The sequence below is a fragment of the Notolepis coatsorum genome (genome assembly GCF_963971535.1).
Source record: "Notolepis coatsorum genome assembly, chromosome: 13".
In the NCBI taxonomy this organism is placed as follows: domain Eukaryota; kingdom Metazoa; phylum Chordata; class Actinopteri; order Aulopiformes; family Paralepididae; genus Notolepis; species Notolepis coatsorum.
Window position 1 is genome coordinate 43,966,446 of NC_140177.1, and position 251,874 is coordinate 44,218,319.

Below are 251,874 nucleotides of genomic sequence, written 5' to 3' on the forward strand. Positions count from 1 at the left end.
TTAGAAGTAAAAAAAAAAGAGGTCACAGTGTTCAGTTTAGACATATGTACAATGTTCGATGCAGAATAGACGTAGTTACCATACAATATACAATACTGTGCAGTGTACTAATATACAATACTATATAGTGCAAGGCAGAAATGGAGAAATGGGACGAGGTGCAATTTAGGTACAATTCACAGTAGGTGTACGAGTTGTAGTGCAAATCCTTTATCAATAAATATAAAGTGTAAGTGTGTTTGTGTGATCTAAAGTGTGGAGAGTGGGTGCTGCAGTGTGTTGTTTGTTTGAGTGAGTGTGTGCGTGTGGGTGTGTGTGCTGTGTGCATTTGATGGTTGTTGCATAGTGATTATTGTTCGTTTAGCGATTATTGTTCGTTTAGCAGCCTGATGGCCTGGGGATAGAAGCTTCTTCTGAGTCTTTCTGTGCTCGCCTTAAGACTCCGGTATCGCTTGCCTGACCGCAGCAGTTCAAAGAGGCAGTTGTTCGGGTGGCTCGAGTCCTTAATAATTCTCTTAGCCTTCCCCTTGCACCGCTTGTTGTAAATGTTCTGGAGGGTGGGAAGCCCCCCTCCAATTGTGCGTTCGGCTGAACGTGTCACTCTTTGTAGTCTGCTACGGTCTTGTGCAGTGCTATTCCCAAACCAGGAGGTGATGTTGCCGGTCAGGATGCTCTCTATTGTACATGAGTAGAAGTTCCTAAGGATCTTCTGACTGACTTGGAACTTCCTTAGGCGCCTGAGGAAGTAGAGGCGTTGTCGTGCCTTCTTCACAACACTGTCAATGTGTGTGGTCAATGTGTGTGGTCCAATCAAGCACTTTGATATGTTATGTTGTCTTTAAAACCTGTTAAGCTAATGGAGGTACTATCCAAAGAGGGGTCCGGGAGGGGGGGGGGGGTTCGAGCTGGAGCATATGTGTGTAGGTTTTTAGATAACAGGTATTAGGGGTATATCCTGTATAAGACATTGGTATAAATGGTAATTTCGTTGGATATACACTGTGTATTAATGCTTGTGTATCTTATCGTGTGTTGTCATGTTTGTTTATATGTGTGTTTAAAAAATAATATAAAAAAAAAAAAAAAAAAACTGTTAAGCTGTAGCCCTATTTTCAGAAATTTCGCCTAAAGGTACATGTCTAAGTAGATGGAAGATTGCTCCACTTCTACAAGGTCAATTTGCATGTTCTTGGTATCTAGGAACATCTAGGGACCTGGGGGTATGTGTTTCCAGTGTGAGAAATATTGTGTCTGTTACTAGGCTTGAGTAAATTGTAATGAAAAAAAGGAGAATATAAATAATGATTTATTTTTGCATCTGTGCCGGTGAATAACACCATGTTACAATTGTGCCTTAACCGAGGTCGCTCACTGAGCTCATTCACCACCTTCTTGAGATCAAGTGTACAAAAAGCTAATGAATAAAGGGAAGATGATTAAACAGAAGGATTTGTAGATACAGTAATAAATGATAATCCATTTTAATTATAAATTCATATTTTATTTATTTATTTATTTATTTATAAATAAATAAAATATGAATTTATAATTAAAATGGATTATCATTTATTTGACCTTGAACTTGACCTTATTATGGCCAAATCATACATCTATGGATAGGGAAACGGCTCCCCTTTCCAATGGCAGGCTTAAATCTGGATTTAGTCATTTCCTCACAGTTTTACAATAAAAGAGATATAATTAGCATTTTTTGGGTTAAATTCTTATTTTCGGTAAATCTTATAAAACATCGGTAAAAATGAAAATATACCCTGACTGCTGTTTTGATAGGGTTATGGTCTTTACTCTTGGCAAATATATATATATTTTTTTTAAACATTAACATCCAAGGGCCCACATGTGGGATGATTCGCGACACGCCACTTTGCCGACCTCTAGGGGCTTGTGTGTGCATTTCTTTTTATACAATAATTTGATAGAATTAAAGCCCTATTTGTTACCTGTCAATTGCCCTTTCAGGTGACAGAATCCATTCAGTGGTTCTCGAGTTACATGCCGATATGTGAGGCGTGCGCCAAAGTACACATTACCACCCCTAAACTCCGGGGGCTCTAGCTCCGTCAAAATTTCTGGACAGGGTTGTAGCCAATGAGTGTGGCTTTCCAAAGATACCCCATGATATGATAATTGGGGATCTAATATCGTCTCTATTGATCGATTTATGATAAAGAAAAGCAGGGTCCCCCAATTGGGGGACCTTACGGCTTAACAGGTTGAGTGCAATAAATTATTTTTAGAGAAAAATCGTGATTCACATGAGCAAGAATCGCCCAGCCCTAGCACCGAGCTTAGAATCTTTGACAGGGATGAGTCGTTGGCTGTCACTGGGTATCAAACCGTTCCATTTATGAGATAGAGTACAGTAGTTTTTCCAACCAACAGACCACCCTGCCACCCCAGAAATGATTCTCACAGGTGCCTCCTTCTGCGAGGTCCCTCTAGACGAGCACCCTCTAGACGAGCACCTATATCAAATGTTTATTTGGCGTGCCGAGGGGGATGTTTTTACAAGGGACTCCTTTCAACTTGGACGGAAGTTGTTCGACTTACAACGGATGGAGATGAAGAGTGCTGGACGAAAGGAGGAGAGCTAGCTCACACATTGTGTCTTATCGGCTCTCCTTTCAATAAGCCTGCGGGCCAGACATTAACAGCCCTTCAGCACAGCATGGTGATGTGGTTTATGGCACACTCCTGATCCGTATCAGTGTGGGAACCCAGGAAGGAGAGAGAGAACAGAGCCTGGCCGCCGGCAGGAGAAGGGTTGGCGAGATATGGAGGGCCAACATGTGTCTGAGGGAAGCCAAGGGGCAGGAGGGCTCACAGACTGAGGCTGATTAGAATGGGCTCTGCTCTCCTGGGACGTGTTAATGAAAATATATATTGCTCGCTTTACCACAAGAGCAATCACTTGAAGAGAGAAATATGGCTGGTGAGGGAAGATAATTGATGGATTAGGATTGCTCTGAAGCCAAAACAAAGACACTGTATCTTGATAGTTTATAACATTTGCACAAAGGACGGCAACTTGCCAGTTTTCACCGGGGGTCCACAGATTCTGATAGTGCCATCGGATATCGGGCTGGCATTAGTCTAAAAAACCCTGTACTGGAGAAGGTCTCACTACTAAAATCCACTACCAAGGCAAGCTATGTGTAACATGTCAGAAATCAAAGCAAAGTGGCTTTGTTTTCTGCATTCTTGGCACATAGAGGCATGTCCAATGACCTCAAACTAGTAGTCTGAGTCTCTACTCTTCAATAGATTGGATCAGTATCCGGTATCCATCTAGGACTCAGTGAAAAAGTGATATGGGTGCATCCCCAGTTCTTATCTCCATCCTCACCTGGTCTGATTGTTCCGTCTCTGCCTTGCACCCTTTACCCCATCACCATCACCATCACCATCACCACCACCACTGTGTAAAAGCAAGTGGGCAGAGAAATGACCATCCTCATCATCAAATACTGGGAAAGCTCCCTTTCAAACCACCGGTATGAAAACGTCTCGGGCCAGATGGGGAGGGGACAGGCAGAGGGGATCACTTAAACATCTCGCCCAAGGCGCCGCTCCTTCTCTGCACCTCCTACTCCCTTTGAATTCACCCCTTAAAGGGGGGAGGGAGGGTGGGCCTCCCATAGCAACTCCCAGCCCTGGGCCCACCCGCCTTTTGTCCCCCTCCCTAGCAGCAGTTTCTGCTCCAGAAGCCTTAGACAAGGCCTCCATTAATTGCGGGCCTGTGTGGAATACACGTGGGACAATGGGCCCAACAGAGTGTCCGGCCTCCAGACAAGGCTGGAAACAAGTGGTACAGGAATCCGGCAGAATAGAATCGTCCTGGCTGATGTCACTGAATACATTTACCTACCTCAGAGCCCATTCACTCTGTGCTTTGTTTTATTTGGACAAAAAAAAAGGAGAGAGAAGGGGTGGTTGGGGGGGTATGGGTATCAATGGAAAGGAGGGGGAGAGGGGGCTAAAGGATGGGAAATAACTGGTCACCACGGCAACACGCTGAATAAAAAATATGGTCGAATTTACTGGAGGCAGAGATGTAAAAGGGTAGAGGGCATAAGATTAAACCCTGTGTGAGATAAGAGGAGGCTGACAACAGAGGTTTGGGTTTTCTAGTTTATTCAACCTGTTTATCCGCCAATGAAGGGTGGATAAAGGCCTGGGAGATTAGGAGCCTCATCTAGCGCTCATGTTTGTCAACAACAACCTGAGCGGTTTCAAGTCAGCTTATTCCAAGTCAGTAACCACCAGGACGAAAAGGATGCTTAGCTGTGGAAAGTGAAGCTGCGGAGGAAAGGGGGACCATAGCAACTGGTATTTCTCTATTCCTGGGGAGCATAACAACCTGCCATCTGTCACCTAACTTGGGCTCTTTTCTTAAAAGAAGCCAGCGTTTAAACCTTCAACTTGGAGGCAAAGGCAATGAGACTGAAGTCTTATTGAACTCTGGGTCTCCTCTTTGAAAGGGGGAATCCAGTCATCGCCTTATCCCTCATCAAATTGAAAAACGCTTTTTAAGCGAGAGAGAGAGGCCTCACATTTAATTTTTAAAACCCAGACATGAAAGTGTTTCTAAACCACATTCAACAGTGGAAACTCCTTAAAGGGCTAGTTAACATGTAGATTATATGCATTTCAGTGCATTGTCAAAGCATCTACGTGTATTTACATGTTAATATGTCCAGGGGTACTATCGCGTTGAAAAGGTTGGTTAACTGTGATGTTTCTCGCTATGGACCATGGGAATGTGGTTTCTTTGTGCCATCAAAGTTCAAAAGACATCCCTGTAAGACCATGGATATTATGGGAACTAGTTCACAACTTCAAAACAACCTATAGATTTAGCCTGTTTGAGTTTTATGGAAGCTGTGGTTTATCAATCAAATATATACATTTCTTCAACTAAGTCACTATCTTTTTAAAATGTCATGTTTTTCACGGATGGGATTGTATAATCTGTTTTTTTGGATTCGGTTATGCCTGCATTGATCCGAATGCCGCCTCCCCCAGGCTGATGAGCTGGCATGTAGTCCTTGTCCAAGTCCATATCCATGAGTGTGTTTGTGTTGGGATTTATGAATGTGAAGATGGCCCATTCTTGCCACTCAAGATGACTCACAAGACCCCCGTTTTGGCCACTTTACCCTGTGAAAGCAGCCTGGGGGATGCCCTTTCAGCGCTGGAGGACCTCTGGCTGAGCCCCCTTCACATGGGAGATCAGTCTTACTTGGGAAAAAAGTTTCTGCTCTTTTCGGGGTGCTGTCCTGAGGGATGGCGCCTCCCTTCTTCACCTGCCGGCTTAGTGCTCATCACTTATGCACATAATCCCTGGTTAGTGCATGTGATCCACCGGCCCAGGCCCAGGCCCCAAAGCCTCCCCTGCTCACATGCTTGCTGGGTGGCTCCTGGGTGGCCATGGCAACTCTCATCTTCTCATGACAGTTAGGCCTCAGTCGTGGCTCTAAGTCCCTCTTCAGTCTCTTGTGCGTCTTTTTCTGTCTCCCAAAGCCCTCCTCTATTTGTCTGTGTTTATATCTATGGGTCTCTCTCTCTTTTTCTTCTTCTTTTCTCTCTCACAGCTTCCAGTTAGGTTGTTCCCAGCATGCTTTGCCCACGCTGGGCCTGAGAAAGTGAGTCCACTCTCAACCTGGCAGCGAGTGGGCTACAGTGGAGCGCCCTCCCTCAGAGCGCACAGGAGCCACATCATGGCTACGTTCAGCTCCAGATTAAAAGATGAGATATAGCACGACGTTGGAGCGTTTAGTATAGCGGCAGTCTAAACGAAGGGCTGACCTCATTTTATTGTGAGCCCCCATGTGTAAAATGAGATTGTAAGATACACTTCTTTTCAGCGTCACTCCAGGCCTCTAAGTGCAGATCATCTTACCGCGTCGCAACCCTGCAGCCTTAACCATTAGTTGGTTTAAAAAACTGTTTCTCACACGGGCCCTTGGGGAGAAGTGGTGGGGGTGTGTGTGTGTGTGTGGGGGGGGGCAGCCTCTACATCGCTGTGTGGCCTCACACACTAACAAGTGTCACACAGCGATGTGAGCCGGTCCTCCCCCTATGTGAACGCCATGTGAGAGGCGGCTCCATCCCTGCCCTCGCCACCTCAGCACAAGGACCTCCATTGACTTCTAACCTGTCGGGGGACCGGGGGAGACAAAGGGCCGCGGGGCGGGGCCCGTCCCTCCGACAAGCCTGTGAACAAACGCTAACACGGCTGCAACTGTCCTCCCCCTGAATCACTGAATTTATTGACCAACCACGGAGCCCATTCAGAGCTGGAAGGCCCGATAACAGAAGGGGACAGGGACGCCATAAAGGGCCAAGGGAAGGAGCCCATGGTACAGGGGACAGGAGGGAGGAGGAAGGCTTTGTGTCCGTCTGCTGGCCCACAGACCTCTGCAGGCCTTTTACCAGACATGACTGTCTTTGTGTCATCCGTACAATGAGGCCAACCGCGAGGGAGCATCAGGTTGGCCTTGTGGCCAGACTATCAATCAGGACGATGGGCCTTATGAGTGTCCAATAACTCCTAACATGGGTGGTGCAAGGGGGACCGGCTTCTTCTCTCCTCACCTTGTGAAGGAGACGCAGCGCCACGCTCTAGTTTAGGCCAGGGGTGTCGAGATAGCGGCAGTATGTTCCTGATAATTGTTCCGCGCCAACCGCCAAGTGGTGGAGTGGAGGTTCTCTCTGTCCGGCCGGTTCTGAGCAGGCCTGGAGGCTTTATGGTTCTGAGCAGGCCTGGAGGCTTTATGGTTCTGAGCAGGCCTGGAGGCTTTATGGTTCTGAGCAGGCCTGGAGGCTTTGTGGTTCTGAGCAGGCCTGGAGGCTTTATGGTTCTGAGCAGGCCTGGAGGCTTTGTGGTTCTGAGCAGGCCTGAAGGCTGTGTGGTTCTGAGCAGGCCTGAAGGCTGTGTGGTTCTGAGCAGGCCTGAAGGCTGTGTGGTTCTGAGCAGGCCTGAAGGCTTTGTGGTTCTGAGCAGGCCTGAAGGCGTTATGGTTCTGAGCAGGCCTGAAGGCTGTGTGGTTCTGAGCAGGCCTGAAGGCATTATGGTTCTGAGCAGGCCTGAAGGCTGTGTGGTTCTGAGCAGGCCTGAAGGCGTTATGGTTCTGAGCAGGCCTGGAGGCTGTGTGGTTCTGAGCAGGTCTGAAGGCGTTATGGTTCTGAGCAGGCCTGGAGGCTGTGTGGTTCTGAGCAGGCCTGGAGGCGTTATGGTTCTGAGCAGGCCAGAAGGCTGTGTGGTTCTGAGCAGGTCTGAAGGCGTTATGGTTCTGAGCAGGCCTGGAGGCTGTGTGGTTCTGAGCAGGCCTGGAGGCGTTATGGTTCTGAGCAGGCCTGGATGCTGTGTGGTTCTGAGCAGGCCTGGATGCTGTGTGGTTCCGAGCAGGCCTGAAGGCTGTGTGGTTCTGAGCAGGCCTGGAGGTGTTATGGTTCTGAGAAGGCTTGGAGGCTTTGTGGTTCTGAGCAGGCCTGGAGGTTGTGTGGTTCTGAGCAGGCCTGGAGGCGTTATGGTTCTGAGCAGGCCTGGATGCTGTGTGGTTCTGAGCAGGCCTGAAGGCTTTATGGTTCTGAGCAGGCCTGGAGGCGTTATGGTTCTGAGCAGGCCTGGAGGCTTTATGGTTCTGAGCAGGCCTGAAGGCGTTATGGTTCTGAGCAGGCCTGGAGGTTGTGTGGTTCTGAGCAGGCCTGGAGGCTTTATGGTTCTGAGCAGGCCTGAAGGCGTTATGGTTCTGAGCAGGCCTGAAGGTTGTGTGGTTCTGAGCAGGCCTGAAGGCGTTATGGTTCTGAGCAGGCCTGAAGGTTGTGTGGTTCTGAGCAGGCCTGAAGGCGTTATGGTTCTGAGCAGGCCTGGAGGTTGTGTGGTTCTGAGCAGGCCTGGAGGCTTTGTGGTTGAGCAGGCCTGAAGGCGTTATGGTTCTGAGCAGGCCTGAAGGCGTTATGGTTCTGAGCAGGCCTGAAGGCTTTGTGGTTCTGAGCAGGCCTGGAGGCTTTATGGTTCTGAGCAGGCCTGAAGGCGTTATGGTTCTGAGCAGGCCTGAAGGCGTTATGGTTCTGAGCAGGCCTGGATGCTGTGTGGTTCTGAGCAGGCCTGAAGGCTTTGTGGGAGCCATTGAAGGCAAAGAAACAATAAACAAAGAGTGTGTGTATAGGCACAATTCTCAGAAGTACAAGACTCGAGACAAAAAACGCATGGGGAAAAAAGAGAAAGCTGATGGGAGTCCAAAATGTTTGAAACTGCACAAGCTTGAGAAAGGCTTTCTCGCCGAGTAGCTAGCTGTGAGAGAGAAAGGCTGTGTGTTTTGGGTTCTTTATGTCATTCCGTCTGTCTCCATCTGTTGCTTCACTAATACAAAAGGAATACAGCAGAGGACACAAAAACAACCCTTATTGCCTTGTGGAGGCAACACTATCCAGAAAACTACATCACAAACACTGCCAGGAAAGCAAGACATCCTGGGCTCTATACACGCCACTGTGTACCGAAAAGATGATCCCTACAAGTAGGAGACACACACACACACATCAATTCATGACGCCTCCTCATCCTCATCATGAATATTCCCAAACAGGCTCTTCCCCCTGATCTGTGCGAGATTCTTTTCACTGGCACAGCCTTATTCACAGTCCCCCCCTAAATCCACCCATTCACTGCCTATAGGCCCTGATCTCCACATGAAATGATACCCCTCTTTCTCCTCCACTCTCGCGCCTTTAAGCACCCATATGCCAGGCAGCGAGGAGACTGGGAAAGCCCATAATTGATCAGTAAGACGAGGCTGAAAAAGTGTGACCAGGGTCAGCCCCCCACGACGTACGCAAGAGTGGCTTTAATATACAGATTTATTGGCAAATGTAATGGGAGCTCCGCAGAGCAAACAAAGGCAGATATTTGTTGACGCATTCCCCCAAATCAGCCGTTTTCTAGAAATCGAACATGATGGAAGAATGACCAAAACAATTAAAAGAAATACTGTATTACAATTTATGAAACAAACGTTCCCTTGAAAATAAGGTTAAAAAAGATCTTGAGTTGTTTACTTACAATGGGACATTCAACTGGCTGCTAAGACAATTTGGTGACACATTTTGATATTTTCATGTTAATTTTATAAGCATGAACACAGAAAAGAAAATCCATCAAGTGCTGTAAAAATTTGATATAAAAATCAGGTGTTAAAATCGATTGTTACAAAATGCAATCAAACAGTAGTGGGTCAATCTTTTCAAAATGTTTCCCTTTGATAAAAGCAGCATATTGGTCACGTGCAATAGCTTAATGATGTTACATGGTGTGATTGAAGCTTAGCAATCAGTACAAAGCTTTAGTCGATAGATCAGTTCACATTTAGACAAATATAATTACGAAGAGAGCCGATAACAAACCTTTCATTGTGCACCCATCAATGTTTTAGATGTTTTACACAGGGAAGTGGAATGTTATTTCTATTCACTTACACACACACGCACACGCACATGCACGCGCACACACACACACACACACACACACACACACACACACACACACACACACACACACAAAGATTACAAAAGGATTGTGGAAATTCATACGTTTCTCTTCCACAGGAAGAAATTCAATCATCAGACAGATTTTGTGAATTCTACCAGAGAAATAAGGTCATAACAATAAAATGGAATGTTATTCAGTCTTTAAAAAACACAGTAGTACCAATCATGATTAAAAAAACAACAAAATAGACAACGGTTTGCAAAAAGGCATAACTCTATGTTGTTGAGAGACAACTTCCATCTGTTTCAGTCCAGAATGGTCCTTTTTCTCTCTGTCAACATTTATAGCAGCAATAATTAAAACAAGAGGTTTAAAAGTTAGTGGACGACTGTGTCTCAGTGAAGCTGTATGGGGTCAGCCAGAACTCTTAGCCCTTTTCATTGTTAATTACACTTGGCCAGGGCGAAAAACAGGTCCACAATTTATATAGGCTTAATTGAAACAAAACAAAACGCAAGCAGCCTTTGATTTTCCTTATCTTGTAAGTTAAAGGTGCACTATGCCGTTTTGGGAGCTACATTTATAAGCATTTATTCGGTTATGAAAGCATTTTGTTTCAGTTTTGACTTTCAAACATCTCTCCACAAAACTACACAGAGCACAGAGTTAAGCGTTAACTTTTTAGGCTTGTTACGTGTATAACAACAAAAACCAAGCACACCTCATATTGTTTCCGCATAATGAAATATATCGTTGCCCAGGTCTAGCGGCACAAACAATGCTTTCATCCGTTTGCAATGGCTCAGATGGCAAAACGTTACGGTTGTTCTTGTACTACATGGCACATTTAACTGGTCACAAGGGTGGAAAGCCCCCCCCCCCCCTCGACACCAGCTCTGATATCGATACTGTATATCTGATCAAAGCATAGAATAGTTGCATTTACTGATTGAGTACAACTTGGAAGAGAGGAGTGTGTGGGAGTTTTAATCCTGTTTTTTTTTTTATATTTTTTTTTTACCCTTTTCTCTCATGTCATCAAGACCTCTGGGGTTGCGTGAGAAAAAATAAAACGATTCAAGTTTCGGTAGTGAGATATACAGATGATTAATGTCCAGTCATGGATTCGGAGTTCTGAGTATTTCTCCATTTTGAGCTGGTGAATCAAGAGCAGTTGTTGCTGAAATGCTTTTCTGATGTTTTTCTTTTTTTCTTTTTGGGCAATTCAGTACAGTGATTCGTTATAACAAAGTAGGAAGACTGTGCAGGTCACACTGCATGACAAACCTTGTGCTTCAAGGCAACTACCCTGATATAGGTTCAGGCTCGGTCCATCCATGTGCCTCAGGTTGGTCCAGGCTTCACGGCTTGGTCCACAGGGTCTGATAAGCTCCAGGCTGTTCTTGGTCCATGTTTCTAGGCTGAACTGAAGTTAGTCTAATGAGACAAAAGTCTGTCAGGGCCGTTGAGGTGAGGCTTCAGGCTTGTGTGACACTGATAGGCAGATGCAACACAGGGTTAAAGTTGTGGCCCAAGGGCCTCAATCCTAAGGTTCTGTGAAGCTCTGTTATACTGAAGGCACTGGTAGAACTGTTTGGGCTGCTGGGGTCACACACAGGGACAGTTGGGTGAGTGTGGGTGTGTGGGGCATTCTGGCAGACGCTGGGACAGAGACACGGGAGTGGGACGTGTTGGTCTAGGATACATTGGACACAGGGAGGTGGGGGTACTGGCCTAGGAGACATCGGAGGATTTGGGGGGCTGGTTTGGGACAGAGAGGTAGGACTGGGGCGTGCTGGCCTGGGAGACAGTGGAGACGGGGACAAAGAGGTGGGAGACTGTGGACATGGATAGGAAACACTGGGGCATACTGGCCTGGGAGACAGTGGATAGTTTAAGGGGCTGGTTTGGCTTTGGGTCACATGGCGACAGAGAGGTTGGAGAGGGGCGAGCTCGCATGGGAGACAGTGAATAGTTTAAGGGGTTGGTTTGCCCTTGGGTCACATGGGGACAGAGAGGTTGGAGAGGGGAGAGCTCGCATGGAAGACAGTAGAGCACTTTGGGGGCTGGTTTGGCCTTGGGTCACATGGGGACAGAGAGGTTAGAGAGGAGCAAGCTCACATGGGAGACAGTGGAGAGTTTAAGGGGTTGGTTTGGCCTTGGGTCACATGGGGACAGAGAGGTTGGAGAGGGGAGAGCTTGCATGGAAGACAGTAGAGGGCTTTGGGGGCTGGTTTGGCCTTGGGTCACATGGGGACAGAGAGGTTAGAGAGGGGCAAGCTCGCATGGGAGACAGTAGAGGGCTTTGGGGGCCAGTCAGGGTCCTCCTGCAGCTCCAGGGCCAGGTGCATGTAGCGAGCCCTGGGGGCCTTGTTTCTTCGACAGAACAGCCAGGTCAGGAAGGCGGAGCCCCAACGATCGTTCGCCGACTGTAATAGCAAAACACATACAGCACAAAGGAGGGATACATCAGTGATAACTAATAATAATAACAAATGTTTCATGCTTAGGATGTAGTTAAATTATGCTCATAACTGCAACCAACTTCATTCTGTGACAGCCTTTTTCCAGTGTTGTTTCAGATAGTTTATTTAAAAAAATATGTGTATCTATTTGTTTTCAAGAACCTCCCACTCAGGGCATTTTGGGGTAGAACACATAGTAGCATACTACAAAAACCTAGGGGTCCGCAAAGACGACTTCAAACTTGAAATGGTAACAACAGCTGAGGTACTCAAAAAACTGAGCGCCCTCCAACCAAACAAGGCCACTGGCCATGACAATATCCCCTCCAAATTCCACAGAGACTCAGCAGCCGCCATCACCCCAGTCATCACACACATAATAAACCTCTCCATAAAACAGGGACACGTACCCAAAGACTTCAAAATTGCGAGAGTAACCCCCCGGCACAAAAAGGGCAGCAAATTAGACCCAGGCAACTACCGCCCTGTTTCTATTCTTACCTCCATCTCGAAAGTCATGGAAAAGATAGTATACGAACAGGTCGAAAAGTACCTTGAGGAAAAAAATCGAATCTACGAATTCCAATCTGGCTTCAGAACATCCCACTCCACTGACACATGCCTTCTCTATTTGAACGACCACATCAAACAATATCGTATTTTTTTTTATTAGCGATTTGAATTCATATTTCATCAATCGAGCCTCACGCTAGTGTTGCAGACTCTCTCTGAGCTCAATTGGGGAAATACCTCCCCCTATCGTCTCTCCCTGTGTAACTGCACCCCATTCGTTTAGACTGATGGGGGGCAGCCTCCTCATGTTACTTTTTCGACGAGGCATCTGAAGAGACCCAAGTTGATCGCCGGCCCGGAAAACGCGTGGAATATATATTTACAGTAACCAGCGCTGAATCAATAAACGCGATCGATATTTGGAATGGCGATCAGGAATTGGAATAATCTTTTTGGATAACATCTGATCTGAGGTAAGGAATCTATTTGACCAGTCTTAGGATAATCAGAGCTGTTTTCACAGAGATATCAGCGTGTCCCATATGTGTGTGTGTGGCTGTGAGTGTGTGCTCGCTGATCAGGAAATGAGAGAATATATTTTTCAGATCGCTTCTCTAGCGTGCATAAGTACACATATACTATCGATAATCTAGCGTTTATTTGAAAACGATTCATAAATAGGCCGAAAAATGACAACGTTTTTGTGTATGCCAGAATATTCCAGTAAATGCCGTTTATCACGGAATCTTTATATTTTCCTGAAAAACACTGGCTTTTCAAAATGCTATAAAACGGAAATTAACCGATTAAAAAACAATCCGTCTCGACAATGTTGACTGCAAACAAGTCATTGATAAACGACGGGCAGATTAGACACATAGCCATAATTTAAGACAGAGATTATGTGTTCACAACGCTATCATTGAAGTGGGTGCTGGCATTCAACTGCGGTAAGGCGCACCGCATCGCCGGTAATCAAAGTGTTAAGGTGAGATAATGTGTTGTGTACTACTTGGGAGACCGCATCGTCAGTGGACCTGTTTGTCCTATATGCGAACTGCAGTGGGTCCATGTTACTAGGGAGAGAGGCACAGATGTGGTCCTTGACCAGCCTCTCAAAGCATTTCATGACCACAGAGGTGAGTGCCAACGGTCTGTAGTCATTTAAGCCTGCTGGAGAGGAGTTTTTTTGTACAGGGATTATAGTGAACATTTTGAAGCAGGCAGGGACCACGGACTCAGCCAGGGATAGATTGAATATGGTTGTAAATACTGGGGCCAGCCTTCGTCCTGTTATCCCATCTGGGCCTGCAGCTTTCCTAGTATTTACTCCCATAAACGCTAATCACATGCTGTGTTCCATCAATGAGAGAGTGTGTGTCCCCCCCCCACGGATGAACCCCCCCTCCCTGCGGCAGCCGGCGCGTCAGTGGCGGCGCTAGCCGGTGAGCTAACATCGCCACTGCTCGCCCCAAACCTGCCGTAAAAGGAGTCGAGTTCATCCGTGAGAAAGGCATCGGCACTCACTATTGAAGGGGGGCTGACTTTATAATCAGTTATCGTTTCATTGGATGTTCACTGTTAATGCTTGTATGTCTAATTTTATGTTATGTTTAAAAAAATTATAAAAAAATAAAATACAAAAATAATCAGTTATCGTTCGTACTCCCCGCCATAAGCCTCGCCTCTCGTGTCGTTCTGTGCCATCTGTGTCTCCATCTTGTTCGCATATCGCCGTTTTGCAGCCCAAACCTCTTCGCGTAGCATATAAGCTACTACCTTGTACTCTTCCATACTTCGCGATGCTCGGCCCGAGGTGTAAGCAGCAGTACGAGCATTCAGGGCCACTCGGATGGAGTTGTCCACCCACGGTTTCTGGTTTGGGAAAACCTGCACCTTCTTCGTGGGGACAATGTTATCAGCTAACGTTGTTATGAAGCTGACTACAACATCTGCATATTCACTGACGTCACTGGAGCTCGACCGGAGCATGCCCCAGTCGACGTCCTCCAGTGCATCTTGTAGCGTGGCCTCTGAGCTCTCGGACCACTGCTTCACCTCTCGCAACACAACAGCCTCACAGGCTCGTTGTTTACAGCCAGGCAAAAGAAAGATGGCGTCGTGGTCAGATTTACCTAGCGGAGGTGCTGGTACTGCCTTATAGCCCTGTTTGAAAGGGGTGTAGCAGTGATCCAACATATTTCCCCCCTAGTGGTGAATGTGATGTGTTGGTAAAAGTTTGGCATAACTTTTTTTAAATTAGCCTTATTGAAATCGCCGGCTACGATCATAGCCGCGTCTGGGTGTTTGTTTTGGTGCTGGTTCAAATAGTCCTGTAGGTCTGCCAGAGCTTTGGTGGTATCTGCTTGTGGTGGGATGTATACTGCTGTTGTTATTATGGCTGTGAATTCCCGGGGGAGATGTGCTCTGTGCTTCCGTTTGTTCGCACCGCCTTTTCCATTGTCCTCGTCTTTGTCCTTGTCTCGTATTATCTCCGACGGCCAATCTTGGCAAAAAGTATCGTTAAACTCCTCTTTCAGTCCGGAGTTTAAGTCCATAAGTGCCAGCATGGTTTTTATAAAAAAAAGTATTAAAAATAAACATAATAACTAGAAGTGCGCACAATCTCTGCGGAGCAAAACCAACAGCGACTGACCATCTCTGCAATGGAGTTTATATAAAAATAACAATATAAACCCCCCTGAACAAATAGTTGGTGATTGCTTCAAGTCGATTCTACAGACGGACTGTTTCTATCATCGGAATTAAATAATTATAATGATAATAAATACGACAATTACATTTTGCATTTATAGTCATGACTCAATGAGCAATCTGAGCATTACCGCTCGTATGTATAGTACTTCACTAAGCCGTCTGGCTCACAGTTAACCCAATTGCACGATATAGTGAAATTAGAATAGAAACTAGAATAGATTAACGAATTCCATATAAATCTATAGTTCATTAACGATGCAGCAGCTGATACTGTATCCTGCACATACACACACGCTGCTACAGTGCGACTCCAGATGATAATAATAAATGAAGACTTGATTCACATCAATTTGTGTGAATGAGTGAGTGTTATAGTATTTCTACCTGTTCTCATTATACCCCCCACATAAAATCCAAAGGATAATTAGCTGGCCAAACATTATCAGTTCGCTCTCGAAATTATAATTAGCCGCATTTATATAGGCTATATCTCGTTGCACACATCTTACATGATAAAGCGTCTGCTGAATAATTCTGTTTTGCCTCAATATATACTGTATATATAATTCTGTTTTGCCTCAATATACAGTATATATATATATTGATGCAAAACAGAATTATTCAGCAGTGTGTGAGTGCGTGTGTGTGCGTGTGTGTGTGTGTGTGTTGTGGGCTGAAGTGTTCGACTGAAGACTCCTCCCCCAGCTGCAATCATCTACTCTCGCTTGTTTTCGAGGCGAGCTGAAATTAATCTCAAACAAGCCTAATTACTGCTGCCAAAAAAGATTGTACAAGAAAGTTGTTAAAACGTTAGTCTTATTCATACTTATTCATAAACCATAGATTATATAATTCCACAAACACATGCAACATGCAACACATCAGGGCCCCGTTCCCCGTACCTGGTTCAACTAAGTCGATCAAGATGTCATTATCCAGATTCAGTTAACCCGATGTTTGAAGCCGGGATTTTCCTGTTCCTCGAAGGTTGATTCAGTCTCGTTAACTCAAGCCAGACTTGAGACCCAGGATAAGTGCGCGCGGCCGCTCCAGTTGAAAAGCCAGCACGTATCGATAGCAGAGATCCTGATTCTCTAGCGGCATTGATTGATTAATTGATTTAAAACTTTATTAACATATTGCAGTACGGCTCAATCGCCTCGCCGACAAGTTAAATGCGTTATCTATAGGCAAATTTTAAGTCCCTCATTACCTCAATCAATCAGATTATATTTCTTTAAACTTTCCTGCTGGATTGAATAATCAAATGAGATCTTGCTAGCGAAAATAATTAGTTAAACTGTTATACAAAATAACGATAGGGCTCTCTTCCCATTGATTGATGTATGGTCGATCTTTTACTTATCTCCACTGTGGTGTAACGGGTTCTTCTTTTGACTTTCACGCAGACGACCGGGGTTCGAAACCTAGTCTTTCCCTTCTTTTTGCGATGTAGGAATAATTCAATTTGGTGCACGTTGAGAGCTATATAAAGAATGACATCCTCAATGCATGTAGATTTATAATATTTTAACTTGAAACTAGGCTACTTTGGCGTATAATCATTAATATTATATTCCAAAAAATTATATTGGAAACACGGGGTTTCGAACACCGGTCGCTGGGTTGCCAGGATTGAGCACTACCGCTGCGCCACTGTGCCAGATGGGATAAATTCATTGTTTATACATTAATGAAGGAGACAAGATCCACAATCCACGCATAGACACTTCAATTTTATGCTTGAATGAAACACAATCCAGGCGCTCCATTAAACATCCACAGCGGAGAATATGAAAGGAATCAGAGCCAAACGAGCGATAGGTTTCAATCATTAAAAATATCCCCGCGGGATTCACATTTGCAATGCTGCGCGTTGTTAAAATAACCACATAATGTGTACATCGCACCGAGCGAGCGCCACGGTATATATAACGTGCATTATTTAGGACAAAGTGAATTTAGTATCAGCATTTTGGGTCTATTTTACATTTCAAAAGCCCCCTCTGGAAGAATGGAGCACAAAAACGTAATTCAGAATGGTATAAAGCAGATCCTAGACTGTGGGAATAATTTCAGGAAACGCGCTGTCACTTTCTTTGCGGGGGCGTGGCTGTGCTTCATCCGGCTAACTTGAACTTAAACCCTGCTTTCGACCAGGCTCAAACTTTTGGATCTGTTGTCATGGTGATTTGGACAATCCAGGTACGGGGAACCGGAAAGTCCGGCTTAAGTCAGACTTAACCGAAAGTTATCCGGCTAACTCAGTTATCCAGGTACGGGGAACGGGGCCCAGAGAGCAACGACAAGCTAAACAATAATGACAACAACAACAAGAGACTGCTCAGAGGGATCCCAACCTGAGGTGCGTGAACAGAGGAGGAGGCCATGGGCTGGCCCCCCTGCTTCCCCCGGCTGAACACCAGTCTCCACAGGATGATGTCCAAGACCAAGGTCTACGGGACATTTCAGCAGAGGAATCAACAAGTGAGAGGGCAGCTGATCAGGACAAGGAGGAGCAGGTTACAAGCACAGAAACGCACCGCCGGTCACTCAGAGAAACGGAGGTTACATCAGTGGAGCGATAAGGGAGACTGGTTTGATTTACTGTACAAGGTCATCCTGCAGCAATTTGTCATGAATCGGTGCGGGGTGCGAACAATCACTTTTCAGAAATCACATAATACTGCGATGAGCTTAATTCTAAAGAGATACGTAATTTCATTGGTTTTGAAGAAAGGGCTGGAAGGTTTATAAAGAAACATGTATTATTATAGTGTTCCATAAAGCATACCTCCAGCACGAAAGAGACAGCGGCATTCACTATGACAATCAGGACCACGGTCATGCGCCAGTCATGGGGGACGCACACAATCTGGGAGGAGGGAGCAGAGCAGTGGGGTGAGGTCACAGACATGGGTTCCTACACACTTCTGCTGATCAAATTGACCTATCTCAAACCCTGCCCTCTTTTATCCATCCTCCAATCGCAACTGTCGCTTCCGAGGGTAATCAAGAAGAAAGGGCGGAGCTTGAGATTTCCATGGCTAAACCATAGCAAATAACACAATTTCTATGACGTGTATACCAAGTGTTGTTTAAATTATGTTATTTGGAGACACATTTCCAGGATATTTCCAAAATATATGGAGGACAAGTATACTTGACATGTGTACGTAAACCACAAGGCCCAGGGAAGTGGCGTTTAATCTATAACGGAATCAAGTTTCCCATTATGATTCTTTAGGTCTCTGGGGTCAGAGTCTATAGCCTATATATTTTACTATCAAAATGTGCTTTAATGAAAAGTGTATTCTGTTTATAAGGTGTCTTCAAACAAATATACTGTATATTGCCTTTCACTGTTCAGCTGAGCCAATTCACAATATCCATCTATCATTTAATGTCCATCAAAAGAAACCAAAGGAGAACTCAAAAGTAACTTTTTATGGCGTGAATTTCCTATACTTCCTGTCAGTTTACCTGCATGAAGTTGTCAATGGCAGGATTAGGATGCAGAATGATGAGGAAGAGGAAGATGTATAGACTTGTGCAGGAGAGCATGAAGGGCCCTGAGAGGAAGAGCAGAGAAACTCAGTTCAATTTGACCATGTTGTTGTATGTAAGTATCATTTTGTGTATCATTTGTGTCTAATCTCATTTATAAACACACTGTTTTAATTTGATTTAATCCATTATTGCCAACTGTCACATTTATACTATGTCCATATCCTTAAAAAGGGATCAATGTTAATCAAATTAAATTGAATCTAAATGTGGTTGAAATTCAAAATGTAAGATTTTAAGATGCAGTGAATGTCTATCTATCTATCTATCTATCTATCTATCTATCTATCTATCTATCTATCTATCTATCTATCTATCTATCTATCTATCTATCTATCTATCTATCTATCTATCTATCTATCTATCTCAGAATCAAAGTTGAGTTGAAGTGATGCACCTCTACCAGGCCAAAATAATTTATCAGCTATCCAGTGCAGACTCACAGTTCTTGTAGCTTGGTTGTCTAAAGGGCTTGCCCTTGGAGAAAATAATGGCCACCCCAAGGTACTGGAAGGAGGAGACGTAGAAGAGGGTGGTGTTCTCAAAGTTCTTGATGTTTTTGTGGTCATGGGGGAATGTGGCGTTGGGGGCGAGGCGGGAGACATTGCAGGCGCTGCAGGGAGAGAGAGAGAGGGGTGCAGCCGGAGGTAAGTCACATACTGGTAATGAGGAAAATAATACCATTAAGTCAAATAAAAACAGAAGAAATGAATGCCATTTTAACGATAATTACACCTGCGTGTACAAGGGGCTATTGTAATCACAGTGTGTGTGTGTGTGTGTGTGTGTGTGTGTGTGTGTGTGTGTGTGTGTGTGTGTGTCTTTTCATAACCACAATAACTTCAGATTTGGCTCAAACCTGGTGGATAGGTTGACAATCTGCAAAGGACTATTTCCCTTCCTTTTCTTCGGTCAAAATCGGTCAAAGATCAACGGTGCTGCTCAAGGTCAAGGTCTTAGCCATTGTGTAGTACTGAGGGCCAAGATAGGCCAAGAAAATGTCCCACCTCTGGTACCCTAGGTGGGGACAGGAGCCAGGCTGATGCCAGGCTGATGCCAGGTCTACTCGGACTACACAAAACTATAACGAGCCTCCTCATTCCACTTGGTATTCATGACTGCAGGGTTTATGCAGTAGGTAGGTGGGCTGCAGTGAGGGTGTCGCAGAGTGTCCCTCAACTTTAACATCTTAATCACTCATCAACCTTCTCCATTGCCACTGATTTATGTCCAAACAAAACCTCTCCTCTTTTCTCTCTCTCCCTATACCACCTCAAGGTGGCACAACACTCACAAAGCACTGGATAATGTATGTGTGCTATGTATGTACAGTATGTTATCTTAGTACTTTTTATCATGTCTATTTTATTATCTATTCTATTTTATTCTATTATTATTTCTATTTTTTGCACAATCGAAGGCGGGCATGGCCACCTTCATTTCACTATGTCTTGTGTATGTATGTGACGAATAAACCTCTTGAATGCTCTTGAATCTTGAATCTAATGACATAGTAGACACCGTTGACGGTACTCACTCCGAAAGAGGCGTCCACGCCTCGTACCAGCTCTGCTGTCGGACCAGGAGGAACGCCAGGACCTGGAAGGCCAGGCAGGTGAGGATTTGAGTGAGGACGGAGAAGAGCAGCGGCCCGGAGATCAGACTGGACGGAGGGCGGCGCCACACGAGCTCCTTCCAGGCCGGATTCAAACTCACTGGAGGGAGATCAAACGGATGCATGGTTACTTCCTACAGTCAACAAGAGTTTTGTATAGGTATATAAATCCAGAACAAGCTAACCATTTCACTGCCGCACTACCGAATGGTTAACCCTTTCACTGCGACAATACCGCAGGTTAACCCTTTCACTGCCACATGACAAAGGGTTAACCCTTTCACTACCACACTACAGGTTAACCATTTACTATCTGTAGTGTGATAGTAAAGGGTTAACCTTCTGTAGTGTGGTAGTGAAAGGGTTAAAGGGGCATCACAAGGCTCTAAACTGTTTTGCACACATTAATTTAGTTTGACAGTGTTGTGTTTATTATGGTTCAATGAAATGATGTAGATGAAGAAATAGCAATCCCTATTGCAATCATTATCTCTATTTTGGCATCTACATAATTTAATGGTATTTATCTTGTTCATCAAATGAAAGCACATTTATATAACGCTTTACAATTTTATGCCTCACGTTCACCCATTCACTCACACACCGATGGCAGAGGCAACCATGCAAGGTGCCAACCTGCTTATCGGGAGCAGTTAGGGGTTAAGTGTCTTGCTCAAGGACACATCGACACGCTGCCTGGGGGGAGTGGGAATCGAGCCGGGAACCTTCCGATTACCAGACTACCGCTCTACCTGCTGAGCCACTGTCACCCCTAATAAACACAACACAAGGATCCAGTATCCTCTGATGACATCACTGGTGGCCATATTCAAACTCATTAACTCTAAATAACTGTAAAACTAAATGAATGTGTGCAAAACAGTTTAGAGCCTCGGATATGTGTGAGATTATGTGCAAAATAAATCAGAGTTGATTTTTGATTAAGTGCCCCTTTAATGTGCCAACGACGAGATATCTCGTTTGTTCATGCCGACCGTTCAGTGCCAACGACGAGAGATCTTGTTTTTTTTGTATTAGCGATTTGAATTCATATTTCATCAATCTAGCCTCACGTTACCACTGCAAACTCTCTCTGAGCTCCATTGGGAAAATACCGCCCCCTATCGTCTCTCCCTGTGGTTCTGCACCCCTTTGGAATGGATTGAATGAAACGCATGAAAAAAAATAATCCTGCTTCCACATTTTACTTCTCAGGCAAGTCACCCGAGACGATCGGATTCATTGTGGAGCCTCAAAACAGCGTGGAATCGGTGTTTCGACCACCCAGCGTTGGATCAATAAACGCGATCGATATTTGGAATGGCGATCAGGAATTGGAATCATCTTTTTGGAGAACATCTGATCTGAGGTAAGGAATCTATTTGACCAGTCTTAGGATAATCAGAGCTTTTTTCACAGAGATATCAACGTGTGCCCTATGTGTGTGTGTGCGTGTGTGTGTGTGTGTGAGTGCGATCAGGAAATAAGAGAATCGATTTTTCAGCCCGCTTCTATAGCGTGCATAAGTACACATATACTATCGATAATCTAGCGTTTATTTGAAAACGATTCATAAATAGGCCGAGAAATGACAACGTTTTTTGTGTATTCCAGAATATTCCAGTAAAGAGCGACGGCCATATTATACCCATAGCCATAATTTAAGATGTAGTTTATGCGTTCGCAAATATGAGAGCTCTATCATTGAAGTGGGCGCTGGCACGCAGCAGGGTTCTGGGGCACCCGACCTCCGGCACGGAAAGTGTTAAGAGGCTTGATAATTCATTTATTTTTATATTGAAAATTAGATAATACCAGTTAGTTTGTTGTTTGGTGCAGGTCTCTCCATCCTACTCACTTGTAAAAGCGATGATGAGAATGATGGCAATGTCAATGAACAGGAACTGGAAGTCTCCCAAGTTGCTGAGGATCTAGGATAGCGATAAATGAAGATGTCACTTCATTATATTCACTCTTGTAGAGATACTAAGGAGAGGATTACAAAGGCATTTTATATTTGATTTTATATAAAGGTGGTGATAGAGAGGACCTAAACAACTATCAACCAATTTATAAATTACCCTGTTTAGCCAAGGTCATGGAATCATTAGTGAACAACCAACTCAAGCCTTTCTCTCGATTTATTTAGTTTTAAGCCAGCACCAATTTGGTTTTAGAGCTATTACTATTTCAGCTGTCACCTTAGTCAATAATGATTTAATAACTGTATTAGAAAACACTGTGGTACCCTCTTTGTTGACCTTTATAAAGCATTTGACACAGTTGACCCTCATCTGCTCCTGCGAAAATGAGGTAATATTGGACTTGATAGAGTGGCTCAGTCATGAGTGGCTCATTCTGTGACTATGTGTATGGGAGGCGTCAGTGTGTGAAAACAGGTGATGCCCAGTCTGAGTTTTTGCAGATAACAAAGGGTGTACCGCAAGGTTCAATTTTGGGCCCAATCCTCTTCACCATTTATATAAATGATATAGTCTCTAAATTGAATGGTTGTCAAGCCTATTTGTATGTGGATGACATTATTATTTATTGTATTGCTGACTCTGTTCAGCTAGCAATGGATAACCTCCAACATTTCTTTGATGCTCTGCAGGAAGTTCTCATCAAGCTTAAACTGGTGCTGAATGCTAGTCAAATTAAATGTACGCTATTTTCTAGATCCAGAAACATAGATTATAATTGTGTATGTATATTTACTCTAAATGGACCCACTATTGAGAGTCACTGAATATACATTTCTTGGCATTTGGCTTGATGAAAAACCTACTTTTAGAATCAGAATCAGAAAGGTCTTTATTTAGTAGTAGTAGTAGTAGTAGTAGTAGTAGTAGTAGTAGTAGTAGTAGTAGTAGTAGTAGTAGTAGTAGTAGTAGTAGTAGTAGTAGTTTTCACATACAAGGAATTTGATTTGGTCATTTTTGGTGCGACATTAACGGACAGACAATTACAGTAGAAAAAAATTAAAAGGTGGAATAAAATTAAATGGAATATAAACTCAATTTAAATAGAAGCACAATAGAATAGAATAGAATTATTAAAAATAAATCTCACTAGCAAAACAGACAAAAATGTGCTTCTTTTCCAGCTTCCCTATGATTTTCAGAAAGAGGATTGTTGAAGCAGTCTTGATGTCAGTTTTGTATTATGGTTATGTCATTTATAGAAATGCTGCCTTTTCAAATGTTTTACTCCTAGACACGGTCTATCATTCTGCTCTTACATTCATAATAAGATAGTTACGGCACTCATAATTGAATCCTGTATCATAGGGTGGGTTGGTCTTCTCTATCCGAGAGGCGAGATAGGCATTGGTATCTTCTTATTTTTAAGGCCATTGATGGAAATTGTCACCATATATCACAATGATGCTAGATTGGAATCATGCACCTTATCTGACCCACTAAAATTAATGGCTAACACCTCATTGAACTCGGTGAGTCTGCCTTTTGTTTTGATGCACCAGCTTCCTGGAGTGATCTTCAGCTCACACTAAAAACCAATACGCCACTATTGACAATTCAAAAACATGATCACAAACCTCCCTACCGCAGTATGTAACAGTTTTATCCACTTTTTCTCCTCTCTTTTTTCAATTTTTCTCCCATCCCAATTTAGCCGTGCCAATTCTTCCCTCCCCTGTCTTGAACGTTGCTCGCATATGCCCCCCACTGGCCGGTTGTAGGGAGGATAGAAGCCTTGCACATCATGTCCCCTCCAATACACGTGGAGGCAGCCTGTCTCATCTTTTCACCTGCCAGCGCGGACTCTCATTTTGGCGAGGTGTAACGTGTGGGAGGCTCACACTACCCCCGCCATTTTCCTGTCGCTGCTGTGCAGGCGTCCCCAACCGACCTGTAGGAGTCGCTGTCCACAACGTCCAGATTACCACCCATCGACTTCCACCCGCTGACTCTGCCAATTGAGTTAGTATGACGGCCGGCCCAAGCCGGAGGCAACGACGACAGCCGGAGTCGAACCCGGTGTCTCTTGCGTTGGTGACGAGCGCAATGTCCGCTGCGCCACCCAGCCGCAGTATGTAACAGTTTTAACACTTTGAATGCCCATCACGAGAATTCTCGTTTTTTTTTTATTAGCGATCTGAATTCATATTTCATCAACCGAGTCTACCGTTGGTAATCCTGCCCCGCCAGGCGCTCAGATGTGAAAAAAACGCCCCCTATCGTCTCCCAGATGGTAATGCACCAGATTAGATTAGACACATAGTCATAATTTAAAACATAGATTAGGCGATATTAATGCTAACATTGCAGTGGATGGTGGGCATTCAAGCACTAAATGTGCACCCCCTGCTGGGCACTGAAAGTGTTAATACGTTTCTAATTTGATCTTTCTTTCTTTCTTTTTTCCTATTTTCACCTGTGTTTTTGTCCTATTTATGCAAATGTTTTATTTCCCCTTTATATATATTCTGAACTGTTTGAATTTGTAATCTCTACGGCATACACCCCTCCCCCCTCCTCAAAAAGAGATGATGATGGTGCTGAAAGGGCTAAACACAAGACTAAAATGTAGGTAAACAAATGAGTGGGAGGTGTTTGATCATCATAGGAGATTAGCAGGAGCGGTTTGGCACTTACAGAGTAGAGCAGGGTGACACTGATGTACTGGATGATGCTGTAGAGAGCCATGAACTTGAACACACAGAAGGAGGTGATGAGAGCAGCACGCCCCTCCCTGAGGAACACATATCACACAGTTCATCACTACATGTGTCATAATGCTTCCCTCTTGTACAAACAAAGACTAAAGACCCGTCAGAGGGAAGTGACGGGTCATGTGAGAATGTTCTACTAGGATGAGCTACCTGATCAGGTTGGGGACACAGGAGATGTTTGCAGTGGTCGAAGTGAAGGGCGAGGCAACAGAGGCCTCCAGTTCAGACAGAGATATCCCACTGTGAGCTCTCTTCAGGGCCTGAGAGAGATATAGATAGATAGATAGATAGATAGATAGATAGATAGATAGATAGATAGATAGATAGATAGATAGATAGACAGATAGATAGATAGATAGATAGATAGATAGATAGATAGATAGATAGATAGATAGATAGAGAGAGAGAGAGAGAGAGAGAGAATCACTAACTACTCAAGAAATTATTTCCATATACATAATTCCATTGTTTTCTCTTCCATGAGTCACTCAGTGCAGAGTGACTCATGGAAGAGAAAACAATGGAATTATGTATATGGAAATAATTTCTTGAGTAGTTAGTGATTCTCTCTCTCTCTCTCTACTGCTGTTGATCTTCCAAAACAATTCGGTTTTGAACCCGCGCCCTGCAATGAGTGGGGTAAAGATAAGTAAGATATTCCTTTATTGATCCCCTTGGGGAAATTCAGGCATCATAGCAGCATGGGGGAGGGGGAGGGGAAGTACAGGTAGTAGAAGACATACAGGTACAGGTCACAGAATTATAGTACAGTGGAGAAGTAAAAATTAAAAATAGAATAAAAAGGCAGTGTAAACAATATACAATATAATTAACTGGATGCGCATATGGGCAACAAGGTGCGAGATGAGGGTATGTATGCCCTCTCAGTTATATTTGCCCTACAATAAATATAGTTACAATATATAATCTAATCATCTAAATCTAATCTAATATATAATCTAAAAAACGAAATGCTAAAAGCTAAATATATGCAATATATAATCTAATAATCCATCCGTAATGATCATAATTGCGAGAATTGCGGATAATTGCGGTTTCCGTGGATGTTTAAGAGGTATTTAAGAGATACAAATTATGTCAGACGGGTACACCACAAATTAATTCCACAAAGTCACAAAATTACATTTTAAAAGTGCTTATGGCTGCCTGGCTCCCACCACCCCTCTGTCACCACCACCCCTCTGCCTACACCAGCCTGCCACCACCACCCCTCTGTCACCACCACCCCTCTGCCTACACCAGCCTGCCACCACCACCCCTCTGTCACCACCACCCCTCTGCCTACACCAGCCTGCCACCACCACCCCTCTGCCGCCCAGCCTGCCACCACCCCTCTGCCTCGCCAGCCTGCCACCACCACCCCTCTGCCTAGTACACCAGCCTGCCACCACCACCCCTCTGCCGCCCAGCCTGCCACCACCCCTCTGCCGCGCCAGCCTGCCACCACCACCCCTCTGCCTACGCCAGCCTGCCACCATCACGCCTCTGCCACCACCATGCCTCTGCCACCACCACGCCTCTGCCACCACCACCCCTCTGCCACCACCACTAACAGCTTGTGAGAAACACAGGTATATATATACAGTAGGCTAGTGAAAACAAATCTGTACTTACTCCACAGTCGTTAGCACCATCACCACACATTCCAACAGTGTAGCTGAAAACACAGAGAAAAGAGGGGGTGGATATTATATATACAATATGGCACAGGTGTGAAATTATGTCTCCAGGGAATGAACCAGTACAGATTTATAAGAAAGTCATCAAACAGTTGAAAGACTCACTCGACACTCTGTAGAACCTCCACCAGTTGAGTCTTTTGGTCTGGAGCCATGCGGGCAAACACGGTGGCTCGCAACACCAGCTACAACGCCCCCAAGTGGAGAGTCAAGGAACAGTCAGAACACCTGAACATACTACTGTTCATGTACCACCACCATAAACAACTGTGTATGCTGCTGATGATGAGACTGAAATTGAATACACATTGATACACACAGGACTATTTCTATCTCCTATCATAGGCTTTAACACAAAAATAATCCTGAGAGAGAGGGAGAGGAGAGAGAAAGAGAAAGAGAAAGAGAACGAGAGAGAGAGAGAGAGAGAGAGAGAGAGAGAGAGAGAGAGAGAGAGAGAGAGAGAGAGAGAGAGAGAGAGAGAGAGAAGAGTTGGGGTGAGAGTCTGAGACGATACGAGTAACTCAGTCACAATATGATACAATACTGTTATTTGGCCCTTGATAGCGATAATATCATGATACACAATATGTACGATAATTGATGTACTGCAAGAAATTTGATCTACGACACATCACAATATCTGTGTAACTGAAGAAGAAATACCCATACAAAAGCAAAAAGCAGGAATTATGTATTTATTCACAGAATTGACATGAAAGCTTATCAGATTCACAAACTGGCCAAGTGTACATGAAACAATGTACAACAAATTGCATAGTGCCTCTTTAACACACACACTGACTGCAACTTGAATATTATTAACTGTTAATTATGTTCCAGATGGAAAACTTTGTTAATGCAGTCAAATGGGATTGTCAAGCCAATTTTTTTTTTATATAATTAAAAAATATATATTGAAAAATATATTACAATTTCTTTTGTATATTATTATTATATATATTGCTGTATGGATTCCCCCCCCCCCCCCCCCCCCACCCCTAGTATAGTAGTAACATAACAGATCTTATGATTCCTTGTCAGCTCACATACTCTCCACTGGAGGACTCCTGCTTATGCCAAAAACTAAAAAACTAAAAGCAATCTGGGAGAAGGAGGAGGAGGGGTTATCAGACTAAATGATGAAATATAAAATCAAGACTTGTTTGTTTAACCATTCAGCTTGAGTAGCAACACTACAGAGCTAATGATCCCCTACCAGTTCACACACTATTCAATCACATAATACAGTGAAAGACTTCTGCTTGTGCCCAGAATTAATTAAAATAATTAATAATCTGGGGGGGTGGGGGGGGGGGGTGGACTCTTCCTGCTCAAGTCAGGATGTCAGGCAGCCTCAATAATAACATTTAAAATAAATACTTACCTGTTTGGAATGTGCTATAATTAATGTAAGCACTAAGCATCTATTTAGCTGTTTAGGATAAGCAATCACATTGAGATGTAAAAAAGCTACATATTCTTATACAAATACAGAGTGTCTGGAAACACTTTGAGTTGGCCTTTTAGAAAGGGATTCACTCAAAGTTGTATTTCATTAACAGGACAATGTTTAGATCCTGTCGATGTTCCTCAGGACCTGAGTCATAATGTGTAACTTTAGGGTGGGTGGGTGGGGAGAGAGAGAGAGAGAGAGAGAGAGAGTTTAGTTTAGTTTATTCGGATCCCCATTAGCCATTGCCACAGGCATAGGCTACTATTACTGGGGTCCACACAAATCAATACAATACAATAAAATCAATACAATACAATTAATACAATACAATACAATAAAACAATACAATACACCTCAATAACACCTAAAAATATTATATAATAAAATATCTAAGTTCACCAATCACACATAAAATAACTAAGTTCACCAATCACACATACCCATCTACTCAATCATGTTTCAAGGCATATAAGTTCACTTAAAGCATAACAACATCTCAATACAATATACAAATATATTAAAAATCTAAGTTCAACAATCACACATACCCATCTTCTCAATCACCCACTATGTTTACTTAACTGACAGTACCACTCTTTCTTATATGATTTTTAAGGTGTTTTTTAAATGTCTGTTTGTCTTCAACCCTAGTTAGTGCAGGTGGTAAGGAATTCCATGCAGTCATGGCTCTATACATCACAGTCCTTTTCATTGCATTTGTTCTTGGCATCTTTACAGTACATCTTTCCATTGACACATGCCTGGTGGAGTAACTGTGTCTGTTGATTGTGAATTGTATCTCATCATATAGACAAGCAGGTTTTTTGTTCTTAAATATATTTCTAAAAAACATTATGATATTTACATTTAGTCTTTGTTCTACCATTAACCATGACAGTTTTTCATGCATGCTTACTATGTTTGACCTTTTCCTACAATTCAGAGCAAGGCGCGCTGCTTTGTTCTGTGTCATTTGTAGTTTTCCCAGTTTTTCTCTTCCAGCACTTCCCCAGATCCCCGGACAGTAATCCAGATGTGAAAGGATCAGAGCCTGGATAACATGGATCACCGACTCCGGAGTTAGGAATTCTGCACATCTTCTAATTAAAGCCAGCCCTCTCCCCATCTTTTTTGTTATGTTATTTATATGCATTGACCAGTTCAGATGACTGTCCAATGTTATACCTAGTAGCTTTGCTTCTTTTACCTGTTCAATTTCAGTTCCCCCCATCATTATTTTAAATTTTGGATTAGCAATTAGCATATGGTGTGAACCCATTAAAATACACTTTGTTTTTGCTATGTTTAAAACCATTCTATTCGCTCTAATCCATTCTTCTACTTTTTGTAGCTCTTTATTTAGTGCCACACCCAGATCTTCCACAGAGGAGGATGCCATGTACAGGGTTGTATCATCCGCATATATAGCCACCTTTGCTTGCTCTAAAATTAACGGCAAATCATTTGTATACATGGTGAATAACAAAGGTCCAAGGCAGCTTCCCTGTGGAATTCCATACTTAACATTTTTCGCTTCAGATAGGCTACCGTTAAAAAATACTCTCCGTTTTCTACTGTATAAGTAGCTAGTTATCCATGAAACTGACGATGAAGCAAAACCATAGTCTTTAAGTTTCTCCAGTAGTATTTCATGATCCATGACATCAAATGCTGCACTGAAGTCTAACATCACTGATCCTGCTAATTTCTTTCTATCAATATCCATTAGACAATCATCTACTAGCTGTGTCAACGCTGTCGCTGTTGAGTAACCATCCCTATAGGCATGCTGAAAATCAGTATTCAATTCATTGTCATTGAAGTAACTCTGAATTTGTGTAAACACAATTTTCTCCATTATCTTCGCTAACACTGGCAAAATGCTCACAGGGCGACTGTTTGCACCTGACAGGTTGACTTTTGCATTTTTCTGTAAAGGAATGATTTTAGCCTCCTTCCAGACTTTTGGACATATACCATATTTAATGCTTTGATTTATAATATGTGTGACCGTACCTGCTACATGCTTTGCTGAAACCTTCAGTAGTCTACCATCCATGTTATCCAGGCCTGCTGGTTTTTCCTTTTTTATATCTGACAACATTTCCTCCACCATTTTAGTGTCAACAGAACATAGACTAAATGAGCATTTTTTATCTTTCATAATCCTTTCTAATATGTTATCATTATATTTTACATTACTCATACACATATTATTCCTTAGAGTTTCAACCTTACACAAGAAGAAGTCATTGAAATACCGAGCTATATCAACAGGCTTTGTTATAAATGCCCCATCAACCTCAATAAAGCTAGGTACATTGTTATTCCCCCTTCCTAGTACAGTGTTAAGTGTTTTCCATAACTGTTTACTGTCATTTTTCACTTCAATTATCTTAGCTTGAAAATAGCTTTTCTTTTTCTTTCTATTCCACTTTGTGACACAATTTCTCAGCTTGCGGTAGTTCTGCCAATCAACCAGACATCCAGACTCGAATGCTTTACTTTTTGGTGCATTTCTTTCTGCCATACAATCTTTTAATTCTTCATCTAACCAGGGTGCCCTTACTGTTTTCACTGTACACTTAACTATAGGCGCATGTCTGTCTGCTACTTGGATAAACCTCTTCATAAATATACTTAGTGCTTCTTCTGGGTTATCCTCTTTATATACATCATCCCATGATATGTTTTCAATATCTTTGACAAATTCCTCTTCCCTGAAATTCTTATATGATCTTTTATGTATAATCTTAGGTCCAGCTTTTGGTATTTTTGCCTTTCTAGTGAATGCTATAATATTATGATCAGTGCATCCTATATTAGCTGATATAACTTTTGAACATAGCTCTGCACTATTAGTGTACACATGGTCGATGCATGTAGACGATTTTCCAGCCTTGCTTGTTTGCGTTCTAGTTGGTTGGTTGACCAGCTGTACTAGATCACATGCATTCACTATGTCTACTAGTTTTTTCTTTAGTGAGCAGTGTACAGAAAACCAATCAATATTCAGATCACCTAATAAATACATTTAATTTTTCCCATCAGAAACTTTATCAATCATCTCACATATATTGTTCATATATACAGCGTTTGCATTTGGAGGTCTATAGCAGCATCCTATCAAAATATGCTTAAGGTGAGGAAGATGGACCTGTAACCATATCACTTCAATTTCTTTTGACATAAAATCATTCCTTTGTTTCACAGGAATATGATTCTGTACATACATCATTACACCTCCTCCAAATCTATTTCTATCCCTCCTATAAATACTATATCCCTGAATCAATACCTCATCATCATCAAATGACTGGTCCAAGTGAGATTCAGACACAGCCATAATGTGTATGTTGTTTACATGTAACAGACATCCAACTTCCTGTACTTTATTTCTAATACTATTTATATTATGTGCAATTTTTAGCCCTTTATTTGGAATGTTAAGTAATTCAACATCCATATTAAAGTATAAAATTAGATTAAAAACACATGGTCCTGTGCCTACAAGACCTTATGGTACCTCTTATTCATGTTGTTCACCCTGTGTTGACGCCATCCCTCTTAGGCTGTTGCTTCGTGCAGGGTGTGTGATCAGCTGGTCGTATCTTAGGTACGCAAGCTCTCCTCTTTCTCTAGCTGCCCGCATCAGAGGCAGCAGTTCTTTTCTTTTTTCCCTCACCTGTGCTGAGAAGTCCTCATTTATGTATATTTTGGTGTTCTTTAGCTTTTTAGCGTTTTCTAGTATGGCGCATCTGTCCCTGTAGTTAAGAAACTTAACTATGATGGGCCGTTGTCTTCTTCCGCTGGTATCAGGCCTGCCGATCCTATGTGCCCTCTCTATTGGCATGTTCTTGCCTTCCAACTTCAGTTTGTTTTCGATGAGACTGCGAACCTTCTCCTCTGTGGCCTCCCAGCTCTCTCTCGCCGATTCCTCAATCCCATCTATTACCAGGTTGTTCCGTCTCGACTGGTTCTCTAGATATTCTACTTTTCTGTCCAACATCATGGTGCATTCGCCTACTGTTTTCATGTCCTTCTCATTGTGACTTGTGTCCACCGAGATCTTAGCGTTGGTCTCTGCCAGCTTTCTTATGTCCTTTTTCAAAATTTCTACTTCATTCTGTGTAAACTGTAGACTGTTTTTTTTTTTTTTATCCACTTTTTCTCCCATTTTTCTATATTTTCTCCCATCCCAATTTCGTATCATCCAATTCAACCCTCCCCTGTCACGAACGCTGTTTCTTGCCTCCCACAAGCCGGCTGCAATGTGGACTAAGTCATACATAGCACAAGTCCCCTCCGGTACTTGAGGTAACAGCAGTCGCATCTTTTCACCTGCGCAGCTCGATCTCTCAGTGTCGAGGAGTAACGCGTGGGAGGCTCACGCTGCCCCCGACACTTCCTGATTCTACTGCGCAGGCGCACCAACCGACTTGTAGGAGTCGCTTGTTCACAACGCCCGATCCCCACCCTTCAGTTTCCCTCCCCGTAATACGGCCAATGTGTATTACTGCGGACGACCAGCTAAACTGAAAACAATGTGGAGAGCTGGATTCGAACACGCGAATCCTAGCGTCTCCACACTGGTGGCGAGTGCCTTGCCCACTACACCACCTAGCCGCCCAACTGTAGACTGGTTTTTAACTCCATCGTGAGTTCACTAGCCTTGTCAAAGCGCCCATTTGTAGATTCCAATACCACTTGCATAATTTTGCTAAATGCATTAGACTGTTTTTCAAGCAGTTCCTCATAATGTACCTTCTGTTTTTCCAGCAGCTTAGTGTACTCCTCTCTCTGCTTTTCCATGTTCTGTGCTATTAGCTGTTTCACAACGTCCACTGTGATGAACTCTGGTTCTGTGTCTGACTCCATTCCCGATGTCTTATTTTTTCCTCTTCCGTTATTGTTCGGCATACTCCACAAATATTATTCAGTGAAGCAGCAAGCAAGATGTCTCACCCTTGGTGGTGGTGATGGCTGTTAGCAGCTAGGCTACTGCTGGCCTGGTGGCCTAGTGCAGACCGGTGGTGGTGGTGGCTGGTAGCCTGTGGCTGGCCTGGTGGTGGTGGTGGCTGGTAGCCTGGGGCTGGTCTGTTGGTGGTTGCTTGTAGCAGGTGGCCTGGGGCTGTCTTGGTGCTGATGGATGGTAGCAGGTAGCCTGGGGCTGGCCTGGTGGTGTTGGCTGGTAGCTGGTAGGCCGGAGCTGGCCTGGTGGTGGTGGCTGTTAGCAGGTGGCCTGGTGCTGTCCTGGTGCTGGTGTCTGTTAGCAGGTAGCCTGGGGCTGTCCTGGTGCGGATGACTGGTAGCAGGAAGCCTGGGGCATGCCTGGGGCTTGCCTGGTGCTGGTGGCTGTTAGCAGGTAGCCTGGGGCTGTCCTGGTGCTGGTGGCTGTTAGCCTGGGGCTGTCCTGGTGGTGGTGGCTGGTAGCAGGTAGCCTGTGTCTGGCCTGGTGGTGGTGGCTGATAGCTGCTGGATCCTGGGCCTGGCCTGGTGGTAGCTGGCTGCTCCTGGCCTGGCCTGGTGTTAGCTGGCTGCTCCTTGCAGGCTTGTTTGTTATCCAAGCAGGTAATCCAAGCAGATTTCCAGACTAAATCCGGCCAGTATATCAATGAAGTCACTATCAGGCAATCTTTAGCAATAAAATTCATAAAAAGCTATAAAAAACACATTTAAAAGCCATAAAATCTCATAAACACACAGCCTAAAAACATTGAGCTGCCATCTTGGAAAAGGGGTGAGTCACCTATGGAGCGACAATAATTTGGCCAAGGTTTCTCTCTTCAGCCTTTGGCGTGGTTTATTATTCACATTGCACACATCAGTACACGAGACCTTCTCCTTGACCTTCTCCTTGAGAGAGAGAGAGAGAGAGAGAGAGAGAGAGAGAGAGAGAGAGAGAGAGAGAGAGAGAGAGAGACAGAGAGAGACAGAGAGAGACAGAGAGAGACAGAGAGAGACAGAGAGAGACAGAGAGAGACAGAGAGAGACACACACACAGAGAGACACACAGAGAGAGACACACAGAGAGAGACAGGCAGGCAGGCAGGCAGGCAGATAGATAGATAGATAGATAGATAGATAGATAGATAGATAGATAGATAGATAGATAGATAGATAGATAGATAGATAGATAGATAGATAGATAGATAGATAGATAGATAGATAGATAGATAGATAGATAGATAGATAGATAGATAGATAGATAGATAGATAGATACCTCACCTTTTGTACAAGTTGGGGGAAGTGCTCAGTGATGACAGAGAAGGACCTCCCGCTCAGGGCGAAGTGGTAGGCCTGGTCCTGCTGAACACACGGCTCACCACAGACCTCATCCTCCACACTGATCTCCACTGACTGGGGAGGAACAGAGAGATGGAGGACATTCGAAGGAGAACTCTGATGTCAGAGTTTCACGAAGGAAATAGCAAAACTGTGTAGTATGTGAGCTGTGGCGTAAAACAGTCAACTAGGTAAAAAAAAATTAACAGATGTGTGTGTGTGTGTGTGTGTGTGTGTGTGTGTGTGTGTGTGTGTGTGTGTGTGTGTGTGTCAAAGTCCATGTTTCCAATTCACTCATTTAAGTTCACCATTCCATTGATGGATGGATGGATGAGTGAGTGGATGGATGGATGAGTGAGTGGATGGATGGATGAATGGATGTTTGGATGGATGGATAGGTGGATGGATAGGGGGATGGATGGATGGATAGGTGGATGGATGGGTTGCCTGTGGTGCATTTTTTCTTATTGCTAGGTTTTAGTGAGTTTTTCCTTACTTTCGTGTGTGGTATGTCTGGGAGTGTTGCATTCATTTATTTCTTTATTTTTTGGACTTCATGGTGTTTTTGTTTTGTTCTTGATTTATTGTGATGTTTCTTCTCTAAAGAAGACGTGTCCGGCCCATGGGGACATTAACGTGTGTTGTCGGGCCTTACAAATACATTTGATTTGTTTGATTTGGATGGATAGGGGGATGGATGGATGGATGGATGGATAGATGGATGGAAGGGTGGATGGATGGATGGATAGGTGGATGGATAGGGGGATAGATGGGTGGGTGGATGGATGGATAGGTGGATAGATGGGTGGATGGATGGATGGGTGGATGGATAGGGGGATAGATGGGTGGGTGGATGGATGGATAGGTGGATAGATGGGTGGATGGATGGATGGGTGGATGGATGGATGGATGGCTGGGTGGATAGTGGATAACTTCTCACCTGGCTGTCCTTGCTGGTAAGCTGGCTGGGGTTTTCAGAGTAGAGCCAGGTGATGCTGGCAGGCTGGACCTCCTTTGGGGGCAGAGCGTCGGCTATGATGACCCTCTCATGGGTCTGGATCATCCCACAGTCTCGGGCCACTGATATGGCCGTCAATATGTTGTCACCTGGTGGAGGAAGACGCTATTAAGAGGAGGGCGGAGGAGGAGCTGCAGTAGGGAGATTTGTTGCTTGGCAAATGTTTATGTTCTTATATTTATAACTGGTGACAGATATGATACTCACCATTGTGTCCTGTATGATAGGGTGGGTTGGCCTTCTCTTGCAGAAAGGCGCAACAAACACTGGTATTTATTTATTTTTAAAGCCCTTATTGGTAAACAACCTGTTTATATCTCCTCACTGTTAGATTGGAATATTGGAACCTATTCAACTTGATCGAATGACTGGATGGTTCTTAGGGTTCCTCAGATTTGTTCTGAGCTAGGGAAGTCAGCCTTTTCCTTTGATGCCTCTAACTCATGGAATGTCCTTCAACTCACGCTAAAATTGGAGGTTCTCCCTTCCCTTGGAATGTTTAAATGTATGATTTCAGACCATTGTGTGACTACCTGTAACTGTTTTAGTTGATATTTTAAAATGATTTTTAAACGTTTTGAATTTTTTTTACTCTGGTGTTTAAATTTCAGTGAATATTGTTTTTATTATGTACTGTACAATCGTCGTTTCTGTAAATGAGGGAAACCTCAGATGCTTACGATTTTAAATAAAGGTTGAAATGAAAAATGAAAAATATACTCATGTGAAACTGTTTTTACAGTTGTTATTATTGTTTACTCAAAGAAACATTATTTTTGTATGTTCTATAATTTTACTCATTTTAATGAAGCACCATATGGCATAGCAGCTAGCTACTATATAAAACAACAATTCAAATAAATAAATAACTTTATTTATATAGCACTTTTATGTGATCTGTTGTCACAAAGTACATAACAAATGGAATCAGAAGACAATAATAACTTGGTTAAAAATGAGAAAATTAAGAACAAGAGTTAAAAAAAGAAACCGTAATGAAAAATAGTAATAAAATAAGACAACATTATAAAAAAGGCCTGTTTGTTAAAAAAAATATTAAAAGATGACACAGAATCGTTCAGGCTGTATCATAATGACTGGTTTGGGTGGGTCCAGGGCCCCATTCCCTGTACCTGGTTCAACTAAGTCGATCAAAAGTCCCATTAGCCAGCTTAAATTAACCTGATGATTGAAGTCAGGCTATCTCGGTTTCTCGAAGGCTGATTCGGTCTTGTTCATTCAAACCAGACTTAACCCACCCACCCCCTCCTAATGTACAGTCCCCTCCCCATCATATGTATATACTCTGTCAGGATCTATGAGTAACAGTACTGTAATTTGAATACCGTATATGTCACAAATGTATCAGTACTAAATACCTATATGTCCCTACTGTCTGGAATAGATAAGATAGATGGCAGGCCCCCCCCCCCCCCCCCCCCCGATCCTCATCCAAACCCCCCTCCCACGTGTACGCCTGGCGATGTACGCGCGCGCCGGAGGGGAGGGACCCATGACTGTCTCCTCGCCCATTTCCTAAGCCAATACCCTTATCCCACTAGGCGGCAACTGTAGCCTAACCCCCTCCCCTCTGATACCAACTAATAGCAACTGTAATTAGTTTAGGCCAGAACCACTCTCCGTCCTCCCTCCCAACCCCCAAATCCCCCCCCCCCCTGGGGTGCTTCCTGAGACACACGGACTCTCGGCTAGAATAACATTGTAACAACAAATGTGCTTTATTTGTATTAATTTAGGGTTGTGCCATTATTACTATGCAAATGTAATAATTGTGATTGATTTCCTGTAATGAGTTGTATGTGTTGTTTCAAGCATCCTTGACTTCCAAGGACAACGATGTAAATAAGTCATTGCGCCTTTTTCGTTCCTATCCTTGACAAAAATGTATAATAGAGTAATAATCTGTATATGTTTTGTTGTCTAAATAATAACCAAACCAAACCAAACCTTTGCCATAAATGTCATGTATGTTGAGTATGTCTTAAATGTCAATATGAAATGAAAATGGGGGACCCTGATGTAAACAAGACAAACGTCTTTCTCTGGTCTGCATCCCCTTAACAATTGTGTGTATTGAGCCGTACTGTATTGTACCCATTCTGCAATCTGTTAAATAAAGTTTTCATTCATTCATTCATTCATTCATTCATATTGTAAAATGCGGCTTGCATCTGGCCTACGCATGGGTCTTTTCGGGACACCGAGCCTGACATTTTTTCTTTTTACCTGGGAATCGATACCGGTACCCAACTGTACCTTTTTTTCTGTACTTTACTCTCCCTCTCTGAAGTCTAAACTTCACAACACACAATCTAAAAGCCCTTACCTCCCTCTCCCAAACCGATCTTGTATCTCAATGGGACTTCCTGGTTAAATAAATTACAAAAAAAATAAGAAAAAGAATTGCGATATTTTCTTTTTGTTGCGATTTGATAATTGCATCATTCCAAATCGCAATTTCGATTTAAAATCGATTAATCGTGCAGCCCTACTCGGAGTCCACATATCCGAGGACTTGACATGGACCACACACATTGACAGTGTAATCAAGAAGGCACGGCAACGCCTCTACTTCCTTAGGCGCCTAAAGAAGTTCCAAGTGAGTCAGAAGATCCTTAAAAACTTCTACTCATGCACAATAGAGAGCATCCTGACTGGCAATATCACCTCCTGGTTTGGGAATAGCACCGCACAAGACCGTAGCAGACTACAGAGAGTGGCCCGTTCAGCCGAACGCATAATTTTGGAGGTGGGCTTCCCACTCTCCAAGACATTTACAACAAGCGGTGCATGGGTAGAGAATAATCAAAGACTCCAGCCACCCAAACAACTGCCTCTTTGAACTGCTGCGGTCAGGCAAGTGATACCGGAGTCTCATGGCAAGCACAGAGAGACTCAGAAGAAGCTTCTATCCTCAGGCCATCAGGATGCTAAATGACAATAACACTATGTAACAACCATCAAATACACTCACAGCACACACATCCACACGCACTCACTTTAAACAAACAACTCACTGCAGCACCCACTTTATACACTTAACACACTTTATATTTATTGGTAAATAATTTGCACTACAACTCATACCTCATTACACCTTACTGTAAATTGTACCTCATTCCATTTCTGCATTGTACTGTATAGTAGTATATTGTATTGTAACTCAGTTACTTTTCTACTCTGCATTGTATATTGTGTATATATTGAACACTTTTGTCTACGTACTTGACTTCTATTTTATACTTATTATACTTATTTTATACTTATCTATTTTTATCTAGCACAATCTCTGGAGCAAAACAGAAAGAAGCATTTTATATAAAAGTATTCTGTACTTTTGTATGACAACTAATAAAGAAACTTGAAACTTGTGCTGCGTGCGCCATATACAGTATGTGCATTATTTAGGACAAAGTAAGTCCATAGGCTGAATATGATTTATTATCAACATTTTAGGTCTATTATTTTACATTTCAAAAGCCCCCTCTAGAAAACCTAAGCACAACATTTTTTTTCAGAATGGTATAATGGGGGGCGGCTGAGTGGCGCAGTGGGCAAGGCGCTCGCCACTAACGCAGGAGATGCTGGTATCGAGCCCAGCTCTCGCCGTTGCTACCGGCTTGGCCGGCCGTCGTACTAACACAATTGGGCAGTGTTAGAGGGTGGGAAAGCCAGTGGGTGGGGATTGGACGTTGTGGACAGCGACTCCTACAGGTCGGTTGGTGCGCCTGTACAGCAGAATCATGAAGTATCGGGGGCAGCGTGAGCCTCCCACGAGCTACTCCTCGCCACTGAGAGATCGCGCTGTTCAGGTGAAAAGATGCGACAGCTGCCTCCTCGTGTGCCGGAGGGGACACGTGATGCAAGGCTTGGTCCTCACTGCAGCCGACCAGTGGGAGGCGTAGTCTAGCAGCGTTTGAGACAGGGGAGGGGAGAATTGGAAATACGAAATTGGGATGGGATAAAAAATAGAAAATGGGAGAAAAAGTGGATAAAAAAAAAGAGAATGGTATAATGGGATCTCTGAGGAAGGGAGCTGGCATTATTTTGTGAGGGAGTGGCCAGTTTATCCAGCTAACTTAACTAAACATGCGCTGGAGCAGGTTAAAATTTTACGATCTGTGCGCGGCTGGGTGGCGCAGCGGTCTAAGCGCTCGTCACCAACGCGTGAGACACCGGTACACATCGAATCCGGCTGTCAGTGTTGCCTCCGGCTTGGGCCGGCCGTCATACTGACTCAATTGGCAGAGTCAGCGGGAGGGGAGTCGATGGGTGGTAATCTGGTCGTTGTAAACAGCGACTCCTACAGGTCGGTCAGGGCGCCTGCACAGCAAGGACAGGATATGGCGAGGGTAGTGTGAGCCTCCCACACGTTACACCTCGCCAATGAGAGTCCGCGCTGGCAGGTGAGAAGAAGTGGCTGGCTGACTCCGCATGTATCGGAGGGGACATGCGATAGATTCTTCAACCCTCCCTACGACCGACCAGTGGGGGGCACATGCGAGCAACGATCAAGACAGGGGAGGGGGGAATTGGCACGACTAAATTGGGATGGGAGAAAAACAGAAAAAGAAGGAGAAAAGGTGTATAAAAAAATATCCGATCTGTTGCCATAGTGATTTAGACAAACCTGCTTCGTGGAACCAAAAAGCCTGACTTACTGTATGTCAAGTTATCCTGAAGATTATCCGGCTAACTCAGTTAGCCACGTAGGGGGAACGGGGCCCAGGTTACCTGTCACCATCACCGTGCGAATGTTAGCCTGACGCAGGTCCTGCAGAACCCCGGACGACTCCTCCTTCAACTTGTTCTGCATGATGATCAGTCCCAGGAACTCCATGTTGGTTTCCAGCCGCGCTCTGAAAGAGAGAGACGGACAAGATACAAGTCAAATTTCATCTGTATTTTCACTTAAACTAACAGGAGGGTGGTGATTTATATTTTCTTGAAACCCCAGGGACTGAAGTTGAATACCATCCAGACTTCAACTACATATCCCATACTGTGTTTGAGTATTCTGATGGAGAATACTCCATGCTGTACATCCTAATATCCCATTAAGTCCCATTCAAATGTCTCAACTTTGTTAACAGGAGATACATAACCTATTATTCAGAACCTGTATACAATCCACAGATGATGTCTGAGTGACAAATATATAATAATAATAAATATGTAAATAATTATAACAATGTTGATCGGCCGAGCCATTTGAAACATCGCACAAGTAATTTGGTCCCAATACTTTAGAGACAATTTTCAATACTCCTTGTGTTTTGTATATGTAACATGTTCAAGTATTTACATAAACGTATACAATGTAAAACAATCATGTATAAAAAGAAAAATTATAATACATGAATAAATACAAGTATTCCAGCAAGTGTACTATACTTTATATATAATTTATATATACCGTGGCAGATATCACCCCCCCCCCCCTCTCATGGATATGTGAAGGGCGGTAGATATTATTGCCACGGAAGGAGTAGAAACAATTAGGTAGCTGATTAGTACTGATAGAACACACCTGTGCATCATTAGTTCACCCACATCTCATGTGCACACAGCCCAGACACACACACTACAAATACACTAGGTTAGTGAGAGGTAAGTTGAGTGGAGGTGAGGTTGGAGTTGTTGTATTGAGAGAGAGATTGTTATATTCAGAGTTTTGTGAGGTGAGAGGTAGTGAGAGGAGAGGTGAAGGCGAGAAGGTGTTCATTGTGTACTGGACCCTAGATTGGCTGAGAAACCCCCTTGTGTACTGACCCTGGACCGGACGACTACCCTGAGTATTGAACAATCCCTTCTTTTTGTACGAGAGCCTGTTTTGTGTTTTGACCATCGGACTGTATTACGACCATTCTCTTTGCCTATCGAACTGAATTCTGCCCATAATCAATAAATATTCGTATTGATTGATATTGCTCTTGTGTGGACATTCGAATTTGTTTGTTTTTTAACTGTGGCAAGTCTGAACACCACCAGGCTCATCACATTTGGTGGAGAATGTGCACAGCGTTCTAATGACTTCCGTTCCGGCAGTTAAGCGGCATCTCTAAGTTCGACGCCTACCCTATGCCAAGAGTAGACAAACTTATTGAACGCATCTACGACAGGTCACGGCTGTTCTACAGGCTTTGAGAGGGGCAGGGCTCACCGCTAACCCAAATAAATGTCACCTGGGCCTACAGGACGCCGACTACTTGGGGTACACCATCGGGAGGGGGTGTATCAGACCCCAAGCAGGCAAGGTCGAGGCCATTCGAAGCTGGCCCCGCCCCCCAAACCAAAAAACAGGTACGAACCTTCATAGGCCTAGCCAGCTATTACCGTCGTTTTGTCCCCAACTTCTCTGCCCTAGCAGCACCACTGACCGACCTAACGAAGAACATACTGCCAGACAAGGTCCTGTGGACCGAGGAGACGGAGAAGGCCTTTCAGCAGCTGAAGGATGAACTGTGTTCGGAACCAGTGTTGGTGACCCCCGACTTCAGCCAGCCTCTGTTGGTACAGACGGATGCATCGGAGACTGGGGTGGGTGCCGTCCTATCACAACTGAGAGAAGGTGAGGAACACAGAGTGATTTTTATCAGTCGCAAGCTACTGCCCCAGGAGAAGAATTACTCCACGATTGAGAAGGAGTGCTTGGCGATAAAATGGGCTCTCGAGGAGTTAAAATATTATCTGTTGGGACGGCGCTTCACCCTAGTCACGGACCATGCACCCCTCGTTTGGCTATCACGTAACAAGGACACCAACGCTAGGGTCACCTGCTGGTTCCTATCCTTACAGCCTTTTGTCTCCTCCGTCATCCACAGGTCGGGCGCAGCACACGGGAACGCGGATGCTTTGTCCAGAAGAGAAGCACTGGGAACGTGGTCCGCCCCAAGAGGCTCGGAGCTACTGTAAGGGGGTGGGGGGATATGTGGCAGATATCATACCCTCTCATGGATATGTGAAGGACGGGAGATATTATTTCCACGGAAGGAGTAGAAACCATTAGGTAGCTGATTAGTACTGATAGAACACACCTGTGCATCATTAGTTCACCCACATCTCACGTGCACACAGCCCAGACACACACACTACAAATACACTAGGTTAGTCAGAGGTAAGTTGAGTGGAGGTGAGGTTGGAGTTGTTGTATTGAGAGAGAGATTGTAATATTCTGAGTTTTGTGAGGTGAGAGGTGTTCATTGTGTACTGGACCCTAGACTGGCTGAGAAACCCCCTTGTGTACTGACCCTGGACCGACGACTACTCTGAGTATTGAACAATCCCTTCTTTTTGTACGAGAGCCTGTTTTGTGTTTTGACCATCGGACTGTATTACGACCATTCTCTTTGCCCATCGAACTGAATTCTGCCCATAATCAATAAATATTCTTATTGATTGATATTGCTCTTGTGTGGACATTCGAATTTGTTTGTTTTTTAACTGTGGCAAGTCTGAACACCACCAGGCTCGTCACAATACATATACATACATATACATATATATACACATACACACATATTTCACTGTTAATCAATTGCCTTTACTATTTGCTCTACAACAGTATGTCTGTCTGTCTGTCTGTCTGTCTGTCTGTCTGTCTTAATCACACACACTATCATTATCAAACGTCTTCATCACTTTATTATATATTGAAATTAGGGATGCTCGATATTGGCTTTTTTACCGATATTGTCCAACTCTTAATTTCCGATACCGATATCAACCGATACCGATATATGCAGGGTCCCCCCCCCCCCCCCAAAAAACAGAATAATTTCAGGTAATTAACATTACATATCTCTTGTCGTGTAATTAACACAACATTATGCATACTTTGCCAATAAATAAAATAATCATTTGTTCTTACTTGCTTGCCTGGGCAAATAAAGGTTAAATAAATGTAAAAAAAACAAAAACAAATTTTTTCGAGAGGGTCCCACATTTTGTGCAATGTAATACAGAATCAGAACACATAACACACAACAAAAAAATAAATAAAAGACACATACAAAAACATACAACAGAACAAGTACACATTATAAGAGGATATGTCTCTCAATCTCCCTCATAATAGGCCTACTCCACGGCAGCCACCTGACTTGATGAAAGGGTATCAAGTAATTGCATCTCATGGGAGATCAATTCCTACATGTACTATGGTGGTGATGAAGAATACTATCTGTGGCCAGGATTGTACCTGTTAACACATTCGTGGCCAACCACGTATATATACGTGTTTTGGATCCAACGCTTGAGGGCCAACCACGTATATATACGTGGTAAGGTTGTTTTGGCTTTTATTCCATTGTAATATCCTACTCAATGTTACCGAGCGGCACTGCAGATTTACCCTACTCTTGGAATTCAGAAAAGTGCATTACAAGTGCGGCCAGATCCTCGTAGGGGCGCTGTCTCGATAATGCAGTGTTCCCTGTTACAGACCGGTGTTCTTTTTTGTTATCATGGGTGGACTTTTTTGTTAGCCTGAAGCTATGCCTGTAGCATGTAGCTTGGAATACTTTTTGGGACGCTGAATTCAGTATGCAGTAAAGGAATATAGCATCAGCCAATGGACATATCGATCTACCAGATGGCGATCGATAACTGGGAAATCCTGTTTGGGATCCAACCGGCCCACGGTAAGAGCTTTTTCATGTAAATTACAGCCCGATCGGGCCTTGTTCTCATAGCCAACCACTCGGTCAGCGTATGAGGCTAATGCCGTTATTGGTAATCAATAATCAGAAATGACGTCCCCCCCCCCCCCCCCCCCCCCCCCTTCATGCATTCATGGTGGACCATGATACCGATAATATGCATTCTGAGTTTTAGCTCTAGCTTGTGTATAGCCGAAACGCCATTTGATTTAACGTTATTAGCTTAGCGTCCTGTATCTCGCCTTCCAGGAAATACCACAGAACATTGCGGTATATATTTCATATTCACAACGCTATAAAATGGGAACGTATTGATGAAAAAATTATTTCTTTAAGGCATATTGAAGGGACGGTTTATAGTGTCAATTGACAATGACAATGGACAGATAGCAATAATATAAAGTATAGATTTAGCTCTACAAACAGCCTCACGCACAATGAAAGGTTGTTATGATAAGATGGCCTTATAGAGTGAGATTAGACGGATCCCAGTGGCCCCGAAAGTGTTAAGGCTCTACACAGTCATACAATAGTCAATATCATTATCAAACCGCTTCATAATTGTATTCATTCATCACAGGATATCAAGTAATTGCATCTTGGGGGAGATTCATTCCCACAGTACAATCAGTAGCCTAACAGTAGCCTGCTATCTGAGGCGTGGGTTGTACCTGTTCAGGCTCTGGACTTTGTGCCAGGAGAGTTTGGATTCTAGATGTCGGTGTGCCAGGGCAATAACCCTGAAGCCCTGCCTGGTGTAGGCTTCTAGAGTATCTGTGAAACTCTCTGGCACTGGAGAGAGAGAGAGAGCGAGAGAGCGAGAGAGAGAGAGAGAGAGAGAGAGAGAGAGAGAGAGAGAGAGAGAGAGAGAGAGAGAGAGAGAGAGAGAGAGAGGGGGCAAAGAGAAACAGGGAGGGTGAGAGAGATTAGGCAAAGAGAAACAGGGAGGGTGGGAGAGAGAGAGAGAGAGGGAGGGGGGAGACAGAGAGAGAGGGGGGGGAAGAGAAACAGGGAGGTGGGAGAAAGAGAGTAGCAAAGAGAAACAGAGAGGTTGGGAGAGAGAGTAGATGCAGAAATCATAACTAGGTAACATACAGAGAATAACACAGAATGATCGAAGATCAATCATTGATCGATTGAAGGATCGATTTGGATTTGCCTTAGATAAGTAGGCTACATAGTACATACATTGTTTTAAAATGACTATTTTATAAGGAGTAGGTATAGATAGGCATGAAATAAAGCAACAGTTAAGAATACATGGTTTAATAGGAGTGCTTTCAATCAAATGAAGAACAGATCATCATCCAATGTGACAGCACAGGAGAAATGGGTCTAACCTGTGCCTTCTTTACAGAGGCTAGCCACAACCTCTGGCGCCCCCTTGAGGTAGGCATCCATTCGCTTCTCTCCAAGCCTCCTAACCACCACACTCATCCTCTGCAGGGCCGAGGAGAAAGGGAACTGGCGCACAATACCAATCTCATAAGACTGAGAACAAAAACAGGCAGATATTACATACATGGCAACTACAGTACAGAATATGTTCATAACACCTTTTCCATTATATTCAGAATAGGGGATATCACGACAAAAGCAGAAGTGATTTAAAAAGAAAATGTAACTTACGGACAGCTCAGACAGCTCCTACAAAGCAAATAGGAGAGATGAGCATAATTATATGTTATCTAGAGTATATTTTAAATAAACATTGTATACATAAATAATATATATTTTATGTAAAACAAAATGTATATTGTAAACAAAAATGAGTTCTTCACAAAATAATAATGGAACATTATAAGAGATTATTGTGCAAAGAAATTCTACCATGTTCTGTGTCCCTTTGGTATTCTGGTTGGCCGCAGGGATGACCTGCATAGGAGGCCGTACGACTGTGGGCATAATGGGATTATGGAGAGCAGTCTCTTCCTCTGTGGGCTCCTCTAGGATCTATGAGGAAAAAAGACAGCAGTACATATCAGTTAGATTCTAATTGGATATGGTGTAATTAAAGAGGGTGCGAGTGCGAGAACAACTCAGACTTCTTCCGGTAGTTTCGTACTGGGTGCACCGTCCGGACAGGCTCTTACACAGTAAAAGAAATAGCCAGCACTCACGGAAATGTCCTTTAGGTACTTTTACTGAGCTTTTATTGAGCACGGGCAGTGATCCAATGTAACGTACGTGTACATAAAATATCACGTCAAGATGAAAGTTAAGTGAAATGTAATTAGAAGAATAAACCGCTTGAGATTAACTATCTCGTATTTCAAGTACTACAGTACAGTACATAAGCAAAACAGCACGCGCACACATACACACACACACACACACACGCCCTCCATGGCCTAGCCACTCCCACATCCACTGATTCCCCAAAAGTGCCAAAATACATGTAAATGTAGTATGTACACATACCCATGCAAAGCTATATACACCTACACATTAAAGGTCCCCTGTCTTATAAGTACCAACACTGATTTGATGTGAAATCTCTAGCTACTCCCGTTTCTTCAGTTCAGCTCAGACAAGAACCTCCCCCACTGAACCAAGCCATTCAGAATTGACTCGCTATCCTACGTAGCAAGGTGCTGATCTGGTTGTAGTCACCGCCCACAATCAACAATTCGCTCAACAACGGAGCAGTGGGAATAATGCAGAAGCGGTCTCCCTGTCCCTGACTCTCCCTCTCTCTCTCTCCACCTGCATTTTACACACAATCGCGAGGAGCCGCTCTCACAGCGCACACGCGCGCACAGAACGATCTATCCTCCCTCTCTCGCTCGCTCGTTTTCTCTCTCGCATGTATCACGCTGTGTGGGTGACTGTCACTCAAAGCGCTTATGGGCGGAGCCCAGCCCAAAACAGCTTGAAATCTTGAAGTGGAAAAATGCTGCTTTAGAGTACTTGATTAGAAATACAAAACAATGAATATTTTTTGTTCTTCTTTTTTTATAAACCTTACAGATGTGTTCCATAGACTCGCAGGAATTGTTTAAAATTGCCCAAATAGTGAAAGGAATAGCAAAACATGGGACCTTTAATGATTTCCATATCTCAAGTATAATAATTAGAATGAGTTGTTTGAAGATAAGTAAACAGAGATGCCTTAAAGAGAAAGGAGTATAATAGATCTAAGTGAATTGGGCAGGTTGTTACAGTCAGATGGAGCTTTAAATTTAAAGGCACGGCAACCAATTTCTTTAGAAATTCTAAGAACGAAGAAAAAAGATTACTCGGTATTCCTTAAGACTATACGATGACCTCTATGGAATAAAAAAAAAATTAAGTAAGAAGAATAAGTTAAAGAAAATGCCTTTAAAAATGTATTGCAACCAATGAAATTGTCTTCTAGATTTAGGTGTTGTTAACCAATTTAGTGACTCATACATAAAACAGTGATGAGTTCTATAAGGACAACTCAAAATAAAGCTACAGAGACTATTATAAACTACATGAGAGGATGAAGATTTGTTTCTAAGGTAAACGTTCCTAACCTGTTGGGTGAAACAGTTGATAGAACGATATATAATATTGTCAGGCTGCAATTTATTTTCTTCATCAATTTAGAATCAAGCCAGAGACCCACTATTTAAATTCTTTCACTTCCAAGTGGTGTCCAATCTAAGACATGAATCAACCAATTATTGGTTAAATGCTAAAAATCTAGTGCCAAACAACATACTATAAGACTTGTTCTTATTCAGTAGATGTTTATTAAAAGAAAAACATTTTTGAGCAGCATGGAAATCAGCCTGTAATGTTGAAGACATTAGAAGAATAAAAGATAGTATAATCTGCATATATTTGAATATGACAATCAGAACAGATTTGTGGGAGATCATTAATAAAATCAGAGAACAGCAATGGCCCTAGAGATTAACCTTGAGGTACACATTTTTCCATACCTATACCTCTCCTCTCCTTCTCTCTTCATATGGAGGTGTAGTCTGACGTCACTTTAGGGCGCGTTCACACCTACCCTGTTTGGTCCACTTTAAGTGGACCATGGTCCCTTTAGCTCAATAGTCCGTTTCGTTTGCACAGGTGTGAACACAAACCGAACTATTTTGAGGACCAAACAACCGAACCATGGTCCTCTTGAAAAGTTGGGACTCGGTTCGTTTCAAAGTGGACCATGGTGCGTTTGCTGTTGGTGTGAACGCGATCGAACTTTATATAGTACCTAATCTAGAGCAAATGAATGACAGGCGCCTAGTGACAGCTTACGCTCGACCCAACTCAAATGAATGACAGGCGTGCGGACAGTTTCTCTCTTCCTCTCTCTCTCTCCTCTCTAGACCTGCTGGTCTCTGACAAGAACAAGTTACAGGTTGAAAAAGCCCTCAGCTCGGAACTAGGCAAAATCTGCATATGGCTCGCCGACAACAAACTATCATTACACATGGGCAAAACAGAGTCCATTCTCTTCGGTTCAAATAACAGACTCAGCAAGACCGACGGCTTCTCGGTTACAGTGGGTGACAATATTGTCACAAGGAAAGATGAAATTACCTACCTGGGTTCCATCCTAGAGGCTAATCTTTCCTGTGACAAAATGGCATCCAATGTAATAAAAAAAGTCAACCTACGAACTCGATTCTTGTACCGGATCTCCTCTCTGGTAAACAAGAATACCCTGAAGACTCTAGCAGGAGCACTCATTCAAGGGTACTACGACTATGCTTGCACCTCATGGTACCAAAGCACCTCAAAGGCACTAAAAAATAAATTACAAACATCTCAAAACAAGCTAGTCAGACTACTGCTTGACCTGACTCCTAGAACCCACCTCACCCCTGCCCACTTTGACAACCTAGGATGGCTTAGAGTAGACGACAGAGTACAGCAACTTGCAATGGGCAAGGTCTACAAGATACACTACGCGACCAAGGTACCCATGTACATGTCAAAATACTTCCCAAAGGTCAGTGAATACCACGATCACAACACCAGAGGGAGCTCCACAAATCATGTTAAACCCAGATTCGGCTCAAACAAGGGACTAAACACGTTTCGCAATTATGCCACATCAATGTGGAACGCCCTACCCAAAGCTGTAAAGGAATGTGAATCACTACCCACTTTCAAAAACACTCTCAAAAAACACCTACGTGAGACAGCAATTCGAAACTGGCCCCTACAAATGTCCTAACCTAGTTGTACAGTAAATTACCAAGTAAGGCTTTGTCATTATTCCAATGTACAGTGTAAAATGTTCTCTGGTCTGCATCCCCTTAACAATTGTATGTATTGAGCTGTACTGTACTGTACCCATTCTGCAATCTGTTAATAAACTTTTCAATCAATCAATCAATCAGACTGGCGCCGCGCGCGGACAGTCTCTCTCTCTCTCCTCTCTCTCACTCTCTACTCTCTACTCTCTAGTCGACTTGCGCCGCGCTCGTAATGACAGTATCTCTCTCTTTCATTACGCTGTCGGCAACTGTTTACGTTTGTGAGTGCTATAGTCCAGTGATTCCCAACCTGGGGTCCGCGGACCCCCTGGGGGTCCGCCAGGGGGCGCAGGGGGTCCGCCAGACCACAGATGATTTTTTTTTTCTTTTTTTCAGAGAAATATTTAATTAGCATATTTTTATCATCAGAAGCATGAATAGTCTCTCCACTACAATACAAAATAAAGATAAATAAATAAACATCTAGACATGATTTTTGAACGTTAACAGTAGGCTACCGGGTAGCCGCTAAAACACGAATCAGTTGACTGTATCACTTTCCGTAGCTAGCCTAGCACGCTAGTTAACTTTCTCGGCTCGTCTGCAGTCAGCCGCCAGAGGCGAAAATGTGTGACAAACGAAAAGGAGATGACGGCAGCTCATCTGCAAAAAAAGTTAGGACCTACAGCAATCGCGAAAATTACATCACCATGGGCTTCACTGAGGGACCAGACAAACGACCTGAGTGTGTGATTTGTGGAGAAAAGTTGGCAAACTCGAGCCTGAAGCCCAGCAAGCTGAAGAGACATCAGGCGTCTAAGCACCCAGAAACCGTTGGGAAGGATCCAGACTTTTTTCGGAGGAAAGAACAGTCTCTCAAGGCGAACAAGCCCGTTGATGTTAGAGTAGCGTGGAGCAGGGGTGGCAGTGATTTACAGAAGGCTACTGAAGCCTCCTTTGAGTGTTCGCTTTTAATTGCAAAAGCAAAGAAACCGCACAATATTGGCGAGCAGCTCATCAAACCAGCCTGCATCAAAATGGTTTAGAAACTATGCGGCCCACAGGTGGCGGATAAACTAAAATCAGTACCACTCTCGAACAATGTAGTGAAAGACCGAATTGATAAGATGTCAAGTGATTGCGAGCAGCAGCTGTCAGAAAAGCTTAGAAAGGGTCCATTTGCCATACAACTTGATGAAACTACAACTGTCGCAGACGAGGCTGTGCTCATCGTTTATGTGCAGTATATCGAAAATGAGGATCTGAAGCAGGACATTCTCATGTCAGTCAACCTTACTACCACCACTCGAGGTGAGGATATTTTTACTGCAGTGGATTCTTACTTCATTCAACATAAATGCAAACCGTTCACCATTAGGGCCTTATTTGAGAGGATGAATACAGGATTTGAATATTGGCCAACATTTTGAAATACATATGGTGCAAGATGAGATTTGTTGATTGAAAGCACAAGTCAAAGAAGCATAGTGGGTCTAATTATGATGCATATGCCTGTGTATAAGCAGTTTGTTATTAAAATGACAAAAAAAAGTATTAACACTTTGGTTGCCTAAGGTTAAATTAATGATATACCATAGATTGCCAGCGCTATTTGTCTATGGAGAAAGTCCCCTTCTTTGCAGGGCTATAACTTTTTAAATTCTATTGCTACATTGCCATTATTAGGGCCCATTCAAAGTCCTATATGTATTGTTCATTGTGTAGCAACGTTAAACTTTTTCATTCACATATTCATAGTAAAGTATGGTCTAATGTATAAGTATGTTTTCATCTCTTTCTGCAGCTTTCTCCAGAACGTGATATATAGCCCCAAATGCATTATATTGATGATGAAATACAGTTTGATGGCAATCAGCGCGATATAAAAAATTCCAACTAGACGTACTTCTAGAAGTTACTACACGTCATCTGATGTTGACCGGATGGGCGAGGGGGCGTTTATAATTCCGTGGGCAGCGTTATACCAATCATCTAATGTGGGTCAAATGTTGATAATATCAGTTATTATCGAAGACGGTAACGTTACACGCTGAAACTCACCCCAGTCTCCGCGCGCCGTTGGGCGATCATCGTCGAGTAGAAATTTTATCATTATGGGATATATTATTACCCGGTCCATCTCCAGCTTGTATAATGGTATATACGTCCAAATCATGTTGTTTATCGAGTTATTGGCAATCGATCGCTATGTAGTGTGACGAGCTAGAGTGCCGGAACCTATCCCGAGTGGCCGGAAGCAATACGGACATCTAGCACAACCTCTACTGCGCTTCCTGTTAAGCGGTTGCGCGATCGGCCACCAGATGGCGCTCCTGAACCGCCAGAGAGCTCAGTGGGTCCTGCTGGTGAATCTCAGGCCAGCGGAGGGACATTATGAATCCGATCGCAGATTTTTGAAATATTGATATAAAGACGACGTACAGCGTCCCCCGGCAACTTTAGCATGGCCAGCAAAGACGTCTAAAGACGGGTCCCGGCACCCAAAGTGTTAAAATGACAAAAAAATACGTATTTTATGGTATTTTATTAGGAGGGGGGTCCAGGAATTTCATCAGAGATGTTTGGGGGTCCCTGGGGGAAAAAAGGTTGGGAACCCCTGCTATAGTCCAATAGATGAACGACTTGGCGACTGTATGTCCTTTGTTTACAAATTAGATCCGCACCAAAAAGGGTAGTGTGAACGCAGACCAAAATCAAACAATGTAATGTATCATTTTCACATTTGGTCCACCGGACTATCCACAGACTTTCAGGTGTGAACACGCCCTTAGTTTCCTATGCGGTCCACCCGTATAGGGATTTATCATTGGGAAAATGTATTATCGGCTATTGTAACAATTCTGCCTCATGAACATTGGCAAGCTTTCCATTTTTGCACAAAATGAGTTCCCTTCTATCACTAACATTATTGTTTAAGCATTTTTGGTTGAAATAAAATGATACATAATATTTATATTTTACGATTAATTGCGAATTTTTTCATGTTGAGCTATAGATTCTGGATGAATACACACAAAAAGGTACACCATGCCAATGTTAATGCTTTATTTGTTTTAAACAAGACGATTTAGAAATGTGTCCATTGGAAATACATTGCAATTTCAAGCGAGGTGGACCGGCCGGAAACAACATGACACCAAAATTACCCTACCGGGATGAATAATGGTTTGTCATATCTTTTATGATCATAACATCTTAAAATAAGAGACACACTGACATCTGTGATAAAGATATGAATTGAACCAAAGAAAAGAATGTTTTGAAAAAATTGCCAATAGCACAAAGTTTGTCAAGGAGGAGACAGTGAACGTAATTTTTATATTCTACATTCAAACTTTTCAACCTCCCTGTTTCCTTTTAAAATGTCAGGCTTTTTCAGACAAGCCCAGATTGTCAATAAAGAGTGTCCATGGCACCCAACTGTACCCGTTTTAGCCAAGAGGTATTTGTCTTGCCAAGGCGCCAAGTTTGGCACAGCATTATTCAAATACAGACTGGTATCCAGGTCAGCGAAGGGGGGAATGTGTGCTTGTGACCAAGCATGCTTGGTACTGACGTTACGAAACAGAGAAACAGATCCTCACCCAGCCTGTGGCGTTGAACATCTTGAGGTCCAGCGGGTCTCCGGAGAGCTCTCCTTCTATTTTGGTCAGTGAGTGGCAGGTGGCCATGCAGGCCACAAACACTGTCTTCACCAGACTCTCTTTTGCTGCCTCGTCCTCTGGGGGACAAAAGCTGTGACGGGAGAGGGAGGATATGACGACGCCATTGAAATTCTTCTATTAACTAGAAGCATTAAAGGGGCACTTCACAAAAGAACAACAACAATGCTGATTTATTTTACACATAATCTCACACACCACCGGTGATATCATGGGGGGAATTGAATCCTTGTGTTTTCTTAATTACAGCTTCATGAAATGATGTAGATAAACAAATAGCAATACTTTTTCTAATAGGGACTGCTACCTTATCATTTCATTGAGCTGTAATTAACTAAATACAAGGATTCACTGTCCCAGATGACAATAACTGTCAAACTAAATGAACGTGTGCAAAGCGGTTTGGTTGTGTGTGAGATTATGTGCAAAACAACTGTCTTGAAACGATGACACACAACTGTAGCTGAGTTTGAATAAATCAATAATAAATCAGTATTGTTGTCTACCATGGTTGATCTTAGAAAGCATATTACAGACAAAAGTAGCAGGGGAAAGCACCCTAGCCAGTGGCCATGACGGAAGGACAAACAGTGAAAATACAACCCTGTCACAAAGCACTGTCCTACCTGCCATCTTCAACTCTCTGAATGCCCCACAGGTCCAAGCCCTCCTCGGTGAGGGTGCCAGTCTGTGTAGGGGGGGGGGGGGGGGGGGGGGGAAGCAGGAGAGTCACATGTCATTATGCTGACAACCTCATGTTCTAATGCTAAAAGGAGGAATTATTATGTTGTGTGAAGGCACGGTAGCTCAACTGTTGTAGACAACAACACAAATACAGGCCTTTTACAGAATGTTTAGAATGAAGAAACAATGGTTGCTATGTGCAAAACAATGGTTGCTATGTGTTGCTATAGATTTGATTTCAGTCATTTTTTTTCTCTTTTTTTTTTACAAAGCATAGTAGTAGAACTTCCAAAAAAACTAAAAAATAAAATGACCGAAAAGGTGTAGGCTGAAGCCGAGGCTTATAATTGCCTACCCTTTTTACATTACATTACACTATTTACACAAAAAGATTAAATACAAAAAATAAACATAATTCAGTATATCATTTAGCAAAGGTTACAAACGTTTCATAGTTTTATGTACAAAACATTTATTTATGTTTTATTTCTTTTTTAAATATTTTTTATTTTTTTATATATAGGCCTACTATATATATATATGTTTTTTTTCTTTTTTCTTTTTCCCTTTTCCCTTTGTCACTATTTGAACACAGCTATGTTATAGATGAAATATAACTAGGATAATATGAGAAATATATCAACAGAAATGTATTAATTTGGTGTCTTATTACTGGATCTTGTCCAGCAAAGTCACAGCAAAATAGTAATATATGTTTCCAGTGTTTTACCTGCTCTACCACTGCACAGAAATTAGGCATTTCCTTTTGAAAGCTGTTACCAATGGTTACAGGCAACCATGCTGGAAGAAAGAGAACTACACAAACATTCCATGCAAGGCCTGTATAAATGTATAATTCCCACTCATAAGAAAAATGTATACAAGTCATATTCTGTCCAACAGAATGATTGGCCAATGGTCATAAAGAAAATTCATAATAATAATCAAGTAATTATAAAAAAAATAAAATAAGAATAATACGAAAATTCACATCCCTCCCTGTATACACATTCCCAGATGGCAGTTAGTTTTGTCTGGCCTACCTTGTCAAAGCAGACCAAGTTGAGCTGCCCACAAATGTTGATCCTTTGTGGGCTGATGCAGAAGATTCCAACACGCTTCAGACGCCGCTGGGCGTAGACTATGCCAGCTGTCATGGCTGCTGGCAGCGCCGGGGGAACAGTGATGGTGATGATGTCCAGAGACTCAATGATGATGGTCTTAGCTGGGACCTAGATGACACGGAGGGGAAAATACAGTCGACTTAACACACAACAACATAAATCAGAGCTTATCATCATTGAGACAAATCCATCAAGCCATGGATATGGAGTAGGCCTCGTCAAAACTTTCACTTCAAAATATTATTCTTGGACCAGGCTAAATCTGCCAGCAAAATTGCACCATTGGAAATCCTCATTGAAAAAAGAAAATTTGATGACGAGACCTGTCTCAAACCCTGCCCCTTTTCTTGATCCTCCAATCACAGCTGTCGCTTACCTCTGACTTCCTCGTACAAACAAAGTTTTGTACAAACAAAGTTGTACGAGGAAGTCAGAGGTAAGCGACAGCTGTGATTGGAGGATCAAGAAAAGAGGGCAGGGTTTTGAGACAGGTCCATGGGGACTAGAAAGTTCTCTGTTCTACTCCCACTGACTTGGATGCGCTACAGTATAGAACAGGAGAGGCACCTGTTTCATGATGCTGAGGACGATGGTGTAGATGAATCCAATCCCTGCCACTCCCACCAGACACAACAGGAAGAGGTAGGCATCGTGGTACAGCTTGAAGTCAGTAGGTTTAGGGTAGAGGATGGAACGTACCAGCTGACCTTTCTCTGTACTGAAGCCTGAGAAAGAACAGATAACAGATATGTGAACATTAGCCAGGACAACGTCCCGGCTTGCTAGCGTATAGTGCATATCTCCAGATATGTACTAGCAAGAGTTGGGACACTGTTACGTTAGCGAAGCTGGGATGCTGTTGCACTAGCAAAGCTGGGATGCTGTTGAGGTAGCAAGCAGGGATGCTATTGTGCTAGTAACCTGGGACGCTGTTGCGCTAGTAAAGCTGGGACGATGTTGCGCTAGCAACCTGGGATGCTGTTGCGCTAGCAAACTGGGATGCTGTTGCGCTAGCAAACTGGGACGCTGTTGCGCTAGCAAACTGGGAAGCTGTTGCGCTAGCAAACTGGGATGCTGTTGTGCTAGCAAACTGGGAAGCTGTTGTGCTAGCAACCTGGGATGCTGTTGCGCTAGCAAACTGGGATGCTGTTGCGCTAGCAAACTGGGATGCTGTTGCGCTAGCAAACTGGGACGCTGTTGCGCTAGCAAACTGGGACGCTGTTGCGCTAGCAAACTGGGAAGCTGTTGCGCTAGCAAACTGGGAAGCTGTTGCGCTAGCAAACTGGGAAGCTGTTGCGCTAGCAAACTGGGAAGCTGTTGCGCTAGCAAACTGGGAAGCTGTTGCGCTAGCAAACTGGGAAGCTGTTGTGCTAGCAAACTGGGAAGCTGTTGTGCTAGCAAACTGGGAAGCTGTTGTGCTAGCAAACTGGGAAGCTGTTGTGCTAGCAAACTGGGACGCTGTTGCGCTAGCAAACTGGGACACTGTCGCACGAGAAAAGCTGGGATGCTGTTGAGCTAGCAAGCTGGGACAGTATTCGGGTCCACATTTTAAATTTCTCATAATATAGTCATAATATATCTTGCCACGGGCGCTGCGTTGAGGAGAACCAAATACAAGAAAAAGTGGAACAAAGTGTTGAGAGAAGTAGATTTTTACTAGCAGCATGTTGAGAATACAGAAAGAGACCTAACAGCATGAGTAGATCACAGAACAAATTAATTAAAAAACAAGACTAGGCAAGCCTAGTGAAGCCAGACCCGGATACGTTGATGCCAGTGTGAGACTCACTCGTGCGTGTTTCAACAATGCGGAGTCACTCAATCAGTAACCAACATGCCTTGTGCTGTGCAGTCCTATACGAGGCAATGTGGTAGTGATGTGACCTTCACGAACGAAGGGAACCGAGTCATACTTGGTGGGAGCCATTCTTTTTATTGTTCGTTGTGCCCATTTCACCGCCTGCCCTAAATCCATTTCTCTTTACGTGAACACATGAGGATCTTGTTGTTATGAATCTAAATGCTGCATGCACTTTATTGTTCACACTCAAAGGTTGTTATGAATCTAGTAAATTCATAACCGGAACAATAACATGTCACGTGGGACCCTTTCTGGCTTCTATAATGCGATAAGGATATAAGCAGTTGGTATTTTTCCTTCAAGAACGAATTAGGGACGTTTTCGGGGACGTGATATGGTTGAGGAAAGATGACTAAATTCATGAAAATCGGGGACGTCTTGTCACCTTAATATAGGCCTATGTTTTTTCATTCAAACTTTGGTGGACGCTTAATATCACACTCATGTTGGATATCATACATACTATACTGTACATTCTAATGATTTCAGGCTTTGTTTCCAGGGCCTTTAAGTATCTACGTTTGAATCTGATCCAAATCTTATCCTATCATTATCCTAGAGATTATTCCGTGGATAAACCAAAAATGTGGGTTTTTATTTTTATAACGATAAACGACTTGGAAAGGAACGGAACCAAAAGACCCGGCTCCCTTCAAAGAGCCGTAATTCCCACCACTACAATGTCGGTTATTGACTGAGTGACTCGCCATCATTGAAATGTGCATGCGTGTGTGTACATATACTGTATACAGTATGTTTTAAAAAGGTTAGAACTAGTGAGTCTTTCATTCAGTTGAGGACAATATACGGCTCGAGTCCTTCCAATCTCACCAGTTCTAGCCACCACAGCCGTGACCAGCTCCCCGGTGTAGAAGCGGGTCTGGATGACATGGGTGCCGCAGAACAGGGTGTGTCTCTTGTGCTCCTCTGTACCGTAGGTGCTGGCTCCCTCCTCCCCTGAGCTGGGGAGGCTAGTCTTGGTAACAGGTACGCTCTCCCCTGAAGATGGTTCAGATTCAGATTCAGATATTGTCACTTATTTCAGTACTTTACAGCAAGAAGAGTGAAAATCTATTCATTGTGGTCCCTCGACTATAGCAGCTTCCAATAATAAAAATACAATAATTTTAGCATAGAATAAAATAAATAAGATGACTAAAATAAAGATGACTATATACAGTTCTAAAAAACTTGCAGTGCAATACAATACATTTAGCATAGAATAAAATAAGATGACTAAAATAAAGATTATTATTATACATTTCTAAAAAAGTGTGCATTGCGGATCAGGATGTAGATATTATACTACCGGTATATGAAATTTGAATAACAAAATGGCTATAGCCATTCCCCAAGCCAACAGAGAGCTCGGCCAACAGGTTCATGTGCGTGTACCAAGTGGTTTATATGTGGGCTTCATGGGTGACAACTGGGCGTGGGCTCAAAGTGCGCAATTAATCTGGGGCCTGGGCCCCCCCATGGATTAACCATCTGACCAACTGTGTGGGTCACCAATTGGGCCCATAGGTAGTTTGGGCCCAAAGGTATGCATTTTATCTGTGGCCCACTTGGGTTGCCTATATGGGGCACACATGGATAAAACAATGTGGGCTAACTGTGCAGGGACCAGGTGGGTCACTTTAGGGTAATATGTAAGGGCTCGGAATGGGCATTTTATCTGTGGCCACCTATCCATGTGGATCACACAAAGGCAAGCCCATCAACTGTGTGGGGCCTGGTTGGGTCATGTATGGGCTATGTGCATGGGCTGTGGTTGGTCATTTCATCTGGGACCCATTTGAGTTAAAATACTGTGTGGGCTACACATGGGCTAACCCATGTGGGCTGACTGTTAGGGGTCCAGGTGGATTAGTTTTGGGCAGTAGGTTTATGCTCAGGATGGGCAGTCCATCTGGGTCATACATGGATCCTTGCATCCTTATCCCATTCAGAACCCACTTGGGAAAACACAGTTGGGTTATCAATGGAACCCACAAATCAGCCCATCTGTAACCCACATAGAAACTGGAAATTGTCTGGGAACTGGTTTCTCCCGTGAATTGATAACGGAATTTTGACGTAGTGAATCCTGAAATTCAGACTTTGAACTGGAAATATGCATGCCATGCAGCATTAATATTTCCAACCAATAGCACTGACAAACAGTATACTCTACTACTATAGGCTCTACTAAATAGATGTGCATACGTATTACATAGTTGCATTATGTATGTATGTTGCCTTTTCTAAGTCTCTACAGTCCAAACTATTTGTTTATTGAAATTGAGAGAACATTAAACATATAATATATATATATAATAATATAATTTATATAATATAAATATAGATAGCAGTCAAACAATATTTCTGACAAACATACTCTATTTTGGAACAATAGTGTCTCTTACAACACTGCAAACATTTACCGGTAAGCACTAAGAAAAAGAAGCTGCCTGGAGTCACCTGTGAGCATGCTCTCGTTCACAATGCAAGTCCCTCGAACCAGCACAGCGTCGCATGGCATGATCATCCCATTGGTTGGAATAACTATGACATCACCAGGGACCAATTCTGTGGACATGGCTTCCTCAACATCTGTGAAAACAGTCAGGGAAATAGGTCACAGAAAATAATAAACTAATTTCCATGCACTTTCCATAGTACATAAAGAGGGTGACTTCAATCTACAGACATGGCTGTGGTTGGAAAACTATTGGGTAATGGATGCATTACGTGGAAGTGGCCATATCACGAGAAAAACCATGACAACAGGGAAATAAATACATCCTGATAAAGTGTTTACATCCAGCAGTACTTCAGACAGTTACCATAACAACCGCAGTACGCCGTCAACCATGTGTACTTGTTGATGGATAATGATTCACAGGCTAGATTACCGTCAAGCGATCTATCTCCACTGCTCCTCATCGCAGACACTTACCTTTACCTCCTCTACACACCGAGACACGTACAACACTGTGAGCTGCCACCATGTCATGCAGCATAACGTATTGCTGGAGAGAGAGAGAGAGAGAGAGAGAGAGAGAGAGAGAGAGAGAGAGAGAGAGAGAGAGAGAGAGAGAATATCAGGAGATGAAACAAATATACCTGAAATCAAACACACACACACACAATCACAACTGGGTGGGAAGCCATCAGGATGCTCAATGACTCTATGTAACAACCCATCATCTACACTCATTGCACACACATCCACATGCACACACTCACTTTAAACAAACACTCACCTTAACACTCACTTTAACACTACATTATATTTATCTATTTATTAAAGAGATTTGCACTAGATTCATACCTCATTTGCACCTTAGCTTAAAGTTTTGTACCTCATTGTCTGCATTTGTACCTCATTGTTTACTCATTTTTACTCATTGTACATAGATTGTACTTTAGATTGTATATTGTATTGTATATTCCTCTTTTACTTACTTTTTTACTGTATGAAGCACACTCTCAAGGGCTCATACAGAACCAAGAATTTCACCGTAAAGTACATGTATTTTATATGTGACAAATAATAAACAAACTTGAAGTTGAAGCAATTCAAATCTCAGTCCCACTGACACCTGAGAAGCGATCTTGGGATGCTTGGTTATTGACCCACCTGTTTGATGGTATACAGTGAGGTAGCTATTGATATGAAAGACATGAAAACGATGGCTGTGGCATAGTAGTAGTAGTCATCCGCACTCCACAGTATCACACTGAAGAGCTGGAAGATATAGAAGGGATTCAGCACCTGAGAGGGTGGGGGAGAGGAAACAGAAGAGGGGGTTGAATATGTATTGTACACGTATTGGTATTTTATAATGCCAAAAGGAGCACAGTAAAAGAAACACGATAGCTTAAGAAACTATAAACGCACCTCTTTTATAAGAAGCTTGAATAAAGAGGGTACCATTACGGCGATCTCGTTCTCCTCAAAAAACAACCTCCTGTTGAAAAGAAACGGGAAGGAATCTATATACCGTAGGTATGGCACCCATAGCCCAGGTTCACAGAGTGGAATTGATTCAGGCAGCAGTGAGCTGTGTGTGAATACACGCATGTCTGGACATGTCGTCTCCACAGCTTCCTCCACATGTCAACACTGTGCAAGGGACCCACATGGGTCTGCAGCACCCCGCTTGCAAAACATTTCTGGTGAAAAACCAGCATGCATGTGTGTGTGTGTGCATGTGCATGTGCGTGTGTGTAGGGGACTTTTAGAATAGAAAAATAAAGTACAAACATTTTAAAATAGTAATTAATGCACAGTTTTGGTACTCAATCATCACACTACTAACTCACCTGGAGAAGGGTGAGTGGCCAGTTTGTTTTTGACTGCTTTGCATTAAATGCTATTACCACGACTATATTTTGTGAGTGTGGATATTTCTCATTTCATTTTCCTTTCACTTTCCTTCTTGTCTAGTACATATAAGACACACATGCCAGCAGTACCTGTAGTCCTGTAGTTGCTTGCTGAGACCGGAGCTGTGGTCAGAGTGGATGCTGGAGCAGCTCACCTTCGCATCCTCTAAGCCTCTAGAAAAGCAACACAAACTCTATCATCTCCATTGTAGTATTGTACACAAGCTAGCCTTGAGGTATGACTAATAGCATTTATTATCATCCTATTAATCTAGATCCCAGATAATTGTGGGGTTTTGAACTATCGAGGGAAGAAAAAAAGTATAACAACGGCCACGTATAGACTTCCGGTTTACGTTCAGATCGGATGGCGGCGTAATTTTTCCGAGCTCAGCGACCACTCCACTTATAAATTAATTACAATGTTAATTTCACAACATACGTTCACATAATACTTCACAGAGATGGCGAATCAAATATCGAATAAGAAGGGGACATTAAATGAGGTGGACATTGAATGCATCAGGTCTTTGTTCCGTGGTGAGCTCGAGGCTAGCATGCTCCAGCTAACCAACAGACTGGACTCGCTCCAGGAGGAGGTAGCTAGCGCGACCATGCGGCTCACTAGAGTGGAAGAAAGGAGATTTCGGAGATCGAGGATAAATTCCTTTTTTACAAAAATAAGATCGCTGACCTGGAGGACCGGAATAGAAGGTGCAACGTTAGAATTTACGGCTTGCCCGAGGACATTGAAGATGATGCGCCGATTCTATACCTCGAAAAGATGATTCCACATTGGTTTCCGTCCATCCCTAAACCGGAGATTGAGCGGGCACATAGAATTTTTAGGAATGGCCCCCCGGAGAAGGCTGGATGTCCATGCGTTTTCATCTTTTGCTGCCTGCGGTTCCCTACACGACAGGCTATTCTACGAGAGGCCAGAAAACACCCTCCAAAAATGGGTAACTATACCCTCAGATTCGCCGCGGACTTCAGCGACCATACCGCCAGGCGTCGCAGGGCCTTCTCTAAGGCGAGAGAGAGGGGCATTAGAAGTCTACCTAATTTACCCTGCGACTCTGAAGATCAAGGAGGGCCGCGGAGCTGTCTCCTGCAACCACCTATTCACATCGGCGTCCGAGGCGGAGAAGTTCCTCCGACGCGACATGACATCCCCCCCGTCCGAGGATGGTGAGCCGGCCCCGGCGGGGCAGGCACCGGTGAGTGACAGCACTCGGGGCCTTGGTTTGCTAAGCACAAGCTATGCTAACTATCGGGCTCTTTCAGCTAACTAACATTCCACTCGCCTTCCACTGCCTTTCGGTCCAACAGAACGGTAACACTCATGGTTTATCTACATTGTATATTTCCAGAAATGGGTATGCACATTGACTATTTTCAAGTATAATTCAGACGACTTGTGCTTTTTAACGCATTGGTCTTTTTATTGTCTGAGCATTGAACTTCGCAACTGGACTTCGCATTGACTGTTATGCATATTGTCTTTTTTCGAGTTTGTATTTGGACGAACTGTACTTCATAGTTTTCACTCGAACGAGCTATGTGCTAGCGTATCTGCCGGTCGAGAGGGATGGCTCTCTCTTGGCGAAGATATCTATGTGAATCAGGTTAACAGGCCTTAGCCTGATTAAGCTAAGCTCAAGGAATGCCAGTTGACCAGCTCTCCTAGCTAACATTACCATTGCCACGTGTTTACTGTGGCTCTTTTGCTCCGGTTGCACTGACTTTTTTCAAGTATAATTCAGACGACCTGTGCTTTTTAACGCATTTGCCTTTTTATTGTCTGCTCTAGTTCATCTCAGACGAATTGTGTTTTAATGCACCTGTTGTTACCATCTGCACTTTAAACTGCACATTGAACGTTGCATAGATTTCTTCTCTCAGTTGAGTGAAGTGGTTCTTCTTTTCTAATTTGTTACAATATACCTTACAAGTTATTAGTATGGTTAAGATACATATTGTTGTTGTGGTTGCTGTGCTCGGTCAGGGTTGACCAACTGATGTTTGATCGATACCGGACAAGTATTTTGAAGGGGGGGGGGGGATTGTGTGGTTTTTTGTTTTTCTTTCCAGTCGACTCGCTCTGTTTTATGTTTGTTTTCACGCTCGGATCTCAATAGGACCTTAACAAATGGATATATATCTGTTATGGTGTGCTACTCCAAACTAATTACATTCAGTCATACTGCAGCCTTTTTAGACTATGGCTAATTTTAACATATTGATCTGGAATACAGGGGGTCTCAATATACCACATAAATGCACAAGTGTACTAACGTGGCTAAAAAGGAAGGAAGTGGAACTTGCATTACTGAGTGAAACACCTTTTATTGGCGGATAACGCAAGACTGGCAAATAAATTTTACCATAACATGAGTCATTCTTCTTTTGACACCAAGGCCCGTAGGGTAGCCATAATAGCGAAGCGGAAATTGAATATTAAACTGTTAGATGTGTGGTCCGATGCAGAAGGCAGAATCACTATTGCTAAAATAGAATGTTCGAACCGAAAAATTTCGCTGATTTCTGCTTACGCCCCTAATTTGTATGACGCTAACTTTTATGCTGTACTCACTGCAGCAATGCTGAAACTACCTGATTACTCATTAATAGTAGGAGCTGATTTTAATGCAGTTTGGGATCCATTGATTGATAGGTCCAGTCACGCTGAAACCTCTGATCAGAAGCAAGCTACCACGGCCCTACAGGCCTGGTCTAAGGACACGGGGTAATCGATATGTGGCGATCGCTCAACCCATCCGCGAGAGATTATTCCTTCTTCTAATCGAGACATAAGACTTTTTCCAGGATTGATTATGTTTTTTCTTCCCCACGGCTCTTTGATAGCTTTGATGTTGACTTATTACCCATAGCACTTTCAGACCACAAAGGTATCCTACTTAAGGTTTCACTCAGTAAAATAACGTCCCGTGCCCCTAGATGGCGCTTTAACTCTACACTGCTGAAAAACTGGGAGTTTAACTTGCGATTTAAAGAGAAGCTCACTGCATTCCTGCAGTTTAATGCAGGCTCGGTACATGTGCAGCTTTACTCCCGCTGCTGGGGTGAAGGGATGGACAGGATGCCACTCAGTTGTAAAAAGGTTTTAATTCTCTCTCCAACAGGTTACAAACCTTGAAACAAAACACACATTCAATCAATAACTACCACAATACTACTATCATTCTTAAAACAAATCGCTTACACACATCCACTCACCAGTTCTCACTCGTCTCCCTTCGCTGCTGTCAAATTCCCCGCAACTTCCTGTTTACTAGTTTCACTGACACCACGTGACGTATCTCGACCAATTACAGCCCACTCCTCGCTACGTCCCTGGATCACATGTGAAATGAATACACCTCCATTCACAACTTTAACCAAGCATACAGTGCCTCCATACATCCGAAATGACAACATAATTATAATCATAGCTCAACTACCACTAATCAACATTCACATAAACGCACAGCATAAAAAACACAAAAAAAACATTACTTATTTACAAACACAGACTAAAGTGCACCTAAACTCCACCACCACAATAGAAAGCTGCACACCTCCCACTTGGTATCCTGGACTCTAGACCCAAGGAGACCACAACAAATAACTGCTCTCCTTTGGCGGTGGAATCTTCGGATCAACCTTCTCATGGGGTGCCGTTATTGCTCTTCTACAGGTAAGAGCACCACGAGTCTTCGGACGTCTCTGCTGAGGATAATAGAGAGTCTCTGATCGCTGCTGGTCTTCTCCGGACGCTTGCCCGAGGCCACTGGACAGCTGGGGCATGTTCTCACTTTGACATCACGGACGACCCCATTCACGTCAGGGGCCACCTCCACAACCCGGCCCAGTCTGAACTGACCCCTTAGCGTGTTCTGATCGGCAAGCCAAACAAGATCTCCGACTGCCACATTGCGAGCCTTACTATGCCACTTAGGCCTGATAAACAAGCCTGGTCCAGCAAGCTGGCTCCACCGCTGCCAGAACTTGTTTACTTCAGTCTGGACTGCTCTCAATCTCACAAATGGGTAGCCCTGGAACTCGTAGCTCCGTGAGTCCCCTGTGGGTCCAGCCCTCCCCAGTAGCAGGGTGTTGGGGGTGATCACCTCTACCGCGTCATCTTGGACCTGGAGTCTGGCGCCGATCGGCCTCTCATTCGATAAGTTGGCTGCCATGTAGAGCATAGTTTGGAACTCTAGTCCTGTGAGGTCCCCGCCACCCCCCACATTACTCAGCGCTTGCTTGAGAATGCGGACTGCTGCTTCCGCCGCACCATTCCTGTGAGGTGAGTCGGCTGGGTGGAACACCCAGATCCACTCGGTTCCTTGCCTGGCAGCCTTTCCCCTTACTTCATCCTTGTCGAGACTTTCTAGGAAAACATAGAGTTCCTTCAGTGCAGGCCGAGCTCCAACAAAGTTTGTGCCCCGGTCTGACCAGATTTTCTTCGGGTGTCCTCTGAGCGCTGTGAATCTCTGGTAAGTGCCCATGAAGCTCTCTGTGGACAGGCCCTCCACCATATCGGCGTGCATAGCTCTAGAAGCCATACAAGAGAACACCACACCCCAGACCTTCATCCTAGACTTCTTCTTTGCCACATCCCTGACCATGTATGGGCCAAACAGATCCAGAGTTGTAAACTCAAATGGGGCAGCCGGCTCAGTCCGCTCAGAGGGAAGGTCAGCCATAACCTGCTGGCACATCTTTGCTCTGGTCTTCCGGCAGGAGACGCACCAGTCCCCAACCTTCCTTGCAACCCGCTGAGCCTGAACCACCCAAGCCTTCCTCCTCATCCGCAACATAGTACCAGCGACTCCCTCATGGTTGGCTTCATGAGACTCTCGCGCCACGAGGGTACTGACCCAAGCTCTATAGGGAACCAGAGGCACTCCTGACTCTCCCGTTGCCCGGGCCCTTCCAAAGCACACCAGAAGCCCTGACACCTCCTCCCTGACTACCACGAGCCTGTTCAGTGTTGACTCAGGGAATGCTACCCCTTTTTGAGCTGCCAAACAAAGTTCTCGGAAAGCGGCCCCAAGCTCCCATGCGTCGAGGACAGGCTTGCCCTCTTTCTCCTTTGAGTGTTTGGCCTCCCACTCTGCTCTCTCCATGGCTCTTCCTCGGATTAGCCACTTGTTCACCGCTCGGCGGACCCAGCTGATCACTCCACAGAGCTTGGTCAAGCTGCTGAACTTCTCAGGTTTAACGAGATTGACGATGGCTGCCCCCCAGAGCTTTTCCTCACTTCCGGACTCGCTAGAGGGCTCTTTTTCTCCTTTCTTAGAGAGCCCGGGAGCCTTGTCCGTCTCGCTCTGAGACTTCTCGGACGAACTTGACGCCTTTTTCAGCTGGGCTGAAACAGCTGTGCAGCTTTGTATTGTGGTGGTGGAGTTTAGGTGCACTTTAGTCTGTGTTTGTAAATAAGTAATGTTTTTTTTTGTGTTTTTTATGTGAATGTTGATTAGTGGTAGTTGAGCTATGATTATAATTATGTTGTCATTTCGGATGTATGGAGGCACTGTATGCTTGGTTAAAGTTGTGAATGGAGGTGTATTCATTTCACATGTGATCCAGGGACGTAGCGAGGAGTGGGCTGTAATTGGTCGAGATAAGTCACGTGGTGTCAGTGAAACTAGTAAACAGGAAGTTGCGGGGAATTTGACAGCAGCGAAGGGAGACGAGTGAGAACTGGTGAGTGGATGTGTGTAAGCGATGATAGTAGTATTGTGGTAGTTATTGATTGAATGTGTGTTTTGTTTCAAGGTTTGTAACCTGTTGGAGAGAGAATTAAAACCTTTTTACAACTGAGTGGCATCCTGTCCATCCCTTCACCCCAGCAGCGGGAGTAAAGCTGCACACAAGAAAAAACATTACTTATTTACAAACACAGACTAAAGTGCACCTAAACTCCACCACCACAATAGAAAGCTGCACAGTACAGGATCCCAGAATTCTATGGGATTCGGTTAAGGGTTTTATCAGAAGTAACACTACTCTCTTTGCATCTACTCTCCGCAAGGGACGTCTTTCCAAGCTGGTGGAACTGGAAAAGCTTCATACCACGTTGATCTCTTCATTGCAGCACAACTACTCTAGCTGACTGGAGCTTCAAATTAAGGTAGTGAAAAAAGAGATTAACTCCATTTTAAGACAACAATCTGAATTTCAAATGCACAGAACAAGACAGCACTACTACTTTCACGGTTCAGGCCTAGTCACCTATTAGCTATGAAGATACATGCTAGTGAACAATTTGCGGATATCCCTTCCATTAACACTTTGAATGCCCATCACGAGATATCTCGGGTTATCAGCCCGCCCCCTGAATGCCCATCACGAGAATTCTCGTTTTAATTTTTTTTATTAGCGATCTGAATTCATATTTCATCAACCGAGTCTACCGTTGGTAAACCTGCCCCACCAGGCGCTCAGATGTGAAAAAAGCGCACCCTATCGTCTCCCAGATGGTAATGCACCCTTTTGGATTGGACTTAATGAAAATGGATGAGAAAAAAAAACTCCGGAATCCACATTTTACTTCTCACGCATGCAACCGGAGCCGATCAGATTCATTGTGGACCCTCAGCACAGTGTGTAATATGTGTTTTACAGTATACGCATTGGATCGATTTTTGGAATGGCGATCAGGAATTGTAATAATCCATTTGGATACCATCTGATCTCAGGTAAGGAATCTATTTTACCAGTCTTAGGATAATCAGACCTGTTTTCACAGAGATATAAGCTTTTCCCCTATATGTGATATGGCTGTTTGACTGTGCGAGCGATCAGGAACTAAAGGCCCTCCCATAGTCGAGCGGACCATACACGGAGCAGACTCCCGCGGGCTCAAAGCTGACCCAAAGGGTACTCAAAGCAGACCCAACGCAGAGTCCAAGTGCGAAGCTCCTATTTTCTGACGTGCGAACATCCGCGGTGCCCACTTGGTGTCAAACAAACTGGCGCGAGGTGTAAACTGGTGTAAACTGGCGCGAGACATGTAGGAAATTGGTCCGCGGAGATCCGCTCGACTATGAAAGCTCAAAGAGTCCAGTGGACCTCCGCAGAATCCAGTCCGTGTACAGTCCGCTCGACTATGGGAGCACCTTAAGAGAATCGATTTTCAGCTCGCGGCACCAGCGTGCATACGTACACATATACTATCGATAATCTAGTGTTTATTTGAAAACTATTCATAAATAGGCCGAAAAATGACAACGTTCTAGAATATTACAGTACATGACGTTTATCACAGATTCTTTTTTTCCCCCCTGGAAAACGAGGGCTTTTCAAAATGCTATAAAACGGAAATTAACCGATAAAAAAACAATCCGCTTAGACAATGTTGACTGGAAAATGAGTCATTGATAAGCAACGGGCAGATTAGACACATAGCCATTATTTAAAACATAGATTAGGCGATATTAATGCTAACATTGAAGTGGATGGTGGGCATTCAAGCACTAAATGTGCGCCCCCTGCTGGGCACTGAAAGTGTTAAGAACCAACAGGGGGAGGTAACCACCAACCCCAAAAAGATTAATGATACATTTCGCTCTTTTTATTCCAACCTGTACAAGTCAGAGGTGGTCTTTGATCATACCAAGCTGGAGGATTTCCTTGATCAAATCAACTTACTCGGAAGATAGTGCTAAACTGTTAGCTGCACCTATCACGCTAGCTGAACTTAGAGAGGCGATTGCAGATATGCAACGGGGCAAGGCTCCCGGATGGGACGGCATCCCACCGGAACTCTATCTCGCATTCTGGGATGTACTCGGTCCCTTATTACTCTCAATGATTTTCCATTCAATCAAAGAGGGCAATTTTTCCAGAGATGTCAATATGCCGCTTATATCTGTTTTACTCAAGAAAGATAAGGACCCCACCGAGTGTGGCAGCTACAGGCCCCTAAGTCTCCTCGGAGCCGATCTTAAGCTATATGCCAAAGTTCTAGCCACCCCACTTCAAAAGCATAAGACATCTCTAGTTCACCCTGATCAGACCGGCTTCATAAGAGGCCGCCTGGTTACTGATAACATCAGACGGTTACTGCACGTGATTGATGCCAGCAAGGATGTTGCAGTCCCTACAGCGGTCATGTCCTTGGAGGCAATGAAGGCATTTGACAGATTGGAGTGGTCTTACTTGTGGGCAGTTCTTAGAAGGATGGGGTTGGGAGATGGTTTCATTCATATGATCAAAGTTCTCTACACAGGGCCTTCGGCCATGATCTTAACGGGAAAGTTCTGCTCGCCACTCTTCTCTGTCTCGCGCTCTTCTAGACAGGGTTGCCCTCTTAGTCCCGGTCTTTTCGCCTTATCCCTCGAACGTCTAGCTCAATACATAAGACAATCCCAAATTATATCTCCTGTTTCAATTCAGGGCACACATCACCATATCAGCTTATACGCAGATGATGTACTCCTGTTTATGAAGAATCCCTCCGTCTCTCTGCCTCATCTTCTCAATGTGATAGATGAGTTTGGCAGCCTGTCCGGCTTTAAGATCAACTGGCCAAAATCTGCTTTTCTTCCACTTAATGAGCCTGCGAAGGCTACCATCCTGCCTGCAAACATACTTATGGTGGAGCACTTTAAATGTCTTGGAATTGAAATATTCCCTACTATTAGCCAGACGGTAAGGTATAACTACTCCAGCTTGGGTGACAGGATTACAAATTACTTCAACAGATGGTCCAAATAAAAAAATGCATTACAGGCCCGTGCGTCAATAATTAAAATGAATATTTTACCCAGAATTAATTTTATCAGCTCAATGCTCCCGTTTCCTCCTCCTGTTGGTTATTGGCAAGAATTGCACTCTGCCTCATATAAATTCGTTTGGAATAATAAACGCCCGCGCTTGAAGAGATCAACTGCCCAAAGAAGTAAACTCGATGGAGGCTTAGCAATTCCAGACTTTAAATATTATTTTCAATTTTTCTCTCCGAGACCTCTGATCACTTGGTTTGACGCTCAAGCAGCCGTGTCTTGGCGACCATTGGAGGAGAAGATGGTGTCCCCTTATAGACTTCAGGATATTGTGTATACCAACATTTCAATTAAGCAATGCAAATTACGATTTGGCCCTCTTATCACACATGTGATCCAGACCTGGCGTGACACCCAGAAAGCATGTACTAACCGCCATAAATGGCATACGCATTCCCCTCTATTTAATAACAATTTACTCCTTATTGGACAACAACCTATTAGGTACCCTAGATGGGAAAAGAAAGGCATCCACACGTTGGGGGAGATCTTCGATAACTCTGGTCTCCGATCTTTCCAAGATCTATCCAACGGATATGATCTCCCCGGAACCTCCTTTTTCTTTTATTTACAAATAAGAGCAGCCCTGAGGGCTCATGGCGTTCCATGGGATGTTCCACTAGAGCGTCACCGTTTTCACAAATTCTTCTATGACAAAGAGACAATCGAGAGGCTTCGTTTGAGTTTTATCGCCATTTACTTACGTCCTCGTATAAGGACCTCCCCCTGGATACGATTTGGAGAAAGGATGTCCCGGAGTTGGATGTAGATTTTGATTGGGATGCAGTCTGGGAAAATGTCCAGCTGTCCTCACGCAACCCAGATCACCAACAGATTCATCTAAATTTTGTTCATAGGACTTATTTGACCCCTAGACGATTGAATCTAATGGGTCTCAGACCTGACTCTCGATGTACCTTATGTCCAAACGGTGCCATCGGAACATTTATGCATATGTACTGGGAATGTCCTCCTGTTGAGCTTTTTTGGGAAGAGATTACCACCCAGCTATCAGATATTTTCTCTCTGACCATACCTGTTCTGCCTTCTGTATTATTATTGAATGAGGTTTCTCAATTACCGACCTCTACACATGTGAAGAGACTCATTCTAGCCGGCCTCACAGCCGCCAAAAAATGTATTGCTTCACGATGGATACACCCAGACAAGCTATGCCCGAAGGTATGGATTCTCACTTATCTCGATGCGATATATCTGGAGATATCCACTGCACGGGTTTTAGGGGTTAACAAGTCGAATATTGCAATCTGGTTGGCAGCAGTTGCAAAGCTTAAAGAGCGCATATAACTTTCGATTGCTGGATAATATATTATATATTTAACTCACATTGTTTTTTCTTGTAATTTTAATTATGTATATTTTTTGGGCCCCTTTAGCTGTGGGTCTGGTGGTCGTGAGCTCGGACTGGGGGGGCTGTGGTTCGTGGTCTCTGCGGGTCTCTGCATTAAAGAGGCGTGATGCTTTGGCTCGCGGGGGCACCGGACTCCAGGTCCTCCGGGGTTGGGGTTCGCGGCTGCCGGGTCTAGAGATGGAGGGGGCTCAGGAAGCCTGTTATATAGTAAATGTTTTATTTTCCCTATTCCTTTACTGGTATATTTTGTGGCAACTTATTTTATTTTATACTTGGTTTTTATTATTATTCTTGTTATTTTAATTTGTTGTCATTGTTGTTGTTGTTGCTGCTGTTGTCATGTGAAGTCCTGTCTATTATTGCTGTTTATTATTGTTATTACTGTATTGTGTTGTCTTGTTATGAAAAAAAAGAAAAAAAAGCAATAAAAATATTTGATAAAAAAAGAAATGCCACGTATACTGATGACAAGCATATTAGCATCACAGTGTATTTCAATGGGGATCTTACTTATAAAATTCAAAGTTATGGTCGTTCCAGTAGTATTTTGTGCTGTGGTGGGTGAAACACCGGATCTAAGAGAGAGAGAGAGAGAGTTAGTTACAAGTTAAATACCAGCTTCCTGTGTTGTCCCTCATAACCACTGATATACATAATAAACCTAATAATAATTGTTAGACTAGAAGTGCAGTTTTAACACACACGTGAGATGGGCGACCCACAGGAACACACACACACACACATGCACTGAGTCGCCGATTAAATGTCTCTGCACTTTTCCCATCCCGTTTGATTGATTGATTGAAAACTTTATTAACAGATTGCAGAATGGGTACAGTACAGTACAGCTCAATACATACAATTGTTAAGGGGATGCAGACCAGAGAAAGACTTTCATCTTGTTTACATCAGGGTCCCCCATTTTCAATTCATCATAACATATATGACATACATGACATACAGATAGACAGTACTGCTACATCTATACATTTATGACATACCAGATTTGCAAATACAGTACAGTTTGTGATACGAAAAGAGCCCAGAAAAGGGTGTATATACATTTGACATAGAAACTGTACATTGGAGGAGGTTGGGTAGGTGGGGGGGGGGTGGGGGGACTGTACATTGGAGGTGGTTGGGTGGGGGGTGGGGGTTTGGTAGGAGGGGTGGGTGGGGGACACTGTACAACTGAACAAGCAAAACTGTACATTGGAATATTGACAAGACCATACTTGGTCATTTACTGTACATTGGAGGGGGGTTGTGTTAGGACATTTACAGGGGCAAGTTTCGAATTGCAGTCTCCCGTAGGTGTTTTTTTTAGTGTTTTTGAAAGTGGGTAGTGATTCACATTCCTTTACAGCTTTGGGTAGGGCGTTCCACATTGATGTGGCATAATTGCGAAACGTGTTTAGTCCCTTGTTTGAGCCGAATCTGGGTTTAACATGATTTGTGGAGCTCCCTCTGGTGTTGTGATTGTGGTATTCACTGACCTTTGGGAAGTATTTTGACATGTACATGGGTACCTTGGTCGTGTAGTGTATCTTGTAGACCAGGCCCATTGCAAGTTGCTGTACTCTGTCGTCTACTCTAAGCCATCCTAGGTTGTCAAAGTGGGCAGGGGTGAGGTGGGTTCTAGGAGTAAGGTCAAGCAGTAGTCTGACCAGTTTGTTTTGAGATGTTTGTAATTTTGTTTTTAGCGCCTTTGAGGTGCTTTGGTACCATGAGGTGCAAGCATAGTTGTAGTACCCTTGAATGAGTGCTCCTGCCAGAGTCTTCAGGGTATTCTTGTTTACCAGTGAGGAGATCCGGTACAAGAATCGTGTTCGTTGGTTGACTTTTTTTATTACATTGGATGCCATTTTGTCACAGGAAAGATTTGCCTCTAGGATGGAACCCAGGTAGGTAATATCTTCTTTCCTTGTGACAATATTGTCACCCACTGTAACTGAGAAGCCGTCGGTCTTGCTGAGTTTGTTATTTGAACCGAAGAGAATGGACTCTGTTTTTCCCATGTGTAATGATAGTTTGTTATCAGCGAGCCATATGCAGATTTTGCCTAGTTCTGAGATGAGGGTTTTTTCAACCTGTAACTTGTTCTTGTCAGAGACCAGCAGGGCTGAGTCGTCCGCAAACAGGAACAGGTTGCAGTCACAAGCTGACGACATGTCATTTGCATAAATTAGGAACAGTAGCGGACCTAGTATGCTTCCTTGTGGAACACCACAGCTCACTGTGAGGGGGGGGGGGGGGGGGGGGTAGGGTACCATTTACCTCCACCATCTGCTCTCTCCCCTCCAGGTAGGATTGCATCCAGCTCACTTATAGACTATCAAAACCAATTGCTTTTAGCTTGTCAATCAGAATGGTGTGATTGACAGTGTCAAAGGCCTTTTGTAGGTCCAGCATGACCATGCCGCAGTATTTGCCCGCGTCCACCTCTTGTTTGATGTCGTCGTTTAAATAGAGAAGGCATGTGTCAGTGGAGTGGGATGTTCTGAAGCCAAATTGGAATTCGTAGATTAGATTTTTTTCCGCGAGGTATTTTTCGACCTGTTCGTATAAAGAAATGTCCATGACTTTCGAGATGGAGGTAAGGATAGAAACAGGGCGGTAGTTGCCAGGGTCTAATTTACTGCCTTTTTTGTGCAGGGGTGTTACTCTCGCAATTTTGAAGTCCTTGGAGACGTGTCCCTGTTTTATGGAGAGGTTTATTATGTGTGTGATGACTGGGGTGATGGCGGCTCTGAGGAATTTGGAGGGGATGTTGTCATGGCCAGTGGCCTTGTTAGGTTGGAGGGCACTCAGTTTTTTGAGTACCTCATCTGTTGTTACCATTTCCAGTTTGAAGTCGTCTTTGTGGACCCCTAGGTTCTTGTAATATGCTACTATGTGTTCTACCCCATACTGCCCTGAGTGGGAGGGTAGTTTGTTTACCAGTGTTGTGGCTATGTTTGTGAAGAAACTGTTTAAGTAATTGGCTACATCCAGCTTGTCTGTGATGAGCGTGTTGTCCGTCTATGTTTATGTTTGAGAATCTGGTTTTAAGTTTTTTACTGCAGCCTAGTTGGTTATTGAGTAATTTCCAAAGTTCACATGGTTTGTTTTTGTTTTCCTCGGTTTTGTCATTGATGACATTTTCTTTTGCTGTTTTGATCACAGAGTTTACGTCATTTCTTAGTCTGTTTCTTTCCAGTTTGAGTTCAGTCACGTGGGCTTGGAGTTCACTGCTAGTGCTTTTGGTAAGCTTTGACTGACTTTTACGAAACTCAGAGCATTTTTTGTCTCTGGTTTTCATAGCGGTCAGTATTTCAGTGTGCATCCATGGCTCAGCGCGATTTTTTACCCTGGTGGTTCTTAGGGGGGCCATGTTGTTTAGTATTGTTGAAAATTTGGTTTTGAAACCAAGCCATGTTTCTTCAACCAGTGTACCATTGAGCTCATCTGACCAGTCCAGACTCTCCAGTTCAAGGTTAAAGGCCTCGCTAGAGTAGGTTTTGAGGTCTCTAGATGTGACTGCTTTGTGACAGCCAGCCTTTTGTTTTAGCTTTTTGCGGGTACAGAATATCATATAATGATCACTTAACCCGCATGCTATAACCCCTTTATTGGAGATCTTGGACTTGTCAGAGGTCAGGATGAGGTCAATGGTAGTCTGAGTTGACTCACATACACGTGTGGGTTGGGTGATTAGCTGGCTGAGGCCGTGCAGATCACAAAACCTATTGAAGGATTTGAAGACGGGTGCATCTTTGTTGCATATCCGTGTTCCAATCCCCAATAAGGATCTTTTCTGCATCCTCAGCTCCACCTAAGCACGCATCCAACACATCATAAAAGCCATTTTGGTCTGGCGGTCTGTAAATTGTGCCGACTAGAACAGATTTAGCCCTTTCAAATAGAATTTCTACAAAAACAGTTTCAATAGCCTCATGATCTAGGTCCGTACGGTTAATGAATTTGGTGTCTTTATGAATGTACATACAGACACCACCTCCATGCCTATTCCTGTCATTACAGACTATTGAATAGCCCTCCAATTCCATTTCCGGGTCTGTTATTGATGAATCCAGTTTAGTTTCAGAGAAACATAGAATGTTTCCCTTACCGCTAATGAAATGCTGTCTTATTTCTGCCAGTTTGTGTCTAAGGTCGCTTTCACACAGGGGCTGTTTGGTCCGGACTTTCGGACCAGAATTCGATAGTCCGGTTTTTCGGGTCTGTGTGAATGCGCGTCGAACTCGGTCCGCGGACCAAGCAGGCGAACTCTAGTCCGCCTGAAAACGTAGGTCTCGGTTCGGCTTCAGCGGACCAAACGCGAACCAAATATAGGAAGTGATTATTATTACCACTGCTTGCAGCACTCACTGCAAAACAAGCACACTGCATCTAATCTCTCTATCTATCTATCTATATGTCTGTGCATCTTGGGAAGAAGGAAGAAAAAACGCGGCTTATTATTATTACCGAGGCGCGCGGCTTATTATATTATTAAAACAGCTACTTGTGGGCACTCATAAAAACACTGTGGTCTACAAGTTGTTTAGCGAGAGGATGGTGGTAATGTGCTTCAATAGAACAATGGATCAATGCCATGTCAAAACTTGGCTCCGCTGATCTGGAGGGCTCCGCAGTACACACACAGACACACACGCGCGCGCGCACACACAGGATCGCAAACCACACACACATTTCCACTGTCCAATAGACAAGCGCCCTTTTCGACCGCGTGACATTGTTCAGAAGGTCTCGGTCCGCTGACAGATTTCTCTATGTGAACGCAGGCGAACCAAATGAAGAATGCAACAATGTTGCAACTTCACCCCCAGAACCGCACCGAGTCCACCAAAACTATATGTGAAAGCGACCTAAGGCTGTTTACATTAAGATGGAAAATATGATGTCCGTTTTTATTTGCTGTGTTGCCTATATCCTTGAGAAAAAGGTAGGGTTCTTCTTCTGTGGGGAGGGGGGGGGGCTCTGTGATGTCCGGGGGGGGGGGGGGTCCTTTGATCAGGGTGGGTGTCCCGCGACGGGGGGGGGGGGGGGGGGGGGCGCTGTTATTATTTGGTCCGTGTGTGGGAGGGGGGGGGTGGGTGTGATTCTTTGTCATGTCCTGGTTCATCTGCTAGCGTCTGTGTTGATTCCGTCTCGATGCCCGGGTGGTGAAATTCCGTGGGGAGGGGGCAGGAGGGGGCTGCGTTGATTCCATCCCGCCGGGTGATGACTCGCTGACCGGGTGGCCTTCGGTGGGGGAAGGGCAGGGTCTCGTCTCGTCCTCCCGTGTGGTCCTCTGCGTCGTCTGATGTGTTGATTGCTCCGGTGTCGGGTGGAATGTAGGCACCCAACGCCGGAGGTAGGATGTTGTTGTCGTTGTTGTTGAAAAGGATGTTGTCGTTGTTGTTGTTGATCGCAACGGCAGTCGTCACTGCTCCGGTGTCGGGTGGAATGTAGGCCCCCGACGCCGGTGGTAGGATGTTGTTGTCGTTGAAAATGATGTTGTCGTCATTATTGTTGAACGCGACGGTAGTCGTCACTATTTGTGGGAGCCTCTGATTCATCACTTTCTGTTGTAGTCGTGTAACCGGGCCCGGGTTTAATTTAATATCTCCCGCAAGGAGTAGATAAAGGATGATTATCGTCCTTCGATCTAGTTTACCTGCTGGGGGCATTTTCTTCCGCTCCGGATTTGCCGTTAGGAACCCGTGGATAGCTGCGGTTCCAATGGCCAGATGTTTATGCTCCGAGCCGTCGAGGAGGTAAAAGTCATTGTGTCTACCGCTTTCTCTTTCTCTTCCGATTTCTCTTTTATCCAATTCCGTTTGGTTTAGCTTCCTTGGTGAATTAAAGTAATCTGTAATCCATAGTAGGAAGATGATGAAATGTATGAAAAACCTTGTTGGTTTTCCGTGTTGATTAGAGTTGTTGCTGGAGTTGCTGGAGTTCTTGCTGGAGCTCAGAGATTTGCGACCGTCCATGGCGAGCGTCTGTAGTTGTCCTTCCCCCCATGGGCAGCCGGGAGCAGATAGGGCGTCAACGTGAGCCGCGCCCCGGGGACCAATCCAAGTACTCCTGTCCGTCTTTGTCAAGGACGCCACAGCGTTAGCGATCTGTTGTTGTGCATGTTTTTCCATTGGGTTTATCTTATCGGGGGGGAAACCCTTGCGAGCACGGGGAGAACATGCAAACTCCACACAGAAAGGCCTGGGAGATACCCCACCTGGGTACCTGGCATCATGGAAACCTGGTCCCCAAGCGGGATATAGATATGATTAAATGTGTTTTTTCTAAATTGTATCATGTACTGTGGCAGTTCTTCCAGAATGGCCTGGTAATTAGAGAGACAATCTCTTAACTGCATGGGTGAAATGTCTACACTGTTGTGTTTCTCAGAGGAATATTTGAAGAAACAAGTCTCTAATGGTCCTACCCACCCCCTTTTCTTGATCCTCCAATTACAACTGTTGCTTTCCTCTGACAAACTTGCTTGTGATTGGAGGATTAAGAAAAGAGGGAGGGACTTGAGATAGGTTAAATTACACCGTGTGTAATATAGCAAAAGTGAAATGCCCCAAAACATTATAAGAGTATGAGGAAACTATTTGTTTTACCTGAACGGCCTGGATGCGAGTGTATATCCCATGATTCTCCTCTTGTAGGGCGGTGAAGGTGTGTGCCCCGTCCCCGTTAGGCAGGCTGGTCAGCAGATCCGGCATATCAAAGGGCCTTTTCCCTGGGGCTTGCATCACGTACACCTTGGTCCGAAACCACTGCTTAAACTCATCCTGTAATAAAAAAAACTTTATGAAATGCTCCTTATTTGTATGTGTAATATGCCAGCGGATGTTATCTGAATGATTTTATTGTGTATAATTATGTAATAATGTGTGACACAGTAGGGTGGTGGCTAGTTCTAGCGAAAGCCGAACTATGGAGAAGTAAGACAACTCCTTCCCTCCACTAGTCTGAGGGTTCACCTTGGGCAAGTGTTAGTACCCTCTCTAGCCTCCCTACCTAGGGATACAGGGTGCATAGGGCAGATGGGGCTCATAGCCATGCAAGGCAACCCATCTAGGAGAAGGACACTCCGAACAAAAACCACGGGTGCTGCTTGCACCTGGCTCCGAGCCGTCTACCACCTGGAGGCATTGGAGTGAAGGGCGGATAAGGGATCATGCCTAAAACGGCCAAAGTAGGACTACGAGGAGTTGCGCCCCACAGTCTTTAAATTGCGCATTGTAAGGCCTAAAATATGGAGAACAAAGTCATTTGGGCCCATCTGAGGACGACCTAGATAGTAGTTGTGAATGTGGCCATAACAGTGACAGTCAAATACTATAGAGCCTATTTAAATTGTAATCAAATTTAAACCGTTATTTATTCAGTGTATAAAGGGTGCTCTGTGTCCAAGGACAAATAAAAAAAAATCTATAACAGTGAAACATTAAAATAGATAAGACTGCATACATTACCACAGATTAGTAATTAAGTCAGTTCAGACACACACAAATGAAGCCATAACATGATGAAAGGTAGGAGACGATAAGCTTAGCTACAGTCAAGAGTAAATAAGACATTGGACAATACATGGATAGTTATCATTTGTTATTCGTCGTCCGTCAGTGTGACCATTATGTTTAGCTTTCTTTGATTAGACAAATCGTGGCGCACAATTTTGTTGTCTAAAAAATTTAAATCATAACTAACAAAGCAAGTGTCACATCCAAGGTCTCCTAAAATGATTTCTGTAATGTTAACTTTACTTTTATTTTCCCATGGCTGTCACACATTCCTTCCGATTATATCATTTTAGTAGTAGTAGTAGTAGTAGTTTTATTCAGTCATCACACACAATACAATATGCACAATCATTCAACAATCTTTGATTTGGCAGTGACTGAAAAGGTACAGACTGAAGCATAATGCTTATACATGCCTGTCCTATATTCTTAACTAAATGTAATTCCAAAACAGTATTCTAAAAGAAAATAACAAAAAAATAATTATTCACATTTGTAATCTTCAAAAATAGCTATACAAACCATTTTCTTAAAAACCAAAAGTGAATTACTCATTCTTATCAGCATTGTTCCACAAGTTAACCCCAACAATAGAAATACATCTCCTTTTAATCCCTTTCTTAGGTTTTTGAACAGTAAATTTACAAATGTCTCTCAAATCATACTTTCTTTCATGTATTGAAAAAAACCTTTGCCCATTTTCCCACATCACCCGCCTCCGTCTCCTACCGTGGTCCTGAGCAGCAGGGTGTGTGCGTCTCTGAGGGAGGTGAGTGTGCAGGTGCCCTTCACGCCCCACTCTGGCAGCCAGTAGAGCAGCAGCAGGAGGAGGCCACCGGAGCACACCGTCCCGACACCCACCAAGACCATCTTCCACAGGCAGGGACGGTACCCCCACACCTCCTGCAGGCAGGCCACGCGTGCACAAGTACATACATCACGCAAATGATGGGAGAGCAAAACGGGATGTAAATATACTAGAAGACAAGTGGCTTTTACCATTTTTAAGGATGCCAACATAGATCTACATTAGGCAATGGACGTGCAACAGATTTAGTTGACTTCCATCAATATACCCAGTCTGCCACCGTTGAAAGCCTATGGAGATGTTTACCTTCTTTGCAGGGCTATAACTTTTTAAATGTTATTGCTATATTGACATTACTATGGTCCATTCAACATCGATTATCTATCGTTCAGGATGTGGGAACGTTATATTTTTTCATTCATACATTGTTGTGTTAATACCGTCTAGAATATAAGTATGTTTTTTATCTTTTCTGCTGTAATTCCAAAAACGAGAGTTATAGGCCCTGACGCATATGATAGATTATCGATTGGCGTTTCTTTCCTATACATGCTATATTAAAAAATTCAAATGTGTATGATCGGTATACATTATGCTTCATCATGCGTGAAGGAAAGGGGGGGGGGGGTCGTTTATAATTCCTTGATCGTCAGTAACGGCTTTATTTAGTATGGGTTGATATATTGATCAGATGGTTTGCAGTGAAATGAATAAACAATCGGGCTGAAAATAACGTTACTGTCCTCTTACCGTTCGCCGATGAGACTGGAGGAAAAAGATCCCAATTATTTGACGCCGATCTCCTACATCCATTTCCGGTTTGTATGGCGCAATAAACGCCTAAATCATATCGATTATTAAGTTTAGAAAGCGATCCAAATGCACTATAGTGTTTGTCTGGAGCCACGTAACAAGATATCACTGCCGGAGGGATTTCCTCGACGCACCGATCGGCACTTCCGGTTTTGGCGAGAGTGTAACTCGCCCGACCATCCACCAGGCGGCGGTATTGAGGCGTTGAGGTTGGCTGGATGAATTATGAATGCCATGGCAAAAAAATGAAATATTGATCCCAAAAACGGCATAAGTCGTTCTTGGCGTTCAACGCATGGCGGGCAAAAACTGCGTAACTCGTTCTTGGCGTCCAAAGTGTTAACACATTGAGTGCCACGCCCCTTTGACCATATATGGTCGTTCCGTGCCAGCGCTGAAGTCAATGGGAGAACGGGGAAATTTGCGAACGCTTAAACTAAATCTTAAATTATGGCTATGGGTCTAATACACCCGTCGCTTATCAATGACTTGCTTGCAGTCAACATGTACGAAACGGATTGTTTTTTCATTGGTACATTTCCGTTTTATACCATTTTGAAGATTTCTAGTGATTCCAGAGAAATCCGCGATAATAGCTCTTTAGTGGAATACACAAAACACGTTGTCATTTTTCGGCTGATTTATAAATCGTTTTCAAATAAACGCTAGATTATCGATAGTATATGTGTACTTATGCACGCTAGAGAAGCAGGCTAACGTCACACACACACACACACACACACACACACACACACACACACACACACACACACACACACACACACACACACACACACACACACACACACACACACACACACACACACACACACACACACACACACACACACACACACACACACACACACACACAGACACGCTGCGATGGCTGAGAAAAAAACATCCGATTAACCCAATACTGGTCAAATAGAGTCCTTACCTCACATCAGATGTTCTGCAAAAAAATTAATCCAATTCCTGATCGCCATTCCAAATATTTATCGCGTTTATTGATCCAACATTATAGTCCGAAACACATAATCGACGCTGCTCTGAGGGTCCTCAGTAAATCTGGTAACACGATACTGCTTGCTTGGGAAAACCACGGACCGGACTTTTTTTCTGATGCACATGGCCACCCAATCCAAATCGAATGATGTGCATTACCATCCGGGAGACGATAGGAGGCGGTATTTGCCCTTTTCGAGCTCAGACCCATTCACAATGATAACGTCAGGCTGGATGGATGAAAAATGAATAGATATCGCTAATAAAAGAAATAACGATTAAAAGACGAGAAAACTCGTCATTGGCACTCAACGCATGGCGAGTTAGGACGACTAATCTCGACGTTGGCACTCGAAAGTGTTAAAATATGATTTAGTCCAGTATTTCACAACTGTCTATATACTGCAGGTGGGGAGATAACAGAGGTTAGGGTGCAATGTAGGATCAGAATAGTAATTCTTAGACATTGACTCAATGTGCCAACTACTAGTGAGTGGAAGAATAGTGAAATTAAATGATTCCCGGTTTTACAGAAGACACCCTGGAATCCCGTCAAGGACCCCTGGAGACCCCCAGACTCCACTTTGGGAACCATTATTGTGGGAATTACTGGTGTCTGATTTCTATTGACCAAAATTGTCTTCAACCTGTGTATCTTCTGTGTGTTATATGTAGTAAATTTGTAAGGTAATTTCTTATTTAAATCCTACAGCTGAGTTGTAGAATAGATTACAGTATGAAGGTAGAACTCGCACAATAGATCTGTTCGCTGTTTACAAACATACCGTGTTCGATCAGCAATCAGTAAACATACCGTGTTCGTTCAGCAATACCAACTGAGTCACGTGACTAAGTTACCCCGGACCTGCGCGAGCTGCTGTGCCAAAAGAATACAACGGGGCTCTATGGAGAAACCATGGCACTCCCCTGACTAAAAGTTGTTTCAAACGAAAACGGCTGGATGTCATTTTGCCAAATCAGCATGGCTGTGAGTGTGAGTCTTTCACCTTTTACATATCTAGCTTTGGCATGGATTGATTGTTTAGATCGCTAGCATGGCTAACAAATGCTAATATATTGTAGTCTGCCCTGTTGTTCTGACCAGGATTACGTACCTTTCTGCTTCGGGTCTGCGAACAGGTCTAGAAGCATATGGCCTATGTTGTGCAATATAAAATAACAATCAATCTACAGACTTTTTTCTCTGTGTCCCTACTATTTGTCATGCTCTGTTGGAGATCTTTCCCAAAGTTATAGAAACACAATTCAATTGTCCACCCTGTTCCCGGAAAGAAATCCCAACCTGAGCACGACATAAGAGCAAAAATGGCCATCGTGTGAATATGGTCAATTTCTGTTGAATGAGAGGGGAGCAGACTACTAATTAGGCCTATTACAACAGAATGATGCCTCAATATCAACAAACACAATCTTTCCCATTGTAACCATATAGCCTTGGGGTTAGTAATACACGAGTAGGAACTGAAAGGTGTAATTTATGTATTCACCATCTCATCCTCCAGGCCATGGTTGATGACCGTCAGCTCCCTCTTCTCCATCCTGACAGAAGCAGCCCCAACTACAAAGAAGTACAAAAAACACCTAATGTAACATGTATTTGTTATTCGTTATCACACAAGGAACTCTTCAACTCTGTCCCAGCTGAGTTGGCGTTTGCACCCAAGAACAAGGGAAGATCTCATCTAAACAAAGGAGAAGGCAGGGCAGTGATACAGATATAAAGGAGGGAAAACAAGATGCAAATTAACAAATTTATTGATTTACTCATTCATTCACTAAAAATAAGGCAGATCCTCTTCTAACAAAAACATTTGGTTTCAGCATCTATAGCTCCCAACTAAAGACAAAGAGCACCTTCTGGGTTGGTATTCATTGGGTACCTGCAGGAGTCGGTGATAAGGTTCGTTTATTATGTCATGCAGCATAAAGATGCCCATGCAGCCTCATAAGACACATTGACAAGAGCAAAACAAAGCATCCTTTTAAAAGTAGATGTACAACAAGAAGACGTAATAGTTTTTCAAACAAGGACAATACAGGGACAGATTGTGATTAGTACCAAAGACAATCCGCAGGTATAGCTAGTAGGTCTGCAACATGTATTCGTATTACCCTTGTATCATAAATACAATATTAAAAATAAAAAACACGTTTTTTTCATCTTATTAAAAATGTATGCTAAAAACAGAAGATGTCTTAATTGATCATAAGTAGGCCTATGTCAGTAAACCATTTTAAACCACGTGGATAAATTGACAGGAAGGAGAGAGAGAGAGAGAGAGAGAGAGAGAGAGAGAGAGAGAGAGAGAGAGAGAGAGAGAGAGAGAGAGAGAGAGAGAAAGAGAAAGAGAGAGAAAGAGAAAGAGAAAGAAAGAAAAAGAGCATTGTGTGTTGTCTTTCTTACGTCTTATACCTCCCATAATAACAGCTGTGTTCCGAGGATGTGGCTACATTGTGTCTGAGAAACCAGACTTTAGATACCCAGTCACTCTTCCTCTCGCACCACATTTCCGCTGTGTTTGGCATTTGTAAAGGTGCAGTTGGTAAAACATAAAACAGATATTTGATCCATCTTTAAAAATAAATAAATACAAAATTAAATCGTTTTATGTAGTCTAGTTCAGTTCTACATTAGCCTATATTATGAACTTGGGGATGGTCGAATAATGTGTTCCATGTTAGCTACTGCATACAGTAGAACCTTTGTCCCATATAGGATATGGATTCATATTTAATCGGTTAGCCCCGTATCTCATCAAAGCTGTTTATTAGTAGCCTACTTTGATAAGGACAATGTACTCCCAGCCAGCGTTTAACAATGTCCAAAGGGAGGTTACGCCTTTTTATAATGCAGCAATAGTATGGCACATTATGCCAGTAACAAATTGGAAATCTTGATATATATATGCCTACAGGAAAATGTATTGATACATTTCTAGATTTTTTTAAAAATAAAATCCACTGCAGGGCGGGGGTCGGGCTATTGTAATGCACATGCAGTAACACGTTAACTATTATGAGCAAAAGTTGAAAAGCAATATCACACAAGATGGCAAAATGTTAAACATCCATCCGCTTGAATACACTGGCTCACTACATAGCAGCCCATTTCAAATCATGGAACATTTTTATTTAATTTACGACAGAATTGTGTTCACCCAAATATCAATAGCCCCTAGGCTATAATAAAGGTAATGTGTGGTCTGCTTCATAATTCGTGAAGTCTAAGTAGCGTAATTGCCTGCCATTCAGTTGCTTTGAGAACGTAATATTGTAATATAATAAGTAACGTGTATACAGATATTCACTTACCAGTAGCCCTGATTTCCTAACTGCCAAAACAATACATCATTCTGGTTTTAACTGTCCCACAACTTTGACGCTCCCTGCCGTGTCTTCTTCCACTTCTTCACTGGCGACCTAGAATGAGTCCATGGAAAACGCGCGTGTGCAATATTGACAATGTGCGTCGTGCACCGTATTCCACGCGCGGCGCCGAGCGTCCAAAACCATAGATATCTATATATCTATGTCCAAAACGGCTCCATTCACCACCATTGATAGGAAGTGGAACAACAGGATGTGAGGTCATTGGAGGACACTTTTTGTGGTATTTCTGCTCATTTGCCTCCAGCCTCCTATGAGCACAGCCAGTGCAATGAAGGGTGACGAGTAGCCCAGAGCGTTGAAACTCGCAATGTATAATAGGCAAGCGTGTTCCTTTTTCTAAAATGCATAGAAACCAAATAAGAATGTTTATCGGTTCAATATCCTGCCCCTAAGAACCGCTGCCCATATCATGTCCAAAGGATAGTAGTAGCATCATGCAGGTTTAATGATTAGCAGTCTACTGATACAAAGGGAATGTAACCAGTTTGCAGTTCAGTAGCTCTCAATAAATAGATGTGCACGGTGTGGTTCAGTGTGGTCATAGGACAATAACAGTTTTCTCTTCCACCCTCCCTGCTCCCTCTTCCCCCCCCACTTCCCCCTAAGATAAGAACAAACGGTCTGGCACAATGACAGAATTGCAACAACACAGTATCATCAACATCTTACCAAATCCATCAAGTTTTCTTGAAACATAATTGCATAACAATGAAAATAAATGCTACTGACTCACATTTAGATATAACAAATAAGGATAATTTTAATTAATTTCCAATTATTCCATATTCCAATTATCTTTTTTACAATGGTGAATATAAAAAAAACACAATCTAATAATACAAATGTAAAATAATGACCAAAATGAAATAAACATAAAACAATCTGTGCCCGGGCCATTTCCTTGACTACTGTGGTCACTGGTTTCATTTAGCCTGTTTATCCTAGAATGAGTAAGCTCACAAATCAGCATCAACAAGGATTTCTCATACAACAACAAAAACATCCCCTACCAGCCAATGAGCTCAAATAGGCAAGGGAGCCGTGCTGTCCAGGTATATTGGTTGTTTCAACAAGTCTGTCAGCAGTCTTTTGAAGACAATAAGTTATCCTTTAACCTTCCCTCCTTTTGCTCCTTTAACCTTCCCTCCTTTTTCTCCTTTAACTTTCTCTCCTTTTGCTCCTTTAACTTTCTCTCCTTTTCCTCCGTCTCCAGGGTTCCTTTCGGGGTCACCTCCTCCTCCTCCTCTTCCTCCTCCTCCTCTTCCTCCTGAAAAAGAAAGACGACAAAGAAAAAGGCATGTTACTGCATTCTTACCAGCATGGTACTGTTTACATACAGCTGACCTTTTCAGCTAGCTTGCGGCTGCTATATAACTGACAATCGTTTGTGGTTATATCCACTCAGGTAACAATCTCAACAAGTCCCGCAAATGCTGGATCCGTTTGGGACTGAGAGAAATGTGTACAATGTAGAACTGGACTGCAGGACGGCGTTCAATACGTTTCCAAAAAGTAAATTCTCTCCCAAATTGAAGATTACCTTTTCTTTTTTTGGTGTGAAATCAGCTTATTACTTTATCCAGTCTATAAATGAATCGAGAATAAATGCATTGTTATTAGTGAATAGTTGTTTACATTTATATTTTGAATTGACTGGATTCAAAGTGTATTGGTGTTGGTAGTTTGTGAATCTGTGCCCAAAAACTAGAGTTGTTCCGATACCGATACCAGTATCGGAAATGCCTCCGATACTGCCTAAAATGCTGGTATCGGTATCGGCGAGTACGCCGAAAGTGTAGCCTCCGATCCCATGACATCATGCAGAGAGTGAGGATTATAAAATGAACGTGTTTTAAAGTGTGATGCGGTTTGTCATTTTAACAGCAGATACACGTTCTTAAATTCCATTGTCCCCGACAGAGCGGTGTGACGGGGAGCTCGGACGGGATGTGTTTTGCTTGCTGGTGTTATTATAGCATTAGCTGAAAAGCGAGCTAGTTGGAACAACATCCGCTTTAACGTTACATCAAATCAAATGATCGCCTGTCCTTTCTCCAGGACCTGACACTGGCCGTCTATCAACAATAATGAACCCACGGTGAATCGTATTTAAGTCAAGTAGCTACTGACGAGCGTTAGCTGACTAACGTTATCAAATGTCAATGCGGGGAAGACGAGCTAGGTCAGCTAGCTTAGCTTGATAACGGTATCTTGGCTAAAGTTGGTGCTATTCATAATCCAGCAATAATGGCTGCAGACCTGCAAGCAAAGTACAGCAAGTTCCAAGTGCTAAAGGATAAGAGTCTGAGGCGGAGTCTCAAAAGAGAATGTTGAATATTTATTTTGCATCGAAAATCACAACATAAACGTTAATACTAGCCAGAGCATCTGCTACTAGCTAACAGACTGGGTAGCAAGTGCAACAACGTCTAACGTCCGTGTGGATCATTGGAGTAGGGTATATGTGCAGTGCCGCAGCCCCATACTCATTGATTAATGATACTAATACTAATCTATACAATCACCTGTTGTTGAATAAATACCATTACTTTCTAGTTATTACTAAAAAACAGTATATATAAAACAGTATCTGTAAAAAAAAAAAATTATAATTATATAATATATATATATATATATATATATATATATATATATATATTTGTTTTATGTATGCACTGGTATCGGATCAGTATCGGCCGATACCCAAAGCTTAGGTATCAGAATCGGATCGGGAAGGAAAAAATGGTATCGGAACATCTCTAACAAAAACGACCCATTCAAAACAAAGTCTGGATGGGCAGATTCAGTCATGCATTAGCTTGGAAATATGTCTCTCTAGAAAAGGCTCAGTTCGGTCAACCTTATGCCAAAGCATATGAGGCACTTGCAACCAAATGTTGGTTTCTTATTAAACAGGAATGAGGTTGAGAAAATTATACTGCTGAAATTGGCATGACTAAATTGGGATGGGTGAAAAATACAGAAAGCCCAAAAATAAATAGAAAAATAAAATAAAGAATTGTACATTTTCTACAGTGCATCCGGCAGTTATGAGCAAGAGATTTTAGGTGCCTCTAGAGGTGGGTGTCTCACTCACACACACACACACACACACACCCACATGAACAGAAGTACAAGGAAGCCTCATACAAAGGACATAAACACTGCCAGTGCAGTCAGAAAGTATGAAAGAACAGCCAGTTACAAAGTGAATGGACGGCAGAACGCTGTTACTGTACATACAGTATGGCTGAACTACTTGTCAGACACATCGGACACGAATCATGGGTAAAGGAAACAACGTCTCCTCCAAATTGAGCGGCTTCTATACTTCCTTTTGGGGAGACCGGCTATTTGTAGGCCCCTCACAACCAACTTGTGCACATGCCCTAGGCTGCCAAAGATAAAAACTAGAAGTTTACATCTGTAGCCTAGCTGTGAGATGGTCTGTTGTAGCTGTTGGTATTTCAACACTTTGGTTAGAAAGGCTTCTTCTAAGCTGTAATCAAAAGTACAGCCAACCTCAAGAATGGACACCTCCCTAAGGTGTTCATTTACAACAAAGACATCAGGGGTGTTAGCTGTAATATTAGAGAACACAATCATCATTGCACAGGTTAAACATGCTTGGCTTCACAGTAGAATGCTTAAACAGCGTGATGGAGGACCTAAAAATAGAAGATATCTTTCGCTATCAAATCTACTATTCTGTCATGCCTACTTATGTAGAGGCCCCTGTATACATGGCAACCATTTAAGATGTGGGACATGGTTTCAGCTATTTGGTCATTGCCATGATGAATACAGTGAGGAGCATGATTGCCTGGAAACCAGATGGAGAGATTCAGTTTAGATGGTAAGACCTGTAATCTCGCTTTCAAAGTAAAGATAACAATGCACTCATCTATGGCAACATTTCTGAACACAGAGTGAGAGACAGAATGGTCCGCAGCAGGGAGACACGCAGTCTTCCCCTGCAGTCTCAACTCAGTCCATTGTTACCGCTGTCTTTGCTGTTGTGCCCACAGGAGGCGACCTCTGGCATTAGTCAGTTGAAGTTGGTGATCCATTCCACACACAGTCATAGATGCTCTGACAGAGATACTGGGGTCAGATATAATATTCTCTGAGACACTGACAGCCACTGCCTCAGAGTTAGATCCCACCCACTCCAGGGTAACATCAGCCCAGCAACACATGTCATTTAGGTCCGGCCAGTCTGACCACACACCGAAGCCAGGAGAGCGACTGTCCAGTTTTCCATTCGGCTTTCTCTTGAAGCCTAGGAAGTTAGGGTCCGAACCACATGCCAGGCCGGACCTTACGTCTTTTTAGGTCCAAGAAAAGAGAAGAATGAGCGAGCATTCTCATATACTGGTCGTCACTGTTCAGCATATTCAACAGATGGGAGAGCCGTGTAGCAATATATGCCCATTCAAAATTGGGAACACCCAGACAAACCAAAGCCCTAAACCAAAGAGTGTTTGACCAAGCACGGCAATACATTTCTCAAATGTATACGGATCTTCTAACCAGACTTGGTCCTCTCCTCCTTGGAAGAACAGAATCAAATGTAATCTTCAAACACCAGTTGAACTGATGAGAGTATTACCTCCTCTACCGCTTCCTTTTGCTCCTCTGCCGCCGCCGCCGCCTCCTCCATGCACCCTGACCCCAGGAGGGCCTGGTTCTCCTTTGGGTTTTGCGTAATTCACAAAGACCTTCTTGCCGTCTATCTTGCAGTCCTCCATGGCTCCTTTGGCAGCGTCACAGTCTTCTTGACTCTCAAACTCCACAAAGCCGAACCTGAGAGGACGACACGTTATTATAGAGCAGGCCGTACTGAAGATGATGTTTCTTCTTGACTTGTACAAGAGTGTAAGACTTGGGGGGGCTTGGGCTATACAAATACATTTGATTTGATTTGATTTATGATGAGCCAGCCAGGTGAGAGGCTGAGACGGAGATACAAATATTATAAAAATATCCGCTTTCCGAAGAAGCAAGTCCAACAAACGCACTGATGATATTAACACATTCGTGGCCAGACCCGAGATATCTCGGGTTGACTCGCCATGCTCTGGGCGCCAAACCCGAGAAATCCCGGGTTTTAATCGTTATTTCTTTTATTAGCTATATCCATAAATTTTTCATCCATCCAGCCTGATGTTATCATTGGGAATGGGTCTGAGCTCGCAAAGGGCAAATACCGCCGCCTAACGCCTCCCGTCTGGTATTGCACATCATTGGAATCCCTCTGGCTGGGGCTGTGCATCGATCTAAGAAGTCCGGTCCAGGTTTTACTTCTTGGGCATGCAGTATCGTTAACAGATGGACTGGGGACACTCGGAGCAGCTTGGATGATGTGTTTTGGACATATAACGTTGGATCAATAAACGCGATCAATATTTGGAATGGCGATCAGGAATTGGATTCATCTTTTTGCACTACATCAGATGTGAGGTAAGGACTCTATGTTACGAATCTTGGGTTAATCCGATGTTTCTTTCACCGCCATGTGTGTGTGTGTGTGTGTGAGGTTCACGCCGACCAAAGTACGGAGAAGCGATTTTTCAGACCCCGCTTCTGTTCGTGCATGATGACACATAATATCGATAATCTAGCGTTTATTTGAAAATGATTCATAAATCAAGCGACAAATGTCACGATTTCTAAGGAAATACATTGAAGCTCGATTTGCTGGAGTTTATTGAGATTAGACAGAACGCTCTAGAAATATATTCATATTCATCACGGTAAAAAACGGAAATGTATGTATGAAAAAAATATCTGTTTTGTGCATGTTGACTGGAAGCAACTCACTGACGATCAACGTGTTATTTAGATCTATTGCTATTATATTTCATATATTTTAAGCACTCGCAAGTAAAGCTATCCCTACATTGGATAAAGCACTGGCACTGTTGGCCCCCAATGAGTATGGAAACCTTGTAAGGTTTGATTGAAGAGCAATAAATACATTTATTTACACATGTTATTGAGTTGAAAATGATTAAAATGAAATAAACTAAAAGAAAATTATAATAATGTTGCAGGGTTAACAAATCAATTGCGTCGGGAGCTTCCGGTGAGCGGAATTTACTTTAGTCTAAATTTAAAAGTGCAACATCTGTTACACTGGATCTTCGCCATACGGTAATAAATGGTACCTCCTCCTTCTTGTGGGGGGTAGCCTGTCACCCACTGACAACAAGTCCCCTCCCCTTTTTATCCACAAACCTGGAATTAGAGGATATACCTTACCCTTTAGAAGCGCCCGTCTGCCTGTCTGAGTTGATCCTAGCACGAATGGCTCCTTCAAAGGCACTTTGCAGAGTCTCCCTGTTTGTTCCTTTAGCGAGGCCAATGACAATCAATGTCTTTGAGGGAACTACTGGAACTACAACAGAGCGGCACAACAAAGGGTTAAATAACGTTGACCTCAGTCATCAACTCTCAGATCATTCCGCTGTGATGACACTGGCGGAGTGCTGGCGCTCTGGTAAACTTGAACTGAGCGGTAATTACCTGTTTCCTTGGGTTTTCTGCAGCAGAAGGAGACTTTGATCTCTCTTTCATGTATCTCCATTTTATCCGATGACTCCATGGCTTCTTTTGCATCGTCCACAGTTGCAAACTCAACAAATGCATATCTGTAAATATACATATATATTTATAAAAAAAATAAAAAAATAAAAACGTGTGTGGTTAGTCTTCACCAATGGACCATAGTCACATGGTGGCCATTTTGCCCTTATGTCATGCTCAGGTTGGGTTCCTTTCCACCCTGTTCCCGTCAAAAATAAGGCTTCTTTCCACCGGAGGCTTCAAAGACAGACTAGGCCGGAGCAAATAACTAAATATGTACTTACCCAGATGATTTGCCCCCTCTTAGAGGTATGTCAATACTGACAGCCTTCTTATAGACCTTCTTCAGAGTTTTTTCTTTCACCGTGAAAGCCAGATTGTTCACAGCAAGGATGGTACTTGTCACAGCCTCATCTATGATTGTAGAGAACACAAATGTCTCTTCTTTTAACATTTTCAAGTATTAAAACAAAGTAATTTAATTATCTCAAGTCCCACCCTCTGTTTGTCCAAGGGAAGCAACATAGTTGTGATTGGAAGATCAAGAAGAGCTTGAGATAGGTAAATTAATTTCACAAATTGGAAATCACACCCCAGAAAGATACTTCTATTCAACATGGCAAAGATTTTAAAGGGGCAGTTCACCAAAAACTTAAAATATTTTCCCCCTTACCTGGAGTGTTATCTATCCGTCCAGATAGTTACGGTGAGACTCAACTCGTTTTGGAGATATCTGGCATAGACATGTCACTCCAATACAATGGAGCTGACTGGCACTTGTTTTGTAGCGCTCAAAGAGAGCCGAGACCCACGCATGCACGTTTCAACGGTGGGGAGTAAGAGACATTGGCTCATATTGGGCAGACCCTCCATGTCTGACCAAAAACACAGTAGCAATGTCTCTTTTCAGAAATCATGACCTGGTTACACAAGATAATCTATAGTCCGTCAGAAGAACTATTTTCTATCAAAGTACACCCCCATAATAGTTTTTGGCCAGACCTGGAGGGTCACAAACCGGGTGCCAGTCCGCTCCATTGTATTGCAAATCACACCACAAACTATTTGGGTGGATAGACAGCACTCACAAATATGCTTTTTAGAATTTTGGGTGAACTGCTTGTTATCTGACTGTTAAAACACATGTTGGTAAAATAAATATTAAGGCTGTCAAAGTTAACGCGGTATTAACGCGTTATCGCCCGATTCTATTAACGCCTCTATTTTTTTTTACTAGACTTCACTCAGGTGTATTATTGATGCTCTCATTGATACTATGTTTGTTTCTGAAGTGTGTGTGTGTGTGTGTGAGATATATATAGAGAGAGAGGGGGGTGAGAGAGATGAGGAAGGGGAAAGAGAGAAAGAGAGCTGGGAGAGTGTGTGTGTGAGAGAGAGAGGGGGTGTGTGATTACTCAGCCCTTGTGTGGGTGAATGTAACAAGTTCCTAACGTTTTCTTTCCCCTATTATTTCATGCACACTTTATTCATTGTTTTAAATTATTATTTTCTTTTAAGTTATTTTGTGCATCACTCTGTTTTTAATTTGAGCAAATTTGCAATGCATGAGGGTCATCCTTTTGTGTTAAATGGCTGCATAAAGCAAGCATTTGTTGACTCATGTTGATAAGTGTATTACAATTTGGAACTTGAAAAAGATCCGTTTAAGGTAGATAAAAAAAAATCGATGAATCGCGAGTTAACTATGGACAATCATAAATATTTTAATCGATTGACAGCACTAATAAATATATATATATTTTTTTAAAGTTCAGTGACCTTTACTCTTTTTGTGAAAGGAAAGGTATTTACCTGAAGCTTTCTTGGGTGTATAGCTACTCTTCTCTCCTAGAGACTCCACAATCAAGACACGATCCTGGATTTTTGCTCCTTGTTTGGTCTTCACAAATTCATCAGCAATGGCCTCAGTTTCAAACTCCACAAATGCAATGCTGTGGGAACATCAACCATGACTATTACACACGACTGCAAAATAAAAACCATATCCTGAAAATGTTTAAACAGAAATATAATGATAATAATAATATATTGTATAATAATAATAATAATAATAATAATAATAATAATAATAATAATAATAATAATAATAATAATAATAATAATAATAATAACCCTTTTCCTGGGCCCTCAGTATCACCAGGAAACCTGACACAAACAGCCTTGTCAAAAACGGTCAGAATGTCTTCCTTTGTTGCGTCGTACGGCACGTTCTTCAGGAACAAGCATCTAGCATTTGAACCATTTGAAACTTTATCTGTAGAACAAAAAGAAAGACTTCAAATCAGACACAAATCAAGTCACCAATGCCCCCTTCACGGTCTTCAAAATGTTGTATTTTTCACACAGCACTGTCCACACATTCAGTTGTCAATGACCAAGTACCATAATGCTTGCACTTGATGTTACTTAGAACTTGACAAGGAGTGCCCCCTACTGGTTTTAGAACGGGCAATTAACAGGCCTCATTTATCAAGTAATGTGCAAATGACTTCATCCAGACATTTATGAATAGGCATACTACATACACAAAAAAAATTGTCTAATTAAAGATTAAAGACACCAATCATGTATTATTATTTAGTTACTGATGTGGTAGCAAAAAAACAACTGGATGTTTCTGAGCCATATGGCTGAGGGTTTTTATGGAAGCCTGCACACAGTATTCAAAATTATTCAGGCTTCTCAATCGAAGCTTCATGCTGCTAGTGTAAATATCCTGTTAACGTTGCACATTGATCATCAAGTGCACATTATTCACTTTGAATGTTTGCAGGTTCTGCAAATTGAACTATTCCATATATGGAGAGTCGTGTGGGTGTGTGTTGTGATGTTAATGAGACGTGTGTGTGTGTGTTGTGATGTTAATGAGACGTGTGGGTGTGTGTTGTGATGTTAATGAGATGTGTGGGTGTGTGTTGTGATGTTAATGAGACGTGTGGGTGTGTGTTGTGATGTTAATGAGACATGTGGGTGTGTGTTGTGATGTTAATGAGACGTGTGTGTTGTGATGTTAATGAGACATGGTGTGTGTTGTGATGTTAATGAGACGTGTGGTGTGTTGTGATGTTAACACTTTGAGCGCCACGCCCGAGATTTCTCTGGTTTACCCCCCGCTGGTTGAATGCCCACTCACGAGAATTCTCGCATTTTTTTTAATTTTTTTTAATTAGCGATCTGAAATCATATTGCATCAAGCGAGCCTACCGTTGGATATTCCAGTCACCCCAGGCTCTCAGATGTGAAAAAAGCGCCCCCTATCGTCTCCCAGATGGTAAATCACCCTTTTGGATTGGACTCAATGAAAGTGAATGGGATAAAGGATTTCTGACTCCACATTTTACGTCTCACTGATGCAGCCGGGGTTACCAGAGTTCATTCTGGAGCCGCTGAGCCGCGGTGATTATGTGTTATACTGTACACACGGTGGATCAATACAATTATCGATTTTTTCGAATGGTGATCAGGAATTAGAATATACCATTTGGATACCATCTGATGTCAGATAAGGAATCTATGTTATCAGTCTTAGGATAATCAGACTCGTTTTCACGGAGATATAAGCGTTTCCACTATATGTGATATTGCTGTTTCACTGTAAAAGCCATCAGGAAATAAGAGCAGCGATTATCAGCGCGCGGCACGAGCGTGCGTGCGCACACATATACTATCGATCATCTAGCGTTTATTTGAAAACGATTCATAAATAGGCAGACAAATGACAACGTTCTGGAATATTCCAGTAAAAGGCGATTATCATAGTATGGGTAGTTTTTTCCACGAAAACGAATGATTTCCAAAATGCTATCAAACGGAAATGAAGCGATAAAAAAACAATCTGCCTTGACAATGTTGACTGGAAAATTAGTCTTTGATAAGCGACGGGCAGATTAGACACATAGCCATAATTTAAAACATAGATTAGGCGATATTAAGTTAACATTGGAGTGGGTTTGGGCATCAAGGGGGTAAAAGGAAAACACGGCGTGGCATCCAAAGTGTTAATGAGACATGTGTGTTGTGATGTTAATGATATGTGTGGTGTGTTTTGTGATATTAATGAGACGTGTGGGTGTGTGTTGTGATGTTAATGAGACGTGTGGGTGTGTGTTGTGATATTAATGAGACGTGTGGGTGTGTGTTGTGATGTTAATGAGACGTGTGGGTGTGTGTGTTGTGATATTAATGAGACGTGTGTGTGTGTTGTGATATTAATGAGACGTGTGGGTGTGTGTTGTAATGTTAATGAGACGTGTGGGTGTGTGTTGTGATGTTAATGAGACGTGTGTGTGTGTTGTGATATTAATGAGACGTGTGGGTGTGTGTTGTAATGCTAATGAGACGTGTGGGTGTGTGTTGTGATGTTAATGAGACGTGTGGTGTGTGTTGTGATGTTAATGAGACGTGTGGTGTGTGTGTTGTGATATTAATGAGACGTGTGGGTGTGTGTTGTGATATTAATGAGACGTGTGGGTGTGTGTGTTGTGATATTAATGAGACGTGTGGGTGTGTGTGTTGTGATATTAATGAGACGTGTGGGTGTGTGTTGTTATGTTAATGAGACGTTTGGTGTGTGTTGTAATGTTAATGAGCCGTGTGGGTGTGTGTTGTGATGTTAATGAGACATGTGGTGTGTGTTGTAATGTTAATGAGACGTGTGGGTGTGTGTTTTGATGTTAACACATTAACTGCCATGCTTAGGGGATCAATAAAGGAATATCTTATCTTATCTTATCTTATATCCATCAATGTATGATCACTGCCACCAGTCTAAGCCTATGGAGATGTTCACCACCTTTGCAGGGCTATAACTTTTTAAATTGTATTGCTAAATTGACATTACTATGGCCCATTCAACATCGATTATCGATCGTTCAGGATGTAGGAACGTTATACTTTTTCATTCATATATTCATACGAAAATACCGTCTAGAATATAAGTATGTTTTTATCGTTTTCTGCAGTAATTCCTAGAACACTACTTATAGGCCTGAACGCATAATATAGATTATCGATTGCAGTTTATTCGCGATACACGCTATATAAAAAAATCCAACTGGATACGACTAATCATGCGCGGATGAAGGGGGGGGGTCGTTTATAATTCCGTGATCGTCAGTAAATGCTTTTTGTAGTATGGGTGATATATTGATCAGAGCGGTTTGCATTGAAAAGAATAAACCATCAAGCTGAAAGTAACGTTACTGTCCTCTTACCGTTCGCCGATGAGACTGAAGGAAAAAGATCCCACTTATTTGACGTCGATCGACTAGATCCATTTCCGGTTTGTATGGCGCAATAAACGCCCAAATCCAAATCATATTGATTATTGAGTTATGGCAGCAATCCATATACACGGATGTGTGGCTAGAGTCCCGCAACAATATGTGACTGCCGGACGGAATTCCCAGATGCACCGAGATCACCAGAGATCCATTTCCGGTAGTAACTCGCCCGATCATCCACCACGCGGCGGTATTGAAGCGTTGCACGGTTGTGCCGAGTCCCACTGTCTCAGCCGAGGCTTGGTGAGGGAATTATGAATACCATGGCGAAAAAATGAAATATGATCTCAATAACGTTGTACGCCGTGGATTGGCGGAATTCGCATGATCAGCAAACCCGTCGTAAGCCGTTTATGGCGGTGGATGTGTTAATGAGACGTGTGGGTGTGTGTTTTGATGTTAATGAGGCGTGTGGGTGTGTGTTGTGATGTTAATGAGGCGTGTGTGTTGTGATGTTAATGAGGCGTGTGGGTGTGTTGTAATGTTAATGAGGCGTGTGTGTTGTGATGTTAATAAGGCGTGTGGGTGTGTGTGTGTGGTGATGTTAACGTCCGTTAACACATTGGACGCCAACTACGTCATAATTGTTATTGCCCGCCATGCGTTGAACGCCAACAACGTGATAAGTCGTTGTTGGGATCAATATTTCATTTTTTCGCCATGGCATTCATAATTCATCCAGCCTCCCTGCGGGACTGCAGCTGCACCCTGTCTGATATTGCAACGCCTCAATACCGCCGCCTGGTGGATGATCGGGCGAGTTACACTCCATCCACGCCAAACCGGAAGTGGAGCTGGTGCATCGAGGAAATACCTCCGGCAGTAATATCTTGTTACGTTGGTCCGGACAAACACTCGCGTTTCGCTTTCGAAACGCAATAATCTATATGATTTCAGCGTTTATTGCGTCATACAAACGGGAAATGGATCTAGCAGATCGACGTCAAATAATTGGAATATTTTTCCTCCAGTCTCATCGGCGAACGGTAAGAGGAATATAACGTTATCTTCAGCCCGATTGTTTTTTTTATTTTTTTATTTTATTATCCTTCTTCCCCTCCTTTTTCCCGATTTTTCTCCCATCCCACCCTTCCTGGTTGTTGCGTACTTTCCCCTACTGTTGGTCCGGGAGACCGGAGACTGTCACATGCTTTCCTCCGACGCATGTGCAGCCTGCCGGCAGGCCAACCTGGCCGCGCAGGTTCTCACCGGGGAGAGTGTAGCGTGTGGGAGGCCACACTATCTCTCCTTAGTTCCAACCCTTGCTGAGCAGGCGCCCCGACCGAACTGTAGGGGTCGCTGTCCACAACGCCCAGGACCCACCCTTCAGCTTTCCCACCCTCTGATACAGCCAATTGTATCAGTGTGAGAGGCCAGCCAAGCTGATAGCAACGCCGGGAGCTGGATTCGAACAGGCGAATCCAGTGTCTCCCGGTGTTGGTGACGAACGTAATCTCTGTGCACCACCTGCCCCCCCCCCCCCCCCCAGCCCGATTGTTTATTCATTTCACGGCTATCCATCTGAACAATGTATCAACCCATACTAATTAAAGCCGTAACTGACGATCAAGGAATTATAAACGACCCCCCCCCCCCCCCCCTTTCCTTCACGCATGATGAAGCATAATGTATACCGATCATATACATTTGAATTCTTTAATATAGCGTGTATAGGAAAGAAACGCCAATCAATAATCTATCATAGCATCAGGGCCTATAACTCGCGTTTTTGGAATTACAGCAGAAAACCTTAAAAACATACTTATATTCTCGACGGTATTAACACAACAATGTATGAATGAAAAAATATAACGTTCCCACATCCGGAACGATAGATGCCCGATGTTGAATGGGCCATAGTAATTCCGATATAGCTATAATATTTAAAAAAGTTATAGCCCTGCAAAGAAGGTAAACATCTCCATAGGCTTACAGCGGTGGCAGACTGGACCCAATGATGGGTACAAAGCACAGCGCCCAATGTGTTAATGAACGTTGTGTCAATGACTGCGCAGCTGCAACATCTGGGATTCATCAAGGAAACGGTTAAGACTATAAAATGCTTCCCATTGCATCCAGGGGCTGGGAACTGTGGAGCAAGCCTTCAGTATGGTCACATTTTACACACATACAAATATAGAAGCAGCAGTTAACTGTTAACACTAGGACAGCTGGGCCTGTCACATGACTGTTTTAAAATTTTAGAATTCCAATAACTTGAAATACAAAAAGATACAACGCCCCTCGACTTTTCCAAAGAAATTGTTATTTAAACATCTGCTATGCAAAAAGAGTTAGACGCTTGTACAGACAACAAGTTCCTGTCTGTACAAGCTGACTGAAGACAACCGAAATCTACTTTGTGTGTCCTGTGGAGTAGAGTTCAGTCGTCTTCAGTCAGCCTTCAGTGTGGCTAACGAGCCAGAGCTAGAATAAGGAACAGCATGGCCTGTGCTGAGAAAGGTCTCCACCGATCAACAACATAATTGGCGAGCAAGAAATAGGGATAGAGTTCCAAAATAAATGCCTACTATCCCTTTAACCCTTTCACTGCCACACGACAGCCGGTTAACCCTTTCACTGTGACAATACAGAAGGTTAGCCCTTTACTATCACACAACCGACGGCGATGCTCCATTATTAGCATCATTAGCTCCGCGGATGCGGAGCTAATGATGCTAATGATGGAGCATCACTGTCGGTTGTGTGATAATAAAGGGTTAACCTTCTGTTGTGTGGCAGTGAAAGAGTTAAGCTATTTTCATCATTTTCTTTTACCTTTCGGGTCCTCTGGAGGAGGTTTCACCTTCACAGCCTGCTTGACCATGGCCTTGTTTAGCCTCATTGCCTTATCCAGGATTTTCGTTCCATTTAGCGTCAAAGCCTTTGTCAGGTCAAACTCTGAGGCCAAGTCTACAAATGCATATTTTCTAAGAGATACAAAGAATATAGTTTTGGATTGGATACAGTATTTCATGTGGCTTCAAGAGGAAGAGGGAAAATTATAGACTCCTTGCGAATAAGACCAGGCATTGGGTCTCATTCATCAACAGACTTACGACAAAAAGGGCTTTTTCTTAGGGCCATTTGAGACCTTTTCGGGCAAGACATGAATATAGACAATATATTATAATATTAATTATATATGTTTTATTGGGACGGTTGGTGAATCCCAAAATCGGCCCGAAAAGGTCTCAAATGGCCCTAAGAGAAAACCCTTTTTGTCGTAAGTCCTTGGTGAATGAGACCCAATTTTTTTTGTAAAAATCTATCGTTTCCAAGGTAGTTTAACTTAACTGAATCTTGCCATGTCCGAAAGCTAAGCTAACAGAATTAGCACACAGAGTAAAAGTATACAAATTTACATTGAAGATAAATTATGAAAATATTAAATGTATCACTCGAGAGAATATAGCTGTCTAGTGTATGTGCATATGTAATTTATGTACAGTATGCATGTCACATGTAAGTATATGTATGCATCTATCTGTAAGTATATGTGTGTACCGGTATATCCTGCTGTAGGTATATTGTCTCTTCCACTTGGAAAATAGAATAGAATCTGGTCAGACAAAAAAGTATTTTGCTAAGCGAATCCTCTCTCCACGTATCATAAGGTAAACATGTAATATCGACACAACTGATACAATATATTGACACTAAACTCTATCAACTGGGACGCTTCACATTCATACCGGTAATTAGAGTTGTGATATTCTGTGAAGCCATGTGCCCTTCAAGGACACCCTTCGATCCCTCCAAAGCCTTCAAAATACATTGAAGGCTTTGAAATACATCTGTAATTTGACTTAAGTTACTCAATATATTCTCATGACACAATAAATTAATTTCTTTAAGGAACATGCCAACATTATGCAAAATGGATTTACCATCTTCTCCAGAGTCAGACAAGAAGATAGATACAGTACCAATTTCCTCTTTGTGCGTTAAGTAGAAAGCGATCAGGTTGCAAGCTAGCCTAGCTTAGCACAAATTAATGGAAGCGGATAAGGACCACTATCTTAGAACTCAGGGAGAGGCTAGCTGATCCGTATCCGTTTCCAATAATTTTAGCTAAGCTAGGCTAGCTTGCAGCTGGATAGCTTTCTACTGAAAGCTTTGTTTAACGGTAAGTGCATTTCCCATGATCAATCAATCAGATTTATTTATAGAGCACATTTAAACATGACACATGTCAACCAAAGTGCTGTACAGAGGGTAGATACTAGGGGTGTAAAGGTACACGTATCCGTACCGAACCGTTTCAGTGTGTACCATACCGTACTGAACGGCTGTGTACCGAACAAATACAACGGTATGTTAACCACTAATGGCCGCCCACCGGGGGCTGTTTTTTTCACAATCTAATATAATAATTTTTTTTTTCTCTTTACAAGTCGATTATTAATTTCAATATAGAATATTTGTTAACAGCCCTACAAGTACAATTAGTTACTGCACACTACATCACCCCTGAGTGGAACATGGAAAGCCAAACTTCCCCCCACTGTAACGAAAACCCGTACCGAACCGTGGCTTCAAAACGAGGTACGTACCGAACCGTGTTTTTTGTGTACCGTTACACCCCTAGTAGATACACAGATACATCTAGACACAGGGCCGTTTCTAGCTTTTTGGGGGCCCTATGCAAAATGTTGTTTGGGGGTAGGCCTGCCGCGATAAGCAATAAATCGATTAATTGCCGCGATAATTAAAATTAATGCAATGATTTTGACGGGCGCGATTAATTGCTATTTGCGCGTTTGTTTTAATGAGGCGGAACCAGTGCCCCTTGTCAGTCACTCTCCGTGTGGGCGGCCGCTGGCCTTACTACAGAGCACAGCACGGGAGCTCCGTGGGGCAACGCCACATAGCTTAACTACATTTCTCAATAGTGTTGCTCCTTTTAACCAAGTAGCGTTATTTGTAGTGTAACGTTAGAATAACACAGAATAACGTTAATACAATTACATGCATCATTGTTTACAATGAACGGGTGGGGCTAGTCAAAGGACTGGAGACGGGGACAAGTTAAACATGAATTAATTTATTATAACAGGTCGTTTTCGAGTCGTGCTGAAGTGCCTACGCACCACAGCTATTCTATTATATACTGCTTTGACGCTTCCTCCTCATCGTTGATTGCCTGTAGTAGCTGCATCTAACGTTAGTAGCTAACGTTAAAACTAAAAAACACAACCGGACGAGACAAGTTGTCGGCTAGGATAATCACAACAATACTTCCGGTCCGGTCGGTGGGCTTCAAAATAAAAGTCTTAAACACCGGAAAAGACGGAGCGGTGGGCTTCAAAATAAAAGTTTTGGGAAATAAATTTCTCAAAAAAATTCTCTAACCGGTTGCAATAATATCGCTTATCGCGATATTTTCGGGGGCAATTAATCGCCCAGCAAAATGTGTTATCGTGGCAGGCCTATTTGGGGGCCCCTATTTTGTGAAACTATGGTGGGGGGAGAGATACTGCATTGTCCTTAAATTTCTGCCTTACAATATTGAAATTTAAATGGAACTCTTTAAGATAAAGTGAAAGTTAAATAAAGTTTGAAAATGCAACTACATTTTTGTCAGTAAGCTACTTAAGTATTTTTTTTTTTTATAAAGAAACACCCACTTGCGGTCATAAGCAGTAGCCTATCGGTAAAACATTTTAAACTGATGATTTGTTACATCCCTACAGGATATATATATATATATATATATATATATATATATATATATATATTAGGGCTGTCAGTTTATCGTGTTAATTAGATTAATTAATTACACAGCAAATTATCGCGTTATGAAAATTAACTCAAAATTAATAACTTTTTTCTTTCTTTTTATAAATATTTTTATCTCATTCATTCCATAAGAACGTAGAATACACATTACAGACTTTTTTTATATGTTCCATTTGCATGTTCTTGGTATCTGATTCTAGGGACATCTATGGATCTCAGGGAATGTATTCCCAGTGTCAGAAATACTGTGTCTGTTACTAGGCTTGAGTAAATTGTAATGAACCAAATGAGAATATCAATAAAAAAAAAAAAAAAAATTATCTTTGACTGTGAATAACACTATGCTCAAATTGACCAGACCTGAAAAATCTAAGCAAATTAATAGATGGAAGATGATTAAACAGAAGGTTTTGTAAATACAGTACTGAATTCTGCCATCCGGACACATGCAATTTGAAATATGATTATAGAATATCAGGCATAAAATGGTTATGCGATTAAAATGCGATTAATTAATTACAAATCCTGTAATTAATTAGATACATTTTTTTAATCGCCTGACAGCACTAATATATATATATATATACAGTGTATTGAGTGAATACAAAATAATAATATATTATTTTTTTTATGGCAGTTTAGGGGCTTCGGGGGCCCTATGCAACCGCATAGTCCGCATATGGCAAGAAACGGGCCTGTCTAGACAACATATATGATGTTGGGATGTTCCTTTAACAAATATTGCATTACCATAAACACTGCTCAATGGCGAGTGAGTAGTTTCACAAAGGTGAATAGAATAAATAAAAAATAAAAAAATATGTAAGCACCACTCACCTGGTAGTGTGCACTCGAATATTCTGAATCAAGATACTTTGTGACATGAAGTAACTTGCTAATGATTCCTTGAGTTCTTCATACTTCTTAGACGTGTTTAAATTGCCAACATGAAGACAAAAGCCTACGAGGAAAGGAGATATTTGGAACAGTTCATGACCCATGTTGTTGCAAGGACAAAGTAAATGCTAACTGATATAAACAGCCATTCAGTGAACATTCTTGTTTTAACTCCTACCATCATTGATGAGCTTTGTTTTCTTTGATGGAGTGGTTTCAGCTGTAGACTCTGCCTTCCTCTTCCCATTTACTGTGATGTCTAAGGAATGAGAAGAACAGAAGAACATGTTACTTTACGAGCCAACTGACACAATAGGCGATTGGAACATCTTTCTGCATGTCCCTCATAGATACACACCAGCATATCTCCCTACATACGTAATTCTTCAGAAAGGTAAGAGAGCAAAGTTGCCTGTAGTGCCGCCTGCACTGGAGTCCGACTGATACTGGATTTTTGCTGCAGATACAGATATTTGGGAGTAAAATAAATTCTGAAATCCATATAGTGGCCAATATTCGCACACATTTTTAGCAAGGATCCCTCAAACTTGTGACAAAGATATGTACTGTGTAGGTGAGATATTTTACAGTTGAACTAAATTTACGGTCAATATGAATATAACCTAGGTGTGTGTGTTTGTTTATTTGTTTGTTTGTTTATTTATGGATCCCCATTAGTCTACAACCATGGGTGAAAGACTATTCTTCCTGGGGTCCTAACACACAACCTACAACATTATAGTACATTACATTACAGTAACAAAAAAACAATAAAAACATAAGAAACACCTTAGCCTAAGCACATTCTCAACATCTTCAAAATCTCACACAAAAAAACACACAAAGGCTCCATTAACCACAAATACAATACTAAAACTAAACTAACAATACTAACTAAATAAATCAGTAACTCAACTGTATTTCACCATTCATAAACAGCATCCTTCAACTTTTTCTTAAAAGTACATTTGTTGCTGATCATCTTTATCTTCACATGTATACAATTCCAGTATGCAGCAGCTCTATACATTTCGGTTCATTTATGCATTTATACTTGGTAGAGGTAGAGTAAAATGAAGACCTACGGCGTGTCTGGTGACATAGCCATGTCTAGTATTGGTGGGTTGTAGTTCTGACCACAAAGACTTAGGTTTAGCAATTTTATAAATATTAAACAGAAATGTTACAAGGCTGCATGCCAGCCTCTGATCCACTCTAAGCCAAGACAGAGCTGCATGCGGTGTGTGTGTGTGTGTGTGTGTGTGTGTGTGGGTTGGGCAATGGGCATCGTTTGGATTTGAACGATTCCAATTCCGATTCTCCATTTCGATTCCTGTTCTAAACGATTCTCGATTCCGATTCTTTGAGGTGCAGGTCAAAACAGGTCACAGTTTTTTTTTTTTTACTGAATCCTCAATTTGAATAAAGTGATTAATCTGATTAAATTAGTCTTTTTCTTTTATTAAATCAACTTTCTTTAATGATATAACTAATCAGTCAGCGCTCCACATTTGCTTTCAGTTTAGCTGGTCGTCTGTACTAATACACATTGGCCGTATTAGGGGGTGGGAAACTGATGGGTGGGGATCGGGCGTTGTGGACAGCGACTCCTACAGGTCGGTTGGTGCGTCTGCGCAGTAGAATCAGGAAGTGTCGGGGGCAGCGTGAGCCTCCCACGTAGGCCTGCCACGATAACACATTTTGCTGGGCGATTAATTGCCCCCGAAAATATCGCGATAAGCGATATTATTGCGACCTTAGAGAATTTTTTTTGAGAAATTTATTTCCCAAAACTTTTATTTTGAAGCCCACCGCTCCGTCTTTTCCGGTGTTTGACTTTTATTTTGAAGCCCACCGACCGGACCGGAAGCAGAAACTATGAGCCGACAACATGCCTCGTCCGGTTCTGTTTTTGAGCTAATGATAAAACAAATTGTTGGTGAACAACTACCTTTCGGTTAGTTTTAACGTTAGCTACTAACGTTAGATGCAGCTACTACAGGCAATCAACGATGAGGAGGAAGCGTCAAAGCAGTAATAGAATAGCTGTGGTGCGTAAGCACTGCAGCACGACTCGAAACTACCGGAGTGTTATAATAAATTAATTCATGTTTAACTTGTCCCCGTGTCCAGTCCTTTGACTAGCCCCACCCGTTCATTGTAAACAATGATGCATGTAATTGTATTAACGTTATTCTGTGTTGTACTTGTAGCTATGCTATACGTTGTATTTCGTTTGTTAGATATTTAGCTAATGTTGTTAGCATGGAATGAGAATCAAAGCTCTATCTTTCATCTTTATTTAGCAGTCCAGTTTCTCCGGGCAGTAGCGAGTAACTACTTGGGTCTAAAAATAGCTAACGTTACACTACAAATAATGCTACTTGGTTAAAAGGAGCAACACTATTGAGAAATGTAGTTAAGCTGTGGCGTTGCCCCACGGAGCTCCCGTGCTGTACTCTAGTAACGTCAGCGGCCCGCCTCCCAACACGGACAGTGACTGAAGGGGCACTGGTTCCGCCTCATTAAAACAAACGCGCAAATAGCAATTAATCGCGCCCGTCAAAATCATTGCATTCATTTTAATTATCGCAGCAATTAATCGATTTATTGCTTATCGCGGCAGGCCTACTCCCACGCGTTACTCCTCGCCACTGAGAGATCGAGCTGCGCAGGTGAAAAGATGCGACTGCTGTTACCTCAAGTACCGGAGGGGACTTGTGCTATGTATGACTTAGTCCACATTGCAGTCGGCTTGTGGGAGGCAAGAAACAGCGTCCGTGACAGGGGAGGGTTGAATTGGATGATACGAAATTGGGATGGGAGAAAATATAGAAAAATGGGAGAAAAAGTGGATAAAAAAAAAAAGAATATAACTCATCAGCCGATCGCCTAGATCAATTTCCGGTTTGTATGGCGCAATAAACGGCGAAATCTTATCGATTATTGCGTTATGGAAGCGATCCAAATGCACGCCAGTGTTTGTCTGTAGTTCCTAGGGCTGACCCCTATTAATCGACTAATCGGTCGAAAGGGGCCGTAGTCGACTGGCCAACCTCTTAGTCGAATATAATAAAAAAATAATAATAATAATAATAATATTTCTTTTTTTTATATTTTCTTTTTTTTTTATCATTTTTTTCAAAAGAAAAGAGGCATAGAAGCGTGGCTAACGCTAATGGCACGCATACCAGAGGCTAACTGCCTACGAAAACAGGCACAGAGGCACTGAAAGAGGATTTCACCCATCTAATGAACACACTATACTAGACAAATATCAAGATGTATCCATCAGTGGACCAATTGCATGCTTTTGCAAAGGACAAGAAGCCTTCAGTCGACTCCTTCAGACATTAAGCACCCCCCACAGCCCAAATGAAAAAAAAATAAAAAATTGCCAATCCTAGTCGACCATCCAAATCCTTAGTCGGGGACAGCCCTAGTAGTTCCGTAGCAAGATATTACTGCCGGAGGGATTTCCTCGATGCACCGATCACAACTCGCCCGACCATCCACCAGGCGGCGGTATTGAGGCGTTGCAATCTCATTCAGGGTCCCGCTGCAGGGTCGGAGGTTGGCTGGATGAATTATGAATGCCATGGCGAAAAAATTATATATTGATTTCAAAAACAGCTTTCGCCGTTCTTGGCGTTCAACGCATGGCAGACAAATTTGAACAAAGTGCTGTACAAGCCCCCGAAGCTTCAAAAAAAAAATTTAAGAAAATAATCGAAGGTCAGCCCTAGTGGACACAGAGATTAAACTAATATAGCAATATTCTTGTCCAACTCTGTATTTCCCAAAATGTTGGGAGTGTTTCTTAAAGTCAATCTGCCAACCAACTGGCTCCAATTAGAACATCCAATCAAGAAGGTAGTCTCATCTTTGCATAGTGATTAATAATTCTATTCAAGTAAAGATTTCTGACCGCCATTTTTTGTCTCTCCTTCCTCCTCTGCCTCCTTCTTCTTCTCTTCCGTCTCAAAGGAAACCGTTACCATGGGTGTGCCTTCCTCCTCCTCAGCAGCGACAGGTGTAGGTGTAGAGTCCACCAGTGGATCTAAACAGGCAAAGTCGTCATTACTAACACAACCATAAGTAGGCAACTACTTTAAAGGACACAAATAACTGAGGTGGTTTTTGTATAGTATAGTTTAGAAATAGCAAGTATAGCATAAGGATATAGAGAAAAAACTGTATATTGTATAGTAGTGTACATAGGACCCAGTGCCTTAATCCGTAGCTAACATTGTATTGCACTATCTCAGGACTTTAGCATGTCTATTTTATCATGCCTATTTTATGTATATTTTATTACCTGTTTATTATGTCTATTTTATTATTTAGTATTATTGCACAATCCAAGCGGGCATGGCCACCCGCATTTCACTGTATGCCCTGGTATGTATGTGACAAATAAACCTCTTGAATCTTGAACATCTTGAAACAATCTACTGGCAGGTACAGTATGTATGGGTGGGAACAGGGTGGAAAGGAACCCAACCTGAGCATGACATATCATCAAAATGGCCACCGTGTGAATATGGTTTATTTTGATCTAACCTTGAATATGTGAGAAAATAAAATGGTTTGCAACACAAAGACCTTGCTAATCAAAGCGTCTCGAAATGAAGTATGACGTTGTGAGCTCTGAGCTGCAACCCAACGCATGAATACTTTTGTCTGCCGTTCTAGTAACTTGAACGTGCGCCTCTTTTCTTTTTTTAAATCAGTGTCATGGTGATATTTAGTGTGAAAAACTACTTTGAAGCCTGATGAGTTCAGTCAGACATAACTCACCACAAGTGTTGCCGTCAGCCTTCTTGTCCTCTTCAACCACCTCACTGACAACAATGTTCACAGGCTTTTTTCTGATTTCTATAGTCTAGGAGAGAATTACAACCATACAGTCAAATTGGGTTGAGTCCAGCTAGACAACAATCTCCACCAGTTAGCTGACATCACAATATATAACATGTCATTTGAGGGGTGATACATCGAACACATTGCTTGGCTGTGATGATTACAGATAAATCCTATGTTTAAAGGATAACTTCACTATTTTGGACCTTAGTCCCTATTCACGGTCCGTCTACCATGTACAGGGACACATAGACCATAATTCCACTGATTGGTCCAGTATTGAGCTAGCTACAATCTTCCTGCAGGCTCTCACTGGGCTACAATAGCAGACAATGGACAATCATAAATCCTTTGCAAAAGCAACGATAAATGTGCTTTTCCGAGGCAGGTGTATTCTTACCGGTCTTGTTTGCTCTCTTGTGAAATGTATCGCAATACAAAAATGTTTACATGCTTCACAAGTCGCGACCCACCCATCTCTACAACTAGCTAGAGTGCGGAAGTTTACAGTTCGTAGTGCGGTCAGCAAAATAGTTCAGTTTCAAATGGAACTGTTGTTTCAACATTCGGATTGCAATACATTTCACAGGAGAGCATACAGAGACCGGTAAGAATACACCCTGAGCTTCCCGTCTCAGAAAAGCACATGTATCATTGTTTTTGCAAAGGATTTACGATTGCCCATTGTCTGCTATTGTAGCCCAGTGAGAGCTTGCAGTGAAATTGTAGCTAGTTCAACACTGACCGATGAGTGAAATGATGGTCTCTATGTGTCAGGTACATCAAAATAGCAAAGTGATCCATTAAGTTACAATAAATGCAGCGATACAAACCGGACAGTTGCAGGTCATGCAAATGTAAGCACTTTGATTTGTGGGTGGGAGAGTGATTATGTTACTTTGTAGCATTCAAGTAACTGAACAGGCCAGACCAGCTAGCGTTAGTTAGCTTACTACTAGTTTAACAAACATGTTAAGTAATGTTAACAGTTAACGTTAAAGTAAAGCAGTGACCTTAGTGACCCTGTGTACGTAGCTACTGCTAGCTAATGCGCATCTAAGCCAACTGTTTGAAAATCCATCCTTACTTCCGAGTTCTCCATATTTTAAGATGCACAGCAGCATTCACTCATGAGCTGCAGTAGCGAAGTAGAAGCAAACACATGTACTGTATGCATCTGCACACCATGGAATTTTGCTGCCTATATGTGATGATTTCAAATTGCGCCTGCGTGACAGTCGTACTACTGTGGAAGCCGAGTGTGTGGGCAGGGCTCTGCTAAGAAATGGCTGCAAAATGGACAACCGCAAGCTCAGTTGCTGTTAGGTTAGCTTAGATAGCAGTTGTTTAATCATCTACAATTTGGTAATGTTAGATATTTGTGGCAGAAGTGGAAAACACTTCTATTTTCTGTCTCTTAGAGAATCTCATCATGACGTGTTTTCTGTTCAGCATTATTTAATTCTCCTTCCTCCTCTTCCGTCTCCCAGGAAACAGTTACCATGGGTGTGCCTTCCTCCTCCTCCTCCTCAGCAGCAACAGGCGCAGGTGTAGTGTCCATCAGTGGATCTAAAGAGGCAAAGTCGTCATTGTTATGTTCTGGTTACACAGGGTTTTCTGTATGTTGTGATAGTGGGTATGGTGCCTTTAAGAGTGTGTGACTACTGGGCGGCTACGTGGCGTAGTGGGCAAGGCGCTCGCCACGAATGCGGAGACGCTGGGCTCGCCTGTTCGAGCCCAGCGCTCCACATTGCTTTCAGTTTAGCTGGTCATTCATACTAATACACATTGGCCGTATTAGGGGGTGGGAAACTGATGGGTGGGGATCGGGCGTTGTGGACAGCGCCTGCGCAGTAGAATCAGGAAGTGTCGGGGGCAGCGTGAGCCTCCCACGCGTTACTCCTCGCCACTGAGAGATCGAGCTGCGCAGGTGAAAAGATGCGACTGCTGTTACCTCAAGTACCAAAGGGGACTTGTGCTATGTATGACTTAGTCCACATTGCAGCCGGCTTGTGGGAGGCAAGAAACAGCGTTCGTGACAGGGGAGGGTTGAATTGGATGATACGAAATTGGGATGGGAGAAAATATAGAAAATGTGAGAAAAAGTGGATAAAAAAAAAAAAAAAAAGGTGACTACTATGGGATGCGGCTGACGTTACGGGCGGAGCGCGCGCTGATACAAAGTAGTGTTATCTGTGATTTGTGACATGAGACTGGAGTAAAGGGATTGTTGTTCCGACATTGAAACTGTGTGCGTGTACAGTCTTTCCACACACAACACTAGGATGGCTGGATTTAGCCTTCCCCCACCCAAAGTGTTTCTCGCGGTGCCCCGGGGAACCCACACAGTGCCATGGACACGGTGGCTGACAGGTTTTAATGCCTACATTGATGTGCTGGGATTCCCTCGGCGATGAGCTTCACGACAAGAGCAAGACTGCTTTCCTCGTCCAGCAAATTCTTGGAGCGCTCGGAACAGCTACAACTTTAGCCGATACAGTCGTGCTGCCGACGGACTATTTCTCTGGAAAACAACGAGTCCTGAGACGGCGGTACAGACTCAGAAAGCGTCACCAACGACCCGGTGAGTCTATACAGACTTGTGTGGCTGATCTACGCGAGCCTGTGAATATGGAGCTTTGCACGACCAAATGATCAGAGACCAACTGATGGTAGGCACGTCATGCGACAAGACACGAGAAAAGCTATTAATGGAACCTGACGGTTTGAGGTTGACTGATGCAATCAAAATAACTATACAAGTGGAATCTGCTCTAGAATGCTCTACTCTGCTAACCAGCCCTGCTCCTCAGCAACACAGTAGCGCTGCACAGACAGGTTTTCCTGCCCACTGACAACGACAGCCTGCCTGTGCAACAAATGAGTAGACTGCGCCCCATTGTGGGCCCCGGACGCAATTGCGCCAACTGTAGATCCCATGCAACAAGTTTCAAGTTCAAGTTTGTTTATTATTTAATTGTCACAATAAAATACATGTACTTTACGGTGAAATGCTTGGTTCTCTATGAGCCCCTGAGTGTGCTTCATACAGTAAAAAAAAAGTAAAACAGTAAATAAAATAAAAAGTAAAGTAGGAGGAATATACACAATATACAATACAATATACAATCTAAAGTACAACCTAAGTACAAACTAAGTACAGTGAGTAAAAATGAGTAAACAGTGAGGTATAATGCAGACAATGAGGTACAAAACTTTAAGGATAAGGTGCTAATGCAAATGAGGTATGAATGTAGTGAAAATCTCTTTAATAATAGATAAATATAATGTAGTGTTAAAGTGTCTAAAGTGAGTGTTAAGGTGAGTGTTTGTTTAAAAGTGAGTGTGTGCATGTGGATGTGTGTGCAATGAGTGTAGATGATGGGTTGTTACATAGTCGTTAAGCATCCTGATGGCCTGGGCCCAGGAGTTCAACATTTTTAATCCCTATTGATTGAACATTTTAATTAACAGATTGCAGAATGGGTACAATACAGTACAGCTCAATACACACAATTGTTAAGGGGATGCAGACCAGAGAAAGACTTTCGTCTTGTTTACATCAGGATCCCCCATTTTCAATTCATAATGAGTTGAAATGAATGAATCCAAATCTGATCCGATCAGATAGGGATTAAAAGTTTTGAACTCCTGGGCCCAGGATACAAGGGCACTGTGATACAAGGGCATCTCACAGTGCCCTGCCCGTGGACAGGCTTGCAGAAACTGTTCTAAACTAAACCATTTTGCTAAAGTCTGTGGACAGGTTTCCACAGTCTGGTTCTGGATACACCGAAATTAGTAATATCCGTTCCACATGAGTATCATTCAAAACTTGCAGTGCAGCTGGGGGAGGTTAGCATGCCACTCATCCTGGATACCGCGGCTGCAGCGTCGCTCCTCAATCTGGCCACATACAGGAAATGATTTTCCCACGTGCCACTAGGACCCCCATCCACAAGCTTGCGGGGGTATGCAAATTCTGCCATTGAGATGGTGGGCACCCTTGACCTGCCTGTCCACCATTACGGTACAACACACATTCCCTCCTTCCCCTTTCATGTGGCACAGTGGGGAACCAACCTCCTTGGCCTGGATCTCTTCATCGAGCTGGGCTTCTCTCTAATGGACAATAGTGGGCTATACTGCAGGTCTCCCCGACGATGCACCAGCAGTGGCCAGCGCTGTTCGACGGCCTGGCAGGGTTCGAAATTAACGGGGGCTTGGGGCATAATGCCCTCGAAAATCAGTTAAGGGGGGCACAAAATGCCCCCGACAGTTTACTAATTATATATATATATTTATCCGGTAAAGGCGCGTCTGTGTATCGTACGGTTCAGATGACGCGCAAATAAAAAAAATTCATTTGGCGGAGGTGAGCACTGGCTGCTGCTGGCAGCACTGCAGCTGAGCCAGGTGCTAGTCAGTTTGTGTACAAATGGCAAGCACAATCTAAATCAATCTTAATTACTTTAAAAACATAGCCATTAACATTACATAGGCATACACACATCTTGCCATAGCGTTAGCAGTTTGTACAACACGACGCACGTTTTAACTATAGAATCAGCCCGCGAGGTAATACAGTCAACGAAATGTTACCGTAGCTACTAGCTAGCAGAGGAGGAAATGGGAGTCTGAGAGGCGGGGTGTTTAAAGACAATGATAGGCGTTTATTCAACATCCAAGAAGGCTAACATACAACTGTGTTTTACTAACTCCAACCGGGACTATTGCCGCTTTCCCACTGCATGCCATCACCTCCTAACGTTACCGGAGCTACCGGAGCTGATAATAACATTGCCTGAGCTGAAGGTGCGTGACACTAAAATGTCCGTGGGGACCCGGCGCCAACCCATAGATAGTTCCAACTCACCGAATTACGTAATCCACCACAGTTGCACTCAATATTTAAATAATGTTAGTCTAAATAAATGTAGACAGATACATAATAATTTCAAGCAGAACACGAATCTTTTCATTAAGAACTGACAATCAGGGAATTTAAACATGGTTGACATTGTTTTTTTGTGTTTATATTAAAGAAAGGAAAGTCTAGTGCTGGCTGAGCATATTGTTTGTTTGCACTAAGTTAATACTACAAATGTAGCCTATATTTTTCAGTCAGTTCGGTCTTTGTGTGCCAAACATTATTTAAGGCTGTAAACACTGTAAACTTTTTTTTTCTTCTAATAAATGAGAAGCATGTTTAGATTTGAGTGTTACATTTTTTTTTATAAAAATTTACGTATATCGAACCGAACTGAAAACCGTGACCCCAAAACCGTGATACGAACCGAACCGTCCATTTTGTGAACCGTCCCACCCCTACCGTTTATCATAAAAATTCAGTGCCCCCGAAATACAAAAAAAAGCCCCCGAAAATCAATTAAGGGGGGCAAAAAAAGCCCTTGAAAAAAAATGTTAATTTCTTTTTTGTATTTTATTTTTTTATTCTTTTTTAAAACAAACATATAAACAAACATGACAACACACGATAAGATATACAAGCATTAATTGTCAGGGCACATCCAATGAGATCACATTTTGGTTAGTTGTTTTATATAAGATATACCCATAATACCTGTTATCTAAAAAAAAAACCTACATACGTATGCTCAGCTCGAAACCCCCCCTCCCGGACCCCACCTTGAGAAGTACCTCCACTATCCCTCGCACCTAACCAGACACTACCATTATAAGCTAGCTTTTATTCTCTCCACCACTTCTAACCACATTGACATTTTGGATTCATTGAGACCCAGAATTCTTGCTGTAGATATTTCATGGTAAATTACATCGAGATATGTAAGAAACCAAACTTTACGGCACATTTTTTCCGGTTGAAACCAGCGTGATGCGATCAGCTTTTTGGCTACTGTGATACCCGATAAAACCAATCTCTTTAGCTGTGGGTTCACTGCAAACTCAAAAACATCATTCAACAGCAATACCGAGGGGTGTACAGGTATATTCCAAGATACGAGTTTTGATATTTGTTGGGTCACATCTTTCCAGAATGCCTTAACTGGTGAGCAGTCCCAATACATGTGCATAAATGTCCCTTCGTCCCCATTTGTACATTGGGTGCATTTGGAATCTTGTTTGAGCCCCATTCGGCACAGTCTTATAGGAGTCAAGTATGTCCTGTGAATATAGTTAAGATTGATTTGTTGATGATCCGGGTTCCTTGATGTAAGTCGGACATTTGCCCAGGCTCCTTGCCAATCAAAGTCATTTTCCAGGTCTGGTATATCCCTCCTCCAGACAGAGTCAAGTTGGAGGGTTTCATACGAGGACGTTAGTAATTGATGATAAAATTCTGAAACAAAACCTCTCGATGTCTCTCTTGAGTAGAAGAATTTGTGGTATCTGTGGTGTTCAATTGGTCTGTCTAATGGAACACCGTGAGACTTCAAACATAGCTCTAACTGTTTGTGAAAAAGCCATGTGGACTTGGTGAGATTAAATTTTTTGCGTATTTCTTTATCACTACAAAAACCCTGTTTGTTAAAAATATCCCCTAATGAGTGTATGCCTTGCTTTTCCCATATAGGGAATCTTATAGGTCGTTTTCCAATTAAGAGAGCATTGTTATTGAATAAGGGAGTATGGTTGTGCCATTCTTGTGGGTTAGGATTTTTTTTTTGTGATTCACGCCATATCCGGATCGCATGAGTAATTATGGGGCCAAATTTTCGTTCACAGTGCTTGATTGGTAGTTTAGTGTGTGCTATGTCCTTCAGTCTATGTGGGGCTACTATGTTTTCTTCTATTTTCCTCCAAGATGCTAATGCTTGGGAGTCAAACCATGTTGTCAATGGACTTAATGAGTACGCCTTAAAATATAGGAAAAAATCTGGAAATGCCATGCCACCATCTGCTTTATTTCTCTGTGCGGTGGATCTTTTTATACGTGGTGGTTTGTTATTCCAAATAAATTTGTATGTGGAGGAGTGTAATCTTTTCCAGTAACCCTCTGGAGGGGGTAACGGTAGCATTGAACAGAAGAAGTTGATTTTAGGTAGTACATCCATCTTAACTATTGATATCCGTGCTTGTACTGTGTTCTTAAGTTTTGCCCATCTATCAAGGTCGTCTTTGATTTTGTTTTGGATTTTTGTGTAGTTGTGCTTCACCGTTTGTCTTATGGTAGGGAATATTTCCACTCCCAAGCATCTGAAATGTTTTACCATCGGTATCTGTCCTGGGAGGGTTGTATCTTTTTTTGCAGGGGTGTTAAGTGGAAGGAAAGCCGACTTCGGCCAATTTATCTTAAATCCCGATAAATCACCAAAGTCCTCAATCAACTTGAGCAGATGAGGCAATGTGGTGTTGGGGTTTTTCATGAACAATATTACATCGTCCGCATATAAACAAATTTTTTGTTGTGTGCCCTTGATTACGATAGGTTCTATGGATTGGGATTGTCTTATATATTGTGCTAACGGCTCTAATGATAGATTGAACAGACCGGGACTAAGAGGGCAACCTTGTCTGGCTGAGCGCGATACCGGAAAGATATCGGAGATGATTGTGCCTGTTATAATCATGGCCGATGGGTCTTTGTATAATACTTTAATCATATCGATGAATCCTTTTCCTAACCCCATCCTTTCTAGCACTGCCCACAGATACGACCATTCCAGCCTGTCAAAGGCCTTCATAGCATCCAGGGACAGTATCGCCTTAGGTATGGTATCCTCTTTGTCGGCATCAAGTACGTGCAGTATACGTCTTATGTTCTCAGTGATCAGGCGGCCTCCTATGAAGCCAGTTTGGTCCGGGTGAACTAAAGACGTCATATGCTTTTGTAATCTGATGGCTAATACCTTAGAGTACAGTTTGATATCTGTTCCGAGGAGGCTTACAGGTCTATAACTACCGCACTCGTTGGGGTCTTTGTCTTTTTTAAGGAGGACTGTTATGAGTGCAATATTGTCGGTTTTATGGAAGTTCCCCTCTTTGACTGAGTATAAGATCATTTTTAGTAATAATGGGCCAATTATGTCCCAACAAGAAAGGTACATTTCTGATGGGAAACCGTCTCTTCCTGGAGCCTTACCACTTTTCATTGCGGTTATGGCCATCTTGAGTTCCTCTAGTGTGATCGGTATTTCTAACTGTTTAGCGTCATCCTCTGAAAGTTTAGGGAGAATAATTTGATTAAAAAATGTGTCCATTTTGTTTTGATCGAAGGTCATTTCTGATTTATATAAATCGGAGTAGAATACTTTGAATGTATCGTTTATTTTTACCGGATCTGTTACAAGTACTTGTTGTGCTCTAATGGTAGTTATATCTGCAAATGTTGCATTAATTCTTAATCGCATGGCTAATAGGTGGCTGGGTTTGGAACCATGAGAGTACTGCTGTTGTCTTGTGCTGCGTATTTGTATTTCCGATTGTTGTCTGTATATGTCATTGATCTCTATTTTTAGTACGTTAACTTGATTTTCTAGTCGAGTTGAGTTGTTGTATTTCAGAGAATTAAATAACGTTGAGTAAAGCGTTTCCAGCTCATCCAGTTTTGTGTTTTGATTCTTGCGCATTTTGGAGGAAAAGCTATCCGTGAAGTCTTTGATCATTCCCTTTACCGACATCCATATTATTAAAATGTTAATTTCTAACCCTGCGGCCTGGGCTGCTTGACCGCATTCACTCATCGACCCCTGGTCGACCCTGCCGTGACAAGTTATTCAGCCCCTCAGGCGCCTGCCTCCCGAAGTTGGTTGCCTTTAATATTCACGCTGAGCTCACCTCCCTGCTGGAAGAGGGCATCATCAAGCCAATAAATGCAGCACCATGGATTTCAAACCGGTGGTTGCACAGAAAAAGGCAGGGGGTCTCCGGGTCTGTGTGGATTTGCGAAGTGTCAACAAAGCTGTCATCCCAGACAAATACCCTCTACCTACAGCTGAGGAACTCACCACTCTCTTCCATGGCTCAACAGAGTCTTCTCAAAGTTGGATTTGCGCCAGGGCTACCTCCGGAGCTGTAGAGAGCATCACTGCCTGGTATGGAAACAGCACGGCACAGGACAAGAAGGCCCTACAGAGAGTGGTACGCTCAGCCAAGCGTACTACGGGTATTGCACTACCACCCCTGCAGGTCTTATATAACAAGAGGTGCAAATCCAGAGCCTGCAGAATAATGAAAGACCCTCACCACCCCAACAACAGCCTGTTCAAGCTGCTGCGGTCAGGCAAACGCCTGCAAACACCAGCAACTAGGACAGAGAGACTTCGGCTCAGCTTCTTCCCCCAGGCCATCAGAGCCTTGAACACTGAACTCTCCACACACACAAGCACACATGAGCACACACACAACACACTAGTGTTGTCAAAAATATCGAAATATCGATACATATCGATACTCAATATTTAAAACGGTTTCGATACTCATTTCCCGAAATACCGATACTTTCTGCAGTATCGATACCAGCTGCCAGCTGGCTTGCTCCCGCAAGTTGTTGACAGACAGACACGCTGTTGCAGAGCACACTGGCCCCTCCTCCTCCTCCTCAGAAACCAACAGACACAAGCTGCTGCATCCTCCTCGCCCTCACAGACGCGTCAGACCTGTCTTCAGTTTGTAAACAAAGCTATTAGCTAACGTTAGCTAGTCCGTTAGCTTATGCTAGCTAGCTGGCCACCTTTATAATTACTTCATGGAAACGGAGTAACGTTAGGTCGAGTTCATTCATACTACACTAGTATACTTATGAACTCGACATAACGTTACCCCGTTTCCAACGTTTGGTCGAGTTCATTCATACTACACTAGTACACGTATGAACTCGACATAACGTTACCCCGTTTCCAACGTTAGGTCGAGTTCATTCATACTACACTAGTACACGTATGAACTCGACATAACGTTACCCCGTTTCCAACGTTAGGTCGAGTTCATTCATACTACACTAGTACACGTATGAACTCGACATAACGTTACCCCGTTTCCAACGTTAGGTCGAGTTCATTCATACTACACTAGTACACGTATGAACTCGACATAACGTTACCCCGTTTCCATGAAGTGTTTAATGAGCAGCAATCTTGTTGAAAATGTAACGTTAATAAATGCTCCGAGCATCTCTCACTCTCTCTCTCATGAAAATTGTTGTAGTTGTTGTTTTAACCAAATAAAAAGCAGCAGCACTATTGCATAACTGAGTCATGTTTGCTATGTATTTCTTTCTTTAGGAGAGTTTGTTTCAGTTTTAGCATGATGTTTTATAGATGGCTAGGTTAAACAGGTTTTTGTTTTTAAGAGGGGTTTGATTTAGATTAGATAATTTAGTTATTTTTAAATGCGTGATCTAAAGATAAACAAAGGGTTTTAAAAGTGTTATATTTATCTTCTCTTATAGTACCAGAGAGAAGCTGAGGAGAATCAACCAGTATCGAAATTCCAGTATCGTGACAACACTACAACACACACACTGTACACGCTCACACACTAGCAGCCACTTTAACATGAGCACGCACACACTCATGCTGCACACGCTCACACACTTATGGTCACTTTACAAAAGGAAAGGTCACTTTAAGAATAGTATAGTATAACTTGAGATTGTATAATATATAGCAGTGTACATAAAGACCCAGTGCCTCATCCGTAGCTAACAGTGTATTGCACTACCACAGGACCTAGCATGTCCTACCATGCTCTGTAAATAACTCATGTACATATACCGATATGCCCTACTTTGATTACTTGTATTATTGCACAATGTCGTTCTATTGGATTCTTATTATATTATTATTATTGTATTATGCACAATCGCTGCGGGCAAGACGTCCCGCATTTCACTGTATACTTGTATGCCGTGACAAATAAAACTCTTGACTTGACAAGTTCCCCTTCACCCAGCCAGCCGGGACCTGACGGCATTTGTGACACGCTGGGATCTTCAGGTACACACGCATGCCGTTTGGTCTTAGCTCTGCCCCCAGCTGCTTCCAAAAGGTCATGTCCATGATTCTTGCTGGGGTCCGGGGACAGCAGTTTACCTGGATGACATTGTGGTGCATGGGTCGGAACAAGCCACCCACGATGCCCGTTTACACAGAGTGTTTGAGGCTCTCACCAAACATCACCGGACCCTGAACAGCGACAAATGTCTATTCTCAGTTCCGACTGTGGACTTCATCGGACTCCGCCTCTCTGGTGATGGCATCGCACCTCTCTCTTCCAACGTTGAGGAAATACAGTGCATCCCAAAACTGACCTCCAGCACACAGGTGGCCTCGTTTGCTAAACGAGGCCTCAGGTGGCCTCGTTCCTAGGAATGACCGCTTATTACTAGCGTTTCCTGTCCAACTACTCACACGACAGAACTTCTCCGCCAGCTCCTGAAAAAGGAGGAGACTTGGGACTGGTCACCACAGTGCGTGGAGTCCTTTTCTATGCTGAAAACCGTTAACGTCTCCTCCTGTCCTCGCCCATTTCAGCCTCTCCAGCCCCACCTTCATCACCTGCGATGCCTCAGCTGCTGCAGTTGGAGCTGTCCTGTCGCAGCTCCATGACGGCACAGAGAGGCCAATGTGTCAATTTGATTGATTGAAAATTGTATTAACAGATTGCAGAATGGGTACAATACAGTAAGGCTCAACACACAATTGTTAAGGGGATGCAGACCAGAGAAAGACTTTCGTCTCGTTTACACCAGGGTCCGCCATTTTCTATTCATAATGAATTGTAAGTAGGGTGCAACTAGCACCGTGCAATCCATTCTTTGTGGATCCCGCCCTGAGTCGGTGTGGCTCGCCGGCCACACAGACAAAACAGGTTGGCCTCGTTCTGGTCCCAGCCCAGACAGGTCAGACGCCTGCTCGGCCCGGCCACATTCCTGCTCGATGGCGGCTCACGGTGGGATGCTAGTAGGCTGAGGAAAGTCCCAAGTTTTTCAAGTTTCTTTTTTCAACGGCCACGACACAAGCCCCGTCACCATTCCCCTACCCCATGGCCACTGATCCTGGCCCACCCCCCGCCCCACTTCCAGCAGCGCCACACCAGGACTAGGCTGTGGTGCAGGACCCAAGGCGGGTGCGGGCCAGGGCTCTGCCTGTTACCTTGCAGGACTATGTCACGAGCTACCATGCATAGTTTAGTTTCCCTCACAGACTCTTGCCCAAGTAGATTTTGCATTGCTATTTTCTACTGTTCATGCTGTAAGGATGTTTTGCCGTTTTGATTGTCTTTGGAAATGTTTGGTTGGGTGGGAGTTTGGGAAAATGTTATGTTCTGGTTACACAGGGTTTGTTGTATGTTGTGATAGTGGGTATGGTGCCTTTAATAGCGTGTGACTATTAAGGGATGTTGCTGACTTACGAGCAGAGCGCACGTTGATACAATGTAGTGTTATCTGTGATTTGTGACATGAGACTGGAGTAAAGGGATGGTTGTTCCAACATTGAAACTGTGTCCGTGTCTTTCCACACACAACAGTCATCACTGACACAACCATATGTAGTAGGGGTGGGGGGGGAAATCGATACGTAGTAGTATCGCGATACTTTGCGTGGTGATACTGTATCGATACAGGGACGCCAAGTATCGATATTTAATTTTATAAAATGTGTATAAGGAAGTTGCATTGTTCATTTCAATACCTGTAATAGTACAGTAGTCCACACACACACATGTGCATTCAGTTAAGTTGGAATATGACTGTAATACAAACAGTTCAGTTTGTCAGGTACATGCAACACAGATTACAGTGTTTACATCTGTCTGCTTGAGAAAATACCATGTTCTGCAATAAAAATTATTGAAGTGAGATGAACAGACTGAACTTTATTTTATTAGATAAAACATGTTGACAAAGTTTTACTTTGCAGTTGAAAAAAGGTAATAAATAAAATTTGATAAAAGAAAATGTTCCCGCAATACTCAGCGTATCGCGATATATTTAGTATCGCGATACTAAATATCGTGACGCAAGTATCGCGATAGTATCGTATCGTGAGGTCTCTGGCGATTCCCACCCCTAATATGTAGGAAACAATGTACTGGCAGGTACAGTATCTAAGCTAAACTGAATTTGAAGACACTACAGAGAGAGCCAACACTCTCATTGGAACTGCAATTACACAAGCTCTGAGCACCAAATGGAAAATTCCCCAGACCCTCCCTGACCCAAATCTGAGAGACTGTTGTCGCACGGCAGCGGGAGACGAAGGAGAAGGTTGACAAGAGGCGCAGGGCGAGGCCATTCTTCTGGTCTCCGACTGAGTCAGGGCTCGACGGCCACACAGACAAAACAAGTTGGCCTCGTTCTGGTCCCAGCCCACAGGTCAGACGCCTGCTCGGCCCGGCCACATTCCTGCTCGATGGCGGCTCACGGTGGCATGCTAGTAGGCTGAGGAAAGTCCCAGCATCCCTCTCTGACCACACGGCCACGACACAAGCCCTGTCACCATTCCCCTACCACACATGGCCACTGATCCTCCTGGCCCACCCCGCGCCCCACTTCCAGCAGCGCCACGCCAGGAGGCTGTGGTGCAGGAGGACCCAAGGCGGGTGCGGGCCAGGGCTCTGCCTGTTACCTTGCAGAACTATGTCACGAGCTACCATGCATAGTTTAGTTTCCCTCACAGACTCTTGCCCAAGTAGATTTTGCATTCCTATTTTCTACTGTTCATGCTGTAAGGATGTTTTGCTGTTTTGATTGTCTTTGGAAATGTTTGGTTGGGTGGGAGTTGGGGAAAATGTTATGTTCTGGTTACACAGGGTTTGTTGTATGTTGTGATAGTGGGTATGGTGCCTTTAATAGCGTGTGACTATTAAGGGATGTTGCTGACTTACGAGCAGAGCGCACGTTGATACAATGTAGTGTTATCTGTGATTTGTGACATGAGACTGGAGTAAAGGGATTGTTGTTCCGACATTGAAACTGTGTGCGTGTCTTTCCACACACAACAGTCATCACTGAAACAACCATATGTAGGAAACAATGTACTGGCAGGTATCTAACCTAAACTGAATTTGAAGACACAGAGGAGCCATTTTGACCTAACATCGAGTGTGTGAGAGAAAAAAGTGCTTGCAGCACAAAAACCTTGCTAATCGAAGCATCTCTAAATTAAGTATGTTGTGAGCTCTGAGCTGCAAACCAACGCATGAATACGTTTGTCTGCTTGAACTTGAACGTGCCCCTCTTTGGTTCTTTTTTTATTACAGTGTCATGGGGAAATATTTAGTGTGGGGGGGAAACAAGGGGAAACCATTTTTAAGTGATTTCTAGTCTACATGTTAATATATTTTTTATTCATGCGATTTCTGCTTTATCGGATACAGTAGGATGATCCGATCTGACAGGAAAGATGGGAGAGGATGGCATGCAACAAAGTTTACAGGTGGGATTTGAACCTGTGATGCCACAATTACTCAGTATCATCTCATCGAGTCACTACAACCCCCCCAACAATTAACTCAACAATGAGAACAATGGAATACTGCCTCAGTAATCGTACATTGGTACAGTGAGTCAGAATGTCCTTGTCAAAATGTTTTACATTTTTCTGTACCTTGTCCTTCTTCTTTTGTCTCGTCTCCTCTCGCCACCTCAGGGTGATCAGTATCATCCTTGTCCTCTGTCTCCTCAGGTTCTACTGGAGTAAGACACGTCTCAGTAGGAACTTCCTTCTCTGGCTGTGTCCCTTCCACTGGAAAGACCATCTCTGCCTTCTCTTCTAAAAGATTAATTCATTATGAATCAGTGTAGTTTAGACACTATTTTCATTCAACCTGAACTGTTGAATTCAGTCAGACATAACTCACCACTAGTGTTGTCGCCATCCTTCTTGTCCTCTTCAACCACCTCACTGACAACAATGTTGACGGGCTTTTTTCTTATTTCTATAGTCTAGGAGAGAATTACAATCACACAGTCAAGGTGAATTGAGTGCAACTAGACAACAATCTCCACCTGTTAGCTGACATCACAATGTGTAACATGGCAGTACTTTGAGGGCTTATAAATCAGACGCATTTCTTGGCTGTGGTTACTTGATTGATTGATACAGAACAGATACATCCAATGTTTAAATTGCTATTTGCAGCGATACAAACCCTACCGTTGCACGTCATGCACATGTACAGTAATAACTTTGATTTATGGGTGGGAGAGTGATTAAGTTACTTTGTTGTAGCATTGAAGTAGCTGAACAAGCCAGACCAGCTAACGTTAGTTAGCTTACCAAACGTGTCAAGTAACGTTAACTGTTAAGTAAAGCAGTGACCTCTTGGTGAACCTGTGTACGTAGCTAATGCGCATCTAAGCCAACTGTTTGAAAATCCATCCTTACTTCTGAGTTCTCCATATTTTAAGATGCAGCACAGCAGCATTCACTTATGATGAGCTCCAGTAGCGAAGTAGAAGCAAACACATGTACTGTATGCATCTGCGCATGCGCACCACGGAATGTTTCTGCGCACATGTGACAGTTTCAAACTGCGCATGCGCGACAGTCGTACTACTACGGAAGCCGAGAGTAAAATAAGCACTGATACGTGATTCAGAGAGTGGGGGTATATATAGTATGTAGATGGAGGCTGACGGAACCATAGATGGACGGAACAGTGTGGTTGTAGAAAGTTGTTTTGTAGGCTAGGTAGTTAGAGTAGGGGTTAGAGAGGGGAGGCAGACTGGAAGGCAGACTGGAAGGCAGACTGCGTCGATCCCCGGGTCGGTAGGTGGCGGTAAATGCCCCAATTATGGTGGCCGTCCGCCGTAAAACTCAAAAAAGAAGAAGAAGAAGAATAGAAGATAATAATGACTGCGCTATCGCTTATCAGTGCTGCTGTCGTTGTCGGGGTCGTTTGGAATAGATAGCAGTTGTTTAATTATCTCGCTTTTGGTCATATTAGATATGTGTGGCTCTCTAGGTAACGTAAGTGGAAAACGCAATAGCTACCAAAAGATAAAAGTCGTTTTTTCTTTCAAGAGTTGACAACCTTACCTCCTATCCCACACATGCAGGGTGTTTGTGTTGCCTAATAAACAGCAACAACAGACTCGGCCCTGCTGCTGCTCAGAGCATTTATTTTTTCATAATACTTAGCCAGTTGTTTTGGTGTTGTAGTTTTAGCCGATCGCTCCGTGGTTGAAAAAGGTTGAACTGGAGCGGTTGTGTTGACCAAGAGACTTTCAGTATCTTGTTGAAGGTCCGAAGGCCAAGTGGGAATTACTGCACGTACGATACACGAGTTCAGATAAGTTCAGATTCACTCAACCCCCGCTGTCAACAAGACGGACAGTTGGACATGGAGTGCCACGTACCGGTCTAACTGTTGCTGCAGGAAGGGGGATCTCATGTTACAATGGGGACTCAAAGGAACGGTTTAAGGAAAAAAGATAGGTTCATTGTGTCAGTGGACGTGGGCACAACCTATATCAAATGTCAGGTCTACGACAAGGAAGCAACGGTCATTGGATCATGCACCAGAAAGGTATTCTCTCTCTTTCTCCCCACTCTCTCTCTCTCCCTCATATTTGTGTCTTCTTTCTCTTTAGCTTTCTCAGTCTCTCTTTCTCTCTCTCTCTCTCCTCTCTCTCTCTCTCTCTCTCTCTCTCTCTCTCTCTCTCTCTCTCTCTCTCTCTCTCTCTCACACACGCATACACTGCACATGAAGAAAAAGAGAAGGAGAGATTTCAGTAGATAGTAAATTATAACACTACCTTATGCATACTGCACCTTATGTGATTTGTTTACACTGCTTGTGTTGTTTTTACTACCTGTACACCCCTCCCTTCCCCCATGCTGCTATGATGCCTGAATTTCCCCAAGGGGATCAATAAAGGAATATCTTATCTTAGAGAGAATCTCGTGGTGTTGAGATCCAATGCCTTCAATACATTCTTAATATGATGTTTCCAGGTGTGTCTGTTGTATCCAGAGCCTGGTCTGGTGGAGATGGACCCAGAGGTACTGTGGAGGGATTTTGTCGCTGTGGTCAAGGGTGCTGTGCAAGGTACTGTGAAGACAACTTATTGTGTGTCCTTATATTCACGTTAACTTAAAAAACAACACAACCATCATAATAATAATAATAATAATAATAATAATAATAATAATAATAATAATAATAATAATAATAATAATAATAGATATATAGTACACTTTAAACTCTTTGAGATCTCAAGGTGCTTCACAGCAGAAGGAAAATAAAATAAAATAAAAGGTTTAAAACATGAAAACATTTATGGCGGCTATGTGGCGTAGTGGGCAAGGCGCTCGCCACGAAATGCTGGAGACGCTGGGCTTGTCAGTTCGAGCCCAGCGCTCCACATTTGCTTTCAGTTTAGCTGGTCGTCCGTACTAATACACATTGGCCGTATTAGGGGGTGGGAAACTGATGGGTGGGGATCGGGCGTTGTGGACAGCGACTCCTACAGGTCGGTTGGTGCGCCTGCGCAGTAGAATCAGGAAGTGTCGGGGGCAGCGTGAGCCTCTCACGCGTTACTCCTCGCCACTGAGAGATCGAGCTGCGCAGGTGAAAAGATGCGACTGCTGTTACCTCAAGTACCGGAGGGGACTTGTGCTATGTATGACTTAGTCCACATTGCAGCCGGCTTGTGGGAGGCAAGAAACAGCGTCCGTGACAGGGGAGGGTTGAATTGGATGATACGAAATTGGGATGGGAGAAAAATATAGAAAATGGGAGAAAAAGTGGATCAAAAAAAAAACATGAAAACATTTAACATGAATATAAAACATAGGAGCAGATACAAAAAACAGTCCCTAGTGGAAGGCAGAGTCAAATAAATGGGTTTTAAGGCTGGCCTTGAAGGCAGCAAGGGAGTCTGAGGCCTTGATGGATCCTGGCAGCTGATTACACAGGCGCGCGGAAAAAGCACGGTGCCCCATGGTCGACAGCCTAGTGCGTGGGATGGCGAGGAGGTTTTGGCTGCCAGACCGGAGTGACCTCGATGCAGGTTGAGGGGAGAGGAGGTCCTGGAGATAGGTCGGGCCGGAGTGATTTATGGCCTTGTAGACCAGCAGGAGAACCTTTGCTGCAGCTGCCCCCTCCCTCTGGAATGCCCTCCCCAGTCACATCTGCAATGCCAACACCCTACTGTCCTTTAAAACAGCCCTCAAAACCCACCTGCCAACACCCTACTGTAAAAAAGCCTCAAAACCCATCTTTTTACTCTTGCTTTTGACCCATAGTTGTTTTGTTTAGCTGTTTTTAACCCACACTGTAAAGTGTCTGAGAACTGTAAAAAGTGCTATATAATGTATTGTTATAGCCGTGTATGTGTGCTGTCCCCGCTGCAGATGGAGGACTACAGATGCATCAGATGGAAGCCCTCGGCATCGCCACCCAGAGAGGCACCTTCGCCACGTGGGACAAGTAGGTATATTAAACTAACATGTCCTAATATGGAAATAGAACAGGTCAGACTGCTCTGCAAACCGGATGAGCACAGATAGTTTTACTGTGGGCCGACCTGACAATTAAAAGTTGTTTCATGTCTCCCAATTAGCATTGTATTCCTCTCACTAACCTGGCATGGTATGAATTTCCATTTACCTGCACTTGCTCTGTGATTTATGTGATTTGTTGTTGTTCTTTTTATATTCTGACTTTATGTGAACCCTGGCTGCAAAACATATTTCCCCAAGGGGGATAATAGAGATAACATTGAACATAACATAATCTGTCTGTTTGTCTCTCTCTCTCATACAGGACCACTGGGGTTCCTTTCCATAACTTCATCAGCTGGCAGGATGTGAGGGGTGCAGCGCTGGCAAACTCTTTCAACAACTCCTGCACCATGAAGGTGAGTCTGGGGTCATGAGGCTAATGCAACTCTTTCGGGTTACTGTCATTCAGATTGACCAAAACCTTTCCCTTTCTCTCCCACGGTTTCCTTGACCATGTTGGTAAAAGCGTACTGAGAGATCTGAAGGAAAGGTCACAAGGGAAGGAAAAAAGGCAGCATTTTCTTTTCTTAGACAAATGTAATTGCAGCCTGGTTGGAGGTAGTATCTCATCAGTGTTATTTTAGAATCACCCCCATCAGTCGCCACTGGTCTCTTCACAGCAGCTCGATAAATTAGTATATCGTGAAAAAGTTATTTTATTTCAGTAATTCAATTCAAAAAGCTAAACTCTCGTAGATTATAGATTAATTACACACAAAGTGAAATATTTCAAGCCTTTATTTGTTTTAATTTAGATGATTATGTCTTACAGTTCATGAAAGCCCAAAATTCTGTATCGCCAATAAAAATTAAAAAATATATGTATTTTTCTTTTGTATATAGAAATGTCGGTAGAATTTAGAAATGTTCATGTATGTGTTCACTCAGTATTTGGTTGGGGCTCCTTTTGCACAAATGACTGCATCAATACAGCTAAATATATAGACTTTTCCACGATATTCTAATTTATTGAGCTGCACCTGTATATCTAATGTAGATAATGGGCTATGACATGCATACAGCAATTTAACCCTTTCAGCCCTACACACAGAATCAAATGACTGCCTGAGCAGTGAACAGGCCGTTCCAGCTCACCTTGAATGTTGTCAACTGTCCCTTTAAAAGTGCTCCATAATTTGCCTCATTCGCCTCGCCGTGATATTTGTCTTCGTAGATCTGCTACTGTATGAATGAACGCATTTCATTTGTATAACTAAATCTTAACATTGAAGTGAACGGGTACTTCCCCATCCGTACCTCACATTGCTTATCAGACTTGACCAATATGGTGGCGAAGTGTATAAGGCAAATGATTGATTGATTGATTGAAAACTTTATTAACAGATTGCAGAATGGGTACAGTACAGTACAGCTCAATACATACAATTGTTAAGGGGATGCAGACCAGAGAAAGACTTTTGTCTTGTTTACATCAGGGTCCCCCATTTTCAATTCATCATAAGTGCATCATGCTGCATGTGATATCTGTCACAGCCCATCAGGGGCCACGGATATGGCGGCCCTTCCATTGCCTGTGTACAATTATTATTATATTTGTTTTTAATACGAATGCCAGTACTAGTCTTTATAATCAACTAAAAGCGATTATCCTACATCTCCTCCCCTAGATTAACAGTGAGCAATGTTGTAGAACAGGAACTTAACATATTAGTTTAACGTCACTCACTCTGGCTTTGCTTTTTGTTGTCAGGTGGCTCAAGGCGTGATGAAGACACTCTACTTCCTGTCCAATCAGAAACGATTCCTCGCCGGCAGCATTATCGTGTTCTCTGCTCAGCATGTCAGTGTGCGTCTCGCCTGGGCCCTTGCACACTACCAACAGGTTTGTGTGTGTGCTTGTCTTTGTGTGTGTCTGTATTAGGGGTGTAACGGTACACGTATTCGTACTGAACCGTTCCGGTAAGGGACCTTCGGTTCAGTATGCGCTGTGTACCGAAGGAATACAATGTTACTTTAACCACTAACAGAATGCGCATGCAGAACTTAATTCAAAACTCCAAGACCCCCCTCTTCCCAAAATATAACTTGCGCAAAGGGCCGGATGTTGTTTGTTCAGCCCATGAGAGATTACCTGTAATTTAGCATAGAAAACGACAAGCCAGAGCTAGAGTACCTACCCCCCCCCAAGAATATTTGTTGACAGTCCTACTAACAGTAACTGCACATTACATCACCCCTGAGTGGAACATGGAAAGCCACATTCTGCAAACTTTGTACCGAAAAAGTATCATACCGAACCGTGACTTCAAAACTGAGGTATGTCCCGTGATGATGACCGGGAGGATGCGACCCCCTCTACGCCACCCCATACCTCAAATGGATTCGCCATCGGCTCTATTTTCAATCTTTCAAAATGTTCAGTTGCTATTGCATGCACTTATTTGTGTTTCATTACACAAATGTGTGCATGCTTACCAACTGTTTCGCCTATTTTATTGCAACACTACTATCACCGACATCTAACAAGTGAGATCCCCCCCCTTGAACGGCCCTTCTAAGGTTTCTCTCCTCCACATTGCCTGTGGTGCATTTTTTCCTATTGCTAGGTTTTAGTGAGTTTTTCCTTACCTTCGCGTGGGGTATGTCTGGGAGTGTTGCATTAATTTATTTGATTTATTTAAAAAAAAAATGCTTTGTTCTTGATTTATTGTGATGTTTCTTCTTGACTTTTAAAGAAGACGTGTCCGCCCCATGGGGATATTAACTTGTGTTGTCAGGCCTTACAAATACATTTGATTTGATTTATGTACCGATTTGGCTCAAACAAGGGACTAAACACGTTTCGCAATTATGCCACATCAATGTGGTACGCCCTACCCAAAGCTGTAAAGGAATGTGAATCACTACCCACTTTAAAAACCACTCTCAAAGAACACCTACAGGAGACTGCAATTCAAAACTGGCCCCTGTAAATGTCCTAACCCAACCCCCTCCAATGTACAGTAAATTACCTAGTATGGTTTTGTCAATATTCCAATGTACAGTTTTGCTTGTACAGTTGTACAGTGTTTCTCCCCCCCCCACCCACCCAACCCCACCAAACCTCCTCCAATGTACAGTTTCTACGTCAAATGTATATACTCTCTTTTCTGGACTCTTTTTGTATCACAAACAGTACTGTATTTGCAAATCTGGTATGTCATAAAGCTGTACTGTATTGTACCCATTTTGCAATCTGTTAATAAAGTTTTCAATCAATCAACCGTGGTTTTTGTGTATTGTTACACCCCTAGCCTGTATGTGTGCTCACGTCTAGTTTGTTTAGTCATATATATATATATTATTTGTGTGCACCAGCTGGCGTTGACCCAGTTATGTGAACCTATACCTGTAAGCACAAACCAATTCAGTTTCAATTCGTTTCCAGTGGGTTTGCTAAACTTTGAGCAACTAAAGTTTTAGTTGAGTTTTTTTTTGTTTATTATAATGGTATTTGTCCGATTTAATTTAATTTTATTTAATTTTGTAAGTTCACAATATCGTTTCAGTTGGTTTTATCTTTTTTTCTAAAGTCAAATTAAAAAATGTTATTGAAAATGTTTTCTTTGTTCCGGACTGACTGGCTGTGAACTCCTGAACTTGTGGTTCATGGCAGGATGAGCTTCCTATGAGCCAAAATACATTGTTACTATTCTTCAGTTCCCCATAAACCTGAGATTGCTAGTTAATGTAAAATTATAGCGATTTCAACAAAACTGATACAGTTTCTCAGTCAAGAATACATTTGAGCCAGAAGAACACTGACTGTGTTACAAGGAGTGGAAAGTCTTGTTGAGCTGCGGTGGTATATAATTAGTTTAACGCTCGGGCCTTGCTGATACAATCTCTCAATTCATCGTGAAAACCTGTTTGTGTCCCATAGCAGCAATCAACTACCTATCTCCACCTATATTTGAAATATGCTCACGTCTCATATTCTCTCTCCTCAGCTAAGTCGTGCCGTGGCTGAAGGCAACTGCTGTTTCGGGATGATAGACACATGGCTCCTGTACAAGCTCACAAAAGGTGGATATGCTTTTTAATTTATCAAATATTTTTATTTCCTTTTTCATTTTATACACAAAACAAGACAAATACAGTAATAATAAACAAGACATCCCAATACAATAATAATAACAACAATAATGACAAGGTGGATATGCTTTATTTTTTTTGTATCTCTCTTTCTCCGATTTTTCTCTGTTTTCTCCCCGTCCCATTTTAGTCGTTGTGCCAATTCCCCCCCTCCCCTACCTGGTTGTTGTGCGCATGTTCTCCTACTGGTCGGTACAAGGGAACCCTGAAGTATCCGCACGCTTCCTCCGACACGTGCGGCGACAGCCAGTGGCTCTCTTCTCACTTGGCAGCGAGGGCTCTCATTGGTGAAGTGTAACGCGTGGGAGGTCACGCTGCCTTCCTCAAGTCCTGCCTCCGCTGAGCAAACGCCCAGACCTGACCTGTAGGCGTCGCTGTCCACAACGCCAGTTTCCCACCCACGGCTTCCCTCCCCCTGACCCAGCCAAACGAGTTAGTATAGCGATCAGCCCAAGCCAAGGCAATGCTGACTCCGGGAGTCGAGACCGCAGCCTCTTGCATTGGTGACGAGCGCAATCTCTGCTACGCCACCTGACCGCCGGATATGCTTTTTATAAACATATGCCATGTTGTGTGAATACATGCCTGCTAGGGGTGTAACGATGCATCGAAATGCAACGATTCTAATGTGACGATTCAACTGCATCGATTTGAAAATGTTAGAATTGATTATAATGGAAATTAATCGAGAGAGAAAAATTTATTTGAATTTATTTTTTTATGTGTTCTTTTATTGTTTTTATTGACCTATAGTCATTCATGCTGAGTGAATCAGTTCCCCCAGCCACATTTGTGTATTCAAAATTGTTTGGGGAATTAACTGATAGAAAATGTATTGCATCGAATCGTGGTCAAATGAAGAGATTTCATGATGCATTGAATCGTTGCCTGAAGAATCGTAATCGTATTTAATCGTTGTGAGGTCGCATCGTTACACCCCTAATGCCTGCATATCTTCCCTTATGGGCATGTTGAGTTAAAAAAGACAAGATGGTGAATTTGATAACATGGTGTGTTTGCCTATTATACCATTTCTCTCTAGTAGCGCTTGATATTATAATTCTCCCAGGGTTTAGAAGAAGTTTTCAGGCTTACACACAGAATGTGCGTCTTTGTGCTCTCTCTCTCAATCCCATTACATCACTGGTTGGCTGTTCCTCTGAAATGCTGCTCTGCTAATGCCTATGCGAGGTGGTGGGGGGGGGGGGGGGGGCGATGAGCACATGCAAGGACTAAACAAAAGGAACAGCTTGCATACTGCAGGACTCCGATATCCACTTTTTCAATGCACCAAAGTTACCTTTATACTAACTTGCATGCATTTAAAAAAATTAAGCGTGCTGTTTCTTTATTTAAAAAAAAGTGTATAGCTCACATTTATTTCAGCACCTGCCCTCTTTTGGTTTGGATGTGTGTGGTCACATGGTCTCTTATCATGAGAGAAGGACGTTGTCATCTCATCTCTTTATCTAATCTCTTTCACTCTGTTTCAGGGCTTGTCCACGCCACAGACTACTCCAATGCCAGCTCCACCGGTTTCTTTGATCCCTACCAGGTCTGGTGGCCTTTCATAGTCAAGTAATAATGATGTCAACGCTGGTGGTTGTTTTTCTTTGACTAGTAGTGTAAATGTGTTTGCATGTGTGTGGGATGTGTATGTTATGTGTTTATTTATTCTTCACAGATGTGTTGGAGTGGGTTTGTCTGCTCTGTCTTGTCGCTGCCTCTCTCCATCTTCCCTACAGTAGAAGACACATGGTGAGTCTGTGGCCACTGCTTCTAAACCATGTGACCTTTTCATCATTCACTCGACGTCAGTATTTGCCCCCCAGTATTCTATATATATGTACACATTTACTTACCTACTCTTGTATAGATGAGTAACACATTATCAATTTCATGGTTAGTCATTGGTCAAGTGAGACCCTCTTCTCCATAACTGACCTATGTCAAGCCTCGCCCTCTTTTCTTGATCATCCAATCATAACTGAGTTCCTCCTTCCTTTCCACTTTGTACAAGACAAATTCAACCCATATGACAATACTACACTTTTATTATACCGTGTGTCCTTGTTACATCCATAGGTTGTCTCTTGTTCCTATGCTCTCTGTACAAAACAAATTCATTCATTCATACATAGGAGAACAAAGTTTCAAACCTGTGTCAACCCCATCCACCTTGTTTGAACCAAATCAGATAAGAAACAAGTGTGTTATCGTGGCTATGGACAAACACACATGGATACATATGAGTGATTACAATAACCATGTTGCACATCACGGTTGTAAAGATCTGGGTGGGGAGGGAACTAGATAGCAGGGTGCTGTCTCCCTTTCAATACTGTTTTTATTTTCAACAATAATAAAGTGATACAATACAATGACATAATAAAAAAGATAATAATTACAAGAAATGAAAACCCCAAAACAAGAACAAACTAATAGAACAACAGTAATACAATACAGTAATAGCAGCAATCATAATTAGGTACGTTTACAGTACGGATACATCAATCAATATAAGATTAGATTCAAATGTATTGTCATTATACAGCACAAGTACAGTACAACTAAAAAAAGTTTGGCATTCAACCAGGGTGTAAATGTGATATGAATCTGTACATTAATAAGCATCAGTCAACAGCCAACCAATGAATCTAACAAATGCACAACAGCGCTTAATAAGCACCAACTAACCACAATCAACTATAATCAACCATCACTTAATGTACCCCACTACCCCCAACTATTATGCCATTATAGGTGTTACCCCCAACCTTATTACTGTGAAGTCAAGTAATTTATTTATAAAGCACGTTTAGAGCCAACCAAAGTGCTGTACAGTCGAAGCATAAAAATGCATAATACAAAAAGGCACAGCAGGACAAGACTGTACAATCGGAGACGACGGGACCAGCCGAGCCGAGCCTGGTTGTAGGATCTTAGTGACCTGGGTGCTGAGTAGGGGGTTATGAGCTCTGATGTACAGGGGTGCTGCACCCGATAGTGCCTTAAAGGCCAGGGCCCTCATTCATCAACGTGGACGTAGAATATGTTCTATTTCCACACGTAAGCACAGAATGTAGAATCGGTGCACGCACAGAAAAATCGGGATTCATCAACCGTGCGTACACAGGTCCTATGCTCCTCCGTGTTGATGAATACCACTTTGTTCTACCGTCAATGCTCGTGCATGATTATCCATATATGGTCATGAAAGTGAGGAAACACCCCCCATGGGATGTGAAATAATGGACTGACCCGAGCGGAACTCTGAGAAACTTCACGGAGATTGTTCACTGCTGTCGAACCAAGAAGACACAACGCGTGTTATGGGATAAATAAAAGGCGGACTTGTAAACGGTGATGTCAGATATCAACGGCTCCCTAAGACCATTGCTGCAATTCTGCCTGGACAGCTCAAAATACTAATAAAGACCGTTCGTTGACCACTGTTTGGCGTTGGTTGTGTGTCATTATAACCGTGCTGTAATATGAATGCCTTTATTAGTTGTGTTCGATTGGCTATATGATTTTTAGAGGCATCTATTTTGTTGTCGGTATTACCGACAACAAAATAGATGCCTCTAAAAATCATATACTATTAGGTAGCCTATATGAATTACATATAATAGCAGCCATAGCCTACATTATGCAACAGTAACTTGCGCATACCAGTGTATGCGACGGACCAGTGTATACCTCATATCATATTCATATAATAGTTTACTCTATCAGCATACCAGCATGTAATATGTTCTTTGTTAGAACTCAACTCGTTATTATTTTGCACATAGATTGCAGAAATACGGGAACGTTTTGATTTACATTAAAAGGCTTTGACATTGTAAAACTAAATACGTGGAATCCTGTAAGCATAATACAAGTCATATCACCCACACGATATGCTCTGTGTCCAGAGCATGTATGCTTTTCATTCATTTAAGACACATTATTGCAAGGGTTTTGTAATACACATACACCCTGGTGTCATTGCAATGCGTTTTTTTATTCTTTCTTATACAGTAAAAAGGGGGAAGAACACTAGGGCTGGGCGATATGGCCTAAATATGATATCACGATATTTTCTGACCTTTCGGCGATACACGATACGCATCACGATGTTTTTCTTTTTTTCCCCAAACAATTCATTATGAGGCTTACCAAGACAGTATTTGAGTTTGCAAGCTAACATTAAAGACAAAATAAAGCATTTAGCATTTTTATATTATATATTAGATTTAGATTATTGGATTATTAGATTATATATTGCATATATTTAGCAATGAGATATTATATGATTTAGATATGAAATATGATGAATTGAAAATGGGGGACCCTGATGTAAACAAGACGAAAGTCTTTCTCTGGTCTGCATCCTCCAGTCCACTGTTGACTGTTGTTGTATTGAGCTGTACTGTATTGTACCTATGCTGCAATCTGTTAATAACGTTTATATTCATTCAGTCGGCAAACAGAATCATTTTGATTGACAGTCGCGTCTGCCAATTACGTCACATCGCTTGCACCCGCCCTGCTGTTCTTAGCACCAATCGGCAAGCGCATATTCATTTTTTACTTCCGCCATTGGAGAGCTCAATGAAAACAACAATGGCAGCGGTAGCTCGCCGCGGCCGACGTTTAGCTTTTAGCTCTGCAGAATGACTAAACAACTGGAGGCATAATGATTTTACTGCAACGGATGTTATAATAAAAGCCTTTCCATACATCTGTCTGATTGAAAACGTTATTAACAGACCGCAGAATGGGCACAACGGAGTCAGCACGGGCTGAGATATGAACGGCTAATGCTTGCTATATCTAGGTCGACCTCGGTCGTTGCTATGTAAATACGCTGATGTTATTGAAAGTGTAACTATATAACGTCAATGCCACAAAACGAATGCCTTTGTTATCATAAGTAGTAACTTTTGATGCAGTAGTGTGTGTGTGTGGGGCGGCGCTGTTCAAAAGTGTCAACGTGTGGACCAGATTGACGCAACACAAGCCTCTTGGGCAAAACATCACGATATCCACGATACGTTTAAAAAGTGTATCGTTAATGAACTGTACCCGATATTTATATAATATCGTCATATCGCCCAGCCCTAAAGAACACTATATCGTGGGTGTTCATATGACTTGTATTCTGCTTACAGCTTCGAAATTCCACTTGTTTCGTTTAACGTAAAGCCTTTTAAATATAATCAAAACGTTCCCGTGTTTCTGCGGTCTGTGCGCAAAATAATAACGAGTTGAGCTACGCGGAGTTAATTCCGATAACGCTATATAAACCATGCTGCATTCATTCTGAGAGAAAGATCTATTATTCCAAATGCTATTTATAGGGTTTTGACCATAATTACACTACTGTTGCTATTTTACAATGAACTATAATGAATTACGGTTCATACTGTTGAAACTAATGCACAGAAGCTAATTTCCTTGTTGTAATAATATATTCTACCACTGGGCGTCAGCTAAGTGTGCTCCGAGCTGTGCGTAAATATAAGCACTAAGTCAAGTTCAAGTTGAAATTGATGAATCCCACTCTTTGCTTAGAAATGATCGTACGCACAGGTTAAGCACATATCTGTGCGTAAGACACGTTGATGAATGAGGGCCCAGGAGGACTATTTTGAATTCTATTCTAAATGGCACTGGGAGCAAGTGTAGGGAGGCTAGAACTTGTGTAATGTGTTCTCTCTTTCTGGTGCCGGTAAGGAACCTAGCTGCAGAGTGATGGGCCATTTGAAGGCGGGACATGGCTGCTTGACTAATGCCGGTGTAAAGGGCTTTGTAGTAGTCAAGGAGTGATGTGATGAATGCATGGATTATTCTTTCCAGGTCAACTGGGTGAAAAGATTGGTTTTATTTTTGTGATGTTGCAGAGTTGGAAAAAGCAGGATTTTACGACGGCATTTACCTGCCGGTCGAATTTGAGCTCTGGGTCGAAGATTACGCCCAGGCTCTTGACGTGGGGCTTGAGGTGGGTGGAGAGTTGTCCTAGGCTATTGGAGAGTGTTTTGGTGGAGGAGGGTGAGCCAAACAAAATTATCTCAGTTTTCTTTTTCCTTGAGCTGAAGGAAGTTGTGGGCCATCCAGCTTTTTATGTCCCTGAGTCTTTAACTCATTGACTGCCGGGAATTAGACGGGGCCCCACTCTAGCACTGCATTGTTTGTAGAGCTATATCTATATTCTATATTATAGCTATGGATACAATACTATGGCCCATTTGACATCACCTATCTATCGTTCAATATGTGAAAAAGAATACATTTTCCATCCATACGTTACTGTGTTATACCGTGATGAATATAAGTATGGTTTTAGAGCGGTCTAGGGTAATTCCCGAAATGCTGAGTTATAGCCGTATACGTCAATTCCACTATAGACGTTGTTTCTTGCCTGTACACTATTCCAAAATCAAATCTATATCATAGGTATTATGTTCCATCATGAATGCATGAAAGGAGGGGCGGTTAGGTGGCGTAGCCGAGATTGCGTTCGTCACCAACCCCGGAGCTGTGAGCTGGATTCGAACAGGCGAATCCAGCTCACAGCTCCGGGGTTGTCACCAGCTTGGCTGGCCGTTCACACTAATACAATTGGCTGTATTAGAGGGTGGGAGAAGCTGGCGGGGTGGGTCCGGGTCGTTGTAAACAGCGACTCCTACAGTTCGGTCGGGGCGCCTGCTAAGCGCGGATAGCACCATAGTGGGATCCTTCCACACGCTACGCCCTCTCAGGGAGGATCCGCGCTGCCAGGTGAAAAGAAGCGGTTGATTGGCTGGACGTGTGTCGGAGGAAGCACGTGATAGCCTCCACTCTCCCAGATGATCTGACTGTGGGGGGTAAGTGCGCAGCGACCAGGAAGGGGATTTGGAATTGGCATACGACTAACATTGGGATGGGAGAAAATCGGAGGAAAATTGAGGGGGGAAAAGATCAAAAAAATAATTTATCATTTTTACAATCTAGTGGTAAAATTAAAAATTAAAAAAAAAAAAAAAAAAAAAATGAATGAATGCATGAAAGGGGGGGGGGGGGTCGTTTCTGATTATTTGATTGTCAGTAACGGCATTCGCATTGAACACTAAAAACGCTTATCAGCCCGATCAGTATAAAAGCATTGCAGGATCATGCTAAAATGTACGTCAAATCGTCCTTACCTGTGATCAGGAGTATTTCAAAAATAATATTCCAATTGTTTGAACGCCATCTGGTATATCCAATGTCTATTTGGTCCACGTCATAATCCACCACAACATATGGATCAAGGATATTTGACGCGCTTCAATGGAACCAGGAGAACCGTTTGCCTCACCCAACAAGGAAAAATGAAACCCGAGACATTTGGCCGTCCCACAGGCCAAGATACAAGGTTACAAAGGGTGCTCGGCCGGTATTGCACTTTGGCATTCTCAGGATGATTCCCCATGTTAACCCAGAGTGTCTGTAATTAATAGAAATATCGAATAAAAGAAATAACGATCAAATAACGTATACCGTACTTTTCGCACTATAAGCCGCACATGACTATAAGCCGCAGCAGCTAAATTGAATGATGTGTACATATATAAGCCGCACTGGACTATAAGCCGCATGTGTTTTAATGTTTAATTACCATATGTAAGGAGTGGAGCCTGCGGCTTAATTTGACTCAACACGGGAAACCTCACCCGGCCCGGATACGGAAAGGATTGACAGATTGATTGCTCTTTCTCGATTCTGTGGGTGGTGGTGCATGGCCGTTCTTATATTGAGCTTTAAGTTCCCACCTCTACAGAGAATGACTCCCACCTCTACAGAGTGACTCCCACCTCTACAGAGAATGACTCCCACCTCTACAGAGAATGACTCCCACCTCTACAGAGAATGACTCCCACCTCTACAGAGAATGACTCCCATTGGGACACAATACTGTCGGACAAATAACAAGAATTAACTCATTTACAAGTTGTATTAAGTAAATAAGGGAACAGATAAATAACATTTCAATGCAGTAAAAAAAGCTATATTTCGGGTTTTGTCCACATATAAGCCGCACCGTTATATAAGCCGCAGAGTCGAAAAATGGGGGGGAAAAGCCGCGGCTTATAGTCCGAAAAGTACTGTATATACATGGTTGGTGTTCAACGGTCGTCGACCACACACGTATATAATCGCTGTTGGCGGCCATTGAGTTAAGGGAGTCTAGGTTCAGAGGGGTTGAGGGGAAGGTAGATTTGGGAGTCATCGGCATAAAAATGGTATGAAATATTGTGTTTTTGGATGATTTCAGCCAGGGGGAGCATGTAGATAGAGACGAGTATGGGGGCCAGAATGGAACCTTGGGGGACCCCATACAGTAGACTAGCTGTGGGGGAGGAGTGTCCACCCATCTGTCACTCAAGTAAGATGTGAACCAGTTTAGGGCAGACCCCCCAATACCGAGCCTGTGTTAGAGACGATCGACCAGGGTTAACCATTCCTCTTTCAAGTATATTGCTATTGGGGACCAGTCCCTTACAAACTCCTCAAGCGTACCTCATAAACGCATACGATAATCTCTCCAATGGCAAAATGGACATCCGCTTTTCATACCACGCTAAAATATCAGGGGGGGGTCTTCGTCCAACCATTTCTGTAATATTGTGAGGTGTGTAGCATACAGAGTGATTCTAAGAATGTACCTGTATCTACGTTCAGAATTTGAATCTAGTCGAGTCTAACGATGTGTCCCTTCTTTCTCCTTCATCCAAACCGCCACAGCCACCACTTTGGTTCCACAGACCCTTCCATCTTCGGAGTGTCTATTCCTATCATGTGTGTGGTGAGTGAGCGTTTCATCTTCCCCCTGCAAGTCAAGAAGACCCAGCTTTATATGCTAACCAGTTTAGTGGTTTATCTGCAAGTGACTGGCTTATCTGTGTGATTGTGATCACATTATGGGGCAGGATTCCTCAGTGATTGTGCAACACGTTCTCTGGGCCAACGAGTCATGGCCATTCTGAGTTCCAGGGTGTCATAACACTGTCTGATACAACCGATGGCCCTGTGGATTTTTGCTGAACGGAATAGATGTTTCAACATTACCAGCTCAGATTGAAGTGCTATGAATCAAAGCCATATTCTTCACTTTCCCCACATATTTCACAATCTCAATGTATTTGAGAAGAACCTTTTTGTAAAGATTTGACAGCCTGTGTATTTCCAGTTGTTGTGAAGTCAATCCAAATCACCTGGGAGTTTGGATGAAATACATCAACCTCCACTATGTCATTGAATGAATATACATGAATACACACAACACTCACAATTTTACCATCTTTAGATAATTAGGTTTGAAAATATTTGTTCATCTGAAAACCTAAGAATGGATTTCTGTGGTTCTTTGTCTCAAGGGTTCAATAGTTTACACACCAGTGCTGTAAAACGGTGATATCCGGACATCTTTTATAACTCTTCCCCGTCTCTCTGCTGTAGATGGCTGACCAACAGGCGGCCATGTTTGGCGAATGTTGCTTTGACGTCGGTGATGTCAAGATCACCATGGGAACAGGCACCTTCATGGACGTAAATACCGGGAGCAACCCACACACATCTGTAACAGGTAAAATGAAGACACTTATATCTGTATATATCCCTTACCTACTCTTACTAGTTATACCACTGGCCAAGGACGCGGGAACTAGGGGTGCAGCAGGGGCTGCAGCACCCCCTGCTGGCGGGAGTGTAACTGCAACTGCAAGGTTGTTTTGGATTTTATTCCAAATTTGTAACCGAGGCTACTCATGTCACAGAGCGTAGCGGCACTGCAGATTTACCCTACTCTTGGAATTCATTCAGATCGTCATAGGGGCGCTGTCTCGATAATGCAGTGTTATTAACAGCGTGTAGCCGACGCATGAACCGGTTGGGATTCGAATAGACGCGGCCTGGAAGCGTCAACGCGGAACTGGAAATCCGTTGGTAAAAAAAATAGACGCAGCGGCTGGGATAGTTTTGGACTTTTGGGACGCTGAATTCGCAGTAAAGGAATATATGAACAAGCCAGCAGAACTATCCGAGCCCCCGGGAGGGTGGTCGAAGACCTTTTGCATGTCGGCGATCATGTATGCGGGGAACGAATTGCAGAGGGAGGGCGCAACAGCCAGGTGGGGTAAGCTGGGCTGTGATGTGTGCATCAGAACGGTTACATTGTTTGTCTCGCACGCTCAGAGCGCGGAGTTTGGCAGCGGTATCCTCTAGTGAACGAGAGTGTTGGTTATGACGTGACAGACAGTGGAGCTGTTTGCAGATAGCGAGCATTTTGACGTGTTGCGTGGTGGCGATGTCTCGCAGACAATACAACTACAAGTATAATTATATAATATATATATTTTATAAAAATAAAAATAAATTATATAAAATAAAAACGAATTAATCAAAAACGATCGATATCTCAGCACCCCCACTTCCCGCGGACTTCCCGCGTCCCTGCCACTGGCCTGTATGACTTAGTTACTACTATAGGGTCTTTATACCTGTATCACTACTTAATAATACTATAATACTGTACTTAGATTTTATTTTCATTATTACTCAGTAGTACTCATTTATATATATATATATATATATGAGGGGTGGAACGGTATGCATTCGAACCGTACACCGTTCGATACGACCTCCATGGTTCGGGGCATGTGTGTATTGTTCGGTTATAACGTTAGCCTCAAGCTAGGCTAACGTTACATTAGCTACGAGCTAACTAACTTTAGCCGCGAGCTAGCGAGCTAACTAATGTTAGCCGCAAGCTAACCGTGGAAACGCTCACAGCGAAGTGACTCCACACGACACCAGTTTGATTAGTGGGGAAGGGCGGGGGTATATTGACGAGGCTTGACAACAGAGGTTCAAATATAACTGTTTGTGTTCAATAACGAGCCAGGAGACTAGAGAGTGTGTGTCAACTGCGTCTGTATTGCCAACCCATAACATCCTGGTCCCTGCTGCTGGGACGTACCAACTCCACACACCACTGTGGGGGGGGTTTATATTCCCCATTCCCTTGTAACATCTCTTTTTTTTTTTTTTTTATCCACTTTTTCTCCCATTTTTCTATATTTTCTCCCATCCCAATTTCGTATCATCCAATTTCAACCCTCCCCTGTCACGAACGCTGTTTCTTGCCTCCCACAAGCCGGCTGCAATGTGGACTAAGTCATACATAGCACAAGTCCCCTCCGGTACTTGAGGTAACAGCAGTCGCATCTTTTCACCTGCGCAGCTCGATCTCTGTGTCGAGGAGTAACGCGTGGGAGGCTCACGCTGCCCCCGACACTTCCTGATTCTACTGCGCAGGCGCACCAACCGACTTGTAGGAGTCGCTTGTTCACAACGTTCGATCGCGAATCCTAGCGTCTCCACACTGGTGGCGAGTGCCTTGCCCACTACACCACCTAGCCGCCCACATCTCCTTTTTTTTTTTTAAAGATTACAACAGTTACAACATTCCTTAGTGCAAATTATTATTAATACAAGAAACTCCATAAACGTCCTTATATAAAACCCTAATCATCTTTTCTGTGACTTTTACTTTTTGGTCTAGTGCTGGTTGAGCATTATGCATACTTTATGTTGGCCTTTGTCTATAATGTGGCCACAAAAATGGAAAGATTTAATTAATAGTTAATACTTTGACAAATGTTGCCTATATTTTTCAGTCAGTTCGGTCTTTGTGTGCCAAACATTATTAAAGGTAAACTTTTTTTTTACCAAATAAATGAGAATTAAATCAGCAATTCCTCCCCTCTTGCTGTACCAAAATCTATCGTCTCTCCTAGCTCTAACCGTCACTGTCAAAATAATGTGCCTGATGTCAAATGGCCTCATTCTTTCAGTATTTAAAAAAATAAAAATAAACAACATAAACCAAACCGTAAACCTAAAACCGTGATACGAACCGAACCGTCGGTTTTGTGAACCGTTCCACCCCTAATATATATATATATATATATATATACATATACATATATATACACACTCTAGTTTAATCACCTGTACCTTGTATATTGTTATTGCACTAATATATTTGCACTCTGGTTAGATGCCAAACCTATTTTTGTTGTACTGTAATTGTGCTGTATAATGCCAATAAATGTGACTCTAATCTTTTAATCTAACACACACACACTCTATCACTATTCAGATTTTCCCTGCGGTCTTTACAATGTGTTGTGTGTCTATAGGTCTGTACCCTCTGGTAGGGTGGAAGATCGACTCAGAGGTGGTATATCTAGCGGAGGGTAATTCGGCAGACACGGGCACCGCCATCAAATGGGCCCAGGAGCTGGGTGAGTGGGCTGACTGGCAGGATTCCCTGGAAGAGGAGAAGGGTGACTGGTGTATTTTTGTATGAAACGTTGATGACAAAGGTCACCTCGAAAACTAGGAAAGTCTGTTTGTTCAACTTGTTGTTTGCTGGTTGTTCCAAGCAGTCACAACAATCATGGGTCTAAATTCAACCGATGACCTTTGTCATCTCTCTCTTTCTCTCTCACCCCTTTTCTCTCTCTCACCCCTTTCATGTCACTTGCCACTGTGTACCACTAAGTAAAGTAGGAATAGTTTTTTTTTGTTTTTTTTACAAACACTTTGACAGACATTTAAAGTATATTAGATAATCACGTGATTACGTAACAAGATATAGACATAAGTGGGTCGATTCTGAAGTAGTGGATGATAATCGGTGCTGTCGTTGCAGAGCTGTTCTCGGACGTCCAGGAGACCAGTGACATGGCTAACAGTGTAGCTGACGCAGATGGAGTGTGCTTTGTCCCCTCCTTCAGCGGTCTGCAGGTACATGTACAAGTGTGTGTAATGGTAGTCTGACTCACAGGATGTTGACCACACATACGCTTCCCATTTCTCAGTCGGCATTCTCGTTTTTTTTTTTTTTTTTTTATATTATCGTATTTCTTTATGATTTTTTTTTTTTTACCATTTCCAAAATCCCAGTATCTAGGATCAACAACAAGTCTTACACTGGGGGGGGGGGGGGTTTATCTCTAGATTATCTCAAAATTCTAGACTACTATTAACCTTTGTGTTAAGAACCTTGTTTATTGTGTGACTTTATGCCTGGCTACGTTTTAGTGAGCTAATAGTTTATAGTTCTAAGCTCATGAGAAAGTTGAGATTGCAACGCTGAAAACAATAAAAAGAATAATGGGAATCTGTGAATTTATTTTTAATCTTTGAAGATATAATCTTGCCCCCCCCCCCCCCAATCAAGGTGCAAGTCATTGGTTTGAGAAGGTTTTTCCTCATAGTGCAGAATAAGAATGTGTTTCCTCCTGCGCTGGCACGTCGCCTAAACACAGTGTGGAGCTATGCCTAGTAATGCACGACTACTGTAATAGAGAGGGATTGGTTTACTTTTATTTGCATTTGGCAGCTTTTATCTTTATAAGGCATGTGTGTGTTTATGTGTGTGTACAGTACAGATTCTGTGGTTTTGTGCTGATGCATGCATTTGTGTCTGTCTGTAATATTGTGATGTTGTCTTCTTCCTCCCTGCCTGCCGTTGTGCACTGACCTGTGTAAGTGTACTGTGTCCTAAAGTTCCTGGGCCCTCATTTATCAATGGTGTGTGCGTACGCGCACAGATATGTGCGTAAACCGTGCGTACGATAATTTCTAAGCAAAGTGTGGGACTACGCACAGCTCAGACCGTGCGTACCTGGCGCCCAGCGGTAGAATATGAAGACTGCAACGCGGAAATAAGCTTTCGTGCATTAGTTTCAAGTTACTGGTGTGTTCATATGACCCGTAATTCATTATAGTTAATTGTAAAATAGCGACATTAGTGTAATTATTGTCAAACCCTATAAATAGCATTTGGAATAGGTTTTTCCAAATGAATGCATCATGGTTTATCGTTGCATTTGGTTTATAAGCCATTGCCGGTAGCCAAACGCATGGCCCATGCCTAATTTTATTTAATTAAATTGTAATGTTATTACTGGGGTATCTGTAATTAAAATATCACTTTAATGCAGGGGATTGGGGCTATCTACTGAAGCCATGGATGACTCCTCTGATCAACCCCAACAGGAGCGCATCTACACCGGGCACACTCGTGCACAAGAAAGAGTCACCATGGAGCGTGCCATTTGCTTTTTTTCCAGGCCAAGTCATATTCTTATTTGAACCTAAACTGTATATTTTTATTTAATAGCGTTTTAAGGGAACTCGATTATTTTTAGCATCTTTTCTATTGCCAGTTTGCTTTTACATATATCAATGCTATGTTTTCAATTCATTAAATAAAACTCATACTTTTTGCAAGGGTTGACTGACTGCCATAGAAATAATCAACCATCTACATACTGTAACCTTTCAGTGCACGTTTTTATTTGTGTGACAACAGCCTTGTGAGCTCCCGCACACAGACGTGATTGAATTCAAGTTTTTATTGATCACATAGGCAGGCTACACATGGCGTAGGCTACATGGCAGTGAGATTCATTGTTCTTGTATGCTCTCGTATTATTGTTATAGTAGGCTATTGTCAAGAAAGGAAGTACATTATTTTCAATCGTGGCTTTAATTCGTAGCCGAGAAGCAGTCTCCTATCAGCTTCATTAATCCCGATCCGTCTCAGCCACAGCATAACTGAGACCGGCTATGGAAAAAAATCATAAATAGACTACTGTAAATAAAATAGCCTATAACATTATAAAGGATATAGGCTATAGCAGGGGTTCCCAACCTTTCTTCCCCAGAGCCATATATGATATAGGCTATACTGGGTCCGTCAGCGAGGAGATTTAGTCATTTGAGAATAGGCTATTATGGCCAAACGAGGGCATATAGCCTATAAATATTATTAAATGTTTTCATGAGCGTAAAGATACAAGGACAAGTTATATTAACGATCAAGTTAGTTTACTGTATGCAGGCTTCGCGGGGCTCCGTGTGACGTGTCTGTGCCATGCTGCGTTATGCGCAAATTACTGTTGCATAATGTAGGCTATGCTATTATATATAATTTATATAGGCTACCTAATACCGACACCGGCAGGTAGAAAATTTACGGAAAATCCGTCGCGATTTGGAATCAAATTGACGGAGAACTTTAATCCCTGGGTATTAATCAAACTTTAAAAGAACAAAATGAAAAAAGGCATTCATATTCCAGCATGGTTATAATAATTTTTATAATAATAATAATTAATAATAATAATAATGCAGGACCTGTTGCAGAGGTCTTTATTCGGCATGCAACGACACTCAATGTTTTAGCGGTACACACAGTGGTTAGTTTAGCATAGCACACACACCGGAACACACACACATGCATTGTCTCTTTAGGATCGCCGATGCGATTTGTCTCTGCGATTAACCCATCCCGTCGTCCTTCCCCCCCAAGGGCAGCCGGGAGCAGACAGGCATCAACGTGAGCCGCGCCAGGGGACCAATCCAAGTGCTCCTGTCCGTCTTCGTCAAGGACGCCACAGCGTTAGCGATCTGTTGTTGTGCATATTTTTCCATTGGGTTTATCTTATCGGGGGGGAAACCCTTGCGAGCACGGGGAGAACATGCAAACTCCACACAGAAAGGCCTGGGAGATACCCCAACTGGGTACCTGGCATCATGGAAACCTGGTCCCCAAGCGGGAATCGAACCCTGGACCTTCTTGCTGTGAGGCGACAGTGTTAACCACTACACCACCGTGCCGTTATTAATGACACCAACGGCAAACAGTGGTTAACTGTCTTTATTAGTGTTTTGCGCTGCCCAGGCAGCAATGGTCTTTAGGAAGTTAATAGATATCATATCCGACATCACCGTGTACACGTCTGTCAGCCTGTCGCGTATTTCTCCCATAACACGCGTTCGCTCGGCTTAGTCCATTTTTCCACATTTCATGGGGGTGTTTCATTACCGTATATGGGTAATTACGGGCGGTTCTATATGCAAATACGTAAAATCGTGCACGAGCGTGGAGCGTAGATCAAGTGATATTTATCAACACGGAGTACTAGCAGTTGTGCGTAGGACTCGTGTACGCACGTGTGATAAATCCCGATTTGTCTGTGCGTACACACATTCTAAATTCCGTGCGTAGGAACGGAAATAGAACACTTTCTACACATTGTTGATAAATGAGGGCCCTGGCCTGTTGATGTGAAACAACAACATGCTTTTCTCTTGTGCTCGGCTGTGTTCTGTTTCCCTTTGACTCAAAGTTTCCCAGTGTTTGAAAAAAATATAATTGAAAATCCTTCACTAAAAAGGTTAATAATAATTTCTGTCCATTGAGGATAGATGCCTCGTCTTTATTAAAGGGGCACTTCGCTTAATCCTATGGTTATGTTGTGAGGAGGACATGAGATAATCGGACATGTAACTCACCAACGTGTTCGGTGTCTCAGGAGCTAAGCTGCATTTGGCACCCTGAGAAATTCCTCTGGGTGATATTACAGAGAGGAGAGCAGACCTCTAGTGAACTGCAGACACTGTTTCCTCAACCATTTCTTCAACTCTCCTCTAGTTGGGTTCTACTACAGTTGAAAATAGTTGAGGAAATTGTGTCTGCAGTTTGCTAGAGATCTGCTCTCCTCTCTGTGACATCACCCAGAGGAATTTCTCAGGGTGCGAAGTGCTCCTTAAAGTAAATTTTTATGAAGTGAATTGACCACGACTCTTGATTCTCAGCCTAGTCATAGTCATACCTCTCATGTATACTATTCTATTAGTAACTCCTATTTTTCTGACTATGTATATAATATATATATATATATACCGGTACATGCATGCATGAGTGTATGTATATGAGGAGCGTTAAACCTTCCTCAGAAGTGAGGCATCCCGTTTTGTGTTTGTCCTACAGCCTTCATAAGATATATCAAGTGCATCTGATGTAGTTGAAATATCTAAAAGGTTCAATATTTTTAGGCCTAAATAGATACATATTGGTTACATAATAAATTTAAACAACAAGAAATATGTATTGAAATATTGTGTGTGTGCGCTCGTGATCACAGGCTCCTATGAACGACCCTAAAGCCTGTGCTTCTTTCATGGGCCTCAAACCCACCAACACCAAATGCCACTTGGTCCGTGCCATTCTGGAGTCTCTAGCCTTCAGGTGAGTCAGTGTTCTGGAGTCTCTAGCCTTCAGGTGAGTCTGTGTTCTAATCTAGAGTCTCTAGCCTTCAGGTGAGTCAGTGTATGGAGTCTATAGCCTTTAGGTGAGTCAGTGTATGGAGTCTAGCCTTTAGGGGAGTCAGTGTATGGAGTCTATAGCCTTTAGGTGAGTCAGTGTATGGAGTCTATAGCCTTTAGGTGAGTCAGTGTATGGAGTCTAGCCTTTAGGGGAGTCAGTGTATGGAGTCTATAGCCTTTAGGTGAGTCAGTGTATGGAGTCTATAGCCTTTAGGGGAGTCAGTGTATGGAGTCTATAGCCTTTAGGTGAGTCAGTGTATGGAGTCTATAGCCTTTAGGGGAGTCAGTGTATGGAGTCTATAGCCTTTAGGTGAGTCAGTGTATGGAGTCTATAGCCTTTAGGTGAGTCAGTGTATGGAGTCTATAGCCTTTAGGGGAGTCAGTGTATGGAGTCTATAGCCTTTAGGTGAGTCAGTGTATGGAGTCTATAGCCTTTAGGGGAGTCAGTGTATGGAGTCTATAGCCTTTAGGTGAGTCAGTGTATGGAGTCTATAGCCTTTAGGGGAGTCAGTGTATGGAGTCTATAGCCTTTAGGGGAGTCAGTGTATGGAGTCTATAGCCTTTAGGGGAGTATGCCTGTTGGTCAGCTTTTTTGGATGTGGACATGGGCACAGAAAGTCTGAATGCACGTATGCTGATCTTTGTTCCCTGATGTTCCTCTCCGAAATGTGTGCTCTATCTCCTTTTTGATCAGGAACAAGCAGCTATATCAGACCATGCTGGCAGAGATTCCCGCCATCACCAGGATCAGGTGTTGATTGAAATCTTTATTTATTCTCGAAATTAACATTGGGTCCTCGTGGAGATTTCAAAGTTCAAACAATTCAAGTGCATATAAATGGAAAAGATTAAATTCCATAAATAGGACAGAACACAGGTGTAAAGAGAAAAAACAAAGAGAGACTCATGCCTGCTCATTCATCGAGAACGCACTTCAAACCCTTTTGGGGAGCGCATCATCAAAGTAACGCCAGGCAGCTCAACAAGGAAGTTAATGGAGCTTAATATAGATATCCAATAATAGGCAGAGCACCATTTTCTGGCAGATTGATTGAAAACGTTATTAACAGATTGTAGAATGCGTACAATACAGTACGGCTCAATACACACAATTGTTAAGGGGATGCACACCAGAGAAAGACGTTTGTCTTGTTTACATCAGGGTCCCCCATTTTCAATTCATAGTGACATTTATGGCATAGGGACATACATGACATACAGGTATATAGTACTGTTAAATTTGTGACATACGATATGCAAATATACAGTACTGTTACCCATAGATCCTAACCGAGAATATATACATATGATGGGGAGGAGACTGTACATTAGGAGGTGGTGGGTGGGCGGGAGAAAAAATATACATACGGTGGGGAGAGAATATAATTATACATATGGTGGGGAGGAGACTGTCTATTAGGAGGGGGTGGGGGGGGAACATGAGGGGAATCATGAAGTCAGTTACCCAAGTTTGCTGTTCCTGAAGTTAGCTACCCAAGTTTGCTGTTCATGTAGTTAGCTACCCAAGTTTGCTGTTCATGTAGTTGGCTACCCACGTTTGCTGTTCCTGAAGTTAGCTACCCAAGTTTGCTGTTCATGTAGTTAGCTACCCAAGTTTGCTGTTCATGTAGTTAGCTACCCAAGTTTGCTGTTCATGTAGTTAGCTACCCACATTTGCTGTTCTTGAAGTTAGCTACCCAAGTTTGCTGTTCATGTAGTTAGCTACCCAAGTTTGCTGTTCATGTAGTTAGCTACCCACGTTTGCTGTTCCTGAAGTTAGCTACCCAAGTTTGCTGTTCATGTAGTTAGCTACCCAAGTTTGCTGTTCATGTAGTTAGCTACCCAAGTTTGCTGTTCATGTAGTTAGCTACCCAAGTTTGCTGTTCATGTAGTTAGCTACCCACATTTGCTGTTCCTGAAGTTAGCTACCCAAGTTTGCTGTTCATGTAGTTGGCTACCTAAGTTTGCTGTTCATGTAGTTAGCTACCCACATTTGCTGTTCCTGAAGTTAGCTACCCAAGTTTGCTGTTCATGTAGTTAGCTACCCAAGTTTGCTGTTCATGTAGTTGGCTACCTAAGTTTGCTGTTCATGTAGTTAGCTACCCACATTTGCTGTTCCTGAAGTTAGCTACCCAAGTTTGCTGTTCTTGAGACAAAGAGATTGTTAGCTCTGCTGTCAGTCCAGGCTAGACCGACACAATTTATGTTGTTTCTTAGTGAGCAATATCCAGCCCAGCCAGGACTGTGTGCAACTGTTTATAAGTTATAACTGATTGCTATGTTTGTGTTCCTCTGGTGATGCTTTCCCTCTGCCTCTGCAATTACATTTTGATTGGAATTGCTTTATGGACATACATTTCTCAGACCAGAATGATACTGTTACAGTCGAGTCATTTAACTTACATTATTACATGGCGTTTTCACATTCGCCGAAATGCTTGCTTGTGATTGGTCAATAGCGCGCGTCAGAGGTCAGTTATCGGACAATAATGACCGCTGTGGGACAATAATGACCGCTGTGCGCAGCTGTTCGCAATCAAGCCCACAATAATGACCGCTGTGCGCAGCTGTTCGCAATCAAGCCCACTGACATCAGTGCAAACTGCCAGCTGCCGGGGAAGCTGCTGGGGGGCGGAGCGACGAGCACTCAGCGGAGCCAGAACCAGTGTTACCGAGTCGATGTAAAATGAATTGGGTATATTGTTAGTAAGTTAGCCATGTAATAAGCGGGATAATGTATAGCTATACTCGATCATTGTCGCAAAATAATTGACCTTCACTGACGTTTAAAACACCTCGCCGAGGCGGCTCTGTATTTTAAACTCTGTCGGTCAATTATTTTGCGACAATGACCTCGTATCCCTTACATAATGAAATTAATGATTTTTCTCTCTCTCTGCAGGGTGGATGGCGGTGTTTGTGCCAATGACTTTGTCATGCAGCTAACAGCAGACCTCTTCTGTAGGAAATTAGCTGTAACAAACCACCGTGAAATGTCCTGTCTAGGGGCTGGTTTCGTTGCAGGACTGGGTGTGGGTACGTAAGCACACACACTTTTTCTAATTTGTTCACCTTCCTTTGATGTGCACAATGCTCATTGTTTTCAGTAATTCAGGTCTACCATTCACCATCTGTTCAGGCCCGTCTGTTCAGTGGTTGTGGGGGATGTCGTCACAAAGTCTGTCTTAAGAGAAGCTGGTCACATCCCTGTCCTTTTTTAAAGTAAAAGAGTGTAATTCTTGTTTCTTGGCTCCTCTGCCTTGCAGCAAAGCTAGATGAGATAAGATTTACGAGCGAGCCACCATTGTGTACACACAACGAAGATGCAATTCTGAATGGCCTGTTTCAAGAGGGAGGGTTCTTGTTATACCTGAACTGTAGAAAAGGCACAATGCACATATTTAACATTTTCTCAGTGTTGGGACAACCCCTCATTCTGTAAAAACAATGCAACACACAGGACATCTAAGAATGGAGATCCCCCCCTTGAACGGCCCTTCTAAGGTTTCTCTCCTCCACATTGCCTGTGGTGCATTTTTCCCTATTGCTAGGTTTTAGTGAGTTTTTCCTTACCTTCGCGTGGGGAGTGTTGCATTCATTTATTTGATTTATTTTACATTTTTTGGACTTCATGGTGTTTTTGCTTTGTTCTTGATTTATTGTGATGTTTCTTCTTGACTTGTTTAAAGAAGACGTGTCCGCCCCATGGGAACATTAACTTACAAATAAATTGGATTTTATTTTATAGGGCCCCTTTAACTCTTTGACTGCCACATTGTTTTTCCATCTTTACTCCCTGGAGCCAGCTTTTTTGACCATTTTCACGATGTTTGCAGACCCATCGTATATTCTATATTATAGCTATGGAGACAATAGTATGGCTCATTTGACAGGCACTATTTATACTCCAACAGGGAATTTATTTTTTATTTCTACATGCCTTCGTTCGTGCGCTATCTTAGGGCTTGGCGATATGTAGGGATGGGTACCGAATTCGGTACTTTTGAGGCACCGAACCGAAACACGTCGGTACTACCGAGTATCGAATCAAGTGAGAAACCGAAAAATTTTTTTTAAAAAGAATTACATTTTTTTTTAATTTTTTTTTTAATTTTTTTCTCTTTTTTTTTAACTTTTTTCTTTTCATGTCAACGTTCACACGCACAATATATGCTTACCTAGGATTTGACTTGATTCAACAACAAAGCAGTCGGAGCAATGACGAGCCGAAAACTGTAGAAATTGTAGTTATTTGAAGTTTGGATTTTTTTTTTTTCGACTGAGGTAGGTAAATAAAATTTCTTGAGACTAAAGTACCGAAAAAAGGTACCGTTGGGTACCGGTATCTGTTCAAATGTGAAAGGTACCCATCCCTAGCGATATGGCCAAAAACGTTATCGCGATAAAATGATAAAATTATTTTCATATAACTCTATATCGATAATTATCGTCGATATAATGTCTGTCAAGTTTAATTAACTTCTTATGCCCGGCGCCGATGGACGGGCTATTAATAGACTTGTTTTGCTGCTGCGAATGTTTCGAGTTGATGTCGTCATCAGTCCGCGCACGTTAGCAGTTAGCCGACAAACGGCGGTGTATCCCATGACAATGTACTAAATATGACCCTAAAATACTCTGTTCCGCCCCAATACATTGCAACAACGTCCACCGTATACCCCACACTACTATAACCGTGGCATCAGAATTCACGCGACACACCCACTCGGCACGTAAACTATAAAATAGCGCCGTGCAAGCTAATTATCCTAGCCAGCCTTGTTTACAAAGTACTAAATATCACCCTAAAATACTCTGTTCCGCCCCAATACATTGCAACAACGTCCACCGTATACCCCACACTACTATAACCGTGGCATCAGAATTCACGCGACACACCCACTCGGCACGTAAACTATAAAATAGCGCCGTGCAAGCTAATGATCCTAGCCAGCCTTGTTTACTACCCAGAGGTGCAGCGCGGGTCTCTTCGCTCTCGGCCATCTCCTTCACTGATTGGTTGTTAGTGCGTGTGCTCATATCCAAGCTTGGAAAATCGATATATAGAAATTTTTCGACCACGTTTCATGTTTATTTCGAGGAAATAATTTATCGCGATAGTTATCGTTATCGTTTTATCGCCCAGCCCTACGCTATCTCATGCAAAAAATCGTCCCGTTTCAAAATAAGCCGGTCTCGTTTTATGGAACGCGAGAAATGACGTGTTTTGTGCAGCATGCGCATATTCATGTGGGTTGCTCGCCTGAAACCTATATTATTTCCAGGTCAAAGGTAAACGCAACCATATATGGAATGTTTCTGTTTTCCAACGCTGGGATAATTACAAAGGCATGTTTTATGATTGGGTTCGGTAAAATAGATCAAATCAAATTTATTTGTAAGGCCAGACAACACACGTTAATGTCCCCATGGGCCGTACACGTCTTCTTTAAACAAGTCAAGAAGAAACATAACAATAAGTCAAGAACAGAACAAGAACACCATAAAGTCCAACAAATTTTAAATAAATGCAAATAAATGAAAGAATGCAAGCACTCCCAGACATACCCCACGCGAAGGTAAGGAAAAACTCACTAAAACCTAACGATAGGGAAAAATGCTCCACAGGCAGTGTGGAGGAGAGAAACCTTAGAAGGGCCATTCAAGGGGGGATCTCCCTTCTTAGATGTCTAGTAGTGTTGCAGACTAACAGTTGGTAAGCATGCACTCAAGTGGGTAGTGAAACACAGATGAGTGCATGCAATAGCAACTGAACATTTTGAAAGATTAAAGATGGAGCTGATAGCGATAGCAACTGAACATTTTGAAAGATTAAAGATAGAGCTGATGGCGAATCTATTTGAGGCACAGGGGCGGCGCAAAGAGGGTCGCGTCCTCCCCGTCTTAATCACGGGACATGCAACACTCCGGTCATTGCTCCGAGACAGCCGGAGATGGGGGGCGGCGCAGAGAGTGTCGCAACCTCCCCGACATCATCGCGGGACGTCCAGCACTCCGGTCACCACTACCACTACCACTAGGAGTTAGAGAGTTCCCATGTTTGTGGTGCTGCAAAAAAGCAGACATGGGGGAAAATAGACATCCTAACTAAACTAGACAGAATAATCTAAAGGTCAGTCCCCGACCAGGTGAGATCAGGGTAGGTTGAAGGAGAGAGAGAAAAGATGCGTCTTAAGCAGGGATTTAAAAGCTTCGACAGAGCAGGCGCCCCTGATGACGGCAGGTAATTTGTTCCACAGGTAGGGAGCGCGGTAGACAAAGATGTCAGCAGGTTCACCAAAAACTACGATGGATGGATTGTCACCGTTTGTCCTCTTCATAATAATCTCCAATAGTTCGCTCTAGGCGATCACCATTGCCTAACGTTAGCTGGCTGTAGTCTGGGGTGCTCGCAACTCCGCGACAGATGATGTTGCCTCCTCGGCGGTTTGACTATAGTAATTTTATGATTTACCAGAGGTGCTGAGTCCGGTGTTGCGTTTTCATAAGTCTCCACAAGTCGCGATAGCCATACTATTGTCTCCATAGCTCTACTCACTGCTGCTCGCTCTCTAGTGCTTGAGTGCTCTCGGCTGCGTTGTGGGGAGGCCCCACACTAAACTAGCCCAGTTCAAAAGGTAGGCGATACTGCCACCTGTCGGGATTCGATTGTCATTTCAATTCTAACATATAATAATAATCAAGCATTTTCTACACTGGCAGGTGATTTTGTTTCAAGAATTGTACTTGTTTAAAAATAATGTAACTTGGGGCGCCCGAGTGGCGCACTGCATACTGTGTAGCAGACCTACGTGGCCGACCCGGGTTCGCCTCCCGCTCCCGGACGGATTTGCCGCATGTCCTCCCCCACATCCTCTCCCGTTCTCCCTCCTCTGTCGGGTCATGTCTGACCAATAAAGCTGTAAAAATGCTAAAAAATAGGGGCGCTCTAGTAGCACACCATGTATCGCGCTGCGTCGCGAAAGGGCCGTCCCGGGTTCGCTTCCCACTCCCGGTGACTTCCATTTGTCGCATGTCTTCCCCGCCTCTTCTCCCGTTCATCCTCTCCTCATCTGTCGGTCATGTCTGACTATGAAAAGCGATAAACGCAAAAAAATTTATCTTAAAAAAAAAAAAAAAAAGATGTATGACATTTTCTCCAAACAATTAAGAATAATAAGATATTTGTTCTTGTTTGGAGAAAACATCTTAAAACGAGTTACTAGTTGTACGTGTGCATGTACATTTGTGGAAGTTGTGCTAATGCCCTGCCTCTGCGTCTCCTTGTTGCCCCCCACCCCCGCAGGGTACTGGAGGAGTCGAGAGGAGCTGAAGAAGCTTCTGAGTGTGGACCGGGTGTACCTCCCCCGAGAAGGGCCCCGGAGGGACGGAAGCCCGCGTGAAGACTACAACCCTGTCCTCCAGAGTTGGGAGAGGGCTCTCTTGCGCTCCATGAACTGGTACAGCCAGGACTGATGCAGGACGGACCCTCCAGAGTTTGTGTTCGATAGCACAAGACAAGGTGTAGGTAGACCGACTCGACGGACAGGAACACAGATTGGTGCTAGATGGATGGATGAATAGGGCTGATAGCGGGGGGTTTCATAAATTACTTTTAACATCCTGGTAGTAGAAGAACAAATACGCTGCTTCTCTAGAATGATTTGGGGAATAAGTGATTCATGCTGGGGAGGGGGGTTACTTGTATTAATGATGTGCTGCTAGCAATACGTGTTCATTCTTCACTGCACTCGATTAGTGTTCATGTCGGAACAACACACTATTTAAAATTACGGTTATTTTCCTGCTATGTAAGTGCTAACACTAAGCCACCTTACTGTCTCCAAATTGGAGTTCCCAGAGATGACCAGCCTCCTTATGTTGTATATGCCTAGTGTTTCTGGGTGTGAAGCATGTCTGGCCGACTCTCCTCAATCTCGTGCATTTCCTCTCATTTATTATGTGTAAAACCTATTTGAAAATGACTGCAGTCTTCGTGATGGAGATATTGCATTCTTCTACAGTATATCGCTATATAAGAATTCTATATATAATATGAATTCTATATATAATAATAATGAATTTGATTTAAAAGCGCCTTTCTCAAACTCAAGGATACTGTAGAATGTTGTAAATACATTGACTCTCAAAATCTATTGTTGAAGATATGTTGATGCCCTATTTCACACTAAAACCCACCAGAACAGAACAAACTGTTAATATCTCCACACGGCACAACATGGCTGTGGTGAACCACAAGCGCTGTGGTATCTCAAACACAATACCGGTACAAACATCTGTACCTTTACATCTGAATTATCTCTGCCAATGGCCATCATCTCCCAGGAACCAGTGCCTGTGTAGAGTGTACACTGTAGACAACCCCCCCCCCCAGTCTATTAATCTGCAGTTCATGTCCTGTCCACTTGGGGGCACAAATGCGACGTCTCCACAGCTGTTCCACGCCTCCGGTTCGCCATAGCAACCACACACTGTTGCCAGGGGCCGTGTTCTAAGACTATTCCTTCCAGATTAATATGATCCTCCGCAAAGGAATGCGGTTTCTCTTCATCAAAAAAAAAGGAGTGACTCGTTGATTGACAGTGATTACCTCGTTTTGTGCCGTTTATGATGCATCATGTGACAATCATGGAGATGTGGTTCTTATTTAGAAGTTTCATCCAAGACCAAAAAGAGAATGAGGGTGGGGTGGGGTGTTCAAACCGAAGTAGGAAATGGTTCAAACTGAAGTAGGACACATAATTCCAGAATAACTTTGAACTGTGTCCGGTGTGCAGGAAAAACATGGCCTCGTGGATATTATGCTCTCTGATGCTGCTTGCCAACATAACATTTGTCCTCTTTGATTTTACAGAAGAGTTAAAGTGTTCAGGACATTTTTCTGTCCTTGGAAGGAAATTCTGTCTGGTGCCTTTGAAAATTCGGGCCAAATCTTTATTTTTGTAATAGTAAATCTACTTATACATACATGTTAGATTGAGACGAATGTAATAATTACAAGTGTGGATGATATAACTGGAAAGACGATAACTGACCTATCCCAAGCTCCGTCCTCTCTTAGCTTGACTGAGGAAAGTAACCGTTGTGATTGGCGGTTCAAGAAAAGAGGGTGGAGGCTTGGGATAGGTCGATTGTATAGTATTAAAGGGGAATACCGTAGATTAGTATTCAGAATGTTCTTGTGGAGCAGTCATGTTAGTGTTCATTACATTCACTACTATGAATGATTATTGCTTGAAGTTGTTTTCCCCCTAATCTGTGATGTCACGCTGAAGGGAACAAATTCAAATGGTTTTAAAGATGCAAACAAACATTAAATTAATCCACAAAGTCAGTCAAGCCTCCACTCATTGTCTCCGGGGCACCTCCAGACTATACATATTGAATTGTCCTAGTAGACCACAGAAATATGAATATTACATATAGCATTCTATCATATAGTATCTTCAGTCCATCCAAAACGCACTTGCGCCTGTGTTGCTTTTGAGATATTAGAAGCAGAAAATGTTATCATTTGTCAGAGTTACTTGTATTACAGAGTTATGCTTGTAGAGGTCAATGGGTAAAATGAAGAATTCTCTCAATTCTGTTGCTGAGCAATATTCATGCTTCATGTCCTCCATTAGTATGCATAGCATGATGTTGAAAAAATGCTCTGATTTTCTGCTTCCAATTGATTGTATTCACACGGTGGCCATTTTGCTTTTATGTCATGCTCAGGTTGGGATTTCTTACCGGGTGGAAACAATGGTCAATGTCTCAAAAACCATTTTTTTATGGACTAGAAGAATTCAGTTTGTAACAACCAGATAAGGTTCTTAGAAATGTGAACAATCACTTTAAATGTTCAGTTTGTTTGTTTCTTACAAAGGAGTCTATATGCTGCTGAATTTATCTATCCAAGCTCCGCCCTCATTTCTTGACCCTCCAATCACAACTGTTGCTTTCCTGGATCCAAGAAAGATTTTCTTTTGACCCTCCTATCACAAGCAGTTGCTTTCAAGCTAAGCGGGGGCGGAGCTTGGGATTGGTCAATTGTGGTCTGCAGAGACTACATTCTTGATGCCATTGGATGTTTAGGGGTTTTCCCAGTCTCTTGTTTGGTTTAATAAACACTGGTCATATGATAGGCTATAAGTTAAATATAATTATGTTATTAAAAGGAAATATGAAGTACTACATTGTGAAATCAACGGAAATTACATTGTAATGTAAACTGTGAATTGTACTACTTTGTCTAATAGTCTACTTGTTTAGTCTACTCCACCTTTTTGCACTCAATGCTCTGTATTGAAATGTCCTACACTCGCATAGAAAGATACTAAGGGCTAATGTACATTGATTTGTAAGTGATATAACATTGCAGGATATGGTACATTTTGAATGATCATTTCCAATATTTACACTTAACATTCAGGTTCAGGGGGTCAAAAATAGGCGTCTCAACTTAATGCATAATAACAGTTGGCAAAGAATGCATTTGTACAATGTAATCTGTTTACAGCGTGTTTTGTAATTTCTCAATGCAAATAGTCTGAATTGATGTGTTGGTGGTAGCATTAAAATGTTTAATCATGATCAACAACTCATTATTCGTGTCAATTGGCTGGAGTCAAGTGTCCCTGAGATTATGAACAGCAGCTGCCTCATTACTAAGGAAAATAATAATTGTGTGAACTGAAGAACAAATGGTTCTCACTTCCCCAGGGACTCTTGGGAAATGCAGTTCTTACTAGCCAGCAGGAGAACGAATGGGAAACGCAACCATCAGATTGGTTGGGGGATTGGTTTCCCATTGATGTGAAAGATGTAGCTGTGATGGTCGCTATGGTAACCTATGGATGGATTGATTGAGAACAAGTGCAGTGTGTATCCCTGCTCATTGTGCTGGTATGATGGAGGGAGGGGGACGACGACTAATTGAGTACACACAAATGGGGGTTCACAAACAATGAGAGGATTGTGTGCATGTGAGAGACGGAGAGGAGAGGGGTGTTGAATTTTCATGTGTTGTAAGGTTATTAGGTTAGTCTATACCTTTTCTGAAACATTGAATTATCTGCATACACCTCCACCAACTTTACACATACCCACACACATACAAACAGTTCCTCTAATTGTCAATCTCACCTCTCTCTCTCTCTCTCACACACACACACACACACACACTGGCTGTGGGCCTGGCAGTAGCCTGATTTCACAGGGGAAATGTGGTAGAGTGAGAAAAGACTAGCCCCATGAATCAATGCAGCTATAGCTCTCACACTAATCAGCCCCTAGCTGGCATGGACATGGTGTGTGTGTGGGCATTTGCTAATGTATGAGTTCTGGTGGGCCCTACACTGCAACCAATTTATTCTGACAGCAGGAACTGAGCACATTGCGACCAATACTTCAACCCCTCCCCACTGAACTCCCTATCAATGGTCATTATATAACTCTTTCTCTCTCTCTGACACACTTGTCATTGTGCTTCCGAGTGTCCGGGCCGGGGTTGGAAGTTAAGCTTTTGTCATTGCTTTCTCTAGCTGGGCTACAGCCCCCCCCCTACCCCTCCTGCCTAAAAGCCCATAGTCTTACTACTCTGTAATCTCTCTCCTCTCTCATGCACTCTCTCACACACTCTGAGTCACTCACGCCATTTGATCACATTCTGGTTTCAGTGATGCTGTATTGCCATGGCAACAAGGTTTATTAAATGCCCAAATTAACTACAGTATATGTTAACTATACCAGTCCGTCACAAACAGCACGCTTGTAGTCTGCCCCAGCCCCAGGGAATGACATACTTACATTTTGGGGCCTCCTTGCAAGCCAAATCGACATTAGCCTTGGCAACTCAGGTGCAGCCGTAAAATATTAATGGAACATTGTACTATTGATTTTATGCGATTTTACGCAAAAACACATAAGAGAATATATTTTGTGTACCTAACAATCCCATGGGCACAATGTACAAAATGCTTAGCCTACCCTATTCTCAAAATGGGTCCCAGTCCAGTGTAAATCTATGTTAGTCAGAACAATATACTGTGTGAGCTGAATGAATGAATGAAAACTGTATTTAACAGATTGCAGAATGGGTACAATACAGTACGGCTCAATACACACAATTGTTAAGGGGATGCAGACCAGAGAAAGACGTTTGTCTTGTTTACATCAGGGTCCCCCATTTTCAATTCATAGTGACATTTATGACATACACAACATACATGACATTTATTTAGCTGTAAATGTAATAATAATTTGTGGATCTCGTATCACTATTCCAATGCACCATCTAGTCGCATCGCATCAACTGCCACGAGGGGCTAAAACGTCACAGATTATTTTCCTTTTTTTCTTTTTTCTTTTTGTTACAGCAGAGCATCTCTCCGTCATCCACCGCCCACTCCATTCCAACCGTTGATCCAACCACTCACTGCCGCCTCCCCGGCTTCGCCTCATCACATCGCCCGCTGCGCGTTTCTTCATTTTTAGAAGAGGGAGAACAAGCCATCGGCAGATTTTCACAATGGCTAGCACAGAAGATAAATCGGCCGACAAGGATAGTGGGTCAAGCTGGAAAGATTCCATCTACAACCCAAGGACCGGCGAGTTCCTGGGCCGCACGGCCAGCAGCTGGGGTAAGGCGTCAAAGCATCAGTTTTGGGGAAACACCACCGATGGGCCAATCATTCAGGTGCTGATGTGTGAGGGATCATGCATCACCTGGCTCAATGATGCTGAAATCTAATATTATTTTCTTATTATAATTTTTTTCAACTATGGCGTATAATTCTGGGCCAAATATATGTGTGCGTGTTTGTTTGTGTGTGCCTACACGCACGCGTGCGTGCGCATTGAGGTGGTGGTGACATGGCTGTACATTTTGGATGAGCTCAGAGTGTAGTATTTGTACTGGTAACAGAGAAGCATAGCTCGTAGAAGGCTAGATCAAATGGCCTTCCTGCTCCAACCATAATGGATAATTGCATCAAATATGTTCTGTTGCAAACACAGAAACTGTCAGCACAAAATAATTCCAAATATGTGTAGCCCTCTATATCACACCATCAAGAGATATTACTGGTTATTCCTATAACATTGTCATACGATATCCTCAGGAATCAATTATACCCCCAGTATTAGATCTGAACTGTTTGAGCTGATCCTTTCCTGTTGTCTACTGTATTACTGTACACTAGCTGTCATGTTTTACTGTATCTTGTTTACATTTATGTAATGATAGTTATTTCCACTGTGAGGCGGTACTCCTTCCTCCCAGCAGTCGACTCCTACAGGCTAGCGTTAGCCATCAGGCCCCTGTGCTGCTGTGCAATGGGATGCTCCATTGCAGTTGCATGGCCGCCCACATTAGCATGCCTGTCAAGGTCAAATGGGATTCCCTCTCCTCTCTCTCTCTTTCACACACTGGGCAGGTGCATTGTGGGATACTGTAGGAGAGGAGAGAGAGAGGGGGGGGGGGTACTGCAGGAGGCTCAGGGGTCCATCCTTTTATTGTCAGCTTAAGAGGGGATGTGTGTTAAGAGGGGATGTGTGTTATACAAGCTGCCATTCTGGAATGTGGTGAACCATTTTGAATCGGATGTTAATAGCATCCCCGGTTTATGTCTTGGACCAGTTAGGCAAAAAGATGCCCTTGAGCAATGGGGCATCAGCCCCCAAAACTGAGGTGGTTTATCTATAAAGGGATATTCCACCCAAATGATTTCTTCTAGATGGTTTGACAGGACAGATGGGCCTGGGTGAGGAGAAGAGATGTGGAACAAATCAAATGTGATTGTCAGTTGGTTGAACTAGCCTGCAATTAATTATACATGACCTCTCTCTCTCTCTCTCTCTCTCTCTCTCTCTCTCTCTCTCTCTCTCTCTCTCTCTCTCTCTCTCTCTCTCTCTCTCTCTCTCTCTCTCTCTCTCTCTCTCTCTCTCTCTCTCTCTCTCTCTCTCTCTCTCCCCCTCTCTCTCCCCCTCCCTCTCCCCCCTCCAGGTTTGATCCTGCTGTTCTACCTGGTGTTCTACTGTTTCCTGGCGGGCATGTTCGTCCTCACCATGTGGGTGATGCTGCTCACGCTGGACGACAATGTGCCAAAGTACAGAGACCGAGTGCCTCACCCAGGTCAGTGCCTCTTCGCTTATCTAAGCCAGGGGTTCCCAAAGTTCTCAGGATGCGACCCCTGAAATGTGTCAGAGAGCCGCGACCCCCACTATTATAGGAGGTATACATTTCTTTTTAAATAAAAAGTTCATTTTTATTTAATTTTTATAAATGGAAATGTATGGTTGAAACATGCAAACGTTCAAACGCATACACACTAATAAGCATTGGAGGCTTTTAACCAGGGCCGGACTGGGGAAATCATTCAGGCCAGGAAATATAGTGCGAAATATAGCCCCAGTCAGGCCACTTTTTAAGCGGGGGGTCCCCCACCAGGACATTTTGTGTTACAAAGACTTAATTTCCTGCATTCTAGGGCAGGAATAGTTTTATTTGTACCCTTTAAATGCCAGTGTTTGACTGCAAAAAAAATGATTTTTTTGTAATCATCTGGCGACCCCCACTTTGATCTAAGCTATTGTTATGGTGCTTGAGTTGTTGCATACACCAGAGAGAGGGGGGAATTCAGCTACACTTGGGAGCCCAATATTGCGTTTCGCCTGTGAAAGCCTTCTGAAATGTCATGTGTTGGTTTTGATAAAGGAAGTTCTCATCCAATATTGTCCTGCAGAGTGTAGCTGGATTCACCCGTGTCCCTGGTGTCTGTTTGCACACAGAGAGACAAAGAAGCCGGGGAGGGAAGAACTATTATACTCAGTTAGCGGGAATCTCTCTCGGGGCATTCATTATTCACATCAACGAGGGACTACCCTGATACTCTAGATGCTCAATCATAGCTACTCCTTCTATTGATTTGTTTTAGAGTCTCTTTCCTGTGTGATGTCATGAGTGGGTTCCATTTGCTGGCACAGCAGTGGTTTCCGTCTTAACTGTAATCCAAGATCCTGTTACCTTAGAATCCTTTTTACAGTTTCCATTAGTCAGCTGTGCCTGCTATCTTTAGACTGTGACGATTTCATACTTTTGTTTTCATGTGATGTCATACTGCCCATCTACAGCCATTCTGGGCAGCCATTTTGTGTCCCCCCTGTAAGCATTCCATTTAATTACATTTGGGACACAGAATGGTACAAGTGGAAACAACTCAGTGCTTTGCATTTGTCATAGGGTTGGTGATCCGTCCAAACATAATGGACATCTGGTTCAACAAATCTGACCCCACCAAATATGGAAAGTATGTCCAACACCTGGAGTCCTTCCTGCAAAGTAAGTAACACTTCTCCTTGGTGTCTTCATACAATTCATTCAGCACAGTAGTTTATTAAAACACATTCATTCTGTACTCTTTGTGCTTTTGCTGCATTTTACAGTTATTGTGTTATTTCTTAACACTCCCTTCGCTTTTCTATCTCTGCTTCTGCCTCCCTTCCTCCTCCTCCTCCTCCTCCTCCTCCTCCTCCTCCTCCTCCTCCTCCTCCTCCTGTCTCTCCTGTCCCTTGCACTCCATCTTTCTCCCTCGCCCAGCATACAACGATACGGCACAGGAGAGGAATGAGCTGTGCCCTCCAGATCAGTATTTTGAACAGGATGGCGAGGACATGGAGAAGAAGGCCTGTCAGTTCAAGAGGAGCTTTCTGAATGGCTGCTCCGGCCTGTCCGACACTACATTTGGATTTGGACAGGGCAAACCCTGCATTCTGCTGAAAATGAACAGGGTAACCCCACCCCCCATCATAAGCACTATTCTATTAATAACCCAACTGTGATCACTAGACTGTATGGAGCAAAAGTGAAATCTGAGGCCCCCCTCCCCCGCTATAAAACAGGCTGTAGCCGAGGCCCACCTTTTTCATGTGTGACATCGTGGGCATCTACAACTGCATGATTATCCCCCAACGCAGTGAGTCTTTGCTCCATGGAAGTGAACCCCTTTCACCAAATCACCATTGGTCACACAACAAAAGAAGAATTGTCGCGTCGCCATGCAGGCCAAATTAATATCAGAAGCGATGAGAAATCGGCTAGCTATATCAAGCGGGTTTAGCCAGTTAGGTAACATTAGCCAGCTTGAATAAGTGGGAGCAAAACAACAACATTAAATAATCTCATCTACAATGATAAAGAAAGCAGCTAACGTTGAATAAGGCATAATAACTGAACTGAAACTGAAACTTTATTTTATTTATCATAAATATCCTTTTGACATCCAAACAGGAGTTTTATCATAGCCTCTTTAAACAGAAAAAGATCAGCATAGAGCTAAATCGTGATTAGCTTTGCTAACGTCAGATATTCTTTGCTACTCAATATTTCAGCTGTCTTGTTGGCTTTCATGATTTCCTGCATTGCATGATTTGTGAAACGTTTTGTTCCAGACAGCATGTAGCCTAAATACTGAGTAGCAAACATTCACTGTTGTTAGCAATGCTAATCGCGTCATGCTACAGTTAGCTACTTCTGTTCTCAGAGGATATGGCAAAGCTCCTGAGTGTAGCTGGTGAATGTAGCTTGGTTTCCATGTTTCATATTTTTTGTTTTGTTTTATGAGAATAGCACCAAGATGACCCAGAACGTCACAGGCATCCTTGCTATTGTAACATGTAACATTGTAATAACAAATTTACAATTTTCATTCAATCAATCAATCTGCACGGTAATTGATTGAATGAAAGTTTTATTAACAGATTGCAGAATGGGTACAATACAGTACGGCTCAATACACACAATTGTTAATGGGATGCAGACTAGAGAAAGACTTTCATCTTGTTTACATCAGGGTCCCCCATTTTCAATTCATAGTGAATTTTAAGTAAGGGTGCAACTTGCTCTGTGCAATCCATTCTTTGTGGATTTAGCCCCATGTGTTTTTCTGAAATTTGATTGGATCTGGTGGTCATATAGTTTGGCCTATCAATTATCTAAATGAGACATTTGAAGATGTTAGTCTGCAGATTCCACACAGTAAGTTTAGTTAGAATCAGGTGAACAGGCTAGGGGGAGTAGAGAAAAAGAGTTAGTAATGGATCAGGAGATAAACTAATTTGACAATTGAAAGTTCGGCCTGATGGTAGCACTAGAGGAAAGTCCATGGGATCACCAAAATCTAGTGGTCACGAATGTGTACAGAAAATGAGAAAATATTTGAATGAAAGCTATTGGAGTTATCTCCTTCAAAATAGACTGATGGTGGCGCTGAAAGTTTGGACTGAAAGGTCATCGGGTCACCAAAATCAATAGGATGCATCCTCTAGGGGTCATATGCACTGTGAATTTGAAAAGATTAGAATTAAAGCTATTAACGTTTTCGCAGTAACACAAACGGTCTGCGGTGGTGGCGGTCAGGGTGGTGACACAGGGGATATAATGAATTCTTGTCATGGCTTAATAGCCAGCTCTCAGAGCTAAGTGGCCTGCTGGCTGGCTGGGCTCTCTCTTTCAGCAAGTGAGCTCAGTGAAATCGTCAGCTCTGATTGGTTGTGAAATCATCAGCTCTGATTGGTCTACTTTTGTGGGGACATATAGACGGACAGACAAAATTAACAGACCAATGCTGTTACAGATGGCTTCAGACCCTTGGCCATAAAAAAGTTGAAAAGCCATAAAAAAGTTGCAAGGTTACACTTAGACGGGTGATATTGTCCAGTATGACGTGCCATATTTGAATTCCACATCTTTTGACTGTTAGTCTCTCACTAGAGATTGGACTACTGCCATCCTCGTTCACCACTAGACCAAATCATTCCAGGACGTAACTTCATTCTCTTGTTTTGGACTCTCCGGTTCCCAGCTTGTCCTCTTTCACTCTGTAGATCCACAACATTAACTCTGTCTGCCCAAGTTCCTCGACGGCGCATTAGGCAATTGGCAATAATTGGTGCCGCAACAGAGATTAACTGCAAAAAACGACATGTCTTATTGTACAAGATAAAATCACTTCTAAATAAAAAGAAATTGCACGCCACATATTATGTCACACAATAATTGGACATTCACAACTTATCAATGCTTTTTTCTTTCATTCAAACCCTATGACATTGTGGGGTTCAGGAACTTCAGGTCATCCCACGCATCACTACTGTGTCCCCTGTTTATTCACTTGAGAAGCTTTAATTGCTTCTCTCTTTTTCCTCAATCTCAAGTCCTTCCATCCTGTTGTCCCTTTACTCTCTGTTACCAGCCTCCTTCTTTTCCATCCTTCTCTCCTTTCCGTCTATCGGTCCTTCGTTCCTTCCTTCTTTCGTTTCTTTCCTTCCTTCCTACCTCCTACCCTTCCTCCCTTCCTTGTTTCTTTCCTTCCTTCCTACCTCCCACCCTTCCTTCCATCCTTGTTTCTTTCTTTCCTTCCTTCTATCCTTGTTTCTTTATTTCCTTCCTTCCTACCTCCCACCCTTCCTTACTTCCTTCTATCCTTGTTTCTTTCTTTCTTTCCTTCCTTCCATCCTTGTTTCTTTCCTTCCTTCCATCCTTCCTTCCTTCTTTCCTTCCTTCCTTCCTACTTCCTTCCTTCCTTCCTTCCTTCCTTCCTTCCTTCCTTCCTTCCTTCCTTCCTTCCTTCCTTCCTTCCTTCCTTCCTTCCTTCCTTCCTTCCTTCCTTCCTTCCTTCCTTCCTTCCTTCCTTCCTCCAGTCTCTGTTCCTGCTCAGTTGTCATGTAGAGGTGAGAGGAGTCATTGAAGCCACAGACGTGTCAGTTCACTACCTCCTGTTTTCTTGTTTCCTTCGTCTCCTAGATCATAGGCCTGAGACCCCGTGGGACTCCTTACATCAACTGCACAGCGAAGGTAAAGGTTTCTTTACAACCATGGGTTTGGTGCATGTTTGTCTGTTGGTTTGACTCTTTGTCTGTTTGTTTGTTTGTTTGTTTTGGGTTAAAAGCACTGATGTTCATTACAGTCTTGACTTGATGTTGTTGTTGATCTTGTTTTCATTGTTGGCTTGTTTTCTTTGTGTTTTTTCTGTCTCTTTTCCTGATTTCTTTCTGCATGCTGTCAATGACGGCTTTAGGGTAAGATAATTATGTAAGTTATCAGGATGGGCCAGCAGGTATAAAGCTATTCAGTGGGTAATGGCTCATTATTCATCTGCTTCTTTTATCTAAGGACACTCATACAGTAATTGAAAGGAATTTCAATTATAAGTGGAGGAATTTTCATCTGTGGAAGGGAATCCCAACTTGAGCACGACAAAATTGCTGTCGTGTGAATATGGTCAATGCCATGCAATTGGCTGCCATATTATAAAGATATTATAAAAAATTCATGCAGGCAAAACAGTGCATATTGAAGTAAATTGCCTTGTACTTGCCAGTTTGATAACTTGCATTGTTGCACAACATTCAGTGGTTAAAACCTTGTATCTTCAGGTGAATTTCATGTTTTTATCTGCAATTCTTTTTACTATGTTGTTCACATTTAACTCAGGCCATTTTGTTCTTTTCAGGTTGGGGAAAGGAACCCAACCTGAGCATGACATAAGTCCAAAATGGCCACCATGTGAATAATGGTCAATGAAACCCATTCAAAACCCAATGTGCAATAAACAAAATAATAATAATACACGTGTGTCAATCTGAAAAGGTGGTGATTGTTCTCTGGTTGTTCTATGAAAAGTTAACCATTTTTGGAGGTGCAAGGTTAACAGCAGCTAAATAAAATGTCAAACTCATGTGTCGACCTCCATTCCTCTTCTCCTCAGAGGGACACTCCAATTCTGATGCAGTATTTTCCCAGTGAGGGACGCTTCGATAAGATGTACTTCCCCTACTATGGGAAGAAAATCCATGTAAGCCTCTTCAACTGTGCTGCTTAGTATCTGCATATTGCCGTCCAGCAAAGACTGGATGTTTTCATTGTAATACATACGTTTTTAACCTCTTTTCCCCCCTCTCTCCTTCCCTTTTTATTTCCATATTCTACCGCTCTGCGTGATGTTACTGCCCCCCCCCAACCCTATTCTTCTCACATTTTCTTTCATCGCATCCCCACCCCCTCTCTCCTCTCTTCCCCTCCTCCATATCTTGCTCTCTCTCTCTCTCTCTCTCTCTCTCTCTCTCTCTCTCTCTCTCTCTCTCTCTCTCTCTCTCTCTCTCTCTCTCTCTCTCTCTCTCTCTCTCTCTCTCTCTCTCTCTCTCTCTCTCTCTATCTCTCTCTCTCTCTCTCTCTCTTTCTCCCTCACTCTTCTCTTCCCCTCCTCCATCTCTTGATCTCTCTCTCTCTCTCTATCTCTCCTCTCTTCCCCTCCTCATCTCTTGCTCTCTCTCTCTCCTCTTCCCCTCCTCCATCTCTTGCTCTCTCTCTCTCTCTCCTCTCTCCTCTCTTCCCCTCCTCCATCTCTTGCTCTCTCTCTATCTATCTCTCCTCTATTCCCCTCCTCCATCTCTTGCTCTCTCTCCCCCTCTCCTCTCTTGCCCTCCTCCATCTATTGCTTTCTCCCTCTCCTATCTTCCCCTCCTCCATCTCTTGCTCTCCTCTCTCATATCTTCCCCTCCTCCATCTCTTGCTCTCTCCCTCTCCTCTCGTCCTCTCCTCCATCTCTCTCTCTTTCTCTCTCTCTATCTCTCTCTCCCTCTCCTCTCTTCCCCTCCTCCATCTCTTGCTCTCTCTATCTCTCTCTCTCTCTCTCTCCCCTCCTCACTCCTATCTTCCCCTCCTCCATCTCTCTCTCTCTCTCTCTCTCTCTCTATCTCTCTCTCTCTCTCTCTCTCTCTCTCTCTCTCTCTCTCTCTCTCTCTCTCTCTCTCTCTCTCTCTCTCTCTCTCTCTCTCTCTCTCTCTCTCTCTCCGCAGGAGGGCTACGTTCAGCCCCTGGTCGCCGTCAAGCTGATGCTGAACAAGGAGGACTATGACGCTGAGCTGACGGTGGAGTGCAGGGTGGAAGGGTCTGATCTCCGCAACAACGACGCCAGGGACAAGTTCCTGGGCCGCATCACCTTCCGCATCACCGTGGTCGAGTAAAGAGAGAGAGAGAGCGGGGGAAGTGAAATGGAACCGAGCCGGAGGGGATGCCCCCCCCCAAAAAAAAAGAAAAAGAAAAAGAAACAGGAATTTGTAGAATAAATACAAGGAAGGAAGGAAGCGTCAAATACGTTCACAAAGAGCGCGGTTGTGAAGGTGCACTGGGGGCTGAAGCGTGTTACAACGTGGGTTGGTTTGACCTCTAGTAATTAGGCGAGAACTAATTTAGCGACGGTACAGATAGGACATTGCTTTGTTGACATTTCGGACCCTTCTTTCTTTCTTTCTTTCTGAGGTTTTCTCTTGCCGATATCATTCCGACCTCCTCAGAGATTCCAAGAGAATAATAAGACACGAGGCTCCATTCCAAACCTGATGAATCCAATCCGTCCATCCTTGCATACTATTTGCTGCACTGAACCATGTTCACTCACCCCCTTTTTTTTCTCCAGTAGTAAATGACGAGATGTAATACCACCCGGAGTTGTTGGTACTACTGCTGGTGCAACTCGTTATTGTTTAGTTCTGCGTACCGTCAGAAAGAGAATCCTGTTTTTCATCATCATCATCATCTCTCATCTTGAATAGATTCTATGTTACTGTGTAGGTATAATCGATAAGGTAGAATGTTTCCATCACATTTCTCCACACAATCCCAGTGCCACATCAAAGTATTTTTTTGGTGTTTTCTACATGTTTTAAGACTCAGTCCTCATAGGGATTCCTCTTGATATATAAAGTATAACCACTATATCCCTATATAAACCATACATAAAATGACAATTACCATGCCCCCTTTTTCCCACGTAGGAATACATTTGACCCTTGATCTTATTGAATTGTAGATAGATATTTCTGTTGTGGGCGTTCCAGTGAACCACAACTAAGTCTTGTGCTGTTTGTTTGTTGTATGTATGTCTGTCTGTCTGCCTGCCTGCCTGTCTGTCTGTCTGTCTGTCTGTCCGCATGTCTGTTTGTCTACCTGTTTACTCTCTCACCCCCTCACTGCAATAGCCAATGTGTGGGTGAGAATATTGGGACCCAGACACCTGTCTCACCCAAGTGGGTGCTACATATTGATGGGGTGAGGTCACACACACACACACACACACACACACACACACACACACACACACACACACACACACACACACACACACACACACACACACACACACACACACACACACACACACACACACACCACACACACACACACACACACACACACACACACACACACACACACACACACACACACACACACACACACACACACACACACACACACACACACAATGTAAAGTATGAAGTGCTTGGAGGCCATGGAGTGCTGGAAAGCATTGCAAAAATGAAACTGTCTTTATGTGCCCTATATTCTTATATGTTCTGTATATCAACCTGGGTCTGAAATACTGTTTGTCTCCGTCTTCTCTCTCTTCCCGCCTGTTTATCGGATTGTCTGCCGAATCTGTACTTCTCAATGTGTATATATATATATATATATATATATATATATATATATATATATATATCACACACACACACACACACACACACACGCACACACACACAGTATCCCCGGTATATATATACTGAACTCGCACTGTATTTTTTGTCACACAAATGTCTGCTCACTGTAAAGAAATAATTTAAACAAAGATTTACAGGAAATTATCTTATTCAAAGCTATGTTTACACAGTCTTAAAAAAAAATAAAATAAGGAACCCGTATGTGAAATAACTGGTAACATCTCTTCAGGGTGCCTAAGACCTGTTGAAATCAAATGTGGAATAAAGGTGATTTTGGAGAAAAAGAAAAGCTTTTTCTGCTTTGTATTTCTTTTTCCAAAGCGATCTCTACTCACAAACATCGGCCGTGGAAGGTGCCAGGTGTAGGCATCATGATAACACTTATCTACCCTCATTCAATTCTGAAGAACTACAATGGGTCGGTCGTGTAAAGTTTCTAGGATACCTTGATCGTTTCTCTCTCGATCGCCAGGTAATGGAGTGACCCGGAACGCTCAGCTCCACCGTTCATCCCTGTGTGCATTTTGTAGGACAATTACAATTGAGTCATTTAGCTGACACTTTTATCCAAAGCGACTCAGAGATGCGAACAACATGTCACCACATCTCTGGCAGGTAAGGGTCAGTAGCATTGTTCGTCAAATAGTATCAAGCTTCAGTGTTACACTCTTGAGTGCATATATTAGACATATTAGCAAGATAGGTAGTATAAGAATAGTAGCATAATAGTAGGGTACATAATAGTAAAATAAGTAGGAGGGTTAGTTTATTTTATTTATTTCAGATATTGTTTGAAGAGGTGTGTTTTAGTCAATGGTGGAAAATTGTCCGGGTTTCAGCTGTCCTGACTGGTGGGGGAGTTCGTTCCACCATTGTGGAGCGAGGACTGATTCGTTTTGTTGACATCCCAGGAGCTCGGATAGGAGTGGGTCTGAGGCGGCCAGAAGATGCAGAGTGTAGGGGTCTTGAGGGTGTGTAGGAGTGGCAACATTTGACTGGCGTAGTCTTGACGGCTGCCCCTTCTTCTGCCATGTAATCCACCATGAAGCTAGAGCATGTATGCTATATGTATAGTGCTGGCTGTGAGCTCTTTTTACTCTGTACAAATGCAAGAGAGACCCAGAGTGGGATTCCCCATTCACTATTTTCTTTATCCAAATTAAGGGTGCGGTGCGGTTATTAGAGTATGAGGGCTCCCTTCAGTCATGTATGTATGTATGTATGTATGTATGTATGTATGTATGTATGTATGTATGTATGTATGTATGTATGTATGTATGTATGTATGTATGTATGTATGTATGTATGTATGTATGTATGTATGTATGTATGTATGTATGTATGTATGTATGTATGTATGTATGTATGTATGTATGTATGTATGTATGTATGTATGTATGTATGTATGTATGTATGTATGTATGTATGTATGTATGTATGTATGTATGTATGTATGTATGTATGTATGTATGTATGTATGTATGTATGTATGTATGTATGAGTATGTATGTATGTATGTATGTATGTATGTATGTATGTATGTATGTATGTATGTATGTATGTATGTATGTATGTATGTATGTATGTATGTATGTATGTATGTATGTATGTATGTATGTATGTATGTATGTATGTATGTATGTATGTATGTATGTATGTATGTATGTATGTATGTATGTATGTATGTATGTATGTATGTATGTATGTATGTATGTATGTATGTATGTATGTATGTATGTATGTATGTATGTATGTATGTATGTATAGGCCTAAATACTAATAAGGGATTTTAACATGGAAATGTGTCATGGATAAAGTAAAGAGTACCATATGCATGGGAAATTATACCGTTCAACATGCAGTCTAATTCGAACACTAGTCGAGACACGCTACCTGCCAGTCATTACACATAGTATATAGACACACATCCCACCAACACATAGTCAAGACAGACTACCTGCCAGACAGTCATTACACATATAGACACACATCCCACCAACACATAGTCAAGACAGACTACCTGCCAGACAGTCATTACACATAGTATACACATCCCACAAACAGAAGAACCAGCGCATCATACACTTCCCACATTTCCTCAACATTTGTTTATTTCCCTGATAATTGCTTTCATTATATGCTGTTATGCTAAAGAGTTCCCATGCCTCTGTACTGCCTTACTAGTCCCAATGCCAGATATATGTAGTTAGGTAGCTGCTAGCAGGTTGTAAATAGTACCACTGGATTCCCCATAGAACCTGAGTTACTGGTAAAATAACAGCAGGTGGCAGCGATTTTCTTTTTATTGGTTGCCATGGTTACCAGTGGACAAATCTAAGATAGCCAAAAATATTTCTTGGGGCTTATTCTAACAGTTTGCCAAATGTCATGCTTTTATCGTAAAATGCTAGATTTTTCACATATCTGCTGAACTAATGAGAGCAAGGGCTCCCCTATACATTTTCAAAAGCCTAGAAAAAGAAAAAGAGCACGCCAACATTTTGGGAAATTAGCCTATCGTCTTCTCCAGAGAGAGACAAGATTTACAAGAAGATATACCAGTTTCCTCTCTGTGCGTTCATAGATATGTTCTAGAAAGCTATCTGGCTGCACTGCACGTTAGCCTAGTATAGCACAATGAATGGAAGCGGACATGGCCGGTTAGCCTTCGGGAGAGGTGTTAGTTGGACAATGCCTAGGCTAACCGGCCATGTCCGCTTCCATTCATTGTGCTATGCTAGGCACAATAAGCTAATTTCCCAAAATGTTGGCGTGTTCCTTTAAATCATCATCATGAGTTATGCATGTGAAATTAATTATATTTATGTAGCACTAAGAGCAGCCTTTACTTACGGCAATTCCAGGAATATGATTCATAGATATAGGCTATCTGTTCAAAAGTTGTCACGAGTTGTCATGGGTTGTAGCTGGTATTACAAATGCAGTTACTGGTAAACGGAGATACTGAATCAAAATGCACATCGCAATGCTTTTGTTCTCCAGACACACACCATTCCAAATAGTATTAAAGATATTTCCACTCATTCTACTCCAAATCAAGAAATAAATAAATAAATTAAAATCATTATAAGAATGAAGTATATTATTATTTTGAAGGCGGACACGATCAGACACGGAAAACAGACGTGATCGTCATATTTAGGCTATTTATCATTCTTATGTAAGAGTAATTCGTTAGATGATAGACTTTAGAAACTAAATCTTGAACATGGGCCAATTTGAATTTCTAAACGAGACGTGATCATTGTTTAAAGATTGGTTTAGCTTCTTTGAGCATTTAACTGTACTTGTGTTTGCACACTTATGGCCACTGACTGGACTGGTGCCGAACAGAAAGTACAGTACATGCTGACTGACTGGTGCAGAACATTTCTTTTTTGTATTTGTTTATTTATTTTTTACCCAGGGACAGTGCACATTAACACTTTAATCGCCAAAAACGCTGTAGGACGTCTTTCCCCGCCATGCTCATTCTGCCAAAGACGCCGTACCACGTCTTTGATATCAATATTTCAAAAATCTGTGATCGAAATCATATTTCTCCCCCGGAGATTTGAGATCTACTGTTGAGCCCCTATCAACTCTCCAACGGTTCAAGAGCGCCATCTGGTGCCGATCGGCGGATCGCCCAGAGCGGAAACAGGAAATGGAAGCTGGTGCTCATTTCAATTTGGTCCGATCACTCGGTAATAGTCCCAGGACTCGAGCTAGACACAACGGATAGCAATCCGTTACCAATAACTCGATAAACAACATGATTTGGACGTATATACTATTATACAACCTGGAAATGGATTGCATATTTCTACATCCCATAATAGGAATATTTCTGTTCCACGCTCATCGCCCAACGCTATGAGGAAGCTACGGTAAGATTCAGTGTTATTTTTTAACGTGTTCGATACTAACTGCTCTAATGATCATATCACCCACACTAGATGAATCATCTAACGTTGGCCACGGAATTATAAACGACCCCCCCCCCATCCGGTCAACATCAGATGATCAGTAGTAACTTCTAGAAGCACGTCCATTTGAAATTTTTTATCTCGCGCAGATTCCTATCAAACTGTATTTCATCATCAATATAATGCATTTGGGGCTATAAATCACGTTCTGGAGAAAGCTGCAGAAAATGATAAAAACATACTTATACTTTAGACCGTATTTTAGTATGAATATGTGAATGAAAAAGTATAACGTTGCTACACCCTGAACAATAGATATAGGACGTTGAATGGGCCCTAGTAATGTCAATTTAGCAATACAATTTAAAAAGTTATAGCCCTGCAAAGAAGGTAAACATCCCCATAGACAAATAGAGCTGGCGTGGGATGGTTTATTCTGAATTTAAGCCTGGCGATCAAAGTGTTAACTCATCCATCACTTAATGAGCCAGGGGGGCGCTAGAACGCCATCGCTTTAATCAATGGGGAGACTGCGAGATTTGCGAGTGCTTAAAATATATCTTATATTATAGCTATGGGTCTAATACACCCGTCGATTGTCAGTGAGTTGCTTCCAGTCAACATGCACAAAACAGATTGTTTTTTCATCCTTACATTTCCGTTTTATACCGTTTTGAATATGAGTATAGTTTTGGTGATTCTTAGTAATCCCAGGAAAAGACGCGATAATAGCGTTTTAGTGGAATACACTAAACACGTTGTCATTTTTTGCCTGATTATCGAATCTTCCTGAAATTATTATCCTTCCTCATGCATACATGAAATGGCCCTTGTAGTGCGGCGCCCCCCCCCCCCCCCCCCCCCCACCTCCTGCACCCAACGGTAAACAGCCACACACACACACACACACACACACAGACAGCTTCGATCGCGGTAGAAAGAAATATCAGATCAACGCAAGATTTTATATATAGAGTCCTTACCTGGTCTCTGATGTAATGCAAAAGAAATAATCCAATTATCTGATCGCCATTCCAAATACTGTTCGTGGAGGTCCGTCCCACATTGCCCGGCATTGCATATGAAGGGGGGGGGGGGGGCTCCACCAGGGACGTTTTATGAGTTGTCAGCTCCTTTCTGTCATTAATTTCTATGCTGGAGACGCCACAGGCGCGCTCCTCTTCCCAGCGCCGCGCCTCGTGTTTTATGAGCTCTCGGCGGCAGCGTTTTTGGTCAGAGCGCTCCCAGCTCATAAAGTGAAACTAGTTCAACTTTTGGAAAGGAGCGCGCTCATCAATGTAACTCATCGAGGAAGGGGCAGAGCCGCGGCTGGCGCGAGCCTCAGAAAAACGCTTTGAGTTTTTTTCTTTTTTTTTTTTTTTTTTTAAAGCGGTCCGCCTTGAAAAAAAGGCTTTTAGTGGACACATAGCCTCACTCTACAAGAAGGGCCAGAGCCGACTCTACTTCCTCAGAAGGCTGAGATCCTTCAACGTCTGTACAAGGATGTTGAGGATGTTCTATGAGTCGGTGGTGGCGGGCGCCTTCTTGTACGCTGTGACCTGCTGGGGCAGCGGACTGAGAGCGGAGGATGCAAACAGGCTGGATAAACTGGAAGGCCAGTAAAGTGGTAGGGGTGGAGCTATGGCAATCTGGCCATTACCTTTTGAGATATCTTGTTCTCAATTTGGCCTGATGTAGGCACTAGAGCAGGGGTCGGGAACCTATGGCTCGCGAGCCATATATGGCTCTTCTGGTGACAGCATATGGCTCCCAGAAATTTGTGAGTAAAAAAAAAAAAAATTTTTTTTTTTTTTTTTTTTTTTTAATACTTGTGCTATTTCTTAATAATACTGTGTCATTTTAAAGTAAACAGAAATTAGTTTTGAAGATACAGCTAATAGTATCTGTAGCTGAAGATATAGCGAGCAGAGCTGGCGAGGGAACACAAGTGGACAGAAATTAAAAATCTTCAACCTGAAGACCAGCTGATTCTTAAAACTTGGAACGAGCTTCCTGTGACATACCACACAATGCAGCGTGAGTATTGCCGTATTGACCATGTTTGGCTCTACATATGCATATGGGCAGTCATTCTCGCATATGAGGAACATTAAGACCAACCTACGCTCACGTTTAACTGATGGAAGCCTCAACGCCTGCATGAAGCTCAACCTCAGCACGTATGAACCAGATTACAAGGCCATCAGCAAAACCATGCAGCACCAGAAGTCGCATTAAAAGTAAGACATATTTAATTTATTATACGTTATTATACGCTTCTTGGGGTCATGCATGTGCACAGCAAATTACTTAGAAACAGACACAAACAGAAAACATAACCTTTTTTTGAAAGGATTTGAAATTAGAGAAAAGGTTCATTTTATACTGTATTTCAGCAGCTGCTTGTGTTTTCACCCCACCTGCCTTTGTCGAGGCTCTTTGAGCTTTCTGTTGATCCCTTCAAAAACACAATGCAAACTTGCAATAATGAGTTATGACGAGTTATTGACTTAACCCTCAGAATCCGTGGCGGTTCGTTATAGAGCTTTGTACTGTATATATAGGTAATGCAAACAAATCTCGTCAATAGAACTAGGGGAGGGCCCATTCACTGGACCTTTTCAGGGGCCGTTTCTGTGTTCGGGCCGGAGTACACTGCATTTGTTCCAGCCCTGTCCTTCACAACCAATTGCTGTCTCTATACCTAAGTACTGCTCTACGCTAGATAATCTCTTGGGTTTAAGCTGGAGTACCAAATCAACTCTTGTCACTCTCCGTGTTTCTAAGCTCTCTAGCTGCCCTTGGGTTGGAACATAAGTGGTGATAGACTGGACGGAAACGAGTCATGTCCTCTCATATTACAAACATATGGGCAAGAGTTACATTCAATTTAGATTTTAAAATGTAGTTGCTTACCAGGGATTTAAAGGATTTCACTCTCAAAATGAACTGCCCTTGTTTTTAATTTCCATGTTTCAAATGTTCTGTTCTGTTCGTAAGGCTTTCAATATGCTCTGCAATACAAATATTATGTACAATCTCTAGTTGACTGGAAGAAGACTGGCATTTTTAAAATCCTTCCACTCCAGCCCTGTTCCCAAAAGAGCGGAGACAAGCTACAGGTTTTGATATTTTTAAATACATATCTGTGAACACCAGATGACTTCAGCTCTGTTCAGTCATTGGCCATTACACTGAAATGTCTTTCAGGACTGACATTTGAGACTGATTTAAGTATGCAAGGCACAAGGATAAGACTGGTTAACTTATTGCCTTATCAGCTAATAGTAGAACTCTGGGAAACTTGCCCTGATCTGCAGCCAGCATCCCTAACAAGATTATTGTGGCTAATATATTTAGGTTTCACTCCAGAATACTTTCTCCTGTTTATAGGCTAGAGAACATACGCAACACAGAGTCTCTGACATTGATGGCCTTTTGTGTTCTTAGAGTGTTAAAGGGGAACTATTTTATAAATGGCCTTTTTGAGTGTTTAGCATTGTTTCCTAGCTATGTGAACTTATATTAATATGATCTATGTCTCAAAATTCTCATATTGGCGCATTCTTCCAATTCTCCTCTCACAATATTCACCCTCACTGAACTGAGTCATTTGAAAATGTGCCTATATGTGATGTCATAAAGACACCGCTGCATGTTAATGTTCAGGCGGGGCCGACGCTGCGCAGTGGTTTAGGAGCCCAGGCTCAAAACAGCTCGAGATCTTGAGGTAGAAAAATGCTGTTTTTGAGGACTTGATTAGAAATACAAAACAATGAATAAAAAAAATATATATATTACAGAGGTGTTCCATAGACTCACAGGAATTGTGTAAAAATGCCCAAATAGTGAAAGAAATAGTAAAATAGTTCCCCTTTAAGAGTATCATCAGCACCTTCGTTTTTTTACAACATGCTAGACGGGTCATGGATACTTACTGGATGTTTCACTGGCAGTCCGGCACATAGTTGTGTCCAGGACCCTTTTCACCTTTCTGACATGCCATTGCAGGGTTAGGTATAACTTCAATGACAATTTAGGTGTGCCAGAACCATTTCAGTGATGGGGTCTGGCTCCGGCACACCTAAATGGAACGGGAATCATTATTAAGGTTATTAATTACACCTGAGATTACGCTTCGATGACATGACAACATGGCTGCGGTGAAAAGGGCCTCCACCAACCATGATTCCACAATCCCACTTGCAAATTAGTGTGTGTTTGTGACTGGGATTGTCTCACAACAAGCATAAAACAGAAATTCACTGAAAAGTCGTTCCTACTCAAATGTACATGATTGAAGGGTAATTTTGCATGTACAGCTTAAATGGTTGACATAGGATTATTGATAATGTTATCATGTGAAAGAGGCTTGGTGTGGTATGGTATCATGGTGCAAAATGAATGGGAGGCAAGGTTATCATTGAAAATCAACATCACATCATTGACATAGCTGTCATATGTGCAAATCTACAATCTAGATAGCAATCAACAAATTCAATATCAGAAATGTACATTTCATTATTGTAAATAATTTTTTTTCTTGATGAATATTCTTACCGTTGTGCATGCTTGCACACCAACAAAAGGTAGAAAATGTGCATCAATATGCACCATAAATACAGTATATATAATAAAATAAATATTTAAGCTGTAAGGTCCCCCAATTGGGGGACCTTGCTGTTTTGATCATAAATCGATCAATACAGACCGTATTAGATCCCCACGTGGGGTATCATTGGAAAGCAACACTCATTGGCTACAACCCTGTCCAACATTTTCGAGATCGCCAAATGATTGACGGAGCTAGAGCCCCGGGAGTCGGGGGTGGTAATCGGCAATCGACAGTCAACAAATAGGGCTTTAATTATATTGTATTAAAAGAAATGCACACCCGAGCCGCTAGAGGTCGGCAAAGTGGCGCGTCGCGAATCGTCCTCAAGAGGGCCCACATGTGTCTTGGATGTTAAGAGGTTAATGTTGTGTTTCTTTTTCAAATTTAGCCAAGAGTAAAGACCTTAACCCTATCAAAACAATAGGAGAAATGCTAATTATATCTCTTTTATCATAAAACCGCGAGGAAATTACTAAATCCAGATTAAACACTGCCATTGGAAAGAGGAGCCTTTTCCCTATCCATAGAAGTTTATAAGACCCTAAACATTGAAAGTTGTTGCTCAAACAAATGAATCTCATACTTTTATTGGTGTAAGCAATTTTACATCTCGCTCCATTAATTTCAGGGCTTCCTGGTCCACATATTTTCTGTGGGTTGCTGATGGAAGTAGGCCAAATGTCTCACTCCTCCCAGTCTCTGATAGAAATAACACCCAAGGTTAACTTTCCAATGCTAGCATTCCCATAGTTTTTAAATGTGAGATTACTTTTAACTTACATTTTTCTTTTGTCTTTTGTTTGCACAATACATAATACTGATTACGGACCAGGCACAATGAGTACCATTTGTTGTAGTAAACACAACATTCAAAGTTGCCGCTGCGGTGTGCCTGGGTCACAAAATTCTGATCAAAACTGAAACAAACTGTCAAACTAGACGTTGCAGATCAAATATGAATTAAGATCCAGCCATTGCACAATCCTATTTCTCGCCTAAAATGTAGTCAGAAACATATTTTAGTGAACCTTTTAAGGTGGAAAAAGAGAATGTTTATGAGCAAGCCGCCATGTTCTTTCCTGTTTGAAAAAACTGAGACAAGTCAAGGACCACCCACATGCAGAAGTCCAAACGCATTAACTGCACACCCACTGCCCAAAGGTTGATACCCAGAAACGTCCCGAACACAACAAACTAAGTTAATCCCAGGCAGAGTGAAGGGTCTCTGCAGATACAGACACCAACACTTTTCTTTTTTCTTTTAGGAGAATGCTACTCATTGTGCCTTTAACCAGTGGCGGCCGATGGGTACTTCGCCACTAGGGGCGCTATACCAAACATTTTGCAAATGTTTGGTAAAAAAAAGCCCAACACAAACACGCACAGCTCTCTCTCTCTCTCAGATGATGTCAGATCCATTCAATAATAAACACATTTGTAGGGCGGCTAGGTGGTGTAGTGGGCAAGGCACTCGCCACCAGTGTGGAGACGCTAGGATTCGCGTGTTCGAATCCAGCTCTCCACATTGTTTTCAGTTTAGCTGGTCGTCCGCAGTAATACACATTGGCCGTATTACGGGGAGGGAAAACTGAAGGGTGGGGATCGAACGTTGTGAACAAGCGACTCCTACAAGTCGGTTGGTGCGCCTGCGCAGTAGAATCAGGAAGTGTCGGGGGCAGCGTGAGCCTCCCACGCGTTACTCCTCGACACTGAGAGATCGAGCTGCGCAGGTGAAAAGATGCGACTGCTGTTACCTCAAGTACCGGAGGGGACTTGTGCTATGTATGACTTAGTCCACATTGCAGCCGGCTTGTGGGAGGCAAGAAACAGCGTTCGTGACAGGGGAGGGTTGAATTGGATGATACGAAATTGGGATGGGAGAAAATATAGAAAAATGGGAGAAAAAGTGGATAAAAAAAAAATAATAAACACATTTGTAAAGCTCGTTATTTTAAACAAGTTACCATTCATTGTCTGAGTGGTTATGTCCCACAAGCGGCGAAATTAGAGAGAGAGAGAGAGAGCGAGAGAGAGAGAGAGAGAGCGAGAGAGAGAGCATTTTAGTAAAGTTACATTTTCAACAAGATTGCTGCTATTTAAACACTTCATGGAAACGGGGTAACGTTAACCTTATGTCGACTGTAGTATTGTATGACCTCGACATAACGTTTAAACGTTAACGTTACTCCGTTTCCATGAAGTAATTATAAAAGTGGCCAGCTAAACTAACGGAGCTAACAGCTAGCAGTAGCTGTAACGTTACAACGTTATGCAGCATCAGTAGACAACGTATCATGTATTAAACTAGAGTTAAGATCGCTAATCTACCTTGTTGTTGGCTTGTTGATAAAGTATATCCACTCCATGGCATTGTCCATCCAGCCTGTGTTGATGTCCATCCATTGTTGTCCCTCCGCATCCATATAGCTTGTTGTTAGCCAACAAGCTGTGTGAGTGAAGAGCTGTGTCTTTGTCCATTTCCGCCTCGAACAGCCTGCAAACTACCTGGCGTTCTATCGCCACGCTCTAAGACAAACTCTAACCTTAACCAACTTTGAAAGAGTGCCTAAGCTTAACAGTCTAAAGAATTTGCAGTCACGGTACGCTCGTCTAAGACAAACAGCTGCCTGCATCATTCTCACAACAACACAACTATTCTCCACCGACCAACCTAGGAATAACCTAGAAATTGGATTCGGCCAATCAGAGATCGTCTCTGTGAAATTCTGCTACGGAAAAAAATACTGGCGTCGGCCAATCAGAGAGCGTCTCCGCGAAATGCGGCTACAGATATTCTTGACGCTACTGGCTAGACCGCTTCAAATCGCGCCCGGATTCCAACATAATAGTCATATTTCAACGCACAACGCGTTATGCACTGATTGGCTGTGACGGATACAGCGATCAAACTGTGACGCGCACTCAGAGCGCTATCGCGTATAGCCCGGGCAGAGAAATACAAAAAAAAAAAAAAAAACGTGATGTCACTTCCTGCTTTGGAAAACGAGTGTTTTTTAATTGCGATAATAACGTTATATTGTGCATTGGAAACACAAACATACTTAAAATGAGTAAATATTATTAATTTTAAACATGTTTATATTATTTATAGGGCTATAAAACTAAAAACTAAAAACTTATTTTTCTTGTTCTGTCATATAACCAGGGTAGGGCCTGAGGGGGGGCGGCGCCCGAGCGCCCCTAGTGGCGAGCCGCCACTGCCTTTAACCCTTTCACTACCACACTACAGACAGTTACATTTGATAGTTTTGTTTTTAACCCTTTCACTACCATACTACAAATGGTTAATGCTTTCACAACCACACTACAGAAGGTTAGGTGTACAGTATATAGATGCAAAGCATTCTCGTCTAGATTTAACTGGTCTTACACAAAGTGCCATGCCAGTGAGCCACCACTAGGGGCAGAGGATTCCTGTGAGTAAATTGCTGATAGTCAATATCTATACAAAATAATAACATTATATATACATGTATTATTTTTTATTAGCAAAGGGTGCACATACTAACATCATGTTAGTATGTGCACCCTTTGCTAATAAAAAATACCACTGATGGCAGTAAAAAAACAAACACAAACTTTAAAAGACATATATTTTTATTTATTCAAATGATTCAAGCAATTCCCTGATTTACATCTGAAATTCCTATAGTATGTATATCCTCATATATTTACAAGTATACTGTATTTTATATTTATAGCATTATGTAACATATTAACTGTAAAAACATTGACTCTGGTCAAGATCTGGAAAGTGTAAAACCTTTACCAAATAATTGTCCTGAGACAAAAAGGAAAAGAAAAAATATATTAACAGATTTATTTCATTATACTAACCCCAATTCTACGCATAACTCAAACATCACAATAGTGGAAGCCTTAATGAGAGATTTTTTGGCTAGTTTGGGTTGTTCACATTGGAACAAGAAAAGAAAACCCTCAAGTCACACAATGTTTGAGGGATGTGGAAGGAAACCACATAGACATGGTAAATGGCTGCTTTTTTATATAGTGCTTTTATCCAAAGCGCTTTACAATTTGTTACTCACATTTTACCCATTCACTCACACATTCACACACCGACGGCGGAGGCAACCATGCAAGGTGCCAACCTGCTCATCGGGAGCAATAGGGGTTAAGTGTCTTGCTCAAGGACACATCGACACGCTGCCTGGGAGGAGCGGGAATCGAACCGGGAACCTCCGGATTGCCAGATGACTGCTCTACCTCCCAAGCCACTGTCGCCCCATTAACAGGTACAGGAACATACTGTCAGCGTTGCCCAACTCCTCTGAAAGTTCAATTTCCGGTACAGCGTTCGGCCGCCACTCCTCCATCTCACACCTCTCTCAACTACCCAGGGCTTAGACCTCAACCCATAATCCCAGCCTGATAGCGGGACCTCTGCAGGAGGCGTTCGCCATTCTTCTTCCTGCCTTTAACTAGCAGCTACACCTGTGTGTGTCTCTCTCTCTCTCTCTCTCTCTCTCTCTCTCTCTCTCTCTCTCTCTCTCTCTCTCTCTCTCTCTCTCTCTCTCTCTCTCTCTCTCTCTCTGTGCATAGATATACATATATTCATATATATTTATAATCGTGTTTATTTTTTTTTTTTTTTTTTTTTAACTAAACTGTAAACACTATCATAGCTAATTCTGCCACCTGTGGTTACAAAGCACTTTTCATTGTAGAACCCTTTGATATGGCAATATTCAATAAATCACACAATGAAAAGAGCAGTGACAACTTTTAAACCACTGCATGTTACTTGTACAGAATAGTTTACAAGTTCTGTGAGACACTATTAGGGGTGGGGGAGCATTTCATGGAAATGTATTGCTGACTGAAAATCTCACTAATTCAGCCAAAAAATCCCTAGTTCACATAGCTGGGACATTGATAGTTGTCTGTAAACTAATAATTCCCGCAATAGCTGTTTCCTGAGGCATCTGACTTACTCATCTAACTTCAGCAACCATAATGAAAGCGTAATTGTATAGTACTCCTGCAACCCTGCCTGAGTTATTACCCTACTCTTAGCAACCCTGCCTGAGTTACTGGCCTACTCTTAGCAACCCTGCCTTAGTTACTGGCCTACTCTTAGCAACCCTGCCTGAGTTACTGGCCTACTCTTAGCAACCCTGCCTGAGTTGATTGATTGATTGATTGATTGATTGATTGATTGATTGATTGATTGATTGATTGATTGATTGATTGATTGATTGATTGAAAACATTATTAACAGATTGCAGAATGGGTACAGTACAGCTCAATACATACAATTGTTAAGGGGATGCAGACCAGAGAAAGACTTTCGTCTTGTTTACATCAGGGTCCCCCATTTTCAATTCATCATAACATATATGACATACACGACATACAGATAGACAGTACTGCTACATCTATATGACATACCAGATTTGCAAATACAGTACTGTCTGTGATACAAAAAGAGTCCAGAAAAGAGAGTATATACATTTGACGTAGAAACTGTACATTGGAGGCGGTTGGGTAGGTGGGGTGGGGTTGGGGGGGGGGGGGGGGGGGGGACTGTACATTGGAGGTGGTTGGGTGGGGGGGGGGGGGGGGTTGGGTAGGAGGGGTGGGTGGGGGACACTGTACAAATGTCTTATGTCTTAGCTGTACAAATGTCATTTGCATAAATTAGGAACAGTAGCGGTAGTTATTAGCCTACTCTTAGCAACCCTTCCTGAGTTACTGGCCTACTCTTAGCAACCATGACTGGCTACCATATACCATACTGGCATAACTGGCTGCTAGCCTACATGATAGGAAACATCTGCAGGGGTAGCTGCAAACCAGAGAGACGATGCTACTTGTAACATCACCCTCTTTTCACCTTTCTACATGATACAAAGCTCAGTGAACATTCTGTAAAGAGACGTAGATCTCTAAAAACCATGAGCAACCGACTCATAATGGAGATGGATCTTTCAACCTCTGTCGGCCTCACACAAATATGCCCACTCTCTTTTGTAACAATAATCCCATCTGTAAAATTAATGTTGAATGTTATTACTGGTGTTAGTATCAGCTGGCAAATTTTTGGCTATTCACAGCAACGTGCACGTGCCAGACTTGGCATCGCCACCACCACCACCACCACCCATACCTGCTGAGGACTCCTTCCTGCCGGGGTCATTGAGCTCATCGAACAGTCCCGTCTCAATCATCTCCTGCTGCCATTGGATCGGCACAGCACCTGAGCTGAACTCCTTGAAGAATTTGTCATCGACGCCGTCAAGCACGATGCCCTTGATCTCAGAGAATTCAGCAATGTCACCTGTGTCCTTGGCGTAGACAACGTTGGGTTTAGGGACCCATGGAGGGGGCACCAAACCGGCCTCCAGACGTGGAAAGTTGATGGACTTGAACCATGCGTGCTTCCTGGGGTCCTCCATGTTGTTCCTATGAGAGAAAGGAAATAATTTTCTGATTAGAAACAGACATCAGGCGCCCCAGTGGCGAACCACATAGCGCGCTCAGCCGCGACACGGTCGACCCGGGTTCGACTCCCGAACCCGTCGTTATTTGCCGAATGTCTTCCCCCCACTCTGTCTCCCATTCCTCTTCTGTCTCTCTCTACTGGACTGCCCAGTAGCAATAAAGCGATAAAACGCCAAAAGATTTATCTTTAGAAACAGACATCAACTCCTTACTAACTCCCAACTTTCTGAGGTAATACAATGAGAAAACCATGCAGTGAGAAGATGCAATGTTAGACAACATTGCAAATGTATTTTCTGCAAATATCCCAATAGAGGCCTTGCACAGAATATTTGTGTAGTTCTCTGTCTTCCAACATGGCTACCTGTAACAAAGCAACCATTGTTTTGTACGTGGCAATGGAATAGATGGTTGCTATGTGCAAAACAAAACAACTGGTTGCTATGTGTTGATATAGTATGTGTAATATATCAACAAAAAATTACTAAATCTGTTTATTACTGGATCTTATCAAATAAAATGTCATGGTTTTCCAGTGTTTTCCCTACTCTACCACTGCACAGAAATTAGGCATTTTCTTTCAAAAGTGGTTACCAAATACCAATGGTTGCAGGCAGCCACCCTGGAAGAAAGAGAACTACACAAACATTCTGTGCAAGGCCTCTATTAGCTAAAACTGGAATACTGGTGTTACAATATAGGCAGGGGATTTACTGGTAATTCACTGCAGCTTTTCTTAGCTGTAGCGACTAAAACAAATGTATGTTATCAGGTGTGAAATAACAGGCCAATTTAGCCATCATGCAATATGCGACATGTTCCCTCATTTACCATAGTTAGCCCTGACCTCTACCGTAACCCATTAATCATGTCTTAATTGCCTACTTTCCCTAAATGATACCCATCCCTCCTCACTAATAGTGACTTACATCTAACTCCGGTGGTTAGAGAGACTGTTCCATAATCAGAAGGTGATTGATTGAATTTTGATTGAAAATGTTATTAACAGATTGCAGAATGGGTACAATACAGTACGGCTCAATACACACAATTGTTATGGGGATGCAGACCAGAGAAAGACTTTCGTCTTGTTTACATCAGGGTCCCCTGATCACAGGTCACAGGTTTTATCCCTGTGGATCCCTACAGTGGACATTCCTGTCAAAACAGTCCCTTGAGCAAGACACTGAACCTCTTCTGTGTTAGGGGTGCTGAGTCTGTGTGCTCAGACCCGGCCTGGGACGATACATATGTGCGTCTCTGAGGGGATACGGGAAGAAATTAACTCTTAATTAGCAACAACATATGTGTGATATGGAGTACTGTTAAAACGCCTTACTTTACACCCAGACGCTCCTCCATCTTCTTCTTGAGGAACCCCTCAATGCAGTCTTTGGTCACGGGGTCGAAGCACTTGTGTTCCCACGGGGGCTCGTCCTCCTGGATCCGCCGCTGGACCTCCTCCTTCTCCACCCCCTTCTTCTTGCTGCCGGGGCCTTTGAAAGGAGTGTAGCCGGCGACCATCTCGTAGATACTGGCGCCCAGGGCCCACCAGTCCACCGATGTCCTGTACGGGGTCTTGGTCAGGAGCTCGGGGGCCATGTACGCTCCCGTGCCGGCCTAGAGAGAGTGAGAGAGAGAGAAAGGGAAAGAGAGAGGCATGGATTGGAGAAAAAATTAAGGAAATGAGTGATACGATACACGTCGAGGGAGAAGAAAGTGTCAATTGTGATTATTCCGAAGTCGGTCTACACTTTTTCTGTCTTTTACCATAGACATGTCCTGACATTCCAGGCACTGATTTAAGCGATACTCTAGAAACACTTAACCCTTTCACTACCACACTACAGAAGGTTAACCCTTTACTACCACACTACAGAAGGTTAACCCTTTACTACCACACTACAGAATGTTAACCCTTTCACTGCCTTTCACTGCCACACGACAAATGGTTAACCCTTTCACAACCACACTACAGAAGGTAGGTACCTTTCACTGCGACAATACAGAAGGTTAACCCTTTCACTGCCACACGACAAAATAATGTCTATATTGAGTGATATATTGATATATATGTGTGATATATAGCCTACTATAGATTAAGACCTGCTGTGCTAAACAAGTTTAAAGGGATACAGTGGGTACAGTGGTGTAGAGGTTGTGTGAACACTGTGAATATGGTTATCCTCTGTCATCACACACATTCACACACACACACACACACCCCTCCTCTCGCTCTCTCCCCCTACTTCTAACTGACCTCAGTTGTGGTCTAGGAGGACAGGGAGCTTAATGCTAATACTAATTGGCTACTAGCTGTCAAGAGTCACGTGTGTCTTGTACACGCTGACAGAATGCCTCCTCGGCTGCTGACGTCAAAGTTGTGTCCATTTATGGACACCATGTTGCCCACCAGCAGAGAGTAGGAATAGAATAAAAGTACTTTATTGATCCCAAGGAAAATTCAGCATTAGGCCTATAGATTGCTCACAATAAACATTTAGGTAGTCACAAATCTAAAATAAGAAGAAATGTACAGTAAAAAAATGTAGATGTAAAATGTCCTGGAAGATATACAAGAGTTTATACTGTTACTCTGTGCTCACTGCTCAGTGAGGCACAGTGAGGCGTTATATAGTCTGATGGCCGTTGGAATGAAGGACTTATCCTACAGTTGTTTTATTGATTATTCTTGTTTGATTTTTTTATATGTTTGTATCCAGACCCCAGGAAGAATATTAGCTGCTGAGGCAGTGACTAATGGGGATCTGAAATAAAGAAATTAAATTTAGGAGTTATCATACAGCTATGCATAAATACACCTCTGATAGTGTGTGATTCATGGATATGTATGACAGCACAGACACGTATGATGAATGCACACACGTGAAGAGGAGCACAGAGGTCTTCCACGCAATGACGACATGCAAATGCACCGACAATGATCACTCTTTTGACACCTCTCATTCCAGCTGAAAGCCATCTGACTAACAGGTTCTGATAATCGATGTCCGAGGACAGCAACCATGGTGATTGGAGGATCAAGAAAAGAGGGCGGAGTTTGAGATTGGTCAATTGGATGACACTGGCATCCCCTGAGCTGTCAGCCATTTGACATGAAATGGTCAAGGACTTACACAGAAAGACCCCTCTTAATTATTCTGTGCTCATGATCCAATTGGTCCAATGGCCTGACTGGTCTTGCTAAGATGGTATGATTCCATTGGCCATACAAACCGGAGGTCTGTGTGTGCAAACCTTTGTCTCTAATACCCAACCATTCTGAGGATTATATAAATAGACTGCATTTATAATGGACTGCATTTATATAGCACTTTCATCCAAATTTGTTCCTCACATTCACCCATTCACTCACAAATTCACACACTGACGGCGGAGACAACCATGCAAGGTGCCAACCTGCTCATCAGGAGCAATTAGGGGTTAAGTGTCTTGCCCGGGAGGAGTGGGAATCGAAACCAGGAACCTTCCGATTACCAGACAACCGTTCTACCTACTGATCCACTGTCACCCCCCCCCCCCCCATATAGATTTAGGGTTACTTGAAAATGTTGTAGCACCACAAATTACACTCCATTGAGCACTCCTGGTGCTTAAACTCTTCAACTCTACCCGAATGCCTTTTCATAACCATGGATTGTGCATTTGATGCATGTCTTTTAAAGTAAAACCTTTGATTGGTTGTCAATCAGTACAACTAAACAGATGAATAGATAGGCTTAAATAATAGGCATATTCCCATCTATGGAATGGCCACCATGGTTCTGTAATTGACCCCATCTATGACCTTAGTCCAACTGAACATTATGTAATTTATGTATCAATATATGTATAAATGTATGTCTGTTCAAATATGTATATGTGCCAATATGTATTCTATTTTTGTATGTGGTTATACAGAAAATGCACAATAAAAACTACTGAAGTCTGCACAATCAGTCCTCAACTATTTAACTGTCCATCTAAATGTCCAGACAAGTTTAAGCCAAAAGGCACTAAATGCACACAGCAAGGCTCTATATTTCATCATACTCAACAATTTTTTTTTTACCTTTACTCGGATCATGGAACACACTTGTGTAATGCCTACAAAGTAAGAGGATTAGGGACCAAAGCCAGGTGGTGGGGTGGGGTGGGTGGGGGCAGTGGAGGGTAGTAGACAAGTCATTCTGGCCGGCCGCTGAGCATCAGAGAGAAGTAGTGGATAATGAGATTACTGGCTTGCAGCTTACTCTTTGCTATCGCAGGTAAGCCCATTGGAAAAGCCTTGTAGTCTACAGGGGAAGTACAGGCAATGTGGAATGAGAAGTTTTGTCGCATTGACAACTTTTCATTCTTTCGTATTCTCAAGAGATTCTCTCTTAGCTGTAAGCCTCACTTGGTGATGAATAAGAGCAGTGTCTACAGAATGACGTGGACGAGAATACACAATGCAGACCTTTGCGACTTGTTGTGTTCTATGCAATGCACACATGGTGACTTACATGTACAGACATGATTTTTCAACATCTCTAAAGAAACAACTAAATACATGCAACCAAACTGTAAAAGGAGAATGTCATGGACTCAATACCCAAAATGACCCTAACCTAGCACTGGAGTCCCTCATTGAGCCCTTACACAGAACGGTTGCCTATAATTGGCTGGGCTATAATCTGACTGCGACAGGATCAAATTTGTTATATAATGGACTCAGAGACTCTCACTGGTCAGATCTTTAAGCAATCTTGTAATTCCCGTCCAGATTTAAAGTGAGAAGCAGAAATCAAGGGTGACACCCTTGTGTGTATTATTACACTCATTTAAACCCACAGTCTGCTGACTTTTGACTTTCCGTAAAGCACATTGCACTCAAGCTCAACTACACATGACCAATGTAGAGGAGATACCCTGGCCCAGGGTATTCAAGTTTTTGAAGGGTTTGAACAATAGCTTAGAGAAGAGATGTTGGCATGACAACTTGCCAACTTTTTATGATCACCATCATCATGTCATCCCGATAGCTATGATTTTACAACTTTTACAACTCAGTGTGCTCGCAATGCTGTTGAAAGTCAACCAAAAGTGAATGGATCAGCACATTCAATGTCACATTCACACAGGCCTACTTACACACTGGCTGATGCTTTTCCCCGGACGCAGCTCCACAGCCAGACCCAAATCTGAGAGTCGACACTGGCCTAGGCTGTCGAGCAGCACGTTCTCTGGCTTCATGTCACGGTATACAATATCCATTTCATGCAGATGGAGAATGCCGCAGGTGATCTGTGCGGTGTAGTGGATGATGCGCTTCATCTCAATGCCCTGGTCTTTACCCGAACCGTCATAGCCAATGTGATAGATATGGTACTTGAGATCTCCTCCATTCATCAGTGTCATGACCAGGCACAGGTGGGTCTTGGTGTCGTAGGCATAGGCCAGATTGACCAGGAACAGACTGTTGACCTTCTCCAGGATCTTCTTCTCCAGCAGGGCCATCTTCTCACCACTTTTCTTTTTCAGGCGCAGCTTGTCCAGTTTCTTGCAGGCGTACATCTGCCCTGTGTTCTTCACCTGTACCGCACACACCTGGAAAGGGAGAGCAGAAATAGGTCAAATGTCTTGGTCCTTGAAAACCAGAACAATGTAGAGTTTCTTTTTGTGTAGAAAGGTAGAACGGTTTTAATACAGTATTTGATGGTAATTTCGTAAACTTGGCTTTAGATGGTGACTTTTTGTAATGTATTTCATACGTTTCTGGACCATAAAATAAATGGTCAGTGTATGGTATGGAAAACATATATTAGAATATTTGTCATATATAAATATCTACAGGAAAGTGAACATATGTCAAATATAATGGTACAAAAATAATCACGTTCATATAAGACATTTCTACAACTTTTTCACTTGGGTTGCCCATCACCAGCCCACTCTATTAATGTTTTCTCTTTTACACGGTTCTCATATGATAAAACCCTATCATTGTTATTGACTTGATATAGCCACCCTGCCATGGATGTATGCCACATATATTGCGAACCCTATTGAGATCAAATGAATGCCTCTTGACCAGTTCATTCAGAGGTAGCTAATGCTATATGTATCTAGTAACTATGCACTAACTGGAGTGCATTTAAAAATAAAATAAATAAAGAAAAATTGATATTTGGATACTTGGATACTTGTATGCCACAAGACTTTGTTCATTGAGCAGCATTTGGCACGATTACCTTTAGACAGTAAATCCTGATCCATGACTTCACAGAACATCCCTTCTCGTGGCTTAGTTGAGACCTTCCTTCTCCCCCAACAGAAAAGCCACCCTACCCTTACATTACTACACAAGCCATTCCAAGAACTTTGATGTTTTAGTTTGATTTGACTATCTCTGAAAGAGTTATAAGAGCTCATATAAGCCATGTCATGTCACATGGATCTACCTTTTAGTCTTTGCTGAAATCAAAGGTTCTCTTGACCTCTGCTGCTTCAGATATTACCTCATTGTAGTGACTTACTCAAATAAATCAGACAAGCCTTATTTTTTACTTTGACATTTATAGGGTGGTGCAAGAAAGCAAACTTAAGGCAGAATATACAATGGAATTACACTTACCTCTCCGAATCCTCCCTTGCCCAGAGTCCTGAACTCGTAAAAGTATTTATCGCTGATGGGCTGCTTCTCGTACTCTTTCCACTGCAAGAATTTATCATAGAAAAGGCTGGCCTGGTATTCCGTGAAGGGTTTGCCTTTCAGAAACTCTCTCGTGCCTTCCTGGACCTTCCCTTTCATCACCTCATCAAAATCCTTATCCGTCACAGCCTTGCATTTGTCGGAGGCTTCCCCGGTGAGGAAAGCGAGGAAGTTCTTGGAGTCGGCCTTGCAGTACTTCTTCATGATGTTCTGGCGTGATTTGTCCTTCCCGGGACCTTCGGCCAGATCCCATTCTAACAGATCATCCAGGAATACAGCAGCATTCTTATACTCAGGTTGGTTGGCCAGGTATAGGCGGAAGAACTTCTTGCCCACGGGCTGCTTCTCGCAAACCGTCTCAAACTCCTTTTCAACTGTACCCCGTGCTGCAACACACTGGTCAGGCTTGGGGAGCGACAGACTGCGGCGGCGCTTTTTCATCTCCTTCTCATCGCCGCCCTGGGCTTTTAGGTAGGCCGTATTGGCCACCAGGTTATCTAGTCCCCCCATGTCCATCTTGGCGGCTGTGTCTGGTCGGTCCGCTCTAAGTGACTGGGTTCTTCAGTGGCTTCCTAGGGATACACCCTCGCTCGACCGGCGGTGCAGTGTTTCGGGGTTTGTGTGTCCGTGCAACTCGCTCCAAAGCCAGTGCGCGAATGGGCTGCTTCACCAAGCCTACCTGCAAACACAAGGCACACTGACACACCCATGAATTACTCATTTAGAATTAAATACCTGGGAGGGATTTTGGCTTAAGGATCTTTGCGTGGTCTATTTGTGGCTGCTGCTCACAGAAAGGGAACCGTAAGAGGGCTCTATCCTAAGAGGCTTTGGGGCCCACTATATTTGGCCATGACTGTTGGGCTGCTGCTAACAGCAGGTTCCACACTGGGTTCTGTTGAGTAAACACTAAAGGTGAGATGATGATCTAAAAAGCCAAGAGAGCATGCTGGACGTACACATTCACCTACAACCAGGGCCAGACTGGGAAAATTTGTGGGCCATTTTGAAGGACAGGCCACCAGCCCAATGGCCAACTCATCTTCACTATCACACCGTCACATTTAGAAACACTGGCCTGACTGAAATTCTTCTTTTTTATTTTTTGGGTGGGGGGGCATGCAGGTCACTTAGCTGGTCAAGCCACCGGGAAAACTCCGGTACTCCTGATAGCCAGTCAGGGCCTCCCTGCTGCTAACATATTTCCATGCAGACAAGAAGTTGAGCATCGCCCCGTAACTTTGTAATTTATGTGTATGAAATGCTGTCAAGGGCCATTGGGCAAGGCTTTTTGTAGCAAAGGGTAAAAACATTTTGAAATTGGACATTTCAAGAATTTAGCCTGTAGTTTAGGACACAGACATCTACAGTATATTATGGGTACTGTTATGGGTACCGCCTTCTATCACCTCAGAAACATCTCCAGATTCGGACCATCACTCTCCGACTCCACAGCAGAGACTCTCATACATGCCTTTGTCACCTCCCGCCTGGACTACTGTAACGAAGCGCCTGTAATGGGGTCCTGTCCGTGGTTCGAAGGAAACCCCTGGACAGGCTCCAGTATGTTCAAAACTCAGCTGCCATGGTTCTCACCCGCACCAAACCCTGGCAGCATATCACCCCCACCCTCATCCATCTTCACTGGCTCCCCATCAAATCCCGCATCACCTACAAAACCCTCCTCATCACTTACAAGTCCCTCCATGCTCTGGCACCTCAGTACCTCACTGACCTCCTCCACCCCCACACCCAGTCACGTTCCCTGCGGTCCTCGGACACTGGTCAGCTCTCCATTCCCCTGAACCAGACTGCAGACTTTTGGGGACAGAGCTTTCAGCATGGCAGCTCCCACCCTCTGGAACTCCCTCCCTGCAGAACTCCGCAATGCCCCAACTCTGGACTGCTTCATAAAACTGCTCAAAACTCACCTCTTTAACATGGCCTTTGACCCCTAGCTTCCTATATTTAATGTTGTGTGTCTGTCTACCAAGTTTGTCTCTTGTTATTGCCCTATGTAAAGTGACCTTGGGTTTCATGAACGGCTCTATATAAAACGAAGTTATTATTATTATTATTATTATTATTATTATTATTATTATTATTATTATTATTATTATTATTATTATTATTATTATTATTATTATTATTATTATTATTATTATTATTATTATTATTATTATTACTGTTAGTACTACCATACACAACATAGGTCAAAGGAAATACAGTGGTGTTTGGAGGTTACAGGAGCAAAGTACAGTTAATAGTTTCAGAGTAAACAATGGCTTTCAGGCAAGCCAGACAATCTCTCTCTCTCTCTCTCTCTCTCTCTCTCTCTCTCTCTCTCTCTCTCTCTCTCTCTCTCTCTCTCTCTCTCTCTCTCTCTCTCTCTCTCTCTCTCTCTCTCTCTCTCTCTCTCTCTCTCTCTCTGCTTGTGGCCCCTGGTAAGAGACCACATGTCTAAAGCCCAGCAGGCCCAAGCCAGGGTCTATAATCGCGGCACTCAACCCAGATAATTTCAGCCAGGAGATAGAGTGTTAGTTTTGGTTCCCACCTCTGAATGCAAGTTTCTAGCCAAATGGCACAGACCCTATGATGTAATTGAGAAAGTGGGACCAGTGAATTATAGAGTGCGACAGCCGGGGAGGCATCCTTGATGGATACCAGTCCGGTCCCAACCGCTTGAAGTCCCCACATGGGAGACCAACTCAGCGCTCCCCAGAAGAATGACTTGAGAGAGTTGGTGGAATGCCATCGGGATGTGTTTTCCACGGAACCAGGAAGGACCGAGGTCATACACCACCACATCCCCACGATCAGAGAAACATTTTTTAAACTTCGTCCCTACCGGCTCCCTGAGGCCAGAAGACAGGCAGTGAGAAAAGAGTGAATAACATGTTACAGGCGGGAGTCATTGTGGAGTCCAACAGTGGGTGGTGTTGTCCCATTGTGCTGGTCCCTAAGCAAGATGGAACCCCAAGGTTTTGTAACGATTTCCGCCAGCTAAATGCCATCTCCAAGTTCGACACTTACCCTATGCTCAGAGTGGATGAGCTAATCGAGAGGCTAGGAAAGGCAAGGCTTATAACCACTCTAGACCTCACCAAAGGCTACTGGCAGGTCCCCCTAGCCCCCGAAGATAGGGAGAAAACAGCGTTTGCCACCCCAGAGGGGTTGGTCCATTATGTTGTTCTCCCCTTTGCACGACACGGCGCTCCCGCCACATTACAGAGGTTGATGGACCAGATCCTCAGACCCCACGAGAGTATGCGGCAGCCTACATCGATTACATCATTATTCACGGCGAGGATTGGGGGACCCATCTACGGCAGGTCACAGCTGTCCTACAAGCCTTGAGAGGGGGCAGGGCTAAGTGCTAACCCAAAGAAATGTCACCTGGGCCTACAGGATGCTGACTACCTGGGTTACACCATCAGGAGGGGGTGTATCAGACCCCAGGCCGGCAAGGTTGAGGCCATCTGGAGCTGGCCCCGCCCCCCAACCAGCAGGTACGAACCTTCATAGGCTTAGCCAGCTATTACCGGCATTTTGTCTCCCACTTCTCTGCCTTAGCAGCTCCCCTGACCGACCTGACGAGGAATAAATGTGCCAGACCAGGTCCTGTGGACAGAAGAGACGAAGAGAGCCTTTCAGCAGCTATGTTCAGAACCCGTGTTGGTGACCCCCGACTTCTGCCAGCCTCTGCTGGTGCAGACAGATGCATCGGAGACTGGGGTGGGTGCCGTCCTATCGCAACTGAGAGAAGGTGAGGAACACCCAGTAATCTACATCAGTCGCAAGTTACTACCCTGGAGAAGAATTACTCCACGATTGAGGAGTGCCTGGCGATAAAATGGGCCCTCGAGGAGTTAAAATACTATCTGCTGGGACGGCGCTTCACCCTAGTCACGGATCAACCTACACTCCCTGTCCCCCTCCACGCTCTCCTCTGACATCCTGAGCTCGACCCTTGAGTGAGACTTTCTCTGCTCTCCCTTCAGATACGCCAACCTCCACCCTTCTTTCAGCCCTCTCAACCTCCTTCGACAAGCTCTGTCCTCTCACCAAGAAACCTGCCAGCCATTCCCCAGCCAGACCATGGCTGATGGATGCAGTTCGAAAAGAAAGAGTCTGAGAGCAGCTGAAAATAAGTACAAAAAGATCCACCTCACCAGTGCCATCACTACTTATTGACCTCTTGTCAGCATTCTCCAAATATATTACTATTGCCGAAACCTCTTTCTTTCACCATAAGATTGAGGCCTCGGCAAAGAGCTGCCATCATGTCCTCCCTCCTCCCTCACTCTCTCTCTGCAGAGGACTGCGACACAGGGGCGGCTGACTGATTATGGCGATTTGTGAGTCACCCTCCCTGCCACAGGCAATTTATTTCTTTATTTCTTTTTTTACATAAATTTTTTACCAAATAATGATGTATGATAAATATAATAATAATTAAAAAAATCCTGCCTCTGAATATCATAGTCCAATCAGCCGCAGCATCTAATTTTGTTCTGGAATGAATCTCAGAATCACTGTCTGACACTCCATGGGCGACTTCTCTCTGGCTGCCGATCGCCCCTCAGTCCTCTCGTTCATTCATGTGTTGGAATTTTTTTTCCCAAACACCACAACCTCCAATGCATTTATATGGGTTGTTTTAGTGCAAACCCTTACGTGCTTTCGTCATACATAAGTCACACTAGGCTGAGCGCGTGGCATTCGTTTGATATCATGTCCGGAATCACGCCAACCAGGAAATAACTAACGTTGTTGTTGACTTGTTGTCGTCATCGAAAAATCTTTAATAATCACAAGATACATTCAGTGCTGGATCTAACTAAATGGATTTATGGAGACACATTTATGGAAAGTTCAAGCCCGACCACACAAAGCTTCTCGAAGGGTTAGCGCGACACACAGTGGCTTTTCCAATGTTCTACCGGCAGCAAATAAAAGTGAATCTCAGCCTCTGCGTTATGATATTATAATATGAAAATGTAATTGTAGTGCTGTCAGACACGGATACGGGTTGTCTGATTGATTGATTGATTGAAAAGTTTATTAACAGATTGCAGAATGGGTACAGTACAGTACAGCTCAATACATACAATTGTTAAGGGGATGCAGACCAGAGAAAGACTTTCGACTTGTTTACATCAGGGTCCCCCATTTTCAATTCATCATAACATATATGACATACATGACATACAGATAGACAGTACTGCTACATCTATACATTTATGACATATCAGATTTGCAAATACAGTACTGTTTGTGATACAAAAGTGTCCAGAAAAGGAGTGTATATACATTTGGCATAGAAACTGCTACATTGGAGGAGGTTGGTTTGGGTGGGGTGGGGTTGGGTGGGTTGGGTGAGGGCTGTACATTGGAGGTGGGGGGGGGGGGGGGGGGGGGGGGGGGTTGGGAAGGGGGGGACACACACATTTTACACTGTACATTGGAATATTGACAAAGCCTTACTTGGTCATTTACTGTACAACTAGGTTAGGACATTTGTAGGGGCCAGTTTCGAATTGCAGTCTCACGTAGGTGTTTTTTTGAGAGTGTTTTTGAAGGTGGGTAGTGATTCACATTCCTTTACAGCTTTAGGCAGGGCGTTCCACATTGATGTGGCATAATTGCGAACGTGTTTAGTCCCTTGTTTGATCCGAATCTGGGTTTTACATGATTTGTGGAGCTCCCTCTGGTGTTGTGATCGTGGTATTCACTGACCTTTGGGAAGTATTTTGACATGTACATGGGTACCTTGGTCGCGTAGTGTATCTTGTAGACCAGGCCATTGCAAGTTGCTGTACTCTGTCGTCTACTCTAAGCCATCCTAGGTTGTCAAAGTGGGCAGGGGTGAGGTGGGTTCTAGGAGTCAGGTCAAGTAGTAGTCTGACTAGCTTGTTTTGAGATGTTTGTAATTTGTTTTTTAGTGCCTTGAGGTGCTTTGGTACCATGAGGTGCAAGCATAGTCGTAGTACCCTTGAATGAGTGCTCCTGCTAGAGTCTTCAGGGTATTCTTGTTTACCAGAGCGGAGATCGGTACAAGAATCGCGTTCGTTGGTTGACTTTTTTTATTACATTGGATGCCATTTTGTCACAGGAAAGATTAGCCTCTAGGATGGAACCCAGGTAGGTAATTTCATCTTTCCTTGTGACAATATTGTCACCCACTGTAACCGAGAAGCCGTCGGTCTTGCTGAGTTTGTTATTTGAACCGAAGAGAATGGACTCTGTTTTTGCCCATGTGTAATGATAGTTTGTTGTCGGCGAGCCATATGCAGATTTTGCCTAGTTCCGAGCTGAGGGCTTTTTCAACCTGTAACTTGTTCTTGTCAGAGACCAGCAGGGCTGAGTCGTCCGGCAAACAGGAACAAGTTGCAGTCACAAGCTGTCTTTTCCCTTTATATTAGTTTGTGCTTCGTTTATGTTAAAATCACAACGATTTTCTTCTGGGGGTCAATGGGTCTCATTCTCGAACGAAGTTACGACAAAATATTTCGTCTTAGCCAGATTTCGGCCTATTTAAGACATATTAGGGCTGGGAGTGGGAGTCTTCAAATTTTCCTGAGATCTTATTTGAGAGCAGAATCTAAGAGTGCTGAGGAGCACACTTAAATATGCTCTCAGCCCACGATCAAATCTCATGATTGATTGACTAATTTAAAATGTTATTATAACTTGACAGACTGTGTTCTCATAGTGATTCCTTCACGTCAACGCTACAGGCCTCCTTGGAATTAATTACTTAATCATAATTAAAATAAATATGACAATATTTGTACGATAAGAAATTACGAATTTGATGTCGGAAAAATAAATAATATGGATTCATCTGATCACAGGGCAGCTGGATTACCATATCTGAACCAGCTATTTTGGACAATTAATTACTCAGATATTCAAACACAATTATGCAATTATTGTGAAATGATTGAAAATAATAATAATTTAATGCCTTCTGTGGAATTTGTATTTCTTATTTGTTACACATCTGTTTTAATGATTAATTATATACATTTGAAAGAATGCAGGTCAACATGCAATGTATCCCATTGATTGGTATACAATGGGACAGACCTTTGTTGATTGATTGATTGAAAACTTTATTAACAGATTGCAGAATGGGTACAGTACAGCTCAATTACATAAGGGGATGCAGACCAGAGAAAGAATTTCGTCTTGTTTACATCAGGGTCCCCCATTTACAATTCATCATAACATATATGACACACATGACACAGATAGACAGTACTGCTACTGTACATCTATACATTTATGATACCAGATTTGCAAATACAGTACTGTTTGTGATACAAAAAGAGTCCAGAAAAGAGAGTACATTTGACGTAGAAACTGTTGGAGGAGGTTGGGTAGGGATGGGTGGGGGACAGACTTACACTGTACAAGCAAAACTGTACATTGGAATATTGACAAAACCATACTTGGTCATTTACTGTACATTGGAGGGGGTTGATATAGCTATAAACCTGCATTCCTTCGAATATATCATTAATCAATTAAACTTATATTGAAATACACTATATAGCCTATACCAACACTGAAATGACAGTGGATAAATAAATAAGAACTAAAGCTAATCGGTGGAAATAGACTGCATTAATATTCCATAACAAGTCTTGTGTGCGCCTACGAATGAACAGTAGCCTATAGGCTTATGGAATAATAAGCCTATACTGCGTTCATTCATTACGCCCGCCGTAGGCTATATATATTATGTCATTCATTCATTCATATACAGTACTGCGCGCGCGTGTGTGTGTCTGTGTGTGCGTGCGCGCTGCGGCAGGTGTGTACCAGATTCGGCTCAAATAAGGGACTAAACACGTTTCGCAATTATGCCACATCAATGTGGAACGCCCTACCCAAAGCTGTAAAGGAATGTGGATTACTACCCACTTTCAAAACCTCTCTCAAGGGACACCTACGGGAGACTGCAATTCAACACTGGCCCCTGTAAATATCCTAACCCAACCCCCTCCAATGTACAGTCATTTACCTAGTATGGTTTTGTCAATAGTCCAATGTACAATTTTATTTGTTTGTACAGTGTCTCCTCCCCCCCCCCCCTCAATGTACAGTTTTGCTTGTTTATACAGTGTGCCCCCCCCCCCCCCCCCCCCAACCACCTCCAATGTAAATTACCCAGTATGGTTGTCAATATCCCAATGTACCCAACCCCCCCCACCCAACCTCCTCCAATGTACAGTTTCTACGTCAAATGTATATACTCCCTTTTCTTGACTCCTTCTGTATCACAAACAGTACTGTATTTGCAAATCTGGTATGTCATAAATGTATAGCCATTCCATTTCACACAGCTGCGTCACTAGTTGCCTTATAAGGAACTATGGAGGCGGTGATTTGTATGCAAATGAGCTGAACGGGAACGCGCTTTGGAGTTTACGACAGATTGCCATTCTCCAAGCAGATATCAGATCATATAATTTCTGCGACCGTTTCAGCCACTTAAGACATATCTCCAGCACGTTCAGGACTCAGAGTGTACTTGTCATAGATTATGTCTCAGTGGTTCCAAGATAAGTCTTCCAGAATATATCTTTGGAAAATTTTCGGGAATGAGACCCAATGCCCACAAACATGTCACCTTTTTCATCAGTTTGCAGGTCTGGTTATATACTGTAGTTACTGAAACTGATTGAATATGGCACCGCCCCACCTAGAATATTTTTCACCAGACGCCACTGCGACACCTTCTTTGAGAAAAATGTAGAGAACATGAATGAATGAATGAATGAATGAATGAATGAATGAATGAATGAATGAATGAATGAATGAATGAATGAATGAAAACTTTATTTAACAGATTGCAGAATGGGTACAATACAGTACGGCTCAATACACACAATTGTTAAGGGGGGCAGACCTGAGAAAGACGTTTGTCTTGTTTCCATTAGGGTCCCCCATTTTCAATTCATATAGACCAGGGGTGTCAAACTCATTTTCACAGAGGGCCACATCAGCATTATGGTTGCCCTCAAAGGGCCAAAGACCGTATAAATGTTAATGTAATGTAAAATAAATGTAGCTACTAATTTACATATTGTTAAACATGTTGTTTCTGTATTTATTACTTATTCAAGTTATACATATTGCATATGCATTTGCATAGATGTAAAAATATATGTTAGCTTATGTTATTTTAACAAATAATTTTAGTTTATCAGAACCCCATATTACTCCATTAATCAATGATCAAACCATTCAAGTAAATAACAAAGAAGAAGATCATCAAATACAAGCTATGACATTAAGTTTGTTCAAAACCTTTTTGTCACAGTCAAGAGGGGCAGAACTAACAACTGAGCTGCAAAGAACACGTGGGACAGATGTAGCAGATGTTACAAAAACAAATGGCTGCACACAACCTTGCAGAGGACATCCAACTAATGGAAGATAGTTTAATTAACTTTAATTAACAGATTGCAGAATGGGTACAGTACAGTACAGCTCAATACACACAATTGTTAAGGGGATGCAGACCAGAGAAAGACTTTCGACTTGTTTACATCAGGGTCCACCATTTTCAATTCATAATGAAATTGCTATTATGTGTCTGCATGAACACACAACTGTAACTGTACTCAAAAATAACAAAATAAGGGTTGTCTCAGTTCACAACTATATTGGTCAAGTTTTGGGTGGGACTTGTTTGCGTCCATACAGCTTCTTATTCAATTGAGCGAGATGCTCGGTTATGTCACACAGCCAGTTTGCATCTGACAGTTCAGACAATATTTCTTCAACCCTTTGTTACCTATTCCGCCTGGATCTTTTTTGTATTTTGGGCTGTAAAATTGTCAAAGAATGTCTGAGGAGTAAGTGCTTTTGGCTTTTTTCCTTTGTTACTTCATCAATACCTCAGATGTTCAACATACATGTATGTGTAAGAATGTGTAATAACTAAGGCTGTCAAAGTTAAAGCTTTATTAACGCATTAACCCACAATTATTTTAACGCCGCAATTTTTTAACCCAAGATTAATGTTAAAAAAAAAGTTTTTTTTTTTTTTTCGCCAGAGCTCTTGGGGGGCCACATCAAATGACGTGGCGGGCCACATTTGGCCCACGGGCCATGAGTTTGACACCTATGATATAGACATTTATGACATACACAACATACATAACACTTAAGGACATATAGGTATTTCAGTACTGATACATTTGTGACTTAAACGGTATTCAAATATACAGTACTGTTACCCCTAGATCCTGACAGAGTATATACATATGATGGGGAGGGGACTGTACATTAGGAGGGGGTGGGTGGGTGGGAGAGAAATATACATACGGCGGGGAGGGAATATATACATGCGGTGGGGGGGAGACTGTCTATTAGGAGGTGGTGGGGGTTTTGGGCATTTACGGTGGCCAGTTTCGAATTGCAGCCTCCCGTAGGTGCTCTTTAAGAGCGGTTTTGAATGTGGGTAGGGATTCACATTCCTTTACAGCTTTGGGTAGAGCGTTCCACATTGATGTGGCATAATTGCGAAACGTGTTTAGTCCCTTGTTTGAGCCGAATCTGGGTTTAACATGATTTGTTGTGCTTCCTCTGGTGTAGTGGTTGTGGTATTCACTGACCTTTGGGAAGTATTTTGACATGTACATGCAGTGGCGGACTGGGACACAAATTCAGCCCGGGACATTCAGACGCACCAGCCCACACACCGGCCCACGCACCGGCCCCGAAACCGGCCCACACAACGGCCGTTATGAAACACTTGTCCAGTATTAAACAACCCAAGGCTGTGGCTAAGGAGTCAACATCAGGGAGACCAAATCTACACACCGCCCCTAGATGTGCACTCATGCACAGTGCACACACACACACACACACACACACACACACACACACACACACACACACACACACACACACACACACACACACACACACACACACACACACACACACACACACACACACACACACACACAGAGACACACACATACATATACCATTACTTCCTGTCATTGGCATATGTTTTTTTTTTTACTAACATCTTAGTGCCTCATTAGCCTAGGGATTAAGGATACATGAAGTATTAACTACACCATAATAATATTGAGGTTTTGATCCATAGAAAAGGTCTGTGCTACACAATTTCAGTTAGATTGGATTTATTGTCCTTTAATTTGGCACTCATGACATTAGTTGCTTGCCGTTTAATCAACATCGAAAGACCCCCCACTTCCTCCCAGACACCCATTCCAAGAGCTTGTTTTCTCTCTCTCTCTCTCTCTCTCTCTCTCTCTCTCTCTCTCTCTCTCTCTCTCTCTCTCTCTCTCTCTCTCTCTCTCTCTCTCTCTCTCTCTCTCTCTCTCTCTGTGTGTGTGTCTCTCTCTCTGTGTCTCTCCCTCTCTCTGTGTGTCTCTCTCTGTGTCTCTCTCTCTGTGTCTCTCTATCTTTCTCTCTCTGTGTGTCTGTCTGTCTGTCTGGACTGGGCTCTCTCTCTCCCCTCAGGGTCAGCTGTGCTGGACTGGGCGCTCTCTCTCCCCTCAGGGTCAGCTGTGCTGGACTGGGCGCTCTCTCTTTCCTCAGAGTCAACTGCATAAGAAGAACATCAGCAAACAATAATAATGGCTTGAATTCATACAGCGTTTTTCAGCCTTTTGAAAACACCCAAAGTAGTAGTAGTAGTAGTAGTAGTAGTAGTAGTAGTAGTAGTAGTAGTAGTAGTAGTAGTAGTAGTAGTAGTAGTAGTAGTAGTAGTAGTAGTAGTAGTAGTTTATTCAGTCATCATCTCACACAATACAATATACACCATCATTTAACAATATTTGATTTTACAGTGACTGAGAAGGTACAGACTGAAGCAATGCTTATATAGCCTATGCCTGTCCTATATTCTTAACAAAAATGTAAAAAAATTAAGACTCCAAAACAGTATTATAAAAGAAAATAGCAAAGAAAAACAGTATTATTCACCCTTGTAGTTTTCAAAAATAGCTTTACAAACCATTTTCTTAAAAACCAAAAGCGAATTACTCATTCTTAACTGTATATCAGCATTGTTCCACAAAGCGCTTCACAGAAACCATCAAGCATTCACACTCACACAGTCATACGCTACTGGTGGTCGTGAGCAGCATCAGCAAACACATCTTCCCTGTGGCAGACTGACGGAATCATGTCTGCTATTCAGCGCCAACCACCATCAACAACCTTCATAAATACATTCAACATTAATGGAATAGGCTAACTACCAACTTAGCTGTAGCAGTTAGCTGTTATATGCAATCACATTTGTTTAACTACGGGGTAGTAGTTGACCTAGTTGTTAGCTTAAGCTAGTTAGCTGTGGTTATCTACAAAATGTAGATGAGACTAATCGAGAACATGGCTAACTGTTGGGAATTCTAAGGTACATCTTATTTAAGCATGTAAAATGGCAACTAATCAATTCAATCAATTAGATTACCAATATTATATCAACATGAACATTTGAAAGGGAACATAATAGTATTTTATTTGAGTATTTACTATTATAATATTAGTAGCCAATTAATTTGCAGCCCGTCCTAGGTTCTGATTGGCTCTCTAGGTTAGCACTTTAGCTTCTGATGCTGTGGTGGGCACTAGTCCTAACATTGCTAACTAAACTTTTAGTCAGAGAAAAAACATCACGAGTCACGACTATTTACGTCCACGTGCTGTAAGGAATCAGGAATACGGAAAGCACATTGTCTTGTAATAGAATGACTGAAATCACTGCAAGAACTAGTATAGGCTAGCTAGCCCTCATGAACCGGCACACACCAACAGTAGAATATGCACTAGGCTACTGCACGCACCTGTCATGTTACTGTTGGTTCCTTCCACTTGAACTTCATCATCATTAGCAGCAGCAGCTACTCTAACGCCAGCCCTTCCTCTACTAAACATGTCTGTAATTTTAGAACATTGTTCTGCGTCTTTTATTAGCTATTCTAGCTTTTTCAGCTCCACCCTTTCTTTTTTTGCATTCTCCATTTCTGCGCTTCTAGGCCTACTCGCGGTTGGGAGGAAACGTGAATCTCATTCACTGATGTCTCATGTCTCATTCAAGACTGGCTAACAAAAGCATGTCTTTCACTTAACACCAAGAAAACAGTGTGTATGATGTTCACAAAGTCACCAGTAGAGGTCACTCACTCTAATGTGTTTCTGGGAGAGGCGGAGCTGGACATTGTACATTAATTCAAGTATCTTGGGGTCACATTGGACTCTACATTGACCTTCAAAAAGTAATGTGAAGAAAGTGACAAACACAGTCAAGTTTAACATCGAAAACTTCAGGCAGATCAGGCCCTGCCTGCCAGTTAATGCTGCAAGGATGTTTCTGCATTCAATGATTTTATCACACATCGAGTACTGTTTTATCAACTGGTCTCTTTCATATGTCACTACTCTTACACCAATAGAATTACTCTACAAAAAAGCCATAAAAGTATTTGATAGGAAACCAATTTCATTTCATCACTGTAATTCTGTAATTCTGGCCGCCTCAGACCTACTCCTATCCAAGCTCCGGGAGGGTCATCAAAGAGAAGTCGCCTATTCTCAGTCCTTGCCCCACAATGGTGGAATGAACTACCCACCCCAGTTAGGACAGCCGAATCACGTCCAATCTTCCGCCGTCGACTAAAGACGCACTTCTTCAACCATTATCTGAATAAAAAAAAAAAAAAAAAAAAAAAAAAAATCTAACCCTAACTAACCGTACTGTCATGCACTTGTCCTAATAAACTAACCTACACTGTAGCACTCAACACTTTGATGAACATTGTTGCTCAGCTGATAGAGTTGTGCCCTTCCTGATGGCTTGTCGTACAGAACTTGTAAGTCGCTTTGGATAAAAGCGTCAGCTAAATGACTAAATGTAAATGTAAATGTAATGTTTTAGAAAAACATAACATGCTAAGTTTCGAGAATTTCCAAGTTTTCAAATATACTTGCTTCATGTACAAGGTTCTGCATGGACTTGCCCCTCCCCCATTGAATGAGTTCATCCAACAGAAAGCAGACACTGGCATTACCACCAGGGCCATCAGTAGAGGGGACTGTAAGGTGCCTTTTCGGTATACTACCATTGCAAAAACTGTGTTCTCTGTTAAAAGTGGTAACTACTGGAATAGCCTACCAGTTGTGATTAGAGAGTGCCCTACATACTCCATGTTCAAGACCCATCTTAAACTGCATCTTAAGGCAAACCAGAACTGTGATCATTTTTAATCTGATTTAGTTTATGCAACTTGTTTATTGTTTTATTGCCGGCCCACACACTGGCCCACACACCGGCCCACATAATGGCCCACACACCGGCACACATACGGCCCACACACTGGCCCACACACTACACCGGCCCACACACTACACCGGCCCACACACTGGCCCACACACTGGCCCACACACCGGCCCACACACTGGCCCACACACCGGCCCACACACCGGCCCACATACTGGCCCACACACTGGCCCACACACCGGCACACACACTGGCCCACACACTGGCCCACACACCGGCACACACACTGGCCCACATTAGTGGCCCACACACCGACTCACACACCGGCCCACACACCGGCCCACATACTGGCCCACACACCGGCCCACACACCGGCCCACATACTGGCCCACACACCGGCACACACACTGGCCCACATTAGTGGCCCACACACCGACTCACACACTGGCCCACACACCGGCCCACAGACTGGCCCACATACTGGCCCACACACCGGCCCACACACCGTCCCACATACTGGCCCACACACCGGCCCACACACTGGCCCACATTAGTGGCCCACACACCGACTCACACACTGGCCCACACACCGGCCCACACACTGGCCCACATTAGTGGCCCACACACCGACTCACACACTGGCCCACACACTGGCCCACACACTGGCCCACATTAGTGGCCCACACACCGACTCACACACTGGCCCACACACTGGCCCACACACTGGCCCACACACCGGCCCACATTAGTGGCCCACACACTGGCCCACACACTGACCCAAAAAAAAAAGTTAAAAAAAAAAAAGTTTAAAAAAAAGTATAATTTTTTTTTTTTTTTTTTTTTTTTTGGACCAGCCCACTTTGGTTCCGGCCCATCGGGATTCGTCCCGAACGTCCCGATGGCCAGTCCGCCACTGTGTACATGGGTACCTTAGTCGACATCTGCAGCTGCCTCTCCCAATCCCCATCCACTCCAAGTGCTGAATGCCAAAGTTCTGACACTGGTGATCTCGAACCATCCCACTACATGCCAGCTGGACCCGATACCCTGCATTGGCTTCTCATTGCCACACAAATCCACTTCAAGGTTCTTGAACTGACGTACCGCTGAAACCCCCCAATTTTCTAAAACACACTTTTTCAATCAACATCTGAAATATAATAAGGAATTATAAAAAGAAAAGCTAAAAGAAAACGAACCTTCTTACAGTCTTTTACTCTTATATACTTTGCTATATGTCTATAGCCTACTACTATTTACTTTGTACCATGCCTATACTACTACCTTCCATGCTAATATATCTACAGTATACTACTATGATATATATAAAAGATTATAAATATATACATTTAAACTTCTAAAAAGCCTTTGTTTTCTGTCATTTGATCTATATATATATATAGCTAGTGGATTTCCAGGGACGTCATAATTCAGTGTTTCATTTGAAAAGCGTAAATATTACCTGCCTTCTTGATTTTCTTTTCTTTTTTATTTATTTATTTATTCAGGTTTATACACATGTAATAACATAGTACATATCAGTTATATATCACATGGACCTATACAATAGCATCCAAAGGGGACACTGTATAATAACAGCAACACTGCTATCAAACTGTTAAATAAAAAAATATAAAATGGTATATGATAGATGATAATAATAAAAGGATATACAATAAGGAGAGAGAGAAATACAAAATAAATAATAATAATAATAACAATGTAAAAAAAAAAACAAGAGGTCAGGTATAGGTACGTATCTGTACTTAAGTACTGTTTACTCCACTACATTTAAACGAAAATACTGTACCTTTCATTCCACTACATTTATCTGAACCCATCAATAACTAAGCATTCATTGATTTATTTGCTTTTATTTGGAGACATCACAGACCTGAACTTGATCTGTTGTTCCTCAATGAGGGTGTTGCTATAACATCTTGGCGCGTTCTCCTGTGTGTTTGTCTCCTTGCCAAGATGTCTCCCTAAGGCCTGACCTGATGCCCTCTCCCTGCCACTACATCGTGCCAGACGTCTCCCTAAGGCCTGACCTGATGCCCTCTCCCTGCCACTACATCGTGCCAGACGTCTCCCTAAGGCCTGACCTGATGCCCTCTCCCTGCCACTACATCGTGCCAGATGTCTCCCTAAGGCCTGACCTGATGCCCTCTCCCTGCCACTACATCGTGCCAGACGTCTCCCTAAGGCCTGACCTGATGCCCTCTCCCTGCCACTACATCGTGCCAGACGTCTCCCTAAGGCCTGACCTGATGCCCTCTCCCTGCCACTACATCGTGCCAGTTGCCTTGCTGTCACTCCTTTCCCTTAGGAGATTTTGACCTAATGAAAGGAATTCCAACGTGAGCATAGTCTGGATCAGCGCCACGAGACTGTGGGTATAAGCATACCATTGACCGACTATTTCAGTTGGAATTCTCCTTCCCTTTCGATATCTGTGACACTATTTTGCAAGGGCACCTGTCGTTGCATCCTGGGCTTAGTGCTGTCCAGTATGATTGTGATTGATTCCCCCCCCCTATACCGGAATGATAATAGGTTCAGCCAGACCTTTCTCCGGCACTGACACAGCGCTAACATAGTATGGAGAGAGGTACGGCTATGCAAGACTAACCTGAGCATGACAAGGGACGCCGTCGTGTGAATATGGTCAATGGTTGGTAATATATGGTGAAGACTTGAAGTTTTGTTAGTCATGTGATGTATTAAAGAAGTAAGTCTTCCAGTCTGGTTATAAACATTTATTATGAGCTCATAGTAGAGAGAAAATACAGAACAGAGTCTAGTATGGTCTGTCTCAGTGTGGTGGAGGTTTAACAAAAGAGTCTAGCATGGTTTGGCTCAGTGTGGTGGAGGTTTCAACAATCCTTTATAAGAGTCTAGCATGGTCTGTCTCAGCCCTTTTAGCTAGAACACAGCCTAGAACACAGGTTCAATGAAATAATGGCCACACATCATAGATGTCTTTTGATGATTTATTTGTTCTCCTTCACAAGTCAGCAGACACTGTGTGAGGAATAAAAACGTAAAATGTTTGTTTGTGAATCCAACTCCTTCACAGTCATTAAGTCTCTCATGTTAGCATCCATTTCTGAGGAAGACCATCTACGAGAAATATGATGAAACTAAATTATAATTGCTCACAAAAGGTATCACATTGTCCATATTCATTGTCCATATGAATGCACAACTAAACAAACTCTTATATAAATACAATTTAGACCATATGTAGAATTGGTCAAGTTTTTCTGGAGCTTTTAATGGACATGTCTTCATAGTTTTTACTGGGTGCTTACCACTCGCTAAACACAAATCTGAGACAAGGTTTTCATGGAAAACCATGGAGTGCAGTGCGCCATATAAGCCTTTTGAGGAATTTATATTTCTTGCAGACCGTGCTGCTTAGAGCCTTTTGATGAAGGGGATGTTTAGAAAACTCTTGGCATGTCAAGAGAGAAATTCACTACTCTTCCCGAGATCCACACTGCATCACATTCTCTGGTCCGTTCACACACTGGTCAGAGGACATGTTCAGCTGCACAGGCCAGTGAAACTGAAAGTGCTGGGCTGTAGTTACTCAAACTGTGGCCATAAACACAGCTCATACTTATAGGGGAAAAGAGGCACCAGCAAGCAGGTAGATTCTACTGACAATTTTGAGAAATCCATGTATTGCAAGAATGAATGATAGTCTATTGTAGACTACCAGAAGGGGGGGGGGGGTTATGTTTATGTTTATTAGGATCCCCATTAGTCCTCACCAACATCTTGACTATATATTCTTCCTGGGGTCCGCACAGATATACACATACAAATATGAAACATTCAGTATAAATCAGTCATATATCACATACATAATCAATACAATTATTATTCCATTAATCCATTTCACCATACCTTTAAAACAAAAACAAAGTAAACAGAGGAGTGTTAATTTTGGCAGCTATTTTCATTTTAGTCTTAGTCAAGTGCTCCTTTTTTGTTTTCATCATATTTAGTCATCTGCATTTATTTTTCGTTTAGTCAGTTTTAGTCAACTAAATGTCTGAGCCTTTTAGTCTTAGTCAGTGTTAGTCTCGATTTTGTCTTTTTTGTTTTTGTCTAGATTTTGTCGCAGAAAACTGATGATTTTTGTCTAGTTTTTTCGCGAATGAAAAAAAGGCATTTTATATTTTTATATTGTAAATAATGCAATTCTATTTATTAAGTATAGTCTAGCCAAAACCCTATCAGCTGATTCACAATATGTTCAGTAGAAGGCTAGAAGCCCAATAGTAACCAAACATTCCTTGAAATGGTCAATAGATTCAGAAATAGTCAGACATGGAATGGAACATATTCTGATTTAAATAGCTTTTATTTTTTTAACCAACAAAGCAACATTAGGATAGTGTAAATACACAGTACACACTGATTGCAATTCTCACTGGGACCTACTGTACACATTTCACACACGTCACACACAGTGGCGTCATTTGAGTAAAAGGCAAGGTATGGCAGGGGGGGGGGTGAAGGGGGTGTTTCCCCCCCTTGGTGGATTTTTTTTGTCAAATCAGTTGTGCAATAGTCACTTTTGGTGAGTTGTTTCTATACAATTCAGTTATATGACATTTAGGTATGACACAGGACTACACAAGCATTTTTAGTATAGAAATGTGTCAACAGACTAAAGCAGGGAACCACAATATTTTGCATACGAATTATGCAGAATGTAATATCATAACTGTCTATTACTTTTCTTGCAATTGAGCCAATTTTCCTTAGGTACGGTTTTGAGGTGTGTGTTCAACAGAATGTAGTATCAAAAACACATTCACAAAAAGTATGGGTTACTGAATGCTGAACTGCACTATTATAATCACTAAGCCAGACCTTACCTGTGTCCCTGTATCACTTGTCTCTGCTGCCCTTTGATTAAAAAATGTCCCTATGTCCATTTTCCTTTTTTTGGGCATATTTCAGTTAGTCACAGTAAAAGTCACCTAGTAAAAGTGAGATAATTGACAATATCAAAACATGCTAGGGCTGTACCGAATAGTTCGAAGCTTCGTTCATAATGTTGACATTCGAATTCTAAATCAACATAAAAAATTGTAATTAAAAAAAAAAAAAATTACACATTTATTTGCCAAGGTATGGCCCCCATCAGAGCATTCGGCTAACACAACATTAGCTTAGCGAACCTGCCACCACACTTCTATGTGCATAAAGTGTGGTAACAAAATATCACAGCCCCTAAGACTGGGAGCGTTACTGAGTTAGAACTGTTAGTCTGCAACACTACTATCACCGACATCTAAGAAGGGAGATCCCCCCTTGAATGGCCCTTCTAAGGTTTCTCTCCTCCACACTGCCTGTGGAGCATTTTTCCCTATTGTTAGGTTTTAGTGAGTTTTTCCTTACCTTCGCGTGGGGTATGTCTGTGAGTGCTTGCATTCTTTCATTCTTTCATTTATTTGCATTTATTTTAGGAACCCACGCTAGGAAGAGAATCACCAGAGTTTTGTGATAAATGGTGCTCCATGGATCTAATGCTTTTAATTATTGACAACGAAGGCTCCAAATTAGCCAAGGTCAGAGCTGAACTTTCCTCGTTAAAGGATGAAATCAAAACGGTTTTAACGCCTGACCAGCTGACCGAATTGCTCGAGTCAGTGCACCAGAAGCTTGACAAGTACAAACTGGACATCGAGCTGCACAAGAGAGCTAAGAGGAGAAGAGACGAGCAAGACTACGCAGCGCAAATGGTGTACCCATGGCTCCATCATCCCCACTCCAGGAACCGTAGGCAGAAATGGCAGCCTAGAGATAAACAACAGCATTCTGATTCTTCCTCCACAGCGGCGAGCTCAGATGAGGCGCCCTCTCAAGGCAGATACCCCCTCCGAAGCCAGTCTAATTTTCGCGGAGAGCAGGACGCTCCTCTCCCTCCCAGACTGGCGAGGGATCCCGCAGGAAGACGAGGAGGAGCCAGAGAAAGAAATCCACGGTTCCGGTGATAAACATTGATTCTAATATAGTAAACATTTCTGACGCACTATTGAGCGACCCACATCACAATATCCTTTCTAAAGGTTTATCGTTTGTCCCGGCTCGGAAGGCGGACTCCTTTACTACCAAAGTTGAGCTATTTAAGTTTTTTTAGAAACATTAAGTTAAAAGCATTTTATGCCAGAGGGTTTGATAAGAGAACTCAATATGTTGCCAATGAAAATGTGCCTATAAGTGATGATGTTGATGAAAGGCCTGAAACAGAGCCAGATACCCTTTGTTCTAAAAGAAAAGTATTTAAACCATGCAGCGTGTTTACCCCTCATCTCAACCCACCCTCAGTGGAGACATTTTGCAGATTGGTACAAAATGATGTCCTTAAATTATGTGAAACCAGTCACACAGCCCATCTTTACCGTAATTTACTAGAATCAGAGTCAGCAGCACTTAAGGAACTCATGAAGAATGATGATTTAATTTTTAGAAAAGCCGATAAAGGTTCTGGAATCGTGCTCCAAAATAAGAGTTTGTATGTATCCGAGATCAATAGACAATTGAACAATATTGAGGTATATACCCTTTTAAATACAGACCCAGTATTTAAATTTTCTGCGGAAATTAAAACAATCCTTAAAAGCCTTAGATTGGCAGAGGTGATTACAGAAAATGAATTTAAGTTTATGTTTGTAGAGTACCTGGTTACGCCTATTATTTACACTTTACCGAAGATCCATAAGGATCTGGTTAACCCTCCTGGTCGACCGATCGCCTCTGGTATAGGTTCTGCTACAGAAAAAATCTCGCAATTTGTTGATGCGCATATTAAGGATTTGGCCTCTTCTCAACGTGGTTATTTAAAAGACTACTACTTTTTTGAGCAAACTATCGACCTGCAGCATTAGTCCCTCGGACTTATTAGTTACTTACCATAGATGTAGTCAGTCTATACCCCAGCATTCCACATGCTGACGCGCTAGACGCACTGAGTTTTTATTTAAACTCGAGAGAGGAATTACTCCCCTCCACAGAAGCGCTATAGCCGACCTAGTTCTAACTCGGAATTATTTTAGATTCCAAGATAAATACTACTTGCAAAACAGAGGCCTCAGCATGGGCTCCCCAGCCGCTGTGAACCTATAGCCAACCTGTACATGTCCAAGTATGAGTCTGATCACATTTTTAATAATAACCCGTTTGAGAAATTTGTCAAATCCTATATGCGATATATTGATGATATGTTTTTTATTTGGTCTGATCTTGATGCCTTCCTTGAGCACCTGTAGAGAAACGATAAAGTTTACATTAAAGTTTGATATACATATTCTACCTTTCCTAGATGTTTTGATCAAGAAAGCCCCTGATGGTATCTCATTACATACAGAGGTCTTCAAAAAGGAGACAGACCGTAACTCGTTCTTACATTATTCCAGTTACCACACCCCTGCCTTGAAGAATAGTCTACCTTTCAGCCAAATACTCCGTTATAGGAGAATTTGCGACACGGAAGATAGATTTAATACACAAGCAGAAGTTCTACGTGGCAGTTTCCATGAGAGAGGCTATAGTGTCGATTTGACACGTAAAGCCCTGAACAAAACCAATCTGATCGATAGGGCCACGTTGTTTATCCCCAAAAAGAAAAAAGAAAACACAGACAAAGTATCTTTCGTGTCCACTTTTAGCCCCATTACGAGAGGCATACGGAGCATCGGCAATAAATATTGGCATATTCTACAGTCTGATCCAATAATAGGGACAGCGTTTCAACATTCGTCTAATTACTTTTATAAGAGACAAGCGAATTTATCTAACCTATTAGTTAAAACCGACTTGCCCGTAAGGAAACCTACAAATTTTTTGTCGAATATCCCTGATGGAAATTTTCCTTGTCAAGCCTGTGTACAGTGTCAAGGCATGATCAAAGATACATTTTACACGCACCCGAAAACGAGCAAAAAAATACCTGTTAAAGGGCGTATCGCGTGTAATTCATCCAATCTTGTGTATCTGCTAAAATGCCAGTGTAATTTTTCTTATGTGGGGAAAACAACCAGAGCCTTTAAAACAAGAATCAGCGAACACAAGTGTTCTGTGAGAAATTCAGATATAAAGTCGTCAGTAGCTAGACATTTTTCCAGGTGTAAACATACCGTTAACGAACTCAGATACATGGGACTTGAGTTAGTCCATAGGCCCGCGAGAGGGGGAGACAGACACAAGTTACTATTGCAACGGGAATGTTATTATATCCACCTGTTTAATTGCATAGAACCTAGAGGAATGAATGAAGAGAACGTGTTAACCTGTTTCCTTTAAGTACCTTTTACCTATAAGATTATTATTTTGGTTTAATTCATGTGGTTGTTTCACGCATGAGGTATGTTTATCCTATGATGCTCAATAGAAAAAAATTATTTATATAAGTAAAGGGGCTCAATTAGCCCTATAAACTACGGGCATGTTACATTTCAAGTTTCTGGTAATGTAATGTATTTTTGCTTTTGCTTTTGTTTTTATATATGTTGTATATTTGTATAATTTGTATTTACTAACAGACTCTATTTTGATAGGTCTTTCCTTTGGTCATTGAGGACCAATAGACTCAGGCACACCTGCGCCGTGATGCCATTTCCTGCCAAGTCATTAACCACCTGTGTATATAACCACCATCTTGACTGCATTTGCATTGCAAGCTATAACACTGACGAAGGAATAAGTAATTCCGAAACATGTTTGTTTCAGGCTGCCATTAAATACTTGAACCTGAGAGTGCTGGTCCAGCTTCACTGCTTCTTTTTTATATATTACTTATTGGGATTTCAGCACCCAGTGTCGAATTTTGTGAGCGCGGTCTATCTTGACATTTTAAATTTGTTGGACCTTATGGTGTTCTTGTTCTGTTCTTGACTTATTGTTATGTTTCTTCTTGACTTGTTTAAAGAAGACGTGTACGGCCCATGGGGACATTAACGTGTGTTGTTGGGCCTTACAAATACATTTGATTTGATTTGATCTGAGCATGTACCCAACATTTTATGAAAAATAAAAAGTCATTACGATGTTTTAATGCACTTCAAGCGCTAAAGGGATTCACAACAACTTATAGCAGGGTCAATCTCAGTGTTAGTACTCGTCTGTTTCTTTTACTTTTTTAAGTGAACGTGGTCTTGTCCTTGTTGTATCCATGTGTAATGTTGATAGTAGTGGGTGTACACAGATGAAAGAGAGCAAGTCTGTGTCTGGGATATAGGTCCCGACTCCCAGGCTATTAGCTCTTCTCGGGAGCATGTCTACAGTATGTTCCCCGGGTCCTATGTTCCCCGATTGATTGATTGATCGATTGAAAATTTTAAACCACCAGCCCTGATTCCAAACTCTATATAACCAGTTTGAAACAAGGCAGACATTAATAATTAATAAAATAATAAAAATGTATACAATTTTCAATCAATTAATCAATCAATCGGGGAACATAGGACCCGGGGAACATAGGGATGATCCCCTCTTCTCGCAGTCGCAGCCTAGCCATCCTCTCAGCCTCCGTCGTCTTAAATGCTATGTTCTTTTGGTAGAACTGTTCGGCTGCCGCAGGAGTGTTGAGAGAGTAGCAGATTCCGTTAAGCTGTAGTCACAAGAGACCTGGGACGCGTTTTTTAGCCTCACGTATGTTATGTAGCTTGGCTTTTAGCCATAAACGCTGCAGAGCTTAACCCGGAAACGGAAATGGGAAATGCTGAAATAATAACGTGAATTATTCTAAAAGTTATAATTATTTTGTCTCATCTTGTTTTAGTCAACATAAATTAAGAGAGAATTCATCATGGTTTTTGTAAACTACATTTTTGTGTCCTCAGTTGTGGTCAACGTTATTTAATTAATTATTTAGTCACGTTGGTGTCACATGATCAACATTAACGTGACGTCACGTCTCGTTGTCGTCGCGGGAAAAAGCTTTGTTGACGAACATCTTTCGTCATAATTTTCGTTGACAAAATTAACACTAAGTTTGGATAACATGGCTGCAGCTACACTCATGCATGACATATATTGATTTCTTTCTGGATTATGGCTCCTTTAAGTTTATTTTTGAAACTGTCCTTGTTTTCCGTCTGTATGATATGTAATGGGATGAGATCCTATTCCAATATGTTATGGCTCTATACATTGCAGTTTTCTTGAGAGCATTGGTTCTATAGGCAGAGGTGGGTAAATCGACTACTTGAAGCATGTCTGGTATTATGGTCATGTCTATCATTGGTGGACAAAAGCATAGAATACAATTGAGTGGGTTTACCTGAGGTACAAATGTTCTTTAAAAACCTAATAAAACTGCATGCTAGTCTCTTGTCCACTCTCATCCACGACAGTCTAGCATGCATTCCCTCCACACTATTCCTTATAGAGCAGTGAAGAGTGAGGCAGACAGCTCTATTTTGAGTGAGCTGGAGTTTACTAAGCTCTTGTTTTGACGCGCTAGACCTAGACCAAATTGCTGGGCACTAGTCAAGATGGGACAGGACTAAAGATTGTACTACCATTTTAATTGTTGTATTCATTAGGAGGCAAGCATTTCTTCTAATGATGGAGATGTTTCTACTCATCCTGGTAACCGTTATTAATCTGAGTAGACCATAATAGTGCCTCGTCAATAGTGACACCCAACAATTTGGCCTCCTTCACTTGTTCAATACAAGCATCTTGTAATGAGAGACTCAGTAGGTAGGGGGTAGAAATGAATGACAAGAGGTAGAGACGTCAAAAGCAGAGGTAGGGAAATCCCCACCAAGGCGGAGGCCCATTACATCATGTCTTCCTATGCTGGGCCTTTTGGTTTTGGTGGTAACCTCAGGGCTGTGGAGTAGGCTAATTCAGTGCACTAAACCTAGGCTAATATGAGCTAATCCTCGCTCAAACAGTCTCAAGATCCCCAGGCTCTGCATAAGAGCTTTGAACTCAGCCATATATGCTGCAGTTGGAGAGATGCAGATCCCATTCTGGGATCACACCACACACAAGCCAATCAGACACTGACACAGAGAACTAAATGGGAATGGGTAAAATGCACCAGGGTTCAGAGATCACCAAAGTCCTATGCCTTGCTTTCTTCTTGGTTTGCTGTTTTATGAACAAGCATTATTAATACAAATTTCACATTTGAAAATGGCAATTTGGGGTTTCATAGAGGACAGAAAGAAAATGCACCCATCCTTGTTTAACATTCCCTGATATTCAGGTTTCAGAGACTTTTATCTCAATTAGAATTTTAACCTTGTAACATTACCACCGATTAATAACCCCTGCCACATATAGTATACCAAAGAATAGAATAGAATAGAATAGAATAGAATAGAATAGAAATCCTTTAATAATCCAGAGGGAAATTCGGCACTACAGATCGCTCACATTGAACAACAATAAACATTTAGGTAGTCAATAGGACTAAAATAAAAATAAGAATATAATAATATTAAAAATAAGAATAAAATAGAATAAAGAATAAAATACGGTCCGGGATATACGTTCTGGTATGTATATACATTCTAAAATCTTAAATATACAACTATCCAGCCAAAAATATACAGAAATATACAGTGTGATCCCCATTTGGACTGTGCGCGGTGTCGTAACGGAGGCCTTCTAAGCCGGAAGGGTAGAGTGTAGCCGTCAGTGCTTCCATCTTTGGCTGCAGGTCAGGTCACCTAAGACACATAAGAGATCACAGTTCACCTCCTTCTCTTTACCACGGATCCATATAGTGCAATGTAACTCGTCTCCAACACCATGCCTGACACATAGAATGTTAGTAGATGGGGGTGTTCAATTTACACAGGTGCACGTACATGGGGCAAGAGAGAGAGAGAGAGAGAGAGATTGTCTGGCTTGCCTGAAAGCCATTGTTTACTCTGAAACTATTTATTAACTGTACTTTGCTCCTGTAACCTCCAAACAGAGAGAGAGAGAGAGAGAGAGAGAGAGAGAGAGAGAGAGAGAGAGAGAGAGAGAGAGATGCACATCAAGCGCACACTGCACACTCACATACACACACATGCATTTGCTAGGGCTTTGGGAATCTCACGATTCGATTAAATCTTTTATTCTTGGGGTCACTATTCAATTCAAAATCACTTCTCGATTCATCATGATTATCTTGGCAGTTCTATAGATTAGATTCTAGGTTGCTATTAACCTTTGTGTTTTGGGTCTTTCTGCTTGGCTGAACATTGCAATCTGTAGGATTTAAAGACCTAAGGGTTCATGATTCTAAGATCATGAGAAAGTTGAAACCATAATTACAAGACAGAAAATTGAGGGGGGAAATTATTTTTATTGATTAGTGAGTTGATTTTTAATCTTAGATAAAATCTTAGATGATTCTCAATTCTTTAGATTCTTGCAGACGTGCATGCACATCATTACTCTTATTCTTTATTTTTAAAATGTGTGCTCGTCAGTGGCTGCTGACTTATCATCTTTGCCCTTTTCACATTGACTGGGATTAGTGCAGCCTTAGGTGGAATGGAGGTTAAGATGGGCAGACCATCCAATCTCCCATCTGCTGCAGTGCTTGGGTCTGTACAGTCCATCCTATTAGGGCCCCACTCAAGCAGCCTCACAGGTCACTGGCTAGACCCCAAGAGACTATAGCATAAAGGCTTCACCACTCATCCCACTTGTGTCTGCTGCTCATACACATGTATGATATTGATTGATTGATTGAAAACTTTATTAACAGATTGCAGAATGGGTACAGTACAGTAAAGCTCAATACAATTGTTAAGGGGATGCAGACCAGAGAAAGACTTTCGTCTTGTTTACATCAGGGTCCCCCATTTTCAATTCATCATAACATATATGACACACACGACATACAGATAGACAGTACTGCTACATCTATACATTTACCAGATTTGCAAATACAGTACTGTTTGTGATACAAAAAGTGTCCAGGCTGTGAAGGCTTCTGTCCTCTAGGGGGCAGCCTTCTACAGCCATCATAATCCTGTCACAAGTCAAACACATTACCTCCAACTTCTAGGAATGGAAGTAACAGGTTATAATTGCCAAAGGTCCACAAATAGAAGAGCCCATGAATAGGAAGTAGGTTGCTATTTTAATTTTAATTTTTTTTTACATTTACAGACATGCCCATTTCGATATAGCAGTCTAAACGTTATTTTTCAAAATGGTAGAGAAAACTATCCCAAAGATGTCTATATTTTCTGTATTGATTTGCTGGGCATGTTAGTAATCCACTTGGGCACTGGGCCACCTGCGGTGCAACGTGAAGTTCTGTTGGAAGGGGATTCTGTTGAGGATGTTCTACGAGTCGGTGGTGGCGGGCGCCTTCGTGTACGCTGTGACCTGCTGGCGCAGCGGACTGAGAGCGGGGGACGCAAACAGGCTGGATAAGCTGGTCAGGAAGGCCAGTAACGTGTTAGGGGTGGAGCTGGACTCTCTAGCGGTGGTGGCGGAGAGGAGGAGCCTTGCTAAGCTCCACGCCATTAGGGACAACCCCTCCCACCCACCCACTATACACAGACTTGGCTGACAGGAGGAGCACTGAACGGCACAGGAAGTCCTTCATTCCAACAGCCATCAGACTTTATAATGCATCACTGTGCCTCACTGCATCACTGAGCACAGGGTGACAGTACTATCTTCCTGGACTTTTACTTTTACTTTTAGACCGACATAGTACAATTTTACACTTACTGTATATTTTATATTAGAATGTAACATTAGGAAATGTATATCCCGGACCATATTTTATTCTTAGGCTTATTTTTATTCTTATTCGTGACTTTTTGTTTTGTTTACCTAAATGTTTACTGTGAGCGATTTGTAGTGCCAAATTTCCCTCGGGATGAATAAAGTATTTCTATTCTATCAGGCTACCATCTGAAGATGTGGGCAACAAGAGGGGGTGTGGGGTCCACAGGCCCGCCGGCGGGTCCCACTGCACTCATGTTACTCTTTTTAGAACATGTGGTGTTCTGTGTGATCCTATAGCCCTTCCAGAAGCAATGTAATTCAGCTTGGAAGAGTGTCCTTTTGTAGCCTTTATAAAACTAATATAATTTGCATATTAGTTACATATGAGAGAATACATATAAATAGTTTTTAATGTGTGTTGGATAAAACCACTTTCCCCCTGATTCTCAAGACTTGGGAGAACACATTTCTGAGGCCAAAGAGATTGTTCATTATTGTTCTGTGTATTTTTTTAAACAAAGTTCTGTGATATTCAATTTCTGTTTTGTTTTTTATTTTGTATATGGGGCATTCTACCAAATTAGTTCAAAGTGCGGTCCCACAACAAGAAAAACTATTAAGTATTCAGACATAGATATTACTAAGAATATGTTATGATCTATTTAAACCTAAGGCATTAAATTAGATTGTGATGAGCTAAATATATACAAAATCCTCATTTATAGGGCACTTTCTATTGGGAAGTAGCTGTCCCAAACCCTGACCCGTAAATGTAAATGTATGTAAATAACACTTAACATTTTTAGATTGAGTTCAATGGTGTAATTTCAAAGATCTTCATGATTAAATTTAAACAGAAGTTGAAGGTGGTTGAATGGTGGAATAAACTACCCACCCCAGTTAGGACAGCCGAAACCCGTCCAATCTTTCGCCGTCGACTAAAGACGCAATTCTTCAACCATTATCTGAAATAATAAAAAAAAAAAAAAAAAAAAAAGAGGGGTATACACAATGTGTCAGATTGATTATAGCCACGCCCCCTTTGAGATGATTTATGGCCCCCTAAGGCCCGCCCCCTTCTCTGATTGGTCGATGATTCAAGGAGGTGGGACTTCCGGTTTCGGAGGGGAGGGACATCCGGTTTCGGAAGAGGAGGAGTTATAGGAGGAGGGACTTCCGGTTTCAGAATTATTTTGCAAAATAAACGTTTTTTTTTTATTTTTTTTTGTCAGAAATAAAAGTTTTTTTTTCAAAATAAAAGTTTATTTTTATTTTCAGAATAAACATTTCAGAATGTATTTGTAGGGGAATATTTTTAAGAAAAATACAATGTGTCTATCTTCAGAATGTATGTGTGTAGGGGATTTAAGAATAAGTGTATTATGTTCAGAATAAATTTATGAGGACATAAGTGTGTATGTGTGTGTGTGTGTTTTCTTGGATAAATGCATGTTTAGGGGAATATTTTTTAAGAAAAAATACATTGTCACAATCTTTAGACACTTGTGTTCAGAAAAAGAAAAATACAATGTGTCTATCTTCAGAATAAAGTTTCAGAATAAGTGTGTGTGTGTGTGTGTGTGTGTGTGTGTGTGTGTGTGTGTGTGTGTGTGTGTGTGTGTGTGTGTGTGTGTGTGTGTGTGTGTGTGTGTGTGTGTGATTTAAGAAAAATACAATGTGTCTACACGATTCCTCTGTGTTCAGAAAATGGTTGCATGGAGAATGCCTTCTTCCATGTGGCTTGCATCTCCCCTCTGAAGGCTGTCAAACTGCAGCTTCTCTGAAATGACATTCAGAAACACTAGACTGTTTCTGAAGTGACACCCCCTTCGCTGTCATAGAAGGAGGGTGGACAACCTGAAAATTCTGTCACACCCCTTTTTTTCTGGATGCAGCTCCTGTCATTTCCAGTAGATTTACGACTGTGTCCGACTTCCCCTTTTCTGTAGAAAAACTCACAGCCCCCAAGGTGTGCGTGTGTGTGTGATTATTCATATGTATGTATGTATGTATGTATGTATGTATGTATGTATGTATGTATGTATGTATGTATGTATGTATGTAGTGTTTGGTTATATGCATGGAGGCTAAGTTCTGCTAGCTGCATCACAGGGGTGAGGGGCTGATTACAACCACCGTTGTAAAACCGGTGAAACGTTTTATTTAAATAGATTCTTTTAAAAAAGGTTGCATACAGTGTTTTGTATTTTGTTCACACAATTACCATGATTTCCTGTGTTTACAGTATAGTGTATTTTACAGAGAAGAGAGAGAGAGAGAGAGAGAGAGAGAGAGAGAGAGAGAGAGAGAGAGAGAGAAGAGAGAGAGAGAGAGAGAGAGAGAGAGAGAGAGAGAGAGAGAGAGAGAGAGAGAGAGAGAGAGAGAGAGAGAGAGAGAGAGAGGAGAGAGAGAGAGAGAGAGAGAGAGAGAAGAGAGAGAGAGAGAAAGAGAGAAAGAAAGAAAGAAAGAAAGAAAGAAAAGAAAGAAAAAGAAAGAAAGAAAGAAGAAAGAAGAAAGAAAGAAAGAAAGAAAGAAAGAAAGAATTATTATTATTAAATAGAATAATTTCTATAGGCTTGCCGTGGTAGTCAGTGATACTGGTGACATTCTGTGTTCAGGCATCCATACCTTATTTGAAAAAATGCTCATATCCAAAAGTAGTAGATAGATATAGGTCATACATGTAGGTATGCATTTGGTTACACACACACAGAAGTATCTCAGAGGTCATCACTAAAAAAATGAAAAAAACACAACTGGAATAGAATAACACACAATTTTATTAAAAAAAACATAGAGAATAATAATCAACAAGAAACATCAACTGTATCAATTGTATTGTACAATGAACAACCCTATATATCACTTTTGGATTACAATAATAATACAAGGTGCCTCATATGATATTTGGCAGAGAGCGACCACAATGATTTAGGCAAAATCTACATGTACAAAAAAGCTAAAAATAAAATGATGCACATGTATAAAAAAAATAATAGGTGTCTCCTCATGGTTGTATCTGCCTGTTCCGTATTACACTAAGTGATATGTGAAAAAGCAGTTCCTGTCTGGAATGATACAGAGGGCCATACCACATTCACAGCACTTCCAGGGGGTCTTCATCTTACAATGTACGCAAAACAGGCGGCCAGCCGTGGCCTTCTGGGATTTATCTGCCTGTTGCGTGATCGCAACAGGTGAATGGTTCCTTGGTAGGCGGTCCACTGGTGCTGTGGGTAGATTGTCCACTGCCGTGGGTAGGTTGTCCACTGGCACCTGTACAACTGTGACGCCACACAGCTCAGCTACCAGCTCCTGCTGGAAGACCAGGTGGGTCATCGGCTGCACCTGCTGCTCTCTGCAGAGCTCCATGTGAAGAAGGTAGGAGTTAGTGGCAGCAATGTCCAGATAATGATAGAGCAAAGTCCTGTACCAGCGCATGGTCTTGTGGTGTGCAGAGTAGTACTGGATGAGTTGGTCAGACAAATCAACGCCTCCCATGTACTTGTTGTACTCCAGGACAGGTGTTGGGCATGCAATGTTCTCAATGGACCAGGTCTCACTGCGCTTATTTTATATTCTCCTCAGCACAGTTTTTCCAGAGAATGACTCGTGGATTGTGGAGCAAACAGAGACTTCACGTGTGTCCATCCACTTCACAAAGACCAGTGGGCCATCACGTAGCCACCTGATGGTGCCCCTAGCATCCTTCTTTTTGAGAGCATTCACCTCTGTGCGGGGGCATTCTTTTCTGTCAACTCTGTACGTTCCACATGCTCCGACACCCAGGCTATGCAGATCCCTGAAAAGATTTGGACTTGTATAAAAGTTATCGACATACAAATGATATCCCTTGCCCATGGGTACTTGCTTGAGGTGTGCTGGCTTTATCAGGGACATGACAGAGTCATACGCCAGTCCAATGCCTGATTTGAACTTTGACTTCCCGGCGTAAACAGCAAAGTCCAAAGTGTAGCCATTGCTACTGTCAGCCAAAACAAAAAGTTTGAAGCCCCACTTCGTTGGCTATAAGTGATAGATTTGCAATTGAAAATCACACACACACACACACACACACACACACACACACACACACACACACACACACACACACACACACACACACACACACACACACACACACACACACACACACACACACACACACACACACACACACACACACACACACACACACACACACACACACACACACACACACACACACACACACACACACACACACACACACACACACACACACACACACACACACACACACACACACACACACACACACACACACACACACACACACACACACACACACACACACACACACACACACACACACACACACACACACACACACACACACACACACACTAGGGCAATTCCTAAATAACATGATCATAACCAAACCAATTTCAAATGTATCAAGTACAAAAAAGATTTGATCGTAATATTTATGAGAATGCATGTTTTTTCACACTACAGGAGGAGACACAATGATGTAAAAATAAATTTTTCGATTAACCTAATTGCATGACTTTCTGAATGGCCAGAATGGCAAAAAAATATCAACAGATATTTTTCTAACCTCACCTTTGGTCATGAAGGGCTGTTGTATCAATATGTGAATCAATTATGTACTTTGTGTCTTTCCATTGGCAGGTGAAGCATGCTGTTATAATGCCCCTTTATGGGACAGCGAATGTAACATCCATAACGTTTTCCAGGAAAAGTTGTCATAAAACATGCATCTGGAATGCAATGTCAACCAAACTTTGTTTGACCAAAAAAAAATGTGTTTGATTTTTGTGATGTCACAGTATGATGTCATAATAGAACATTCTAGAACATTTGTAATGTCACAGTATGATGTCATAATAGAACATTCTAGAACATTTGTGATGTCACAGTATGATGTCATAATCGAACATTCTAGAACATTTGTGTTCTATATATGTGCGTTTTGGATGTATGTGTGTTGTGAGTATATTTGATGGTTGATGCATAGTGTTATTGTTCGTTACGTGATAACACATAATCCTATTGAATTCTGATTTTTTATTGATTGTTTGAGTGTCAATTATAAACATCTAAAACCATGAAACTGACCGATACAGTTAAAATAGACGTTTACACAATGATAAGGTAAAAACAAAGTGTTTCAATACATATGTATTTTTAGAAGTTTTAGTACGCTCAAGCCCCAAAGGTATTTTCTTTAACCTATTCTAAGATACAGTATACAACAAATACATTTCTGAATTACTTTGCATAACAGCATCTATTATTTTTTTAGGTACAATAAGAAAGCCCCTGCAACTTTAAGTTCTCAATATTTTGGACCTGTATTACAAACTACAGTTACACACAGCATGAAATATTCAATCAACACAAAAGTGACAGTCGAAAAAAACTCAAGATATTGTATGAGGTGTTTTTAAAAGGGCGAATTAACTATTTTTACTAGATTGAATCAATAGTCAGAAGGATAATGCTAATTTGTCAGGGGGTTGACATATAACACTCCCCACGACACCTCACTCCTTTGTAAGACAAACAGCTTGATCTTGTAATTACAGTGATTAGACTCGTTTGCCTGTTTTCACTTTTATCAATCTGCTTTTTGTGTATTTTTAGGTGTTTGTTTATGTTTTATCTGTCATTTGAACCAGGTCTAGCTCGGAAAAAAGGGATCTATGATCTCAAATGACTACCTGGTAAAAGGTATACCAACTGTCATGCAAGAATGCAACTCTAATGTGCTACACAAGTAAAATAGACTATTTGCAAACAGCATTGTTCTAAACAGTGTATTACAAAATCTTTTTTGTATCTACTATAGACAGTTTGTATTTATATCGTTGTCATATGAAAACATGTACTTTGGTAAATGTAAAAACATGATATCACATAATCCTATTGAATTCTGAATTTTTATTGAGTGTCAATTATAAACATCTAAAACCATGAAACTGACCGATACAGCTAAAATAGACATTTACACAATGATAAGGTAAAAACAAAGTGTTTCAATATAGATGTATTTTTAGTTTTAGTTTTAGTACGCTCAAACCCCAAAGGTATTTTCTTTAAACTGATCTAACGTATATTATACAACTAGCACATTTCTGAATTACTTTGCATAACAGTGTCTAGTTAAAATAGTTTATTAGCCACACTAAATATTTGTGTAATATACTCAATATTTCGATATGCATTAAATCCTACAGCTACACACGATAGGAGATATTCAAACAGCTCAAAGATGATAATTCTAAGGCAAATAAAAATCTAACTCACTCACCATAGTTGAGTTAGTGTATAGTATGGTTAACATGTATGAAAGTAACATAAAGCCATTACTAGAGTTGTTGATACAATATTATAATTCATGATAATTTTGCAGAAAAAAGCTAAATGCAGAGTATTACCGGCGGAGGTTGTTTGATCCTTGTCCCGATGCGCTTAAGGCTTTTTGAAAATATGTTGAAGCTTGTGAGAGAGAAAGGCTTGCTATATAATGATATGATAGAGACACTCTCAAAGGATGAAAGTCTTCTATCTGAAAACGGCTTAGTTACTATTTTAGATCATATGAATGGTAATTTTAACAGAGCACACCTGTTATGCTTATACACCGTAATAGCGGATGTTACGGCTTTTAAGCTGAAAAATCATTCAGTGTTTAGAAACCTTTGATATTAATCACATTATCGAAGTTATGCACGCTTATATTATTGATAAAAAAGGTTACAACTTGATCTGCAATATTCTTTAATACATTTTTATAATATACCCAACTGCGTTTTTTCTACCTCAAGGTGTAATAATTGTTTTGAATGATTCTAAGTACCTCCATACAGTTATAGATGTTTAAAAATAAAAAATATTATCCAGTTGTGTAACTATCTTCAGCTCTGTGAATAGGACCCCTTTAAAATGTAATGCATGAAAACATTTTAACATTTGTTAGGACCATTATCAAATCAGATTTTATTTGTAAGGTCCTACAATACATACATTAATGTCCCTTGGGACAAACACATCTTCTTTAAACAATTCATGAAGAAGTATCACAATAAATCATGAATAAGCCATAAATACCATAAACTCTAAACAATTTAAAATAAATGAATGCAGCACTGTCATACATATCCTTGCAAAGGTATGTAAAAGCCTATCAATAGGACGAAAATGCACCTCAGACCCTTTTAAAGGCATCTCCCTTCTTAGATGTCGTTGACAGCAGTGTTGCAATAAAACAGGCAAACAGTCAAACAGTTACAATAAAGCATACCATCACATTTGCTATGTATAGAAAAGGTGTAATTCCCATAGCAGGAGTCGGATATTTATCTTTTTTGTACACGTTTTTAAAGTGAAATATATTACTAGAACTCTTTTTACATCATTCTACATAAGAGTTCCATGTTTTGATATTATAAAATGAAATGCCTCTTTGTTTTAAGGTGATTCATACAGAAATATATTCGATCCACTATACCCCTGCTACCTAGGGCATTGTGAATCAGTCCAGATATTATACATTATTTTTTCACAAACAGCATCTTTATTGTGTGAATGATGCAAAACTTTCAGGTAGAAATAAGACATGTCGACAATGTAGCTATCAGCCAGACCATCACTGAAACAATATGAATTGTTTTTGCTACATAATAAATTTCACAGAGTAAATTTGACTCAAACTGAGCACATTTGGATACATTTAATGTGAATGATACATTCCTATCTGTGACTTCACAAGTATGTCCAGGGTTACTGATGTATAAAGGACCCCCTCCTGGATACATTCCTATCTGTGACCATGATAATCACGGTAAAACCTAACATTGTATTATTTTCATGGTTATAATGAATAAAAATACATCTTTTGTTTTAAGATGTTTCATGCTAAATGGTTCTTAAAGTGAATTTCCTTCAATCATCGGGACAAGGATCAAACAACCTCCGCCGGTAATACTCTGCATTTAGCTTTTTTCTGCTAAATTATCATGAATTATAATATTGTATCAACAACTCTAATAACGGCTTTATGTTACTTTCATACATGTTAACCATACTATACACTAACTCAACTATGGTGAGTGAGTTAGATTTTTATTTGCCTTAGAATTATCATCTTTGAGCAGTTGGTATACCTTTTACCAGGTAGTCATTTGAGATCATAGATCCCTTTTTTCCGAGCTAGACCTGGGCCCTATTCCCCGTACCTGGTTCAACTAAGTCGATCAAGAGTCCCATTATCCAGATTCAGTTAACCCGATGTTTGAAGCCGGGATTTTCCTGTTCCTCGAAGGTGGATTCAGTCTCGTTAACTCGAACCAGACTTGAGACCCAGGATAAGTGCGCACGGCCGCTTCAGTTGAAAAGCCAGCACGTATCGATAGCAGAGATCCTGATTCTCTAACGGCATTGATTGATTAATTGATTTAAAACTTTATTAACATATTGCAGTACGGCTCAATCGCCTCGCCGACAAGTTAAATGCGTTATCTATAGGCTAATTTTAAGTCCCTCATTACCTCAATCAATCAGATTATATTTCTTTAAACTTGCCTGCTGGATTGAATAATCAAATGAGATCTTGCTAGCGAAAATAATTAGTTAAACTGTTATACAGAATAACGATACGGCTCTCTTACCCATTGATTGATGTATGGTCGATCTTTTACTTATCTCCACTGTGGTGTAACGGTTTCTTCTTTTGACTTTCACGCAGACGGCCCGGGTTCGAAACCTAGTCTTTTCCTTCTTTTTGCAATGTAGGAATAATTCAATTTGGTGCACGTTGAGAGCTATATAAAGAATGACATCCTCAATGCATGTAGATTTATAATATTTTAACTTAAAACTAGGCTACTTTTGCGTATAATCATTAATATTATATTCCAAAAAATTATATTGGAGACGCGGGGTTTCGAACACCGGTCGCCCGGTTGCCAGGATTGAGCACTACCGCTGCGCCACTGTGCCAGACGGGATAAATTCATTGTTTATCCATGGAGGAGAGACCCGTGTTTAGAATATTCTTTCTTTTGAATGAAGTTTTATCTCTTTATTCTCAAATGCGTTAATGTGACGTCAACGGCTCATTCAATTTCTCAAATCCGTCAAACAGCGCATCTCATCAGACATTTTAATCCCAGTTACAATATCACACAAAATCCACAATCCCCGCATAGACACTTATTAAAATAACCACATGCAGCGTGTATCGCGACTCCGAGCGCCGTATATGACGTGCATTATTTTATTTAGGACAAAGTAAATCTATAGGCTCAATATGATTTATTATCAGCATTTAGTTCTATTATTATACATTTCAAAAGCCCCCTCTAGGAAAACGAAGCACAGAAACGTAATTCAGAATGGTATAATGCAGATCCTAGACTGTGAGAATCATTTCAGGAAACGAGCTGTCACTTCTTTGCGGGGGCGTGGCCATGGTTCAGCCGGCTAACTGAACTTAACCCTGCTCCCGACCAGGCTCAAACTTTTTGATCTGTTGTCATGGTGATTTAGACAATCGAGCTTCGGGGAATGGGAAGGTCCGGCTTAAGTCAGGCTTGACCGAAAGTTATCCGGCTAACTCAGTTATCCAGGTACGGGGAACGGGGCCCTGGTCCAAATGACAGATAAAACATAAACAAACACCTAAAAATACACAAAAAGCAGATTGATAAAAGTGAAAACAGGCAAACGAGTCTAATCACTGTAATTACAAGATCAAGCTGTTTGGCTTACAAAGGAGTGAGGTGTCGTGGGGAGTATTATATGTCAACCCTCTGACAAATTAGCATTATCCTTCTGACTATTGATTCAATCTAGTAAAAATAGTTAATTCGCCCTTTTAAAAACACCTCATACAATATCTTGAGTTTCCTTCGACTGTCACTTTTGTGTTGATTGAATATTTCATGCTGTGTGTAACTGTAGTTTGTAATACAGGTCCAAAATATTGAGAGCTTAAAGTTGCAGGGGCTTTCTTATTGTACCTATAAAAAAAATAGATGCTGTTATGCAAAGTAATTCAGAAATGTATTTGTTGTATACTGTATCTTAGAACAGGTTAAAGAAAATACCTTTGGGGCTTGAGCGTACTAAAACTTATAAAAATACATCTGTATTGAAACACTTTGTTTTTACCTTATCATTGTGTAAACGTCTATTTTAACTGTATCGGTCAGTTTCATGGTTTTAGATGTTTATAATTGACAATCAAACTATCAATAAAAAATCAGAATTCAATAGGATTATGTGTTATCACGTAACGAACAATAACACTATGCATCAACCATCAAATACACTCACAACACACATACATCCAAAACGCACACACTCACTTTAAACAAACAACACATTGCAGCACCCATTCTCCATACTTTAGAACACCTAAACACACTTTATATTTATTGGTAATGAATTTGCACTACACCCCATACCTGTGTACACCTTACTGTAAATTATGCCTAAATTGTACCTCACCCCATTTCTACTTTGTACTATATATTATTGTATATTAGTATTGCATAGTATATTGTATATTGTATGGTAACTCAGTTACTTCTATTCTGCACCGAACACTGTGTCTACGTGACTTCTAGTTTTAGTTGTATTTTACATGCTATACTGTTTTATTTCATACTATCTCTTGTCTAGCACAGTCTCTGGAGCGTAACAGAAAGAAACATTTTGTATAAAAGTATTCTGTACTTCTGTATGACAACTATTAAAGAAACTTGAAACTCATGTTTTTACATGCACCAAAGTACATTTACCATAGTTTCTGCTAAATATCCTGCAACATGCTTTCAGGTGACAATGATATAACTCCATATTGTCTACATTAGATAGAAAGATTTTTGTAATACATTGTTTAGAACAATACTGTTTGCAAATATTATGGCTGATTTACTCGTGTGTACCACAATATAGTTCCAATTCATGCATGAAAGATGTTATACCTTTTACTAAGTAGTCATTTGAGATCATTGACCCCTTTCTTAGCTAGACTTGGCTCCATATGACTGCAACAAGAAATACCTTAAAATACACAGAACGCATACTGAGACATACACAAGGCAAAGTGGGGCCCTGGGGTTACATTTGAGGTACAGCAAACTATATTGACCTATTCTTTAAAAGGCCCTTAATATGAACTTTAAAATCAGATAGGGTGGTGAAGGGATGCAGTTTCAAAGTTTTTTTTAAAAAGTCCTTTACATACATAGCTAGCTAGCATAGAAGGCTTTTCCCCCAAACTGTGCTATTTTCTGGTTACTGTGACATATAAATTTGATGTTATGTTGGTAAGGTTTGAACCATGGTAAAAACGGTAGTTGATTTATAAATGCTTTATAAATACAGGCTTAGCATTGAAACAGTCTAGGGATAGCTAGTTAACTTTAGCTAGAGTGCTTTGATGTGATCTATATCCAGAAATAAGTCATAATGTAAGACATATGAAATACCCTATTGAAACAGTTAAAACAGCTTGGACAGACACACCCTTACAAGTTATCACAAACAGTGCTGTATTTGCAATCTGCTATGTCCTAAATGTATGGATGTAGCAGTACTGTCTATCTGTATGTCATGTATGTCATATAGGCCCTGATGAATTGAAAATGGGGGACTCTGATGTAAACAAGACAAAAGTCTTTCTCTGATCTGCAACCTCTTAACCTTGTCAAATACTCTAATATAGGGTATATTTATATCTTAATACATTGTATTAGTTTTACGAAATAAGAAATAATAACTACAGCTATCTCTATGGTCACCACTGTGTCCCAAAACTGAAATAGTTGGTATTACAACTCTGTCAGCTGTGTAACAATATTCATCAAAGTGTTGCATGTTATAGTGTAGGTTAGTTTATTAGGACAAATGCATGACTGTAAGGTTAGTTAGGCATTGGTCAGATTATGTTCATGTGAACCCATCCATTGTGTGAACTAAAAAATATGCTATGAGTATAATGTTCTACAGAGTTTTACTCTAAGTTTGCATGTCCCCTAAACTTCACGCCACCATGGGGTGTTTTAACACCTAAGAGGGCCCTATTCACACCCCTCACACACACAGACCCACATAGACAGATCTTTTCTGTACTTCATATTTTCAGCACAACTCTAAACTATCATATCTTTAACTGTAATAATTAATGTGAACAAAAATACAAAACACTGTAATGCAACCTTTTTTAAAAGAATCTATTTTAAATAAAACGTTTCACCGGTTTTACAACGGTTGTTGTAATCAGCCCCTCACCCCTGTGATGCAGCCATCTAGCAGAACTTAGCCTCCATGCATATAACCAAACACTACACACACACACACACACACACACACACACACACACACACACACACACACACACACACACACACACACACACACACACACACACACACACACACACACACACACACACACACACACACACACACACACACACACACACACACACACACACACACACACACACACACACACACACACACACACACACACACACACACACACATACACATACATACATACATACATACATATATACATACATACATACTTAGTCTGGTTACAAGTTATCACTCTTTTTCAAACAACATCAGCCTATTATTCATTTACATTGTATTTTCTTTTATTTACATATTTTCTGAACACAAGTGTCTAAAGATTGTGTCTTTATCGATGAGACTAAAATATAGACACATTACATTTGTAATTTTCTTTTCTGAACACAAGTGTCTAAATATTGTGACATTGTATTTTTCTTAAAAATATTCCCCTGAACATGCATTTGGCTTTATCCAAGAAACTAAAATATAGACACATTACATCAATATAACAAGAATAATCACACACACACGCACACCTTGGGGGCTGTGAGTTTTTCTACAGAAAAGGGGAAGTCGGACACGGTCGTAAATCTACTGGAAATGACAGGAGCTGCATCCAGAAAAAAAGGGGTGTGACAGAATTTTCAGGTTGTCCACCCTCCTTCTATGACAGCGAAGGGGGTGTCACTTCAGAAACAGTCTAGTGTTTCTGAATGTCATTTCAGAGAAGCTGCAGTTTGACAGCCTTCAGAGGGGAGATGCAAGCCAGATGGAAGAAGGCATTCTCCATGCAACCATTTTCTGAACACAGAGGAATCGTGTAGACACATTGTATTTTTCTTAAATCACACACACACACACACACACACACACACACACACACACACACACACACACACACACACACACACACACACACACACACACACACACACACACACACACACACACACACACACACACACACACACACACACACACACACACACACACACACACACACACACACACACACACACACACACACACACACACACACACACACACACACATTCTGAAACTTTATTCTGAAGATAGACACATTGTATTTTTCTTTTTCTGAACACAAGTGTCTAAAGATTGTGACAATGTATTTTTTCTTAAAAAATATTCCCCTAAACATGCATTTATCCAAGAAAACACACACACACACACACACACACACACATACACACTTATGTCCTCATAAATTTATTCTGAACATATACACTTATTCTTAAATCCCCTACACACATACATTCTGAAGATAGACACATTGTATTTTTCTTAAAAATATTCCCCTACAAATACATTCTGAAATGTTTATTCTGAAAATTAAAAAAAAAATTTATTTAGATTTTTTTTTCTGACAAAAAAAAATAAAAAAAAACGTTTATTTTGAGAAAAAAATCTGAAACCGGAAGTCCCTCCCCCTATAACTCCTCCTCTTCCGAAACCGGATGTCCCTCCCCTCCGAAACCGGAAGTCCCGCCTCCAATCAGAGAAGGGGGCGGGACTTAGGGGGCATACATAATCTCAAAGGGGGGCGTGGCTACAATCAATCAAACTAAAGGGGCGTGTTTTGCATAATCTGACACATTGTGTATACCACCTCTCTCTCTAAAATACTGTCATGCACTTGTCCTAATAACCTAACCTACACTGTAACACGCAACACTTTGATGAACATTGTTACTCAGCTCAGCTGATAGAGTTGTACCCTTCCTGATGACTTGTCGTACAGAACTTGTAAGTTGCTTTGGATAAAAGCGTCAGCTAAATGACTAAATGTAAATGAAGGATTTAGATTGATTGTGGGTTTAATTTAAAAAAATCTTGTCCCTAGTTTTCATGTCACTAGTACCGAAACACAGGAGTTTTAGTCCATTGGCTGAGCCTGGTTTTCAGCCACACCCCTGCATTTTTGACCAGGCAGTGACACTGCCTTCCTGTCCCTCATTGCTGCATTGGTAAGTAGCTAAATCCCATACTTTTGAAATAAATGTGTTCCAAAGTCTTCAATTAAGTAAACTTTTTGGGGTTTCATGTGGAATATTATGTTTTTATGTGTGTACACTAGCATTCTGCATTATGCTCACTACCGAAACAGTCACTACCGAAACATATGGTAAAGTTTCGGTAGTGATGTGATCATTTTGGTAGTGACTAAATGGAATGGTAAGTAGTTAAATCCCATCATTTTTAAATAAATGTGATCCAAAGTCTGAAAGTCAGTGTGTAACTTTAAGAATGGAACACATATTCTCTTCAATAAAGTAAACCTTTTGGGGGTTTATGCTAAATATTATGTTTTATGCATTATGCAGTCACTACCGAAACACTGGGTGTTTTGTAAAAAAGAAAGTATATTGAGTTATAAACTAAAATGTTATGGTACTGATTGGTTAAATGTATGTTCAATTTCATCAATCATTAACTCTCAATATGATCAGTGTTATGCATTTTACAGAGAAAGATTACATTTAGATTTTGATCTAATTGTATCAATTGAACTTTGAAATTTGGTAAAAATGTCATTTTTATTGATTTAATTGTGAAAACCTTCAAGAAAATTTTTCAAAAATACTCTAGAGAAGGGAAGGAAACAATCTTAGGTTAATATAATACTTTTTTACTATAGTGTATTACTATGTTTCAGTACTAGTGACAATTTTTGGGAGAGGAAAAACATTCCAAAAGAGTCTGAAAATACAATATAAAAATGTACGATACGCTCACTAGATATATGTACTTTAGATATGGTACAATATATATTCGGACAACGTTTTGGGAATAAAACATACAAAATTTCAAAATATTTCCAACCTGACTTTCAACCAATTCGGTAGAATGGCCCATATATAGTGATCATTTATACATTCATATGACATAACTGTAACATATATTCTGGTTGTCATGAAAAGAAAAAAATGTATATGAAATGATATCACTTCATTTTGCAATACAGGGTTGAGGTTATACATACATTATTACACAATGAGACCAGGCAAACCTAAAACAGGAAGAAATGTCTTAGACTCCACTGGGTTAAGGGAAACAAGGAAAAGCCTGTGTTTCAATATGAATTGAAAATGGGGGACCCTGATGTAAACAAGACAAACGTCTTTCTCAGGTCTGCATCCCCTTAACAATTGTGTGTATTGAGCCGTACTGTATTGTACCCATTCTGCAATCTGTTAAATAAATAAAGTTTTCATTCATTCATTCATTCATTCATTCATTCATTCATTCATTCATTCATTCATTCATTCATTCATTCATTCATTCATTCATTCATTCATGTGTGTGCAGAGTAGACCTCATGTGTGTTGTGATGTCTGAGGTCAAAGTAGTGTCCTCACTATCAGAAGAGGACATTCTGTTATTTTCAGTCACTGCCGATGTCCCAATTCTACAATGCAATGCCTCTGTAGCCGTTTTGAAAACAATAGCTGTGAAAGCACTGGCTGGTGCTGGTGGTGCTTATTGTTCCTATAGGTGGCCGTCTCTGCATCAGAACAGTCCATTGTGCATCGTCTTTGGTTTCCCCTGCTGCTCCAGGCGTGCTGTACAGCCACTGTCCGTAGGAGGAGGAAAAAGGACAGAGCTCTTCACAGCACTATAGGTCATAGATGACGGAGTCATATCGTAGATGATGGGGTCATGGATGATGGGGTCATAGATGATGGGGTTGAGGGCCTGCACCACACAGAACACTAGGAAGTTTATGAGTGTGATGGTGAAGTTCTGGCGCAGGTGGGTGATGGGGACAACAAGGGGAAGAACATGCAGGTTCATCGCCGAGCCGTGGATCAGGATGGTGCAGTGACCCTTGTCATTAGACTGGGAGAAGAGGCCCACGTGAGAAGAAAGACCTGTGGTGACAACTTTGTCTTTCAACCAAGATGCATGAACTGGAAACAACTAGTAAGATAGAAAGATTCTGCAACTCTTGGAGGCCGATGGATGTTATAAGAATAATGTTCTTTATTGATATAATTAAAACCAACACGTTACCAACACGTAACCTGCTGAAAAAGAGTTGCCGATTTCTTCTCCCTTACTACAAGTGGCCCACACGACGGCCCTCCACACAGAGGAGTACATAGCACCCCACAATCAGCAGCAGCAGAATCAGTAGGGCCAGGGTACAGAGTCGTGTGAAGCCCTGCTCTCTACTACCTTTCCCCTAGGATGACAGAGCACAGGCCAACACAGCGAAAAGGACCGGATTGAGCAGAGCAAAGAACCAGGCTACGACAGACCGAGTGCTACGACTGATCCCCATACGCCACGAACCAAGGCTGTGTGTAGTGGAATGGCAACAGGACAGGCAGGTGTCGTGGGCCACGCACGGCGAGGTGATCATGGTGCCTCTGCCCAGTGCCAACTGCAGGTTAGCAATGACCCGGCAAGCCGGAAGGCATGGAGGCTGTGGGGCAGGCTGCCAACGGCGTTAACACAGTGCTGAGTCAAGAGGATGAAGCATGGCTTGTGACGGAGGTCAGGTGCGGGACACACTGCACCGAGGACACAGGCCTTTACAGTGTCCATCACGTGCACTCTGCCCAGTGAATCACTGGATTGTCTCTCAGCAATACTGAGAGAGGAATAACACTGGGAATCTAGTGACTGAGTCTAAACTATAGTATAGTGTTACACTGATGACAATCTTTTTGGTTTCAGTTGCTTCACACCACATCACATCCAGATACAGGTTATGTCAATAAAAGTGCTCAACAAAATACAATAAGGGGTAATATTGAGACTTGTTTGTGTTAAAATGGCGTGCAAATACAGATGGCATCATATTTGAGTTGCAAAAAAGTGAATACCTTTTTTAATTTTCCCATTGTCGTCAACAACACCGCAATGAATAGGACAGAGATGAGGAAAATGGTAATTAAGAACACACTAATATATAAATAAATAAAAACATGTGAGTGAGTATACATACAGAACAGACTACTGGTACAGTATGCCCATAGTAAAGTAAATACATGTAAACAACTGACCTATCTCAAACCCTGCCCTCTTTTCTTGATCATCCTCCACAAAAGATCTGAAGTTAAAAACACTTCTAAGACAAAAATCTATGTTAGCACCGGATTAGGGAAGCGTGATCTGAAGCGTTAAACTATTAATGCGACCTGATTCCTGAATATAGTGACCGAGAATGGTCACCTAATTATCTTAACAAAAGTGCATCATTAGCATTATGTTTGTTGTCTAAAGGGAAACATAATGGTACAATTTAAGATTTTAATGTTATCCGCATATAAAGGACAAATAAAACATCGTTAATTTGTAAGAAACCTCAATGAAAACGGTGCAGGGTAAGTTATATTCGCTATTGTTATGAGAATGTGATAGAATCCTATAAAAATGTGGACGCATTTGGTCACTGTGGCGGTTAAAAGTTGAAATTGTTTTTTGTTTGCATATGTAATATACAGTGTACTTGTTTGTAATATGTACACATTGTACATTTTACGTCAATATATTACTTGTGGCTATAACATAACGTACAATATGTACTTTTTTTCCTGTGGTCGATTAGTACTTTATTTTCATATTTTAAGCAAGATTGGTCTGGCTGTGGCTGGTGTGTGACCTGTGGTCAGAGCAGGGTTCCACCTACTGGACACGTCATGCTCCTTTATGTCTGCCTGGCTGTGAGACTTCACCAGGAGGAGGCTGATCACCCCCAGCAGTGTGTCTGTGCCATGGACCTTCTCTTCCCGTTGTGGCAGCGCCTTGAGCCTCCGGCGGCTTAGCTGCTTCTGCAGCTGCAGCTTGCTGGTGAAGAAAATGATCCTCCAGCCCACCTCCAGCGCCAAGGAGGAAACCTCGGCTGAAACTGTGCCACAGCACCCCCGCACCGCCTGCTCCCAGACCTCCTCTGAAGCACACAGCTGAGGAGAAGAGCGGAGGAGTTAAGGAAGGTCACTGTCACGCTGTTACTGGAAAAGCTTTTATTGCTACAATACGGTGTAAATTTATTAGGAACTGCATTTCACTTTTTTTTTTTTTTTGCTTTCTTTCCCCATGTCGACACCTTAAAATAATGGCTTAAGTCATATTTTAAACTTTTGAGAAAAACTGAATAAACTGAATCAAATATAGAATATATGATATGTAATAATTTCACAACTGGGTAGGAACAGCATGTTTTTTTCAACTAAGGATGTAGGCAATTTTACCAGAGGTGGCTAGCATCATGAAGAGATGACTTAAGCAAAAACATAATTTAACTCAGTGACATAAGCCATTATTTTAACACTTCTCTGCCACGCTTATATCCATCAATGTTTGATCTCTGCCACCACTTTAAGTCTATGGAGATGTTCACCTTCTTTGCAGGGCTATAACTTTTTTAATTGTATTGCTAAATTGACATTACTATGGCCCATTCAACATCGATTATGTAGGAACGTTTGACTTTTTCATTCACACATTCATACGAAAATACCGTCTAGAGTATAAATATGTTTTTTATCGTTTTCTGCAGTAATTCCTAGAGTGTGAGATATAGGCACAAATGCATATATTAGATTATCAAATGCTGTTTGATACCGATCGACGCTATATTAAAAATTTCAACTGTACATGGTCCTAAACGTTATGACTGATCATGCGCGGGTGAACAGAGGGGGGGGGGGGGGTCGTTTATAATTACGTGATCGTCGTTAAATGATTTATGTAGTATGGGTGATATATAGATCAGAGCAGTTTGTATGGTTAATAATAAAGAAAAACGCTGAAACTCACGGCAGCTTCCTCGTAGCATTGGGCGATGAGAGTGGAGCAAACAGATCCCAGTTATGTGATGTGGATCGAGGCGATCCAGTTCCGGTTTGTATAATACTAATATACGCCCAAATCATGTGGATTATTGAGTTATGGCAACGATCCATATCCACGGTGTGTGTCGAGTCCCGCGACGATAAACGAGTGGCCGGACGGAATTAGGGGACGGACCGAGCAACAAAGGGGATATCCGGTTTGGCAACTCACCGATCAGCCACCAGGTGGCAGTATTGAAGCGTTGCAGAGTTGTGCTGAGTCCCGCAGCATCAGACAATCCTCTGTGATTGAAATATGAATACCATGGCGAAAATATGAAATATGATCAGAATAACGTTGTACGCCGTGATCTGGCAGAATTTGAAACCCGTCTTAAGCCGTTTCCGGCGGGGAATGTGTTAATAAGGTGACGATGTACTAACACTTCAATGGTTTTCGGATGTTATCACAATTATGATCAAGTAATTGATCATTGTTTACAAAAAAGTGATAATGTGCCAAGAGACCTTTGTGTTCCATTTGACAAGCAACTTCAACGGAGAACCTACAGTATTACAAATCATGTGAAGCCTAAATAACATACCTGACCTGTTTATATTGCAGGGTCTATTCTCTCCCTTTTTCATTTGAGCCTTTATCACTACTTCTGTTGTAATAACCTCACCTTCCTGAACCTGTGCGAGGTGCATCCGAGCTGCCCCACATCCTCAAGCTCCAGGTGGGCTAAGATTTGGAGCAGCAGGGGGTCTGGCAGATATCCCAGGTAGTCATAATGGCCCTGGCAGAGGGCATGGGTGTACTGCAGGACGGGAAGGCCGAAGACCAGCCTGACCTGGCCTGAATAGAAGCCAGAACAAGTAACACACTAGTAACTGGGAAGGATCTTACTTTGGAAAACTTTATTCAAAATCAGATGTTTCAAATTGCCACAAGGAATCAGTGCAACCTCAGATTGCACCTGGGGTAAAACAGAGTCCATTCTCTTTGGATCAAATAACAAACTCAGCAAGGCCAACGGCTTCTCTGTTACAGTGAGTGACAATATTGTCACAAGGAAAGATGAAATTACATACCTGGGTTCCATCCTAGAGGCAAATCTTTCCTGTGACAAAATGGCAAACAATGTAATAAAAAAAGTCAGCCAACGAACAAGATTCTTGTACCGGATCTCCTCTCTGGTAAACAAGAATACCCTGAAGACTCTAACAGGACTTGGAGCACTCATTCAAGGGTACTACATATATGCTTGCACCTCATGGTACCAAAGCACCTCAAAGGCACTAAAAACAAGACTACAAACATCATAAAACAAACTGGTCAGACTACTGCTTGACCCTACTCCTAAAACCCACCTCACCCCTGCCTATTTTGACACGCCCACAACACCAGAGGGAGCTCCACAAATCATGTTAAACCCAGATTCAGCTCAAAAAAGGGACTAAACTTGTTTCGCAATTATGCCACAACAATGTGGAACGCCCTACCCACAGCCATAAAATAATGTGAATCCCTACCCACTTTCAAAACCGCTCTCAAAGAGCACCTACGGGAGGCTGCAATTAGAAACTGGCCCCGGTAAATGTCCAAACCCCACCCACCCCACCCAACCCCCTCCAATGTACAGTTTCTTCCCCCTCGAATGTATATATTTTCTTTTAGGATCTCTGTCTCTTAAACAGTACTGTATGTTTGTATATCTTGTATGTCATAAATGTCTGGATGTAACAGTACTGTATATCTGTATCCCACGAAGACCAAGGAAATTATCATTGATTTCCGCAGGACTGGTGACCTCAGCCACTCTCCACTCCTCATTGGAAATGAGGAGGTGGAGAGGGTTTCAAAATTTTAGTTTCTGGGCGTGACGATGTCTGATGACCTGTCCTGGGGATCAACATTACCTCTGCTGCGGGGAAAGCACAGCAACGCCTCTTCTATCTGCGGAAGCTTAAATGGGCTAAACTCCCACAGGGACTGATGGCTAACTTCTACCACTGCGCAGTAGAGAGTGTGCTTGTACGGACTACTGGTGTGGTTCTCCAGCTGCACCAGGGCAGAGAAGGAGGCCCTCCACAGAGTGGTCAAGGCTCAAGTTTCAAGTTTCAAGTTTCTTTAATAGTTGTCATACAGAAGTACAGAATACTTTTATACAAAATGCTTCTTACTGTTGCGCTCCAGAGACTGTGCAAGACAAGATAAGTATGAAATAAAATAACATAGTAAAATTAGAAGTAAAAAAAATGAGGTCACAGTGTTCAGTTTAGACATATGTACAATGTTCGATGCAGAATAGACGTAGTTACCATACAATATACAATACTGTGCAGTGTACTAATATACAATACTATATAGTGCAAGGCAGAAATGGAGAAATGGGACGAGGTGCAATTTAGGTACAATTCACAGTAGGTGTACGAGTTGTAGTGCAAATCCTTTATCAATAAATATAAAGTGTAAGTGTGTTTGTGTGATCTAAAGTGTGGAGAGTGGGTGCTGCAGTGTGTTGTTTGTTTGAGTGAGTGTGTGCGTGTGGGTGTGTGTGCTGTGTGCATTTGATGGTTGTTGCATAGTGATTATTGTTCGTTTAGCAGCCTGATGGCCTGGGGATAGAAGCTTCTTCTGAGTCTTTCTGTGCTCGCCTTAAGACTCCGGTATCGCTTGCCTGACCGCAGCAGTTCAAAGAGGCAGTTGTTCGGGTGGCTCGAGTCCTTAATAATTCTCTTAGCCTTCCCCTTGCACCGCTTGTTGTAAATGTTCTGGAGGGTGGGAAGCCCCCCTCCAATTGTGCGTTCGGCTGAACGTGTCACTCTTTGTAGTCTGCTACGGTCTTGTGCAGTGCTATTCCCAAACTAGGAGGTGATGTTGCCGGTCAGGATGCTCTCTATTGTACATGAGTAGAAGTTCCTAAGGATCTTCTGACTGACTTGGAACTTCCTTAGGCGCCTGAGGAAGTAGAGGCGTTGTCGTGCCTTCTTCACAACACTGTCAATGTGTGTGGTCCATGTCAAGTCCTCGGATATGTGGGCTCCGAGGTACTTGAAACTGTTCACTCTCTCAACCGGTGCCCCGTCGATGCTGAGGGGGCTGTAGTCCTTGACCCCCGACCTCCTGAAGTCCACAATCATCTCTTTTGTTTTGCTGACGTTCAGGGAGAGGCAGTTTTCCTGACACCACTGTGACAGGTTCTCTACCTCTTCCAGGTAGGCCCTTTCGTCGTTGGCAGAGATCAGGCCCACCACTACTGTGTCATCAGCAAATTTGATGATGGTGTTGTTGTTCCGCTGTGCTACGCAGTCATGTGTGTACAGGGAGTAGAGGAGGGGGCTCAGAACACAGCCCTGGGGGGCCCCTATGTTGAGCGTGATGGATGAGGAGGTGCAGTTGCCGGCTCTTACCACCTGGGGTCTGCCCGTCAGGAAGTCCAAGACCGACTGGCAGAGGTCATAGTTCAAGCCCAGGTCCCTGAGCTTGGCTATGAGTTTGGAGGGGACTATGGTATTGAATGCTGAGCTGTAGTCGATGAACAGCATTCTCACATAGTTCCCCTGCCTCTTGTCCAGGTGTGATGCTGCTGTGTGCAGCACATGGGCTATGGCGTCCTCCGTGGACCTGTTGGGGCGATATGCAAATTGCAGAGGGTCCAGGTTGATGGGGAGGGAGGAACAGATGTAGCCCTTCACTAGCTTCTCAAAGCACTTCATGGCTATGGAGGTGAGGGCTACAGGGCGGTAGTCGTTGAGGCAAGCGGGCATAGATTTTTTGGGTACAGGGATGATGGTGGACTTCTTCAGACAGGTGGGGATGACAGCCTGTTCCAAGGACAGGTTGAAGATGTCAGTGAATACCGGGGCCAGTTGGTCGGCACAGACTTTTAGGACGCGGCCGGGGATGCCGTCCGGTCCTGCTGCCTTCCTGATATTCACTTTTTTAAAGATCCGTCTCACCTCATGCTCTGTTACCCTGAACACTGAGTCTCCATCAGCAGACCCCCCCCCCCCCCCATTGCCGTGGTTTGTAGGCTGGTGTTGTTATTCACAGCCAAAAAAAACGCATAGAAGGAATTGAGATCATTTGCTAAGGAGATGTCACTGTTCAGTTTGAGGGGGGTGCCTTTGTAGTCTGTCATTGTTCTGAGGCCCTGCCACATGCCTCTAGAGTCAGCCTGTTCAAACTGAAGTTCAACTTTATCCCTGTAACGCCGTTTTGCCTCTATTACTGCTCTCCTGACGTTGTATCTTGCCATCTTGTGTTCTTCCATGTTGCCTGTCACCAGCCCGGTGTTGTATGCTGATGTGCGCACTTTCAGAGCCTCACGGACGGATTTGTCTACCCAGGGCTTTTGATTTGGGTAGATTTTAATTTTGGTGGAGGGGATTGTTTCTTCTACCAGAGTACAGACATAGTCAATCACTATGCGAGGAGGATCACTGGAGCTAGCCTCCCAGATATCTCCACAGTCTTCACCTCCCGCTGCCTACGTCGTGTGAATAACATCTTACAGGACCAGTACCACCCAGCACACCATCTCTTTCAACTGCTGCCCTCTGGTCGAAGGTATAGATCCACCCAGTCCGGAACTAGCAGACTGACCAACAGCCTCTATCGACGGGCTGTCAGGCTGCTCAACGATCAACATCAACTTGCCGCTCCAAACTAAATTTCGTTGTACCAACAATGACAATAAAGATTCTATTCTATGTCGTGTATGTCATAAATGTCATGATTAATTGAAAATGGGGGACCCTGATGTAAACAAGATGAAAGTCTTTCTCTGGTCTGCATCCCCTTAACAATTGTGTGTATTGAGCTGTACTGTATTGTACCCATTCTGCAATCTGTTAATAAAGTTTTCAATCAATCAATCAATCAATCAATCAATATATACATTCAAGTTAATCTTATAACACCGGACATCATCTCAGAATATCAGAATATCACAATAATAAAATCTGTTAATAAAATGTTCAATCAATCAATCACACCTACAGTAAACTCATATATCTAAGCCTGCATGGGGAAATAATAAATAATACTCAAGAGATTACAGAGAGAGCAGCAACTCTGGATATGTGCATCGCTCTTCTAGAATAGCTCTCTACCACAACTGCCAATTTATGACTGAATGGATGATAGGGCCTGCATTTCAGGAATGAAGCCATGCTGGTATAACCCTCTATAGCAGGGGTCAGCAACCTTTTTGACATGGAGTGCCTGTTTGAAATATAGTTGTAACTAGTGTGCCTCAACAATATTCCATGCATCGTACATTTTTTTTCTCATAATCAGGTATTTTTAATGATAATTTTTACATTAATACATCATTATTGTTATTGTTATTATTAACAATATTATTATGATGGTTGGATCAACCCTAAATCTGAGTTGGGGGGGGGGGGGGAATGCAATGCAGACAAACAGCTGCATACAGTGCGACCATTTCACTCACATTTGCCCATTCATTTTTGGACACATCACACACCATCGGTGTGTGTACTGTACGTGTGCTGTCATAGCTCCACCTACAGGCCTAATGGAGAACACCAGGATGTGAATGGAGGGTGAATGTGAGGTATATCGTGTAAATAAGTTTTGATTGATCGCAAGACTACACTGTACATTTTTTTTATAATAATAAGTTACCAGAACCAGTTTTCAATCCATAATAAGTTAACAGAAAAATAAGTACACAACCACATTATTTCAACCTAATAAAACTATGTTTATTGTCATTGTTTTAAGAACACAAGTTGACTTGGTAATACTCACATTTTGAAAATGGCTTTTAACATGTGCAATGTTCAATGAAATAGAAAAATAAATAATAAAATGTGTTGATTAATCCCACTGGTCACAATGGTGACCGTAATAATGTTTTTGTTATAAGGCTCTGCAAATGTTACTGAATGATGTAGCAATGTATTTCCAGCTAAATTGAAATAATAAACAAATAAAGGGTCTCAATTAAATATGTGGTAGTAAAAAGAACCTGTGGGAGGATTTCAACAAGATAAATGCGACAACAGTGCAAAATATTTCACTATAATATTTCAAAGCAAAAAGAAAAAAAAATAATACTTTTTTTTTATACTGCTGCCCCCTGTGCCTATGAAAATGCCCCCGCGTGCCTATGCATGCGTGCCTAGGGTTGCCTACCCCTGCTCTATAGCAAAATCCTGTCACTTAAGGTGACTTACTTGCGTTCAGCTTTTCTCTGATTGGCCACGACCCCCACGTGACCGCGCGCTAGCCCGCCCCCTTTTGCCGCTCCTGTATGTTGCAGCGCGGCACGAGCGGCAGAGGTCCCTTGCGGAAATGAAATGCGGAGCTGTAATGTTATGTCCGAATCGAATCACGCGAATACACAACATATTTATCAAAACAACTACGCGATTCACTCGTCACTGTACATCAGTGGAGGCTGCTGATTGATTAACTAGAAATTATACATTGTAACGTTATATAATGTATAATGTTATTTCGCGTTTTTAATGTCAAAAAACAACTACCAGATTCACGCGTCACTGTACATCAGTGGAGGCTGCTGACTGAACTGTACATTTTTTTTCTTTTTATTATTGATCTTTTTCCCCCTCCTTTTTCCTCCGATTTTCTCCCATCCCAATGTTAGTCGTTATGCCAATTCCCAATCCCCTTCCTGGTCGCTGCGCACTTACCCCCCACAGTCGGTCTGGGAGAGTGGAGGCTACCACGTGCTTCCTCAGACACACGTCCAGCCAATCAACCGCTTCTTTTCACCTGGCAGCGCGGATTCTCACTGAGAGGGCGTAGCGTGTGGAAGGATCACACTATCCCACTTAGATCCTATCCGCGCTTAGCAGGCGCCCCGACCGAACTGTAGGAGTCACTGTTTACAACGACCCGGACCCACCCCGCCAGCTTCTCCCACCCTCTAATACTGCCAATTGTATTAGTGTGAACGGCCAGCCAAGCTGGTGACAACCCCGGAGCTGTGAGCTGGATTCGAACAGGCGAATCCAGCCGCTCCGGGGTACGCACCTGACCGCCCTGAAACTATACATTGTAACGTTATAGGTTATTTCGCGTTTTTTATTCATAACGTCATAAAACAACTACCAGATTCACTCGTCGCAGGTAATGTAGTTAATCAATCAAACATGTAACCTACTGTACCTTACTGTACATATGCTTTTACTGTACCTCTGCTGCGGCCTACAGCACAGCAGGTAATGTAGTTAATCAATCAAACATGTAACCTACTGTACCTTACTGTACATATGCTTTTACTGTACCTCTGCTTTGGCCTACAGCGCAGCAGGTAATAAAATGCATTAACGACACCCCTTACCTCTGTGCTGGCTTGCACGTTGGCAAGCCAAAAGCTTGCACGTTGGCAGCCACGTTGGCAGCCACGTTGGCAGCCTGCGGCTCAAACCCTGCCCTCTTTTCTTGATCCTCCAATCACAACTGTCCAATCACAAAGTTTGTCCGAGGTAAGCGACAGTTGTGATTGGAGGATCAAGAAAAGAGGGCAGGGTTTGAGATAGGTCCATTCGCCCGCATGCAGCGTCCATCTTGCTTAGTTAGTTAGTTAGTTAGTTAGTATAACCAGCTGCAAATATGGCGTTAACCAACAGCGCTAATATGGCATTAACCAACAACGAAACCAACACTGCTAATATGGCATTAACCAACAACGAGCACCTGCGTGGCGTCTCAGAGCACCTGGGGAGTGGGGGAGCCTCATGCGCATGCGCGGCCAATCAGTGGTCGCACGTGACCAGAAAAGTCGCGTGAAACAATGCAGACCACTGATTGGTCAGAAGAGAGACGCGTCACTCGTTCTGCCGCTCTGTCGCGCGCTGCAACGCGGCGCGCCACACAGAGCAGCAGGGCGCGGATAAGGGCGTGTGCTAGCGCGGTCACGTGGGGCGTGTTGCCAATCAGAGAAACGCTGAACGAAAAGCTGAACGCAAGTAAGTTACCTTAAGTGTTCACGCGTCCCGCGTGCCTTGCTGAACCTATAGAGGCCTTAATTGTCACCATTCTGATTGACAAGCTAAAAGCAATTGGTTTTGATAGTCTATCAGTGAGCTGGATGCAATCCTACCTTGAGGGGAGGGAACAGATGGTGGAGGTAAACGGTACCCTATCCCCCCCCCTCACAGTGAGCTGTGGTGTTCCACAAGGAAGCATACTAGGACCGCTACTGTTCCTAATTTATGCAAATGACATGTCGTCAGCTTGTGACTGCAACTTGTTCCTGTTTGCGGACGACTCAGCCCTGCTGGTCTCTGACAAGAACAAGTTACAGGTTGAAAAAACCCTCAGCTCGGAACTAGGCAGAATCTGCATATGGCTCGCTGATAACAAACTATCATTACACATGGGCAAAACAGAGTCCATTCTCTTCGGTTCAAATAACAAACTCAGCAAGACCGACGGCTTCTCAGTTACAGTGGGTGACAATATTGTCACAAGGAAAGATGAAATTACCTACCTGGGTTCCATCCTAGAGGCTAATCTCTCCTGTGACAAAATGGCATCCAATGTAATAAAAAAAGTCAACCAACGAACTCGATTCTTGTACCGGATCTCCTCTCTGGTAAACAAGAATACCCTGAAGACTCTGGCAGGAGCACTCATTCAGGGGTACTACGACTATGCTTGCACCTCATGGTACCAAAGCACCTCAAAGGCGCTAAAAACAAAATTACAAACATCTCAAAACAAACTGGTCAGACTACTGCTTGACCTTACTCCTAGAACCCACCTCACCCCTGCCCACTTTGACAACCTAGGATGGCTTAGAGTAGACGACAGAGTACAGCAACTTGCAATGGGCCTGGTCTACAAGATACACTACACGACCAAGGTACCCATGTACATGTCAAAATACTTCCCAAAGGTCAGTGAATACCACGATCACAACACCAGAGGGAGCTCCACAAATCATGTTAAACCCAGATTCGGCTCAAATAAGGGACTAAACACGTTTCGCAATTATGCCACATCAATGTGGAACGCCCTACCCAAAGCTGTAAAGGAATGTGGATCACTACCCACTTTCAAAACCTCTCTCAAGGGACACCTACGGGAGACTGCAATTCAACACTGGCCCCTGTAAATATCCTAACCCAACCCCCTCCAATGTACAGTCATGTACCTAGTATGGTTTTGTCAATAGTCCAATGTACAATTTTGTTTGTTTGTACAGTGTCTCCTCCCCCCCCCCTCAATGTACAGTTTTGCTTGTTTATACAGTGTGCCCCCCCCCCCCAACCACCTCCAATGTAAATTACCCAGTATGGTTGTCAATATCCCAATGTACCCAACCCCCCCCACCCAACCTCCTCCAATGTACAGTTTCTACGTCAAATGTATATACTCCCTTTTCTTGACTCCTTCTGTATCACAAACAGTACTGTATTTGCAAATCTGGTATGTCATAAATGTATAGATGTAGCAGTACTGACTATCTGTATGTCATGTATGTCATATATGTCCTGATGAATTGAAAATGGGGGACCCTGATGTAAACAAGACGAAAGTCTTTCTCTGGTCTGCATCCCCTTAACAATTGTGTGTATTGAGCTGTATTGTACCCATTCTGCAATCTGTTAATAAAGTTTTCAATCAATCAATCAATCAAAGAAGTTACATAATATAAATATCTTACTCTGAAGTCGACTGTCATTTAAGTAGTCCTGGTGAGCTTCTTTCATCTCTCCAGGCCTGCTCGAATGTCTCAGAGATATCGTCCACCACCTCCAAATCACCTAAATTAATATTGTAGAGGTGCAACGATGACGTCAAATACTGCAAATGACCATTCGAAACTGGCCCCGGTAAATGTCCAACCCCCCCCCCCCCCAATGTACAGTTTCCTCCCCCTCAATTGTAGAATCTCTGTCTGTAAATAAATGTGTATGTCATAAATGTCTGGATGTTACAGTACTATCTGTATGTCATGCATGTCATAAATGTTAGGAATTGAAAATGTGTTACCCTAATGTAAACAAGACGAAAGTCTTTCTCTGGTCTGCATCCTTAACAATTGTGTGTATTGAGCCGTACTGTATTGTACCCATTCTGCAATCTGTTCATAAAGTTTTCAATCAATCAATGAGTGCCAGATTGGATTGTTGGATTTACACCTCATTAAAATGGAAGGTGAATCCAAAATTCCTCCATCCACTCATGTAACGTTAATATTATCTTCTCTCTCAACCACTCAGTCACAGTGGCTGGTGGAACGACAATATCAACCACCAACCGAGCATTACATTTAGCTGGGTGCTGGTGGTGGTAATATACGTTACCTAGCTAGCGTTAGCAACGAGTTAGCAGGTCATACACCGTTTATGTCATCCAAGAAAAAATATATATTATCCGCAAAACACAATGACAACAACTTACATCAGATTTTGTGACAGCTAAATTATAAAACTCTTTAGTCAGTGAAGGAGGGCCTAGTCCACTGATTTCAAATAAACTGTCTGGCAGCAGAGACGCCATGTTCATGTTGGGTCGCTTTATATGTTGCCATGACAATGAAGGGTGAGCTCGGAGACGGAACATGCCCGATACGAGTTTTTGAGTTTTGAACGGAGATTCCGTATGCAGCTGCAGAGCCGCAGAGTAGCGCTCTCAGGGAGTAGGGTCGAGCTGCAGCCTCGAAAGTCTTTCTCTGGTCTGCATCCCCTTAACAATTGTATGTATTGAGCTGTACTGTACTGTACCCATTCTGCAATCTGTTAATAAACTTTTCAATCAATCAATCAATCAATCGGTCCAGATTGGGCAACTTCCGCCCAGCCACAAGATTATTACTCCCGTGACAGGGCAATGCGCTGATTGGCGGAAAGTACGGAAGTATCTCGAAGTACGTCTGACGTACGTCTGACGTTTCTCTACGTCCGTTAGCGAACGTGTTAATTGAACGTCAAAATCAAAAGCAAGTACGTCTGCGCTGACGAGAGGGGGGGGGGGGGGCTTGTATTGATCAGGTTAGTAGATATTGTACCAATCAGGTATTACATTCCTGTACTATTGTTTATACTCTGCTCCTGTGTTGTAACCCAACCCCCTCCAATGTACAGTAAATGACCAAGTATGGTTTTGTCAATATTCCAATGTACAGTTTTGCTTGTACAGTTGTACAGTGTAAAATGTAAAATGTAATTATTGGGTTGTTGTCGTCGCAGACTCACTGGATGTTCAATTTGCGGCTCTGTCTTCAATTTCATGCCGCGCGCACAGGGCAGCGGCAGCAGCAGCGGTGGATAGGGGCCGGGGGGCGTGAATATTAAAGGCAACCAACTTGTGTTCAGCTTTTCATTCAGCGTTTCTCTGATTGGCCACACGGCCACGTGACCGCCCTAGCACACGCCCTTTTCAGCTGAGACGCGGCAAAAGCGCTGGTCGAACCAACGCGCTGCTCGAACCAGTTCAGACAGAGGTGTTTATTTATATTAATAAACATATCTACTAGAAACACTGGTGTTCTGTTGTGTGACTGTACTAAACTCTTCCACCACATGACCGACATTTGACATACAGTACACCTCCTATCTATGTTGGGATTATGTTTGGTCATGACAAAACAATAAAAATCGCTACTGTTAGTAATGCTGCCACCACCCACTTCAATGACAGAGCTCTCATATTTGCGAATGCATAAACTATATCTTAAATTATGGCGATGTGTCTAATATGGCTGTCGCGAAGTCATTGATAAGCGACAGCCATATTAGACACATAGCCATAATTTAAGATATAGTTTATGCATTCGCAAAATATGAGAGCGCTGTCAGCGAAGGGCTTCCTACAACAGAGCACCGCTGCTGCTGCTGCTGAAGCTGGATCAAGCCGCGGGCGGCGCACGGAAGCCGGGGAAAAACCACCGCGTCGCCCCGCTGGCGCTTCACGGCTTCAGCAGCCTCCACGGGCGAAATAACATATAACGTTACAGCGTACAGTTCCACACTGATGTACAGTGAGTGTTTAATATTGCTGTCGCGAAGTCATTGATAAGCGACAGCCATATTAGACACATAGCCATAATTTAAGATATAGTTTATGCATTCGCAAAATATGAGAGCTCTGTCATTGAAGGGCTTCAACGGAGCGCGGCCGCTGCTGCTACTGGAGCTGAAGTGATGTACAGTGACGAGTGAATCTGGTAGTTGGTTGTTAAAAACGCGAAACATAATAACGTTACGCTTATCCTGGTCGTTGTAAACAGCGACTCCTACAGGCGCCTGCTCAGCGAGGGAGGGAACTGGGGGAAGTAGTGTGAGCCTCCCACACGTTATGCTCCCCAGTGAGAGTCCTCGCTGTCAGGTGAAAAGAAGCGGCTGGCTGACTCCGCATGTGCCGGAGGGGACATGTGTGATAGTCTTCAACCCTCCCTAG

The 251,874-nt window shown here is 42.4% G+C and overlaps 6 protein-coding genes across 7 annotated transcripts; 2 read left to right on the top strand and 4 right to left on the bottom strand.

Annotated features, from left to right (window-relative positions):
- Positions 1-9,152: 9,152 nt before the first annotated feature.
- On the bottom strand, positions 9,153-84,901 carry LOC311239154 (polyamine-transporting ATPase 13A3-like). Its single transcript, XM_084327409.1, has 33 exons — positions 84,788-84,901; positions 82,963-83,033; positions 79,555-79,728; positions 77,917-78,090; positions 71,813-71,877; positions 61,226-61,309; positions 60,648-60,717; positions 60,387-60,521; positions 59,703-59,775; positions 59,225-59,356; positions 57,593-57,760; positions 55,468-55,625; positions 54,820-55,008; positions 53,719-53,780; positions 53,015-53,165; positions 46,060-46,182; positions 45,859-45,876; positions 45,570-45,720; positions 44,901-45,021; positions 40,304-40,428; positions 35,471-35,637; positions 34,474-34,605; positions 26,894-26,973; positions 26,724-26,766; positions 25,239-25,348; positions 25,012-25,108; positions 22,251-22,323; positions 20,315-20,492; positions 19,221-19,390; positions 18,694-18,782; positions 18,005-18,085; positions 17,571-17,666; positions 9,153-11,943 (listed from the first exon to the last, which is right to left on the bottom strand). The coding sequence occupies exons 2-33, from the start codon at positions 83,011-83,013 to the stop codon at positions 11,761-11,763; spliced, it is 3,723 nt and encodes a 1,240-aa protein (XP_084183535.1). The 5' UTR covers positions 83,014-83,033; positions 84,788-84,901; the 3' UTR covers positions 9,153-11,760.
- Positions 84,902-85,605: 704 nt separating this feature from the next.
- LOC311239727 (nucleolin-like) lies at positions 85,606-123,683 on the bottom strand. Of its 2 annotated transcripts, none has more exons than XM_084328146.1 (16): positions 123,573-123,683; positions 123,046-123,130; positions 122,793-122,957; positions 109,760-109,827; positions 108,196-108,280; positions 107,324-107,455; positions 103,574-103,654; positions 103,336-103,459; positions 99,535-99,686; positions 93,587-93,728; positions 93,266-93,405; positions 91,738-91,867; positions 91,394-91,518; positions 91,130-91,265; positions 89,478-89,671; positions 85,606-86,120 (listed from the first exon to the last, which is right to left on the bottom strand). In XM_084328146.1, exons 1-16 carry the CDS (start codon positions 123,585-123,587, stop codon positions 85,969-85,971), a joined length of 1,926 nt encoding a protein of 641 aa, XP_084184272.1. In that variant the 5' UTR covers positions 123,588-123,683; the 3' UTR covers positions 85,606-85,968. The 2 variants fall into 2 exon arrangements, with proteins under 2 accessions (XP_084184272.1, XP_084184271.1); XM_084328145.1 differs by having other exon boundaries at positions 85,606-86,132.
- Positions 123,684-123,926: 243 nt separating this feature from the next.
- gk5 (glycerol kinase 5) lies at positions 123,927-158,508 on the top strand. The gene is made up of 16 exons (XM_084328094.1): positions 123,927-124,716; positions 125,145-125,238; positions 126,546-126,621; positions 126,958-127,051; positions 128,407-128,538; positions 130,646-130,721; positions 132,284-132,345; positions 132,475-132,548; positions 139,545-139,605; positions 140,259-140,385; positions 143,003-143,107; positions 143,518-143,612; positions 147,806-147,909; positions 148,681-148,737; positions 150,889-151,022; positions 155,293-158,508. The coding sequence occupies exons 1-16, from the start codon at positions 124,588-124,590 to the stop codon at positions 155,460-155,462; spliced, it is 1,590 nt and encodes a 529-aa protein (XP_084184220.1). The 5' UTR covers positions 123,927-124,587; the 3' UTR covers positions 155,463-158,508.
- Positions 158,509-160,508: 2,000 nt separating this feature from the next.
- Positions 160,509-170,100, top strand: atp1b3a (ATPase Na+/K+ transporting subunit beta 3a). Its single transcript, XM_084327191.1, has 7 exons — positions 160,509-160,633; positions 161,998-162,126; positions 163,234-163,332; positions 163,591-163,781; positions 166,795-166,845; positions 167,759-167,845; positions 168,849-170,100. The coding sequence occupies exons 1-7, from the start codon at positions 160,522-160,524 to the stop codon at positions 169,014-169,016; spliced, it is 837 nt and encodes a 278-aa protein (XP_084183317.1). The 5' UTR covers positions 160,509-160,521; the 3' UTR covers positions 169,017-170,100.
- Positions 170,101-185,185: 15,085 nt separating this feature from the next.
- On the bottom strand, positions 185,186-192,783 carry grk7a (G protein-coupled receptor kinase 7a; the record flags this gene model as incomplete). Its single annotated transcript, XM_084327277.1, has 4 exons — positions 185,186-185,540; positions 186,919-187,199; positions 190,713-191,168; positions 192,196-192,783. 4 exons carry the CDS (start codon positions 192,781-192,783, stop codon positions 185,186-185,188), a joined length of 1,680 nt encoding a protein of 559 aa, XP_084183403.1.
- Positions 192,784-236,184: 43,401 nt separating this feature from the next.
- Positions 236,185-249,975, bottom strand: fbxo36b (F-box protein 36b; the record flags this gene model as incomplete). The annotated part of the gene is made up of 5 exons (XM_084327654.1): positions 236,185-236,546; positions 238,313-238,586; positions 240,143-240,315; positions 249,137-249,236; positions 249,877-249,975. The coding sequence occupies 5 exons, from the start codon at positions 249,973-249,975 to the stop codon at positions 236,185-236,187; spliced, it is 1,008 nt and encodes a 335-aa protein (XP_084183780.1).
- Positions 249,976-251,874: the final 1,899 nt, after the last annotated feature.

Excerpts from the sequence above, each read along its gene's own strand:
- LOC311239154 (XM_084327409.1), bottom strand. The coding sequence starts at position 83,013 with ATGGAGAAGAGGGAGCTGACGGTCATCAACCATGGCCTGGAGGATGAG. Across the intron at positions 40,429-44,900 it reads AAAGTCCAGAGCCTGAACAG|AGCGCGGCTGGAAACCAACA; the intron begins GTACAACCCACG and ends TCTCTCTTTCAG. Across the intron at positions 17,667-18,004 it reads CTGTCTCTTTCGTGCTGGAG|ACCTTGGTCTTGGACATCAT; the intron begins GTATGCTTTATG and ends AATGTCCCGTAG.
- LOC311239727 (XM_084328145.1), bottom strand. Across the intron at positions 122,958-123,045 it reads GGATGGCGACAACACTAGTG|AAGAGAAGGCAGAGATGGTC; the intron begins GTGAGTTATGTC and ends TTAATCTTTTAG. Across the intron at positions 93,406-93,586 it reads ACTGAGGGCCCAGGAAAAGG|CATTGCATTTGTGGAGTTTG; the intron begins GTTATTATTATT and ends ATGTTCCCACAG.
- gk5 (XM_084328094.1), top strand. The coding sequence starts at position 124,588 with ATGGGGACTCAAAGGAACGGTTTAAGGAAAAAAGATAGGTTCATTGTG. Across the intron at positions 125,239-126,545 it reads GGTCAAGGGTGCTGTGCAAG|ATGGAGGACTACAGATGCAT; the intron begins GTACTGTGAAGA and ends TCCCCGCTGCAG. Across the intron at positions 126,622-126,957 it reads ACCTTCGCCACGTGGGACAA|GACCACTGGGGTTCCTTTCC; the intron begins GTAGGTATATTA and ends TCTCTCATACAG.
- atp1b3a (XM_084327191.1), top strand. The coding sequence starts at position 160,522 with ATGGCTAGCACAGAAGATAAATCGGCCGACAAGGATAGTGGGTCAAGC. Across the intron at positions 162,127-163,233 it reads AGACCGAGTGCCTCACCCAG|GGTTGGTGATCCGTCCAAAC; the intron begins GTCAGTGCCTCT and ends CATTTGTCATAG. Across the intron at positions 163,782-166,794 it reads TTCTGCTGAAAATGAACAGG|ATCATAGGCCTGAGACCCCG; the intron begins GTAACCCCACCC and ends TTCGTCTCCTAG.